The following is a 288358-nucleotide window of genomic DNA, read 5'->3' as shown; positions in this document are numbered from 1 at the left end:
TTGCTTCTATTTTTGGCTATTATATATAATGATACACTGAACATTTCTGTGCATTAATTTTTCCCTATATTTAGGATTATAGATTCTCAAAGGTTAAATTATTAGGTCAACATATTTGTCTGCTTTTAAGGCATATCCCACACATACTCTCCCATTATTTTTGGAAAGGGTTATATCTGTCTGCCCACCCACAAGTTTTCTGCAAAACTACCTACTTTGCCCCTTCTGACTAGCACTGTATTCTTTTGTTTTAAGCAATCTTTGCCAGTTTTATAAGTCAAAATTTTATCTCGAGTTAGTTTACTAGTCTACAATTGTTAGTCATTCAGTTTTCTTTTTTGCGAGGTGTCTAAATAAGATAGTTAAGTAGTTACATGTATGTGCAAGCCTATGAAAAGCATGAACTAGGAAATCAACATGAAGTTTGTTGATATTCTTCTAAAATATCTGTGACCCAATCGAGTTATCTTTCATAGATACAACTTCAATGAAGCAAATGTGAAAGAAAGCCTCACCTTTCTTCAGAGATTTTGAGGAACTTTCCGCTGGCCTGATTTCTTCTTCTTCTTCCTCTTCTTCTTCTCCTTCTCTGTGCTCTTCCTCTTCTCCTTCTCTTTCTCCTTGATTTTCTTCCTCTTCTCCTCCTTCAGTCTCCTTCTCCTTAGCCTTCATCAATGCTTCCTCCAGTTCTTTCTCCAGTTCTTTCTTTCTTATAAGGGTGTAATGAAGTTTCTCACTTACAACATCAAAATTCTCCTCTGCTCGTTTGGCTCGGTTTGCAACCTCTCTGATGTGGACAAAGTCCAGAGAAACACAACGAAATGGGAAAGTTCAAAAAAGTGTCAATCATGTAGAAAAACTTGTTGTCTAAAAAAGGCAGTGGGATTAGAGAAATGCACCTGATGATGAAGGGTGCAAATGAGGGAAGTGGCGGCATCACCGATTAGCCAGGCACTGGGGGCCGGGGAGCTACGCTGGATGGTAATGGCAGAGTGGCAGTAATGCCGTAATTTAAGAATGTGTATCATGTCTTAGTGAGACCTGACTTTTGGGTATTTGGAATTCTCTATCAATAGTTAAAGAACCCCTTTTCAGAAGTTAATTTCTGCTTCTCTTCATTGATATGATTTGACAAACTAAATCCAATAGTATCCTTTAAAAAAAAAATCCAAAGCAAAAGTACCCAGGAACACAGTGTCTTTTTTATCATTCCTTTCTTTTATAGGACCTTTAAAAACAGATTCTGCACTCAAGAAAGCCAGTCTGAGAAGTGCTTCTTAATAACCACAGCACATGTCTACAGGGCTACGCTTCCGCCTTGCCATCCCCAGCTATCTTTATTGCTTCTCCGATTTTGGGGGTTATGTAACATTCTTTCTTGCACAGGGTAGTTTCTCCCTGTTCCACCTATTTCTCTAGTTCATTTCTTAGAAACATACTGAAGTGGATCATGTCTATCATCCTATCCTCCCCGCCCCATACACACTTTGACCTCTGCCATCTCCACCATGGGTAGAGACAGATGTTGCTATGACAGCAGTGTAGTTCCCTGGGTCTGGAAGAAGATTTGGAGATACCCATCCCACTAGTGAGGATGAAGGAAGCAGGAGAACCAATGATCAGCCAAGAAGTGTGGGCTTCTCAGCCAAACCTCCTGGCCAGCATCTTCATCTTCTTACCATTGTGGTCCCTCATACTTACATTAACTTCTCCTGTGTGCGTTCAATCACTGCCAATGCTTCAAGATACTTTGGGGCCAATGTACCTTGACTAGCTGATGTTCTCTGACAAAGGAAATAGGTGCAATAAATGAACTGGGAGTCCCAATAGTTAATACCCTACTTCTTCAGGATGTTCTGGATGAAGCCTTCCAGAGTATTTTTTCCTGTTCAATACTACCCATATTTGTACAGTAGACAATTAAGCCTCCTCTTCACAACAAAAAAGAACAGGGATATCCTGTGGCCAACAGCACACCACTTCCAAATTACTCGTGCTGCAGGTGGTCATAGATTTGATTAGAGTTATAAAGAAGCATGGAAAACAGTATCAACAGAAAGAAATAGGGAAGAGGCTAAAAAAGCAAATAGAAGGGTAAATATGTTTATCTAGTAAATCAAGTTAAGTATCAAGGAAAGTATCTATATTTACCTCAATACTTTATTTCACTAAGCACATAACACTGCAAAATCCAGTATGATCTTTTAGTTCAACAGGGGACTTTACATATATTGAGGCAGTAAGAATATGGGCAAAAAACCCTCCTAACATGGTCCTAGAACTTTCTGTGGAGGAATTTTAATTCTGTTTTCCTGTTGAGTTTCCATAGCCACCGTCTAAAGGTTTCCAATTTCCCAATAATTCTATGGTTACAGGTATGTGCTTATCACAGCTGCCAATAGAATGTGGTGAATGAATATATTTAAAAGTTGGGTTTCAGTTACATACCCAGGTAGATAATATATCTGTTCCAAATAGAGGCTTGGAATGAATATTTTCATCTTCTCCAATGAATCGAATGAGTTTTTCGCTCTCTGTAGATGTTGAAGGTTTCTAGGCACAGAAATACCAAGGACCCGTCAGTGAGCTGGCGAGTGACATAGTGGTGTGACGAGTTGCTTAGCCCCGTGTCTGAAGCTTTCATTTTCTATTTGCTGTAATTATTTAACAAACATTTTTTGAAGACTCCCAGAAAACACTGTGCAATTAGTGTGGATGAGGAAGCAGGGACGAGTGGGGACACCTCTGAGAAAAGCAAGGCAGATTTCTCCAAGACCCCAGGAACTCACAGTGCAATAAGAGAGATAGGCTGTAAAATAATTGTGGTATATGTGCTTACTGTTAGCACAGAGGCATGTTTCAAGAGTTGTGTGGCCCAGAAAAGGGCCCTCCATTCTGCCTAGACACTGGGGGAAGTTTCTACAGAGAAAACGATCTTTGCAAGCTGAAAAGGAGATTGTAAATAGAGAGAAAATGGCCTGATCTAAGGCCACAGATGGAGGAAAAGAGATGATGCATTACAGACTTAAAAGGTATGACAGAATTTAGTGACCAAATAATAATGTTTTACACCTATTTTGTGCCTTCTATATGCAAGCACTGTGCCATCAATAAAATGCAAAACGCTGGTCCAAAGAGCCTTGGGTGTTGCACAACACTCTTGTCCTGTTGTCCTGTGTGGACAAGGGGTAGAGGACCTAGGTCACAATCTGGGGTCACGCCAATTGTGCCAACAGTCAAACTATTCAGAGAAGAAACATCAGGGACGTAGATTAAGACAGTAGAAAGAGCAGGAGGGGATCAGGATGAGTTCTGAAAGCCAAAGACAGTATTCACTGTGGGAATGAACAAGGACTCTTCGCCGGACTTCTCTGGGTTTGAATGTTGATTCTGCTACTTACAGTTATGTGATTTGGGGTAAGACAGACAACCATTCTGATTGTGAGTTTTCTTTTCTATAAGATGCGGGAGGTAATGAGGTCACATGTGTGAAGCATACAGCTCCTGGTAGGCACTCAGTAATTGGTCATTATCATTGTATTTTCATTATTATTACAATCGTCCCAGGAAAAGTCATTACTAATGATGCCCCAACAGGGGTGAAGACAGGGTAAGAAAAAGAGAGAGGGAGATGGGCCTGGGAGGAGGCAGGAAAGGCAGCCCAGAATGAGAGCTGAAGAGGTGGAGACACAGAATTTGCACTACTATTGAAGGAATCAGGCAGCGAAGAGACAAAACGACAACATCCAGGTGAAAGGTGGATTATGTATGCAGGTAATAGGGGCGTAGCGGTGAATGAGACTAATGGAAATGGCTGGATTGAGAAAGGAAAAAGGACACTCCTTAGAAAATTAAGAGGTAAGTGTGTCTACAGATAGGGTTAGATCTGTATGGAGTTAAAGAGTTTACTCCAGATGATCTATTTTTATTTTCATCAGGTCATATTAAGTTCTTTTAAAAGATAGTACTGTGTAATCTTACTTCTGCTTTCTCTTCTTCTGGTCCTTTCTCAAATTTCTTATCCTTCTTACTTTCTTTTTCATCCTCTTCAAAACATATGTCTGCTTCAGGCTCAGAGAGTTCTTTTATCAAGTCCTGTGAGATAAAATAGTGTTATAATTATAGCTAAGTGTATATAAATATTTTAGTGCTATATTAGCAATTATTCAAAAATACTTAAAGGGCACTAATCCTGCAACAGAGCCCCGTGCTAGTAATAAGGATACAAAGGTTAATAAGAATGGTCCCTGCTCTTAAGAAGTTTACAATTTAGTGAACCAGAAAATGCTATGAATATATACAGTTGAATAGTAGAAATGCCTAATTTTGATCTGGTAGTGGATGGGGGTAAAAGAGAGGGTTGGTCAGGCAGGTTTCCGAAAGAAGATAACGTCTGAGTTTCCCCTTGAAGGGAGAGTAAAAGGAAAACAGGAGGTACAAGGGGGAGGACACCAGAGGCACAGGACTGGCTCTGAGAAGGGAAGAACTGTGTTCAGCAGGATGGGCACTTGGGGACAGGGAGGCCAGAGCATAGTGTGTCCTGTCAGGGAGACTGGATTTTATCCTGAAGGCAACGAGGGATCAGTACATCGATTGATATGTGTTACATTTTAAACAATCACTCTAGCAACAGGAAAGTAGATTTAAAGAGGAGGAAGAAGATTGAGAGAAAGAGGGCAGGAAAGAGAAGATCAGGCAGAGAAGAGAAAGACAAGAGGAGGCGAAGAACAACACAGGGTTGTAGGAATGAAGGGGATAAGGATTCAAGAGATATTCAGGAGGCAACTCTTAGTGACCGATTGATTGAATGGATGGACATGGGATGGCTGGGAAAAGGGAGCATCTTGAATGACACCTGGTTTACGGTTGAGGTCACTACATAGATGGTAATGAGATTCACAGGGATAATAAACAAAGTTGGATAAGCAGGTTTGGGAAGATAGATGAGATCAAACTAGACTGCATGAGTCTGAGGTGCCCCTAAGACATCCAAGTGCAAATATCTGGTAAGTAGCAGAATATCTGAAGTTTAGACAGGGATCTGGGTTAAAGCCAAGAAGGTAAATTACATCACCAAAGAACTTGCGAAGTGAGTAGAAGATGAGGCCTTAGGACAGGAATCTAATCAAACCAGGGACTAGAGAAGAAAGAGGAACCTGCGAAGGAGGCCCGAGTTGGCCTGGACATAAGAGGGGACTCCAGGGACACTCACTGGGAAACGTCGCTGACCCCTCATCTGTTAAAACACAGAAAGAACCTGAGTAATGACCAGTACCAGCATATGGTGAATACCTCTTCTTCGAGTAGCTGCAACTTTTCTTCGTATGTCAATAACTGGATTTGTTTGCCTTTCATCCGACCAAGGAGGTGAGAACATGTGGTGATCCACTCATAACATTCTCTCTGATAAGAGATAAAAAGACCACTATTAAGCAGAAAGAATCAGATTATACCAGCTCGTTTACTCACTCACTCCTACCGAGAAACTGCTGAATATACAATTCCTCGAAGCATAGCTCCATTCAATTAACATCGCCTCACTTCAGCTCACAGGTACACGCAGGAGTGATTTCCTGTGAATATAGACCTAAAATCTAGCATTGCTTATGGACATTGTTAGAACAGAACAAGGTGGAGTTAAGTGTCATAAAGTCAGATGCCGAGACATAGTTGGACTTGCTGTGGGCAAATGGTCTGGCCCAACAAATATGCAGCCGACCAGGCCAACTGTGATCGCTTAACCTAACAATAAAAACAGCAACACTTAACATGGCGCTTAATTCTGTGTCAGTCTTTCCTGCGCCTTGAGCTTATATTAACTCATTTGATCCTTAATATGAAATATGTCCTATTATTTTTAAGGTATAAATGAAATAACATTACACTAGTTTCAGGTGTATGGGATAATTAATCAATATTTATATATATTACTAAATGATCACCATAATAAATCCAGTTAACATTTCTCACCATAGTTATAGAATTTATTTCCTTGTGATGAGAAGTGAGATATATACTATTATTATCCTTATTTTTTCAGATGAAGAAATTAAGGAAGAGAATAGTTGAGTATCTTGTTCAAGGTCCTATAGGTATTTAAACATGGACCTGGGATTCTAACCCAGATGGCCTGGGCTCTTAATCCCTACAAAAATATTACCCCGCCCCCAACCAAGTGAGTAAATAAAGATTGGAAGCAGTGTCTTAGAGAAGATGCTCACTCTGAATCTACTGTGGGTACAGAACAGTCTTCAGCGCCAAACAGTAGAACTAAAAGGTTTTAGAAATCAAATCCAAATCCTTATGTTGCAGACAAGAAAACTGAAATCTAAAGTGGAAATGTCAGTTTGCCACAGCTTCCTTCATGTCACTGACACGTTTAAATTCGAAAGGGTTAGGGTGATGTCTCGTCACAGAAAGGATCAACAAGGGATGTGAAAGTTTTAACGGCTTCTAGTCTTCAGTTCACTTCGCTGGCTGTGACGTCTTGAGCAAAGTCTTAATAATCTTAATCTGTTAAAACCAGATGAAGTGGTTGGTTTACTCCAGGGGACCCTATGCAGTGAGCAACTGGTAAAAACCACCTTGGGAAGGGGAGCCCTAATTTACAGCATTTGCTAATTCCCATGGTTACTCTCGCGTGGCAAGTTCAATGACACTCATCAGCTTGCACGTCATTGCTGGACTTGGAGCCCGTCAAGGGTGTGTACAGCCAGCTCTGCGGGCCACTGGGAGTCTACCACACCGCTGTCCGTCAATGAGGAGCCTTCTGGCTACAAAATTTGATGCACACAGTATTTAACTTTCAATATTGTTCCTAGAATAAAACATTAGTTAATTCTGAAAATAGTAATGATATTTTTGAAATTTTATTTCTTCACAGTTAATTCATCATTCATGAGAAACTTCTGTGGTTGTACTTGCACTCATCAAAAAAATCCTAGTCATTTTCTTATAAACTTCTAAGACATTGAAAATACTGTCATAAGACTTCTGATAGGAGAAAAAAATCAGTAGGGTGCTGTGGGTTTTTTTGGTAAAATTTCACAGTACTCTACAGAGTTAAGCAAGTTTTCTTTCGAAACCGTCAGCATTGCCTATGAACAGCTGTAGACCAAGATAGCTTGGTTGCTAATCAATGCATGTAGATATCCTTTCATCAGTGATCTTATTTAATGCTAATAAAGTCTGGTTCAGGGCTGTGTTAATGAATACTTCTGATGGGGAGTAAAAGGACTAAAATTCATGTCTGGGATGGAGGAGGATTTAAGAAGCAAAGGACAGTCCTGCACGTTAGGCCTATTGCAGCAGATCAAAAGCAGGAGGAAGAGAAGACTGTCAGAGATGTGGCGAATTATAGGGTGCCAGTGGTGAGACTAGAGTGGTAACATAGTTAAAGAGCCCCAGGTCCCCCCAAAAAGGCGGGAAAGCTGGGACTCCTCTGAGTTCATCTGCTAGAACACTGCAAGAGACAGGTCCCCGGCACTTCTCTTCAAAGTCACCTTTCCGGGGGCCAAATCCTGAAACTGGCAACAGTACTTGGGTGACATAAGAAGGTTACTGCAGCCCAAGGTGGATGGCAGGGCCTTAATGAATTACTCAGGCCAGAGATGGAAAAGAATAGCGTGGAGGGAGTCAGTGCAGCCGGAAGTCAGTGTGAAGGTCTCCAAGCAAGAAGTCCTCTCTTCTCCACCACGGTGGGTAATTCCTTGGTATCAGGAGGAGGGATTTCCTTCCCACACGTCCTCAACACTACTGGGGGTTGGTCATTGTGTGTCTTTTTACCAGTCTTGGACTGCTGAAGGTTATCTCAGAGATCTTTCAAAGTAGCTGTCATCTACTCAGATTGCGGCCAAACTCCAGATGACCAGTGACTCTAATTCTAGATGCCTGGAACCGTGTAGCTGGACCACCTAAATCACTTGAAAAAAGGCACCTATCTGTTTACTGGGGGCTAAGTTTCTAGGTTGCGAGGAGCTGGTTTGTGGGGCAGAGGTCCTAGTCTACTCTCAGTGGATGCCAGGACTCTGATGTAGTGTTTCCAAGCCTCAAATGAAGCCTTAACGACAAGCAATTCCTCTTCCCAGATGGAGCAGTTGATGTGCAGAGACCAGCTTCTTTCAGAAACAGAAACAGGAGCAAGGATCCCCAGAACTGAATCCTCTTGGAAAACGGCCTCTGGCACTGATCCGTAGCTCCAAAGTGTGAGGTCAGACTGAATCAGCAGAAGCCAGGGTCAGGTGACAGGTACATAGGGTCAGGAGTTACCGGACTACCTCAGTGGTGGTGGGGCGCTCACTACACAGACCCCAAGGCTTTCTGAAGAAGTAATTTAGGCAGTTGTGGTGGAAAATCTGGGTAAGAGCTCTTGGTAAGTGATCAAACTCCAAGATTCTTACTTAAGAATCCTCCCACTCCAGTAGAATCCTGTTCAGCACTACACAACTCTCATTTATTGCAATGGACCCCCCCCCCAATATTAGATTATGGAAAACCATCACTAGCATTATCTGAATAGCAGTCTGGTATGTTGGCGAGATGTTCTTCAAATGCTAGGATGTGACTGGGGTGGCACAAGCCACGAGCATCACGGTTTACCCACATTCAACAGGGCTCCTCTGGGGAGCTGTCTTGCATTCTTTGCTTTGTGGGGCATAAATGAAGCTACAGGAGTCCCAGAGTCTGATGTCATAAAGCTGTTGTCACCAAGAGGTTGTCCAGGAGATCAGGGGAAGATGGTAGCAGTCAAGGATAGGGATGAATGTGGAATTAAGAAAACCCTAATGAAGAGGGAACTAGCCTAAAATGCCTGCTCAAAACATAACAAAAGTGAGGGGGAGACAGAGTGATTACCTTCATCGCATTCAGATCGTGAAGTTCCTTAGTAGAATATTTTTGGAGGTTGCTGGTTATACTCAGAGCCATGGCCGTTACCATCCCTTTGCAGCAACTGGGGGAAAAAGCACACACACACAAACACACACACACACAGCATGGCCCGTCATTGCTGGCCCCTCTCCTAAGTGTTTTCAATCCAGATGCAGGGGGAGTTTCCCATAGTAATGAAGCTACTGACCCATCCAAGAGTACGAACCATCTCTCGGTTTCTCACAGTTGTCCTCCCTGCCCCTCCCCTCCTGTCACTTTTGACCATTGATAACATTGAATCAATATGAAGGGGGAAGTTGCTAAAATATAAAAGCTACTTCCCAGATTTAAAGTAATCATAGTGACAGTGTGCTTACATTTTTTTCAGACCTCATCTTTATTTGGTGAGAATCCTCTAACTTTTCAGATATAAGGGTTTTTATCTTTTTGTTTGTTTTTTTTTAGATGTTTTAGTGTTTAATGAAATAAAAGTATGCATTCCATTTTGCATGAAAGTTACAGGGGAAATAACAAGCTTCTTCACAGACGCCCCTAGCCTGTGCAAACATGCAAGATGTTTCTTACTTATTCAAGTTAAGTGGGTCTTTTTCGGTTTTTTAACTAATTCGCACTCCCACATCCGTACATACTTCCCATCCTGGCCACACTAACTTTGTTTCCAAAAGGATGCTAAAGCCATTGGGAAAACACTGAAATTTCATATTCTACTGGGCAGTGCCAATGATGGTTTTAAAACCCAACTAGTACTTCTTTCAAGGTTTTAAAACAATTCCTATTGCTGCTACTTAACTGTCCTTCTCTCCTCTGCTTTATGTCACAAATTTATCTTCCAAGAGGTGGGAATAAAAAAACGGAGAGTTTTACCTGTTCAAATAATGGGAGTATTTGGACAGCTTTTTTGCCAGGGCGATGACGTCTAGCTCCAAGGTTGCAATGTTGACGTCGTGTTTCTTAGCTCTTTTCTCCTCCAGCCCTGGGAGAGTGTCCTGGTCAGGAATGTCGGGTACCATCACTATCAGCAGACGCACCATCCACCGGATCATAGATATATGCAATTCATCCATCTGTTAAAAAGGAGCCATAACACAAATGGCCCGTTTTAAATAAATTGCACAGTAAAAAACCAGGCCAAACTTAAAACTAGAAATGATCATACCTGTGTCTAATTTTCAACATTAATATCATTCATTCTCAATGAAATTAAATCATCACTATTCGGCTGGTATAACCATATATATATTTTTTTCTTCTCACTATACTACACTAGCTCGCCTTAGCTTGGTCAAGGGTATTAAAGTCATAGTTCCCAAATTGTACACACCAAGGCACCCTAGGACTCCACAGTGAATTCTCAAGGATGACGTGAGATTTTAAATTCTTTCTTTTTTTAATCCTCACCCAGGGATATTTTTATTAATTTGAGAGAGAGAGAGATGAGAGAAAAACATTGAGTGCTGTCTCCTGGACACACCCCAACCAGGGATGGAACCTGCAACCTCCTGGTGTATGGGCCGGCGCCCCCACCCACTGACCCACCCGACCAGGATGGGGTTTTCAGTTCTCGAGGGAAATACAGCCTGTATCAGACGCGGCATGAAGCTGATATAGTTCACAGCTTCAACATTAGATGCGCTATACCACTTTTGATGACGTCATATCTGTGCAAAGCTGGTTTTATTGGTGGCTGTGTGGTAAAAACAAGTGCTGCATAAAAATGGAAGTGAAACAGGAAATGAGGACGGCAACATCCCATCCCATTTCCAGGTTAGAGAAGTTATACAGGGCCCAAGTCCATACAGCCCTTAGGGATTCTGATTGAGGGGAAAAAAGGGGTTTTCTCCCCAATGTCCATATATGTACAAAGGTTAACTGAGACATTAAATTTTTCCGAAGTTTATTTTGGCAACAATTCCAACTAAACAATGCGAAAACCTAAACACTGTTGGAGGAGCTCTGTGGACAGGGGAAGGGGCAGAGATTTTTATAGAGAAGATGCTGAAGTAAAGTGATGGTTTAATTATAATTACTTAAACATTTGCCTTATTTGGGAACATTTAGTTATTTGGCTGTTATGATCATTATTCTTTTTTTAAAAAAAGTAATTATTCTTGGGCTTCATTTTTTCATATTTGGAAAGTCCAGTCGACTGCTTACAGTCAGCACCTTCTGGAGTTTCTTTTTCATAGACACGGCGGCACCGATTCTGGCTTCAGTTTGTTCCCACGGGCAGCCAGAAGCTGTGGAGCTACCTCAGTGCAATGGCCTCCGTGTTTTAACTATTTTAACATTTCTTGCTTTTTCCAAACAGTTACTAAATCGTTGGGACATGAACACTTAGTAAGTTGTTCGAACCTGCCTGCTGGGTAGCATTTTTTTGGACTGAGGAGCTCGAAAATGCTGGGGCATAAAGGGTAGCGTGAAGAGAGAAAGTTTGGGAACCTCGGGGTTAGGGCGTCTGCTCAGGCTGGGCACCAGAAATAAAATGCAAAAACCTTTACAAACTGCAGATGGCGAACACACCATTTGCTTCGAATGCCCAGCCCCACTCTCTGTCTGGTGGGCTTCTAGAGTGTTCTTCTAGGCTCACGTGTGACCTGCTCTGAGGCCGTCTCTTTCCTATGTTTCTACGGTGCCTTGTACATTTCTCTGTTTTAACTGTTTGCACATCTGGAATGCTCATCCTTACTTCCTTCAACAAATATTTCTTGAGTCCCACTGGGACAGGCCCTCTGCTCCCCTTTTTAAATTAATGTAGGTGGTCTTTCAAATCATAGAATTGTCTCCCAATCCTTGGCCCATATTTCCAGTCTTGATATATTTGCTCCTCAACTCTTAGTGCCTTTCTATCTATTTGTAATGTGCTCACAGGCTGTGATATAAAGTAACGCTGCTGCATAAGCAGCAATCCCATATCACTGATGAACTCCGCCTTTCCACTTCCTAAGGTAAGCAATGTTAAAATGAATTACATTTATTTAATCACATTAAGTCTGCTTATAAGATGTTTTTCCTGTGCGGAGTTAGATTATAATTAAGACCAGGAGGCGAGAGCAACTGTAATAAACTAAGTCATCCTTTGCAAGTTACTTCATGTTCTGCTGGTTAAGAAGTTCACAGGCACAGCTGCTCAAAACTGCAGAACTGTTCTCTTCGTTCTAATGAGTGTAGACCAATAGTATTCTGGCATCTCGTCTTTCCCCCAGTTACATGTTTTTGTCAGCCCTTCAGCCAATCAGGGCCACCAACATAAATCCTTAAAATGGCCACATCCCTATTAAGGGGGAAAATGTCAATATACCAAGTAAAGAGCAAAGATAACAATCAGAACTCAAACATTTTGGGTCATCTCCGACACTTCATTCCACAGGCAGGAACATTTTGCATTCAAATCATTTAGTCATCATCTAAGTTTCCATTTTTGCCCTCCCAATCTCCTGCTTTAATTGCATAGGTATGACCTGATTTTTCCTTAAAGAAAACTCCCAGCTGAGACAAAATTAACCTCACAAATTCCTACTGGTACCTACGTGGCGCTGAAGTTCAATGTTACCATTGTTAATCTCGTTGCCTATTTTCAAATGCCATTGTTGAATCATGTTAAATATATGTGCTTCCAGTACCCTGAAGGAAAAAATAAGTAAAATAAAGATAAATGACTTACTTAGAATATTGAGGTAACTACAGTTAAACGACAGGCTTTTCTTTAGGAGGGCCTAGTAAACCAGGTGTTGACACCTGTTTGAGAACTCGGGGAAGGTGAGTGAAAGCCTTGGTATTTCCGACATAGCGCCTAACTCACTGACGTGGCCTTCCTAACACCAAGAGCGATTGGACATGACGTTCTTTAGACAATGGAGGTCTTGCCTTCAGTGTTAGCTCTCTACTGTGAAAACTCACACTGATGCACTTGATATTCACTTCTAGACCAGGGAGACCAGGAAGTGAGAAGAATGAATTTCTAAATTCTCTCAAGAGATCAGCTTCTACCATGACAGTGTGAGGAGCAAAGCTGACTGACCCCTTCCCCACTGGTAAGGAAGGAGGGAGGGAGGGAGGGAGGGAGGGAGGAAAGAGGGAGGGAGGAAAGAGGGAGGGAGGAAAGAGGGAGGGAGAAAGAAAGAGAGGAAAGAGGGAGGGAGAAAGAAAGAGAGGAAGAGAGAAAGAGAGAAAGAGAGAAGAGAGAGAGAAAGAGAGAAAGAGAGAAAGAGAGAAAGAAAGAAAGAAAGAAAGAAAGAAAGAAAGAAAGAAAGAAAGAAAGAAAGAAGGAAAGAAAGAAGGAAAGAAAGAAGGAAAGAAAGGGAAGAAAGGAGGGAGGAAGGAAGAAAACATTGAAAGCCTCTGGAAATGGTCCTAAGAACAAACAGCAAATGAAGAGACTTCCATTCAAGACAACCTGTGAAGATTCTGTAAGAAAGGCAAGAGTCTATAGTATCTGAACCAAGGCTATGCCCTCTCTTCCCCTTCCCAGCTCGGTGAGGCAGAAACGCCACTGTGGACTCCTGCAGTCATGGACCCAGGGCTCTGCACCCTCCAGCGCCCAGTCAGACGGCTGTCTTCCTCAGAGGAAGATGGCTTCAAGGTTTCCCATCTGACCCCAGCTGCCTGTGGCTGAGGCTAGGTACTGAGAAAATGCAGTTGAGAAGCAGGGATTCCCTTCTTCTGCCCAGCAGAGAGCTCCGGGAACTTACGAGCCAGTATCCGTGTCCAAACTCTGGGGAACAGTGCCAATGGTGTCCAGCAATGTCTCCAAATGGGTTTTCATTTCATTGATTTTTTCATCAAGTCCTTCCCATTCTCTAGGAAACATTTCAGGAACCTCCGCGAAGCTTTCCAACTTGAAACAACAGAAGTCCATAGAACTAATCACACTTGCCAAAAGTCTACAGACACCTTAAAAAGTGAGAAAAGCATTCATTGTTAGAAGTATTTGTAAGTCTACTATTTCAATAATAAGTCATAAAAACTAATGAGCAGGAACATATCTTTTTTTCAACCTTTCATTATCCTTTAGGTTGCCTAGCAGAACATCTGGGAAAGAGCAGCTCCTAAATAAATGTTTAGTGAACAAACACTGTGTAATTGGTGCTTTTCTGCCTGTTGGACTATTTCTTTGATCACGGCTTATACTCTAAGTTTCCTGTCGTCTCAGCAGAGAACCAAATGCTTTAAACCTACAAACTATGAACTACAGTTCTCTGTCAAAGATAGGAATTCATTGAATCTTTCTGTTAAGAAGACAATGATGATGAACAGGTTCTTCATGATTATAGTTTAGTTAATAAGAGAAATGACAATCTACTTCTTGAATTATTTTTAAGTCCCAGTTCAGGTTTTCATGAAGTTTACAGTTGTAATCTGAGCCAGGATCCAGTATGGAGCCCATGGGATCTCACATGATTCCCTGTGAGATCATGGCAAAATAGCCTCTCTATTCCTTTGTCTTATCTCACTTGCAAAATCAGAGATAAAAATGCTCCCATCTAAGAGATATAGAAAGAGAAAAACTTTAGGAGCAAACTTTTTCTTACATTTGATGAAGATATTTTCACTGCCTTATCAGTGAAAACTTCGATCTCTTGGGAATATTAAAAATGATTATCCTTTTGACCTGTCAGTATTTTAAGCCATTTACTAGCTCATTTTTCTCTGCCCACCGTCTGTATATTCTCATGGGTGAGTATTGCTGTTTCATCTATCCCTGTACTCCTGCTGCTACAGATCATTAGGATTGTGTTTTCCCATCCAGAGCAACTCGATGTCAAATAACAGCGGTAATGAATGCATCAGGGTTGCCGGGAACCCTTTACTGAGAAGGACTGACTCTTAGGTAACATATGGCACGGTGACAAAAGTGCTTTGAAGGATTTTTAATATCCCTCATGGGTTTTGGAGGGTGAATTTTCTATTTCTCTCATGGCAAAGTGGGATATTTGGTCACCCTGCTGGGGAAATAAAATTGAAGTTCAAAATCTGCCAAAAAGTAGAAGCCCTGGAAAATGCACCTAGCTTTCACCTGGGGCGCCTGAAGCCGAGAGGCGACACTTTAAAAATAAGGGTGGAACAGAAAAAGACCAGCCCTTGCAAAGTCTGAGGCCACACTTCTCTTCAGTTCCGACCCCGTGTGGAGTAAAATGATCCGCCCCCTACCCTCCGTAACCTTCCAGAATAAAAAGTAAAATCATTCTTTTGAAATATAGCCCCATGTGGAATCTTAAATTGTCTCTAGAATTTCTCACAATGTCCGACATTAATCAAAAACACCCAGGAATATGACAAAAATTGACTCAAAACCAAGACAAAATACAGACAATAAAAAAAACTTAGTACACCCGAAACTAAGATAATACTGTATGTCAACTATAATTGAAAAGATGGAGAAAAGACCTATCAGAGAACCAGATATCATCCAATTATCTGAACCTGACTGTAGGGATGGTTGCACACATCTATGAAAACACTGCAAACCATCAAATTGTTAACTTTAAATAGATGAATTATATTGTATGTGAATTATAGCTCAATAAGTGATGCTCAATGGCTTATTTTGCTATACTTCTAAAACTATATTCATGTGTTGTCTTGATTTTAAATGTTAACTGTATTGAAAATAATTACTATTAAAATCCTTTATGTCAAGAATCTATTATTGCTTTTTTCCTTACCATTTTCTCCATTTATCCTTACTTCAAATTCTTTGTAGAGTGTATCTATGCTTTTCACAATGTCCTCCATCTGATAATACTCTGGCGGCATCTCTCCCTCCATGCTTATGTGGCGACGGAATATCCCGAGCCCAATATCTGTCCAGTTTTCCTGCAAGTACTTAATGATCTTGAGAGAATCATATTTTGACACTAGAAAATCCCCACTATACTTGTCTCTGTTGTCACTCAGTATCTAGAGGATGAAAAGGGAGTAAAGAAATCAGCACATTATCCACTCGTGATCTCGTCAGCCTCAACCCAGATCTTTACTTTAATTGTTTTGGACTTAAATACCTTATTATTATTTGTTCATATCATTTCTTCATATAACGTACACTTTATTTTCAAAATTAAAGTGAATTTAGATTAAGTTGATACCCAATAAGATAAATCCATAGTTTACCAGGATGAAAATAATTATATGAAATATTCTACAGGCAAAAAGTTGGTGATAGTCAAGTCCCAGAGAGCTGACCATGTTTAATTGGCATATGTCTTGGTAAGGACATCTACTCTCCTGCATGGACATCTACTTACGCGATCCCCACTAGACTGGGGGAGCTCCTAGAATGTAATGGTTGTATTTTATTCATGTTTTATTTCTCTGTCGAACCCCAACATATGACATATCAATAAACATTTACTGAAGAAACACAGTACAATCTGCATATAAAGTTTGCCATTACACATGAGCCAGACAATGGAACCAAATCACCTATGTGCCAATAGGAGTGGCTGGCCCAGGGGAACACCAAGGTAGGTTCTACGGAGTTGGGGGGACAAGGACTCAAATTCTGGTCCAGCCACTTGCCATTTATAGATGACTTAGGCAGGTCCCTGAACATGGCTGAGCTTCAGTTTCCCCACCTGTGAGACAGGGACCATAACACCAGTGTCAACTGGCTGCCACCAAAGGTAAGTAACATATGGGAAGCACACTTAGCCGAACAGAGTAGGCGTTTAATGAATGAGAGTTATTATTATTCCTGCCAAGTAAAGAAGCATCACTTATTTCAATTTTATCTAAGCCATGTCAAAATGGCCAGAAAAACACTAAAAGAAGTCACAAATGAGCTATACTGTGTAGAGGACAACAAACATCAATTCTGAGAATATTCTGCTCAAGTCGTTCCAGAAGAAAAGATGGCTTCCTGGGAGCTGGGTGAGATTTCATGAGGTCCTATGCTTGACCTTCACTTTGGAGGAATTTCAGTACCTATTTTCCTTTGTCAGACCACTGTAACATCATAGTAATTTGATCCATAAAACTTATTTGCCTCGTTCAGACACTCGTCAAAGATGCTATTAATAAACAGAATACGGTATAATGCATACGATGGAATTATTCAGCCTTGAAAAGGAAGGAAATTTTGACACATGGAAGTAAGTCTCACGAATATCTGAATGATTCCACAATGCGAGGTGCCTAGAATAGTCCAGCACGGCGAGTAGAGTGGCGGTTGCCAGGGGCTGGGGAGGCGGAAGGGGTATTAGTGTTTAACAGGCAGAGTTTCAGCTCTGGGCTGAACGTGGACAGTGGACAGTGGTGATGGTTACACACCAGTTAAAGGGACTGAATGCCACTGAATGGTACACTTAAAATGATTAAAACGGGCCCTAGCTGGTGTAGCTCAGTGGATTGATCACGGGCTGATAACCAAAGGGTCACCAGTTCAGTTCCCAGTCAGGGCACACGCTTGGGTTGTTGGCCAGGTCCCCAGTGGGACCATGTGAGAGGCAACCACACATCAATGTTTCTCTCCCTCTCTTTCTCCTTCCCCTCCCCTCTCTCTAAAAATAAATAAATAAAACCTTTTAAAAATGGCTAAAATGGTAAATTTTATGTTATGTATATTTTACCACAGTTTTTCAAAAGGTGTTATTGATTTTTAAAGTCCGATTTGTCCTTAAGACAAAAGCCAGGTATAGGAGAGGCACAAATGTTACTAGGTCTGACAATCTAGGGAGAGAATTACAATGACCTTCCCTATCATCCAAGAATCTTTTCCTCTTTTTTTTTTTTTTTTTTTGTTCTGGCAGCCTATTTGACCCAAAAATCTAAATTAGAACTGAAAATAAAATATTTAAGGATATTGTAAAAACCACCATAGCCTTGCTGTTTTCCTCGTCTCTCACGAATCTTAGTATGGAATTTTCAAAGGTTGAGATGAGACCCAGCTGGAGGTGAGGAGTGGCAAGTGCTCTGATTACCATGTTGTTTATTAGAAAGTCTTACCTTTACCCACTGCTGGAAGTCTGGAATAAGTGGTTCAAATATATTTTCTTTTTTAGGGAATACAATGTATTTTTTCCTGAAAGAAGGAAAAAGACAAAGAGCAGGGTCTCAGAACAGGTATAAAGAAAGAAAATTGCAAATCCACACACTATATGACAATATTATGTTTTTCCCTAATGATTTTCAAGCCTGCCTTCCAGGTCTGGTCCCTCTTCCAACAGGCAATCATCTTAAAACTCACAAATAAAAACATACATTCAGACTCTGATCAGGTCTGAGTAACCAGGTCAGGGGGTCAGAGGCCGTAACAGAAATGAACGGGTAGATTCTGGGTCTTCAGCATCCAACATCAGATCGCCACGAGAATAATTCCTGCTGAAACAGCTGTCAAAACACTATATGAATAGAAAGGAAGCCTCGTGAATGATTAAGGTGAGGAGCCCCAACTTCTGGGAAGAGCGTTTCCTTTAATATCTCTAAAGTCTCACGAGAAGAAAGCTCTTGATAAAGAAGTTCCTAAAGAGAAAGGGAGAAGACAGCCATTGCCATCCGTGCCGAGAGTGACCAAATGGGAATGGAGCTGGCATCCAGCCTGGCTGTGTACCCGCTTCAGCTTCCGGAACTTCCACATCTGCTACCTGGGAAGCCTCTTAGAGGATGTGAAAAACTGAAACCACTGTTCTCAGTTTGAAATGGAAATGGCACCTAAATGTGTTGAGTGCAGCCTGCATTCAGAGTATACATTCCCCCAAATTTGGCTGTGGCTTGGTCCTTCAGCGTAGACTCGCCTACTTCATAGGCAGCCTCTTCCATCATCAGATTTCTCTATTACACGGTATGAGAGCTGATCAAAACCAAGTTTCTTAAAACTGCTACCCCTTGATTCCGCTTCTCTGCCCATGTGCTCGCTATACTACAGAATCTGTAGATGGATCCAGACACCCAAGTTTGCCAATAGTAAAGAGGGAAGAAAAGAAGAAGAAAAAAGAGTTGGGCTTTAAAGAGAAGTAGCAGTAGAAGGATGGAGAGATGAGGAGGGACTACCAAGATGATTGGCGCTAGAAACTTAAGACCATTCATGCTCCTACAAGGATTGTACCCTGTACGGGTTGCTGGTTACCTTGCCAAAATTAACGTTAGAGTGATCACAAGGTAAAAAAGACAAAAGGGAAGAGAAGAAGTGAACTGAGTTATCGGACATGACAAAGTATAATCAGAAAAACAAGGTTCTTCGGGGCTCACTTATTATTTTTGAAGAGGAGCTGACATTTTATAAGGCTATCCTTAATAATCCGCACTTGCTCCTTGGTAGTCTCTTCATTTTCTTCCACTTCTTGTCTAAATTTACTCACTAACATTTTCCAGTTCTCTGTCAACTTCTGCAACAACGCAAGGTCTGAAGTGTCCTAGAGAAAATGCATGGTATCAAAACACTTATTAATTGATTCATATAACAAATAGTCACCAGATATACCAGGCCATTATCAATATTGTAATACTAGAGACATCCATAGGAAATGGATTAAAAATGTAAAAAGACACTCCTCTTTCCAAATGTCATCAGTGGCACTACTACACAGTCCCACTAGATTTTCCATGGCACAAATTATTAGAGACAAGACTTTTTCTTTGCAACAGAGCTCAATTTCCACGCAAAACTTTCATGAGAGGCAGTGTAATACATTGGAAAGATCTAAAATTTCAAAGCCAAATAGAACCAAATGTGAATTCTAGACATTTAACTGGCTGTGTACCCTTGGGGAATGTTATTTAATGCATTTGAGATTAATTTTTCTTGACCATAAGATATATATATATATCTCCTAGGATTGTCATAAGAATTAAATGAGCCGTGGCTGGAGTGACTCAGTGGATTGACTGAGTGCTGGCCTGTGAACCAAAGGATCGCCAATTCGATTCTTGGTCAGGGCACATGCCTGGGTTTAGGGACAGGTCTCCAGTAGGGGGCATGCAAGAGGCAGTCACCCATTGATGTTTCTGTCCCTCTTTCTCCTTCCCATCCTCTCTCTAAAAATAAATAAATAAAATCTTTTTGAAAAATTTAAAAAGGCATTAAATGAAATGACTAGGGTAAATAGTTTGACTCCAGAAACACTAAACACCACTTTCCTCCTTTGCAACCTTTTGTGCTCACTGAATTCTCCCACTAAATTGCACAAAACACATGGACAGTATAGCTATTTCAATAAACACAGCTACTTCCAATCTTTTAGTTTAAACACTTAGAGAATAACACTATAAATAACATTGGCAGCGTTATTGACTTAGACAAGGTGCTTAAATTGCTTTAATTAGGATGTAAGACAGATATAAAAAAGAGCCTTTATTCACCTTTCCTTAGAGTTTTCATTCTGTCTGCAATAAAGCACAAGTATAAAACTATATTTAAAACTTAATCCATACATTTAGCAAAGGCTTCTTATAGTCTCCACGACTCAAGCGAGCTGGGCTTTACCTTGCTGGACAGCAGTATGATGAAATGCTTAGCATATTTGCTCCAGCCTTTTTCGTTCAGGTAAAGTTTTTTAGCCAATATGACTTTATTTCTTTCAATTACCTATTGGGAAAAAAGGGCTAAAATTAAGAACCCAAATCATCAACAAACCACTGTAATTACCTTTGGCTATAATTTACTATATACCCAAACCATTTTCACATCAATTTTTCAATGAATCATTAACTCAGTCGCAATTTCTTATCTAAATCAGGAACTAATTTGTAACACAAATTTGTGTTTTTGAAAACCACTAAACTGAAACCAAACTGAAGTATTGTATGTAACAAAGGTTCTTACACAATTTGGTCTCAAAAACCCTTAACGCTCTTAAAAATGAGAACTTCAAAAGCTCTTGTGGCCCTGGCTGGTGTAGCTCAGTAGACTGAGTGCGGGTCTGGGAACCACATGATCACGGTTCGATTCCTAGTCAGGGCACATGCCTGGGTTGCAGGCCAGTTCCCAGCAGGGGACTCACGAGAGGCAACCATACACTGACATTTCTCTCCTTCCCTTCCCCTCTGAAGATAAATAAATAAAATCTTTATAAAAAAAAGCTTTTGTGTATATGATTATATCTATCGATATTTACTGTACTGAAAGTTAAAATTGAAATTATTTAAAATCTATATTTAATCCACTTAAATATAACATTAATAGACATGTATGTTAACATAGATCCTATTTTTATGGAAAAATAACTTTATACCCTGGCTGGTGTAGCTCAGTGTATCGAGCGTGGGCTGGGGAACCAAAGGGTCGCCAGTTTGATTCCCACTCAGAGCACATTCCTGGGTTTCAGGCCAGGTGCCCAGTAGAGGCTGCATGAGAGGCAAACACATACTGATGTTTCTCTTTCTCCTTTTCCTTCCCTTACCCTCTCTCTAAAAATAAATTATTTTTTAAGAAAAAAAAAACTTTATTTTTCCAAACAAAAAAATTAGTGAAAAGAGTGTCACGAGTTTGCATTTTTACAAATCTCTTTAATGTCTGTCTGCCTTAAGAGAATAGAGTTAAGTTCTCATATTTGCGTCTGCATTCAATCTGTTACAATATCCCATATCATGTAACTGCAAAAAATACCCACTGTACACTCGTGTGAAAATGAGAGTGAAAAAGGCAATATTATCTCTGTATTATGATGAAACTAGTCTGACCTCATGAAAAGGTGTCAGAGAACCCTCGGGGGCCCTGGGACCTCCCCTGAGCACCAGTGACATACCGAATTGGTAATATGGTCATTCAGCGAATGACTGTTCTAGACACTGTGCATACAGCTGTAAACGAAAGAAATGAAGTCCTTATTTCCAGGGAGGTGGCATGCCAGCTGTCCTTTCCTGTTGAAAGGGACTTTAGGGACAATCTACCTAACACAAAGCCCCAAAGTATAAGGTATCCTTTCATAGAACCCTCCACCAGGGGTCAGTTCTCTGCTGTTTAAATCCTTCTAGAGTGAGGAAACTCACTTGTCTTCTTTAATTCTCTTAGTGAACATGCCTCGCCCTGAGACTTGTTTCTTATATTATATGTTTACTGTCCTGGTTACTTCCTCTGGATGTGTCCCTTTTAAAATTCTGGATCAGGACTGAACATCATGTTCTAGATGAGGTCTGACCATTCCAGAAGAAAATGGGACAAAAGTCTGAATCTGTGCCAGGTCTTCATTTGCTATTGATACTCTTAGGCCCAAGATGTGAGAATAGGCAACCAAACAGCAAACATTTAGAAAACAAAATATCGCAGGACTTTGCTATTTCTCTAAAGCATTACTATAATGGTCCACAGGCTGCCATATTTCATTCATTTGGCACCTTGAATACAAAAGTAATAGAACCAAAGTGAGGTATACAGTGATCCTAACATGGTTACATTATGTGAAAAACTAGGAACCACTTTTCCTACTTTATTACCAGTATAAATTAAAGCTAAAAATTTTAACATGTTCGCAAACAACAGAAAAAGTACCTTGCTTATACTTCTTAAGTTCTGTTAGGAAAAAATTGCCTTAATTTGGCAATAGCCAGGTATTCAATAATGAAGAAACAAACAAAACATAACTTCCTTTCCAAGGTCCATAATGCATACACTATTCATTAGTTAAATATGCATCTTCATCTTTTAACTGTTTGTCTAAGTGAAATTTGCAAAAGGAAACTTTATCCCAATGGAAGAGAAGTTTGAGTCCTGACCCCTGATGAACCAACCTTGAGCGCCAGTTCATATGTGGCTGAGCTCCAGACGTCCCTTTCTGCCATTAACTGTTTAATATCACTCTCCATCCTTCCTCTCTGTAATGTGTACAAGTCATGGTATTCTTCCACAATTCTACAAGAAAAAGTAAGAAAGAGCATGTAGGCATTTTTTTAAAGGGGAACTTTGTTTTTTAAAAAGGCAAGTTGTTCCTTTCAGACTGATCATAAGGTAATTATGGTAAAATTGCTGGATATATTAATAACACCAACCTATAGCAGAAATAGAAGGAAAAGATTCACATTTCACTTATAAATGTTATAAATGTCTTAAATAAAAAGTTCAGTATATTGTTCCCTGCTCTAAATACTTTTCTTCATATTCTTCTACTAGACTTTTTACAACAGGGCATTCCAGCAGTATAACAACATTATTATCTAATGAAAAATTCAGAATATGAGTAGCAATAATACAGCAGTGTTACTTTTATTTCTCATAGAATTAGGATTCTTTGCTAATCCTAATTAGTAAACCACTCTATGTGAACCACTGTATTTTTAAAGTACATATAATTAATATAAGATTTAAATAAACTTTCTACCAACAAACCAAAAGCTTAGGATAATTAAGTACCTTTTCAGTAACTATGTTTTCTTTGTTTACCAGAGCATATGTTTTCCTTTTAACTTATACTGGAGCTTCTTTTAGAATTAAAAGCCCTTCTGAGACTAAATATAAACACAGAAGCAAAATGAACAGCAGCATTCGACAAACCTTTTGAAACACATGCTCCTAAGGAATATTAACTTTGCTACAGGAATGAAAAGCCAGCAACCGCCTGCACCCCTTCCTAAAGCCTCCCTTCTCGTCGGAGGCTTCCATTTGTTCAAGTCACTGGGAAAAAAATCAGTCATTTGAGGTGTCACACAGGTGACCACAACCATTAAAATCCCACACGCTGTGCCCATTAAAATCCCCCCCAAAAAACTAGACTCACACTGCTAATGAGAAAAATGTAAATAAAAGTCAGATGCTTTTTCATACCCACCCAATTAGTAAAAGATACGGGCAAAGGGGAACTCTCATAGACCGATGACAGGTTATCTGCCGGGACAACTGCTCTGTGGAACATTTGGCAACATCTAGCAAGACAAGGCTGTGCACATCCCATAGCCCGGGACCTCCACTTCTGGGTACACACCCGTGGAAAACTCACTCAGGAAGACATTTACATGATGTGTATTACAATAGGGCCTGTAGGAGTTGATATACATAATGAATTTACACTGTTTTAATTTTTTTTAAGTTGAATGCTTCTACAAAACTTTGATTTGTAAAGTGTAAAGCAAGTATGGCATAATGGCTAAATTTGATCGCTCACTTGGCATTTTTCTCAGCATCTAAAAGAGCTTGTGTCAAATCCTTGTGGGCTTTCTCTGCTTCCTTTGTTAATTTTATATCATGTGCCCGGACCAAACACAGCTCCCTGAAATAAAGCAAAGAAATTTTTATCACCATAGTTGAAGATTTCCAAACCATCTGTACTCAGGAAATCAGACTCACACTCGGGAATCTTCTCGGTTACCATTTGTACATCTCTTCTGGTTTTCCCACCTCACAAACCACATCAGTAAGTCTAGTGTACGTGTGGGTGAAATCTTGCCAGGTTTGGCAATGGAATCAGGCTGGCTGGAGAGGGCAGAACGAAGGTGTGGGGGGTTCCTCTGGAGTGGAGTGAAGGCAGGTGCTGACTGGCAAGGCCTCCAGCTTGCTCTGTGCTACCCTCTTCATTCTTGCCAATAATTATCTTGCTACAAGTTTAGATGATCACTAACCTTGGCTGCTATATATGTGCTTATTCTCTTTCTATTTGAACCTGAACATTCAAAATCAAGGCACTGCTCTGTAAACTGAATTAAGATAGATATCTCGACCTCAGAAGGAAGCATAAGATCTTTTTTCCCTATTGAATATACACAGTGCCTTAGTTTCGTGTTCACCTGTGTAACCCACGTCTCTGGGTATGTGTCTACATCTCTATCCAGTCCTTTCTGTTCTCTTGCTGAACAAGAAAAGAGAGCGAAATAGTTCTCACCTATAGCCGTTCTCCTTTCCCTAAATATTTCTGACTTCTCTTTGGAGACGTGACTTTGACTTTGGTTTTGTGTTTAAGATAATCACAGTTTTTACCTGGTCAGTTCCTCGATAACATTCTTAAAATTGTACAATTCTTGTAAGATGCGCTGGTCCATCATTCGCTGAGTCACCAAGTCTTTGTAGAAGTCAATCATCTGCCGGGCAATTTGGTCAAGCAATTGTACGTACCGCTCCCTGCGTGAAAAAGAAGGAAAACAAGACATTGTGCAGGAGAACAGGAACAGGAGTGAAAACCTGTGTGGGAGAAAGTAACGTTAGAGGGAGAAATAGTGAACAGGCACAAAGATGGAAAGAGAAAGGGATCCGGGCCGAGTATTCCTGCCATGCTCATGCAAGCGAATGAACTGTGAAGAACTTTAACCAGAGTCATAGTTATCTGGAATATAATATCTGCGACGTAAAACAAAATAAGGACGTCTTTGCATCCTTCTTCTAGATTATAGTCTCTATAGGAATCACGTCTTAAGTACTTACATATTTATAACATCTAACAGAGCAGCTTGAAAGTAGTGGAATTCTTATAAACAGTTGAATTCATGACTAAAACCACTTTTCTCAAACTGACCAAAATGTACCTACTGTTTAAAAATAAACAAAAAGCTTAAATAAAAAAAAAGTCATTTAATAAAATCAAGCAAAATATTTGGAAATGGTCGCAGACGATAAATTACAAATACTCTAATTGAGCAGTCTTTATTTTATGTTGAAAGGGGTCAAAGTATTATATCCTAACCCTGAGACCCCAGAATTATAATATCTTTGAGTCAGAATGGTCAGTTAGTTTAATCTCTCGCCCACAGAAAGAATTACTCGGTCCTTATTTAAACACTTAAAGCAAAAGGAAGTTTATCAGCTCAACAGGCAGGTCATGTACCAGGAAACACCCATTTTAAAAACACCTTCTTTAGGACTTGCCCTCCCTAGAAACATAGGGACAAAGTGTTCTGTAGAGCCTTCTAACACATTATAGCTACATCCACGACAGAGCATACAGTTTACCCCCACGCACAAAAGACTGTGGTGTCCAACACCTCAACAGAAGTCACCTTAAGGATGTTCTCAACTACCATATTCTTATTATAGAAAATATAATAAGATTGCCGTCTGGCTCTTTATTATCAATAAGAGCAAGAAGGGTATTTTTGTGATTTCCAATACGAAACCCACAAGGAAACTGCAATGACCCGCCAACTGCGCTCACCTGATTTTAGACAGCAGCTCTCCTCTGTCTGCACAGTCTACACTGACCTGTCGAATAAGTTCGTGAAACACCGTGTTGTAAATATTCTGTTCCTGCCTCAGTATATGTAGCAGTTTGTGCATCTGGCAGAAGAGAAGGTAATCAGCATTTATTATGGTAAACAGCATTTACCATGAAAACCATTTTAGGAGTTCATCGCTCCGAATGTGAATTAAGTTTTAGAAGCACCTTGATTAACTTACTTGATGAATATTTTCTATTATAATATATATATACACACAAAATGATATCTTTTTTTTAAATTGTCTAATCATTGCACCTGTTTGTATGATGTGCTGAGGTGATGGTGTCACTTTCATGTAATTCCCGCCAAAACCCAAAACCTGAACCTAATCATGGCTGCACATCAGACAAACCAAAACTGAGGAACATTCTCCAGGATAACCAGCCTGTGCTCTCCCAAGTATCAAGGTCGAGAAAAATAAAGAACTCTTTCAGATTATAGTTGTCTAAAGAAAAGTGACAGATAGCAGCACGGTGTGATTCTGGGGTCCTCAAAGAAAGGGGAAAATAGCTATAAAAGCCATTATAGGGACAATGGCTGAATTTGAAATATGAACTTGGACTACCATAACAATGTTAAATGTCCCAGTTTTGAAAACTGCACTATGGATACCTAAGAGAATGTCTTCATCCATAGGGAATATACCCTGAAAGTTTTGGTGGTGAAGAGGCGTGATGTCTCCAGCTTATTCTAAAATGGTTCAGAAAAAGAAGCTATGCTTATAGAGATATGCAGAGAAGGAGAGAGAATGATAAAGCAATTAGGGCACCATGTAAACAATTGGTGAATCTAGGGAAAGGTTACCCACAAGTGCCTTATACTGAACTTATGTATATGCTTCAAATTCTATAAAAACAAAAATTTACAAAACAAAAAAGAAATAGCCTTCATTTTAAAAAATCTATATCTATGGAAACCTGAAAGAGCCCCCTCATTAAGCACAAAATAAAAATTACAAGTGGTAAGAAAGTACAATTTAACTGGCGGTGGTTTTTACTGGTACATAAAATATTAAGGGTCTTATAATCTGTGGCGCCTAATATTCAATGGAATACAGTAATAATAAAACAGTCAACCCTGGACAGTGCAGGGGTAGGAGTTCCAGCGCCCACCCTGTCGGAAATCCATGTATGTCTTTGACTCCCCCAAAACCTGACTCCTAATAGTCTACTCTTGACCGGAAGCCTTGCCAATCACATAAACAGTTCATTTAGACATATTGTGTATGTTCTATGTATTATATACCGTATTCTTACAATAAAGTAAGTTAGAGAAGAGAAAATGTTATTAAGTAATAAGGAAGAGAAAATACACTGACAGTATTTACTGAAAAAACCCACGTGTAATTGGACGATGTAGCTCAACCGTGTTGCTCAAGGGCCAGCGGTCCTGACAGTGAATTGCAGGCAGCTTCCCACGTGCCGAGGGCTGGCTGCTCTTAGCCCCCTACATCATTATGTCACTCAGTCCCCACAGCCGCCACAGGAGCAAAATATCACCGTCATCTCTAAGTCACAGGTGAGGAAACTGAGGCACAAACATGATAAATGACTTGCCCAGGGTCACCAGCTGATCAGTGGCAGGGCCAGGATTCCCACCCAGGCACCCCACCGACCGGAGTGCATGCTCGTGACCATGAGCTAGGTTACACTGATCTTCGCAGTTACCTTGGTTGGCCCTGTGTAGTCCCGATCTTCCACCCCGGCCCTCTCCAGCATAGTGTCCATCACGTCACTCAGCTGGATCACCTCCGCTCTTCTGTTAGGCTTCCTGAAAGATGGAGACAGCGGACGTAGTAAGTACTGCTGCAGTAGGTCATCCTCAGATCTCAAAAACAATATAACATGTAGAAAGAAAATGCATATACTACGGCATATTAATGGTATCTTAAAGTATTAGACATGTAAGTATTGACTTAGTGGGATATCAGTAATACAGTTAAAAATGCAAATAGTATGATCCTCTGTTCCATAAAAGAAAATAATGCTCCTTCCCCCCAAAATTCTATTGTGTATGATTGTAAGAGCAGAAAAATGTGGAGAGATAAACACTAAGCTATTAATATTGGTTACTTCACAATGTAAGATGGGGGGGGAAACAAAGAAGTAAAAACAAAAAGACTGTAGTAAAATGGGAAAACTACTAATGGTTAAATGTAGCATATAAAAGTATTTTTTTATAAGCATGACCAGATGACCTGTTCATACCATGTATTTTTTTAAAGATTTTATTTATTTATCTTTAGAGGGGAAGGGAAGGAGAGACGGAGAGAAACATCAATGTATGGTTGCCTTTCGTGCGTCCCCTGCTGGGAAATGGCCTGCAGGGAACTTGCCTGCAACCCTGGCATGTGCCCTGACTGGGAATCGAACCGCGATTGTCTGGTTCGCAGGCCCGCGCTCATATAAAAGTATTTTTATACATCATCTAGCAATCCCACTTCTGAGTATTCATCCAAAGGAAATGAAGGGTCTTGAGAGATCACTGCTGCCCCCTGGCCCTGCCGTATTCACTGCAGCACTAGTCACAACAGGTAGAAACAACATAGATGGTGAATGACGAATGAATGGATGGAGAAAGCGTGATGTGTACAGACACTGGAATATTATCCAGCCTTTAAAAAGAATGAAATTCTGACACACACAGCAACATGGATGACCCTGCAGGGTATCACGCTGTGAAATGAGCTGGTTACAGAGGGACAATACTGCACGATTCCACGCACACGAGGCCCCTAAAATAATTAGACTCGCAGAATTGCAGAGTGGAGTTGTGGTTTCCAGGGGCTGGTGGGGGAGGGAAATGGGGAATCGCTAGTCAGTGGGCATGAGGTTCCAGTTGCCCAAGGTAAGTCCTACAGATCTGACGTACAGCACTGTGCCCGTAGTTAACACTGCAGTGCACACTTCAAAATTTGCCGAGAGCGGATCTCATGCTGTGTTCTTACCACCACAAAATAGAATCTAAAAACAAGGAGAATTTCAAAACTGTTTCTAAAAAGCATTTTATAATACTCAAGTACTATACATATGTAAAAACTGAATACGCAATTGGACAAATGAAAATACTGATTAGATGACAGAATTGTGGGCAATTATTGTCTTGGGTTCCTGCTGTCATTTTAATATATATGTATATAGTTATTCCCTCTAAGAAACACTTTTAAAAATAAACTGTACTCACATGGAGGGGAACAGCAATAGCCTGTTTTCACTGTCTTTGAGCAGAGTAGTGTATTTGCTGCAACGAATGAGACAGGTAAGTGTTACCATAAGAAAATCATCCGGGCTGCTTACCGCAGATCACAGCATCATCAACCTAAGACCTCACAGAACGGAGATGCTTGATGGTAACCAGAAAGGGCCACCATTTTGCACACAACATCATAACTGAGTAGCCTGAGACTTGCACAGGTACAGGTGTGATGGTGTTTGTTACGTCTGGAACTTTTTAAAGGACCTTGAATTGCATTCCTTAATATGTCAGAAAATGAAGATTGCCTTGATTCACTTAAAAGCAGCCTTTGCAAAAGTGGAAGGGTTGTCTAGGGACACTGAAGTCAACAAAGTGACTAAACAGGTCACGGAATTAAGAAGAAGCAAAGATAAAATCAGAACACCGTTTTCTGCCCCACCCCCACCCCATCTGTGCTCTGGAGATGCTTGTTGACACCTGAACCAGTATCTCGATGAGAAAGACATGGCGATCCTTTAAATCCACTCTTAGTTATGCACCTTTTTTCTTCCCCTCATTCATAAGCACTTCCTTTGGTTCTTTCCCCTCCTGGAACTCAGTTGGTTAATGAGGTCCATTTGCAGAACTTAGATCAGTAAAACAATCTCCAGGGAATATAAAGAGTCAGTTTCGAAAGTGAGTGTGTACCAAGGACTAGAAGCAATGACATCCCAGGAGCAATGAGCACACCTCGCACCCAGATCTTGGTTTCTAAGTCTCATTCTCCACTGAAAGAAATCAGTATTCCTTGGAGGAGTGGCTCAGAGTTCATTCTAGATGAACCTAAAAATCTTACTGAGCCAGAAAATAAGAGAACATTCAGAGAATTATGCAGACATGCCCAAAGAACACAAGAGCTAGCTCAAAGGAGCTAGCTTTGGCAAAAATCTGAAAAATTTTGAATATCAAAATAAATAATCATAGTAAAAAATAGTAACCCATTGGACACAAAAGAAATCTGTAGGTCCATATGGCAAAGTGCTAACAAATATAGAAGAAAAGATGGAGCTAAGAAAAGACCTGTAACTATGGGTGGCTAGAAAAAAATAAACTCAAGTATTTGGTGGTGAAGGGTCATAAAGTCTCCAACTTACTCCTGAATAGTGTAAATGTGTGTGTGTGTGTGTGTGTGTGTGTGTGTGTGTGTGTGTGTGTGTGTTAAAGCAAACGAAGCATTCAGTGAGTCAGAACAGAGGGCACAGGCAGTGCCCTTGTCCTGTTTTTGTGACTTTTTGATAATTTTGAAATTACGTAAGAATTAGAAGGCACCCCCAAACCAGTTCTATTTCGTTCTTTGACAAAACACGGCTCTGAAACCCACCATTGCACAGGGAAGTGCCATGTGACATGGGCACCAGGCAAAGCAGAGTGACAGCACCCAGGTGTTTCATTACAAAATCTCAGTCCGAAGTTCTAGTTTTTTACACTGTGAAACAGTCAAGTATTGTTCCAAAAAATAAGAACAAGATCCCATTTTCAGTCCTATTAATGGGAAAATTGGAGGTGAACAGTCCGCACTGTGGAGCTACGCTCTGGAAACGTGAGACGTGAGAATCCAGCTCAGGGGGCTGCTTGCCCTCTGTCTCCACGGTCATCGTCCAAAACCATTCTTAGAGAAGCAGAGCCAAGTGTTGTGAACAAAGATCCACTTTTTTTTTTTTAAGTCAGAACTAAACAGTAGGAAAAGACAGAGAAGAATTTAATCACTAAACCCCCAAATTCTTTCAAGGCCTTTTCATTAATTTCTTTAAGTGATTTCTTTCTGAAATGGTATTAGGACGGAAGGCCGAATGCCTTCTCCTTCCAGGGTGGACACTGCCCAGGACCGTGAATGAGCTGTTTCTAGGTTCCTCTGTTTGTCAGAAACTCGGCGCAGACCATGGTACTCACTCATCATAACACTCCAAACCCGAGACTCCTGTGTTTGACACAATGTGAAATTCTTCGGGAATCAAAGTATCTGTTAGTTTCTTTGGCTTCAAAAGAATAACAAGAATGAAAACATTAGCCGAGTTAAAAAAAAATGAATTGCACAAATCCTAATTCCTGTCCCAAAGGGATGCTATTTATTATGAGATTTTGATTAGAAAAAATAATAATATTAGTAATATGGGACATGGCAAGTAGTAAAAAAAATTTTCACCAGAGCACACTTTGTACAAAACACGAACTACATAATAATCTTGGTTTTAGTATTAGTTACAGGTGTCCCTTATACCCTTCAGAAGTCCATTGACTCTTTAAAATCCAATAGGAATTTAAAATTCACCTTAGCAATATCACCAAAATAAGAATTCTATAACTTTAAACTGTGAATTTCGGGAAAAAAAAAATCTAGGCTCCTCTACTGTATTTTCTAGATTAAGCGAAGGACCGTAGTTTGGAAAATGGCTCAACATAAGATACCTTTTATCTTTTCTCACTAAATACCCTTTTCTAGAAATAATTAAAAGTGCCATGAAAACTGATGAGCAGTGCAGGCTGTTGTTACAGTACAATGTTGCTTTGTGTTTTGGGGAGAACTTTTTTTAAGAAGAGAGAGGAGGATGAACTTGTTCATCAGATGCTTTATTTACCTTGTGAGGCACAATGGCGCTGTCACGTGGCTGTAAGGAATGGCCAGAATGCGGGGGACACAGTGTGCTCTCCCTGGCCTCTCCTTTGACATATTTCATGTCATACAGAAAAGAAATATCCCTGAAAAGGAAGAAAAGTCTATTGACAAAATCAGTTTTCTGTCTGGCGACTGGGTAAGAATGGATAAGGTTTCCCCGGGTTATTTCCTCCACTTACATCCTTGATTTCATCTTCACCCACATCCTTGGGGGTCTCATTGCAACCGTTGTAATCTCTGTGTATCTCCCCCTCTGTTGGGACACTCCCCTGGGCCTGTAACGCAGGTCCTTCCCCTTCTAAAAGTCTCCCCTGACCATGCATTGTCATGTCACCATAATCGACGGGTTGATGATCTATCTTCTACCTCTGACTTTCTGTCAAATATCGAACTTCTTGAAATTTCCCCCAAATCTGATTTCCATCTTCATCTCTGCTCTGAAACTACTCTCCAGAAAGCTGGCGATGACCTTCCACTGCTAAGCTATCAGGTCTTATCTTCCACTACTTCCCTGGATTTTTTCCAGGGTCGGTCACCTTTTTTTTAAAAAACAAACAAACAAACTCCTCTGTCCACTGTGTTGCTGGACTTGCCCGGTTCTTTCATCCTCTCTTGACTACTACCCCTCGGACTTCTCCGTGACCCCCTGGCTGCTGGACGGAAGTGCTCCACAACGGTCTGTCCTCATCCCTTTCTTGTCCTCTCCCTCCGCTTTCTCCCTGGGCAGTGTCATCGAGTCCCTCCTTATTACCTTTGTCACCTCCAGACACAGCTGCTGTCGCCCTCTGTTCTAACTCTCACCCTCCCGAGTTCACTAATTCTGCCAGCAACACTGCTCCACTCATCAAAACCTCAGCCTCCATCACTGATCCCTTCCCATCCTTAGCCCTCGGGACACTCCACACGTCACGAACACATTAACTTTACAGCCATGCTCACATCATTCCAGTGGTTGGCTTTCTGTTTTTTGCCAATGCCAAAGTCACTAGTCCAAGTTGTGATCACGTTTTATGTGGATTCTCTGGTATATTCTACATATTTCTGCCAGCTTTATCTCCTATAGGGGCTATAATCCTGTCACTTACTACACATAATTTTCAGACGTCTCTGCCCCTCCCTCCAATTTGAATGGTATTGCCATTATGCAGTGCAAGTATGTTGGTTCACCAAAAGAAAAGAGAACGACCCCAGGGTCCAGCAATCCCATTTCTGGACACACCGTATATGCAAAGGGACTGAAATCAGGATCTCAGAAACATATCTGCATTCCCAGGCTCACCACAGCGTGACTCACGGAAGTGACGACAGGGCAGTAACCTAAATGTCCACCAACAAATGCATGGATAGAGAAAATGTAGACATGTTTCCAACAGAACTCGACTCAACCTTAAAAAAGAAGGAAATCCTGCCGTTTGTGACAATGTGGATGAATCTAGAGAACCACACGCCAAATGACGTAAGCCAGCTAAACACCAACACTGCGTGACCTCCCCTGTGGGAAGAGGGGGTGGGAAGCAGGGGAGAAACGAGGGTGTGGTCAAAAGGCACAAAGTCTCAGCGATGCAAGGTGCGTGAGGTGTGGAGATGGAATGCACAGCACGGCGACAGCACTTAACACAACTGTACCGTATCCTTGGAATTTGCTGAGAATCTTACACGTAATCTCACCACACACACACAGACACACAGGACAACTACACAGAGGTGATGGACAAGTGATTTAGCTTGATTGTGGTGATGTCACAATGTATATATTTTCCAGAATACCTCTGTATGCCTTAAAAATACACTTTTAATGTGTCAGACACTGCAATAAAGTTTTTGTTCTTTTTTTCATGCTGTGCTATCTATCACAAGTACCTAATTGCAGCATATTTTCATCACCCCATCATCAATGAGCGGACAGTTGAGTGGTCTCCGCTCTGTGGCTATATGAGTAATATTGCCATGAATATTCAGGTAAAGTTTTTGTGCAGATGGGTATATACATAGGAGCGGAGTCCCTGGGTCATGTGGCAACTCTGTTTAACTTTCTCAGGAACCACCAGACCTTTTTCCAAAGAGGCAGTGCGATCTGGCATTTCCACCAGCAATGTACGGTACTTCCAATTCTTCTACATCCTCACAAACACTTGTTACTGTCTGCTTCTTTATTATGGCTGTCCTCATGGGTATGACAATAGCGTCTCATTGTGGTGTGATTTCCATCCTTATGGCTAATGAAGTTGAGCATCTTTTCATGTGCTTCTTGGCCATTTTAATCTTCTTTGGACAAATGTCTATCTGAGGGGGCACACTGCGTAAGGACGCAGCCTTGGAAGCAGTGACCCCTCCACAAGGGGTCAACCCCATCCTTTTCTGGGAGACATTCCCAAGGTCATTGCCTCACACCTGCTCCTTTACCACTTCCAACAATTTTGTAAATACTTGATTTCCTGCTTAAAATACTGAGTGTTTTATTTTCTACATCGAATTCTGATTCAGAGTCGGTGGAAATATTACTCAGAGGCCATTTGCCTGGTTGTTTTGTATTTTACTGCTTTGCTCTGAATATTTAAGGTTGCTATACAAGTTATCTCTTATTATGAATAGTATGGATTGTGTACAGATGTGTTCATTTCCTACTGGTGCCAAAACAAATTACCACAAATTTAGCAGCATAAACACCACCAATTTATTATCTTATAATTCCATAGGTTAATAGTTCAACACACTGGGATAAAATCAAGGTCTTCAAAGGGCCACGCCCCTTTCTCCACGCTCTGGAGGAGTATTCCTTTCTTTGGTCATTTGGGTATTTAACAGAGTTCAGTTCCTTGTGGTTCTAGGACTGAGTCCCTGTTTCCTGGATGGTTGTCAGCTGAGGGCCACCCCCCCTCCAAGGGCTACCCCCCATTCCCCCCACCTCCATTTCCAGTGGCCGAGGGCGATTCTTAGCTTGTTCTCTGGCTTCCTCCATCTTTGGAGCCAGCAAGGAGGCTGAATGCCTCTCCCTTGCCTCTCCCTCTGAATCTGAGCTCCTTCCTCTGTCTCATGTCTCCAACCCATGCAAATGCCTTCCTTTTCTATGTTTAAAGACACAGGCATTCAGTTCGGGCCCATGCTGATAATCCAGGATAATCTCTCCATCTCTCAAGGTCCTTAAATTTAACCACATCTGCCGAGTCCCTTTTGCCAGGTAAGGTTCCAAGGATTATAGTGAGAACATGGGGAGCGGCGGGGAGGCCACAATATGATCTTCGCACTTACAAATCCCAAGTCAGAAGTCATTTGATTGACATTAAAACTTTTATATCTGTTATTAGCCACATTCCGATAGAGCTCATTATTTTTTAAAGCACTTTAAATATCTCGTAACTACTGGTCCTATTAATAATTATGGCCATGATCTGAAGGCATAAAATTTAGATACTTTATGACACGTAGGCCCCAGGACTCAAAAGTCAGTGGCCCAGTTTCCCGCCATTTTTTCTAGCACTGATATAGTTGAGTATTTAAATAGCCCTGGGTAGTTTTGCAAGTGCTCTTCCATTCATTACTTCATTTGTTTGTTCTAGATCCTGGGAGGTACGCAAAATGGAGCACATCTATTGTTCCCTTCTTATAACTGAGAAAACAGAACACAGAGGGACCACCCAACCCACCTAAGTGCTAGTAAACGCAAACATTTCTTTCAGATGAAGTGGTATTTCGGTGAGAAGCGCTCAGCTGATAAACGGACCACACTTAGAAAACGAGAAGGTCACAGTTTTCACAGGAAGGTGCTGGCATTTAGAATATTTTGGGGAATGATCTAAAGACCACAAATAGAATTTATGGATTTGATCTGAAACTGTGTAATCTCTGGTTAAGGAAAACCAGAGATTCAGCACTTGTTTTTCAAGGCTTTCTGCATCTTGAAGCTACGTCACCCAGCACCCAGCACTTCTCAGATGTACAAATAAAAGAGGCACTAGAGGCACTTTGCCTGTCCCTTTGATCTTGTCCCTTGTACTAGGGTACAAAGGAATGGGAGAGTAAGGGGACAAGAACAGAAGGCATGCAAAAAAGACAGCGAACAAACTAAAAGTAAGTACAGCTAGCACCTACTGTCATCCTACTGATAAGCTGGTCCCTCCTCAGAATGTACTGTGACTCATCAAAGATACTATGCACTTTAAAGTTTAATTCAGATTTTATCAACGGTGCCCCTCCCAAGGAAATCATACGAAAGGAGAAAGTGACTATCTGAATCCACCTCTACTATCTTCCTTCTTTACCTTCCAGCTCCTGTTAGTGAAATGGGATGGTCAATCAGATATTTGAATTTATTCCTACGAACAGGATGATGCCAGACGTGATCAACGGGGCGTGGAAGGGTGCCCTGTTGAACAGCAAACGGGAAAAAAAAAATGAATACACACAGCAGAGGGCGCACTACTCAAATAAAATCTTATTCTTAGTCATTTTGAGTATTTACTTACATCAAGAGCATTTGTTTATTCTACAGGGGAAAAAAAGAGAGAGCAACATTCTTATTCCATAACAATGAAAAAAATTGAAACTAGAACTATTCCACATGACAGGAAAATATCAAGACTAAGAGTAGTAGTAATCATTTAGGTAAATCACATAAAAACAAGTTAGTGAAAATAAGTATTTCCTTGGAAACATTCATGCAAAAGAATTTAATTTTCAATATAGGAAATTAATTTTAAAATACTTTTAAAGACAATCTGGAATATATAATGTATGCTCAGTAAATATTTACTGAACTGGATACCAAAAAGAGGAGTGTTCCTAAGTACTTTCTGTGTGTATATACACACCTTTGGGGTTTTAAGTTTCTTTGGAGGCAGTAAGTTTTCAGGACAAGGACCAGCGCTGGCTGCATAGGTCAGAGAAAGTAGAACTTCTTCCGGGATGAACTCATTCTGAAGGGAAGTAGGAAGGGGTTTTGAATGATCCACCATATTTTTTTTCTCCCTTAGTTCAGGAAGTCCTAAGAAAGTAATGGGAAAGAAAAGCTTACTGTGGTTTTTTTGGAGGTAGCTGGAGATTCTCAAGCTGCCTCATCAATCCCATTTATGTGTTTCTAACATATGTTTTAAATATTTCTAACATTTATATGCTTCTGGTTGCTAAGAATAGTAAGAATATTTAAAACACCAACCACCGTCTGGTCAAGAAAAAGTTACTCCTATTGTCTGTCCTACTTACACTTCCATCAGACACAGGTTCACACACTCATGTACAAAGATGAGCTCCCATTATTCCAAATTCAAAGTTGAAAAATAAATTCAGTTCACTTGCTCAGTTACCTGCCATAGCCTTCAGATGATGGGAATGCCCGTTTTTCCTCTGATGCGAAATGACAGAAAAAAACCTCCTGTTCTCAAAACCGTCAAATTACTTAATATTTTTTCTATAGAAGTTCAAAGGTGAGAAGAATTGCATTAAATTGGGGCACTCATAGAGAGTGAAAGGGATCTGCTTTGGGTTTAAAAGTCAAAGTCCAATTGGGATTGTTGGAAATGAAGAGTGAAATAATCCGAGCAAATCGGTCGGGTAAGACCAGTACAGTGTTGTACTCGGCTTGATCAAGGCAGAGATGTAAAGGTAGGGCAAATACAGGAAAGGGTCTCCCATGAAGTCAGAGAATCAGAGAATCGGGGCGGTGGCTCCTAAAGAACTCTCCACTAATCTCTGCCCTACTTTTCTGCCCTGAGTATGGCTTACGTTAATTTCCATAAGGAGGTATCCACTTTGATCACTATCAAAACCTCTCAAGTTCACATTACCAAAATGTCTGTCTCTAGAAAATTTGGGGTCGAATCAGAGTATTAGAGGAAGTAGAAAATGGAAAAAAAAGATTTAGGTGGGAATTTTTAGCACAATCTCCCCTAAAAACAAGATGTTGGTGAGTTGGAGGAAACTTTAATATGACGGGGGGGGGGGGGGTGGTAGAAATGAGTATAGCTGATTATTTCCTAAGTACAGATCTACATTTATCCACATATGAATTAAAATCATAAATAAGGAATTACTTTCATTTAAAATAATTATGAAAACCTGATACAAACTGATTCCTTATTCGGTACCAAAAAAAGTAGTTTCACACAACTAATGGCATGTAAGATAGGGTGCATTTAAACAATAGAACATCAGCCTTTGAAAAAAATTACACAGTAGTCCTTAGGTGGCGTCGTGAAACAGGGATCTGACTCGAAAATACTGTAAAATGAATGGCTTTGATTTCATTATGAGAGTATTAGGAAGACGAAGCTAATTAACGTATCCTGAAACCTCAGATTAAGGAAAACGGTAGACGGATCGTGGTTTCTGTCTATAGCCATTATTATTTATGTCCACGGACCCTCCAAGAACTTTACCTGTCTCTTCTTTGGATGCAGAGACTCTCAACTTTTTGCTCTCAGACGACGTCGGGGGTGTTTTCGGGTGAGCCATAATAAACAATGCCTCCAATCACTCTCTTTAATAATTTGAAATAGCCTTCTCGAAAATTAACCTAGACACAAATCAGCAACATGTTGGGCAGGGTGTAGGCAGAGTAGGGGGAGGGGGAGAGACCTATTAGGAGCTTATGTTAAATATCGGAGTTGACAATTCTAGCACGGGTTTTGCGTCTTCGAGGAGATTTCTGCGTTCCCTCGGGTCATCTGACCAGACTAAGAAGCCTGTGGGTGTGCCAGGGTCTGCACCCAGCCCACAAAAGGCACCCTGGGCCACCCACCGACCCCAGCACCCGTTGGCTGTCTCCGGCCTCCCCCACAGGCAGCGCCCTGGCACGCCGGCTGCACAGACTCGGGTTAGGCACTTGTCACACTGTTGTGCCTAAGAAGGGATGGGAAAGGGACACTTGCAACCCGTACTGTAGGTTATGTTTCCCGCCAGACTTCTTGCGCCTCTCATTTTCTTGGAACCCTCAGTGTCGTCATGGCAACCCAGGACCCTGAGCCCTCGCCGCTCTCAATGGGGACTGCCTTCGGCGGTGCCTGCGGAGAAGGGAGACGACTGAGAAAAATCCCAACAGTCTCTCGGGGTCTCGGTGCGTTTTAAAGGCTCAGTAGTAATAGAGAATAAAAGTGTTTAAACGGGCTGTCCTCATGGAGACCGAAGGTGTCTCAAGCTCAGGGCTTCTGCCCGCAGGCTGGCGACAGTGCGCACGCGCTGGCGGTGGCCGCGTCCGTTTCCCACTCCCCCGGGACTCCCGGTGGGACTCCCGAAGGAGGGCGCTGCGGACCTTGAGCGAGCGGCCCGTAAGAGTTTCTCTCACCCGTTTTTTCCTGCTTTGCATATCTTTCTAAAAGCCAAATTCTCAGGGAAATGGGGTAATTAAATACTCCAGTTGCCATCGGTTGAGGCTTTATTGTGGATGTTGCCATGTCCTTGACCTGTCTTGATCAAGTCTTCTTGGGACACTGAGCGCCGCCTTCCCGAGCACGTGGAAGTCATTACTTGGTCGGGGCTTATTTTTTTTAATGGCTGGAGACAGAGGAAGATATTGCACTTTAGGCAGAGCCACCCTAAGTAAAATCGCTGGGTGTTGCCTAAAAACTGTTCTCAAAAAGAATGTGATAACACATTTGCACTTTGGGTTTGAGACCCTGCCCCATAACGCCACCCCGAATCATTTTGTATGAGATGGGAGCCGTAATGCCGAATAATGCCGGTGGGGATCCCAGAGGCTTCTACATTGATAGACTTAAAACCTCTGGTTTCTGATTTCCAGAGTAATAGCAATGAGAACTATAAGCAAAATGCTGGAAATAGAAACAATCCAAGCCCTGGCCAGATGGCTCAGTTAGTTGGAGCCTAGTCCTGAACACCAGAAGGTTGCCGGTTCCATCCCGTGGATTGTGGGTCACTTGTAGGAGGCAACTGTTTCTCCCACACCAGGTTCGCTTTCTCTCTCCCTCCTCTTTCCTCTCTCAAGTAAAGGTATCCTCCATGAGGGTTTTTAAAGTCTCCAAAGACCCTCTTAATTCTCCAAACACCTTGGATGTCAGCATTTTAGCCTTAACCCCTATCTCCAGTCACCCTAATTTTTCTCTAGGTTTTCCAAGGATTAAAATACACATATATAGTTCACCTTTAAGGGCTGGCAACCATCAAAACCCGTGATGCAATGCACAAGCAGGTAGAAGGTAACTTTCTAAGTGTATTTGCCTTCCTTGCTCCTTACCAGCATTGTGACTCTATAGTTTGGAACCATAACCATGATAGTGAACTTCAGAGGTCCCAAAACTTCAACATCAGTTTACACATGGTTTATCAAGCATTTAGTAACTCATCTTGCATAATCTTAATCCTTTTGAAAAGAAAAATCTAAGTAGGGCATTGATAGAAGAAATGGAGATAAGTGAACAGATTCAAACGATACTCATAAAGTCAATAATAGGATTAAGTGATTGGATCTGGAAGTAAAAGACATCAAAGGTTACTTTTCATTTTCTAGCCTGTGCAATGGTGTGATTATACATTGTTTCCTAAGCAAAGGTCTGGGTTAAAGTTGCAGAAGTATATAACGCAATAAGCACAACAGATGAGACCATAAGACCACTGCTATTGAAAAATACAATTTAAACTCTTAATTTTGAATTATACTGAGAACACTAAAATAGAGGAAGAGAAAATGCAAGACAGGCAGGTAATAATTCTCCTAAATGGAAATGCCCAGATATGTAAAACAGTCTGTCATAGTTGTTGACGAGGCTAGTTTGCTTGTTGGTGTCAGCCGACTTCTCTGGCAGCTTAACACCAACTGAGCAGTAGGGTCATCCAGGGTGTGGCCATTTTCTCAGCAGAGAGCCAGTGTCACCCCCAAACATGCCCCAAACTGAAGAAAACACAAGGAACAGTGGGTGTGCTTGTATAGCAACCTCCTTCTTACCAACTCATTTTCCAAGTGTGCAGGGAGGGCTTACACATACCTCTGTGTGCACCTACACACAGCACGCAAAGCTCCCTGAAGGGGTCTGAGTGGCAGGTGGACCAGAATTTTTCAGTGTGACTGAGAAATGAAGGCATTAATGACAAATGTTTTCAAAGAGACACTGAGAAGCCGAGGCACTGCTCAGCCTAACACTTCCCAGGGCACAGCAGCTCCTACTGCTGCTTCCATACAAGAGCATCACTACACCTGAAACGATTCCACCGATCGCCTTAATCTCCAGTCAGTGTTCAACTCACGGAGCACCCTCCCAATTCCACAGGGGTATGCCTGCAAGAATATGCTCTCGTCTCGTTCACAAGTGTATCTTCAGTACCTGGCACGTGGTGTTGATACAGTCTAGAATAAATCCATCTTCCTCATTGCACAGTAGTTGGGCTTCTGCAGAGGGCACACGTGACAACCTATTATCACACCACGTGCAATTTCTCCTGGTATAGTTACAGGACGGCACTCTCCTGCTTTAATCAGATCCATCATGAATCTAATTAATTTGGGTCCAAATGCAAGCTGAGCCTAAAAAGGCATGACCCTGAACTTTAGTAAATTCATCAAGGAGGGGCATGTCCTATTTCTGAGGGGACTTCCCCTTCCCAATCTGCAGAGTACATCTAGAGAGTACTTTCTTGGCTGTTACCGCCATACAGTGGGTTCCTGGAATCCACAGACCCTGCACCTGCAGATCCAACCAACTGCAGATGGAAAATAATTTTAAAAATTAGAATTGCTGCTGACATGTACTATGTAGTTACCATAGTACTGTAGTACAATGTAGTCAGGCCTATGATGTTTACGTCTCCTAACACGCTCAGACTTTACCTGTCATTATTCCCTAAACAGTACAGTATACCATTTGTATTATATTAGGAATTATAAATAATCTAGAGACTAAACTATACAGAAGGACGTGTAGGTTATACACAAACATGCCATTTTATATAAGGTACTTGAGCATCTGTGAATTTGGTATCCACGGGGAACCCTGGAACCAATTCCCCTCTGATAGGAAGAGAGGACAGTATGTTTCTATGAATAGAATGTTATACAATGTCAAATCCTACTCATATTGTGTTCCTATTAGGAGATTTCTTTGGAGGGAAATGAAGCAATTTATCTTGCTTCAAAATCAGCTTCTCCAAGCCTTGTCTGTAAAGGCACACGGTGGACACCACAGCCGAGCAGCTCAGTTGGTTGGACCATCGTCCCGTACACCAAAATGCTGTAGGTTTAAATTCCTGGTCGGGGCACATACCTAGGTTGTGGGTTCAGTCTCCAATCAGGGCGCTTATGGGAGGCAACTGATCAATGATTCTCCCCCCACATCAATGTGTCCATCTGTCTGTCTGAATCCCTTCCTCTAGGAATCAATAAATATATCCTGAGTGAGGATTAAAAAAAAAAAAGAGGTACACTTCCTGGCCAACATATTTTCACCTTTTATTAGAAACCTAAGTCTACGGCCAGGCCATACCATCCTGAACGTGCCCGATCTCTAGTCTGATCTTGGAAGCTAAGCAGGGTTGGGCCTGGTTAGTACTTGGACGGGAGAAACCTAAGACCATTTCTACCCATCAGAAGGTGGTAGGCAGTACATTTTTAGAAATACCCATTCACGAGTTTTAAAAGGCCAGCGACGAAAGGAATCAAGCCACAAATAATGACCAATATAAAGAGAAGGCCCAAGATTCGGTGTCACTGCTTTTCTTGGCATAAGTGAAGTCACAAGAAGGTCCCGTCACTTCTTTGTATGTAATGCAGCTCTGCATTATCCTGGATAAGAAAGCTGTTTTTTGCCTTCTCTCTGGCTACTTTCAGCATAGAAAGCTGCCTGATATCAGACAAAAAGCACTTGCGAACATGCAATATACAGTTCACATAAATACAGAGTTAACACTGAATCCATTTGAAGTTACTTTGAAAACAAGTTTTTTTCCCCAAAATCTATTTACCACATTCTTCACCTATGCAGCAGTTTGCCTTCTTGTGTATGAATACCTTTTAAAGAATTTCAGGCAATGGGAATACAACACACAGTAGAGGGTCCAGCAGAAGTAACGCCTGCGTGAGTGTGGTTGGAGGGGTAACAACATGGGTGTGATAATGTACAGTTTTAATTTGAACACTTCACCTAAAACGTTGTACAGTGGGCTTGAGTGTGATAATGTTACGGAATTACGTGCTTGTGATTTTGTAACAAAAGATCTTGTGATAAAAAGGAGGGGCGTTATTTGTGCCGGACTCAGAATCTACAAAGTGACGGCACCAGTGACAAGACACTCAGGGTCTGGAGGGGAGAGGAAAAAGGAAGTCAGGCAAATGAGACAAAAAATCAGAAGACACGTCTTTAGTTACAGAAAAACCTTTAAGCCACCGTGAGATTCCGGTGACCCCTGTGCTTTCTCAGAGCACCGCAGACTGGACACACAAGCTGGAGACGGACAGACAGGGGAAGCTGCCCGGCAGGCACACAGGGCAGGGCCTTGCGGGGGCTCGACCTCTCCTCCCACCCAGGCCCTGGCCCCTCGGCACCAGGGAGTTCAAACTGCTTCCCTACACAGCTGGGTGCCCGGAACTGCCTCGTGTTGCAAGTTATTTCGGACAAAGAGAAAAGTACACCTACCACCTCATTAAAACAAACAAAAGAACACCGGGAGCACAGTGAAGTATCTGTTAGCTTAAAGGGCATGTTGATTGAAGAAATGTCAATGTAAGGATGTAGAAATAAGGAAGAAAGCATTTAGAAAAAGGGAGTAGAGAGGCAGTTGTACATTTTTTAAAGCTTTTATCGCTTCTGAAATTAACCCTTTTTCTCAAATCCAAACTAGCTATTAGAGTCTGTATTTTACAGGAAAAAAAATGAAACAGTATTAAGTATTTAGTAGATTATATAGATTGTATAGCTTCCCTACTGGCCTATCGATTTTATCATTTACTGATTTCCTGGACATTCAACTTCCAGTGGGGAAGGGGATGGATGAACAGAGGGAGAAGGGCTTCCCTCTCCCTGTTGCAACGAGAGTAGCCGTACAGACATTTCACGTCCTTTACAAACTGGGCTCCAAGCACTACAGGAACTTTAGTGATGTTAGAAGCTAACCAAATATATAAGCTTCACAAATAACTTACGTAAGCTTATGGTATTACCATTCCTCAAAGCCATGTTCCCATTCCTTCCATTTCTGAGCCATAAACATAAAGAGATAAGATTCACAAAATGATGTCCAAGACAGTTCTTCAATGGTGTGTGTGTGTGTATGTGTGTATATATATATATATATATATATATATATATATATATATATATATATATATATTATATACCATACATACATACAAACCGTATATAAACTACATAAATTACATGAAATTTTGCAGATTAGTAAGCAAATCACTTAATATGAACTATCCTCCATTAAGAAATTTCTTCTGCCTTCCAAGATTACACACATTCTTTAAACTGGCAGAAATAAGGCCTCGTTAGTTTCTTTCCTCTCCGTAAATTCTAAAACTTAAATAAAAAATATACATACTCGTTCTAAACACTTGAGTAGGTAAGAGCAGAAATGTATTTCTTTATAAAACAGGCTTGGGACCCTACCCTAATGCTGGGCAATAAACTGGGAAAGACATTTGACAGATGGAAACATCGGTGAGAGCCTTTAACAATCTCATGAAATTCTTGTCGGTTCCATTATGGAAAGCCTGTTACCTCAGTCAGGGTGCAATACCAATTCACATCATCCTGAGAGTCTGCAAAGCAAAGCACAGCACATATTTTTGGAAGTTGGCAGCATTTGAAATCCATTTTTTTTAAAAATATTTATTTTTAGAGAAAGGGGAAGAGGAGAAAGGGAACATCAATATGTGGTTGCCTCTCAAGTGCCCCCTACCAGGGACCTGACCCACAACCCAGGCATGTGCCCTGACTAGGAATTGAACCAGTAACCCTTTGATTTGCAGGCCAGCACTCAGTCCACTAAGCCACACCAACCAGGGTGAACCATTCACTTTTTAAAAAGGATTCCAATGAGATCATAAGGGTTTAGGTTTAAACTTTATGGAGGATAAGAAAATAATGAGGTCCAATTTCTGCCAGGGCTTGTGCTTGGCAACAACCCTGTGAGGCAGTTATTATCCCATTTTACAGATGAGGAAAACTGTGGCTCTGATCCATGAAGCAACTTCACTCAGGGGCACACTGCTAGGCAGTATGGGGCTGCCCTAAATGAAAGTCAGGGCGCACTCTCTTCTCCCTGCACCACTGGTTTTCCGACTGCGGGTGGGAGGGGAAAACGGGTGCACAAACACAACAGGCTCCAGCACCCCCATCTCTACCTCGACCAGAAGCAGCTGTACTTTACCTGCTTCACACATTGGGCTGAAGTGTGATAGTTTTTTTGTAATTGTTTAGGCCCCTGGGTTTCTACAGTTATATACGTTTACCTTCATTTCTGTTCACCACACAAAACAATGAACTTTATTCAAAATTACTTATGACCACACAAAACAAAGATTATCTTCCTGAATGAGACTTCGACAACAATTCATAAATGGTATCTGTTTAGGTTGTATCACCCACATGACTACCTTTTAAACACAGTGTTCTATTATGTTTTCTATAAGACTTCAGGATTCAATTTTTCAGGCAAATATGGTTTTGGTATTATGATTAAAATTGCCTATACTAAATGAGTCACTTGTAAAACATAATCTGTTTGCAAATATAGAACATTCACTCACCGCACTTTAACCTGTCACGGTTATTCACTCTTACTCTGCAACAATTAAAAAACAAATAGGACATTTCCCCACTCCTTTTGCTTTCAAATGCTGTAGGTTACCAACAGGTTAAAAATAGCCTTAGTTTTCTAGTTAAATTCTAACACAAGGCAACTGCAGTAAATGAATCCACCAAAAGCCAAAAAAAATTTCCATTTTCCTTCACTAATAATTTTATTCTCCTTTTCCTTGAGAATAAAAACATCTAACACATTTATGGCAAAATTAGAGATTTTAGTTGTTCTCTTGGATAACACTCCAAAAATAGTTTCTATCCTTAATATTTCTTACGGAAAAGAAAATTTAAACTTAACTACTTTTCAAAGAAAAAAGGTATCATCCAGTAACTGAAAATAATTTTAGCAAGAGAAACTGCTAAAGGGGGAAATTTTAGCAAGGGGGAAATCAATAAATCTTCCCCAAATACATTAGTAAGTAGTTTTAAAAATCACTAATACACAAAAGGAAAACGAGGTTGTTTTGTTTGTTTTTTTAACAGCCACAATCAGCCCAACAAATACAGTGTTCGGAGTCAGTCCGGAGTCAGTCCGGAGCGACCAGGCCCCTGCTGTGAGCTGCACGTCTGCTGTGCTTCACAGAAACACAGACCCGAGGATTCCATTCTCTCGCTTCAACGCATTGGCTCATTCACACCCAAGTCTTCCACCAACCTCATTTTCTCGGCTCCCTCATTATAGTTTAAATGCAGTTATAAATTTAAGTGGTTGACTACAATTTAAAATATAGTCATTTTAATTGTTAATAAAATCACCAGAAATTAGAAGCAATATTACAGCAGTCTTGTTTCGGGGTTATGGTTCCATAACAATCACAAGACTACTTGACAGATACTTAGTGGAACCTGATGGAAGATAACCTCCTTCGAGGTACACTTTTGTCTGTTCAAGCTGGATTTGATGTGTAAAAACTGCCTAACTTCATTTGGACCTAAAGTACGGGGAATAAAATAGGTGACTGAAGTGGGTACTTGTAGTATAAATTAAGTTGTGACTATTAAGAAACTCTTCTTAACTTCTTGTGAGGCTCCAACCACCTTTAAAATAACTCAGAAAAGACTTCCAAAAATTTCTGGACAGCAGGAGGCCTGCTAGAATACCAAGAGAGCCCATCAGATGGGCTATTCCAAGTAACAACCATCTCTTGAATAATTTACGTCTTACTTCTTTGGGTGGAGAGCTGAACCACATACAAGGTCTCTGACATTCCTTGCAATGCTCAATCTTTACGAACACGACCACCCCTCAGACATACAGACAAAATCATTCCGCTGCACCACTCACCACTAGCAATGGGCATCTCATAACACAGGAACACCACACAACAGGGTACATGTTCTTGAAAATGATCACACAGCAGTTTGTTTCATCGAAACCCTACTACCATTAAAAGTACAATAATCGAACCAATACAGAAGCCAGCTTCTGGATCTTTAATAATCAATATAACATTAATGGAGGTGATTAACACTTCTGTTACAGGCTTACTAGCCTGCAAAATAATTCAAGTCAGTATTTATTAGACAACAAAATAACTGTACCAAAGGATATTTTAAATAACTTAAAGTTCTGTGATAAAGTAATTTAAACGCTTGACTGATTCTGCAAGTCGTTTTAAAAAATTACTCTCCAAGTTATAAAAAGACATTTTTTTGTCCTGTGCCTTCTTTCTCTTTCCCTTCCTACTTCTGTTCATCTCAAGGTATAATATTATGAAATCATACTCAAGAATTTGAGGTGAAAGGTATAATTTTGCTTCACAGTAACCATGACCTACACTGTTTAGTGAAAAGAAGATAAAACTGGGATAGAGTCAAACTTCAAAAAAAAAAAAATTAGGATATACAATAAGATTATCTTTAGAAAGTAGGTATTTTCTCTCTTTCTACTAGAAATAGAAAAACATTCCAAATTTTCTCTTCTTTCCCAATTGCATGCTTAATCAACATGCATTCCAACAGTGTGCATGAAAAAATTTCTAAGCCAGAGGTATTTCAATGACTTCTTTGTAAGTGTTTTGGCTAATTCAGTGGCCAAGAAAACATGATGTTTAGTCTCTGATTAGACAGTCAAGAAACAACACAGATATCATTTCTGAGGCTTAAGCTAATATGACCCAGCAAAAATCTGTCATTATGTTAGTTATAAGGCTTCCTTCTCCCCCAACCCCCTGCCCCCCAAAAAAAGTACTGCTTAAGTGTACATAATTCCAGTAAATGTCCAACAGCTCAGCTCCAGACGACCTGGGAATGGGGTGAGTCATCATCTGTCGGGTCTGGCGTGGTCCGCGAATAACAAAGCACTTCATTGGTAACCGCTGGAAAGAGACACTGGCCCCAAATCAGGCAGAATAGCCAATCTTCAGTGTCAAGGAATAAACCAAGTCCAAGCTTCTAAAATTCGTAACGGCAAGTCCAGGAGCGTGGCCGGATGTAATCCAAAAATGTTGGCTTCGAGGAAAACAGAAACACAGTTTACTTGTGTGTACTGTGTGCATGAGATGGGGGGGAGGGGCATTACTGCTACATGCTCTACACCTCTTAAAATGCCTCCCGGAATTGCAGCAACCTTTAAGTTTCAAGCAGCCCCGTAATTCACAAGATGGGTCATTATCTTTATCTATAGCACAGACTTGATTTAGAAGCTTTACATGAAGATTTTTGAAGTCCAGCAAACCCTACACAATGGCACTTCTGACCCAGTTTCAAACAGGTATTACCTCTTTACCCGTCTTGCGTTTTATTTTTAGCACACCTACTTCTCACAGTCTAGAGCAGTTAGTTCAAATGCACAGGGGAAGTGACAGGAAATAAGGAGAGCGCATTTGGGCAGCACAACGAAAACCGTGTAGACAGGAGAAGCTTTGGCAAAGAAACAGACTAATTTGATTGCTGGCATCCTCAGTTATAGGTGCTGCCTGTGAGAAATACCCAGAGAGAGGTACAAAGAAGGCACCCATAAATACTTGGGAGTTTCCATACACAGCTAAAAGCCCAAGCTCTAAGAATGAGACTCTTACATAATCAAGACTAATGAAATGACAACTGAAGAATCGAGGGAACTGGGATCCTAGGCGTATGAGTGTAGCTGGACATTTTTACAAAGAGTTAACAGTCTGGAAAGGAAGAGATAGAAAGACATGTTTGTTTAGGAGTACGTGTGGTGGAAAACCCTGTTTTAGGACACAGGAAGAAAAACAGAAGGAGCTAAAGAAAAACTAGTAACAGAGAAAAAAAAAAAAGAAGAGAACCAAGAAATAGGAGAGCTCAAAGTGAAGAAAAGCAAAGAAAAATTCCAAGGACAATGCAGTAAGATCAGATAACAAGCTAATGTTTCTCTCCCCTTAACATTAATTCATCACTGTCTCTACTACTCTCCTTCCCCTTAAGACTGCCCTCCAACCCTAACAATCGGGTACAAACAAGTCTCTTGTCCCCTCCAGCCTGACTGATGACTCACATTTTTCAGAGGACAGTGCTGACGCGCATACCACTCTTGAGAATAAAAGCACAGGAGGACTCCTTGGCCTGCGAAAAGGGACGTCCACATCATGACGTTCCAAATTGGCCTTTTCCGACTGTCATTGGCGATGAAGTTGAAAGCCACTGAAGTTAAGAAGATAAAAAAACACATTTATCAAAACAGTCTATAAAGAGCCTCAGATATCTGCTATAATCGTCTGTTTATCACAGTGAGCATCAACTGTGTACATATGTGTTTTATTCTGGCCACCGGTCCTATAGATAAAGATGAAGCTTCAGTGTTGAAGTTTATCAATCAGTGATTCAGTGGAAATCAGACAGCACTTAGAACAGATGAAAATATATTTCAGGGGCTCACCATAGTCTAACCTGTCCCCCCACCACCCAAAGAAGGGTCAGTTTTTTTCAGCAGTGAACAATGACAAAGTTGAAGAATAGGGAAGCTAGTTTTTATAGTTTTCATGACCTACCAAATCAGTGTTACCAACAGTCCTCAAGACAATATCTAGTTCACTTCTCTGCTTCCGAGTGGAAGCATCTTGAACCACCAGAGTTGTGTGTAATTACTCAAAACCAATGTTCTTACCCTCTGCTAAGCAGGCACTGCCTTGAGATGGTAGTATTGCTGACGTTGAGTTTTCTACACTGATTTTACACTATTTGGTAAATTCCTCTCTTGGCATCACACTCAGTCCGCAAAGCGTGCCACGGTACTTACTTCCAAAGAACATGAAGAGCACGAAGAGCACTGGGTAGAAGAAGTTCAAGCAAACAGCCAAAATATATTCGTGCACGACGGCAGACACGGCAAAGACAGCTAACATGGCCGCGGTCTTGAATCTCTTACTGAATAACTGGGGCAAAAGGGAAACTTTAGACAGCAGGTTTTGTTTTTATTTCTTTGTTTTACCACGCAGACTGCACCCTCCCCCGCCCCCAAAGGAAGAGAAGAACAACCATCACTGGTCACCAGCAGTTGCAAGAGCAACACCGAAGGCTGGCTTCACACTCGGGAGAGAAGGCTACGCCTCCTCCTCGTGGTTTGGGGCACTCTGTGCACTCAGAGAGACCCCTCTAGCAGCAAACTACAGAAACGATCCCTGAAAGTATAGTCTGAAGGCAGTAGTTTTGAAAAAGTCAATAATTAAGCATGAACTACATAAGATTTATGATTACCACATGCTAAAGGCATCTATTTAACTATATTTACATGTGATTTCCAATCTATAATGCAAATGTATTATAATAATTATAGAAACATCTATGCTTGAAAATCCTGATTTTACTAAAATGAGCCATTTTCAAAACAATCAATGATGAAAAAAGATCTGGGCATATTTTAAAAAACATTAGTAACTTACAAGTCACTCTGATTGACAAAACACAGTTTCTGTATAATAACGAACACATCAAGCCTCAACCTTAGCATAACGCAGTATGGTACATAGGGCAGGCATCCTCTCCATTTTTACAGGTAACAAAACTAAGATTCAGAAAGAGACTTGCCTTGTCCATAGTGAAACTAAATATATAAGTGAAGGAACACTCAAATACACGCAATCCCTTGCCAATAATCTGGAGATACTGGTGACTGGTGTTAACCACGAGATTCAATGTTACACTGCATCACATTAAATACATTCTGCTCTGGGGAATGTCACAAAGAACCCCTCTCCCCTACAATGACCAACCGGAGAGATATAAATCCAAACATGGGTGTTTCTCCAGTTTTAACAGACCAAAAAAAAAAAGGTAGGGGGGAGAAAGAAAAGAAAAAGTTGGAGGGAGATGATACGTTAGCAGTGAGATTCGTAAGAAATGGCCCATAAGTACCGGATCATTTCAACTTCTCCAAATGCTTGCATGCATTCCTACTTTGTCTAATTCTATAAAATAAAATCCAGAGCAAAAACCTGGTATGAGACCCAGCAAGGGTCCATACTGGTCTAAGCAGTACTATTCAAAGCAGAAGGTTTCTTAGACCTACGGGGCTCACAAGGGAACCGAAGACACTAAGCACAGCATCTTAGTATTCCCTGCAACACCAACACTTCCTGGAGCCGAATCTCCGTTTCTTGAACACCACCAGCTGAACCTCACTGCTTACCCAGAGGAAGTCCTTGTAGGCATAGTAGTACAGCCAGTCATGCACCACCACGTTCCAGGTCCGGTAGTAGTTGGAGTAGGAGGTGGAGTTCCACCAATCCTGCGGGAAAGGGGAAGCGATAGAACTGTACACACACCACACGTACACTACACACACCCAGAACCACAGCAAAAAACTCTGAACCTTCCCAAAGAACATACACACGTAATCTCCAAGAGTATGTTTTGGTAAATTGTTAGTCCCTACACTGATGTCAGAAAAAACTTTCTTTAAAAAATTTGTTGATTTTCAGAGAGGAGAAGGGAAGGAGAAAAAGAGAGAAACATCGATTGGTCACCTCTCTCACGCCCCCAAATGGGGACGTGGCCCGCAACCCAGGTGTGCGCCCTGACTGGGAATCCAATGGGCGATCCTTTGGTTCGCAGGCCTGCACTCAATCCACTGAGCCACACCGGCCAGGGCTGATGTCAGAAAAATCTTAAAAGATATTTTGGTTATGAGTGTCGAATAGGATATAAATTTTAGTTCTATAGATGACTTTATTTTGTCTTACAGTGGAAGACACAGAACATATACAATGGTTAAACCCAGTATTCCTTTAAATAGCAATCCACAAATCCTCCCTCCCTCTCGAAAACACACTGAGGGAATTCTAAGGTCACACGGACTTTGGCATATGCTCACACTGGAGAGCTGTCTGCTGGTGTCCGGCAGAAAAACTTAAGCTGTATGTACAGGGAGTGAGCTAGGAGGTGGCTGCCTCCCAACCCTGGTGCTCCTTTGAGTATGTCGCTCCCTCCCTACCTTAAGATGAGACCAATGGACTCAGGCGTCTAAAACACACACCCTATGCTCACTGTCTCTTTGAGAAAGGAGTGGTGGGCTTAAAGGGCTAACAAAACCACAACAAACCAACAAAACTCTAGACCTGGGCTCTAGTCTAGAACTTAATTCCAACTTTGGAAGTACAGAATACTATCTGAAGCAGAATTAAAGCCTTGCAGATATAAAAGAGGACAAAGTTATTTTCTTTCTTCAACGACCTAAAGTGGAATAATTTGCTAAAATTACTCGTGCCACACCAGACAATCTCAAGGGAATAAACAGTTGGCAAAGTCTCTTAACCCCTCTGGACACATGCTTTCCTACTGTGATCACCAATGCAGGCTCCAGGGAAAACCACATGAAAGTGGAGGGCCTCTGAGGCAAAAGAGAAGGCTTGAATAATTGCACTGATATCAGAATTCGAACTTATCAGTACTGGTAAAACATGGGGGGGAAAGTGATTTCACAATGTTCGTGTTAAAAAGCTAGAAGCCAAGAGTGCTCAAATACCTGACAAGGACATAATAAAGGGTGAAAAGAAAAGTGAGTTTAAGTATATATTACCTTATAAAACATTCTGTCGCCAAAGCGTAACATCTCAGCAAAGGCATTGAGCCAACAGTGCAAAAAGGAAAAAAAAACAAGTAACTGTGCCAGTACACCTAAAATAAAACGAACAACACTGAGTCTTTCCACGTAGACGTTAATGATGTCACCACCTGTCTAACTCAAATAAAAATTATTATTCCAGCTTACCCATTCCAGAGATTACAGTGTTCTTCGTAAATTATTTTAGTTTTACAAAGTAACTTCCTTCCAAATGGGTTTTACAGATGACCAATGACCCAGCCTGTTTTTGACAGAAATGCCTAGATGTATGGCTTAACTTGATACCCAAGGCCCTTTCAAATGTGGCCCTCACGCATTCCTATAAACCAGTTTAAAACGGGGGGAGATTCTGTCTCCCACCTCCCAAGGGACATTTGGCAACTCTGGAGACATTTTTGGTTGTCGCAACTCAAGGCACAAAGTCCCCCGAAACAAAGAATTACCCAGGCCTACATGTCCATAGTGACAAGGGCACTTAGCTCCAACTCCACTCTCAGTGCTGCAAACACCCCCCAACTGGACTTCGGCCGTTCTAAAGTCAGTCTGTGCCTTTGCATCCATCCCACTACCCGCAAGCACCTTCCCACCACTTCTCTGGCAAGCGATTGCCTATTTATCTCCAATACCGATGTTGAATGTCATCTCCAACATGAAACAAAGTTAATCAGCACTTTGTTTATCCTCCTTATGTAGTATATACCACACTACGATGTAAAACACCCATTTACATGCCCACCCCTTTCATTCACTTATTCATTCAAACGATATTTATAAAGCATCTGCTGTGGGTTAGAGAACATGGGAGAGACTGTGACTGGCTGAGTAGCTGTAAGACACAATCCTTGATCTCAAAGAATTTGTAGCCTGGTGAGGAAGACACACAAGTATGTAACACATACACTATTAGAGGGACAGATAACAAACTTACTGGAGTAAATCTTGGTGAGCAACCAGAGAGAGAAGGAAGAGAGCAGGTGATCATGGAAAATGTTACTAACATTTCATCAGTAAAGTGAAGAGTAAAGAAAATGGTATGTATAATTAGACTGCAAGCTTCCAGAGGGTAGACAGTATGTCTTGTAATGCTGTGTCATCAGCACCGGAAATGTAGCAGGGAATGAAGCAAGTCAGAAGAAGTGGTTAAGACCGAAGCATGGATGGAGAGACAGAAAATGAAGAGTGGCAAGGGGGGATTTTAAGACACGGTCTACAACTGACGGTGTTTCGTGGAGACCAGAATCAGGGCTGTGGCACCCACTGGGTTTAGAATCAGGAAATTCCTAGTGATTTTATCAAAGGCTATTTCAGTGGCCTGGTTGGATTGGGAGCAAGACGATGGGGAATAAAGCATAAATATGCATTACCTGGTCAGAGAAAGCAGCTTGAGTGAAAGCCAGAAGACCAGTGATAAAAATGGGCCTAAGACCAAAATATGCTGCATTTATGGAAAGATCAAGATGGGTACAGATATGCAGACGAGTTTATGGTGAAAAGCAGGTAAATCAAAGGTACAACAGCTCTCTATTTTCCTTGCAATTTAACGAGTGGCCAAATTCAACAGCACCCTCATTACCTGGCAACATGGAGTTAAATATACAAAGGACCAGAACACGAGCACTGAAGGGCTCCTGCTTGATATTCCGAAACAGGGGGGCGCAGAGCCTTTCGAAGATGTAGTACATGTAAAACAAGCAGCCGAACACCTGGAACAGCAAAGGTGTGGGTGTCAGAATGAGGGCTTGACGAGGAAGGCTGGCGATTTTCCTTAAGATACACGTGACCCGGAATGTTTACATATTTTCTTTTAACAGTAGTGCAGCATGAGACTGCCGAACTGTGCCCCTCAGGTGTTACTCCACACCTGGTTTCTACCACACCTTTCCCCAAACCTTGACCAAATGGCATTTTTTAAAGATCAGACCCTTAGGAACCTGCTTTTCCTGCTACATGAATCCATAACAAAAAAATTTACCTCGTAAGTGGGTATTGATTGAGACAAGAATTTGAAATGGAATCTTCTGGGATTTGATTCCAATAAGGGGTGGAGGAGAGCTGGGGGGAGTGTCAGATCCTACCCACCCACATATATAACCAAAAATATAAAAACAGGAAGGGAGAGGGAAATTAATGAAACTGAAGTAACCAAATGGAATTACCTTCATTAAAATAAATTGTTTTAGATGTGAAGAAAATTGTTTTTGATGTTGGCAAAGCAAACACCGTTCACTATACTGGGAATCATTTAAAAACCTTGGGAAGTGCTGTACAGGTCCCCACTGACACCCCTTTACCAATACTCTAAATAGATTAAATGATCATAACGGATTCAAATCCTCATCTCCCCCCAACTGCCAAACCTTAGGAAGGAGCGGGGAGAAAAACTTACCTGGGCAAACTGCGTAACGACGTAACCCCATCTGATAGTGGGGGTCCTACAAAGGAAGCAACAAAGTAAGTTTTCTAGATAAAACACTGAACCTTAACGAAAATCCTCACAGTATTTTCCCACGTACAACACTTTTTGGCATAGGAGATGCTTGTATAATTCTGTCCCAAATAACTGTGAGCAAGTGGGGTTGCTAGAATCACCATTTGGGGCTCCCCGGGCAGCGAGGACATGAAAACGCACTCTCTAGTCCCTGGAGCCCTCCGTGAGCGGCCCCTCCCTGCCCCCCTGGCCACCCGCCCCCACAGTTAAGGTGCTCACTGCCTCTGTGCCTCTCGGTGTGAGTGCCGTTACCTGGGATAGCTGTCCCGGTAGATGAGGGTAGGCGCGAACAAGAAGTACAAGTACTGGTTGACTGTGGGCACTGGGATGGTGCCTGGGAGGGAAAACTGTGCTTAGGTCAGGAGCTCTCAGCAAAACTAAACAGGGAAAGCAAGACCAGAAGAGGGAAGCAAAAAAATGACCTCCCCAAATAGCGACTTCTTATTCTGGTAATAACACAGCAATTCCTCCACACTGAGTTATTCCTGTGACTTACAGGTTAACTCCTAGAGCTTAAAGCAGCAATTCAAAGAGTCAAAGAGTAATAAGCACACATGGGCATAGTGAGTATATTAACATTCTACAAAAATTACCCAGACTTACAAGTGACTAATGATCAGTGGTTTTTGTATTTAACTGACAAGTTGTATTGTTTATTTGGCTATTTCATTTAATTATTTTTCAATTACAGTATTCTGTCTTTTACTGCCATCCCAGCCCACCGCCCCCCGGACCCCCCTCCTCCCTCCCATTTTCACCCCCCTTAGTTGTTGTCCATGTGTCCTTTATACTAGTTCCTGTAAATCCTTCCCCTTTTCCCCCTGAAATTCCCTCCCCTCTCCCCTCCGGTCACTGTCCCCCTGTTCTTTATTTCAGTGTCGTTGTTTTTATTTTGCTTGCTTGTTTGTTTTGTTGTTTTGCTTCCTGTTAGAGGTGAGATCATATGGTACTTGTCTTTCACCGCCTGGCTTAAAAATATGGAACGCTTCATGAATTTGCATGTCATCCTTGCACAGGGGCCATGCTAATCTTCTCTGTATCGTTCCAATTTTAGTATATGTGCTGCCGAACCGAGCACATGATCAGTGTTTTTAAAAGGCAGGTACCAAGGCAAAACAGAAACAATCAGGAAATACTGACACAGTCTTCCAAATCGATGGGGATCCTGTATATTTAAAATCAAACATAATTCTGCAAAATGCAACAGGCCATCCCAGGAAACACCGAGGGCTGAAATACCCTATGAATAACCCTTTGATGTAGCAGAACCACCTACTTGATTTCTCCTTAGCTGAACTCAGCACCCGAGGCACGTTTTCTCTGAAAAATGAATGGGCCTTCATTATGAAACGGATCTAAAAAAGAAGGGGAGAGGGAGAAAATCGATTAATGTAAACAATGATCTCCTACCCTTGTCTTCTCTCATACAAGCAGCTCCAGAACACTAGATTACAGTCACGATAAGGAATATTTTAATACTGCACATGCCAACTCAAGTTCACTTTTATGGAATAAAGCAAATGAAAAACCTCTGAAGAAAGTTGTGATACTGACGTACTATTCTGCATCTAACGGTGCTACCACAGGCATATTAGAAATAGAGAAATCAGAAGCCTATTGAAGGAAAGCCTCCTGTCACGGGCCTTTCCATCAGCCGAACACAGCACATGGACAGCCGACACAGGGAATCCGAAGGGGGTGCATGAACGAAATAAATTCCTTCTTTACATGGGAACGGCTATATGACGAAACAATGACTCATGCCATTTCAAAGGTTTTTAATTACAAAAATATTTTACAGCACAGGCAACTACTACAAAAAGTATTCAAGAACAAAATTTGAACTCATCCAGGAAAGTCCAACAAGATTTCGATTATGGGAAATCAGAGAACACAGAAGCTAGAACAAGTTTATGAGATGAACTAGTTTAACATTTTAATTTCAGACAATGGCAAAAGAACCAGATACAGGAATTTATCCAACTGAAACTACTAAAAAGAATAGAACCTCAGTATTATGCTTCAAATAATGACGGAATTGGTGTTGCTATACCAATCATTTTAACTGAGCACAGCACGGCACTGGGCAGTGTGCGGGACCTCACCTGTTCAAATATAATAATGCACCGGGAGGCGGGGGGCAGCTTATACGCCAACACAACGTATGTGGGCCCGCACCCTAGAACGGCAGACTGGAAGGCGACGAACAGCAAGCCGTGGAAGAAAGTGTGCATCACCGGGTGCGCGCTCTCCCTGTAGCTTCTGGCCCAGCGCTGGAAGATGAAATAGGGCACAGCAAGCACACTCAAGAACATGGCCGACCATGTGAACATGACCACGGGGAACTGGCCGAAAGCGTAAAATATAAGACTGAACTCAAGCACCAGCCTGGGGGGGAAGCACAGAGGAAAGACACAAAAGCACATTTTTTAAAGTATGCATTGACTCACAGATTTCAAAACTTTCAGGCCCAAAACTCAACTTTGGGAAACCCAGCACATTACTGTGCTGGACGGAGAATGGCCTGTGAGACTGCTTCCCAGCGTATTCCAACCAACTCTCTAGAAGCCCCAGGCTCACAGGTCTTTGAACATCACACGCCTAAGGTAACTAAAACGTTAAGACTTCGGACTTCTCAAAGGCTGGATTCTCACATCAGTACATTTTAAACTCTAAAATATTCTATGGTGAAGTTAGTATTTAAATTTAAAGTATTCAAATAGCAATCACTGTTAGGTACAAAAGATTTTTCAGAAGAAAATAGGTATAATTAAAAAATCTATTAATGTAACATTACCTCCAAATTTAATTTTCTAATAAGCATACAGTTCAGTGTATGATTACCACAGTCATTTTTTATAGTTATAATTTGATTTTTATATTAAAAAGAATTGTTTCTTAAATGTTAAATTCTAATAAGCTACTTATTTTTAGTACCAATCTGAAATGCATACCAAAGTAGAAAAATCGGTAAGTCCTGTATATAAAATTCTCCCATTTAGGAAAATTGTCTAGAAACTAATTATAGTCTCTTCAAATAGACCATTTAAAAAGTAGAAGTAATGAAACTTCTAATTTCCTTCTTAATTATATTTTTTTAAGAGAGAGGAACCTCAACCTCAAATCAGCTGCTTTGGAATTTTCTGAAGCAAATTTAACCCAATGACCTTCTACCGAAACGTCAACACAGTGAAAACTTCCAGCACCCTGTGAGTCCAGCAGCCCTCCATCCTCGTCTTACCTCCCTTCATCGATGTAATCTACCGCAAGGGTGCTGAGGGCAAAGAGAATGAGGAGGGCAATGAACATGTGATATATTGTTCTGATGTGGTCCACCTCGAACAGCTCACTGCAAATGCAGACACACCATATATTAAAGACGTTAAAGCGGTCCAGAAGACCCTTAATACACCCTTCAAAAACCTCTCAAATAGCAACCACAGAACAGAAAATCTGATGTGGAGACAGCAAATGACACCACCAAGGTAACCACATGGAAGAGCTCAGGACAGGGCCCTTTCCGAGACAATGATAACGCTTCTTTTGTGTGTTCTTGAAAACCTACCAGAAGCCTGTTTTCTGAGGTAGGCAAAAGGCCATTCACTGAAAACAGGGAACATGGAAACCATTTATTTTAAATGCTAAAAAACTTCTTTAAAAAATCCTATTCTTACATTCCACTCCATATCCATTTCCAAGATGTTAAGATTGCATTTATATAATATAGATGATAATCAACTACCATCCTACAAGTCTATACAAATGCTTTTACAATCTTCTTTGATCTTTTCTTTAAAAAGGATTTTATTTATTTATTTATTTATTTATTTATTTATTTTTAGAAAGAGGGGAAAGGAGGGAGAAAGAGAGGGAGAGAAACATCGATGTGTGGTTGTCTCTTGCACTTCCCCAACCAAGAACCTGGCCAGCAACCCAAGCATGTGCCCTGCCTGGGATTCGAACCAGCAATTCTTTTGTTCACAGGCCGGTGGCACTCAATCCACTGAGCTACACCAGTCAGGGTTATACAATGCATTTTAAAAGAAAAGCACATTAATCACTTAAGAGTCACCAGCCAACTATTTCAGGTGACCCACACTGATGCATGTTAAATTACAGCAGTATTCCAATGGAATGAATGAATGAAGAATCTACTTATAGAACATTACAGAAGAAGTATTAATTACATACTCAAAGTGCACCCACCTTTCATTTTCAGTTCACAAATGATGTCGCCACAATTAATTTCCATTGCCTGATTTTTTAAATAAATCCCACACAATAAGGGTTTAAAATAACTACTAAGTCTGATAGAACTATCAAGTCTCTAAGCTGGCTAGCCAAAGAATAAATTAAAAAATGAATGTATCAAGCCCTGGCAGGTGTGGCTCAGTTGGTTGGAGCATCGCTCCGCTCCATCAACTGAAAGGCTACAGATTCAACTCCTGGTCAGGGCACACACCTACGTTGCGGGTTCTGTCCTGGTTGAGGCACATGCGAGAGGAAACCAGTCGATGTTTCTCACGCTGATGTTTCTCTTCCTCTTTCTCCCTCCCTTCACCCCTCCCCAAGCATATCCTCCAGTGAGAATTTTTTTTAAATTAAAATTAAAAAATCAATATACAAGAAGGCAGCAACAGCAAAACTCTCTTGATGTGGTTTACCTAAATAGAAAACTTTGTTCTAGTGCTTTGAGTAACCAGTTCTCTGCAGCACAACGTCAAGGAATTTACCAAAGGGCAGAGAATCATTCCAATTCCTAATGGCTCCTGTAAACTAGCTGCAGAGTCAGGGGATCAAAAAGAAAGAGCAAGAGACACAGTGAAGTATGGAAACCAGTGATTCCTATGAATATAGACAGAACAAAGTAATTAAATATGCACAGATTAAGCAGTGATTCCAACAGAGAATAGTGTTTTTAAATTCAAACTAATAATTAACAAAAGCACAAAAAATACTTACTCTAAGAGGGATCGCCTTGAAATAAAAATCTTTCCATGTTCTGGAGGTGCTCTCAGATCTCTGGGAAGAGCAAAAATTAAAACAAAATCTAAGTACTTTAAGTGTTGTAAGAAATTAAACCTAAGAATGAGAAAAAGAGTATCACCAACTACAGCAGGTACAATTAATTAACTGCCTGTCCCAGGAGTCAGTCACTAGGATCACCATTCTACACATTACCTCATTTGCCCCCTCTGAACCGTGCGGACGAGGGCAGAGGACCACCCGGGGAGGGGCATGAGCTGTGAGGCACAGCTAAGAGGCTTGAGTTCCTGACGTCACACAGACATGCACTCTTGCTTCTCCCCCTAAGGACACAGATGAGCCCCTGGCCATACTTATTCCAGTTAACACACACACAGTTACTGATCTGTCCTCAAAAACGCACTGATATTTATGATACCCTCTCCGATGTCAAAGGACTTCTGACAATCCCCAACAACCTCCTGACCTTAAAGGCTGCCTCCAGCTCCTGAAATCTGTTAGCATCTAGCATGGTCATGTTCTCTGGGGCCTTCTGCAGTACCACGGGCACTTCCGTTGACTGTGCCTGGTTAGAACTGTCCTCCAGGACGGGTGGGACAGAGACCACCGAAGCAGAAAGCCACGGAAAGCACAGGATGGCAAACCAGCACACACTGGCCTTCAACAGCCTTCCCTCCATGCTCTGGATGACTGACCAATTAGAAGAATACAGACTAATGCACTTTATTAACAAGGATCACAGAGAGTGCAACTGAGACGCAGTGTCACGCTGTGGTGAAGAGCAGGGACTCAGGGGCTCTGGCTTCAAATCCCCACTGTGGAACGCTGGACAAAACTGCACTGCTCTGTGCTCCAGGTTCCTCATCTGTAATAGGCAGAGTCATAGTGCCCACCTCACAGGGTCACTGTTCCGTTTAAATGAAAAGCGCCGAAGTTCCAGCAGAGTCTGAAGTATGCACATTTGTTACAATCCATATATTAAGATGAAGAAAGCCGCCCTTCCGGTGGTCAGATAATTTGCCCAAAGCCACACTCAGCTAATGACAAGGGGCGCCAGGGTGTGGGCCCAGGTCCCCCTACCGCCGTCCGCACCCTGACTGCTGCGCTGGACTACAGCAGGAGGCTCCTGCATTGAAAGAAACTTGCTCGCGCACACTTACTTAGCTCTGTAGTTGTTCTCTCCCTCCAGGACAGAAAAGGTCGTGAGAGCGCATCCACCACTGTCCAACGATGCTGATTTTTCAATGAGATTGGTCACAAAATCGTCAAAGTGAGTGCCAACTTCCTTCATAAAATATGGCTTTAACTCCTAAAGTTGTAAAACAAACATTAAAACTAACACGTGCTTACGGGTTATTAACATTTTTCTCAAGGGTTCTCTTAAAGAGAGCTGAATTAAAGAAATCCATTTGAGGTGAGTGCGCAGGAGAAGAGAAAAATGATTTCTGTCTCTTTTAAAATACCATTTTAAGCATAAATCAAGATAATAAAGTAATCTCCTACTAAAGGAACTACAAATAATAGACAAAACCAAAACGACAGAAAGGACAAAGATGACAGTCTACTTTTTTTTTCCTCTTCAAAGTTTTATCCGGAAAATAACAGAAAGTAAAAATCAGTATGAGTATTATTTTAGGTCCCCCTTCTCCTCCAGCACCCCCTTCACCCAAGTACCCACTGTTTATATTTCAGATCATGTCATTTCTGTACATTACCAACATTTACATAATGTTCCTTCCTACCTCCACAGCTGTACGTTTACCTAACTCTAAGTATATTTTCATAATATAAAATTCTTATATATTTTCATCCCAGACTATTTTTAACATACAGTTTTTGAAAATTGTATGAAGCAAAACCAACATTTCTTTGGATTATAACAGGCTACCTGCTGTAGATGCTCAGATTATAAATGTTGCTATTTTTAAACTGGCAGGACTCATCTACATAAAAGAAAACAAAGTGTTACTTACTAATTCTTCAATGAAAAAATTCCTCTTTCCTTTAAGTAAATTACTTAGGCTAAACCGAAACTATCTGAAGTAGCGTTTTCTATGTTCTATTATAAGAGTTTCACCATGACCTTTAAAAATAAAGCCAAAAAATATCAATGTGTCTAATGATCCTATATACGAGGCCTTTCAAACTGCTGTCTCTCATAGTTCCCAAATGCCTTTGGGGGCCAGGGAGAATACACTAAGGTCCCACCTGTCACCAGACAGCCGAGACGGAGATGGGAAATACAAGACGTGCACCAATAAGTAACAAACAGGAGTTTCACAGCGCAATGCAACCACCAGTGACACTTAAACAACATACAGCAGTTCGGCCAACAAAGATACAAGGATGAGATGGTTGGAAATGTCTTTCTGAGCTGGGAATGGAGCTGAAACCTTGAAGAGCAGGACTTAATTTTAAGTGAAAAGTGGCAGAAGGAGACAGTATGATAAAAAGCAGAGAGAAGCAAAGTAGAAGTCAAACCAGAAAACGTAAATGTTGTAGTCTGGTTTTAAGGACGAAATACAGGAGTATGCTCCCTGAAAGAAAAATGGTTCTTATAAAATCATTTAAAAAAATAAATAAAATTATTTTTTCAGATTAAGGTTCTCTAATAGTACTTCATTTTCATTCCTGTTTGTTCCATTTCAATTATACGCCCCTCTTCATTCCGAAATTTTCAATAGGATGTTTCCCTAACCAAAACACAACTACCCCCAACCCCTGCAAAATGACATAAGAAAAAAGGTTCTCTTCTCATTGAATCTCTAGATGTGGACTGGGTAACACACAAAGGGCTTTTCCCAGCTACAAAAATGCCCCCGTGGGGAAGTACACTAGAAGAGAAGGGAGAGAACGTGTCCGTCCCACCGAGGGCTGGACGCTGAAGACTGCTCTGGGCACAGGAGGCACCACAAGGCACAGAGTCGAGTCCCTGTGCGCCCTGGTTTACAGGACAACAAAGCAGGCCAGGTGGTGTTATGCAAAGAAATTGCGGGGGGGGGGGGGAGTATTTCTCATGGAGAGGGTAGGGCAAGCCTGAAGATGAGATGACAGTGACGATGCGAAGGGGTTAAGTGGGCCAAAGTCGGTGGATCTCTGTGGCAAAGAACGAGGAAGAGAGCGGCAAGGGTGTACAGAGCCCCGAGGCAGGAACCCCCTTGGCATGTGCCATAAATAGCCACAAGCGGGACTCCACGGCTGAAGCAAGGGGGTGATAAGAAGGGAGCTCGGGAAAGAACCGGAGGTGGCAGGAGCGTGTCTAAACCACGTAAGCTCTTAACACTTCACCCCTTACTCCTACCCATCAGCCCACTGACGCTTCTTATGAATTGTACCCATTTCTTGTCTCCTCCCTCCTGTTCCTTTCAGTTCCCCTCCCACTCTAGAATGCCTACCTTTTCTTCTCTTACAGCCCCCCACAAACGAGGGTATACCTTGTTATCCCAACTCACGGTCGGTTCTCGGGGACTGAACCGATTCGGATCCCAAGGGGCACTTCCATTCCCCAGCACCTGTGCTGGGGAACAAGCCACACGCAGCCTGCCCTCCCAGAGCTCACTGTCTACCAATGAGGAAAGACATAACTCATTGCCTGTGTGGCGAATGCCACACAGAACAGCTGACAGTGACAGGAGAACCAAATGAGAAAGCAGAAAAATAAAAACCACAGGCATCTCAACAGCACAAGGACTAGAACAAGGGGGTAACAGATGTCTCCTTGGTGAGTTTCTCTCACAACCTCCCTCCCCATTCTCTGGCTCCAACCTCTGATGCGGCAGACAGCGAGGAACACTGCTTGGGTCTGCTGAGCTCCAAGGTCCCTATCTAAGTACTAATCCCTGTCCTTTTCTCCTGCAGTGGAAGTTATAGGTGAGTAGTCCATAGATTCGTACTTGAGCTAGTACAATAATAAGGAAAAGGATGTTTTTAGTACTAATAATAAAGAAGTAAAAGAAACAACGAGTTTTCAGCCAGGCAGACCTGGGTTCAAATTCTGCCTCCACCCTTGCGTGGCCTGAGGCAAGCTATTCGCTCGTCTGAGCAGTTACATGTGCACAGAATTGAGATGAATAACATCTAACTCACTAGACTGTTGTGTGAACTTTAAAAAAAGCCCAAAACAAACAAAAAAAATGCTGCAAGACACACAGCACAGTTATCACTACAGATACTTGTGGCTCCAACTCCTCCCCGCCCAGTCGGAGCTGGCCTCTAACAAAAGAAACAAAATAATGTCCAATAAAACAGCAGTGGGAGCCAATTGTCATTCAGTGCCATTAATATTAAAAGGTAACTACTTAAACCCGCCACATTCCTGTACATAGCACAACACTAACTAGGTGCCTGACACTCCTTTTTTAACGCCTCCTTCCTTCTCTGAGGAATTTGGGTGCTGGTGGGAGACGAGGAAGGGCACTGCTGGGGCCCCTGGAAGTTTCCTTGGCCGCCTCCTCCCACGGATCCAAACACTGATGAAAACTGGGAGGGGAAATGGAAAAGGCAACACAGGAAACGCTCCCTCTGCCCCCTTCTGAGTCCTTCTACAATATCAAACTGGCCTTGATTAGAAACTCAAAATGTGATCACAGTAAATCTGAGTAATGTCTCATCTTTATCAGTAACCTGACGAGGAGGTAGAAAGTGACGGCTTTCCAATTGGCTCATCTTCCCAATCTCACCTCTGTTCATTTCACCCAGCCCAAGGCAGATGGACAGAAGGACAACAGAAGAAAGATGGCAAGCAGTTACCTAGAAACTAGAAAAACCAGTGCTTAATCTATTAAACAGAATTATTATATTTTAGAACTCAAAGAAATACCATTTTTAAAATAAGTAGCCAAAATGGATAATTTCTCAGATTCTGGGAACAGGGAACCACCACCATGAAGCGAAGACCCTCTGGCTGGGACACACAGTGAAGTCTCGCCTGGGGACCCGAGATGAAGCCAGACACAGGGTCGTGGGAGTAGATCGTGATGGACCTTTAAGTCATTTTAGTAAGTTTTCATTTTATCTTAAGGGCAACTGGGAACCTCCGTTTTAATAAACTCAAGGTTTATAAACATGTTCAGACTTTTAGAAAGATAAGTCTTCCACAAAGGGTTCCAAGCAGAGGTTATTTTGGAATGAATCTTAAAATAAGAAAAGAGCAGGGTCACTCACGGATAGATAAAAACAAGCCTTTCAAAGGCATCAAGGCGTGAAAAAGACTGGAAAGTAGGCTGACAGAAACACACGGTGAGACACAGCCCGGCTCCACACGGTCGGACTGCAGGCCGTGAATCACTTGTTTCTCTGAGTCACTGCCTGGCTCTGCACAGAGAAGCCTCTAACCTCGTAGTGGCTCGGAGCCAGAAACTTGAACTTTTGGGGCAACAAAGGCAACGGAATGGGTAACGACACAGTGTGTGAGCCTGACACTAAACTGACTCCCCCAGAGAGGCCTCTCTCTGACAAATCACCCCGCCGAAGACACTGTGCCTTACTCTTCCCCTTCAGTGCACTTAAAACGATTCCAATTTCTATGTATCTCTATTTTTTGGTGTCTTAAAGTCTGCCTCCCCCACCTGACTTCAAACACCATGTCTGTTTGCTAATCACTGTATACCCAGCTCTCTGCAAAGCACCTGGAAAGACTGTGGGTGTTAAACATATTTCCAAACAGCTTTTGAAACCAACCCCTGGCCCCTATACTCCTATCCACACCACTGAGGGGCTTATTCAGTGTCTATTATAAAGCAGAAAGGAGTCATCTTAAAAAACCACCCAGCTCTGATTTCTTTCTAGAAGCTATGAAAGGAAAGGAACTAAAATCCACTTGTTTTTATTATTGGTAATGGCTATTATTTATTGAATGGCTGCTATATGCTAGATGCTGTCTTGGGGGCTTTTATATATTAGTTTTAGTCTTCAGAGAACCTTTGAAGTAGACAATATAATTCCTCTTACCTATGGGAGATCTAGGCTTGAATAAGTCAAGTGAAGTGACCTGCCCAAGGTCACAGAACTTGTAAACTATACAACCAGGATCAGAACCCTGACCTACATTACATTCACATTTATTGTTCACATTACATTACACTGTTTTCCAGTGGAAATATTTTCTACATAATTAGCACCATAAGGAGAAGAGCAAACCCCTGCCCCCAAAGTTAATGATATACATGTAGCCTGAAAATGGCAGGTTATCCCATAAAAGGTTAAGGTGTTATTTAGCTTAGTTTTTTTCCAAACATCTCATTTGAAAGAATCGATACAGAAGAGGTTTACAGTCCTAAATAGTGCACGGTAACCAGCTCTTCCATACTGAAAAGAAAAAACTTGTTTGGCAATAAGTCTTAAGATAATTATTGTACCATCCTTAAGAGAGGAAGCCAAAGTTTCAAGATAAAGCAAAAACTAATGAGATTAGAGCTCTGAATTATATAAAAATCCCTTTTTATTTAAAATAAAATTCATACTGGCTGTCTCCCAATTCAAATTAGACTACAACAATTTTATCAGTCTAATGAGTTGAAACACATTTATCTTAATCTTCTTAGGTAGATTAACTATGCAAATAGCTTCCTATACTGCTTCCCATCATCTTTACCCACCCCCTTCACTTCTTTATGAGTCACCATTCAACACAGACACCAGAAAGTCCTTATTCCTAGCAGTTAACAAATACTAAGACTTTCTGGGCAGAAAATATTTAGACTTCTCTCTCCAGGAGTCTGCCAGTAAATCAAATAGACTGACACTGTCCAAAAACGCTTTTAGCAGAGATTACGAGAGTGAGTGACAAGCCGTGAGAGGAAGTCCTCACTTGCAGACAGGCCGTCAGCGTCTGACTCATTACGGTTTCTGCATTTATCGGTTGGGCAACAGCATACTACATCAAGGCGAGAAACAATGCTTGAAATGCTGTATGAGAAGCGAACGAAGTATGTGGCAACAAATATGTATTTTTAAGAAGTAGAAATAGGAGTGGTTCATCCTTTAGAATTTCACATTATACCTAACATTTCCTCCATAAAACTGTGCACATTCATAAAAGTTCTACAAATACTGGTAAGAAAGACTCTCCCTCTTCTCTTCCCCCCACTGCCACTTTTCTCTGGCAACGGTGTGAGCCCTGCCCTTCCCACACATGCCCAGTTCGCCTGCTCACAACCTGACACGCCGAGGAGCTTGGGCAGGGGGGCTGGAGGCCTCGTTAACCGAAGGATTCAGAACTATCTCAACTCCTGCTCCTCAAGTCCTTTCCCTTTCCAAAGTGTGAGTGCCCAGCTTCTCCCAGGATTCTGAGACACAGTAATACCAAATATGCTTCACTAAGCCAAAGTGAGTTTCTGTTATTTGCAACCAAAAGAAAAAACTGAAATAACCTAATGTTAAAACACAGCTGATTTACCTATTAACGTAAGTTGGTTGGGACTTAATCATGAGAAATGACTCCCTTGGACTGTTCCAAGGTCTTTTAAGTCTTATTACAACACAATTCTAAGGATTTCACAAGGTCATGGCGCAGGATTACACAACATCCTGTGACCCCAACTAGCACTGGGGCTTTCGCTAATTCAGTACTTGAAACACTTTCATGAAAGCATTTAGACCAGGAGTGACCTTCAGAGATTCCAGGAGTTTAACCCCCTGATCTCGGCCCACTGATGGCACAGCCTCTCTGCCTGCTCTTCCCCTGGGACTAAAGAGCCTGCCAGCTGCCTGACAACCTTCCTCACAGCTCTGCATGCGTGGAGCTCCTCTAGCTACGCACCGAAATTCTCAGTTCTCTGGAGGCTGCCAGATTTAGCACATAAAAATACGAGCATGCCCAGTTAAATTCAATAAACAACAAATAACTTTTTTAGTCTGCCTTGAACACTGACTGCAAAGACTAACAAGCTGTTGTCTGCTTATCTGAACTCACACGTAAGCTAGGCACACTGTACTTGACCTCACAACTCCTGTCCTGCGGGGCTGAAAGAGCACCCCCGGAAGACCTACAGACTGCCCATTCCCTTCCCAACGGGAAGCAGTGCGCTAGCAGCTGAAGAGTACGTCAGCTGCGCAATTACGACACAGACAGCTGGGCCAGTATCCTCACTTTAGAAATTAGGGGGAGACTGTCCAGTGAAGATGAGTGACAAGTGGGCTACCAGGAGAACCCATCACAATTAGAGCAGCGATTTTCAACCGGTGTGGGGCAGGAACTTTTAAAGCATGCAATTCCTGACTGCTTAGTTAGGGGTACCATCCCTTAGACTGTCAAATTAAAAAATGACAACAGTCAACACAACAATAGCCACCCAATATGAATGAATCAAAATTACACCTTTTTGTCAGATAGTAAGCAAAACTATGCATTTTCCGGCGTGCCACAGATTGTTAGTAATCAGTTTATGTGTGCCGTGAGATGAAAAGGTTCAAAGCCATGGATCAGGGGTTTGGAACTTCCACTCCCACCCTGCAAAACCCAGGAGGCCCCAGCTTAGTTCTGAGAGTTCCAGGAACACATGCTCCGGCCCACCAGGCCCCAGGCTGCCTGCCTGGGGAAAGATCCTCTCTTTGCTCAGGCCCTCTCCCTAAGGCTCTCTTCATCTGGCTGACTCTTATCCTTTGTAATAAATCGGTAATCTAGTGAGTAAACAGGTTTTCCTGAGTTCTGCAAGCCATTCTGGCAAATTCATCAGCTCCAAGGAGTCTGATTTAGAGCCAGTGGGTGAGATGTACAGATGACTATCTGAACCGGTAACTAGCATTGAGCTGGAGGGGGTCGTTGGAACCTCCAATCTGCAGCCAGATGTCAGAAGCACAAGTAACCTAGGCTTGCTTTGAGGTTACCTGGAAGGGGAAGGCAATCCTGTGGGACTAAGCCCCTTTTTACCTGCAGAATTGGGTTTTTATCTCCAGGTGGACAGTATCAGAATTCAGTTGAATTCTTGGGACAGCACCCTCGCTGGCATCTGAGAATCGCTTGTTGGTGTGGAGGGAACCCACATCCTCATGTTACAATTGGGTCCAAGAGCCCCATTCAAATAGGATGCTGAAAATATCTAAACCTGTTATTCCAAATAAATGCATTTGTGCGTGCATGTACATACAACTAAATTAATAGATAGAAACAGGGCTATTTCATCTACAACATTAGGTATGTAGAGATTCACGTTGGCCAATAAATTCCAGAAGTTATATTCTCAGGGCAAAACAGAGGCTGCCTCGGATGTAAAGTCAACTTACCTTCAAGCACAAAGAGTATTAGATTATATTTTTAAAAATAGCTCTGTGTCCTCCAGCATTTCCTGGGGGTGCCGCTCAACTCTGACCTGCAGAGCTGTCCGCCTGGCCCAAAACGGCCCCCGCTGTTGATTTTGAGTTGATATTTCTTCCACCTTCCTGACACATTGTTTCTAGATTCAGATTCCACTGGAAGCCTATTATTTCTATGACCCTTGCTACTTTCACAAAGCACTTAGACATTCGCACAGAAATTGAACTCTGATATGGTTCACTAAAACCAAGTTTTGCTGGTAAAAGTCAGGAAAGTGACAGTGATGGATGGGAGAGCAGAGAAAAGGGCAAGCTGGTCCTTAGGTGGAGGGACAAGGTGGCAGACCTTACGTTCCTGTTCCACAGCAGGACGACGTCAGCTCACAAGAAGGGCAATTAATTACCCGAGCAATTCAGCATTAAGGATGTACTGCACACAACTCTTCACCCTAACCCTCTATGTTTCTGTTTCTGGAAGAGGGAGGAACTTACCTCTGCCTCTGCAGTCAACTGTTTCTTCTTTGCTATCAACTGCTTGATGTCGACCCTGCCTAAAGAAGAAAAATGTAACTGTTAGGCTGATGGAGACACAGCCATCCAGCACCACTGTTTAAACCATGAAGCTGAAAGACAAACAGGCACAAATGGATGGTTGTGAAAAGTGCAGTACAACCACAAAGGCTGACAGCTCTTAAAAAATAAAGCATGGGTAAGATACATAGAAAGAAATTTATACAAAAAAATGCTAAGTGGAAAAAACAAGACTTCTTTCTATATAGGTACGCACAGTAAGTACAACTGTATTAATCATATGCTACGATAAGACACAATTCTGACAGCATGGGAAATCAGATTCTCCGAATGGATCCTGCAACGGTGACTAACAAAACTCACAAGCAATATTAAAGAAATAGACAAATTGGACTTCAAAACTTTTAGAAAGACATTTTTGGCTGCAAAGAACAGGGCATCATAAAAAAAAAAGACAAGCTACAAAATCAGGAAAAAAAACATTTGCAAATCTGATCAGGAACTCGTATCCACAATATATAAAGAATTCTTACACCTCAATATAAAAAGACAAATATGCAATGTAAATATGGGCAAAGTATCTGAACATACATTTTTCTGAAACAGATATTCAAATAGCCAATCCCACATGACAAGATGCTCAACATGACGGGTCATCAGGGAAATGCACATCAAAGCCACAGGGAGACATCGCTTCCTACTCACTAGGACAGCTAGAACCACACACACATAACAAGTGTTGGCCACTGTGCATATTCAAATCATGGAATGTTGTGTGTCACTTGTATCAATTAAGTTGGTGGGGGGGGGACTTGTACATGCGAACTGGCCAGACATGGAGAAATTAAAACACTCCTCCTACATTACTGGTGGGAATATAAAATAATGCGGTGCTTTGAAAAACAGTCTGGAAGTTCCTCGAAAGGTTAATACTGATCCACTTCCCATCTTCGCTTTGTCACTAGCAATGCGCTCCCAGCCTGTTTCTATGGCTCTTCTCTTTCCGGGCTCACTATGGAATCCGAATTTCTAAGTCCTCGTCCTCGTTAAATCTGCTACAAATTTCAATGTTTACTAACTATCATGCACCACCTCATTTATTCTTTGTAACAACCCAGCAGATAAGCAGGCGAGTTGGTTTCATTTCTATTTTAAAAATGAAGAGACTAAGTCTTGCCCACAATCACATGCCCAGTAAGCAACTGAGCACTTGAAGGAAAACTAGGCGCCTGCTGGCCCCTAGTCACCCAACATTCACCAAAAAAAAGTTAAAAATAAAAATTAAAATAATCAAGGCCACTTACAGTGGCTAAATTCCTAAAGATGACTAAGGAGTACTAAGCAGTGACTAATAACCACCTTTTCATTTCAGTTCTTTTAAGAAATGTATTCTTTGTCTCCCTGTAACAAATACAGAATTAGCTCATGTTGTCACTACCAGGCTTTAACTGCCTAGAAGTTCAAACTCATCTTAAATTCCTGACCATTTTCTTTACACTCAGTGACTGTGCCTTAGACAGCCATCCCAGCCTCGTCCAGCCCTCCACGGATACCAGTAATCTAAAAAATCATGTGGAAGTCACCACTGTTGATTAGAGGGTGATCAGATTTAGAACAGTTATCAATCTCTAAAACAAAAAGGGAGATAACATAGCATAATCCACCTATCACCTTTTACTGCTCCACGGAGGTCAGAAAACCTCCCAGAATTCCCAGCTAATCACATCTGCACAACCATAGAGAAACGGGATCTGAACCAGAAACAATGGTCAGTATACAAGTATTCATACAGAAAAGGAGATTTATTAGATAATGGTGAAACGACTGGCTAGCCATTTTGGAAAATTATAAAATTAAACCCCCAACTCACACATTATTCAAAATAAATTTTAGATGAATCAAGTATTTGAATCTAAAAAGACATAAGTAAAAAAATTAGTTTACCTTTTTCATTATCTTGGGTGATTTCTAAGCAAGACAGGATAGCTAAAAGCAGTAATACATGTGACTAGATAAAAAGTAAATGTGGCAAGTCACACCATAAGCAAAGTCAAAAGACAACCAGTTAAAAAATATTCACACTATCCATACATGACAGTCAAAGGATTAATTTCCTTAATATAGAAGAGCTCTTTAAAAAAAATTAAAGAAAAATAGCTACCAGATAGAGCACAAAAATGGGGAAAGAATATGAACTTTTAAAGGGCTTTTAAAGAAAAAACTACAAAGTCGATAAATAGATTAAAAAGTTCTCTACCTCAATTGACAAGAATAAATTCATGCTATGTGTTTCTTTACCCATCAAATTGCAAGTTTAAAAAGACTGGTAAGACATATTGGCAAGAGTATAGAGTAACAATATAGATGGGAATGTAAAGTGGTGTAACATTTTAAAACGTAAAATTAGTAATATCTAGCCCTGGCTGGCGTGGCTCAATAGATTGAGCACCGGCCTGCAAACCAAGGGGTTGTCATTTAGACTGCCAGGCAGGGCACATACCTAGGTTGCTCCCCAGGTCCCCAGTAGGGGGCACACGAGAGGCAACTACACATTGATGTTTCTCTCCCTTTCTCCCTTCCGCTCTCTAAAAATAAATAAATCTTTAAAAAAATTAGTAATGTCTAAATTTTAAGTGCAAAAACTCTTTGACCCAACAATTTCACCTTTAAAAATGGACCGTACAAGTGCACTAGCAGAGGCAAGCAATGGCACCGTTTCAGAGGTGTTCTCTGCAGCAGTGTCGGAACACTGAAACCCTGGAAAACACCTAAATGCCCACCGATGAGGGATGAGTTAAACAAACTACCAACCACCGGGCAACAAAACCACTACACAGATCCTTCTAAATGAACGACACCTACATATACACATACGGAATGAAAAAGATGTCTAAGATTTTCCAAGTTTGGAAAAGGAAATTGCAGAAAATATCCCAAACATAATCCTACATATGGGGGGGAAATAACTATGATTACTTAAAAGGAAAATTATTACTTTATGACTTTCTACAGTGTTTGCATTTTAAAATAAATATATAGTATCTTCAATTAAAAAGTGTATAAGCATATTCAGCAGTTTGTTTTAATGGAACCAAAATATCTTGTATTTCTTGAATGAGGACTAGCAGAAGAAGAAATAGCCCCATTTAGCATGAAGACAACGGATTGAGATTTTAAAGGGGTATTATGCGTAATCTACAAAAACAATAAATGGAAATACCAATCACAATTGGTCTATAACTTTAAATTCTCAATCTCCCCTTTTTAAAAATCCTTACCCAAGGATGTTTATGAATTTTAGAGAGAGAGGGATGGGGAGAGAGAAACACTGATTCGAGAGAGAAATTGTCAGTCGCCTCCGGTTCACAACCAACCAGGGATCAAAATCACAACCTTCCGAAGTAGGGGACGATGCTCCAACCGAGTCACCCAGCCAGGGCTGGTCTATAACCTTTTTAAGGCTATGAACAGATTTTAATTATATAATCTAAGTAATCCCAGGAACTGTATTACTCAAGCAGAGTTAACTTTGGTTTATTTTTCTTTTACCACTACGCCTGAATCAACTGTGTGGGCTGCCCACACTACACGCAACGAGGGAATTAGCCTTAGTGCCATTAAACTTTTACAATATCATGTGATCTTATTTTAAAATCAAGAGGTAATTTTTGGTAGAAACAGTAAAAGATTTCATGTAGATTATAACTCTTAGTTGACTTATTTTACAGCAGATGACTGTAAAGCTACCTTAGGATCTGGGATGGAAGAAGAGCTGCCGGCACCATCAATGAGAAGGTAGGATAATACCTTAATGAACCTGGTGCTACATATATTGTAAACAGTGCTTTGGCATTTGCCCTCCTTTGTTTTGCAAGAGGAAATCTAAGCACGGACAGGTGGTAAGTCACCCGCGTGGGTATGCAGTCAGTCAGTCACTACATACTCGGTGAGACTTTAGGCCCTGTTTCTGACTTCCTCCTGGCCCGTACAATTTTGTCTTCCTATCCACCAAACAAACCCAAATCCACTGTACTTTTCCCCAGCAATCCTCTCTAAAAGCAACTCAACACCATACACATACTCTACAAAGGCCAGACTCAAATTCTCCTCCTCTGTGACTCTTCCTGACATTCTGCAGCAAGGTACCCCTCACCCTGTGGGTCTCCTGTTCCATTCAGTTACTGTAATTCGCTTACCTTTAACTACGGTTTGTAACACAGAACTGTCTTCTGTGTTAGTGTCTCACTTATCTGAACTACTGGCAAAGCTGGCACACACACTGCCACAAAGGTGCTTACCAACACGGGGTTAAACTGTCCTCTGGAAGGCAGTGACCAGACTCCAACCTCGGGAATGCGTGCTGTGTAATTAAATGACAGCTAAGATCAACTCTTACTCTAAGAGCTTAGAATTCCAAGATTTAACTTTTGATAAAGTTAGTAAAACTAGACACCAGAATGCTCTTGATAAAACAAGGAAAATCAGATTAGAAAATTCAAGCTCTTCCCTCAAACATTTTACCTACACACATTTCTTGCAACTACATCTTAAAAAGCTGCCATAAAGTAGACTGCTCAGTATTTTCCCCATTAGAATATTGTTACAGTTTATGGTTATGTTCCTGCCCCAGGGCTGGGCAACAAGAAAGAATATCTCATTAGAAGCAAAACTTTAGAGACCACCTTTTCTTTCAAAATAGTCAGCTCATGCTTCATGCTCCATCATTTGAAACTGAATGTACCTTTTATGTCTGGACAAAATTATATGGGTAATTTTTAGCAATTCTCCTAAAAGGCAAATTTGCCTGAAATACATTACACCCGAGAAAAAAATAATCATTGACAATATTTTCTTGGCCCTCTTAGAATCTGAAACCTTCTTAGCATCATTCTTTTTCTTTAAAAAGTTTACGAAGCTGTCAAAGAAAGTATTAGCTAATATCTTGCATTTCTTTTAACTAATCTTCCTGTAAACACTCATATTCCATCTCATTCTTTTGACCTTAAAGCTATAAAAAGTACTAATATTCAATAACTTTATTTCTGCTGGTAATTATGTTCTCTCTCATTGTACAAAGTGAATGAGACTTTTCATCTCTCAAAATACCAGTTTACTCAAAAGGCCACATCATCCATGACTAAGAACAGTGTGACAAAACAGGGACTGCCGTATTGCCACCAGGAGTGCTGTGTTCCCGAGGACAGTCTGGGGATTTCCACCTGGACAGCCTTATGAAGGTGCTAAAAATGACATCTAGGAATGTATCCAAGGAAAAAACCACAAACACTTGAGCTCTTGCTTATCTTCATTTTCTAAAACATTCATGTTTTGCTTTTATCCTAAGGAGGAAAACAAATGGACCCTCAACCCATTCAGTTGATCGAAGCTCTCTGCAGACTGGCTGGCTTCATTATCAGAGGCACACGCTGAATCATTATCAGAGGCATACGCTGAATGCAGAGGCATGATTACAGAGTAGTAACGATGGTATCACTCTTTTCTCACATTTTGCCACAAGATCTTCAAAATCTGTTACAAAAGCCATGTTGCTCTCTATGTTCAGTTATGTTTATACACACACGCACACACACATACGAAAATTAAGAAGAACTACAGTATATTAACTGAGTTAACTCTTTGTAAAACACTTAAAACAGTGCTTGGCATATGATAAACCTGTTAGTGGTTATTATTACTACACGAATGAATCTGCTACCAAATGAACAAAGTGGCAAAATGAAAGGTAGTCAAGAATAAGCATAACCAGTAAATTAGAGAACTTCCTCGGTCTGATGAAGGGCACCTACAAAAAAGCTCACAGAAAACTACCATTTGCAGGTAGCATGATCATGTACATAGAAACTACTAGAAAACACATGCAAAAACTGTTGGAACTAAAAAACAAGTTTAACAATTTGTTTGCAGGACATAGCCTCAATACGCAAAAACCAGCAGCACGAGAAACAGTAGAGACAATGAGAAAGTGAAAGAAAACAATTCCATGTACAATAGCATCAAAAGAAACAAAATAGGAATAAATTCAACAAAAAAAAAAGGGTCAAGCTTACAGTATGAAAACTGTAAAACATTGTTGAAAAAAAATTAAGACCTGAATAAACCAAAAATCAGCCCATGTCCATGGACTGACAGATTCAGTACTGTTAGGATGGGGTATTAGTTTCTTGTGGCTGCTGTAACAAATTGCCCCAAACTTGGTAGCTTAAAACAACAGAAGTTGTTTTTCCTTACAGTTCTGGAGGCTGAGCTGATATCAAGGTATCACAGGAAGGCCACACTCCCTCCGGAGGCTCTAAGGAGAATCGGTCCTTGCTCTTCAGCTCTGAGAGCTGCCAGCATCCTCTGACCTGTGGCCACGTCACACCGGTCCTCAAGGCCAGTCTCTACAAATCTCTCTCAGCTACATCTCCGCATCACAGTCTTCTCTGTGTCTGGTCAAATTCGTCTGCCTCCTACTGATATGCGACTGCCTTCAGGGCCCACGTGAATATTGAAGATAATCTTATTTCAAGATTTCCAGCTTAATTATACCTGCAAAAACTGCCCCCACCACACACACCCCTCTCTGTCCCCTTTTCTTGCCATATAAAGAAGCATTCACAGGTTCCAAGTTTTAGGACCTTCTAGGAGAGGGGACTTCAGCCTACTACCAATGGTGGTGATCCTGACACTGATATGAGATATCCACATGCAAAAGACGTGAAGTTGAACCCTTATCTTTTACCAAATGCAAAAATTAACTCAAAATGGGTTCCTGACCCAAGTAGAAGACCCAAAACTATAAAACTCCTAGAAAAAAAGGAGAATAGGAGAAACCCTTTACGACCGTGGGCTTGGCAATGATTTCCTGGACATGACACCAAAAGTACAGGCAATAAATGCAGAAACAGACAAATGGAGTCATTTCACATTTAAAAACTTCTATGCATGAAAGGGCACAATCAACAGAGTGACAAAGCAACCTATGGAATGAGGGATAATATTGGTAAATTATCTGTTTGATAACAATTTCATTTTCAGAACATAACCCCTACAACTTAACTCAGCAACTCCTACAACAACAACAATTAACTAAAAAATGGCCAAAGGACATGCAGAGACAGTTCTCCAAAGAAGATACACAAATGGTCAAAAGGTGCATGAAAAGGTGTTCAACATCGTGAATCATTGGAGAAATGCAAATGAAGTATCACCCTGTACCAATGAGGATGGCTACTATTTAGAATAACGATCACAACCAGTGTTGGTCAGGGGCCAGGAGGTGGTATAACTGCAGCCCTTACGCACAGCTGGTGGAATTACAAAATGGTGCAGCCTCCTCAGGAACCAGCATGCCAACTCCTTAAAATATTAAAACTAGAACTACCACCCAATCCAGCAACCCCACTTCTGGGTATTTATCCAAAAGAACAGAAAGCAGTCTCAAAAAGATACCTGTATACCTATGTCCATAACAGCAGCATTTTCCACCATAGCCAAGAAGTGGAAGCAGCGCAGAAGTCCATCAGTGGATGAACGGGGTAAAGAAAATAGAGCAAAGGCACAAAAGGGAGCGTTATTCAGCCTGAAGCGAGAAGGGAAGTTGCCGCACGCTACAGCACACATAAACCTGCAAGGCACGACGCTGAGCAAACTAAGCCAGTGTGATTCCACTTCCATGAGGGATCCAAAGTAGCCAAATTCATTTCCCGGAGGCAGGGAAATGAGGAGTTCTTTAATGGAGATAGTTTCAGTTTTGCAAGATGATAAAGTTCTAGAGATCTGTTGAACAACGGTGTGAATCTACGAAACACTAACAGCCATAACTGTAAACAACCCAAACAACCAAACGATACTAACAGATAAAAAAATGTAGTCAGAATATCCACACATGCAGTATCAAGGTAAGTGATACCTGCCGAAGCATGGGAAACAGTACGCTCTGTGAAAAAGCCAGACATGAAAGAGCACATATTCAATGATTCCCATTATGTAAAATGCCCAGAACAGGCAAATCCAAAGTGACGGGAAACAGATGAGTAGTTAGTTGTGAGGGCTGGGAGAAGGTGAGCGTGGAGAGTGACTGTTAAAGGGCATGGGGTTCCTTTTGGAGATGATACAAATGTTCTGTAATTAAACAATGACGAGAACTCATTAGATCAATAGTTTCTGTTGTGTGGCGTGAACGATGCCATCTTGAAAAGCAAGCTGCTCTCAGTGACCGCCAGTTCACCCAGACAGGGGTGAGCCTCTGTCACCTGAAAGGAATGTCCTTACAAAGAAGGTCCATTAGCCAGTCATTACTGCCTTGGAATACGCAGCTCTTAACCACCTGGCCACAAGCCACCAGTGCTCCTGGAGGCTTGTGTACAGAGCTTCCAGGCCCCTTCCTGCAGCAAATGGAGATCCACCTTCTTGCTGGCGCCCCACGCCCTGCCGTGTCCTGCTTCCCTCACTTTCATTCCAGCTGTCGGCCTCTTCCTTTTGTCTCCAACACACCGCAGGGAATTTCCCCCACTCGGCTGTAAAATGCAGTGCAGGCATCGACAACCAGGGAATTATACAGCTTAAAATGGTGAACCTCATGGTTTGTAAATTATTTCAATTTAAAAAAATAAATGGGAGGAAAAAAGAAAGTCAGAGGAGAAGAGAGCAGAAAACAGAGGATCAAGGGGAGGAAAGAAAACGAGGAGGAGAAAAAGAAAAGGAACTTAGACCGACCTCTACTCAAGTCGTACTTCCACATTTAGGGGAAAGACAGAACTGGTAAATGGCAGAACACCTGGTCCAGACAAGACTCTCAATTTTAGCCTTTCCCATCAAGTTACACAGGGTCCTCGATTCCATTTACTTCTAGAACAAACAATTCCACAATGTGTAACAAGAGATGCAAATCAGAAAGAAAGAACAGAAATGACAGGTACACTGTCACGAAGAGATAGTAGGAAGAAATATGACTTTTTTTAAAGAAATATGATTTTTTAAATTTAAACAGGCAACAAAAAAAGAAAAAATACAGTAACAACAAAAACACATAAGAATAATTTTAAGGTAAATGTTGCAATCCAGTACAATGTATCAAAATAACTGTTTTAAAATAGCATCCTTTAATCCTCCAATTCCTCTGTAGGCATCTGACAAATGTGGAGAGATAGTCATTACCATTTCTTTATGGCAGAAAAAAAGAAACAACTTAAATATTCATTGGAGAAAGAAGTACATTTGGTACATGACGTGTATAAAATACTTTATAGCCACTCATCTTTTACTTGACAAAGGGATGGGCATCTACAATGTGTCGGAGACTCCAGTTACTGAACAGCATGTAAAATATTCTATTTACGTAAAATGTTACTCATCTATGGAAATTACGTATCTCTGGAAGGACATATTTCTCAATGACAGAATTTGAAGTCATTTCTGCTTTCTTTTTTTCTGTTTTGTAAATCGTGGATTAACTGAACACTTTACTGTATGTACATCATAGCACAATACAAGCTTTTTTTATTAGCCTACATTACTTTTAAAGTCAGGTAATAATGAGTTCCAATTTAGACAAAAAGTTATCTTTAGAACTGGTATTATTTCAAACAAATGCAACAAAATTTAAGAAAGCTAATTGATCATAATTTCACCTAATAGGCACTGGATAAGCTAAGCATACTTTTGTGAAAATGTGAACCACACACTGTAGTCACTATAATGGCCACTATTAATTCAATAACCCAAAGTTTGAGTAATCATACAATTTACCAAACAAACTGGGGCACTTCTGAAAAAGCAAGGAAACACTACAAAGAATTACTCTGGACATGGGTAAAAACTGCGACTAACCTAAACAAATTAGGACATATGGTCATTTTACCCATAAGTCACTAGAATTACAAACCACAGAGTAAGAATTCAAGAATTCTGTACACTGAGGTTAATGAGAAAGTCCTCGGGGTCATACCAAAGCAGTACATCACAAGGCAGTCCTAGTTGAGTCCGAGTCTTGACACCAGGGGTTCTCAACCAGCAATGCCTGCGGGCACGTCCAGCAGGCTTTTCCACCCTTATCGTTCCTGGACCCTCCCATGAGATTCTAATGTAGTAGATGTATAATGGGGTCCAGGAGCTGTTTTTGTTTGCTGGTTACTTTTCATTTTTGAGGTAATTCTCAGGCACACCCTCTGATGGTTAACTTTGAGTGTGACCTCCCTAAGGGAAGCCCCAGGTGGCCGGCTGGGTGTGTCTGAAAGGGGAGCTCAGAAGAGATAAGCAGTTGAATCAGCAGACTTAGGTGAAAAGCACCCTTTCCAAGGCCACAGGGCCTGAAGACAATGAAAGACAAAGGAAAATAGATTCTCTAGCTAGAACGGCCCTCGGGCAATGGCAGTTTCTTAGGCTTTGGGACTGAGACTTAGACCCTCAGCTCTGATTCTGGGGACTCCGGACACAGACGGCTAAGGTTAGGCTCCCCTGAGACTCCTGTTTGCAGAGCGACTATGGGACTTCCCAGCCCCCATCTGAGCCAATCCCTCATAATATGTCGTTCTCTGCATCTCCGTATGTCTTGCTGGTTCTATTTCTCTGAAAGACCCTGACGAATACAAACCCCAAATGAAAACTGCCACTGGGATGCGTGTCTCAAACTCTAACCTGCATATAAATCACCTGGAATGTTACTAAAATGAAATTTTAGTCAATACATGTGAGGTGAGACATTTCTGATAAGCTACTGGGTGGTGCAGATGTCCCCGGTCCTGGGTGGGAGGCCACACTAACTGACTCGGCTTGGTGACCTTTGAGCCCTTAAAACTAAGAGGCCACATTTCACTCATCTGCTAATTCCCCTAACTGAACAAATACCTAAGTAAGCAGAGAAACACATCCTATTTTCAGACCAGCATTATTTAACATTAAACTGAGGAGGAGGCCATACTTGATTTAAGCTAAAAATTAAATCTTTTAACATCTGCACTAAAATCTGGAACAATTAAAATTTAATGAACTAAAACAACAGAGTACTAAAAATACATAAATTACAGTAACTTAAACTTATTTTTTAAAACTGGGACACGAAGAGAAAATTGTATCTGGCAACAGAAAGTTTCAGTGAAAAGTAATTTTCCCATCTCTAAGACCAACAAAATGCATTATTACCACCCAGTCCCTCAATCATGAAAATTTTTCCATCCAGTGCTGGCTGCAAGTTCTCCAGTGCTGGCTGCAAGTTCACACTTCGTACCACACTAAAACTGGCCCACACGCAACACAAACATTTCATAAATTGCTAATTAAAAGTACTCAACAAACTTCATTATGCAAATTTAGGCAAAAACATTTCTTTTCTGGGGATCCAGCTGCTGATATTTATAATGAAATTTAAGTAGAAAAAGCAAAAGGTTGTTTTTTGAAGAAGTCCAGGATGTCAGACAACTTGTCTCAAACTTCCACACCCACTTGTTAACCAAACAAGCCTCAGGCTTTCAAATCCTTGTTGAAATGAAACCTTTACAAATGTCACTGCAAAAATAAATAGCCTGATGCAATAGATGGCACCGGTTGGAGCTGTGTTTCTAGGTCTATGAATCTTATGCACAAACCTTGACCTTCAGAACAAGCACTATGTCACACTCATTTTTGTATTCATGTGTTCGACAGACTTGGACATAAGAATAAAACTTCCGAATCTCTCTATCCTTCCCAAGATTTATAGCCTTGTACTGCGCTAGGCTGGTTATCCTGATTATTATTCTTGTTATGCTCATTACATCTATTAAAAGAGTAATTAGTAGCACTTATTCATAATAATCCAATTATGTTCATCACAGAGGGAGTGTTTCTTGTCCACTTAACTCAGAGCTCCCTGCGGACAAACACATTTGCACTGATCTTCGGTGTACGCCCCAGCACCTAGGGGGCACCAATAATGACTGGTAGTTTAGGTGGTTGAAGGAATGAACAAACGGATGAACTGTGTCCAAAACGCAGCAGATAATCCCAAATAAATTCACTGAATTTATTAGAAAGAAAGCTTATTTCCTAATTTGTTCACTGCACGAAATTCTATGTAATATAAATCCTACGTTAAAGTGTGCGTTGCAAACCCCACTTACATCCATAAAGCTCACCTCTGCGAGACGTGCTGAGTCACCAGTAGTATCTGAGGTGGCTGTGACTGATGATTCAATCAGCATTCCTTTATATTCTCTTTATCAGTATATTTTTCTCTTGTGCATCGTTAGAGCACCTGCCAGCGTATCCATGTAGGACAGAGCTACAGATGACAACCCCTGTTCTAGGACCGTGAATTTGTTCTGTTTCACTAATTCACCTCAACAAGATAAAAAATAAAAGCCTCACCATTTGTGGGTGTCTCTAGGGACTGCTGCGTAGGGTTTCCCTGGTCTTCCTTTTCTTCCGGATTTTCACTGGACTTTGACAGCCGTTTTCTTAGAGACATGTCTTCGCCCACCATTGTGCTATCTAGGAAAGAAGATGCGAAAAGGCTTGAACTGGGCATCTGGTTTGGGCAGACTACACGACTTCACCATATTAGAGGAGGTAAAAAATGATGGTACCTTCTCTTCCTTCTGTTTTACTCTGATCACGTTTAAGAATCTTCCAAGTACAAGATACTACAATGTGAAGAAATTAGTCCCCTTAAAGTAGCTGACTGGTTTCAAAGGCTCTTAGATAAACATAGGCTTCATTCTTAAAGAACAATTTAATTGAACCAACAAGGCATAATTACATGAAAAAGTAAGACTTCAATAACAAAAGGAGTACGAAGATGCCACAAGGTAGAATCCAATTAGTCAGGTTAATGGCCAAGACGATGTATCTGGACCCAGTCTTGAAGGATGAGAACAGGGCACCCATGAGTAAGAAGGGGTTAAAACGAGATCCTCAGAAGCCCTGTTCAAGGGACCACAGCGGATGGGGACTCCCTTTCCAGAGGGCAAGGAACGAGCTTTTGTTGAGGATCTGCTAAGTACTCTGCTGGGTGCTTTCTGCTTCCCCATCTAATCTTCATAGCAACTCTGCAAAAAAGATGTTACTACTCCCCGATCACAGGAGAAAAAACAAGGCTCAAAGCACTTACTATGGGTGCCCCCCACCCCCAGCCCAGGAGTGTGCAACCTGCAGTTGCACAAGCTGGGTTTGTCAGGAACACACAGCATGGGAAACTGCGGGGCGACTCAGTAAGAGAGCATTAGAAACGACTTAGCTAGGATCTGGGGCTTGGCTAGGTGATTTTGGGGGAGAGTCCAAAGAGGCAGAGGTTCACTGTGGTTTGGTGCTGTCAGAAAGCCAAGGCAAGTCCACGGCTGAGTTTCCCAACCAATCTCTACAGGAGAGCCCCCTAGAGGGAGGCCGCCACCCAACTGGCAAAGCAGAAACCATCGCTGACATAGTCTGGGGAGGAGGATGCTGGAAATCTTGTGACTTGGACAATGTTCAGGTTTTGTCTGAGTTCAGACGCAACGATAGCACGGACTTGTTTTTGTCTTGATCCACTGTGGTCACAGAATGGCCTTTTCTGATATGGTCAGTGAAATCGTTTGTGTTCAATAAAACACCAAGAATGAGCTTTAAGTGCCAGGCTGTCTGGCAGCAATGTCACGGCCTCCTGACGGCCCCGGTGCCGCTCCCGGGAGCCCAAGGCCACCTTCCCCCTACCACTGCAGTAACCGGCAGAGACCACGCCGCTAACAACATGGATGGGTTTGAGCCCGGGGCCCATCAGAACTACAAACACCATTACTTCCACTTTTTAAAAATTGGTAACACAGAAATATGATGGGGGGAAGACTAGAAAAGAGAGCTGGAATCAAACTGTAAAGACCTAAGAAATTAGGACTTTTCTCCAGTTAGGCGGTGGTGAGCCATTTTAAGCACCAAAAACTATGATTCAAGTCAAATTCTGGACAGTTCAATGTCAAGACAGAACAAGGCTGACTCCAAAGCCGTGTTTTACATTGTATGAAGTTTCCATTAGTGTGAAGCAAAAAGAAAAATAGTAAGATACTCACTGTGTTATGTCTGAAGCTACGTCTTTTTAAATTCTATTGTACTCTTTTTAAGCTTTTTGGTTAAAATGTCCTGTTCTGTATGAAGTGTAGTCCATGGTGAGTTTGAGTGTTTCCTTAAATATCAATGCTTGGCAACGTAAAAATCTAACACGGATCAGTCTCCTCCTAATGTTTTCTTCTGAAACTGAACACATGAAATCATTATGGAAGTGTGGGTGTGTATGTCCAGTAGAAATTGTAGGAAGCCAGTAAGATCCAATTAAGAGGAACCCAGGAAAGAGGTCAGGGCAACCAACAAATTTGTGAGCCATTTGTGTGACAGTGACAGAGGAAGCCAGAAGATCTAATTCTTCATCAGAAAAGATCAGAAAAAAGAGAACAGACAACTGACCTCTGAGGGGTGCCCTCAAAGTAAGACATCGAGAAGTAGAAATCAGGGAAGAAAATAATAGAGATAGAAAGGTGCAGAAAGAACCAAGATGTTTCAAAAAGGAAGAAATTATATAGGGGATAAAGTGGATTAAAAACAGAGACTCTACTTTTGGGTGCTCATGTGCTTTATACAGTATGATATAGGTTCATCTCAATACGATCTTTAAGGTAGGTCCTCTCATTTTATTCCTTCAATAATGTCTTTGGTCACCCTGTCTTCTATGACACTCTTTCCTGTCTCCAGAAAGCCCATTTTCTTCTGCCCGCTCTTTATCTGGCTGACCCACTCACCTTCCAAGCAGGAGCACAGCCACAGCCGCAGGATCCGCAGCAGTAGCAATGGCAGCTTTGACTGAGCGAGCATCTACTGTGTGCTGCTAAGTCCTCTACCTGTTGTTCTTAAACCTTTACAAACTTAGAATGGAGAGGTATGATCCTCATTTTACGGATGAGGAAAATACAGGTTGGAGAAGTGACTTCACTGGCCCCAAGTCATTCGGTTCTCCAACAGCAGAACTGGGACTCAAAACCAGAACTGTCGGATTCCACAGCCTCTCCTGTAACCATCTGAGTGCCGGACTCGCGTCCGCTGCTAAGGCTTCTTCGACCCACCACCTGTCGTCTCATGTTCCTCGCACTTCCCCTGACGCTGTGAATCCTATCACACTTACTCCCATACTCAGAGAGCCACACTGCTCCCTCTGCACTAGCACGAGCTTTTCAAAGACAAGGACTACATGGTGTCCACTCCTTGAATGAGTCTCAGGGGCAGGAAAGCCATGCATTAGTACAGAAAGTGGACGTATCAGTAGTACCACAATCAGTTATTCTAAGTAAAAGGATACAGAGCTCTAAACTTAGAGAATCAAGAGGAAACTCTATGTTGGGAGGCAACCAATGAGCATCATCTTTACTGTTAACAGCTTTGCATGTCCTACTCAGCAGTAAGATCTCCAACAACTGATCTTCACTGGGGGTGGATGGTCCCCAAGACTCCTAAAGGTTTGCAAAAACTACTCCAAATATTTCGGCAGCTGAAAGAAACAATTATACATGTATCACATAAAATGAATAACACAGGCAAATGAAAACAATCACTTTGTTTTTGGCTGAGACTATCAACTCAGCCAAATCAGCATGAGAAATCAGTAATCTCATGCTGATTAAAAGCACCAATTAAGAGGTGAAAAATACTTAATAAACGAAGTTTGATAAATGAATGATGTTTAGCAGGGAAAAAATTAAGCCTGGGTATTCTGTAGAAGAATTAAGCCCTTAGTCGTGAAACTAGGAAACATCAGCCTGATCGAGAGAATGAAGCCTATGTCAGAAGCTAAAACACAGGTACTGAGTTTGCAGTCACACTGCCATAATTTAATCTACTGGAGCGGGGAGCCAAAGAAGTAAACACTAACATAACGACTCCGTTTTATCACAGTCTAACTAATGTCGTTGACCTCAAACTCCTCTATTAGCAGCAACAAGTGAGAAATGGAACAGTGGAAAAGCACAGGCTTTGGTCTCAGAACACAGCAGTTTACAACTTTGCTCCGTCGTATCAGTAAACCCTCCAACCTTTCTGAATCTGTTCATCTAGAAAATGAAGATAGGTAGATACTACTGCAGTTTATCATCACAGAAAAGTAAGACAGTACACACTACAGTACCAACATTTTATTAACAACAAAGTGTAAAGAATAAAGTGATCTGCCCTGCCTGGTGTGGCTCAGAGGATCTGAGTGCTGGCCTGTGAACCAAAGGGTCACTGGTTTGATTCCCAGTCAGGGCACATGCCTGGGTTGCGGGCCAGGTTCCCCAGTGGGGGGCGCGCAACAGGCAACTACACATTGATGTTTCTCTCCTTCTTTTTCTCCCTCCCTTCCCCTCTGTCTAAAAATCAATAAATAAAATCTCTTTAGAAATGAAGATCACATGGAGGGTTAGCAACAGGGGAGTGGGCGAAGAAGAAGGGGGGAGAAGGTACAGAAAATAAGTAGCATAGACGGTAGGTAGAAAATAGATAGGAGGGAGGGCAAGAATAGTAGGGGAAATATAGAATCTAAAGAACTTGAGACACATTGTCATAAACTAAAGGGGGGAATGGTAGGGTTGGGGGTGTGCAGGGTGGAGGGGAATGAAGGGGGGAATAGAACAACTGTAATGGCATAATCAATAAAATATATTTTTAAAAATGTTAAAGAAAGAATCAAGTGATCTGGCACCTACACACGCGCTTCCTGTATGCTAAGTGACACAGCCAAACACCAAGCCGTGTCACCCACCCCTCAATGTTTCTCGTTTGCTCTATGATGTACTAGAGGAGGGTAAATGAAGTGCTGTAATTACACACTTCCTCCAGGGTGGCTCAAACACCACCTGGCTTCCAAGATAATATTAACATTTTATTATTGTCAGATGTTAGGAGGGACAACTATTACTTAAAGTGGCTCACCTCAATGCCGACCAGAGGCTCCAGCCATGTAGGTGGTAAAATCACGAGATGATTGCACTGAGCTCCTCCCGCCTGCACCTGAGCTAATGGTGTGGAGCTGTTATGCCAAATACGGAGGCAAATTAAAGCAATGCTCAGCTCGACTGTTCCCTCTCTAGACAGACGGACCATTCTGGCCTCTGTGTGGAGAGCAGACCATGAGGTCAAGAGCGCAAGCCAGACACCAGTGAGCAGACCACGGCACTCACTCAGGTGAGGGATCGAGGAGAGCTGACCCTTTTGATCACTCATCTAAAATAGGACTGAGTCCACCTGCTTAGCAGTCTAGACACTCGCTAGGCAAACTACCTGTGCTGTTGCTAAGTCAGAGATTCAAACTGTACTTAGTGCTCAACGGTGTCTCTGTGCTAACGTTGATCACTGCCCTTATGTGAGGTGTACCACAATTAACACAGGACCTGGGGGTGGGGTATCCTCCCTGTTTCCTATCACCTCCAGGTCCCGTTCCTCCTCCCGGCCAGATTATCACATCGCATACCCCTGGCAAGTATGTGCAGTCTTCCTGGTCAGTCCCCTCATTCACTGAGGGGGTGAATACCTCACTCACTCACTCTCGCCTCTCACTGATGCTTCCACACTTCTTTTACATCAGTCCGTGTACACACCCGTCCCACACCCTGGCCTCCAATCTCCTCGACCTCCTCCGGTTTCAAACAAGCTGTTCCTATGTCCCAGTCACGCCTTCCGCTAGGATGCACTGTACCAATAACTGTGCCATGCCCATAATTCCGACTTCCGGCACCGAATCCTCGGAACACCACCAGTTCACTCACTCTGGTACCTCCACGCCAATTCTTCACTACCCTTCTCCCCACACCAGCCCGCGCTTCCCTGTGCTCTAGGCTCATATCCACGTGTCTACTTAACGCCCTCGTGTAGATGTCTCACAAGCATCTCAAACTCAACATGACCAGAAGTGAACTACTGACGTCCCCTCCAATTCCATTCTTCCCAGTGCCTTCCCCACATCAGTTAATGGGACCAACAGTCAATCTGTGCAGATTTAAAAACAAAAGAACTTGGAAGCGACCCTTGGTTCTTTACTCTCCCTTATCCAATGCAACAGCAGGTTCATTAGACTCTGCTTTCAAAATACACACCCAATTCTAACCTTTTCTCAGCACATCCACCACCTTTGCCACAGTCTAAACCACCGTCACCTCACTACACTAGCCTCCGACCCACCTGGCTTCCTTCTCTCCTCTGCTCTGTCTTAACATGGCTCCCAGAGTAATCCTTTTGAAAGATAAGTCAGAATAAGTCACCTCCCTGCTCCAAGCCCTTCCTCACCACCATCTAGTAACTCCTCCGTGAACCCACACTCACCTCCCGGCCCCTCCCCCTGAACCCTCAACCTCCTGCTGCAACTCTCTCACTGGCTCTATGGTTACTCTGGCCTTTCGCTATTTCTCAAGCAGGCCAAGCTCCTTCCCGTGGACACCCTCAAAGCTTTCTCCTGCATTTCATTCACGTTCTCTGCTCAAATGCCCCCTCTTCAGGGACTCCCCCACCCCTCCTTACTAAGAATACTCTCGTACCCTGTCACCCTGCTTCATTGTCCTTACCCTGCTTCATTTTCTTTCAAAGCACATATTGCCCAGTACGTTACAGCACTTACCATCCATCTGCCCCACAAGACTGTAACTAGCCCCCAAGAAAAGTAGAATTTTGTCTAGTTCACCATTTTACCCAAGTATCCAGAACCATGCCTGGAATACAGTCTGCACTGAATATCCATTAGTTGAATGAATTAATAAACAGGTACCAAGTATTTTCACAGACATTACGGAAATAACGCAACTGCCCTTCACATGTCTGTGAATCCATCATTAATAGGCTATTGTAAGAGCTGGAACGGATGTCCACTTTTCCTTCTGACTTTACCCATTAACATTAAAAGATAAACTTAGAACAGTTAATGAAGACCTTTCCCTAGTTTGGGACTTCAGTTGTAGCTATACACGTGCAAATGATCTGCTCTAGAGCTTATGGCTTTCCATTGACAGCTGCCACTCCGGACCCAACTCCACCTGTAACTAGGAAACTCTGGAAAGCAATTTGCTGACTACGCCACGCCCTGGATCCATGGAAACCTTGCACACTGGACAGGCTGCCCTCCCGGAAACAGTTCAAGTGACCAGAATACATGTTATTAGAATGGTCAGTCCCCTTAGCGGGTGCCACTATTGGCTTCACTCTAGACCTCTGTGTACGCTGCTGCCTTTAAATGCTAACAATCACCTTAAACTGGGGTGATCTCGTCCCCGTTTTCGAACAGAAAAAAGTAGTGACTGCCAGAGGCATAATTATAAATGACAACAAAGAAAGAAAACTTAAAAAAAGTGGCAATCAACTTTAAAAAAAGAGAGAACACACATAGGGGTTTTGTTACTGTTGCTGTTGTTGGTTTTGTGTGGTCCTGGGAGCTGTGTTCCTTATGTGTCCCCCAACACATCACTGCATCAAAGCAGACCTTGGCTGAAGTTCATGCTCTGGTGACCTTGGCACATCTTGAAAAGGCTGTGGAAGTTTAAACATAAAAGGCAAAGCCCCGGCTGGGTGGTTCAAAATTGTCCCCCACACAAAAGGTTTGTGGGTTCGGCTCAGTGGGGGTGCATGAGGGAGGCTGTGCAAGAGGCTGGCGATCCACGTTTCTCTCCCCCCGCCCCCTGCTCTAAAATCAGTGAATGTATCTCGGGTGAGGATTTAAAAACAAACAAACAAACAAACAAACGTAAAGGCAAGGCAATTTGCAGCAATTCTTTTAACTTTCTAACACTTAAAAGCTATGTGCCAATCAATTATCTGAAAATAAAACTCCTGTATGTTGAGCACTTCTTTCTACGTCAGGAGAATGTGTTGTAATAATGGAGGTCTACCCCAGTAAACTGTACACACACACACACCACACATACACACAGAGAATGTGTCAAGAGAAGGGATAACCAACGATCTACGGAAGTCAAACAAGTCCTCATGGAGAAGGTGACATTGGAGCCAGAGTTGAAAGAAGAAACAGAAGTTTGCTAGGCACAAAAGCAGGATGGGGAGAGAGCATGCTATACGGAAAACCATGAACGAGTGCAGACCTTGCTCATGTTTCCATGACCTTGGCACATCTTTAAAAGGCTGTGGCATTTTAAACACAGAAGGCAAAGCCATTTGCCTCAAATTTTTCTCCAAGCATTATTTCAAGGATTTCACTGAAGTCAATGTGTGCCAGGCCCTGGGATACACAGATTCTGTGCCCTCCGGAAGCGAAATCTAGTGGGCAAAAGACATAAAAACATGATTATAACACCCAGTGGTATTATAGAACAGTAGCTGAGATATCAGAGTAGGAAGGGAATTCAGCCTACTTGCCACACGAGCTCAGGGACAATTAGAAAAGGTTTCCTGAAGAAGGGAGAATTTACTTCAAAGGAAAAGAAGGAATAAAGCTGAGCACGGGGTATACGGAAGGGCAAGGACAAAAGGTCAAGGGCCCACAGGAGCCACACCAGGCAGTCTGGAACTTAACACACAAACGAGGAGTTGGGAGAGTTTTTTAGACAACAGGTGACTTGATATTTGCTGTTGAGTAAGATGACTCAGGTGGCAGCATGGCAGATGTGCTCGAGAAAGGAGATATTGGCAGGGAGAACACAGGGCACTCTGAAGTATGATATAGGCCTAAAGCAAGGCTCAAATGACAGGAGTTCACTAATGAACAAAGGATTTCATGGAGAAAGGCAAGATAAGGGAGATAAATTTACCAACATTAAGCTGAGGCATCTATGAGCTACTCGGGTGGCTACATCCAGAAGGCAGCTGGAAATACAGATCCCAAGTGAGTTTTCGAACTCAGCTAAGGCCACGGGCACGCCATGAAGCTGAGCAACTATAGAAGACAAAGGAGCGGGTAAGTTTACTATCACATGTGTGTGGATCAGCCAAGTGACCATCACCAACAGGCAGATGAATATACAAGTCTGGACTGAAGATGGAAATCTGGAATTGGCCCGTGTACAGGGCAGCAGCTGAGGCCAGCGATGCACAGGAAGGAGATCTCCCAGGGAGACTGTAAATCAAGAGATGACCTAGTAAATAACAAAGCTAACATTAACCTTACACTTACTAAGGCTCATTTAATCCTCACAACCATATATGCAGTGCACAGGTACTATTATCTCATTCTATAGGTGGTTAAGCAATTTTCCCAATATTATAAGACAGTTAAGGAACAATAAAAAAGCCAGGCTAGGAAAGATTAGCAGAGAACCAGGAGCGAGCAATGTTCAAAATCAAGTTAAACGATTCAAGAGGTAACCCATGACTGATACCATGGAAAATGTAAGTAGGACCGAAAAATGGAGAAAATAAAAACGACGGAAGCACAGGGGATATTTCACAATTTGGGGACATTAATACACAATTTGGGGACATTAATAGCTACAACTTACTTTACTTCTACAGCTAGTTTCAGGAAGGGCAAAGAAATATATTGGACTGGGTTGCAAAATGAGTTGAGGAAGTGAAAACACTAATCATGAGACTAGTCTTGCAAGAGGTCTAGCCATCAACACGTGGGCATTAATGTTTACTAAGTCAGTAACACTGTGCTGGATACCAGGGCAAGCACATCACACTTAACATTTCCTTTTTAAAAGATGTAAAAGACTCAGAAATGCTGCAAAACTTGTTCAAAGTCACACGGCCAGTGAGTGGCAGAGGAAGATTTATACCTAAGATGACATAAAGTTAGCTAGATAACCACTTTAAAATATAACACACTGATTAATCAACTATTTCTTAAGAATCTAATCTGTGTATTGACTTTGTAATGTTCCGTGTAATGATGGCATGTGTCATGTTAGTGTTTTGTAATGACAGCATCAAATTTGGCTTATGGAAGTGTTAATAATCTATTAGATGGTTGATTCCATCTAATGCATTCTTTACTTCTGTTATCGTATTCTTCATTCCTGACTGGTTCATTTACAAAAAAATTTGTTTAATTAAAAAAGAAAGTTAAACAAAATTCAACTGAAAAATCTAAAGATGTAACTGTCTTTATCAGGCAACTCAAGAATCAGGCAGCATCCCGTTTGGCAAACAAAAAGTTTTTATAGGCTGACAGAGGGTGGGACTAAGAAGTTAAAAGTAGATTATTTCAGGCAAGGACACCTTCCCATAGGGGAAGGTGGGGGTCTTATCAGTTAGGCTGATTAAGATTCTTTTTCTGGGAGAGACTCAAATTGCAATTAGATCAGGTATTAAATCTAGGGTTGGGATCCTGGGCCTGTGATTTTGTGTTTAACAAAAGCAAAACAAAGAGAACTGATCTGAGAAACACTTTGGCCTGCCTACAGAGTTCCTATTAATAAAGCTTCCAAAGGAACCTATAAATCTGTAAAATAAATATTGAGTGCTTACTCTCAGTGAAAAACTTTGCTGTATCACTCCCGGGTTCAGTGGAGAGAAGAGAGAAATGCAGACAGATTTACAATCCAAAACTAAATTTCTTCCTGTTCCTTCTAAACATAGGTGTGCCCTAATACAATCCCACAATATTTACACATCAGAGAATGAGGTCATTAAGTCAATTAGCACAACTAGAGCACAAAGACTGCTTCTCTTACATCATTTACCCTAGGTGATAAATTCCAAAAATAAATGTATTAAAACCTTTTCCCATTTCCTTCCCAAAGGAAACAGGCGCTCTTCCCTGGTCAGTATTTCTCATTTGAAAGTTCCTTCCTCTGTCGTCCAACTCATTCATTCTTTCATTGTGCCAGGTGCTGGGTAAGACTAGAAAACAGACAGAAATAAGATGGCCTAGCCCAGCTTTCCTGAAATTTACATACCAGTACAGGAAACAAAGCCTCTAAGTAACTAATGCAGCTTGTTACAATGGATGGTTAACTGCTGCTAAGGACAAGAAGAGTGCTGGGATATTTCTGTGGATAAATTGAGGAACACATAGGAATTGAAAAAAGGGAGAGAATAGGGCCTAAGAGGTGGAGGAAACCCTTAAAGACCAGGAAATAGGGAAAAGAAAAATGTTTTTTTTGGAACAAAAATAAAACCAGTGTAGCTTGAGCCCAGAGAGCCAGGAGGAAAGTGGCCCAAAGTCAACTGGAGTTAGGAAGAGTGGCAGCAGTGATTTGGTCTTCACCCTATGAGAAACAGGAGACCTTTCAGAGCTCTACGTGTGCGATGCATCAAGACACGTATGTTTTTAAATGACTATTTATTAAGTTAAGTGAATAGTCTTGAATGCCTCAGAGGTCCTTCCAAAATCCATTCTCACGCCTAGACAACACGCAAGCTTCTTGAACGAATCATTCATCCATACCGTCCAACTTAAAGCAAGGGGGGGAAATGCTTCAAGTTGAATTCTATGTCAAGGGAAAGGCAAGTACTCAAAAAAAAAAAAAAAGCAGTTTAAATAGATGGCAGCCTCTTAAATATTAACTGACCAATGAACTTAATCTAATCTACGTAGAGAGACTATAGAGTTTATAGTTGTTTCGCCCTTACAGATAACTTCTAAATAGATATATCACTTAAACTGCCTGGCTATTAACATTTAAGAACGACAGAAACTTAGTTACATCCTAATATTTAAGACTAAATTATGAGCTTGATTAAAGGCTTTGGTGACCAGGCGAGAAGACTTTGATGTCTTCAAGTGCCATTTATCTCTTCGCACTTTTTTTCCATAAATCAATTAGAAGCTGACTTTCTGAGTGCATTTCTTTGTTTCACTTTTTAAGGAATGAAACGTCTTCTAATTCACAACTTTCTTTACTACCGGCCTGAGAGACGCCACAGCACGTGTGACACACCAAACCAACCTCCAACCAAGGGTTAAAAGGCTGCCAGTCACCCGGGGCCCCGATGGCAACTTTCCCGCCTTCTCCATCCCCCAAACTCCCCAGGACTCAAGGATGCTCCCCTCCCCGGACGCCGGGACGCCTCCTCGGCCCCTGGCCCAGGACGACGCCAAGGCCGCCGGGTCGGAGTTGCAGCCGCTACCTGTATCCCCTTCTTCTCCGGCCGGGGTGCACGGACCCAGACGGGAAGTGAGGTGGGCGTCGGGAGAATGGGCATTACCTGGAGCCGGAGCCCAGCAGCCGGGACGCCCGCGAGGCCGGCAGAACCGCGAAGCTGTAGCAGCGCTGGGGGCAGAGAGGTCAGCTGCTGGCGACACTCCAGGTGTGCAAGCCGGCACTGCGGCCAGCCCAGCCGCAGACGCAGATAAAGCGCCGGAGTCTCTACCCCCTCCGCCCCCAGCCTCGCGGCCCGTTACGCAGCGTCACGCGCACAGTCCCCGCCCCCTCAGGATTTCATTGGTGGGCCACGCAGCGACCAGGCTCCGCCCACGGCATCCCCGCCCCTTCCCAGGCGCGAGGGTACTGCGTGCGAGAACTCACGCCGGCCCTCGTCGCGGTGCGGGGGAAGTTTGCTGGGCCCGAGCAGGTCGTGACACCGGCGACAGCAGCTTGCTTTCCGTTTGTGCCCCAGCGATCCGAAGTGCGGCAAATACAAGACGGAGACAACTTCTTGCAAGTCCGAAACGGCACCCCGCGTAGTAGCACGAGGCTGGAGAGACTGGTGCCTCTTCCAAAGATCAGCGGAAGCTGCTTCTGAAACAGGATCGTTACAATTCCGAAGGACCCTCTAGGGACAAAATAGAAGCGCTAGTCAGAAGCGTTTGTCTTGAGATGCTTCTTTGTGAGCTGTACTCGATCGCGTGACCTTCAGCACGTGCACACTAGATTGAGACAGTAAGATCCTTGAAATAATGGGGCAATTAAGTAATTGAAGAGAGGACTTAATCAAAGAAAAACTGATGCAGGGAGATGTAGGTCATAGATTAGCTAGAACAGTTAATCGCTTAGAATTTACGAAGGCAGAGGTGTAGGTGAATTTAGAAGAATCGAAGGTCCGAAGGGACAGAGGGCAGCAGGCACTGAAGGGTGAAGCGTGCCAGCCAGTGCAAGGTAGCCTAGCCTCCAGATTGAGATGGCCGCCCAAGACCGGGTCAGGTTGCTCTTTTACAATGAAGAGGATGGACGAGTACCTGGCCACCCAGAGTGGGCAGCACTGTTCACTCCAGGGCAGAAACCTGTGTCAGCCTGTGGTTGAATTCAGTACCAGCAGTCATTGGCAACTCACTCAATTTGCCTCTTGTACAACTGTGGTTGCTGCTTCTGCCAACTGGAGGACAGTAGGGTCTGGTAGATCCCAATGGCTTTTGTGCTTTACCTCTCCCCTCCAAATTAGCTTAGGAGCGGTCGAAACACAGGGACTGTTTCCCTTAAGACTATGCCGGCCACCTGACATATACACTAAGGAGACTTGTTTTTTCCTATGTCTCATTTATCCATTCAAAAAATATTGATTGTGTTTTGGTGATGGTGCTAGGGGCACAGCAGTGAATAAAACAGAAGAAGCCCCTGTACTTAGAAGTTTATGTTTCTAGTGGAAAGAATAAATAATGAAACAAGTAAATGAACCCTGGCTGGTGTGGCTCAGTGGATTGATTGCCAGCCTGTGGTCACCAAGAGGTCATCAGTTCAGTTCCCAGTCAGGGCACATGCCTGGGTTGCAGCAGGGTCCTGGACTAGAAGCATGTGAGAGGCAACCAGTCAATGTATCAATCACACATCAACTGTTTCTCTCCCTTCCTGTCTAAAAGAAATAAAATCCTTTTAGAAATAGTAAAGTCAAAAAGAAACAAGTAAATGAGATGCTTGCAGATGGTAACAAATGATGAGAAGAAACCAAAACTGTACCGGGGAAGGGCTTTTTGAGAAAGCGATCTGAGCCAAAATTTAAATGAGATGGAGCCAACTCTGCCAACTGTGCCAACTACGGAAAGAACATTCAAGACCAGTGATTTTTAACCTTTTTCATCTCATGGCAGACACAAATTAATTACTAAAATTCTGCAGCACACCAGAAGTACATATGTATTTTCTGATCTGACAAAAAAATAGGTATAATTTTGATTCATTCACACCAGACAGCTATTGTTGTGTTGGCTGTTGTCATTTTTTTTTCTTTGACAATCTGAAGGAAAAAAGGTCAGTGCCCCTCACTAAGTGGTTAAGTATTGCATGTTTTAAAAATTCTTGTGGCACACAGTTTGAAAATTGCTACTCTAGACAGAGGAGAATGAAGGAGAAGGTACCAATGCTGAACAAGCCTGGCTCATTTGTAAAGGGTAGAAGAGTGAGGTTGCAGTTAGGCGAGAGCTTAATCATGTTATTTTTTTTTTTCGTTAAGTTTTCTCTTGTCTTTTTTTTTTTTTTTTAATTAACCTGTTTTGGAGAAAATGACTTGGAGGAGAACAGAAATGGAACAGGGAGAAGCCAGGGAGCAATAGGGAGCTACTGGACAAGTTCACGGGGTAGATGATGGTAAACTGGACTAACGTGGTTGCTATGGAAATTGAAGTTGAAAAACTTAAGAATATTTCCTGAGGTGAAGAGAAGTAGTGAACGAGGTGGCACCCAGGGTATTTTCTCTTAAGAGAAAGGGAGGATGGCAATGCCATTTATTTCAAGGGGAAAGACCATTCAATATGACTGGAGGGACCATGAGATCCTCTGCCTTTACTAAGCCTCTCCTGCCACTGTCCTAAAGATCCTTGGGATCAAGGCTTGGTTGAATTTGAATGTTGGCTTCATCATATCCCCCAAAACACATGTACGAACTTGTACTAGTTGCTAGGGATATAAACATGAATAAGAACAACTGTTTATTGGAGAGTTAGATAATTAAGCCTTTTAAAGATAGTAAGTGTTATAATAAAAAAAGGTAATAATATACTCTGGTTTCTCAGCAGATCGTATAAATCTTTTGAAGAAGAAAAAAGGGAGTAAAATTGCCTACCTAACAATCATTGTAAGGATTAAATGAGTTAATGCCTGCAAATCTCCAAGCACAGATACGAGCATATAGAAGTGCTCAATAAAGATTCATTTATTTTACACTTTTCTACATGAAGTTCATCATTCTTATTGATGATATTATCCTCTGGATACAGTGGGAGCAGAAGGAATGATTGTCACAGCCTGCATTCTAGGGGAGGAAATGTTGAAATGGAGGAAGGCTAACTCTAGCTTTCTGAGCCAGGCGGAGGAGGCCTCCGGTTGGCAAGGCAAGGGAGGAAGGACATTCCAAGCAAAGGAAAAACAAGGTCAAAAGCCAACAAGACCAGAGAGGGCCAGTGCATGTAGGAGACGGGAAGATAGTTGAGTGTTGTTAAAGTGTAGCGTGCTTGCTGAGAAGTGAAAAGACATAGAGTCAGTGTCAGAACTTAAGCAGTTTGTGGGCTGTGCTAACATACCCTGACCCAGACTTCTATAGACAGTGGGGAGCCAGTGATGGCTGGCAAGCAGGAAAGATATCTAGGCGACTGACTGTACTGGAGGAAATGCAACTGGAGGTGGAGGGATCAGTTGGAAGGACATTACAGTAATACGGGTGACAAAGGGTAAAGGCCTAAAGTAGGTTACTAGCAAGTGGGATGGAAAGAAGGGGGCACATTTGGGAGAAATTTGAAGAGACAATTGATAGAATTAGACGGGTTTTGGATGTGGCATTTAAGGACATATCCAGGATTTCTGACTTAGCAGGCTACATGTATGGAGTTAACGCCAACTGAGGTCAGAAAATGCACTGAGTTAAGAAGTAGGAATAAGCTTTACCTGGGTTAATTTAAGCTAAACTGGTTCACTTCCTACTGAGACCTAAAGGAACTGAACAAGGAACAATCAAGGATTCTTTTTGTGGTACAATAAAATAGCTTTCACATTTTTTCTGATGATGAAAATAGTGCATACTTATCGCAGAAAATAGAATCAAATATGGAAAAGCACAAAGATAAAAGCCATCTGATGTCCCACCATGTGGAGATGCAACCAGATGTTGATGAGGAGAGAGAACAATGGCCTGAGCCTAGGGACTGAGCCCTTTTGCAAGAAGGCACTGGGTTCTGCAGGGAGCCAGGAAGGGCAACTGAACAGGAACCAAAGCAAGTTGTTTCTCTTTAAATCCTCACCAGCAGGTATGCTTGATCATTTTATGGAGAGAGAGAGAGAGAGAGAAACATCGATCTGCCACTTGCGTCATGCACCCAGATTGGGGACCAAACCTGGCCCCCTTTAGGTGTATGGGAAAACATTCCAACCAACAGAGCCACCTGGCCAGGGCCCAAACCAGGTTTTAAAACACAAACATCTCACTTCTTCAAAGATTTTCATCTGTGTTAACGATACCAAAAAGCAATAAGTCTTTATTGTGTCCTCAGTATGGGTAATTTCTCCATTGACTCTAAGGCCATGAGTCTATGAAAACATAGACTCATTTAGAGTTAAGGTTTGGAGACTAAGATAAGGACAATGAAGCAAGAGTGTGAACCAGGACAACCTTGTTAGGTAAGTCCCTGAAAACTCGTGGAGAGGTGAAATCCTGTCTTGTTTAAGTATTCTAGAAGCACCCAGCACAACATGTACAAGCCACCTGGATAGATGTACTGGATGAATTTAATGAAGCCAATTCAGGGTGTAAGTCCCTAGATCGTGGGCGGATCCCAAACAAAATGGAAGTCAGACATCATTCTTTCTCTTGTTGATCCTGTTACCTCACGTGCTATGTCATCACTTGTTTTTCTAGAAACAGAATTCTCTTTTTAAAAGAAGGTTTTATTTATTTACTTTTAGAGAAAGGGGAAGGGAGGGAGAAAGAGAGGGAGAGAAACATCAGTCGGTTGCCTCTCACACCCATCCCTCTCTGGGGACCTGGCTTGTAACCCAGGCAGGTGCCCCAACTGGAAATCAAACCCATGACCCTTGGGTCTGTAGGCTGGCATTCAGTCCACTGAGCCACACCAGCCAGGGCCTGAATTCTTTACATACAAGGCAGAGAGCCATTCATCCCAGTTAAGAAGGATGCCCATTTGACTCCATAGATTCTCTCTAGCTCTACGTAGCAAAGTGCACTTTAAGCACTGCAGTAGATATAATAATAGTTCAAGGGCTATGCATGCATGAGGAAACACCCACGAGAGTTCCTGAATCACCACTGATTTTTTTTATCTCACTGGAATTCTGTTGTTATTAATCCAAAGAAGATTCTGATTCGTTAAGATGATAAAAGTCCTAGAGAAACCGCCAAGAAAGTAACTAAAAATATAGTGAAAAAATCAGGAAAGGAATTTAAATGTTACACTAGAAAATATTCATATAATGCAAAAATAAGCAGTAAAGGAGAAAGAGGAGAACAAAAGGATGTGAGGTACAGGAAAAAAATTTAAATGGCAGACATAAATCTAACTATATCGATAATAACATCAATCATGAAAGAATCGAACAGCCCAATCAAAAGGTGGAGATCATCAGACTACATTAATAAATAACATCCAGCAATGGGATGTCTACAGGAGACACTGTTTAGATTCAAAGATACACATAGGTTGAATTAAAAGAATGGAAAAAGATATATTATGCTAGAAACAACCATAAGTAAGTTGGAGTGGCTATATTAATATCCAACAAACTAGACTTTAAGGCAAAATGTTTAAATGGTACAGCCACTTTTCAAAAACAGTTTGTCAGTTAAGCATAGTTACCAAATGACCTAACAATTCTACTTCTGTGTATAGACCCAAGAGAAATGAGAAACCATGTGTCTACACAAAAATTTGTACAAGAATATTCACAGCGGCAGTAAATAGCCAAGAAGTGGAAATAACCTAAATGTCAATCAACTAATAAATGGATGAATAAAGGGCATACTCAGATAATGGGATGTTATTCAGCCATAAAAAGAAATGAAGTTCTTCCCTGGCTGGGTGGCTCAGTTGGTTGGAACATCATCTCGTGCACCAGATGTGTGTGGGCTGGATTCTCGATCGGGTCACATACCTAGGTTGAAGGTTCAATCCCCAGCTGGGGCATATAGGAGAGGCAACTAATTGATGTTTCTCTGTCACATTTGTGTCTCTGTCTCTTTCTCTGTCTCTCACCCCCACAGTGGAAATATCCTTGAGTAAGGATTTTTTAAAAATGAAGTACTGCCCTGGCTGGCGTAGCTCAGTGGATTGAGCATAGGCCTGCGAACCAGAGTATCACGGTTCAATTCCCAGTGAGGGCACATGCCTGGGTTGCAGGTTAGTTCCCAGTGGGGGATGCATGAGAGGCAACCATATGCATGAAATATCAACCACATTGATATTTCTCTCCCACTCTTTCTCCTTCCCTTCCCCTCTCTCGAAAAATAAATAAATTTTAAAAATTTGGAAAAAAAATGAAGTACTGATATGCTACAACATCGATGAAAGTTGAAAACATTTTGCTAAGGTGCAAAAACATTGTCACAAAAGACCACATGTTATGTGGTTCCATTCACACGAAGTGTTCAGAACAGGTAACCCACAGAGGCCAAACGTGGGGGGGATGGGAGATTGCTCAGAACTGGGAGCGTTGAGGGGACTTGGGAGTGACTGCTAATAGAGTTTCTTCCTGGCATAGTGACAGTGTGAAGGTCACACAGTTACTGAATATGCTGGAAACCATTGACCTGTGCACTTAAATGGGTGGACTGTATGGTGTGTCAACTGCGTCCCAATAAAATTATTTACATAGGCCAAACTGACATAGAGGCATGAAGGATGGTTATGTTTTGCCAAGTTATCAGTTTAAAGAAGGCGTGAGGGTCCCTGCTGGTGTGTTAGAAGTGTCCCAGGTCTTGATCTGGGTGGTGATTACACAGATATACACAAATGCAAAGTGCTTCAGACAACATATTTAAGATTTATGTGCTATTACCATGTGCAGTATCTCAGACAAAAAATGTTTTGAAGTGTCAGCTCTGCTGAAATAATTTTGACTTAAAATATTGATGTTCATTAACTATATATTATTTTATATAGTTTAATATATAAGGATATTGTAGAAATAAAATAACTTGAAACATTTTGAAGTAATTTTTATTTTAAAATTTTTTATATTTAATTTCTCAATGTAATACATTCACTATAACAAGTATCTTCAACACACTCAATTTTCATAAACTTTCAATTCTACTACATTTTACATAAAGATACCCTGGATCATTACTACAAACAGAATGCAAATAAATTAAAATATTAATAATAATAATTAATATTTTGTTGAAATGTTGGTAAGATCAAAGTTATGGCATAAATATAGATTGATATACAAATTACACATTTTCATTTTATTCCTCATCCAAAAGGCCATCAACCAAAAGTCTAGACACAATGCATTAATATTTAAATTGTCATTTTTGACATTTTACTTTTCTTTAAGTCATAGAAAAACTATAGCTTTCCATATGTTTTCCCATTTGGTTGTTACAAGTGTTTATTCGTTAAGGTAGGGGAAGGTACTTTATTTGCTAGCCTGGTAACTTGATTTATAACTTCCAGAGACTGAACAATAAGGCATGTGAACCTCCATTTGTTTTTTATCCCCAATCACATACATGTTCATGGTGGGCCCATGTACAGCATGCATGTGCTGCCTCGTTTCCAGTTCTCTGTATACTTTCTAACCACCTACTGCACACACACACGAAGCACACACACACCCACACACAAGCACACGAAGACATACACATGCACTGTTCTGTGTCATTGTAGGAGAAAGGAGACAGTCTTCCACGTTCTTGATTCCCCTGTGTCATGTCTATCGCAGTGCGTGTGGTCACCTATCCGTTCTGACTGTAACTGAATTACATGTATGGGAAGTTGGAAGTGCACCTGAAGAGATTTCTCTAAATTAAAGACATCCCCAAGCAGGCAGGAATGATAGGTCTGAAGAGTCAAGTCTTAAGCCCTCAGGACATATAAAGCATAAACAATGGGGAACAAGCTTACCCAACCTGCTTTGCTAATGCACCTCCTTTGGCACAATCAATAATTCATACAGGTGAGAGGCTCCCTGACTCAGAGTTGGGCTGGCCGGTGCATGGTGATGAGACATCTCTTCTTGGTATGCTATTTCAGGAGCGGTAGGAAGACATTAAATAGACTTTATACGCGGGGGGTAAAAAGCCACCCTCTAGAAATATATAAGATCCTCTATGCAATATTCTAACAGTCTACCTTGTATTTCAACTGGACTCTAACGCTCTAGAAATTACCAGTAAAAATTCAAGTAATAATTGTGGTGGTTTTAGCAATATAATGAATAGCCACCCAAGGATTTGACCAAGATTCCCTAATAGGTTGTTGGGGTTCACTAAATTTTAAATAACAAAAATAATGTCAAGAAACAATTCACTTGCCCTGGCTGGTGAACCAAAGGGTCACTGGTTCGATTCCCAGTCAGGAAACACGCCTGGGTTCCCCAGGCAGGCCAGATCCCCAGTAGAGGGCTCATGAGAGGCAATCACACATCGAGTTTCTTTCCTTCTCTTTCGCCCTCCTTTCCCCTCTCTCTCAAAGTAAATAAATAAAATCTTAAAAAAGAAAAGAATTGATTTCACCCAACAGCCATCCACTAGAAACAACACCTTCAACTGGATGAGTTCCTGCTGGGATAATGTGAAACCGCAGCCCCAAGACTTCAGATTTCGGGTCAGAAGGCAGACTCGCACAAGCGTTAACGAATTGTCCCTAGTCTGTGGAAGCACAGAACATAGGTCAAAATGTGCCGGTCGTGGGCGAGAGCAAGCCGGCTGGTCACCGCCTCCATCCTACAGAGTAAATTTTGTGACTCAAAAGGTTTGTATTGGAAAAGATGGCAGGAGCAAAACCATGGAAGTTAGAGGACCCAGGCTGGGTTCAGGAACTAATGAGTAATCAAGTTGGTCGGGAGACCCAGCGCTTCTCAAACTTTCCTGCCAAAATATCTCGTTGCAGAGAAAGAATAAACTCGAATGCCTCACTCGCCAAGGTAGAAACAGTTACAAAAAGCCCCTTGCTAACCAAGGAAGGGCACATAGACCCTACCTCTTGATGGGAGGTGTGTCAAAGTCATATTACTTTAAAAAAGGCATGTGGATGAAATGTAGGCCTTTTCAAGAAATGTAGGCCTTTGTCCCATGTCCACACTCAATGTCTTCGAAGCCTCATGGTTCATCTTCAAAATCAGTGCAAATTCTGCACACCAGTCTATCACATCAAGGGGATCACATAAAAATAATGTTTTGAAGAGCTATTGACAAAGGAGAGAAGCAGTTTCCTGTTTCCGCCCTTGGCTAATACTTCTTTAGAAGCATAGTTTCCTACTGGCTTTGCTTTCTATACATATGATGAAAACTTTCAGACAAATGTACATTTTCCAAATTTTGTGAGCATTATCCTAAATAGGAGGGTTTGCAATAGATGTGTATGTTTTAAAGGTTAACAATAAACTGAACGACAGATAACTACCACTGAATTTCAGAAACAGAACATCCCAGAAACTTAAAGCCCCCAGTGGGACCCTCCCTGATTGTCTCTGCTGCTGTTCGTCCCTCCTGAAACCCCTGTTACTTTGGGTTGGTCATTCCTTTGTTTTTCTCTATTATTCACTACTTGACCACAAATGTAGACATTCCAAAACAATAAAGCATAAAATAGCATCATTTGCTGGTTGGTAACCTTGATGTAAACAATGTATGTGTTCTACCCTTTGCCTTTCTGGTTCTATGTAGTTTTGGGTATTCCTCTGTGTCCATGCTTGTGACTAAAGTTCATTTTTGTCTACAAAGCATGTCTTTTTATATTCATTCTCGGGTTGATGGACATGGGAGTTGCTTTCAGTTTTTTGGGGTTTTTTTTTGTCATTACAAAGCCCTGTGTCTCCAGATGTACATGGGAAAGAATTTCCCCAGGGTGACTAGCCAGGAGTAAAATTGTGAGTCATGAGGTCTGTGTTATCTCCAATTTTAGTAATGGTGCCTGTGGCAGACAGTATTTCCTAAGGATGGCCACAAAAATATCTTGCATCCACATGCTTTTTAAAAATAATATGACTTTGACATACCTCCCATCAAGAGGTAAGGTCTATGTCCTCTTCCTTGGCTAGCAAGGGGGCTTTTTGTAACTTTCTACCAATAAAGAAGTTACTCTAAGTGACTTTAAAGGCTATTTTGTAAAGATCCATGCATTGGCCTTGATTAGGTTAGCTGGTTAGAGCAGATGTCTTACTAATTGCTCTTATTAACTACTTTATAGATACTTTTCTAGATTCAAATTATTATGTACTTTATTTTTTGCTTTGCTTTATTACACTGGCTGAAGCCCATAACACAGTAGTAAGTAAGACTGGGGAGAGTGGGCATTTCTGTCTTGTATTGAGTTTTAAAAGAAATACTTTAAACGTTTCACTATTAAACATGATGTTTAGAGTATTTTGAATCTAGTCATTATCAGATTTAGAAGTCCTTTAGCATTCTTAAATTACTAAGAGCATAATTTTTTCTATATATCCAGATAATTCTATGGTAATTGTGACCCCCGGCCTCCTGGATGGCCCCAAATGACTTCCCCTCCTGGTATTATACCCTTATATTGTTCCTCCCACATTATCCCAGAGATAATCTGTGTAATCCACAGGCCATGGCAGAATTGATGATATGCCATTTAGACACAGAGATCAATGGAATGTAATTGAAAGTCCAGAAATAAACTGTACATTTATGGTCAGTTGGTTTCAAGAAGGGTGCAAGTCGCTTAAATGGGGACAAAACAGCCCCTTGTGACAAATGATAAAGAGACAACTGTGCATCCACATGCAAAAAGAATGAAATCGAACATCTACTTCAAACTGTGTACAAAAAAACAACTTGAAATGAATCAAAACCAAAATGTAGAGTTGAAACTACATAAAACTCAGGGAAAAAATAGGCCTAAATCTCTATCACCTTATATTAGGCAGTGATTTCTCAGCTATGACACCAAAAGCATAAACAACAATAGAAAAAAATAGATAAATTGTCCTCTATCAGATGGTAATAATATCCAGAATATATAAAGAACTCTTAATTCAATACTAAAAAGGCAAATAACCCAATTTAAAAATGGGCTAAGGATTTGACATTGAATGGACATTTCTCCAGAGACCAAATAGCCAAAAGCACAGGAAAAGATGCTCAGCATCATTAGTCATTATGGAAATGCAAATCAAAACTATAGTGAGAGCCCTGGCCAGGTAGCAGAGTATGTTAGGGCGTTGTTTTTCTACATCAAGCTTGCAGACTTGATCCCTGGTCAGGGCACATACAAAAATCAACCAATGAATGCATACATAAGTGAAACAACAAACCAATGTTTCTCTGTCTCTCTCTTTCTCTCTCGGTCTCTCTCTTATTCTCTCCCTCCCTCTGTCCCTTCCCCTTCCTCTCTCTAAAATCATTAAAGTAAAAAAATTTCAAAAACACCGTGAGATGCTATTTCACGCCCTCTGTGATGTCTGTAACATCAAAGACAATATCAAGAGTTGGCGAGGATGTGGAGAAATGGGATCCCTCCCAACCTCTTGGTAGGAATGTAAAATGCTCACATTTCTCCTAAGTCTCCGAGGCCCAGAGGCAGTGTCTTTTGTCCAGAGAGTATTTGTTCTGTCAGGTGGGAAATTTCAAAAGAGTCATATTTTTCCTCCAATAAAGTTTAGATGGAGATAGACAAGAGTCACTGGCTTCTGTGAGGTCAATTTTCTTTTCCTAGTTTATCTGCTGAAGTCACGTATCTTTGACGGGGTAGTTCCCAGATCCAGGTAGTAGTTTCTGTTCAATCTTCTGAAACAAATCTCAGTTTTCTTCCTTGCTTACTGAGCCCTTTAAAGTTCAAGTTCAGTTCACCCATCTGTACAGGCACCCCCAGAGCAAATGCCAACATCAGACTGCACTGCAGATTCCAAGTTTTCCTACCAATTCAGCCATACATTTTAAAGATATACATACACATACATACACACATGTGTGTATGTATGTGTGTGTACTTCAGCATTTTTAGGTGTTCTGTACCAGGAGGATTTCTCTGGACATCTAACCCACCATAATGCCTGAAGTGAAAAATTGGACAAAGCATATTTGTGCACAAGTTCACACTCCCAATCCTACCCACACTTAAAAAAAATAAATCTTGAAACACTGGTCTCTTGGAAAACATACCATGCTCATCTGGTGACTTCTGTACCCCTCTAGACATTTTTGCGTGAATCATGGCTTAAGGAACACAGTGGAAGAATAAAGTTTAGATTGAAAGGTTGAGGTCACATTTAAACAGTCTTAAATGAAAGAAATAGGAATATTTGGATTTCCAAATTGTAACTTTTGTGATTCAACAGACTGAAATTCCATGGCAGACATACTTCCCATTGGCAATCTTTTTTTTTTAAACAGGGTTCTTTCATTCAAACTATTAAGTGCTTCATATACGCCTGACACTGGTTTCATGCTGTGTGGAGTAGAAGAAATGATGAAAGACAAGTAAATTAAGTAATGCATAAGCAAATCTTGGAAACATTTCTTGGACACAAATAATTACCCTGTAAAGCAAAAACATGGCAAGTTCCAAGTAAATGGTGAGCGTTCAGAGAGCTATAGAAGTTCAAAGTCGGGAGGAGTATTTTCAGCTTGGAATTGGGGGCAGGGTGACCAACTGTCCTGGTTTGACAGGGACTAAGAAGCTTCTTGGGATGCACACCTTTCAGTGAGAAAACCAGGATAGCCCTGGGTGAACAAGACAGTCAATCTTTTTTAAAATTTACTCACCTGAGGACATTTTAAAAATTGTTTTTAGAGAGAGAGAGAGGAAGGGAGAGAGAAACATTGATTGGCTGCCTTCTCATATGTGCCCCAACCAGGAATTGAACCCACAAGCTGAGTATGTGTCCTGAACAGAAATTGAACTCACAACCTTTCAGTCCAGGGGCAATGTGCCAACCAACTGAGCTCCACTTGCCAGGGCAGGGTCAATCTTAATGAAAACAAAGATGTAGGAAGAATCAGAAAGTCTTCATAAAGGACAAGATGAAAGTTGTAAAGAACCTTGTAGAGTTAGTCAGATTAGATAAGCTACCTTCATTAATTCATATCTATAACACAGATACAACTTAATCCCCCTTCCTCGCTCTTTCCAATACTAGTCCTAACAATTGTGCAGTGATTCTGCTCTTGTGAGTACTTTCTTTGGGTGATCATATGGCTTAAATATATTTTTTTCCCAACCATTGGCTTCTGCTTTCACTACTGTACCTGCATACCTTACATAGTTTTCTAAAGTCCAGCCGCTGTACTTCCCTTCGGTGTTGTGCTAAATGAAAGTCTTTTTATGCCTTCTCCTGTCTAAACATCTAAAATGATGGAGTCTTCATTTGTGGCCATAACATTTTTGGGTCAACAGTTAGAAGGAAGTCTCCTTAGAAAAATGAAATGGGTCTTCATTTGAATTCAGAGTCTCCTAAGGTGACCAACTTTGGAGAGAAAAGTGTACACCTGTGAGGAATACTGAAAACCAGTGCTTCTCAAACTCCAATGTGCCTACAAACTACCATCACCTTCCCCTGTGATGTTGAAAATTCAGATTCTGGCTAGTAGGGCTGGGAGGACCTGAGATTCTGCATTTCTCACAAGCTCCCAGCTGATTCTATTGCTACTGGTCTGAGGACCACACTTTGGGCAGAAGGCTATAGAACAGAAAGGCTTTTTCTGCCACTGGCACTGTCCCAAATTTCTATCTTTTCCCTGAAATTCTTTGACCTTGCTGCTGAGTCTAAAAATTCCACAAATTCTACTTTTCTGGAAGAAGTTGCAGATTGAGTCACACCTCAGTATAAAATTTCAGTCAGATGGTTAACCTCATTGTCCCTGCTGAATTAGAAGCTTTCAGAAAGGACACTGATTTTTGTGGGTAAGGGCATTTCAGAGAGGCACTGTACTAAAGGGTAAACAGGAAGGTAAAGCATGAGTGGGTTAGGAGAAGAGGTGGGTGTGGCGCAGCTGCAGAGGGTTAAGAAAGCAGGGACACCTGGGCAACGGCCAAATGCAATATTAGGAAGTAGGAGGAGATGAAGAAAGATGGGTCAGAGGCCACCTATAACACACCCCATCATTTTAAAAGCCTTGCCCAGGGCCAGTCTGAGGAAACCTGTTTCTCCTAAAAACAACAAGTCTATGCCTTGTTTCTGATAGAAAGGTAATGTGATATCTGGACCCGTCAGTAGAGAGTCACTAGTTTTTCTTACTTGGCTTCTGCCGTTGTGAAATACAAGAAGTCCGTTTGCTAAAGGCACATGCTAGTGGAGGCTGTAGGAAAAGTCTTTTAATAAATACTGAAGGTTCCGAGATAGGATTCAGAGCTAAAGGCATGACCGGTGACTGACAGTGTGGAATGATAGCACCTAAGTGAGGCAGAGATCACGCAACCTTTTTATTCTATAGGTGAGAGAACTGGAAACAAGCAGGTTCCATTGGATTGCTCCACTGCATCCGGGTACTTAATGAAATAGCCTGGACTTGCATACCAAGACTCTCTTGACCCTGAATCAAGCGCTTTCCACAGGTGTCCAACTCATTTTCACTGGGGGCCACATCAGCTTGGTGGTTGCCTTCAAGGGTCACCTTTGCAGTTGCTGAAGTAATTTTAGGACTGTACAAATGTAAGTACTCCTTCACTGTTAAGGAGTTGAAATTACACCCGGACCTTTGAAGGCAACCACGAGGCTGATGTGGCCCCTGGTGAACATGAGTTTGACACCCCCGCTATAGTAGTATGTGCTAGTTTGAAAACCCAGGTTAAAATGTCCTGAAAGCCTTCACGTTTTAATTCTAATAAGTTCTCTTTTAAGGTTTTTATGCTTAATGATCTTGTACTTAATCGGTCAACTAATTTTGCCTAATTTACATTTTTTAAACTTTTTATTTGTCCTTTATTTTCTTCTTCCTTTCCTCCCTCCCCATCTCCTTCCTTCCTTTCTTCCTTCCTTCCTTCCTTCCTTCCTTCCTTCCTTCCTTCCTTCCTTCCTTCCTTCCTTCCTTCCTTCCTCCTTGTTTACAAATCCTTGCGTCAAGGGCTCCATCTTTTTTAATGGGGTCCATTTTCATTTCAAGGAGATCTGTACAATTTATTATCTATAAGGCCCAAACCAAGATAAATCCATTTATTTTCTGAATGTATTCTAGGTGTCACCAAGACCCCTCCTTTGATAAAACAATAAAACCTACTCTCCTAGCCTGAAAGTAAGCCTCATTTTCTTCTGAAACTCCCCCACTGCCTGTACACATGTTTTGTGTCTGGATTCAGAGAGCCAAAGGCAGATGTGACAAAGAGCTGGAGCCAAATGAGATAAACCTGACCATGGACTTGACCCCACCTGCCAGACTAGCCTACTTGGCACAGCACACCTTAAAGTATCTGGAAGGTCACTGTTGAACAAATGAAAGGTAATAGCTACTTTACCACACGGGCTGTAAGGCAGTGAAATGTATCACCAAAAGTGGCCCTGACTACTTGTCACCTTCCCAGGCTCCATCTTTCCACTGATTAAAAAAGCGTTATGACACCAGACTCAAGGCAAATTTGAACTCAGCTTATTGCACTTTCTAAAACAACTTGGATCTCAAGTAGGAGTGCTAAAAAAGTCGACGTCTTTAGTCTTCCCAATTTCTGGCGATGGTAGAGGGCAAGAGACCTCCGTTTTAGAAGACAAGCTTTTTAGCCCTGGCTAGTGTGGCTCAGTGGATTCAATGCCAGCCTGCGAACCAAGAGGTCATTAATTCGATTCCCAGTCAGGGCACATGCCTGGGTTATAGGCCAGGTCCTCAGTGTGGGGCGCATGAGAAGCCACCACACATTGATGTTTCTCTCCCTCTCTTTCTCCCATCCTTTTCCTCTAAAAATAAATAAATAAATCAAGGTTTCCAGAACCTCCGAGGTTAAACTGGGTAGAGAACAGACTGTTCTGGCATTACAATTTTAGTGTTATAGAAGTCTTAGAAAGACTTGTCACCTCATGGGAGACCTGTCACTTCATGTCACTTACAAAGATCTGTCACTTCATTTCTTTCATGGATTTGCCTTTCCCCTTTAATTAGCTTTTGAATAGTGCTTCTAGTTCTCAGAATGCAATCCCCAGGAATCTTGCACTTCAGACATAGAATTCAAATGAAAAAGAAAAATGCAGTGTTCTTGCCAATTTCTAAGTAGACTTTCGGTTTGGTTTTCCAGGTACAACAAAATGGCTCAGGTTGGCTTAGGGATAGAGTTTATGCTGATTAAAGAAGTTAGATTTATTATACATCTTTTCTGGGATAATTTATAAGAAAAAAAGAGATGCTAATCTCTGGAGATTATTTTCTCTTTGCTTGATCAAATCGCTATGTAGCAAAATAATTTGCCCTCTCCAGCTGTGGTAGATTGTTATAACAATGGCTTCCAGCATATCATGAGTCCCTGATTTCATGGTTCTTTGCAAGGTGTTGTAGCCTCTCCTTAAAAGGTGGAGTCTATTATTCTACTTCCTAGAATCTTGATGGGACTTATGACTTGCTTTGACTGACGGATGATGGAAGAGACATAATGTGAGTTCGAGAGCCTATTCCTTAAGATGCTTGAAGCTTCTACCTTCACACTTTTGGAACAAAGCTGCCCTCTATAGAAGCTTAAGCTGGTTACTGACTGGTGAGCCAGGACTGGAAGAGAAGGGTCCTGTCCTTCTGGCTATCCCTGCCAAGGTCAATAAAAACGTATCCTCAGGTAACAATTAAACCAGAAAAAAAGACATGCAAACTATATTGTCTTTTTTCCTGATATTCTGCCAACCACTCTGTATCTGCCTGGTTTTAAGGCATTGTGCAGCATCCTTTTAAGCTCAGACTCAACACAGACAGCAAGTTTCTACCCCATATTAGCAAAGACTTTTAAGTATCTACACCCACCCATGTCAACAGCATCATAGCCATTGTATGAAAAATATTGACTGCTTCCCAGTTCAGGAGCTTCAATGAGTCCATAACATAAGTATGTGCTAGATGGGAATTCATACATGAATTCCCATGTAATGAACTTATTGCCTCCATGAACACATGATACAAATATTATCTCATCTCTTTATTTTCCAGATAGATTGCATTAGTCTCAATCTCACTTATCAGGAAGTCTAGAATCTCCCTCTTCAAGTTCCCTTCTCCCTTAAATTTTCCATTAAAATTTAACTCAAGCCCTTAAGCACTTCAAAAGGGTCAGTCTGACATTTTTTCTGTGTCAGAGACAGTCTGCTGATCACCAAACTAATTTATGTAGGATTGTCAGATTTAGCATATAAAGATACAGGATACCCAAATATTACATGAGATATACTTATACTTAACAAATACTGATTTGTTGTTTATCTGAAATTTCCATTTATTTGGATGTCATATATTTTATCTGGCAACCGTACATCAAACCCATTTCTTCTCTCTGGGCATAAAGCTAACTACTATATTTGCTAGCTTCTCTTGCAGCTAGGTGAGGGTCATATGACTGAGTTCCAGCCATAAAAACCTCTCCAGCTCAATCCTCCTTGCTTTTTTTTCTCTCTAGCTGGCTAAGGACAAGATGGGAGGAACTGGGTACCTAGGTCACCTCTTGAATGGGAACTGCCCAGGAGAATCACACAGGAGAGACATCGAACACTGCATGAACTGCTTGCTACCTGAATAAGAAATAAAAGTTTATTGTTAACCCACCAAGATTAGAAGTTTATTTATTATGCAGATACATTTATCTTAACCAATATAGAACATTAATATCTTGAAGTCCAGTGCTGCTGTCTTAGTCTGTTCAGCTGCTGTAAGAGAATCCCATAGACCCGGTGGTATATAAACAATAGAATTTGTTCATTTCTCACAGCTCTGGAGGCTGGGGAGTCCAAGATCAAGGAGCTGGCAGATTCTGTGTCTGGGAAGGACCTGCCTCCTGGTCCATAGAAGGCCATCTTTTTGCCATGTCCTCACATAGTGGAAGGAACAAGGGATCTCTTTGGGGTCCCTTTTATAAGGGCACTAATTCCATTCATTGGGGTTCCATTTTCATGACATAATCACTCCTCACAGCCCCCACCTCCAAATACCGTCACGCTGGAGATTAGGTTTCAGCATGTGAATTTGGGGAACACAAACATTCAGTCTGTAGCAGCTGTCATAACAAATAGCTAAAGTTTGTGACATCAGCTTAGTGGGTCAGCTATGGGAGGTGAGGAAGCAGATCTCCAAACCTTGGAATATGAAGATGCATATTGTATACTGACAAATCTTTGATGAACTGTCACTTAAAGTAACTTAGAAGGACAATGGTGTGCCTAAGTGAATTTACAGTTCCAGTGCAAAGAGATGTAACCATTTCCCTCCTTCCCTTCCTTTCTTCCTTCCTTCTTTCCTTCCTTCCTTCCTTCCTCTCACCCTCCCTTCCTTCCTTCCTTTTTTCTTTTTGGTGCCATGTACCCCTTCAGCAGTTTGCTGAATCTTATGGACTCCATTTCAGAATAATGTTCTTAAATGTTTACAACAAAATTCATATGACTATAAGGAAACCAATTGTATTGACGAATACTTAGCAAAATACTTTTAAAAAGCAACTATTTTTAAAAAAGTAACATATTTGCCTCTTATTAATACATGAAATAACAAAACCTAGGAGCATGGGACAACTGATTATATGTGTTAATTTGACGGGGCAACTGAGTGCTCAGATATGTGGTTAAACATGACTCTAGAGGCTCAGTAAACTGAGCAAAGCAGATTGGCCTCCCCAATATGAGGGGGTCACTGCTGATCCTGGGACTACCATAGTCACAGTATAGTTGGTATATGAGGGTAAACAATACCTTGAGATAGGTTGCAACTGTGTGCCATAACTGTAATATGATAAGAAAATACCTGTGACTTATAATTCACAGGTACTGATACCACTACGGTTTGTTGCCTCCATTCATATCTGAATAGCAGAAATGCTAAATTGCAGTTGGGGGTTAGTGAAAATAAAAATGCAATTTGTTTCCCATGTTGGTGAATACTGTTGGTGCTCTGCCTGGCCCCAATAGACCTTTGTTGGGGTTCCCTGTGTTAATCCTACAGCCTCTATTACCTTTGCTTTACCAGCTCTTATCTGAGCTTCCTTTCAGAGGATTATCCTTGGGCTACTGCAGCTCCATGTCTACAGGTGCAGAAGATTGAAAATGCATGGGTGGCCCTGGCCAGGTAGCTCAATTGGTTAGAGCATTGTCCTGGTATGCCAAAACTATGACTTCGATCCCTGGTTGGGACACATACAAGAATCAACCAATGAATGCATAAATAAGTGGGACAACAAATTGACGTTTCTCTCTCTCTCAAATCAATAAGTAAAAACTTCTTTTCACTTTTGCCAGTTCTTTTTTAAAAATATATTTTATTAATTATGCCATTACAGTTGTTCTATTTCCCCCCTTCATTCCCCTCCACCCTGCACACCCCCTCCCTCATCATTCCCCCCTTTAGTTTATGACCATGTGTCTCAAGTTCTTTAGATTCTATATTTCCCCTACTATTCTTGCCCTCCCCCTATCTATTTTCTACCTACCATCTATGCTACTTATTTTCTGTACCTTCTCCCTTCTTCTCCTCCTCCCACTCCCCTGTTGCTAACCCTCCATGTGATCTGCATTTCTATAGTTCTTCTCCTGATCTAGCTGTCCTCTTGGTTTGCTTTTGTTTTAGGTGTGGTTCTTAATAACTGTGAGTTTGCTGTCCTTTCATTGTTCATCTTTTTTATCTTCTTTTTCTTAGGTAAGTCCCTTTAACATTTCATATACTAAGGGCTTGGTGATGATGAACTTCTTGAATTTGATCTTATCTGAGAAGCACTTTATCTGCCCTTCCATTCTAAATGAAAGCTTTGCTGGATAGATCAATCTTGGATGTAGGTCTTTGGATTTCATGAGTTGGAATACTTCTTTCCAGCCCCTTCTTGCCTGTAAGGTCTCTTTTGAGAAATCCGCTGACAGTCTGATGGGAACTCCTTTGTAGGTGACTGTCCCCTTATCTCTTGCTGCTTCTAGGATTCTCTCCTTCATTTTAATATTGGCCAATGTAATTAGATGTGCCTTGGTGAGTTCCTTCTTGGGTCCAACTTCTTTGGGACTCTCTGAGCTTCCTGGATTTCCTGGAAGTCTATTTCCTTTGCCAGATTGGGGAAGTTCTTCTTTATTATTTGTTCAAATAAGTTTTCCACTGGTGGCTGTTCCTCTTCCCCTTCTGGTATTCCTATAATTCTGATGTTGGAATGTTTAAAGATGTCCTGGAGGTTCCTAAGCCTCTCCTCATTTTTTTGAATTCTTGTTTCTACATTCTTTTCTGTTTGGTCATTTTTTTTCCCTCCTTCTGGTCCACTCCTTTGATTTGAGTCCCAGTTTCCTTTCCATTACTATTGGTTTCCTATGCATTTCTATTCACTTCAATTAGTTTAGCCTTCATATGTGCCTCTAATTTGTGACTAAAATCAACCAGTTCTGTGAGCATCCTGATCACCAGTGTTTTGAACTGTGCATCTGAAAGTTTGGCTATTTCTTCATCGCTTAGATTTGTTGGCTCTGGGGCTCTGAGTTGTTCTTGAGCCATGTTTTGATCTGTTCTTGCCTGTTAGGTATGAGGAGTGGAGCCTTAGTTGTTCACCAGGGCGGGGCCACCCAGGTCGCTGGTTTGTGATGCTGTATGTGGGGGTGTGGTCAGAGAGGGGCCACCCAAGTCGCTGGTTTGTGAGGCTGTATGTGGGGGCAGGGTCAGAGAGGGACAATGGTGGTTCCCTCTGCCGCTTCCTGCCACTGGGACCTGCACGGTCCGTCTCACCACTGCTAGCTCCTTCACCGGTTTATCTGTGCGCGAATGTTTGACCATGATCAGCCCTCAGTGGGTCTACCGCCTTGCGCCCTCAGTGGGTCTGCCCGCTTCTCCACACCTGGGATCCGTCCATGGATGCTGGCGCACCTGGGGGGCGCACCCCAGTTGGTCCAGTGGATCTTTCCTGCCTGACCCTGCTCTGCTGCTGGCTCTGCCCCTCTTACTGGTTTGGCTGAAGGGTTCGTTGTTGTCAGACTTCCGTGTAGTTCAATTTTCTGTGGTCTGGCTGTGTTTTTGTTGCTAAAATTTTGTTGTTTTTAAACTTGGTTGTGGGAGGAAGCACAGTGCTTTACCTACGCCTCCATCTTGGCAGAAGTTCAATAAATAAAAACTTTAAAAAAAAGAAAATGCATGGGTGTTCAAGTCCCTCAAAGGCACCCCATTGCCAATGACTGACTGATGAGAATGTATGAGAAATCAGCTTTTTTGCTTTGAGATGGCACAAAACTGAAATCTAATCGATGCTCCAGAAGTCCCCTGGGGATTGAGTTGAGGTTGGGCCTTTGCCTAAAATTTCACCATATCATTATTCTGCTTTTCCCTCATTCCCAGTGACTCCTTAATGAGTCACTTGCACATGTGTCCTCATTTCAGGGTCTGCTTCCAGAGAATGTGACTTAATACACCATCCAAGTTACAGAACCCTGGGTCACAGACCCCCCTACGCTAGGGGAAGCGGTGGAACAAGTTTGAGTGCCTGTGTTTCAGTCTGAACTTTCTGCTCTTAGCAATTTATCATTATTAAGAAAGAGGTGAACCCAGGCCAGAACAGAGATGGACTCGATTCAAGCAGAGATCAAACAGGTAAAGAAAACCCAGTTATCGTCAACTTTGTAATCTAGAAAATCCTACCACTTCTGGACTCCAAATATGAAAAGATAAGATAGCAAAACCCTTGCATAACAGAGGCTTAGTAAGATTTCTAAGTAAACAAAATGACAGCTGTGTGTCAATTGGGTCAGCATATTCCGTGCTCTGCCCAACGCGAAGATAACCAGCTCGTAGGTGAAGGGGCAAATCATGGAGGGAAGGAGCAGAGAAGTCAGACAGCCTTGAGCACTGGCTCTAGACACCACTGACAATTTTAGCAAATAAAAATACAGGACATGGAGTGTTTTATCTAGCTCTCACCTACCCAGAAAACTTAAAATCAACCCTCACTCACGTCTTCAAATTTGCACCAGCAGGACGCGCACAATGAAAGCCCCAAGGATGTCCCGCTCTCCAGCGCCCCCCTTCAGATGTGGCCAGGAAGGGTAACGGACAAGGGAGAGGCTCTCAGAAGATGAGCCAGCAGCAGAACTACAGAGAAAATTGCTGACAGAAAACCTTCCCAAACGTGGGACTGTCGTCTCAACAGAGAATTTCCTGCCCCAAGACAGAGGTCTTCACAGTGCCTGCCCCGCTGGTTTTCACAACTGCCGAGGACTGGAAACTGTGTTTATCCCCTGAATTGGGAGCGTCTGTTTGTTGGTTTTATTGTGGACAGTCCGCCTGTCCCAGCTCCGCCACTGTATGTAGGGGAGGGGAAAGGGAAGTTTCCAGAAAACGTGTTTTCCTAATGCAAAGGTTATTAGACCAGGAGGAGCCACATCTAGACCTAATGGTGGAGACTGTGTCACCCAGAGATCCTGGGTTTGGAGCTTGGGGCAAAGACTGGAAGAAACTTTGGGTTGTTTCCTTTGGTGGAGAAAGGCTTGTGACTTATGATAGTGACAAATGCATACGGCAGTGACAAAGGATGACTACTACAGCAGAACACCGAAGAACACAGGCTCTGGAGTGGGACAGGACCAGAATCCTGGCTCTGCCGGCTCTGCCCTTCACTACCTACGTGACCTTGGACAACTTGCTCAACTTCTCTAAGCACAAGTTCTCTTTTCTGTAAAACAGGGAGCATAAGAGTTGACAGGCTTGTAATTGGGGTTATGTGAGAAATGTTTGCAAAGTACTTAGCACGTGACTGATGCACAGTAATTAGTATTCAGTAAATAACATTATTCGAACAGGAATGAATAGGAGCAAAGATGTTATTGTAGAATCACACCACCCAACACGCAGTAGAATACACCTGACAGTCCCCTACAGATCTCTCTCCATAGTCGTAACTGGTTATAGCAGCTACTCCCCACTCCAAATAACTCTTGTCTCTTTCTTTGGGAAATCCCTTCCTTCCCAGGTCCCTTCTCTCTACCTCCTGACTCACTCCTGTCAGGCATTTCTCACTTGGCCTCTTTTTTAGGCTCATTCCATTCCGTTTCTCCACCTGTTTAACTGAGGAGTATAACAAAGGTACAGATTACTGCGCAATAAAGATATTTTTTTAAAAGGGAACCGAAGTGTGGAAACAAGCCTGGAGACTTACACGGGTCTATTCTGGCCCTGACACTTCATTGTCTTCACACTCTCCAGCTCACAACCCTGTTCACACACGCTGAGTGTTCGCAGAACCCTGGAAACACAATTTAGACACAAGCACCATCTAAATCAAGGTGCTTGTGTTCTGTTTAGGATTCTGAGACATTGATTAGATTCTTTGATCTATGTTGACTGGAGAAAAAAGATTCTCTTCCAATAGTGACTGCTCTGGAAGAGTCTTCGGAAGCAACAGGTTTCCTCTGTGCAAGGGGGACACCTAGAGGCTACTTGCAATGTGGTAGCTGATCCACAAATGCCTTCTAAATTCTTTCCTTTACCGACCCAATCATAAGTCATACATCACAGATCCAAGAAGTCCAAGTAGAATAAGTAGCAATGTATAGGTAATATTTAAGCAGGGGGAAACAAACCTAAAGAGGTCGCACTTATTTTCTAGGCACAGTGGAAGTACAGTGGACGGTGGAGGAGAACTTTGTGAATGTCATAGGCAAGCAGTTGGGGAAATCTGATTGCGGACTGAATGTTGGTTGATGTAATTGAGTTAATGTCGATTTTCTTAAGTCTAGTTGGGGCATAATGATTGTGCAGGAAAATGTTTCTGTCTTTTGTAGATGCAGGCTGACGTTTATGGGTGATGGAGGAAGATGTCCGAAACCTACTTTCAGATATTTTGGCAAAAGGGAAGAGAGTGTGTGTACTCATATGCAGAAGAGTGTACACATATGAAGAAAAGTATATACACATATGGAGAAGAGTATGTAAACATATGGAGAAGAGTGTACATATATGGAGAAGAGTGTGTACTCATATGGATATGAAGCAAGATGATCACATGTCCCCAATCTAGGTGGGGAAGAATATACTCATTACCCTGTTCTTTCACCTTTTCTGTGCAATTTCTTTTCAAAATAAACAAATTAGAATGGAAAAACATTGAGCTGTCACTTAAAATGTTAACTGAATTTATATCTCAACAGTTGTGACATCTCTTGTAATCACATAATTATCTGCTGCTTTTTGTGTCTGTCACAGGGCACAGAGCAAACACTCACAGATATTGGCCGATGCTAACAAAAAGTGATAGAAAACATCCTCCCTCCCCTCCTGGGCCAGGCTGCCACTGGCCCTCCTTCTGGCCTGGAGGACACTTCCTCCCGCCCCCAGCCCTCCATCAGCCTCCCCAGGCCCACTCGCTTACCCTCCGGAGTCCGGTCCTCCGTGCTGTGAGGCCGTTTCCCTGCCTTGACGTTCACACGGTGTATTCTCACGTCTGTTATCTTGACTGAATGCCTCATTGCACTACAACTTCTTTGAGAAGGGGATTTTGTTTCCTTTTTCGCAGCTGTAACCTTAGTCCCTGATACAGTATCTGGCACATGTAAGAACTTAATAAATATTTAGTGAATGAGTGGCCAATGGTAGAGTGACCAGCTTCTTCAAAGGCCAGACAGGAGTTACGGCCATGTCAGGCTCCCCCAAATGTGTGCACATGTGTGTCTACATCTGTATTCCGAGACTATGAAACCTATAAATATGTATGTGTATACTGTATATTTGTATACACTGTGAATATGAATATAACTATGCATATAATTGATATAAAATATGAAAAATAGGTGTTCGTTTTATGTCAAATGGGCTTTTTTTTCAGATTTTATTTATTTATCTTTAGAGGGGAAAGGAAGGAAATAGGGAGAGAAATATCAATGTATGGTTGCCTCTCATGTGTCCCCTGCTGGGAACTGGCCTGTAACCCAGGAATGTGCCCTGACTGGTAATTGAACCACAATCCTCTGGTTCTCAGGCCTGTGCTCAATCCACTGAGCTACACCAGCCAGGGCTCAAACAGGCTTTAATTAGAATTGTGATAAAACAATTTTTTAGAAAAAACTTAAAATTTCGTAATACTAAGTCTTCCTTCCCAGGAAAAACTCTCTACTTACTGAGTTCATCTTTACATCCTTTATTATAGCTGTATACTTATTTTCCATTTAACACATCAACTTATCTCATGTATTTATTTACCATTCTATTTTTCACTTGTTATTACTCCCATAAGGAAAATCTATGTTTGTGTACCTTACTTACATTTAGCCTTTTTTAGCTTGTTGCATCAGTTCTAAAACTCTTTAACTGAGCACCCTAGATTTGCAAAATAGACAATCATAGCTACAAACAATCACTTCTCCAATATTTACATCACTTTATTTCCCACTTTATTACATCACGTAGAATAATGGTGTTCAAACTGACAGAGACGGACCTCGGGACATGCCAAGACTTTGCATGGGCAGGAGCGCTTCCTCGTCATCCAGATCCTCGACTTACGTGTATTCTTTTTCCCAAAGCTGTTTATCATGTATTCCCTCTCCTTCTACTTAAAAAGGCCCTTTTTGATCATGCTACTGAGGATTGCATTTAAACTTTCTGATGATACATGTCTTTTGGGTTATCTAACATATTCCTCATTTTATAGTTGAGACACTGAATTCCAGTGAGATGGTCTGACACCCAAAGGATCACATAGTTCTACATCACCTTCCTTTTATTTAGCAGAAGAATTAATGCCAATTATGGCATAAAATTCTTATCGCTTTATTGAGATATAATGGACAAATAAAAATTGTATATATCTAAGATGTACAGCATTATGTTTTGGTAGATATATATGCTGTGAAATGATGACCACAATGAAGCTAATTAACATCAGAAACAATTGAAGTAATTCTAATTTTTAAATATATAATTGTATCAAGAATATAAAAGTAATTATTAGTATCCAGTAGTAATCCTTTTTTTCTTGCCAACTTGCCTAATTTTGGATTACTTATTTCCTCATCAATTTCTTTGTTTTGAAGATTTTATTTAACTTTAGAGGGGAAGGGAAGGAGAGAGGGAGAGAAATATCAATGTATGGTTGCCTCTCGTGGGTCCCTTGCTGGGAACTGGCCTGCAACCCAGGCATGTGTCCCGACTGGAAATCGAACCATGATCCTCTGGTTCGCAGGCCCGCGCTCAATCCAGTGAGCTACACAGCCAGGGCCAATTTCTTTATTACATTTTGGTATGAGATTACATATTAATTTAGATCACTATGCTAGTTGTATTTAATTGCTTAAGGAAATAATTACAAAACTGGTGGTCCATTTTTTCATCCTGAGTTTTACAGTTGACTTTTCTTGGTTTTAACATCTTTCAGCTTCATTTCAAGAGGAATCATTCCAGGTGCTGAGGGTAGATGATGCAAGACGTGTAGTGACCTCGTCTCAGAAGTCAGAGTCAACTCTTCTGCTCTCTCATTGGTCAAAGCGAACTGCAGGACCAGGCAGGCTTCAAGGAAGAGGGAAATGTACTGCCCCCTCTGATGCACGTTGGATGTCATCGTAAATTAAACCTCTCCTTAGGCAAGATGGTTTTAAAATATAAAAGAAAATTTGAGTTTGTGAAGTTAGATTCCAAGTAAGTTACAGTTCTACTAGCAAAAATGAGGAAGTTTTGTTTAACTTGGTCATCCAAGTCTGGTGACTTGTTGTTGTGGTGGTTCTGAAGAGTCTCATTTGCAAAATACGTTTTTCATTGTGTGTTTGTTTGTTTGTTGTTGCAACCTACACTTAACATTGAAAAACTCAGGGGTAGTCACTTAGTACTTTTTCTGAAGGCCTCTGTAAAGATCATCAAACAGTTTTGGAGGAATAGCATGTAAATTTCTGTTTTACTATAATCCTTCCCTCCGTTCTCATCCTTAATGGACTTGCAAACTAGAACAGGACACTCACCTTGTCCCACACTCAGAAGATAGACTACGGCAGGCCAGCATCCTCTCCATGGCAGGCGACGATGACAGCCACCCTGAAGGCGTGAGTACGTGACGGACACCACCTCTTTCCATTTCTGTGAACTGAGATATCTCATCATGTGCTTCTGCATGTTTGAGGAAAACAGAAAAATCACCACTTTTATTATAGAAGCCTCACAGGTAAACACCACAGGTAATATAAATATCACAAGTAAACCGTTTGTTTTTGAAAGCAGTGTTTTGTATAATTGCACAATTGCAGGATATTTAGCAGGTAAGATTTTTTTTTCATTTTCTTTGGTAAGAAGATTGTAGACTGAATGGGATGTACCACATTTATGTGTACACTGCCTGCCCAGTACACAGCTGGACACCCGAAGTGCGGTTTGTATTTGGGCAACATAGTAACATCTTTTATGTATTCACTGCTTCTTTAAAATCCTCAAATCAGGAAGACAATTCGAAACTCCTTTTCTAAAGATCAAAACCCCTAAGAGCCAGGGAGAACGTTTTGCTGTTGTTTGGTGATTTGAAGCCTCCCCCAGGGTACTACAGAGGGCGCCATTGTTGGTGGAGTCTGTCAGAATCAGCTCTGCATGGTGAGGGGCCAACACATCCGTTACCAAAATTTTCCCTTTCGTTTGTCAACAAGACATTTGAGTTGCAACAACCTCTGAATGAAGAAATGGAACTTTATTCAGTTTCATAGAAAATAAAGCAAAAGGTAAAATAATGCATGTTAATCCACATTAGCTGGTTGGGTATGCCCAAGCTAACTGAGCAGTATCTGTTTTAGACTGAGTATTGATGTCTTTTGGAGGAGATAAAAAACAAAACAAAACAAAAAAACAAACAAAAAAACCCCCTTTTGATTGATTTAGAAGTACTGGCTTTTTCTCATCCTGGATTTGTGAGATTCTCCATTATCAATGTTTTCCCTCCCCCTTTGCCAGGTTCAACCACACACTGATATTTCTCTCCCTCCCTCCCCACTGCCTAAAAATAAATAAAATCTTTTAAAAATTAATAAAGTTGCTCTTTCCTTAAAAAAAGGTAACAGTTGTTTAGCTCTCTTTTTCAGTGATGTGTAGGTCATGCTGTTGTAGGTATGATCATTTTTCTTTTTATTATCTACATGCTTAGAAAATATGGTCATAATAGTCACAATGTTAAAAACTAAACTAGCACTATCTCCATACATAGCACAATAGTTAATCCACAGGCAAGACCAAAAAACAGTTTGTTACAAGGCACTTACACGGCCCACTCCAGCTGTGTCTCTCCCAGGAAGGTAGCAAAGAATGATCCTTTACTGTGAAAGGATAATCTAGGTTGTCAACATCAGCCTGAGGGCAAAAAAACAGTAACCAAAGGGCGGATAGTTTGTCTTGGAGCCATTTAACAATAAAAAAAAGTGCTAAAAAATAGAAGCATTCAGTTTCTTTTTTTGTGGGCTGCCACGTGGCTTTTGCACCTCTCCAGGAACCTATGGCACCAGGGCAGAAACTGAGACTTTCCCCATCCTGGTGAGGGGTTTCCCAGAGCCAAACAGAAATAGTCCCTGGCAAACTGGAAAGTTGGTCATGGCAGCACTGGTGGCAATCTCTAAAGTAACAGAGATACACGGGCCTTCGCTGTGTGTCTGGCAATGATCCTTTTTAAAAAATATGGCCCTTTGAGACTGTAATATCCATCTCTAACCAAAAGCTAATTAGTAGATAATTTATCAGCATGGATCCTGAAAAAGCAGTAACCACTGCAGGCAAACAGTGTTCATTTTAAAATGAGTCATTCTAAAGTAACATTGTTTTATGTCTTTTTTAAAGTGGGGAGGGTTTTTTTTTTAGATTTTATTTATTTATTTGTGGAGGGGGGGAAGGCAGGGAGAAAGAGAAGGAGAGAAACATCGATGTGCAAGAAATACACAAATTGGTTGCCTCTCACACACGGCCCCCTCAACTGGGGACCTGGCCAGGCATGTACCCTGACCAGGAATGAAACCAGTGACCTTTCGGTTTGCAGGATGGTGCCCAACCCACCGAGCCACACCAGTCAGGGCTGTACGAGTCATCTCAAGTAGCTTAAGAAAAAAAATGGATTATGAATATAAAGGCCCGTTTTTTCTCCCTGCGTGCCAGTTCCCTCTTCCTCTCTGTTCCAAATGAGGGGAAGCATGGCTGCCAGAACAGGTACCGCTGTACAGTCCAGGCTCTCAAAGAGCAACTGGTCTCTCTCAGTTCCAATCCCCAAATTTCCAGGCAATAAAGAAACCACCTGAGTAAATTTCTGTTGGGTTAAGTTGCCCTAATATACTAATAAACCAATATACCTGTTCATTCTCCAGTAGGTTAGATTGTATTAAGCTGCTGGGACTGTAAGTGGCCAAGCTTGAGTCATCTGACCATCCCATGGCCAATCACTCGTGGTTGGGGGCGGGGGTGAGGCAATTCTGAGCTGTTCTAAGGGCTTCCCAGCTATTAGCTCCTCATACAATCTTTGAAGGTAGATGTTATTGTTAACTTCATACCATAGGAAGGAAATAGAGAGAGGAGTTTTCAGAAGGAAAACATAAACCTAGTAGCAAATGCTGAAGTTCACCCTAATAAGATGGTAATAAGCCTCCTCCCCCACCCCCTTCTTCTGGGAACTATTTCCTATGATCTCATCCACAGAAGCTTTCATGTTGTTCTGTGACTTTTTTAAATTATAAGTTGGGGATAGTCCTAAACCCTTGCATACATGTATACGTATTTCTTTTTTTTTTTTTAACCAGTGCTTAGTGTTACATGAACTATTCCTATATTGGTGGGCAGTCTGTTTGCTCTCAGTTTTTTACTGTTAAAAACAATGCCATGACCATAGTCAAACATATGTCTTTGTATACATGCAGAAGTGATTCGTAGGACTTGCCAGGTAAAAGAACGTGTGAACTGATATTCTGTGTATACATAGTGAGCACACGTATTGATAGATATGGCTAAACTCCCCACCCAAGATGTGTCCTGGTTTTCACGTGGGCTGGTTTGTCCTTCTTCACAGCCTCTTCAACGGCCTTACACAGGTAACTTCTAAAGACTGGGGTAGAGACCAGGGTTAATGTGGACCCAGAAGAGGGACACCTAATCTAACCTGTCAGTTAAGACTTCTTGGAGGGGACTTCTAAGCTGGGGCTGAAAAAGGCAAATGGGAGTTTGTCAGTAAAATAAGTGTGAAATGGGTTAAAATTTTAAAGGATGGAATATATTTCACGTTAGGATTTGGAACAACCAAATGTCACCTTATATTCTTGGTAAGTACCTAACAAAATGCTTCTCTATGTTGACCAGAAGACACGTACTAGGGTATCCGTGATAGCACTGTTTGTAACAACCCCAAATGCATTTCATCCTAGCATTCATCCGCAGTAGAATGGATAATTCCAGTAAAATATATCCTGATGCAATGCAATACTATACAGCAATGAAAAGTAGGTGGTCCACAACTATAAAGGATAGGATGAGTTTCACGCAGATAAGATTGGGTGAAGGAAGTCAGACCCAGAAGATTTCCATGCTGTATGGGTCCATCACATAAAGTGCAAGAGATGCAAAAATTAGCACGTGCTGTTGAAGTCAGGAGAGTTGTTACCTTTGTGGAAAGAGGAGGAAATGGGCAGACAGTAGAAGGAGGCGTGGAGAGGGCTTCTGAGAGGCGCTGGTAATATTCTGCTTTTTGGACCTAGACGCTGACGACGCGGCTGTGTTTCGTCTGTGAAACTCATCGGCGTGCGCACATGCTCATGCTTGCTTTCCTAAATGAACATTATGCTTCGATAAAAAGATGAAAATAAAAGAAGGGGGTATTGGCTCTCAAGGCAGAAGGAACAGCATGAGCATAAAGAGTCTTGGTGTGTTTACCTAGGAACAGCCCATGGACTGGAAAGGGAAGGGGACCTGGGAGTGGGGAGGGAGCAGGAGAAATGTGTTAAGTAGTAGGAATCAGATTATCCTGGGTCCCTTCTGGTTCCAGGAATCTATGCTTTTGTGATTAGTCCAAGGCCATATACCTAGTTAATTATTATTATTATTATTATTATTATTATTTTAAATCCTCACCTGAGGACAGTTTTTCATTACTTTTAAAGACAGAGGAAGGGAGAGAGAGAAACATTGTTGAGAGAGAAGCGTCTATTGGTTGCCTCCCATACTGCGCCCAGACCGGTACCAGGACCAGGGATCAAACCTACAACATAGGTACATGCCCTGACCAGGAATCAAACCTGCAACCCTCGGTTATGGGATGATGCTTCAAACAATTGAGCCACACTGGTCAGAGCTACCTAGTTCATTCTTACAATAAAAGATAAGACTGTGGGGAAGATCGAAAACATGGTCCTGATATTTTGCTTGTCCTCCTATTAAGAGGTGAAGTCTATTTCCCCACCCTTTACATCTGGCTGGCCTTGGGACTTGCTTTGATGAATAACATATGGTAGAAATGATGCTGTGAGAGTCTTGGACCGCAGGCCTCAGTAGGTCTTATAGCTTCTGCTCTTGCTTTCTTAGAATTCTGAGACCACCGTGCCATAAGAAATCTCAGTGTATGGGCTGAATTTATTCCCCCAAATTTGTCTGTTTAAGTCTTAACTCCCAGTACTTCATGATATGACCTTGTCTGGTTTTACAGAGGTAATCAGGTTACAGTCAGGTCATCAGGCAGGCCCTAATCCAATATGACTGATGTCCTCATAAAAAGGGGAAACTTAGGTGCAGTCACACACGTACACACTGGGAACACACCATGTGGAGATGAAGTCAGAGATGGGAGTGATGCATCTATGCACCAAGGAGCACCAAACATCATCAGCAAACACCAGAAGCTAGGGGAGAGGTAAAGGTCAGATTCTCCCTCGTAGCCCTCAGACAAAAAGCAGCCCTGCCGACACCATGACCTTGGAGTTCTAGTATCTAGAACTGTGAGTAAATAAATTTCTATTGGTTTAAGTTGCCCTAACATACTAATATACTAATATACCTGTTCATTCTCCAATAAGCTAGATTGTTTTTACTAATCTGCCAGGGCTGCCATAACAAAGTACCGCAGACTGGGAAAGTTAGACAACGGAAATTTATTGTCTTGATGTTCTTGAGGCCGAAGTCTGAGATCCAGGTGCGGGCAGGTTGGTTTCTTTTGAGACCTCTCCCGGGTTTGTGGGTGGCTTTCTTCTGCCTCTCCATGCGGTCTTCCTTCTGCGCATGTCTGTGTCCAAACTTCCTTTTCTTATAGGCCAGCAGGCACATTGGATTAGGACTCACCCGAACGACCTCATTTTAACTTCATCACTTCTTTAAACATCCTGTCTTCAGATACAGTCCCATTGTGAGTGAGGTGCCAGGGGTTAGAGCTGTGACATGTGAATTGGCAGAGGGAGCTGGGGGGTCGGGGAGATGCAACTGAGCCCACACTAAGAGGCCTTATGGAGGAGAAGCAACACACTGGCAGGAGCGCCCACTGCCAGAAGTGAGGCCTTTGCGAACCTTCCATCCAGCCCAGCGGACCCTCCAGCTGCGGGCTGTAACATGAGTCAGCGTAGGGGAGAACAGCAGAATTGTCGAGCCAATTCACAGAACTGCACGAAGGAAGACAATAATAAATCACTGCTGGTTTAAGCCACTACGTTTTGAGATAGTTTGTCATGCAGCAATGGATCAAACAAACAACCCCATTTCACATAAATTATAAACCAGGCCCATTTCCATTACACTATAGTTAGTGATAGGCTACATGTTAATAATAGATTGTTTAGTTGGCTATTTCATTATTACCATAGAAAAAGAGTACTAATTTATTCATTTAAAATGAATAGATGTTATTATCGATACTAGTAACGTTTATAGAGTACTTTGCCAATTTGAAATAGTCTCTTAATAATTTATCAAGTTTCTTAATAGAAGAAATATTGAATCATAGACCTATGGGAGTTAAGAGGAGCAAGAAGAGGTCACTGAATCCATCTCCTTATCTACAAACAGAATGACTTATTCTATTCCAGCCAGATAAGAGTCATCTTCCCCCTCCTGACTGTCATCCAAAAAAACTTTTAAAGTGTGGATCTGTAAATGGAACTGTATTTGGCACTCCATAGGCCTTTAAAGACTTAATGCAATGACAATGCAGAGAGAAACCACACACAAGAAAAATTCAAAGTACTGCATGCCCAGCTTAAAAAGAATGGACAAGATGATGTGGTATGTACATGCAATGGAATATTACTCAGCCATGAGAAAGAAGGTAATTCTGCCATTTGTGACAAGATGATGGTTAGCAGGGGCAGGGCGGGGGTGAGGGAAAAGGGAGATATTTTTCAAAGGGACAAACTTTCAGTGATACAATGAGTAAGTTCTAGGGATCTATTGTACCATGTGATGATTATAGCTAATAATATTGTATTATAACCTTGAGATTTGCTAAGAGAGTAGATCTTAAATGTTCTCACCACAAAACAGACATGGTAATTATGTGAGGTGATGTAGATATTAGCTAAGGATTTGGTGATAATTATTTTGCAAGGTATACATGCATCCGATCAATATTTTGTACACCTTAAGCTTAAACAATATTATATGCCAATTATATCTCAATAAAGCTGGAAAAAGAGAAAGGAAGATACATATAAAATGTCATTTTTTTGTTCCAAATTATCTACATAAACATTTTAGCGCATGTAGGTAACACAGAGATAAACATAATCATACAAAGACTATGCATGTATTTAAGTAAAAGAAAAAAGCTCAGGGAATTTGAAAGGCTGCCATGGAGAACAAAGGTGAGATTTGCCCTGTGTAGCTACCAGATGCAACTGGGACCAGGAGAGAAACAGGTGGACGTTTCAGGGAGGCGACTGTCAGTTTATCTTTAGGGAGAATTTTTTAACCATCGGAACGTTTCAGAATAAATGGGCTCCCTCGCTGGAGTTTTACTATAGACGGAATTCCAGGAGATTAGCTTAGATGACCTCTGAAATTCTTTCCAACCCTGTGACACCAAACGACATGCGACACTCGTCTGCATTTGCAGGAAGTTGAGCGAGGTAACTGAATTTTATAGGCAAAGGACTGTTACCAGCTGCACTTGTTTTAGGTGTGGACTGAATAGAGTCCAGGAAAACTGCTGTATCTTTATGCATAAGACTGAGGTTTTCTTATGAGGAGGAAGCAGGGTTTGAATAGAATCCTAAGTACCATAAGGGGAGTCACTCAGGAGTCATACTGGGGAGAATATGATCATTATAAAAGTCAGAACTGAAAAAGAAGACATCCCCAAAATAGACTAATTGAAGATTATCCACCCATCTATCCGTATCTGTCATTGAAGGCGTGGGAGTTTGAGGAACAGGAGATGTTGAACACTAAGCAATTACAAGCCAGGCTATCCGGGAAACTAACTTTGAAACATTAGATGAGAAACCTAGACATTGTACATAATGGAGGGGAGGAGAGCATGGTCACAGAAACGAGAGAAAGAAATATTTTTGTAAATTGCTCAAGGTCTGGAACCTGGGAGGAAAAGACCAGTAGTAGTAGAATCCAGCTGAGAGATGACGCGAGTCCCAGTGAACACTGTGTCCGTCCAGATGTAGAGGAAAAAGTAGATATACTAGATATTGTAAGAATGTAGCAATCACTTGGAAATGCAGGCTGGAAAAGACAGGGATCAGTGAGGCACGACTCACATGCCGCTTGCTTCTGGAAATAGTGGTATTGCTTCTGGGGAAGATAAAGATGATGAGCATCTATGTCTTTAATGTTCTTGTTGGCTTCAGTGCTATATTTAATCTTTCAGGCCAGTCCCTGGCCATCACTCCTGTGTATTAATCCCTGCTACTTTTTTTTTTCCCCCACCCGGTCCCTGCCCTTGCCAGGAACTCACAACTACCCTCCATTCATTCAGTCTGAGATGTCTGGGGATTGTTTTAAATGTTCAAATGAATCCCCAGGTAAGTCATTTTGGCTTGGTTATTTTGGGATGAAATATCTTCCCACGCCTTGTTTCTCCCAAGTCTGTCACAGCCCCCACTCCCTTCCTGAAAGTTCCCATCTCACCATGAAGCTGAAAGAATGGAACACATTTACAAGACACTGCATGTATCCTAAGTCTCCACTTACAAGATATTTGCTCTAGCCTGGACAAGATCTTAAGAACCAACGGTAGAGGAATTTTCATAGGCAAAACAAAGGTCTTATGTAATCATTCACACGTGTAGATAGCTGCTGATAACCAAGTAAGAATGACTAATAAAGTGACGATTCTACATGGTTTTATTGGTCTGTTGGTGTTTTTGTTTTTAGTTAGTTGCAAGGTGGCAGGTGGTGGTGATGGCGGGGGGACTCACCTGAATAAATACTGTAGAATTTGTTCCATAATCTAAGTTTATACCACTTGAAGAAATTAGGCTTGGGAAAGCTGGTGGAGATCTGAAAACATTACATTTTTTTTAAATTGTAAATGATTGTATGACACCTATATGCCTGATACTGCTTTCAGCACTTTATTTAATTCTCACAGAAGCCCTATAAGCACTATTGTTATTATCATTACTTCATAAACGAGGAACTGATGCACGAAAAGGTTATTTGCTCAAGAACAAATAGCTAAAAAGTAGAAGAGCCCACTCTTGAACTCAAGCAGTCTGGCTTCAGAATTCCTGCTATACTGTACTCATCTCTTATATAACATGTATCTATTACATAACATTTTATCATTATACAACGTTAACAGAGAAGCCAGAAAGTTATCCCCAAATTGAAATTCTCTCAGATAATAAAAACCAAACAACAAACCCAATTCTTGCTCTATGGCCACCTTTTCCCCTTGTAAATGATTATTTTTCAGTAGTTGCAAACACTTTGGGAATTAAAATGGGGAAAAAAGCATTTTACACACAGGAAAACTTCAGTCCAAATGGAAAATTCATATTCTATTCAGTGTGAAAGCATAGTGGTTTGGTTCCCATTTGGGGGGCAATTTCAGTTATTTCTGGTCAAAGCCTGGATGGCAGTGGAATAATTTCAGAGTGCTCTTGTAATAGTGAATATCAATGTCAGTGAGTGGTTCCTCTACGGTCGGGATGATTCTATGAAAGACACGTGAAGAAGGCCTGCACTTCCCTCTTCTCTTTAACTTATCTCCCCAGTGGCGGTTTAGTTGTTTCTTTGCCGTGGCACCCACCCTCTCTGCTTTGATTTTAAGCCAATTTTCAATGTGGTACCTTCAATAACGGATACTCCTTATAAAGGAAATAGAAAAGCCAAAGGAAAAGCAGGAGGATAATTATCCAATTCTTTGAGAATTTAAAAAACTGGATCAGCTCTGGCTGGTGTGGTTTAGTGGATTGAGTGATGGCCTGCAAACCAAAAGTTCACCGGTTGGATTCCCAGTAAGAGCACCTGCCTGGGTTGTGGACCAGGTTCCCAGTAGGGGGCGCGGGAGAGGCAACCACACACTGATGTTTCCCTCCCTCTCTTCCTCCCTCCCTTCCCCTCTCTCTAAAAATAAATAAATAAAAATCTTGAAAATTAAAAAAACGCTGGCTCAATAATAAGATGCAAGAATATGTAGTGGGGGATAGTGAATATTTACACATATAGATGTATATGTATATGCGTGCGTGTGTGAGTGTATAAACACTTTTCTGCTTGAGTCCCTCTTTAGATAAGTTAAAGGTAAGTTCTGGCTCAGAAAGAGCGTTAAAGATAGATTTTCCCCCTCCTTTGTAATCAAAAGAAGACCTGCTCGCGTGCACGGTATGCAAAACACGTCAGTGAGATTAGCTTTACTGTCAAGCATTGTTAGGGTAACAGAAACACACGTGTGATTCAAGAGGAACTCGTGGTAATATAATACGAGAAATGGGGCCACAACTGCTTCTCCGCTGAGTCTGTAGAGTGCAGGCTACTGATCCTAGTGGAATTTAACATCATGACATAATTTTTAAAACCACAGTGAAGCAATAATGTACCTCTTTACCATCTTCATGTACATTTTAGATAATTTTGGTTCTAGGCCCACTGCCGACGACGGTGTTTAAAGGAATTCTCCTGAGCACTTTAGGGATCCTCACCTGACACCACGTGCCCTGTGCTTCCCTGTACAGCTGCGCCTGCTAATGAGCGGTGCACCTGGGGCGCTTAGCTGGACTGATTGATTTGACAGGTGGAGGTGGGACAGGAAGGTCTTTACACCCACCGACCCCCGAAGGCCTTAGGGCGCTGAGCGGAACGTGGGAAATCGAGGTGCGGGAAGGGACGGAGGGGCCGAAAGACCTCACGATGCAGCCAACGTGCCCACGAGGTGGGCGCTTGAGGACCCAGCCCGCGAGGAGGCGGGGCCGCGTGGGCGGGGCGGGGCCGGGCGGGGCGGGGCCGCGGGGAAGCCCTCCCCCGGAGTAGCGGAGGTGACTGGTTGGGTCGGGGGCGGGGGACGCTCTGCCCCACGCCCTCCCAGTGCTCGGTGGTTTAAAGATGGCGGCGGCGGCGGCGTTGGGGGCGCGGAACCGCGGGAGGAGGAGGGAAGAGGAGGATCTGTGAGTCGCCGAGAGGCAGCGCGGCGGCTGCTGTGTGGAGTGCGGGCGCGGAGCCGCCGGCGGCCCGGCTTCTCAGGGCCGGGGCCTGGACTGGCAAGGAGGCCGGAGCGGCCCCAGGAGCCCGAGGCCGGAGCCGAGGAGGAATGTGACCAGGGGTCGGCGGGGGCGCGGGCGTACGCGAGCGCAGGGATGGGGCAGCAGGTGGGCCGCGTCGGGGAGGCTCCGGGGCTTCAGCAGCCGCAGCCCCGAGGGATCCGGGGCAGCAGTGCAGCCAGGCCCTCCGGCCGCAGGCGGGACCTGGCGGGGCGCACCACAGAGGCCGGCTTCAATATCTTCACCCAGCATGGTGAGTGTGTCCCGGAGCCGGCGTGCGGGCGTCGGGAGGCCGGGGGTAGGGCTGGGGCGGGGTGGGCGGCAGACAGGCAGCCCTTGGGGGTCGAGCGGTGGAAGGGTGCCCGGGAGTGGGGGCGGAATCCGCTGCCATCTGGGCCAGTCACGGGAGGCGAGTCACACCCCTCCCCCTCCGTCTCCAGCCTGGCTGGCAGCTCCCGGGGGCGGAGAAGGAAGGAAAAGTGGTCTAAGGGACCGTGGATGGACTCTCCTCTCCCCTGGGACCCGGGGCTTGGTGGATGAGGTGGGGTGTGAGCTCAGCCCTGGAGGTGTTAGTGTAAATCGGTCGTTAGCGAAGGGAACGTGAGGTGTGCCTTAAAGGGATTGGGAAATAGCGACTGAATCTCAGGAGACAGTGTCGTATAAAGTATATTCGTAAGTCAGGCGATGAGCAGTATCAGGAGAGTGAACAGTGCCTGCCCGAAATACCCTTCTGTGGGAAAGATAAGGGTGGTATCTCAGCACTCTTTTGATTCCCGACCCCCCCCCCCCGCCCAACTGAAAATGAAGGGCTTTGCCAAATCATCCCCCAGGTCTGCTCTTTAGAGTAGGACGGAATTCCGAGATAGCTAGTAGGGCTTAGAGGTTGGTGGAATCGGTTAGGACTTCGGGTATGAACACGTTTTTCTTCCTGCTCCGTGTGCCATGTACCCATACTTACGCCCTTCCCGTAGTCCTGAACCTATTACTTTGGTTATCAAGGTATTTTTAGAATTGTCTCTTTTGATAAAACACTTCTATCAGCAGAAGAGCATACACCTCTGAAATTAATGTACCTTTATTAATTTCATACTTGTACTACTGTGCTAATACGTTATATAACTTACAGTGTACACAGAAATAGAATTTAAGAAAGCATGAGATGCAAAATAAGTGTACTAGAGTTCTAGTAGATATCTTTGCCTACAGCCCAATGGATTCCTTTGCACTTCCTCTGAGGCGCACCCACCCACGCCACTTTTGAGACCGCTTTTCTAGAGGAAGGAAGAGTGGAGAAGGGGGAAAAAACAAAACTGACCTTCGTGAGATGTAGATAGCCTAAGCCCTAAGAGAAGCTGAAGAGAGATATGACTTCTGTATGAAGGACTGGATAGTTGAGGTCGGAGGAGAGGTAGCGGTGAAGCTGGAATTGCACTGAAGAGGCCTAGAGAACATTATAAAGGAGAAACAAGATTGGGTATTCTGTACCGCACAATGTAGGAGGAAAAGGAACTGAACTAGTTGTTAGAAATGGAGTTTTGGAGGAACTAACGCAAAGAAAAAGATGTACCCAGGGAGCTCTGGCTGTCAGGGGAGTATATCAGAGTTATATGGGCTTGGACTTTGTGAGTAAGCCTAGCTGTTTCTTATCGGAGATGTAACTGGTTTGGGGCTATTCGAGAAGTACATGTCTGCCGTTGATTGGCCTGGCTGGTGTGGCTCAGTGGGTTGAGTGCTGGCCTGCAGGACCAAAGGCTCCGCGGTTCAATTCCCAGTCAGGTCCAGGTCCCCAGTGGGGGGCGCTCAAGAGACAACCACGCATTGGTATTTCCCTCTCTTCCTCCCTCCCTTCCCCTCTCTACAGAAATAAATAAAATCTTAAAAAAAAAAAAAGAACTACATGTCTGCTATTAAAGATGTGAGCGAGCTTTTCTTCCAGGTATATGAATAAGCATGTTATGAGGGTGCTATTTAACTTTTTGTTGAAATCACTTTCTAAAACACAGGAGGCAAGAGTGGGCGAATAGTGTTCAGGGAAGAAATCCAAGTAGGTTTGCTTTGGGGAGTAGTGTTAGTTTGCATGAAACTTGGCCCAGTAGGCCTCAGTGATCCTCTTCCTCTAGCGTCTTATTCAGGACTTAAGATTGTCAGGGAAGGAGGTAGTCATGAAGAATGGAATAGGAGATTTTGAAGGATGGGTAGGAGTTGGATCTGTGGAGCAAGAAAACCAGGGCAGTGGTCAGGAGAAACATCTTGAGCGTGAACAGTGGAAATGAACATGATTTGCTGATGGGAGGAGACTTCTGTTGGGAGTGAAGCTAATCCGCCAGGAGTGAATTGCAGAGCAGAAGTCGCAAGAATGAAGTCCTGGTTTTCACTTCACCTGGCTGGGTGATTCGGTCACTTACCATCTTTGTTTTTTTTAATCTGTAACATGTTGGACTGGACGATTGTTAAGGTACCTTCTGACTGTTAAGATTTTATGATATTAAGTGAGAAGCAGTGGAAAATGTGGCAGAGAAGTTTATATCAGTTTACCTGATTGGCTGGTTTATAGGATACATCAAATCCAAGTATGAAATACTGAAAGACTGCCTTTGAATGGAGACAGTAGAAATGGGAGGGGTAAGTTTGAGGGTTACTTCATTCATTTAACAAACGAAAGCTTTTCAAGCACCTGTTATGTGCTGGGGATGTTGCTGTGACTATAACAGAATCTCTGTCTTTGTGGAGCTTAAAGGACTTCACGATTTAATGTAGAGGGTGAAAGAGGAGAGATCACTTTGGAATATTTATTAAGGGCATGAACTCTGGAGACATTCTGCCTGGATTTGAAACCTGGCTCAGCTGCTTATTTGTTTATCTATTTATTTATAGAGAGAAGGGAAGGGAGGGAGAAACATCCATATGAAAGAGAAAGATCAATTGATTGCCTCTTCTATGTGCCCCTACCAGGGACCGAACTGGCAGTCTGGGCCTGTGCCCTGGCTGGGAATCGACCAGCAACCTTTTGCCTGTGGAAGGTTGCTCAGCCAACTAAGCCACACCAGTCAGGACCAGCTGCTTCTTATCTGTGTGACCTTGGGCAAGTTACTTAACTTTTTTGTGCCTTGGATTCCCCATTTGTAAAATGGGCTTCATAAGAGTATATAGTAATTAAGCCTAGATTTAATGAGTTAATATATGTGAGGCACTTAGAATAGTGCCTGGCACATAGTTAAGAGCTAAGTATGTGTTAGCTGCTACCATTACTACTACTATTATTAAAAGTAGGGATGAGTCAAAGACCATAAGGTTTGACATTGGCTGAGATGATAATTATTCTGTTGACAAGTTTGGAAGTTTGAAGATGACTGAAAGGATGGGAATAGGGTAAGTTTGTTGTCAAAGACCAGTATGAAAACAATGGAGTTAGTAATTAGCAAGTAATATAGAAAACAAAGGTGAAGTGAGTATTGTCCTTAGACAGATGGGTATTTGTGGACTTGGTTAGATCAATTTCTCAACCTTGGCTGTATTGACATTTTGGGGTGGACAGTTCTTTATTAATGTGTGTGTTTGTGGGGATGGGGGGTGAGGCTGTCCTTTGCTTTGTAAGATGTTGAGCAGCATCCACGGCTTCTACGCAGTAGATGCCAGTAGTATACCTTTCTGGCAAAACCCCCCCCCCACCACCACATTGTGACACACAAACATTTCCAAGCATTGCTAGATGTCTCCTGGACAGGAGGCACAATTGCCCCTGGTTGAGAACCACTGCTTAGAAACGTGGTAGGTTTTGAATTGAATGAATCAGATTCCAGAGCCCAATAGTGGATCTGTCATTCGACATTTACACAAAAGAATCTGGATTCTAGAACTGATGGACACATCTCTGTCTTGAATTTCAATATTGAGATATTTGCACAGCATTTTATGTATGAAAGTTAGGTCTGACAAGCTGCTGAGTTTACATGTAGGTTTAAAGAAGATCCAATATGGTACATAGTTAATCAGTAAAAATGCACCTATGTTATAGAGATAGTTTATCTGAGTCCATGTTTTTCTTCTGGAGAAAAAAATGATATTTTCTTATTGAATATAAGAATGGTATTTTTATTGTTAATATATGGTGAGTTGTTAAAAGAATTTGCCTTGCTAAAAGTGATTTTTGAGAATGTAATTTTAAAAGAATAAAAATAATAAGGCTTTTGGTGTGAAAGAGGTGAGTACTGTGAGCCTTTTCTGAGCTCTGCTGTTGAACCTTTTTGGTGAGCTGGTGTTTTGTGACTAGTAAGTAAGCTGGTGTTAAATGCCTTTCTTTATAATATCTGACATACCTTACAACAGTTGAGTGATTGCACTTCAACTTCACTTCTCTCACTCATTTGCTGAAAATACTATCGTAGGTTAACCTTAACTCGTGAAGTTCTGAATACTAGAAATTTTTCTTTAACTCAAACTCATTGTTTTTGTGTGGCCTGCTTTATTTATTCTGAACCTGTAGTTAACGTTCTGATCTCTGGAGCAGGAAAGAGGTGGCACCCCAGTTGGACTGATGCTGTAGAAGAGACCAGGAAGGCTGTTGTGGAGAGTTTTAATTGTGGGGACCTGGCACAGTGGTCACTGGTTCTTTTTTTTTTTTTTTAAAGATTTTATTTATTTATCTTTAGAAGGGAAGGAGAGAGGGAGAGAAACATCAATGTATGGTTGCCTCTAGTGCATCCCCTGCATGGAACTAGCCTGCAGGGAACCTGCCTGCAACCCATGGTCACTGATTCTTGTGAGAACTAAACGTTGGAAAAGGAATCAGCTGTTGGGTTTTTATTAATCTCCAAATCTGTACAAGATACAGCTGTATAGCTGAGTCTGTATTTTTAGCCACGTGGCTGCTGAGATGTGATACAGATGTTGTTGTCACAACCCAGTTGCCAGTAAGGTCCCAGGTAAATTGTGAAGTCCTTAGGGGTCTTCAGCTTTAAAGAGAAAACACAAGACAAAGGAAGAGCGAGCATCTTTTCCCTTCCAGCCCCCATTCTAAGTTTTTTTTCTGTTCTCTTGAACAAAATTTGTGTGGTTCTTTTTTTAGAGTTAGTAAAGATCTTTTATGGCCTTCACCTCATTGGATCTTTACTGCTACTCTGAAATAGGTGGGAGCAGGCGTTAATTCTCTCATTTAAAGATGGAGAGGAGTTAAGAGAATTGCGTGACTTTTCAGGATCTCCTTGCTCTCAAGCCATGGGACTGAAACACAAGCCCTTTTCCCTGCATCTTGCTATAGCACAGAGATTTGGGGAGCTCAGATGTTCACATCAGACAGAATTGTATCACCTTCTGCCTTGTATCTGATATTAGTGAATGGTTTGCAGCTCCAACCTCAGCAGATTGTTGGATTAAGTAACAAAGTTATGCAAGGCTCTTAATGAAAGTGCCAGGCACCAAGTGCTCAATAAACAGCAGTTTTGTTGTCATTGCTGTTTACCTCAAGACTGTCGTGGAGATCATGAGTCACATGTGAAAACGTTTTGTGAATTATCTAAGACACTGCTGTTGTCAACGGTGGTGAAGATTATGAGTCATATGTGAAAATGTTTTGTAAACTAAGACACTGCTATTGTCAACATGAGGGCATGCTAAAGTGTAGAATTCTCAGTATTTACACTTTAAGTCTCTATTTTCTCTAAATCTGTTTCTCTCAAGTGACTCTTGGTTACTAAAGGACTTCCAGAAAGCAACAAAATGGTAGGGACATTTAGCCATCTGAAATCGGAGAAGAATCGAAATCACAGTAGGCCCACATGCCTACATTCCTCTGAAGGCCAATGTCGGCTTCTTATGATTTGTCTTATGATTTGTCTTAGGGGCTCGGGGTTCTTTTTCACTCACTCTTTTCATAGGATGTTTTTTCCTTCCATCAGAGAAGTTGAGCCAGAAACACAGGCCAGTGCAGATGTAAAGTTTAGGTACAGATTTCATTCTAATCTGGCACATTTGTTTGCTAGGTAGGATTTAATAACTTAATATTGTAACTTCCTTCATCTGACATCCTAGATGTTTTTATGCCTCCTTGTATTTTTACCTTTGGTTATAAAGTTTCTTGTTAAATGTTTTATTTATTTATTTAAGATTTATTTTTAGAGAGGGGAAGGGAGGGAGAAAGAGGGAAAGAGACATCAGTGTTTAGTTGCCTGTCATGTGCCCCCTACTGGGGAACCTGGCCTGCAACCCAGGCATATGCCCTGCTGGGAATCAAACCAGCAACCCTTTGGTTCGAAGGCCAGTGCTCAATCCACTGAGCCACACCAACTAGGGCTAATACAAATTTTACCATTTGTATATGAGATTTCAAAATACTTATAAATGTTAATTTCACTCAACAGATTTCTTCTGGAATAGGTAAATTTGAAGTTTTACCAAATCATGTAGACAGCTGCTCTCAAACTTAAGCGTGGAGAGCTTGTTAAAATAGAATGCTGGGCCTCACTCCCAGAATTTCTGATTCAGGTTTCAGGTGAGAGTTAAACATTTGCATTTCTGACAAGCTTCCAGGTGTTGCTGATGCAGCTGGTTGGGCTCACACTCTGAGAACCACTGGTAATGTGAAATTAGGAAGAGGAATAGATCAACAGTGATTCAAAGACCGTCAGCTGTGTCAGAAAAACGTGTTAATTCTCCTGCCTAAAACTGGTTCAGGCACATGTGTTTGTTCCGAGTCTAGTGTACACGTAAGTGTCACCGTTTTGTCTCATCTTTTGGTGGCAGGAAGAGATGATATGTTTTTGCTCTGGCTTCAACTTAAAGGTTCATATATTGAAGGTCTGTTGAGAGACGCACTTCTAAGAGAATCTTGAGTATCAGGGAGAAAGGGAGGGAGGGCACATCCGCTTCTCCCGACAGAGTGGACCTCAGTTCTTGGGAGAAGTGGTGAAGAAAAAGTTGGCACTTACTGGGTGCTGTGTCAGACATGTTGATACCTGTTTTTTTAAAAAAATCCCATCAGACCCTACTTGCCCAAATTGAAAAAGATTAGAGACAAAAGAATTTGGGATACCTATTCGTGATTCTATAGTTTTGGTATATAATGGTGCCTAGTTACCTTATGGGGTATATGTATATGTATAAAAGTGTGTGTGTATTCAAAGATATTTAGGCTTTTTTTTTTTAAGATTTTATTTTTAGAGAGGGGTAGGGAGGGAGAAAGAGAGGGAGAGAAACATCAATGTGTGGTTGTCCCTGACGCACCCTGTAACTGGGGACCTAGCCCGCAACCCAAGCATTTGCCCTGACTGGGAATTGAACTGTTAACCCTTTGGTTTGCAGGCCATCCTTCAGTCCACTCACTGAGCCACACCAACCAGGGCAATATTTAGGATTTCCCCCCTACCTGTCTTGAGACGAGTATTGGCGTTTTCAAAATGGTAAGACAGGTTGGACCAGTGTGCTCTGAGGCTGTAGATTGAGACTTCGATACAGCGCTCTTACAAAGGGTCAGTAGGCACTAACACTGCTCTTTGGAATCTCATGGTGACATTGAACTGCTGTCTCAGTCTCTTGGCTTACTGTTGCTATTATTTCTTATCGAAGGCTTTTATTATATTTCCTCCCCCTTTGTTGTAAATTACAGTTCTTTAACTCCCTTTGCTTTTTGGAAATTGCTAAGATTTACCAGATATCAGTGATGGTATATTGGGCTACTCTAAGAAGATGAATGTACTAAGCCATGTTTCTCTATGAATGTAGAAGAAAGTATAAAATATTAGCTATACATACCCTCTAATATTTGTTGTTGATTTATTACATTGTATTGGTAGAGGATCATTAGAAAGCTACTGATGATACTGTGTACTGATTGCGTAAGTATTTGTGTAAACGACTCTTGGATTCAGAGATACTAGGTTGTAAGAATTGATTTCTTTACCTTGCATCCTTCACACACAGTACAGGCCACACAGTAGGTGTGATTATGGAGCAATTGTGAGTAGTTACAGAACAACTTTTTTCTTATTTTTATATCCTTTTGTACAGTGTATTTCTGAAATAGTCATCAGTTAAACCCATTTTAAATGGCAGTATGTCTGGTTATTAATAGTTTTACCTGATAAAACTGCGTAGGTGACTATTTTTCCTTTGTATCTAGATGTACATCCAGATGTGTAGAATATCCAGATACAGAGTGTCCCTGCTCGAGTGTTTGTTTTGAGACTAAACATAATTACTTTATGTTTCTTTATTTTTCAAGGGTGTTAGGTTTGAGACTAAACCATTATTTTAGGGGGAACACTATTTTATAGAATGTTAATGTTAAAAATAAAGTACTCTGGTGATCTTGGGTTTATCTCTGGAGACACTTAATGTGGTATACGTAGTTTATTATTGCAGTATGCACTTTACAAGGACTTTTTCTTTCCTTTTTAGGTAATATGGCAGAATTTAAGAAATTTTTAACTGAACTCTCTAGAGTATTTTCTATGTTCTTTATTCAGTTATTTCATAGAAATTAATGATGTTAATGTTTCTGAGAGAATTTTAAGGCATAATTTAGATAGAACTGCTATCCAGCCCTCGCTGGTGTGGCTCAGTGGGTTCAGCACTGGCCTGCCATCAACCCAAGGGTCACCAGTTGGATTCCTAGTCAGGGCACATGCCTGGTCCCCAGTAGGGGGCACGTGGGAGGCAACCACACATAGAAGTTTCTCTCTTTCTTTCTCCTTTCCCTTCCCTAAAAAGTACATAAAATCTTTAAAATAATACAACTGCTATCCAAAAGAATGATGTTGCTTAAATAGATTTTGATGAACATGAGTCTTGTTTTGTGGGTGTGGAAGTGTGATATTTTATATAGTAACTCTTGGTTACCCATCTCTGCCTTTTTGGTTTGAGTGCATAATTTTAGTTTGTAAATTGTGGTCATTTTACTAATTATAATTAGGAAAATGTCTCAGTACTGTTTTCAACTAAACTTCAATTCAAATATTGCATAGATTTAAATATAATATTATGCTAAATTTGATTTTGGTTGCTTAAAGTAAGAAGTAGCTTGAGCGTTTCTTCCCCCTCTTTGCTCAGTGAGGTAAATGTGCTGAGTCTGTAGTGGTGGTACTGCCGGTTCCTCCTCCACGCTGAACTCTGCCAGGCCTGGCGTTTGATCCAGCAGAACACAAAGCTCAGCAGGCCCAGGCAGTTTACAGTCCCTGGTTTGCTCTCCAAGGAGAGGGAGGGTTGAGAAACTTTTCACTTGATGTGGTCAAGGTCAAGGAAAATGTTCTGTGGCTTAACATGATACACAGTGTGAACACATACCATTTTGTTAACATGTTCCTCTCTCTCTGTGCTAATTCCAGCAAATTAAAATAACAATACTGAATTAGGACTAAAGATTGTCACTTAGCATTTTGTGGTTCCAGATAATTACTAAGAGAACATTTTCCTAAAAGTAGCAGTCCCAACAGGCACAGTTTGTGTCACCATCTGTTTCCTATAGGAAAGAAAGATTGATTTTTGTTACAGTAGCTTTTGTTGTTTTTGAGACTTGCATTTCTTACTGTAGAAGAATATATAAAGTATCTCAATGTAAAAGAAAAATCACTACAGAAGCACATAGACTAGACATGCTCCCTTTAGAAAGTCGCCTTTGGTATTCCTGCCCTAGATCCATTCTCTCTTATCAGAGGAAACTGTTCATGGCTTGTGTATTTTCCCAGAACTTTCCATGTATGTACACATAGAGGAGCATGTACATATTAATACTTCTCTTGTCATTTTGTAAAAGTCATTGTACTGTATGGGTTTTTTCCTCCCAAATTTGCTTTTTGTACTTAAATGTCTGGAAGGCCTTTCTGTGGCAGTATGTGTAGGTTTCTTGTTCTTTCAACAGCTTTATAGTATTTCATGCCCTAGGTGTGTATTGTAATCATTTTGTTTAGATAGTAATCATTGTCTTATTGATGAATATGTGCTTACAAGATTATTTTTAAATCTCATTTTTAAATTTTTATATTACCAACTTCATCGTATCTGAAATTATTTTATATGTATACATACATAATTTATTTGATGTTGGAAGCAACTTCATGCTTTTTCATTGCACGAATTAATAGTTCATCAATTCTCACAGCTTTGAAGAGCTGCATTTCTCATATATTAAATTCTCAAAGGTTTACAGATCTTTTAAAAACTCTCTGCCTGGTTCATTTATCTTTATTTCTTCCTGTACTTTAATAACATAATGTTCTAATTATAATAATTGTCAACTTAAAATGCATATGCTTATCTGGGTAGTTCCCCATTATTGTGTTCTTTATCAAAGTTTGTTTGGATGTTATGTCTTTTAAAGATCCTTAGGATCAGATTTTTAAGATTTGGAAATCTTGATGGGATTTTAGTAGTTTTTTTTGGTAGTTATTTTACTTAATTATAGGTTAATTTGGGGATGAATTGACATTGTTGCATTATTGTGTCCTTATATCCAAGAACATGATGTCCCTTTGCCAGTCTCAGTAATCTTTTATGTCCTTAAAGATTTCTCATTTTCTTCATATTGTTTTTGGACATTTCCTTCCTTCCTTCCTTCCTTCCTTCCTTCCTTCCTTCCTTCCTTCCTTCCTTCCTTCCTTCTTTCCTTCCTTCCTTCCAAAAAAATTTGTCGATATTTCTTTCTTTTTTAAATATTTTTTATTGATTATGCCATTACAGTTCTATTCCCCCCTTCATTCCCCTCCACCCTGCACACCCCCTCCCCCACCGTTTCCCCCCTTTAGTTTATGACCATGTGGCTCAAGTTCTTTAGATTCTATATTTCCCATACTATTCTTGCCCTTCCCCCTATTTATTTTCTACCTGCTGTCTATGCTACTTATTTTCTGTACCTTCTCCCTTCTTCTCCTCCTCCCACTCCCCTGTTGCTAACCCTCCATGTGATCTTCATTTCTGTGGTTCTGCTCCTGATCTAACTATCCTCTTAGTTTGCTTTTGTTTTAGGTGTGGTTGTTAATAACTGAGTTTGCTGTCCTTTCAGTGTTCATCTTTTTCATCTTCTTTTTCTTAGGTAAGTCCCTTTAACATTTCATGTAATAAGGGCTTGGTGATGATGAACTCCTTGAATTTGAATTTGATCTTATCTGAGAAGCACTTTATCTGTCCTTCCATTCTAAATGAAAGCTTTGCTGGATAGATCAATCTTGTTTGTAGGTCTTTGGATTTCATGAGTTGGAATACTTCTTTCCAGCCCCTTCTTGCCTGTAAGGTCTCTTTTGAGAAATCTGTTGACAGTCTGATGGGAACTCCTTTGTAGGTGACTGTCCCCTTATCTCTTGCTGCTTCCAGAATTCTCTCCTTCATTTTAATCTTGGCTAATGTAATTATGATGTGCCTTGGTGTGTTCCTTCTTGGGTCCAACTTCTTTGGGACTCTCTGAGCTTCCTGGATTTCCTGGAAATCTATTGCCTTTTCCAGATTGGAGAAGTTCTCTTTTATTATTTGTTCAAATAAGTTTTCCACTGGTGGCTGTTCCTCTTCCCCTTCTGGTATTCCTATAATTCTGATGTTGGAATGTTTAAAGATGTCCTGGAGGTTCCTAAGCCTCTCCTCATTTTTTTGAATTCTTGTTTCTACATTCTTTTCTGTTTGGTCATTTTTTTTCCTCTTTCTGGTCCACTCCTTTGATTTGAGTCCCAGTTTCCTTTCCATTACTATTGGTTTCCTATGCATTTCCATTCATTTCAATTAGTTTAGCCTTCATATGTTCCTCTAATTTGTGACTAAAATCAACCAGTTCTTTGAGCATCCTGATCACCAGTGTTTTGAACTGTGCATCTGAAAGTTTGGCTATTTCTTCATCGCTTAGATTTGTTGGCTCTGGGGCTCTGAGTTGTTCTTGAGCCATGTTTTGATCTGTTCTTGCCTGTTAGGTATGAGGAGTGGAGCCCTAGTTATTCACCAGGGCGGGGCCACCCAGGTCACTGGTTTGTGATGCTGTATGTGGGGGCGGGGTCAGAGAGGGACAATGGCAGTTCCCTCTGCTGCTTCCTGCCGCTGGGGCCTGCACGGTCTGTCTCACTGCTCCCTCAGTGGGTCTGCCCACTTCTCCACACCTGGGATCCGCCTACGGCTGCCAGCATGCCTGGGTCATGCGCCCGGGTAGGTCCGGTGGATCTTTCCTGCCTGATCCCGCTCCGCTGCTGGCTCTGCCCCTCTTACCGGTTTGGCTGAAGGGTTCGTTGTTTTCAGACTTCCATGAAGTTCAGTTTTCTGTGGTTTTGGCTGCGTTTTTGTTGCTGAAACTTTGTTGTTTTTAAACTTGGTTGTGGGAGGAGGCACAGTGCTTCCACCTACGCCTGCATCTTGGCAGAAGTTCCTTGTTGATGTTTCTTGTAGGCTTATTTGTGGGCACTTGATAATTTTTGTCGTAAGTGTAATTTTTCTGTATTACGTTTCTCAATTGTTTATTGCTAGGAAGAATAGTGATTCTTTTTCTTTGTCAGCCTTGGGTCTTGTTGCCTTAGTTTACTCGGATTGCATCCAATTCTTCCTTTAATTATCTTTCTAGGTAGGCAGTCATATTTTCTGAAGTAGTAACTTTCTACCAACATTCTTTTCTTAAAACTTCACATTTCTATGGACTTTTTTAAAAAAGTATTATTTTGAAAAAGTGTTTATTATTACTATCCATCCTGATCACATTTCTATGACAGGTATAAGGCATTTGGTTGGAGGAGGCATGGTGGAGATACAGGTGCATCACAGGGCAAGAGATCATCTGTGCTTATTTCTCAATGAATTCTGGCTGTTGTTATTAGCAGTAACAACACGTTTTGTCCACTTAATTTCTAAAAAAACATCTAAAGTATATATGGTACATAAAACTAAAGTATGTGTAGCAGAAATGTATATATATATATATATACACACACACATACACACGCATACATATATTATAAATACACACATACATACATATATATTATAAATGTATTTTCAGAAATTTGGGCCCTGACTGGTGTAGCTCAGTGGATTGAGCACGGGCCTGTAAAGCAAAGGGTTGCTGGTTTGATTCCCAGTCAGGGCACATGCCTGGGTTGTGGGCCAGGTCCCCTTGGGGGGGCGTGAGAGACGCAACCACACATCAATGTTTTTCTCCCTCTTTTTCTTCTCCCTTCCTCTCTCTAAAAATAAATAAATTAAAAAGAAATTAATTTTTAATTTGCTGGTATAGTTTAGTAGGGCACTAGAGAAATTGTTTTTCCACACTCCACATAAAGAAATGTCATTGGTTATTATCTAGATAAAAATGTCACCATCTTTATCTAGATGGTGGTCAGCATCTAGATAAAGCATACAGTTGTTAATTTGTCTTTGCACTGAAAGGAATGTTAAGTTTGGTACATGCATTCCTCATGTGGACAGTTCACAGTCACAGTGCTACACGAGTACTTGGTGCAGCTAGGCTGGCCCAGAAACAGGAAGTGGATGGCTTCTAGAAAATCAAGCGTTATTTATTTTCGTCTCTTGTTTTAGCTTCTCTTTGCTCACTTTATTCTTTTCTAGGACATTCAATTCACATCACACTTCCCAATTTTTTAAATCTCATTTTTATTGGTTCTACATACATTTAACAAACAACTATGATAATGGTAAGGCTGAGATAATTTTGAGACCATAATACAACGTGTAGCCAGTATATTGTTTTTAGGCTTGTTCTGTGTTTGGGTTTAATTACCAGATTTCAGTATGTCTGGATGTATAGATAATTATAATGTATAGGTTTTTGTTTTATTTTTAGTATAGTTATTAGCATTCTGATTGGATATTTCTAGCACTTAGGTATAATTATAAATCTTTCTTTCCTCTTTTACAAAGGGCCCTTTGGCATCACCCTAAAGTAAGCTAGTTGTAGGGGCCTTAAGAAAAAATATGTATGATGTATGTATGTATGTATGTGTATATGTGTATATACACATACAGGGTCCAGCACAAGTAATGCCCCTTTTTTATTACAAAATATTTTATTGCAGAATCATAAGCATGTAATTCTGTAACATAATATACTCAAGCACACCATATGACATTTTAGGTGAAATGTTGAAATTAAAATTATAAATGATTACACCCGTATTATTACTCGACCAACCACACTCAAGCAGGCGTTACTTCTGCCGAACCCTGTGTATAGTGAAATGGCCAGCTCCAGAAAGTGGTGGAAGGGAGTGTTGTATGCGGGTGCACAGGGGATCATGCACGCTGTGGGTAGGAGTCACTCTGCAGCTGGGCCTCGTGGAAACTGAACTAATGTCATTAGAAATTAAGCCATTAGAAATTAAGACCGCGTACTCCGTCTTTCTCATTCAGGGGCTGCGAGGTTTTGGCATCTTCTTTTGCTCTGTACATCTGTTCAGTTTTCCTGTCCTCCAGCAGGCTTTCTTGGTTTCAGTTTGTATATGGAGTGTGATGGCTGCTCAGCTTCTCTTAGGACAGCCCCCAGTATATTCTTTTGGCATTTATTCGTGCTGCTAAATGATTCAAAACTTCAATCATTTGTCTACTCAATGACCAGTGTCTTTACATGGTTCAAAATTCAAATGGCACAGAAGCGTTTCTGCCACCCTCTTTCCCTGGCCACTCCATTTTGGCAGTCTGGTTCTAGTTTCTTGTGTGTACCTTCAGACATATATTATGCATGTGTACATATGCACGTGTATGTATGCATGTGTATCCCCCAGTTCTTCTTTTTAGAGACCAATGGACACATATTACAGGGTGAGCAAAAGTACGTGAAACAGAGTTTATCCTTGTATTATTTATTATTTGTATTAAACTGTAAACCTACTTTTGCCCATCCCTGTATTTACAGTTTTGTACCTTGCTTTTTTCCCCCACTTAATTTGCCCTGGATATTCTTTTATGTTAATGTATGAAGATCTTGCCTTTTTAAAAAAGAATGTATGCATAGCATTTCATTGTACAGATGACTTACATAATTAGGTTGTTTTCAGACAGTGTGACAGTGAAAAACCTTGTATGTGTCATTTGAAACATGAGCTAGTATAACTACAGAATAAATGCCTTGAATTGGAATTGCTGGTGGGATATAGGGACTTCAGAATAACCATTTATTGAATATCTTTTATCCACCTTTTTACATACTAAAATCCCGTGTGTATTTGATTCTATTTCCAGATTTCCGGTTCTTTTGATTTGCTTAATTATATGCCAATATCATACAGCCTTAATTATTCTACTTTTATAATGTACAGTATAGCGTGACGATTAAGAGTCATAGACTTTGCCCTGGCTGGTGTGGCTCAGTGGATTGAGCATTGGTGTCTAGACCAAAAGGTCACCAGTTCAATTCCTGGTGGGGGCACATGTCTGAGTTGGGGGCCAGGTCCCTAGTTGGGGGCACGTGAGAGGCAACCAGTCGATATTTCTCCTGCACATTGGTGTTTCCTTCTTTCTCCCTTCTCTAAAAATAAATAAAATATTTTTAAAAATCGTAAGCTTTTGTGCTAAACTAGGCACTTTGATTCTGGTTTTCACTTCCTTAGTTATGTGACCTTGGGCAAGTTACTTAACATTCCTGTAATTCGGTGTCCTTATTAGTAGCACGGAGATGATAATAACCTGTCTAATAGGGTTGTTATGATTAGTTTATAGAAAGTCCTTAGAACTGTGTTTGGCATGTAGTAAGTGCAGTAGAAGTGTTAGTTTTTATTAGTGCTGCTAGTTCTTCAGTTGCTCTTCATTTTCAGAATATTCCTGGCTATTCTTGCTTGCTCGTTTTTTATATTAACTTTAGAATCAGTTGGTCTGTCTAGGTAGGATGGACTAGGTTTTAGGTTGATAATAGCCCCCTCCTCATCCTAGTGGATTGTCACTCACACCACTTGTTCAGGGTGGATCTGTGTGTGTGAGAGTGTGCACGCACGCGCTCACACATGCTGGAGACCAGGGCTTGGCGGGAGGTGGGAGAGGGGCTACGCTCATCTTTTGTTACCAGTAGACCCAGGCTGATGGTCTTCCACCATCATTCTAGAATGCTGGCAGTTGCCCATGGCTGAGGGAAAGAGAGTGGTACTAGTGGATACGTTAAAAGCAAGAAGAACCCTGGCTGGCATGGCTCAGTGGATTGAGTGTTGCTGGCCTGCGAACCACCAAAGGGTTGCTGGTTCAATTCCCAGTCAGGGCACATGCCAGGTCCCAGTGGGGGGGTATGTGAGAGGCAACCACACATTGATGTTTCTTTTTTTTTTAAAGATTTTGTTTGTTTATCTTTAGAGGGGAAGGGAAGGAGAGAGGGAGAGAAACATCAATGTATGGTTGTCTTTCGTGCATCCCCTGCTGGGAACTGGCCTGCAGGGAACCGGCCTGCAACCCAGGCGTGTGCCCTGACTGGGAATCAAACCGCGATTGTCTGGTTTGCAGGCCCGAGCTCAATCCACTGAGCTACACCAGCCAGGGCTGATGTTTCTCTCCACCTCTTTCTCCCTCCCTTCTCCTTGAAGAATAAATAAATAAAACCTTAAAAAAAACAAACAAACCACTAATGCCCTTAAAAAAACAAGCCAGAAGAGATGTACATCACTTTCTTTTACATTTTATAGCCAAAGAAATATACGGCCTCACATCACATCAGGGGGACAAGGAAGGTGCAGTTCGGCTCCATGCGTGGGGGGGCAGCTAGAAATATCTGCTGGAGAGCGGCACTAACTACCGTAGTTCGCATGGCTGGTTGCTGAATGTCGGGTCACTTTGTGTTGTGTGCAGCACACTAACCCTCCCCCTTAGAGAGAAAACCCAGATTTCCATCTCATGACCACACTGAGCTCGAACTCTAGAATCTCTGAGTAATGTTCGGAGTCTTTTAGATCCAGAGAAGGTTTCTCTTGGTCCAGACAGCTGTGAATCGAGATTCAAAGAACTTTCTCCATCTTAAAGTGGAAAAAGTGGGGGAAAGCCATTCATGTACTGTTTTCCTTCATCTCTTCAAAGGGAAAGGAAAAAATTAATTTTCCCTTATTATAAAAACAGTAGCTTTTATTACAGCTTTTATTACAGAGAAAAAGAACATAACAAATAAAATACAACAAATCCAAAAACCTACCTTCCTCTTTGGAGACAACTGTCATTAATGATCTGGTATGCACCCTTTTCAACCCTCTTTCATGTGTGTGCTTTGTGTTCTTAACTAGATTGTACACACAGCACTCGATTGTACATGCAGTTTTTTGTTAATTATCTTTTTTTACTTTATATATTTTGAGCCTGGTAAATCTTAAAGGAGAAAGTTTTGTTGTTGTTGTTTTTCCCTTCTCAAAATTTCTTTTGCATTTACTCCTCCTCACCCTATTTAACATCTATATTTTTTTCTTACAATTTTTGTCATTCCTGTTTCCTTAGTTAGATTTAAGTTCTTGAAGGCTTCTGTATTTGTTATTTTGCTGAGCTCATACTAAATCAGTTTAAGGACAGGGCATATACCAATGCAGGTAATTATAGGGGAAAAGGCAGACGGCATTTCAGAAATTATTCCAGGGTACAGATCAATCACTAATTCATTTACAGTCCAGCATTGCTTAATTTGCTGATATAACCCAAACTAAGAAAGTACATATTTGTATACATCATTAAAGTTACTTTTTTTTTTTAAGATTTTATTTATTTATCTTTAGAGGGGAAGGGAAGGAGAGAGGGAGAGAAACATCAATGTATGGTTGCCTTCTTGCATCCCCTGCTGGGAACTGGCCTGCAACCCAGGCATGTGCCCTGACTGGGAATCAAACCACGATCGTGTGGTTCGCAGGCCCGCACTCAATCCACTGAGCTACACCAGCCAGGGCGAAAGTTACTTTTTTTTTTTTAAAGCCGAACTAGAAAACTCCTAGGATGTTACTTTTTTATATGACCTTTTGCATAGACCATACTTAGTCTGAGGCATTAACTCTTGAAAATAAAATGTGGAGGAGGACAGCAAGGTGATACTCTGTTCCTTTTAAAATGTCATGAGTTGTTTAATTTCTTCCAAGAAGAAGGAAGCGTGGGTTTACTCCCTAGTTTTTAGGTGGTGATTTACAAAAGAAGGGCATCCCACGGTGTGAACAGCCCATTTCTAAAAGTACATTCTAACTGGTCACATGTAGAGATCTAATGGGACTGAGGCCCATTTTTGTTCTTTTTCTTCTTATAGAATGTTACTCTATAACGTTACAGTGTAGAGGATCCATAGTATCTATTAAGTTGCATCAAATGATGTTTACCCCAGTGTGCTAAGATTAGAGATTTACTGCCATTAAACTTATAGGACTTTTTCTTATGGGTATTCTACTTAAGGAAAGATACAGAACTTCATCATTGCAGGGGTGTCCAACCTATGGGCGGCATGCGGCCCTGGATGGCTATGTATGCAGCCCAACACGAAATTGTAAATTTGCTTAAAATCTTTTATTTGCTCATCAGTTTTTGTTAGTGTTTATGTATAAACTGTGTGGCCCAAGTCAACTCTTTTTCTTCCAGTGTGTCCCAGAGACACCAAAAGGTTGGACACCCCTTTTATGTGTCTTGCACATAACGACTCACAAATTGTTAGTGTGCTCTTTCTGCTCTTGAAGATGTAGAGAGGTTGGAGAAGCTTAAAGGGGAAGAAGAGAAGGTGAGGCTTGTGTTTCTCTCTTGCTTGTTGGTCTGATGTGAGGTTGCATAGGAAGGGTAGTGAGGAGACAAGAAACACTAAGTTTAAATTAAACTTAGTGGAATTTTAAACTAATCTTCATAATCGTGCAGTGGATCTTTTCATAGTTTATTTTAATAACTAAGAATATAATTAGTACAGCCCTGGCTGGTGTAGCTCAGTGGATTGAGTGCGGGCCTGCGAACCAGACAATTGCAGTTTGATTCCCAGTCAGGGCACATACCGGCGTTGCAGGCCAGTTCCCTGCAGGCCAGTTCCCAGCAGGGGACGCACGAAAGGCAACCATACATTGATGTTTCTCTCCCTCTCTCCTTCCCTTCCCCTCTAAAGATAAATAAATAAAATCTTTAAAAAAAAGAAAAGAAAAGAATATAATTAGTACAACGTCAGGAGGTGGATAGGGAGGCATAGAAACTTTGATTGTTTTCTACACCTTTATGGTGAGGTTGTCATGAACTAGTTTACACTTGTGTGTTAGTAAGTTGCAGTAATTGATTAAATACCTCCAGCCTCTATTGTCTCATCATGAATACTTCAGGTAACAGTGTCATGATTTGGACTAATTTATAGACATGACGTTCTATTAGAAATTTTATAATTAATGTTTAGAGAGATAGTAGCATCTTAAAACAGACTTGCACAGTTCTAGTGTTAGCATGTTTTTGGTTTTTTATAACTTTATGTTGAAAGTTTCAAGATTAGTGAAGAGTTGTAAGAAAAGCATAATGAACTCTCATTTGCCCTGCCTAGATTCATTCCACAATATTTAATATTTTGGCAACATATGCCGTTCCTCCCTTTTCACCTTCTCTTCCTCTCCTTAACCAACAGTGTGTATCAAAATCACCTTTAGAGCATTTTATTTATTTATTTATTTATTTATTTATTTATTTATTTATTTATTCTTGGTGGCTATGTGATTTATTTTTTATCTTTCAATTAGAACATTTTTTTTAAAACGTGCATTTCTACTGAACCAAGCAGGTATATTCTGGAGAAAATAACAAACACCCTCCCTGTGATTTGGGTATGTACATCAAATTAAGAACTAGTTTATGATAATAAGGTGATAGTTTACTTTCATTTGGTGGGGCAAAGGGGACTCTGAAAATCATAATAGGCTGAAGTGCATGGCCTTAAAGTGTGTCTGGTTTAGTGTTGAACCTTTTCAGTATATTATTATTATCCTCTGGGTTCTATTATTGCTGTCGAGAAGTTAGTTCCTAGTATAATTATTTTCCTAGAGACAATATGTCATTCTGTCTAGTGGCTTTATAAATCTTTGTGTCTTTAGTATTTTGCATTTTCACTGCAAAGTAAGTAGGTATGGATTTCTTATTTATCTGCTCGTGATTCTTTGTGCTTCTTGCAACCTCAGCAGTTCTATAAAAGTCTCAGTAATTATACCTTCAAATACTGCCTCTTGTCCATTTTCTCTGTTCTTTTCTCTTTAAGATTTTTAAAATACATTTTGACCTTTTTGTTTTGTTCTCACATTGTGTAACCTCCGTTCCAAATTTTCAGTTGTCTGACTGTGCCACATTTCATATGTTTCATCAGAGTGTTTTTTTAAATTTGTATTTTATTGATTACTCTATTACAGTTCCAGTGTTTCCCCCTTTGCCACCTTTCACCCAGCACCTCCCACTCCCTCAGGCAGTCTCCACACCATTGTTCATGTCTGTGGGTCAAGTAAGTTCTTTGGCCACTCCATTTCCTGTACTGTACTTTACAACCCAAGGCTATTCTGTAACTACTTCTTAAGCTCCTCACCTCTTCACCCATTCCCCCACACTCCCTTCCTCCTGGCAACCATCAAAACACTCTCCATATCCATGATTCTGTTGCTGTTGTTTGTTTAGTTTGTTTTTTTGATTCCATTGTTCATAGATATGTATTTATTGCCATTTTATTGTTCATAGTTTTGATGATCATCTTAAATAGGTCCCTTTAATATTTCACATAATAATGGTTTGGTGATTATTAACCCTTTTAGTTTTTTCTTGTCTGGGAAGCTCTTTATCTTCCCTTCGATTCTAAATGATAGCTTTGCTGGGTAGAGCAATCTTGGCTGTAGGTCCCTGCTTTTCGTGACTTTCAATATTTCTTGCCTATCCCTTCTAGCCTGAAAAGTTACTTTTGACAAATTGGCTGACATTCTTATGGGAACTCCCATGTAGGTAACTGCTTTTTTCGTGCTGCTTTTAGGATTCTCTTTATTCTTAACCTTTGGCATTTTAATTAGGATGTGTCTTGGAGTGGGCCTCTTTGCATCCATCTTGTTTGGGACTCTGTGCTTCCAGTTTCTTCCTCTTTCTGGTACCCCTATGATGTGAATGTTGGAGTGCTTGAAGTTGTCCCACAGGCTGCTTACACTATCCTCATTTTTTTGGATTCTTTTTTCTTGTTATTCTGATTGGTTGTTTTTGGTTCCTTATGGTCCAAATCGTTGATTTGATGCTTGGCTTCCTCCACTCAACTGTAAATTGTTTCCCTGTAAATTATTCTTTATTTCAATCAGTATATCCTTTGTTTCTCTCTAAATCTTCTTCATGCTGTTGAGGTCCTCACTAGGCACCCCCAGCCCAGGATTCCAGTGCCAGATAGATAAGTCCCCATAACTTAAGGCTGCAAAAATCATCAGGGTTGAGTCGGTGGAAGAAACTTCTGGAGTCCCATGCAGTTTCCCTTAACTCACATGTAGACTTACAAAGATACACTCCCTCTGAGCTCCAGTTACCACCAGGGTAGCAGCTCGAAAGGTACCAATGGCATACAGGGAGGAACAGAAGTATCTGGCATCAAATTGGGAGCTGGGGCACAGATTTCTCGTAGACAGAAAGGCAGGCAGGGGCCATTGTGCCTTTTCTGGACCCTCCCCCACAGAGCCATAGAGCTGTGGGTGCCATATCTGAGACTCCATCACACTGGCTTGTAGTTTGCCCTGCCCTGGAGATCCCCTGAGACTCTGTCCCACACAATTTATGAGCCCACCCAAACTGTTAACCATGACTTTACCCTATGAATGGCTGATCTTGGCTCATGCTTCACAACTTCCTAAATCCTCTCAAACTAGCAACAGCCAGACTCAGTGAGCCCCAGTCCCTGTACCTCTTGCTAAGTGGCCCTAAGCCCTGTACCAGCCAGCCTAGATTCACAGCTTGGCTTCAGCTGAGAATCACCAAGCCCAGCACAGGTAGCGGCTATGTGAGACTACTTTATAGCTTGTTCAGGGTAGCCTCAGGCAGAACACAGGTAGGGGCTGCTGACCTTGGCCTGTACCACTTGAGGAACCCCAGAGCCTGCACACTCAGTGCCAGAGCACCATCACCCTGCCCCTGCCCAGCTGATCCTCCACGGAGGCTGGAGGCTGGAGGCTGGAGTTTGGAGGTTGGTGGTCAGTGGACACAACCAGTCCTTGCAGCTGACTGCTCTGGGTAAGCAATCAAGATTCAAGTACAAGAGGAGGGTGTACTCAGCCCTCATGAAGGGTGCACCTTGAGTACCCAGCTTGAGGGATAGGGGACGCTGTACAACTGAACCCTATAGGGCACTTAACTACATTAGGCCATACTACCAGTACAGGGAGTCATAGCAGCTCTACCTAATACATAGAAACAAACACAGGGAGGCTGCCAAAATGAGGAGACAAAGAATCATGGCCCAAGTGAAAGAGCAGATGAAAACTCCAGAAAAAGAACTAAACAAAACGGAGATAAGCAATCAGATACAAAGGTCAAAACTCTGGTTATCAGGATGCTCAAAGAACTTAGTTCTGAGTGCTCTTTTGTCTAATCTACTATTTAATCCATCTATTGAACTTCTAATGTCAGTTATATTTTTCATTTTTCATGTTCTGTTTGATTCTCTTTAAAAATGTCTGATCTTTTTAGAAACCAGCGGTAAAATACACATTATATAAAATGTACCATTTTAACCAGTTTGAAGCATGCAGTTCAGTGACATTAAGTATATTCACTTTGTATAATCATTACCTCCATCCATCTCCAGAAATCTTTTCATCGTCCTGAACTGAACTCTGTACCTGTCAAACTATAGTTCCCTGTTCCCCTTCCCCAGCCCCTGAAACTGTGAATGTGACTATTCAAGGTACTTCATGTAGGTGGGATCATGCAGTATTTGTATTTTTGTGGTTGACTTACTTCATTTAACCTCAAGTTCATCCGAGTTGTACCATGTGTCAGAATTCCCTACCTTGGGCTGAATAATAATCCACTGTATGCATGCGCCACATTTTGTTTCTTTATCTATTGACGAAGCTGTTGGGCTGCTTCTACCTTTTAACTATGGTAACTGATGCTGCTGTGAACATAGTTGTAAAAATATCTCTTTGAGAACCAGCTTTGATTCTGTGGGTTCCGCATACAGAAGTGGAGTTGTTGGGTCATGTAGCAATTCTGTTTTTAATTGAGGAGCTGCCATCCTGTTTTCCATAGTGGCTGTACCATTTTACACTCCCACCAGTGGAGCACTGGGTTGCAGTTTCACCGCATCCTCATTAACACTTACTTTCTGTTTTTTTGATAGCAGCCATCCTAATGGGTGTGAGGTGGTTATCTCATTGTGGTTTCAATATGTATTGCCCTAATGAATAAAGATGTTGAGCATCTTTGTGTGTGTTTGTTGGTCATTTGTACATCTTTGGAGAAATGTCTATTCAAGTCCTTTTCCCATGTTTGAATTAGGTTGATTGTTTTGTTGTTGAGTTGTTGGTCTTTTTAAAGAAAATTTTATACTCACCTGAAGACTTTTTTTTTTTCATTGCTTTTAGAGGAGTGGGGAAGACGGAAAGAAAAACATCTATGTGAGAGAGAAACATTGATTGGTTGCTTTCGTGCACACGCATTGACTGGGGATCGAACTTGCAACCTGAGTATGTGCCCTGACTGGGAATTGAATCTGTGACTTTTAGGTCTATGGATGGATGATGCTCTAACCAACTCAGCCACACTGGCTAGGGCGAGTTGTTGGCCTTTTCTGATAGTGTCTTTTTTTTTCTTCATTTACTATCATTATCCTCTTTTAAAAATATCATATTAAACACAATATATTAGTTGTGTCTGTTACTGAGTAACCCAATGCCCCAAAGTGTAGCAGTTTAAAACAACCAGTATGTATTTGTGATCTTACATGGTTTCTCCACGTCAGAAATCTGTAAGCTTCTTAGCTTGGTGTTTCTGGCTCAGGGTGTCTCATGAGGTTCTAGTCTGGCTGCCCACCGGAGCGGCAGTCATCGGAGGCTCGTCTGGGAGTGGAGGATCTGCTTCCAAGGTAGCTCGCTCACACGGCTGCCTGAGTTTCTGCCCACAGGGGCTCCTCTGTGGGGCTGGCCGAGTGCCCTCACTATATAGCCGTTGGCTTCCCAGAGCAGCTAATCCGAGAGAGTGAGCAGAAGGCCACAGCATTTTTTATGACCTAGCCTTTGACTTACGCAAGTTTGCTTCCACTTTAGAAGTAAGTCCCTAACTTTACTCAACAGATAGGGAATTAAGCTTTACTGATTGAAGGAAGGGGTATTAAAGACTTTGGTGAGGAATAGATTAGAACAACTCTGTTACTGTGTTAATGTTGATAATAAAGTGGTTTTTAACAGCAAAATAAAACTCTAAGGCAGGAATTTTCAACTGCTGTGTCACAGCACACTGGTGTGTAGCAAGAATTTTTAAAACATGCGAAACCTGACTCTAGTCAGGGGCACTGACTCCTTTCCCCTTAGACTGTCCAAAAAAAACACCCCCCAAAAACCAAATACCCCACAACAGCTAACAGCAATAGCTGTACGGTGTGAATGAATCAAAGTTACACCTATTTCTTGTCAGATTAGCAAAAATGTATTTTTTGGTGTGCCACAGAATGTTAGTAATTAGTTTCTGTGTGCCATGAGATGAAAAAGGTTGAAAATTGCTGCTCTAAGAAATCATCTTAGATGACAGAAGCGCATTTTATCTCTGACACACATAATGGGGTCAATAGTAATAGTATTTACGTGGCGGCTGTCACTGTTCTAGGTGGTTTACACATGTTCACATAACCTTCACAACAAGCCTGTAAGAGAATAGAATGCTGCACGATAATAATGGAATTGTACCTGGTCAGGGATGTTAGTGTTGAATTAGTCGAGAATTGAAGGGTAGTTAAGAATTAAGTAGGTCAGTGGCTAGGAGTGGGGAAAAGTGTTTCAGAAAGAGGGATTGGGAAATGTCAAGGTTGCGGGTGGAGGAAGATTGGTAGTGTTATTTTCAGTGTTTTCAAGTAAGATTGTAAAGGCTTTGCACACTTTATTTTCTTTAGTAGATTTTTGCCTGATGAATTGAAAACTATGAAATAGTCATTGTTTAGTTTTTATTTTGTATAGGGTATTGATGCCTTAAAAATTGTTCTTAGTGATTGTAATTTCACGTATTACCAGAAATTATATGGTGCATAAACAAATAATTTGTAAGTGCCTTTCAGTTTCTCACATTCTTTTTTGGTAACCACTGGCTCTTTAGAAAGTACTCTGCTTAGCATTCATAATGTGAGTATTGACATTTATCAGTGAGGTAGTTTGAGTGAAGATCGATTTTAAATTCCTAAATTCACGATCATTTTATATAACAAAATTCTTAAGAGATTTTAAAAAGTCAATATTTTATCGAGAAACAGATTTCTTTCTGTCTTGCAGGGCCCCCATTTGATTCAAATTTATGAAATTTACAAAAGTGTTACTTTTGCTTTGACCATGGGGAAAAAAGATACTCTTTGGGTAGGATTGTTAGTGAATTTGTTATGATCAAAGACTTAAAAGTTTCCATTTAATAAGCAAAAAACAAACCTGTTCCTTACCAGTCCACTAGGGGATACTCCAGTGCTTAGGAAGAAAATCCAGTTGCCACTGTAGTTTAAAAATAATCTCCCATTCAATAAAGTTAATACTTTCTGTTTGCTTACATGAAAAGAAGGTCAACTTTTGGAACTAGTTTAGGCTGTAAATTTGACAGTATTTGCTTGTGGAAGAATTTGCAGCATTTTTCAGCTTTATTAAGCTACAAATGACAAGTGGGAATTGAATATATTAAAACATCAAGTTAAATGTTTGATACGTTTTGATGTACCCTGATGATACAATATTACATGATGTTTTTATATATATATATACATTGTGGAATGCACACCCCAATCAAGCTAATTAACATATCCCATCATCTTACCTAGTTACCATTTCCTTTTTCTCCTTTCTTTTCTCCTTCCTTTTTCCCTCCCTCCCTTTTTGTGGTAAGAGCACTGAAGATCTGCACTCGGAGCAGATTTCAGGTCTACAATCCACTATTACTAATGATAATCACCAGGCTGTACATTCGAGCTCTCAGATTTATTCACCTCACAATGAACTTGGTACCCTCTGAGCGACATATCCTCTGTTCCACTGTCTCCCTGGCACAGCCGCTGTTTGACTCTGCTCCTGGGTTGGACTGTTTTTGACTCCACATATAAGTGAGGTCATGGAATTTGCTGCATTTTTCAAGTGTGGAAATTCGTATTGTGATTCCTCGGTCACTTTTTCTGGTGGTTATTGCCTCACGCTTTTTTGAGTTTAGAAAAAGTGGGTGTTTTTTTCTCTACCTTAAGTACAAGAAAGTAATGGTTCTCACTTATTTTATAAGTTTTGCTTTGTTGGGAGGTCAGAAGAGTTATATTTGGTTTGAGTTATAATTTTTTCTATTATATTGTGAACATTCTAACTATTTACCTTACAAAGTATGAAAGCTTACCTTAGGTACACATAACAGAGGATAGTACATTCTGATATTAAAGGTATTCAACAGAGTTTAATAGTACCGTGATTTTTTCTGGTGATTTAAGTAGACACAGTACAGTTGCTTAGTGCTCTAAAGAAAAAGATATAAAAAGTTGAATTCCATTTCTAAAATAGCAAAGTTTCAAGCAAAGCATTTAGGTTCTCGTATATATTAGGAAAAGATCAGACTTATTAATATTTTAGAAAATACTTTAACAAAAAATTATTCTCTGCTTTTTCTATCCCATTTAAAAAATTTTGTCTATGATATGATTGTAGTTTGGTGTGATAATGAGTTTTCTGTGTAGTGTGTATATCATTCCTCCTTGCCTGGCACATAGGTACTTAAATATTAAGTGACTTGTCATATTTAACTCAACAATTCATCTGATTTGTTATTTGTAAGTGCAACGAATGGGTGGTATCACATGCTTCTCACAACAGCATGGTTTTGAAATGGAAAATCAGGCGGCCTTGGATAAGAGTGAGTATATTTGTTTGTCCATTGAGAATTAAGATGGCGTAAGAATTACTGAGAGTTTGTTTTAGGTAGAATTTGGGTGATCATTTTGTAGGATATTGTAGAGATGACACCTCTGTCTTGTTGTATAGAAGGATTGCATTTGGTATCCTTATATTGTATTTTTTGTTTCATCTCTGTCTCCCTAAGGAAAGCAGGGAAGAGCTAGAGAGTGTTGAGGTAATCAGGCCTTTGAGTTGCGCATCTGGATAGGTTGACCAGCGTGCCCAAGACCGGCAATCTGTATCTGCGGTAGAGAGAGAGCCAGAGTTTTCCTGTGGACCACTTTTCATAACTCGGTCTCTAACCATTGAGTATGGTTGAATTCCCTGCTGTATGCAATGACTAGTCAATAATCGAAATATGACTGGTTCGAGGTTTGTTATGTTGTGCCGGTAGAGGAAAGGTAAAATGTCTGTGTCACAAATTACTCTTTTGTTTTTATACTTTTTTGTTTGTATTTTTTTAAAGGAGAGGAAACAAAAAGAATAGATTATAGAGTTCTTTTGCGTAAGTCCAAGTTAATTTTTATATGACAGGTTCCAATTCATTATCAAATTTTTTCTGTAATTTCAGTAGAGGGAGTAATTAATTATACCACCTTTCATATAACACTACACAGACTGCTTCTTAGTACTTTTAGGGGATAACTCTTGTGACTTTTTTATCTTAAGAGTAGAGATTATTTAACAGCCCTGGCTAGTGTAGCTCAGTGGATTGAGCACGGACCTGTGAAGCAAAGGGTTGCCAGTTTGATCCCCAGTCAGGGCACATGCCTGGGTTGTAGGCCGGGTCCCCAGTTGGGGGCACATGAGAGGCAACCACACATTGATGTTCCTCTCCCACTCTTTCTCCTTCCCTTCCCCTCTCTCTAAAAATAAATAAATATTTAAAAAAAGAGTGGATATTATTTGAATGATGTGGGAGTATGTATATATAGTTAAAGTGATTTCATACAGAAAGATTAAGGATGCACACTATCTCATATAATACCTTAATACTTTAACATGCAAGAGTTGGGAAAGTGCAGCATTATCTGAATTTGAAAATTAAGAAGACCATTAGTCCATGGCCTTATAGCTGGCAGAAATCACTGCTTATTCTTTCAAGTTGTGGTTTTGTAATTTCCATCCTATGTGATACAGTACGTGTATAAGGCCCTTGGGACTAGCGTGGGTCCTTCAAGGATGTCATTACTCTCACCGTTCTGGGTTTCCTGTTCTGACATCGGCCCTCTTCATGTGGCTTCATGTGACTTCATGTCCGTCGAGAGGAGCACTGTTTTCAATAAAACTGGGAATAACTTCAGGCTAAATAGGGGGACGAATAGCTTTGATTAGAAGGGATAAAGGGAAGTGACTAAATAATTGCTTCCACTTTTCCATTCCCATCCTTCTTCCCACCCAATGCCATTACCAGGGCGAGGGCCCAAGGTCTGGATGTATTGGAGAGCATATCCTGGGTATTCTTTGTTACTGCTGTCTTTGGTGACAGTGTGAGAACAGTGTCCTTCACACACGATCCCATCATTAGTTAAAAAGGACATTATTATACCTGCTCTTTGATGGCTTTTACCCTAAAAGAATGACCTCCTAAATGTACTTTCCAACTTCCTAGTGGCAAGGTGATTGCTAGTTAATATGAGAGTAAGGGAATGTTTAAGGCATCGTTTAACTTCTTGTGCTGAGAAATTCCTGAGGAATCTTTTTTATTTTTATTATTTTTTTTAAGATTTTATTTATTTTAAGAGGGAGGGGAAAGGAGAGAGAGAAACATCGATGTGCAAGAGAAACATTAATCAGTTGCCTCTCACTTGCTGCTAACTGGGGACCCGGCATGCAACTCAGGCATGTGCCGTGACTGGGAATTGAACTGGCGACCTTTTGGTTTTAGGGCAACACTCAACCCACTGAGCAACACTGCCCATGGCAGGAATCTTTTTAAGAAAAAAATTTTAATTGATTTTAGAGAGAGTTGAATGGTGAGAAGAGAAAAGAGAAACATCAAGGTGTCCTTCCCCTTTCTTGGTTGATTCTCATCTGTGCCCTGACCAGGGATTGAATTTGCAGTCGTGGTGTTTCGGGATGATGCTCTAACCAACTGAGCAACCCGGCCGGGGCCCTTATTAAAGGATCTTATTAAAACACCCCGAACCAACATCAAGGTTGTTACCAGTGTTTTTGCCAGTAGTGTTTCACTTCTTGAAAATGCAGAATTGAAGTGGGAAGTTTATGTAATTTCAAACATCAATATTAAATGGAATTTTAAAATTTTATTAGAATTAATAAGTTAACACATTAATGTAGTGTTAACATGCTAATATAGTTCAATATTTAAGAAGTATACCTTTAATTGCATTATATCCCTCTCCCTTCAGCCACCCAGTTCTCTTCCCTAGAGGCAGTCATTAGTCCCAGTTCAAATACTCTTCCAACATTTATTATTTAAAGGACTTCTTTGGTATTGTGTATAATTAAAGTTAGCAGCATGGACTCTAGAATCAGACACTTAAAATTTTCATTTACTTAACAGTTGTGCGCATACCAGGTACTCGTTGACCCTGGGAGTGTGCGGTGAACAAGTGAAGCGCCATGGCTTCGCAGAGATTACATCGCCGTGGGTAGAGATGGGCACTGAATGTTTATTTACTGTATCACGTGGTGGTCAGTTCTAGGAGAAAAAATAAGTTGGGTGAAAGGACAGGGGTAGGGGAGGTGCTATGTGGGATAGGACAGTCAGAGAAAGCCTCTGGGAGGGTGAGATCTTGTCAGAATTGAATGATCTGGAGGAGTGAGACTGGAGTGGCTTTCAGGAGAAAAGCGTTCCAGGGAGAGGATCTTCACAGGCAGAATTCTGAGGCACATTTTCACAGGAGAGGCAGTTACTCTCCCAGGATGGTGGAGAGGGCTGGAGGAGACTGACTCCGGGGAGAATGCTAGGAGATGGTAGTACAGAAGGAAGAAGCTGAAAGTTGTGTGTGGGATGGAGGGGGTTGCTGAGGGCCAGGTCACGGCGGCTTGTAGAGCATCGTAAAGAACCGGGGTTTTACTCTGAGTAGATGGGAGGGAGTCTGTTGCATTGAGGGGAAGCGGCATAGATTTAAAGGGTTCAGTCTGACTGCTTTGTGGAGAATAAACTCTCGGGGGCAAGGGTGAAAACAGATGTGTTACGAGTCTCAAACAGCCATAGAATATGCAGCGTGGTACTAGATACAGTGAGCTTTTTCAGCTTTATTTGGGTGTCATTTTTTGACTTGTGTTGAAGAATGGGGTGAGAGAGAAAATTGAACTCATAGTGAATATTTATATTTTTGAATGGTAATTTTAGGAATTATAGTTCAGCTGTAATGGTTTAAGTTTGTTTTTGTAGACCCTGCAGGTATCCTTGCATCTTGAAAAAATGTGTGTATTCCCAGAAGAAACTCCAAGTCTTTTATAGTTATATTACAGCATGCAATAAATTTTCTCCTTAGTCCTTCCCCAAAAAGTTGTGCTGTAAAGTTTTGACAAATTAAATATTGGGTGCTATTTTTTCCTCTCCAATTTGACTAGGTGACATTTTGAATTTGAAACTGTTTTGGTTTCTGCAGCATGTATCAGTATGCTAAAAAGTGTTTAAAAGTCAAAATCCCTAGGGACACTTCAAATAAGCAGGTCACTAGTAATGAAAATAAATGGAATATAAAAATGTCAGAATGTGAAGATCAGCCTTTCAAGTGACTGAACAGTATGTCTGAACTTAAACTAAAAAAACTTTGTATGTCTGATACTGTAGAAAGGAGTTGCATAATAGGAAATAAATGTGAAATTTGAGGATCTCAGAACTCAAAGTACTTCTAAATGAGTAGAAGTACTTTGAGTAAAAAATGAAAATGTGGATAAGGGAAATAGAAGAGCAAAATGGACACTGAACATTCAGAAACATAGTGTTGGAAGAAGAGGAATAGAAAATGAAAGTTAAAGGGAAAGCCTGGCAAATTGAGCATTTAAGAAAACTTTTAAATAAGGAATTGCTGGATCCAGTCATGTTTAGGGAGTGCGTTGAAATGACTAACATAGTTATACACACATGCACACACCCCCTCTCAAAAAGAACTCTGAAAACGAAATCCCAAACTCTTATCTGCTACTTAGTTCTAGCGTAGAGGATCATTGAGACTTTTCTCTTAACTTCTGTTAATTTGATCTGCTTGCCTGGGGTTCCTAAAATATGACTTACAAAGTGGTTATTAAGTGGTGGAGAAAGTAATTTTTCAAAAAAAGTTTGAAGTGTTTCCAGAAGGAACTTTTTACAGGGACGGTAGTATGTGTTTTTATTCCTACAGTCTCGTGCCTTTTCATGGGTTTGTGTTCTGCCAGTCTTTCTCCCACAGCTGCTGTCTTTTAGTCAAGGATGGGAAAGCCGCCTTTAACTCCAATTTGTGTAATAATTATTTTTATTTCTGTTTGAGATAAGAAAATGAAATATGACACACCTCAGTTTGGTTCATGGAATCCTAAGAGTTTTCGGCTGAAAATAACCTTAGAGGGACCTCTTCCTCTGCTGCTCGTCTTACAGATAGGGAACTGGAAACGGTGGTAAGCTCTCCTGTCCAGTGACAATGGAGAGGAGGGCAGGGCTTCGGTTTCCTGACTTCTGGTTGTGATCTTTTACGTTGTCTTATGTTTTGTATGATAATTTTTGGACTATATCAGGGGTGCATTATCCAAGACAGGAGTTATCTTTTTTGTTGTTAACTTGCTGCTTTGTGATTCATCAACTTGACTGCTTTCCTTATACATACAAAGATGTTCTCTTTATAAGAATTAAGTGTGCAAAATGTAAAGAGAATATTTTAAAAGCTTATAGGGGCTTATTAATTAAAAAATTTTGTTGTTTTTTCATTGCTATTTAACCCTCTTATACTCCCCTCCCTCTCACAATCAGCATACTATTCTCCGCGTCGGTGAGTTACTTTTAATTTTTGCTGTATCCCTCCACCCGCTACCTGCCCTGCCCCCAAGCTGTCAGCCTGCTGTCTGTCTGTGAGTCTGTCTCTATTTTGCTTGTTAGTTCAGATCGTTTATTTGATTCCATATATGAGAGAAGTCATGTGATACTTGTTTTCTCTGACTGGCTTATTTCAGTGAACATAATGTTCTCTAGGTCCATTGTCACAAAGGGTAAACTTCGCTTCCTTTTTATGGCTGAGTAGTATTCCACTGTGTAGATGTCCCATAGCTGTTTTATCCTCTCGTCTACTGATGGACAACTTAGGCGGCTTCCATATCTTGGTGATTGTAAATAATGCTGTAGTGAATACAGGGTACATATATTCTTTCAAATTAGGGTTTCATTTTCTTCAGATAAATTTCCAGAAGTGTAATCCCTGGGTCACAGGGCAGTTTCATTTTTAATTTTTCGAGGTAATTCCATACTGCTTTCCACAGTGGCTGCACTAGTCTGCATTCTTTCCAGCAGTGCACAAAGGGTTCCTCTTTCCCCACATGCAGGCCAGCACTTGTTGATTTATTGATGATAGGCATTCTGACCCGTGTGAGGTGGTATCTCATTGTGATTTTAATTTGCATTACTCTGATGATTAGTGATATTGAGCATCGTTTCATCTGTTTATGGAGTATCTGTATGTCCTCTTTGGAGAAGTGTCTATTCGGGTCTTTTGCCCATTGTTAAATTGGATTATTTGGTTTTTTTGGTGTTGAGTTTTGTAAGTTCTTTATGTATTTTGGATATTAACCCCATATCGTATATATTGGTGAATGTGTTCTCCCATTCTGTGCATTGTCTTTTTGTTGATGGTTTCCTTTGCTGTGCAGAAACTAGTTTGAAGTAGTCCCAGTTCTTTATTTTTTTCTTTCATCTCCCTTGCCTGAGGAGATGCAGTATATCAGAAAAAAATACTGCTACGATCAATATTTGAGATTTTACAACCTGCGTTTTCTGAGCCTCCTTAATTTTAATAAGAAGGACCAGTTTGGCTTTGCAGAATATCTCATTCATGGGGTATTTTAAGACATTGGTTTTTTTGAGGTACAAATAACTGGAAGTATGGTATATTGTCATGGTTTTGCTAGAGAGAATTGTTGGGACATCTGATCTATTTAACTAGTAGCTAAGGATGCTCTTTGTAGCATTTTAATTTGCTTAGTAGTTCAATTAAATGGAGAAAGTATCTTTACAACTAATTTTTAAATTAAAAAATTTAACTTTAAAATCTTGTTGACATTATTATTTAGCAAACCAAATTTTACAGATTTATAGAAGTGAACTTTATTAATTCCTAACAAAATATTTACAGTTTCAAATTTTTGAGGTAATAAGGCCGTTAAAATATCAGTGAGTCGTTGAACCGTAAAGCCAGAAGTGGAAGAACAGTGAAAGTGCTCGTGACCTGACTGCGCGGATTGTGGAAGAGCTGTGCAAGAAATCGCTTTCCTGAGCAGCGTTTGACACTGTTCACAGGCAAATATAGCCAGCTATAGTGACAGCCGGTTATAAAGTAAAAAATTGGGGGCCCTGGCCATGTAGCTCAGTTGGTTAGTGTCCTCCTGATGCACCAAGGATGTGGGTTTGATCCCTGGTCAGGACACATACAAGAATCAACCAAATGATATATAAATAAGTGGAACAACAAATTGATGTCTCTCTCCCCCCCCCAAATCAATAAATTAAAATAAATAATTGGTAGGAAAGCCACAACTATCAATGGCAAAGGAAAAAACACCTCACTCCTTAAGCAACCAGCATCTGTGTCTTTAATGTGATGTACACACAGTGTGCATCATGGATTTTTTAAAAACATTTTATTTATTTATTTTTAGAGAGAGGGGGAGGGAAGGAGAAAGAGTGGGAGAGAAACATCAATGTGTGGTTGACTCTCATGTGTCCCCTACTGGGGACCTGGCCTGCAACCCAGGCATGTGCTCTGACTGGGAATCGAACCACTGACCCTTTGCTTCACAGGCCCGTGCTCAATCCACTGAGCTACACCAGCCAGGGCTGCATCATGAATTTTAACCAATAGCATTTTATGTAACAAATTGTGTTCTTCGATTAGTCATATCCAATTTGAGTTTTGAGAACTTCCTGTAGGAGAAACAGCTGTATTTCCTTCAGTTGGGAGATTTTAACTGGAAAGCAGTTTCTAGTAAAATTGGGTAGCTTCCAATAAAAATAACAAATAACAAGTAAGCAATCAAAAATAAAATTCCCAGAACCAAAAAAGAATCATTAGTCATATAGTAAATTAATTTAATGTAAGAGTGATTATTTTTAGCATCAGTACATAATATTAGACTCAAGTCAGTAATTTTAATGGTTTCAGAATTTAGACTTTTGCCTTGGCTGGTTTGGCTCAGTGGATGGAGCTCTGGCTGTGAACCAAAGGGTCACTGGTTCGATTCCCAGTCAGGACAGATACCTGGGTTGCAGGCCAGGTCCCCAGTAGGGGGGCTGTTTGAGAGGCAATCACACATTGATGTTTCTCTCCTCTCGCTCTCCCTTCCTTTCTCCTCTAAAAATAAAACCTTTAAAAGTAAAACCAATAAAAATACTTTTTAAAAAATTTAGACACTGCTATAATATTTTTTTATTTTTGAAACATCTTTCCTGTTTCTTAAAAATTTTTAAGGCAGTAATTTTCTTCTAATAGCACACTTAAGGAAATGATTGTTAAATGTAATACCTATCCTGATTATCTTTTTGGTTTGTTAATTTTATCTTTTCAATTCTGAATATAGTGTAGATGTTTTAAAAAGTCAATTTTTTGTAGATATGTTTTTAAGTCACTGAATCTAGTTAAGCCTCAGTTTCATTACATACATTTTATAGATAAAAAACTGAAGCTCGGAGAGGTTGGAGAGTTTCCCCACGATCACAAAGCTAGCAAGTGGGTTACCTAGGACTCAGATTCTATTGCTCTAACTCTCAGGACTCACTCCTCTACCATACTTCGTTAATTTTCTAAAAGTTAGTGGCTTGTTGTCCTCTCTTTGAACCTAAAATGGCCCAGGTCAGGACTTTTGAGAAATATCTGTATTTTTCAAGTAAAATTATGTTCCTCTTCAGCAACCCTTAGAGACTGTCTTTGGGGGAAGGGGGCAAGGTTGATGTTAGAGAGCTTCATTGCTACTATTATTATCTAACTGTTCATATTGAAAACACACATACACACACTAGAGGCTTAAATATGACCGTTTTGTTTAAACTCCCGTTTGTAAGGAAGCTTGAGGTGGCTGGGGGACAGAACAAGTAGGAATGTGCTATTCTTTCAGCAGCGTGCCTGGGCAGACAGCTGTGCTGTTAGAATGTGTCCTCCCAAGTCCATGCGCATTCTTTACGGTGGCTGTTTGCACCATCGGGAGTCTCCAGGAAAGGATAGTTGGGTCACTGGGTGATGTCCATTTGGAATAGGATTCTGTTCTATCCCCCAGTACGATAGTAATTATCTTGCTTTGTGTTTGTGTGTTCTCACACATTTAGTTCGTGGTGGGGGGTAGACTTTGAAGAATTCTTTAAATGTGAAGGAAGAATTAGGGAATTATAATTACATATAATATGAATTAATATTTACCATTTTTAATGTTTGCTGGATTGGGAAAATAGTATGCTTAGATTTTAGATTTATTTTTTTGGTAAAACACACGCAACATAAAGTTTAACACTCTAACAGATGTTTCAATATACTCTAGCTTTATTTAGTTCATATAAAAGTCTGTTTAAAATGTGAGTGGTTCCTATGGATGACCCGTAGACACTTTGGCCAGAGAAACTCTTCTGTCTCTTACTACACTTCCATCTCCTGGTGGAACTGAATCTTTTTACCCCATTGGAGTGCAGCCTGATGACTGAACAGGAGGGTAGAGATGTAGGGTAGACCTCAGCAGCTGATGTTTCTTCACCCCTCGTACGATATCTGTGAAACCTGGGTCATAGAGGCTCTTTCCCTCTGGAGCCTCCATGCCAGCTCCTCAGAGAGAATGTGCAGGAAAGCCGGAGTCGGAGTGTATGCGGCCCTGAGCTTATTCCTTAACAGCTTTCACTGATTTCCTAATTATCCCCAGGGTGAGGTCCGAACTGCTTCACAGCACATCCCACCAAGGCTTGCAGAATCTGGTGCCTGCTAGTCTCATACGTGCGCTCTCGGCCCCAGCCAGACAAATACCTGTACATGTGGTTCTCTAGACATGGTCTGTGCCTGGCACATAGGTGGTAATCCAGAAATACTTTTGAAAGAATGAATATATATATATTGCATGTATATATATTGCACATATATGTGTGTGTGCAGCAGTTTTACTTATTTACTAACATGCTAACTCTTATTCCATGGCCAACTTGTGACTTTTAAGACCCAGGTCAAGAATCCTCTTTCTACAGGCCCTGTCTGCTTTTGTTTTTACTACAGTGTTTTGTTCTGTAGTTACTCTTGCTCTGTGGTACCAAACATTCAGGCCACATTTCTGTATATAATAGCTGATTTGCTTTTTGTGTTTTTCATCAGTACATGAGGTTCTTGAGGGGGCAGGGACCATGTCTTATTTACCTTAGTAACCCCTAGTCCCTGGACTGTTCTTCACTGGCACTTTCTATTGCAATAAGCCTTGAAGGTAGCTGTTTCTCTTGTTTCCGAATGTTTACATTGTGTAATAGTATATATTGAGTATTCTTGGCCTTTAAAACTTTCAATCGTTTCATTCCCAAGGTGAAAATTGCTCAAGTACTTGATTTGTGAAATAATTGGTATTGCAATGAGTGTATGTGATAAGTTGTGATTAGTATCATGTGATTGCTTATTACGTGATGGGGGCATTGGACAGGAAAATTTGGGTTAGAGACTGCATGTGGGAGAAAGCACTGAGCACTCGAAGTAGTTGGACAAGATTTGTGAGCCTTATCCTCCCAGATCAGAGCATCTGAGTTTGTGCATTTTAAATTGTGACTCATTAAACTGTTTCTGCTTAAGACATATTACTAATGTATTTGTGTTTCCTCACTTGAATTCCTTCTCGCTTTTCTTTTATATCCTTGACGTCAAAAGTTGTTTCATTTTGGTATTCCTTAGAATTAATGACTTAGTCAGTGGGTGATAACATTATTTGTTCCTATGAGAAGACTTTATTTTAGATGTTCTTCCGTTTTGGACTACAGCTTCTCAATCATTTTACCATAACTTTTGACTCTGTTCCTAATTTTAGTTGTGAAATCATGTAGGTGAAACAACAGTCAAAGAAACCGTTAGCATACTAAAAATGTCTCCCTTCTTGCCATGAATCTAAGTACCATAAAGATGTACTATATAAACAGCAATTCTGTGGGGAAAAAAAATTTAGATTTATTTAAATAATTTTTAAATTAAAATTAGGGTGAGCACTTTTTTCTAAGTGTAGTTCAGCTCTTCCACATCAGAGCTCCCTGCCTACAGCAGTCAGCTTTTATGGGTCTTATTCTTAAATGTTTTTGTATTGTTATAAAATATACACAACAGTTTTAACTATTTTTCGGTGTATGATTCAGGGGCGTTAATTACAATGACGGGGCACTGTCATCAGTAAGCAACAACTGACTCCCCTGCCCCTCTGCTTACAGTCTTTGCTAACCTCAACCCTGCCTCTGTCTCTGAATTTGCCTCTGCTACATAGTTCATGTCAGTGGGACCATACGACATATGTCTTCTTATATCTGTTTTATTCCACTTAACATAATGTTTATATTCTTTATTTTAGATTTTATTTATATATTTTTATAGAGAAGGGAAGGGAGAGAAACATCGATGAGAGAGAAGTATCCATTGGTTGCCTCTTGCACGCCCCCAGCTGGGGACCTGGCCTGCAACCCAAGCATGTGCCCTGACTGAGAATTAAACCAGTGACCTTTCAGTTTGCAGGTTGGCACTCAATCTGCTGAGCCACACCTTTTAGGGCAACATAATGTTTTCAAGTTTCACATGTCGTAGCATTTATCAGAACTTCATTCCTTTTTATGGCTGCATACTATTTCTATTCTCTATATACACAGACACATACATGTATGTGTGTACTGTATACACATATATGTGTATTATGTGATATACATTTTATATACATATATACACACACCCCATATTTTATTTATCTGTTCATTACTTGATGGACACTTGGGTTGTTTCCACCTCTTGGCTGCTGGGAATAGTGCCGCAGTGAACAATGCATATAAGTATCTGTTTGAATCCCTGTTTTCATTCTTTTTTTTTTAAAGATTTTATTTATTTATCTTTAGAGGGGAAGGGAAGGAGAGAGGGAGAGAAACATCAATGTATGGTTGTCTTTCATGCGTCCCCTGCTGGGAATTGGCCTGCAGGGAACTGGTCTGCAACCCAGGCATGTGCCCTGACTGGGAATTGAACCGCGATTGTCTGGTTTGCAGGCCCGTGCTCAATCCACTGAGCTACACCAGCCAGGGCTGTTTTCGTTCTTTTGAGTATATACTTGGGAGTGGAATTGCTGAGCCATATATTCTATATTTAGCTTTTTGAGGGCCCACCAAACTGTTTTCTGCAGGTCTGTACCATTTTACATCCCCACCTGCAATGTACTGGGATTCATTCTTAGGAGACAGTGCTATCCATGAGGTGTTTAGTGACACATAAACCACCCTAGATGAGTCCCTTAACCTCTCTTTGTAACTAATCTTAAAAATGGGTCTTGAATTAGATAATCTAAAGTTTCTCCTGTCTCTAAAATTCCATGACTTACAGTGAATTCCCATATGTTTGCATTTGCAGTTCTTTTGTCTTCCCCTTTTTATTTTTTAAAGAGCAGTTGACTCTACAGTGGAGGGGGTCAGAACCCTATATGCCTGGTGATACGAGTGTATTCGAGTCTCCAAGTACTTTCTAATTCATGTGTGTTAGATATGAACCACTTTAAAAAGTTAGTTTATTGTATACATGTTAAGGTACATCTACATTGAAATACCATAAACTTTTATTAATTTGTACTCTGTGGCTGTAAAAATCATAACTGGGGAAGAAATTTATTTTTTGCACAATTTATGTCAGAAAGGGTTTTGCTATACACTGTTTTACATTGGTGATATATAAAGATAATGTATTTATTATAATTATATATTATGTTCATTATATATGTTATATATCACATATAGAATAGCATGATGAATACACTGATAAGAATGCAGGTGTTTCTGAGAGTGGAGCACCACTTGTGTAAAGACAGTGAAAGCTTGGAAAAAAGGTCAGGAATCAAGGATAACTGCAAATTTAAGAAGAAGAAAGAAGAGTATTTTTGAAATATGACATGAGTAAGAACTTAAGTCAATACAAGCTTTAATACAGTTGTTACTTTCATTAAAATTTTGGCTGTTGGAACTCGAACCTCTTATTGCCCCAATTTGTTTATTCCGTCCTATGTAATTATATCCCTGATAATGCGTACTTGTGTGTGCATACACAAGTATAATTGCATAGAACCTAATTACATACCAGAATGTGCTGGCACACGCACTGAGTGCGAAGGCCAGAGGCCTTGGGTCTTGTAGTTGGACGTTCTGTTAGAAGGTTGTGATACCCCACTAGGCCATAATGGATTAAGGACAAGAAGTTTTAGTAGGAATTCTTCCCTTGGCTACTGGTGACTGAACAGGGAGAGCTCAGAGGAGTCCTTATTCCTTGACCAAAAAACTGTGTTTAAACTGGTTGTATGACTAATGTACCCCAACTTTGCAAGAAAAGGGTCGGCTTATATGCTTAAGTATTTTAAAAGTTGACTTTAGCGCCTACTATTTTCCAGATAGCCCCTGATTATAAGATTTGGAAAAGAGGTGGCAGTTTTAGCCTATTCTCACTTGCCATAATGAAAAAAACTACATGAAGTAATTGGCATTAAATTCAGTGAATGAACTGCTGTTAAATTCAGGGTTCCTTATTCTTCTGTGTATTTGGGTTGCAATGGATAAAAAAGGAAATAGTGGTAACAACCGATTGCCCTTTTTGATGTGTGTCTTTTGTCCCAGGACAAGAAACTCCCAGGACCGACAGTCTCCTTGAGGGTGACTGTAGTTGGAAGGGGTGGTATGTCATGACTATTCTTGGAACTTGACTTGGCTCTTTCTGTGCTGCTTTGGCAGAAGCCAGAAGGGTTGGGTTGGATCTCAGAGCATCTTTGGAATAATCAAGATGCTTAGTATAGCAGCCCAGCTTGCAACCGGTGCTCAGTGCTCTTATAAATTTTGTTTGTTTGTTTTTTACTCTTGTACAGAGTTTTTAAATCCTGTTATTTAATCCTGTCAGTAACAGAAACCTACCCTTCACTAGTCTGTCTCTTTCTCTAGCTTGGGTGTGAAAGCTTTTTCTTTTTTTCTTCTATTGCTATACGTACTAGTAAGTTTGCTCATCAAAATCAGAGCTTTACTTCTAAAAAATTGCTCAATTGCTTATATTTTTCTTAGGATAGAAATTGTAGCAACACTAAAAAACTAAACTGGCTGCTATTAATAACAACCTTATTACTTTTGCTTTTTTAATAGCACTTGCCTATCCCAAGTATTTGCCTGTATCTCCCAAAGTTGCTCTTAGATCTTTAACATTTCTTTATGCCTGTAGTTAAAAAGGAGTGATAATTTACTTTAATCAGTTTCTTACAGCCTCTTCTTATTGTAGAGACCGGTAAGAATTTGTCTAGCTTATGATCTTTATTAATTTGCTTCATCATTCCCTTTCATCAGCCTTTCTGTCTTACTGCCTAGGGCATGAGCTCACATTCCCATTTATTAGATGGTGGCATGCCAGACAGTAGTAAAACTTCCTAGGATATCTGTCTGCTGGGAGACTAAAATTAAGAGCTCGATGTTTATTGCTTAAGTACTTCCTTTTAAGGAGAATAGTTGCCCTCTCCCATCCCACTCCTCAAATAGCTAATTTATCTCCTTTAGGTAGCTTCAAACTTGTCTGTTCTAATATTCTAAAAAAACCTCCAGATACGTACTAAGCTTTTACTACTGTTGGCAGTGGAGATCTGGTCTCTACCAGCTCCAAGGGACTGGTGGTGGCTTTTCTTTTTTGAGACCGGAGAAGGACAGAAGACCAATTCAAAAGGTGCGGGGAATATGGGGCGGAGGGGCTTGTCAAACACCTGTCTGTCAGCCTGCTCTAACGTCCCGTTCATTTTTTCTGTGACGAACAAAATGACCCCCCTCAACTACAAAACAAAACAGAAAACACCGTTGCATGTCTTTTCTCCTGTTTTTGAAATAAAAGGTGCTCTAAAAAAGTTTGCAGGGAGGAACAAAAGGTAAAGGCACTAAGAAGTGGTCAGGGAATAGTCTGCCTTTTATATTTACCCACCTTCTCCTTTTTGCTTATAACCCATAGAAAAAATGAGAGGTATAAAAAAATTAGGTGGTGCCCTGGCTGGTGTAGCTCAGTGGATTGAGTGCGGGCCTGCGAACCAGACAGTCGTGGTTCGATTCCCAGTCAGGGCACATGCCTAGGTTGCAGACCAGTTCCCTGCAGGCCAGTTCCCAGCAGGGGACGCATGAAAGGCAACCACACATTGATGTTTCTCTCCCTCTCTCCTTCCCTTCCCCTCTAAAGATAAATAAATAAAATATTTTTTAAAATCTTTAAAAAAATTTTTTAAAAAAAGGTGGTTTTAAGAAAACACTGTGGACCGAATGAAGTAATGTTCGTGTATAATGTATATATTTCAAACTAACTCCAGGTGTACATACAGGTGCGGGGGATTTCAGCAGGGGGTATCGGGGGGAGACCACAGGACTGGAAACACTTCGGGTTCATCATGCATGCGAACGTGCAGGGGGCAGTCAGCTTGTCCCCTCCCCCAGGGCAAGGAGGTAGGGGTAAGGGGATACTGTGTTCCCTGGGTGTGCAGGGGAGGAAAGTCAAGGGAGGTAAAGGATGAGAGCCTGTTAGGAGTGAAGGGAGGTTCTGCGTAGGGGCATCGTATTAACAAATGGGGATTTTATTCTTCTTTACATAAAATTTCGACATGAAAATATACACAGTAAGGGGAAGCTGTAATGAAAATGCTGCTTTACCAATACATGTTAAACTTTTTCTCCCTTTTAGTATTTTTTTTTAAAAAGTGGTTTAAGTATCATTGTAATTTTTAAAAATTCACTTTCACATAGTCACATATTCAATTAGTGTTCAGATGCTATTCTTTTTCAGTTTGTTTGAATTAGTATCTAGATAAGACCTATTTCTCACAAGGGCATTTTAATAATTGATACATTGAATAATTTGGTATCTAATAATAAATAATATACCTAATGATACATATCTTAAATCTCTGTTGTGTGTAGGCTCACTGCCTTCACATGTTATTTTGTGCAAAGTAAAGTATTATTTCAGAAGCCTCTGTAGCTTTAAAGTGTATTGCTTTGTTAGTCTAATTATACCAGCCATTTCCTAGAACATGCTTTCAAAATATTTGTTGACAATTTTGGAAGAATGCGTAGAGCAGCTTTTTAAAATTAAATTTTCTTAAGATTTTTAATAGTTTTGTAATGCCCAGATGGGGCTTGTTATATCCATATTTTACAATGCAAAGTTCCCCATATGTTCTGGGTGGACGTTTTTCCGGCCCTGTTGATTCAGGATCTTCAGAAGAGATACACTTGGCCTGGCCAGAGTTGACACAGAGCCGTCCCGTGTGCAAACCTAATGGGTGGAGCGCGGGATGGTTCGAGGGGCCCAGCGGTGTCTCTGTGCCCACTAGTCAGTGCCTGAAATTCTTCGGGGGAACTTTTTAAACTATAACCTATTAAGATATAAACAGTATTATAATGTTGGGGGTTGGGGTTTTTGTACATTAATCTCTTCATGGAAGTTACCAGATTATTTTTTAATTTCATAGACTGTCTTTAAATTTTAAGATTCTAGATCACAATTGTTCTAGAGACAATTGTGCTAGAGACCTTGCCTGCAAGAGTAAATACCCCTAGCTCCTGTGTAGTTAAAATAAATGAAAGTCATTCTCTTCCCCCTATTACCACTCTCCAATCAAAGATAAAGTCACTTCAGCCCTTCAGATAGAAAAAGCCTTACTTGGGACCGTCTCTATGTACATGTATGTGTGCAAGAAAGTTGTAGGGTATCATTAGGGGTCAGAGTCCTTGGGAAAGATGAGGACGGATTCCCGAGAGAGCAGAGAAGCAGGGTGCCTGTCCACCGAGGCCTGCTTCCTTCCCTGGGACCACACCTGACGAAGAGGCTGCCGTCTCTTGAGGGGTAGCGTGTCCCAACTTTTAATTATTGTCTCTGTTCTTTGAAAGCACTGATAACCTATTATTTATGATTTCTAAGGTGAATTAACTCGCTTTTTACTATGTTACAATTATTTTGAGCTCTAGCTCTGTGGTCTCTATTGGGGTTTTTTTCTTTTTCTTGGGGAAATACACATATAATAATTATAACAATCAGTAAGGAACCAAAGCTAGTTAGGTTTGATGGTTTTATTCTCCTTCATAGGTAAGAAAATAAATTATGCAAACTTCTGAAACATGAACATGAAGATTCATTCTTTGAAGTTGCAGAGTTCCTTGCCAGATTTTATTTCTCTCTGCTTAGGTGTGGCGTGATTAAGTGTGCCGTGCACTTTATGGCAGTGCACGATGAACTTACTGTAACCGGATGTGTAATTCAGACATTAAGCTCCTTGAAAGCCGTCTCTGGATCTTTTATCTCCCCTCCCCCTGTGGTGTCTAGCCAACAGTAAAGCCCTTCTGTAACTGCAGTCCCAAATGGGGTGTGTTATTAAGAGGTTGGTAAAATTATCTGTGTTCTTCACAGATGGCCAGTAGTTACAGAACCAATCACCAGTCGTATCAGAACTAAACTGATCAGAACTTAAACTGATAGATACAGAAAACAGACTCATAGCTGTCAGAGGAGAGGGGGCTTGGGGGGCTGGGTGAAAAAGGCAGGTGCCCTGACTGGAATCAGACCAGTGACCTTTCACTCTTCGGGAGGACACCCAACCAGCAGAGCATCACCATTCCTGGCTGTTAAAAGAAGTTCTAAAAGATCTAGGTGAGAAGAGGGTGTGACTATAAGGGGAATAGCATGAGGGAGACGCATCATTTCTGTATCTTTTACAGACGTGGTTATTGTACGCATCTATCTATATATGTATTAAAATTCATAGAACAGTAGAAGAAAATGGCTGTCTACTTTCTTCCATATGTTCTAGGTGACATCTGAAAACTCATCAAAGTTTAAATCATTGCAAATTATGTAATTATATGTATTTCAGTGACATATTAAAATAAAACTGTTACATCATTTAAAAATGTATTCAGAAATGTAAATACCACAGTGATTTATCATTTACCATTACCCATTTTTAAAAATTGCATGAACAGGCTCTTTGTTTTTTAAGTATATTTTATCGACTATGCTGTTACAGTTGTCCCATTTTTTTCTTCCTTTTATTCCCCGCTGCCCTGCACCCTCCCTTCCACCAGCTCCGCCCCCCCCCGCCCTTAGTTCATGTCCATGGGTCATACATATAAATTCTTTGGCTTCTCCATTTCCCATGCTGTTCTTAACTTCCTCCTATTTTGTACCTACCATTTATACTTCTTATTTCCTATACATTTTCCTCCATTCTCCCCCTCTCTGCTAATAACCCTCCATGTGATCTCCATTTCTGTGATTCTGTTCCTGTTCTAGTTCTTTGCTTAGTTTGTTTTTGGTTTATTTTTTAGGTTCAGTTGTTGATAGATGTGAATTTGTTGTCATTTTACAGTTCATAGTTTTGATCTTTTCTTTCACAAATTCCTTTAACATTTCATATAATAAGGGCTTGGTGAAGATGAACTCCTTTAACTTGACCTTATCTGGGAAGCATTTATCTGGTCTTCCATTCTAAATGAAAGCTTTGCTGGATAGAGCAATCTTGGATGTAGGTCCTTGCCTTTCATGACTCTGAATACTTCTTTCCATCTCCTTCTTGCCTGTAAGATCTCTTTTGAGAAATCAGCTGACAGTCTGATGGGAACTCCTTTGTAGGTGACTGTCCCCTTTTCTCTTGCTGCTTCTAGGATTCTCTCCATTTTAATTTTGGCTAATGTAATTATGATGTGCCTTGGTGTGTTCCTTCTTGGGTCCAACTTCTTTGGTACTCTCTGAGCTTCCTGGATTTCCTGGAAGTCTATTTCCTTTGCCGGATGGGGAAGTTCTCCTTTATTATTTGTTCAGATATCTTTTCCACTCATTGCTCTTCTTCTTCCCCTTCTGGTACTCCTATAATTTGGATGTTGGAACATTTAAAGATGTCCTGGAGGTTCCTAAGCCTCTCCTCATTTTTTTGAATTCTTGTTTCTTCATTCTTTTCTGTTTGGTCATTTTTTTCTTCCTTCTGGTCCACTCCATTGATTTGAGTCCCAGTTTCCTTTCCATTACTATTGGTTTCCTGTACATTTCCCTACATTTCAATTAGTTTAACCTTCATATGTTCCTCTAATTTGTGACTAAAATCAACCAGTTCTGTGAGCATCCTGATCACCAGTGTTTTGAACTGTGCATCTGAACGGTTGACTATCTCTTTGGTCGCTTAGAATTATTGGCTCTAGGGCTTTGAGCTGTTCTTGAGCCATAATGTTTTGGTCTGTTCGCACCTGTTATGTATGAGGGGTGGAGCCTTAGATGTTCACGAGGGTGGGGCGACCCAGATGCTGGTTTGTGATGCTGTATGTGGGGGTGGGTCAGAGAGGGGCAGTGGCGTTTGTTCCATGCTCTCTCTCTCGGATTTTGGTCCCCTCTGCTGCTTCCTGAAAGCAAACCCCCCTGGTGCCGTCTCCTGGGTGTGTGGGCCTGTGTACCCTCCAGGACCCTGTGGGTCTCTCCAACAAACTCTCTGTGAGCCTGGGAGCCTCTCCCAGCACCTCGACCCCGAAAGTCTTTTCAATTGGTGCTTTTAGGCTCTAATTCCCGTCGCTGGGGCCCTAGCCTGTGTGGTCTGTCTCACTGCTCACTCCTTCTCTTGGTTTATCTGTGCGTGAATGTGTGACCGCAGTCAGCCAGCCACCTTGCGCCCTCACTGGGTCTACCCATTGCCACCCCACACCTGGGATCCGCCAACCTCTGCCTGTGCTCCTGGGTTGGTCCACCAATCTTTCCTGCCTAACTTTGCCCCACTACTGACCCCGGCCCTCTTACTGGTCTGGCTGAATGGTTCATTGTTGTCGGACTTCCGTACAGTTCAATTTTCTGTGTTTTGGCTGCGTTTTTGTTACTAAAACTTTGTGGCCTTTAAACTTGGTTGTCCGAGAAGGCAGTGTTTCCACCTACGCCTCCATCTTGGTGGAAGTCCTCCTCTAATTTTCTTCGTGCTTCATTTTATGCACACGCCCTCTCCACACAAAAAACAGAAACGCTGGTGTTGTACTAATTTTTTCCAGGCATTTACTTGGAATGCCTTCCTCCTCATTCACTTTCAGATGGTTGTTATAATAAAAATGACTTGCGTGTCTTTAAACTGGAGATGATACATGAGAGCCAGATTTCGCCTTTCCAGCTTACCAATGTACCCCTGGTGCTTGTAGTGCTTGGCAGAATTATCATCATGGAGATCACCTCAATGATGAATTATCATCGAGAGTTGAGCGTCTTAGAATTTCCTGTAGGTTGAGTTATTTTGTGTATGTGTGCAGACACACTTGTACACATTCCATGCACAGGACCGTGTGCACGTGTGCAGTTGTTGCATGCTTCCGCAGCACCCGCGAAACAGCTGACTGCTCGAATTACAGAGGATTGTATCGTAGATCTTTAGGAATGATCGAGGTTTACTTGTGCGCCCCTCCGCAGGAATGTCGGTTCTGAGCTTGCGTTGAAGTCATTGTACCAGGTGCTGGCCTCCTTGACCTTGGGAATTCCGTGCGGGAAAGAGGACTGGCGCATTCCTTTCATCCTTCAGATGTTTCATTTTTTGCCTGAACAGCATAGGCAATGATGTGTTTCTGCTAAAAAGCAAAGATCTTGGAATGCTGAATTTCGCATATTTTATGTATTTAGGAAAGATGTTAGTTCCTCTAAACTCGTCACAATTCTCAACAGAAGAGTATTTATATCAATAAAATAAATGTGGAGATTTTAGCTTCTGAAGTTAAGCTGCAAATTCTCATCTGTAGGTATTACTAAAATTTAGTGTTCTGATATACTTATGGCATGACTTTTTAAAAATTAAATTTATTGCAGTGACATTGGTTAATAAGATCAGAGGTTTCAAATGTACTTTTCTATGACACACGATCTGCGTGTTGTATTGTGTGCCCACCACCCAAAGGTCAGGTCATCTTCTGTCATCACAGATTTGGCCCCCTTGACCCTCTACTGCCCCCCTACCTCTCTTCCCTCTGGTGACCACCACACTGTTGTCCGTGTCTCTGAGTCTCATACTAGCAAATTAAGTATAACCATACGTTAAAAAAATAATACGTCAGGATTAGGTGGGGTCCATTCCAGGGGCATCCCTTGGGACACTAGTCTTTTGAGTTGCTCAGTGGAAAGAGACTCTGGGAAAAGGAATGTGAGACACACTACGTGCTGTAGTGCCTTTCGGGGGGCCACTCTGAACATGAGTATATTAATAATGGCTTTAATAAATTAGGCATTCTTTGGTGTAGGGTTTTTTTTTAGTTCAGCATTTCCCCATCCTATTTAACTGTGGAATAGTTGGACTGTGACATCTACTGTACTTACCCACTTTATGGAACACACTTGGGGAACTACTGGCTTAGCATGTGACCCCTAAAACTCACAAAATCTCACCAGTTTTGATAAGCTATTGTTTTTAATTCACAGTGACAGCTGTCACTATACAATTTAACAAAATTGTTTCAAATGAAGTTAAAGGCAAGTAAGTAGTACTAGAACCATCTTATGGAAAAAAACTAAAAGCTTTTTGACCAACTCAATATATTCTTATCTTGATTGGGTTATATAGCTTATTATAGCTTTTTCTTTTTACAAAATATTCTCTTTTTATGACTCCTTATTCCCATTTCTAAGGAGGTTCTAGGCAGGAGTTTGAAAGTTTGATCACTAGACCAGTAGCATCAGTATCACCTTGGGGTGGTAGGAGAAATGTAAATTCTTAGGTCCCTCCCTAGGCCATCCAAATCAGAAGCCCGGAGTGAGGCCCTAGGATGTGGTTTGCAGCAGGTGCTTCAGGACACTGGCGAGGATGCTACCGTCGGAGAAGACGCTGTAGTGTCATTCAGTCTGGGGTTTAGTCAGCAGAGCACTGAAGTCTCGGAAGGTTGGGGTCAGCTGGGTCTGACTAGGATTAATCAGAATACCTTTCCGTACTACCTGCTGAACTTGGAAAACCGTGTCAGACACATGAGAACACTGATACAACCCATTGATGTATTTTAGTACCTTTTTCAGTTGCAGGTTGTGAAACCAATTAATTGGGAAGCCAACAGGAGTTGGGATGGTAGAGAGGGAAAGGAATGGAACAGAAGAATTTATCACGTGTAGTAAAACTATGTTTTACAACTCTATTTCCTTTGAACATGTTTACATGCAAGGTCACACTGATACACATTTTTCTTAACGGTGGATAATGGGTTGGAGGTATATAAGAGGAAGCAGGTCTGACATAGAAAAATACACCCTGGATTCAAAGTCTGAAACACATTTGCATACCAGTTAGTTACAACTTCTGTCATAGCTCTGTGTATCACAGGATTGTCATAAAGATCAGATTGGTGGTTTTCAGCTGGGAGGATTTGCTCTCCAGAGGACGTTTGACAGCCTTTGCAACATTTTTGGTTGTCACTATTGGCAACAGGGTGCTGCTGGCATTTAGTGGTAGAGGCCAGGGACATTGCTAAACACCCCACAGTTCACAGAGCAGCCCCCAGAACAAAGAAGGATCTGATCCAAAGTATCACAGTGGAGACACCCTGGACTTCAGCGATTGCATTTGAGAAATTGTCATCTAAGGTATATAATATTTGTCTTATTATGAAGAATATAATTTATAATTAAAATTTATAATTCAATTTTATTAAGAATATAATATATAATTATATTAAATTATAATCATAACTACAATTTAATAATTATATTTTAAAAAGACATCTCAGTATTACCTTTCAAAGATGAATTTTTATAAAAAATATAGCATATAGGGCAGATGAAGGAAATTGGAGCAAATCTCTATGATCTTGGATAAGTTATTTATCTGACAATTTTATTATGAGAATAAGATAATTAGATATATACTAATTAGATATGTGTTAATATGATAATTAGGTATGTACTGGTATATGTTCCAAAAGCCTGGTCTTGGATGTAAGTAGTGTTTTGAGATCAGGAATGGTATAGAAGATAGAGTATTTGCATAAGAGATGATTTGGTATCAGTAGACAGCTTCAGAGAAGCCTGTATTTAAACACATTACAGTAATTCAGTCCAGATTATTTGAGAGATTAATTTAATTCTGTTAGTCTGTTATCCCAGTATTAAAAAGATGTAGCTACCCAGGACTTTTAATCAGAATTCAAATTTATGAGACAATCCATCAGTACATTTGAGCTGATATCTTGTCTAGGACTACTCACCACTCCTTCACCAGAATGCATGGTGATAGTCATAGAGTACACGAAGGTTATTTAACATGCATTATTACCTTACTGTGGAGAAGGAAGGGCTTCGCATAGACCTCCTCTGTGAATTAGAAAATTAAGTGGTCTTGGTATCAGGTTCTAGTTTCCATATTAAAGAGATTATCTCTAGATTATCTTATTTTACCCACATTAAATGAAAACCAGCTTTCAACCAGTGCAGTCTGTTGGAAAAGGTGGAAACTTCCTTGTTAAAGTCTGAAGATAGGGCCTGGTGTACATCCTTCTATTCACCCTTTTTTATCTCCATCAACCAAATAATCACCCTTCATACAGCCCTTATTTTGTATCAGACACTGCTTTAAGGTCTCCAAATACAGTAACATTTCATTCTTACACCACTTCTGTGAGAGTAGGTACTGTTTCACTGTATGTTTTTAGGTGAGGAAGCTGAGGCACAGAAATGTTACTTTGAAGAAGGTCACGCAGTAAATGGTGGAATGACGATTCAAACCCAGGGAATCCGGCTTCAGTATCTATGTTCTTAACTGCTGTGCTCTACAGCCTGTTTAACAGCTGCCTCCCACAGCGGTTACAGTTGAGCCAAATTTCATGGGGCTAACACCTCACATGTCAGGTACTCAGTGAGAGATATTGGGTTGGTCAAAAAGTTCATTTGAAACACTTTTGTTAGATTGTATTGTCACAGCTGTCATATCAATGTGCATTTAAAAAACATAGAAATTGGTGACTTTGTATAGCCATTTCAACAATGAAGATGGAAGAAAATATGCAACATTTTTTGACATTATGCTTTCTTATTTGAAGAAGGGTATAAAAATACAACTGAAATGCAAAAAAAAAAAAAAAAGATTTGTGTAGTGTATGGAGAAGGTGCTGAGACTGATTGAACGTATCTAAAGTGGTTTGTGAAGTTTTGTGCTGGAGATGTCTCGTTGGACGGTGCTCCGCCATCAGGTAGACCAGTTGAAGCTGATAGTGATCAAATTGAGATATTGAACAATCAGCGTCATACCATGTGGGAGACAGCTGACATACTCATAGTATCCAACTCAATAAAGTCAATGGTGAAAGTGAAAGAAAGTCTGTTATTTTACAGAAACACTAAATGGACTTTTTGGCCAACCCAATAGTATCATATATTCTTGTTAAACATAACTTAAAAGAGTTCTGCAAAGCCTTTTAAACATCTCTTCTAAAAACTAGAAATTACATATCTAAATCAGGAATGCATACTTTAAAACTAGTTTTCACATGATAATTAGAATAGGAATTGTTAGGCTGGCCATTAATGTGGGCTGTGAAAGAATTCACAAAAAGGGGAACGTGCTGACAGCAAAGTTTTATTCACTTTCCGTGAGCAGAAAGGGCCAGGTGTGGAGAATTAAGCTGGCCCCGAGGGTTTTGAGTCTTTGTTGGATTATAAAGGGCGAAGGGGTCACTGTTGTGTGGCCCCAGGCTGTTAGGGGTGTTGCAACCCAGGAGGTCTCGGTTGGTTTGGGGGAAGCTGCAGTTTGCTCCAGTGTTATCTTTCGCCCATGGCTGTGAGGAGCAGTTAGTCACAGTTCAGTTTTTGCTTTTCCAGTAATTTTCCAGTCCTGGGGACACAAGCTCAGGAGAGTGAAATGGCAGTCGTGTTTAACGAGGGCACAGGTCTACTCAGAAAATGGTGCTGGCTTTGTTCTTTCGGGGATCATACTGAGATGATCATGTATTTTTACTGTATTCTATTAACTTAGTGCATTTCACAGATTGCTTTTTGTATGTTGAACCAGCCTTTCATTCTTGGGATAAATCCCACTTGGTAAGGTGTCTACTAGTTCTTTTGGTATGCTTCTGGATTTGGTTTCTAGTAAATTATTGAGGATTTTTGTATCTATATTCATAAGGGATATTGGTATGTCATTTTTTTTTCTGTCATATCTTGGTCTGGCTTTATCTTTTGCTTAACTCATTCTCTGTCCTCTGTGCCTTCTTCATGGGAAGAGGCCTTAGTTTACTTTTACTTCCCATTTCTAGCCTTTGGTTAGCTGTCAGTTTCACTTCATAAGTGCAGAAGGCCCATCTGGTAATTGGGGGTGGGTGTAAAACAATCTAGTTTGGAAGCTGAGGGCAAGTAGTCCCTGGATTAGGAGGCTATTCAAGAGGGCACACATACTTTTGCAATACTATTATGCTGCTTTTATGCCCTGCTGTTGTTAGGGTGACTTTAGTTGTTTTCAGAGTTCTTTTTTTTTAAATATATATTTTATTGATTATGCCATTACAGTTGTTCTATTTCCCCCTTCATTCCCCTCCACCCTGCACACCCCCTCTCCCACCATTCCCCCCATTTAGTTTATGACCAAGTGTCTCAAGTTCTTTAGATTCTATATTTCCCCTACTAATCTTGCCCTCCCCCTATCTATTTTCTACCTATTGTCTATGCTACTTATTTTCTGTACCTTCTCCCACTCCCCTGTTGCTAACCCTCCATGTGATCTTCATTTCTGTGGTTCTGCTCCTGATCTAGCTGTCCTCTCAGTTTGCTTTTGTTTTAGGTGTGGTTCTTAATAACTGTGAGTTTGCTGTCCTTTCACTGTTTATCTTTTTTATCTTCTTTTTCTTAGTTTAGAATGGAAGGGCAGATAGTTTTTTCTTATTTGAATTTTTAAATTTTATTTATTTTTTAAAAATTATTTTTCAACTACAGTATTCTGTCTTTTACTCCCATCCCAGCCCCCCCCCGTGCCTCCCACTTCCCTCCCCTTTCCACCCCCCCTTAGTTGTTGTCCATGCGTCCTTTACACTAGTTCCTGTAAATCCTTCCCCCTTTTCCCCTGAAATTCCCTCCCCTCTCCCCTCTGGTCACTATCCCCCTGTTCTTGATTTCAGTGTCCTTGTTTTTATTTTGCTTGCTTGTTTGTTTTGTTGTTTAGTTTCCTGTTAAAGGTGAGATCATGTGGTATTTGTCTTTCACCGCCTGGCTTATTTCACTCAGCATAATGCTTTCCAGTTCCATTCAAGCTGTTGCAAAGGGTAGGAGCTCCTTCTTTCTTTCTGCTGCATAGAATTCCATTGTGTATATGTACCACAATTTTTTGATCCATTCATTTACTGATGGGCACCTACGTTGCTTCCAGCTCTTGGCTATTGTAAATTGTGCTGCTATGAACATTGGGGTGCATAGGTTCTTTTGGATTGGTATTTTAGGGTTCTTAGGATATAGTCCCAGCAATGGAAGTGCTGGATCATAAGACAGGTGCATTTTTAGTTTTCTTAGAAAATTCTATACTGTTTTCCATAATGGTTGTACCAGTCTGCATTCCCACCAACAGTGAACTAGGGACCCCTTTTCCACACATTCAGAGAAACTTCTCTAGTAACAAACTATAGAAATGATCCCTGAAAGTATAGTCTTTGTTTTCAGAGTTCTTAATTGCCTACAATTTCAAGGCTCATAGGTGCCAGAAGCAGAATTTCAAATCTTACTCCAAAAGGATTCTGTATCTTTATCTTTCGGATACCTCTAAAGAATTCCTCTCTTCCCCTTTCCCATAGCGCTCATCTGATATTTGGAGTAGTGGCCTGAAAAGACATTATCGGTGGTGGTGGTGGTGTTAAAACAGGTTTTTTGTTTGTTTCTTTGGTTTTTGCTGCCCTATGATTTCTATCCCACATCATAAATTAGACCAGTGCTAACGGTGAACTTCACTGTGAGTCATAGTACAGAGTGATGTGAATACGTAGTGTTCACGTAGTAGGTACAGTGCTCTGTGTTTGCACCTTGATACTGACAGTTCTAGTGAAAATAACTTTAATACAGAATTTTATTAACTAAGACTTAATTTTAAAATTTCAGTAATTTTGTAATTTCAGCAATAGTTTTGTTTTAACCTGGAGAGAAATACAGAATTCAGCAATGAAATCACAGGGATTGAATGCTGAGTGTTTTTAATAGATTATTTGAACAGAACAATGTGTATTAATATGAACCCTACACCAAAAGAATTTTGTAATTTGGATTATGTGTTTTCTTATTACCTCTAACACTCATGCTGTAGGGAGAGTTCTGCTGCTCTGGATAAGCCAGCAGTGGCTGAAATAAGGGTAATGAATAAGGTCTTTGTTTCTCTTAAAGTCCATTGGAAATATGTGAGTTCAGCCAGCAGGAAATAGCTTGCAGCCAGGACCCAGGTATAGGGAGTGTAGTATATACACAGAGACCTGCCTCTTCACAGGTATTATAAAACTAGCTCCACGCGTCTGAAACAGGAAAAACTAACTTTTTTGATTTTTAGCATCACATGAAAGGATCATTATGTTACTAAGTTATTTGCAGGGCAGCGGCAGGTGTCCTACAGGGTAAGGTTAGAGAACTTCTAGAACTGTAAGAAATATCTCATAATGAACACCCACATGTAATACTTCTTTTTTGTGTGAAATGATTCTGAGGTGAGCCATACATTAGAGAAGATTTTTGTTTTTTTGTTTTTAATTTTTTTAGGGTAAATCGAAAGTAAAGACAGAGCCTATTTTGTTTTTCTCTAAATAAAATTATTCAAGGTAAAGATGAAAGCTGTACAGTTAGGTAGAAAAAAGGCTGTATGTTTGGATGCATTCTAAGTTCTGACATGACCTATACAAATTCTTAAAACTCTTCTCTGAGTCATTGTGCGTTAGCTCTGGAAACATTTGTGATCACTCACTCTGCTATTGGGAGTAATGTTGAAATTTCCTGTTTCCTGAGATGGGATGGACTGGTCGGTAAGCACGTGTTAGCATTCTGATTAATCTCTTAGGTTTGACTCTTAAATGTCACTCTATGTACGGACACATGAATCAAGGCCATTCTGTTGGGGGAGTCTGGCTCTCTTTAGCGTCTTCTCCAGAAGGTGAAAAGCCAGACTTCACCAGTGTTTTTATACCACTCTCTGCTGAATGGGGCAGGCGGCCTGGCAGTGAAGGGATCACGTGCTTCCGAGTGAGACAAGGCCTAGGGTTCGGATCCTGCTGAGCCAGCCCAGCAAGTTACTTAGTGTTTCTGAGGGTCTGTATGTTAGTGTGATAATGCCCGTCCTTCAGGGCTGTGGACGTTATAAGTGATAATACAGCAATAGAAGATTTTGGGGTCCAGAATGTATTGATATCTATGGTTCCGTTATTAGGGAAAGCTCCTGCTCTGACAGGAGCAGACCATTCCCTTATGTGTTTGGAGGCTTCAGGTAGGTATGAAGCACATGTTCTCGACTGGAGTGATGACTTAGGTGTCACAGTGGCTTGTGACCCTCCAGGGCTCAGTGCTGCCTTACAAAGTCTCATCCTTTTAGGGTTAATTTCTCTTGTCAGGGAAAAAATTGAATTAAATTACAACCAAATAATTGAGTTTCTTTAGTTCATTTAAGTCACATTTAATTTTATTCCTAAGGGATATTTATAAACTTATAAATCATTAAAATTATTCCTTAGATTTTGGGGATGATCCCTAAGTTAAAGAGGGTTTTTTGTTGTTGTTGTTGTTGTTTTTACTTTTTCTTCCTAAGAATTCTTCATTAAACAGCTCTGGACCCTGCCATTCAAAAAGTGAGGTGTCCTTGGATACGTTATTTAAATATCTAAATGGACAGTTTTCATTTGTAAAACAGGGGAAAATGGTAAGCACATTATGGAGTCCTTAAATGAAGCTATATGCATCCAAAGTGCTTAGTGGAAAATCTGACACCATAACTGCAGACTTTAGTTCTTTCTGTATAATCTAAAGGGGTGCCTTTCCACCTTGAAAATAAAGTCATTAAAAGGTAAGGAGAAATTTATTGAACTCAAGTTGAAGATTTGTATGGCTAAAAAATCAAATGTATAGAAATAAAAATAAGCAACTGAAGAGCCTCTAAACTTTTGGGAGATGAAATCTTCTTTAGATCAGTTAGTAATAGTAGTTATGGCCTTATTCCTTAGCTTTTCTGCACTGTCAATTTGAGTGTATCACAAAAAAATCTAAGTGGCGTTTTAATCACGACTGTGCTTTCTCCTTTTGTCTATTTAAATCCTGTTATCTTTCAAATAGTAGTTCAAGTTCCTATATTCTTGAATCTGACCTCTGATCATTTCTGATTAAGTAGTCTCTTCCTCTGCCTAAATAGTATATCTACTTTAATTTATTACTTCCCTTTTTATGTCTTTTTTTTTCCTCCAGTAAGATGAAGTCTATATAAGTACAGAACCTTTATGCATCTCTCTGTCCGATGAAACCCAAAAAGTGCTTTGCTAATAAAATGATTGATAGGATTGCTGATTTTAAAAGTTCAATAACTCGGTGACTTCTTGTCACAAAATATAAAAGCTATAACAGCATCTTTTCCCTTTCCCCACACCACTGTGTCTCTTGGATTTAAGAAAGAGCTTATTAACTTCAGGAACCTTTTTGGGATGAGAGGCCAGTATTTGTTCCTAAAACTTCAGGTTCACAAAAAAAAGGTGAAGGGGTGAATGCTGGGAGTGAAGTAGCGCAGTGCGGACTTGGTTCTCTCCCTTCTTAGAACTGTAGCCAGCTGCTGCCTGGGAGGGAGAGGGGTGAGGGTTAGGAACAGGCAGGGCTGTGGCAGCTGCCACCTTGCAGATCTCCTGGTTCCGACGCCAGCTTTGTTTCCTCCTCTCTGTAATGATGGAGTGGAGCATATTTCAGGGTCTCCCATTAGATCCTGAAGTACTTTCTGGTCTAGGTCTCTGCGACCCTGTTTCATGCTGATGTGAAAAGGGGAGATGGCCTGCTGTGGGCCAGCTCACCTGGGGTGGCTGTCCACTCCAAGAGTCAAACTCGGCTCCAAAAACAACAGCTCCACTACAGCCAAGATGGAGGCATAGGTAGACACACTGCACCTCCTCGCACAACCAAAAGAAGGATGACAACAACTTAAAAACAAAATAACAACCAGAACTGACAGAAAATCGAACTGTATGGAAGTTGGACAACCAGGGAGTTAAAGGAGACATTCATCCAGACCTGTAGGAGGGGCAGTGTCTTGCGGCTGGGCAGAGAAGACTCAGGCAGGACAGCAGTGGGTAGACCCAGGAGACGGCGGATCTTGGAGGGGCACAGAGCACAAAGCAGCTGGCGGACCAGGTGGTCCCATTGGCTCACAGAGAAACCAGGCAAAACTGGGGAGTGGAACAGACTGTGTAACCCAGGGTCCAGTGCAGGAAAATAAAGCCTCAGTCCTCTGATTGAAAACACCTGTGGGGGTTGAGGTTCCGGGAGAGACTCCCAGCCTCACAGGAGAGTTCATTGGAGAGACCCACAGGGTCCTAGAATGTGCACAAGCCCGCTCATGCACCCGGGAATCAGAACCAGAAGGGTGAAGTTTGCTTGGGGGAAGCGGGGAAAGGGACTGAAATCCCACAGAGTGGAGCAAGTGCCATTGTTCTCTCTCAGACCCGTCCCCCACATACAGCGTCACAACCCAGCCACATGGGTTGCCCTGCCCTGCCCTGGTGAACACCTAAGGCTCCGCCCCTCACTGTATAACAGGTGCGTTGAGACCCCCCCCCCCCGAAAAAAAAGGCCCAAATGAAAGAACAGAATAAAGCTCCAGAAAAAAATACCACTAAGCGACCAAGAGGTAGCCAACTTATCAGATGCACAGTTCAAAACACTGCTGATCAGGATGCTCACAGAACTGATTGAATCTGATTGCAAATTAGATGAAAAAATGAAGGCTACACTAAAGGAAAATGTACAGGGAACCAATAGTGATGGGAAGGAAACTGGGACTCAAATCAATCGAGTGGACCAGAAGGAAGAAAGAAACAGAAAAGAATGAAGAAACAGAATTCAAAAAAAAATGAGGAGAGGTTTAGGAACCTCCAGGACATCCTTAAGTGTTCCATCATCTGAATTATAGTGGTGCCAGAAGGGGAAGAGGAAGAGCAACAAGTGGAAAAGATATTTGAACCAATAATAAAGAAGAACATCCCCATTCTGTTAAAGGAAATAGACTTACAGGAAGTCCAGGAAGCTCAGAGAGTCCCAAAGAAGTTGGACCCAAGGAGGAGCACACCAAGCATAGCATAATTACATTAACCAAGATTAAAATGGAGAGAATTCTAGAAGCAGCAAGAGAAAAGGAGGCAGTTATACCTACAAAGGAGTTCCCATCAGACTGTCAGCTGATTTCTCAAAAGAAACCTTGCAGGCAAGAAGGGGCTGGAAAGAATAATTCCAAGTCATGAAAGGGAAGGACCTACATCCAATATTGCTCTATCCAGCAAAGCTTCATTTAGAATGGAAGGGCAGATAAAGTCAAGTTAAGAGTTGATCAACTTCATCATTACCAAGCCCTCATTATATGAAATGTTAAAGGGACTTATCTGAGAAAAAGAAGATGAAAACATGTACAGTAAAATGACAGCAAACTCACAATTATTAACAACCATACCTAAAACAAAAACAAACTAAGCAAACAGCTAGAACAGGAACAGAATCACAGAAATAGAGATCACATGGAGAGTTAGCAACAGGGGAGTGGGAGGGGGCGGGAGGGGAGAAAAGGTACAGAGAATAAGTAGCATAGACGGGGAGGGTACGATTAGTATGGGAAATGTGGAAGCTAAAGGACTTATGACACATGGACATGAACTAAAGGGGGGATATGGATGGGAGGGGAGTGAAGAGGGGAAATGGGGCAACTGTGATAGCATAATCAATAAAATATATTAATAAAAGCGACAGCTCCATTTGTGAACTGTTTGAAATTTGGGGTCTCTATAAGGGAAGAATTGAGCTCTTTTCTTTGTCATGTCTAGTAATAGGAGTAACACCAGGAGTTGTATTTTTGTAATTTCCCACTTGTTGATTTTTATTTACCACCAGTATCTCTAAACAGCTTGCAAAATAGGAAACAGAAATAACAAAAGAAATGGGAAAGCATTTTACCTCATTAGAAGTAAATTGAAATATAGTTACCAAAAGAAATGGGAAGTGTCCTACCTTATTAGCAGTGAACTGTGAATTTAAACAAGTTACTGCTGTTTGCCTTCGGAATTAAAAAGTAATGTAAGCACCTTTGTGAGGTGAGTGTGCCTGCAGAGTTGATGAGTATGAAGAGGTAAGAATTTTTGGAAAGTGGTTTAGAAATATGCATCATGAGTCTTAAAAATGTCCTTTGACTTGAAAATTTGTTCTAAGAGGTAAAGTTAAATAGAGAAAAATAGCAGGGTACAACGTGATGTGTTACTTGGTTGTAGGCGCAAACTGGAAATGATAATGCCCCTGAAAGAGGGAATATATATATAACCATTAGCAAGAAAGCTTTAGAAGGTTTCTAAGAACATGGAAAATTTTTTAGCATATAGCTTATAAAAGGAACGGATACTTTTTTGTACTTATTTATTCTTATCTCAACAGTAGGTGACTCTAGTGACCATTCCCTCCTTCAGTCACCTTTCTGAAACTTAGGGAGTTTTCCTACTTTGCTGGCTCTCCTTTGCTGCCTTCTTTTCTTTCTGTTTGGTCTCTAAGTGTAGTTCTTCAAGGCTTTTTCTGGATCCTGGACTTTAAATTTTTTTTTTTAAATTAACATACAGTAAAACTGACCTTCGGGGAGTGTACAGTTCTGTGAATTTTAACCAATGTATGGATTTGTGTAACTACCATTACATTTAGGGCACAGAATAGTTACATCATCACCCCTGTCAAAAAAGAAATCCTTATTGGAGAATTGTAACCTTTCTTTTTTTTTTTTTTAATTTTTTTTATTGATTATGCTGTTACAGTTGTTCTATTCCCCCTTTATTCCCCTCCACCCTACCCCTCATCCCCACCATTACCCCCCTTTACTTTATGACCATTTGTCTCAAGTCCTTTAGATTCTATATTTCCCATGCTATTCTTGCCCCCCCATCTATTTTCTATCTACTGTCTATGTTACTTATTTTCTGTACCTTCTCCCCCCTTCTCCTCTTCCCACTCCCCTGTTGCTAACCCTCCTTGATATCTTCATTTCTATGTTTCCACTCCTGATCTAGCTGTCCTTTTAGTTTGCTTTTGTTTTAGGTGTGGTTGTTAATAACTGTGAGTTTGTTGTCCTTTCACTGTTCATGTTTCTTTAACTTCTTTTTCTTAGATAAGTCCCTTTAACATTTCATATAATAAGGGCTTGGTGATGATGAACTCCTTGAATTTGGTCTTATCTGAGAAGCACTTTATCTGTCCTTCCATTCTAAATGAAAGCTTTGCTGGATAGAGCAATCTTGGATGTAGGTCTTTAGATTTCATGAGTTGGAATACCTCTTTCCAGCCCCTTCTTGCCTGTAAGGTCTCTTGAGAAATCAGCTGACAGTCTGATGGGGACTCCTTTATAGGTGATTGTCCCCTTAGCTCTTGCTGCTTCTAGGATTCTCTCCTTCATTTTAATTTTGGCTAATGTAATTATGATGTGCCTTGGTGTGTTCCTTCTTGGGTCCAACTTCTTTGTTACTCTCTGAGCTTCCTGGATTTCCTAGAAGTCTATTTCCTTTGCCAGATTGGGGAAGTTCTCCTTTATTATTTGTTCAAATAAGTTTTCCACTGGTGGCTGTGCCTTTCCCCCTTCTGGTACCCCTATAATTCGGATGTTGGAGCGTTTCAAGATGTCCTGGAGGTTCCTAAGACTCTCCTCATTTCTTTGAATTCTTGCTTCTTGACTCTTTTCTGTTTGGCCATTATTTGCTTTCTTCTGGTCCACTCCATTGATTTGAGTCCCAGTTTCCTTTTCATTGCTATTGGTGTCCTGTGCAATTCCATTCATTTCAATTAGTTTCGCCTTCATGTATTTGTCTAATTTGTCGGTATAATCAACCAGTTCTGTGAGGATCCTGATCACCAATGTTTTAAACGTGCGTCTGTGAGTTTTGCTATTTCTTCATCGCTTAGATCTATTGGCTCTGGGGCTCTGAGATCCTCCTGCGCCATTCTTGGTCTGTTCGGGCCCTTTAAGTGTGAGAAGCGGCGCCTTGGATTCCCAGGTCGCTGGGTTGTGACGCTGTATGTGGGGGCGTGGTCAGAGCGGGAAATGGCGGCCCCCTCTGCTGTTTCTCACAGCTGGGTGCGGAGTAGCAGCGCCTTAGGTGGCTCACCTGGGCCGGGCCACTCAGAGTCGCTGAGTTATGACGCTGTATGTGGAGGTGGGGTCAGAGCAGGGAAATGGCGGCGCCCTCCACTGCCGCTTGCCGTGGGGACCTGCCGGCTCGGTCCAACCGCCCACTCCCTCGCCTGTCCACCCGCGCACAAATGCGCGACCTCAGTCAACACGCAGCCCCGCTGCCCCGCTGTCTCCCCGCGGTCGCTCGCCTGGTCGCTCGCCTGGTCGCTGGGTCGCTCACTAGGTCCGACCCTGCGCCTGGATTCCGCAGGCCTGAGTCCGTCTGACCGAGACCTCCTGTGCAACCCTGCTCTGCCAGCCGCTGGTTTCGCCCCTTACCGGTCAGGCTGAAGAATTTGTTGTTAACGGACTTCCGAAAAGTTCAATTTTCCGTGTTCTGGCTGTGTTTTCTGTTGCTAATATTTAGTTTTCTCTAACCTTGGTTGTGGGAGAAGGCACGGCACATCCACCTATGCCTCCATCTTGGTGGAAGTCTGTAACCTTTCGATACTGGCTTCTTTGAGAGACTCAGCGTAGTGCCTTTGAGATCTAGCCAAGTTGTGTGTGTTGGGAGTTCATTCCTTTTTTATTGCTGAGTAGTATGCCATTGTACAAATGTGCTACAGTTGGTTTATCCATTCACCTGTGAAGGGCATTTATTTTGTTTCCAGTTTGGAGCAGAAATGTTCATGTCATAAACATTTGGTTTTTGTGAATGTAAGTTTTTGTTTCTCTGGGGTAAGTACTTAGGAGTGGAATTGCTGGGTCATATGGTAGGTGTATGTTTTACTTTACAAGAAATTGCCAAATTGCTTTCTAAAGTGCTGTACCGTTTTGCATGCCACTCAGCGATGCATGTGAGTTCCAGTTGGTTTGCATCCTGCCTAGTTATTAGCACTTGGTGTATTGCTAGTATTTTCTATGTTAGCCACTCTACCAGGCAGTGTAGTGGTATCTCATTGTGGTATGAATGTGTATTTCTTTAAAATGGCTGCTGATGTTGGATATCTTATTTGTCATTCCTGTATCCTCTTCGGTGAAGAGGATTTTTATTAATTTTTTAATTGAGTTGTTGGTTTTTGTATTGTGAAGTTTGGGAGCTCTTTATGTCTTCTGGATGCATGTCCTTTGTCGGATATATAATTAGCAAATATTTCCTCCCATTTATAGATTATCATTCATTCTCAGAACAAGAGTCCAGTGTTGTATTTTGTTTTCTATATTTTATGCTTTATTTAAAAACAACGCTATTGAGTTGTGACTTATATTTCATAAAACTTGTTTTAAAAAGGTGCAATTCTGTGATTTTTTAAAGTACATAGTTGTGCAGCCCTCACCACAGTCCAGTTTTAGAACGTGTCCATCACCCCAAAAGCAGTCCTATAGCTGTTAGCAGTCATTCCATAGTGCTTCCCACACCCCAGTCCCTAGACCCACTGACCTCCCGTCTGTCTCTGGATTTACCAATTCCAGACAGTTCAGCTATGTGGATTCACCAATATATGTTCATTCTGACTGGCTTCTTTCACTTGGCATAATTTTTTCAAGGTTTGTCTGTTATAGCATGTATTAGTACTCCATTCCTTTTTATTGCTGAATAATTTTATTTATCCATTTTTAAGTTGATGGACATTTCGGTTGTTTTCACTTTTGGCTATTATGAATAGTGCTATGAATATTCAAGTTCAAGTTTTTATGTGAACACGTGTTTTCATCCTTTTATTTTTAACCTGCTTATATGATTACATTTGAAGTGAGTTTCTTTTAGATAGCGTGTAGTTGAATCATATTATATATATGTTCTGACAGTCTGCCTTATGCTTTTGTACTATCGTTTTAGTTTTCTGTTTGTGCCTATCTCCCTTTTCTGCCTTTTCTTGGATTATTAACATGTTTTTTTAGCATTACATTTTAATTTAGGTTTTTTCTTCTTTTTTTTGCTGTATCTCTTTATAGAGATTTTTTTACTGGTTGCTGTAGGGATTTCACTGTACATATGGAACTTTCCACAACTTATGTAGATTCAACATTTAACCACCTCAAGTGAAATATGAAAAAGAAAAAAAGAAAACCTTCCATCTTAGAGTTTTCATTTTCCTTCGCCTTTATGTTAAGTTGTTACACATTGAACAGTCTCTACAGAGGGTGTCGCCCCTTTTGCTTCAAACCGCCAAACATATTTTAAAGGACTCAAGAAGAGAATAATGTATTTTGTTTATCATTTTTGTTTCTCTTTATTCCTGATGTTTCAGAGCTTCCCTCCGATATCATTTGCATTTGTCTGAAGAATTTCCCTTTTAGAATTGAAAAGAATTGAGTTCTTCTCTTCAGCTGAAATTGTCTTTATTCACCTTCATTTCCGAAGGGTTTTTTTTTTTTTGTGGATATAGAATTTTGGGCAGACAAATTTTGGTGTGACAAAACTGTTGAAGTTCAGAAAGGATATTTTCTCTCAGCACTTAACATAGTGTGTTTCCACTTCTAGCCTCCATGGTTTCCGACTAACGCCTGCAGTGTTGAGAGCATTGTTCCCCGTAGGCGCTGTCCTGCACTTTTGTCCCACTCTGTCCCTCAAGTGATACCGTTCAGATCCATGGTTCCGAATACCCTTGATGTGCTGATGTCTGCAGCCTGCCGTCGTCTCTGAGCTCCAGATGTACGTGACAAGGTGTTTAATTCTGTTCTTCAAATTTACTACTACTGCTTTTCCGTGAGTTCCACGGCTGCTGCCCATTTACTCTGCCCACAAGCTGGCAGCCATTCATTTTCTCCCTCTCTCTTCTCTACGTCCAGGTAATCTGCAGTCTCTGTCAGTCCAGCTCTAAACTGCATTTTTAAGTTCTTCCCCTTTTGTCTTCACTGACATCATTCTGTTCCAAGCCAACATGATCCTGTTCCTGAATTGCTGCATATTTTTTGTTTCTAATTTTGTTCCCCATCTAATCCATTTTTTTCACCCAGTAGCCAGAGTGACCTTTTACAAAATGGAAGTCAGACCATGTGACCTCCTGCTCAAAACCATTGAGTGGATTTCTCTTGTACTTGGAATAGAATCCTAAATCCTTAAGGGCTTGGTCTGGCCGGCTCCTGTCTGTTTTACTAACTTATTTTCGTGTTCCTCTTCTCACTTTCTCAATTATAGCCACACTTTTCATCTCCTCTGCATACCAGTTTCTTTCCTACCTCAGGGCTTTTACACTTGTTACATTCTTTCAGTTTTAGATCCTCCCCCCCCCCCCCCCCCCCCCGCCTTAGCTTAAGTGTCACTTTCTTTAAAGTAGAGAAATTCCCCATCCTAGCCCATCCATAAGAGTTATCTTTACTCTTTGGACTTTATTTATTTTTTTGTCTAGCACCTAATGCTTCCTGGCTGGCAAAGTGCTTTGTACATAGTGGCCACTCAGTAAATACTGGGCAAAACAGTGAGTCACTATACAGATTAAAAGTGTGTATTATTATTATAATTTTGTAAATGGGGCTAACAATATAAGTTGTATAAATACTGGGTTCTTGTCTTTCTATTTATATATAGTTCCCAAATTTCTATAATGAGCATATGTTGCTTTTATAAACTTGAAAACAAACCATTTTAAAAATGAAAAGCTGCCTTACTCTACTAATAATTTTGTTGAGTTCAATCCTCTTAGGCTCTCATTTATCATTTTCTATTAATTAATTTTTTCATGTATACTTTTTCATTTCATTTTCAAAAATGTTTATAAGATATTAGATGGTTTAAATAGTCAAGCAGCATGGAATCAGAAAAGAATCTTCATATTTTCTTTATATTTTTATATCTTAATTTTTTAGTTTTCTAACTTAAGATACTATAGTCTTCTTAAAACTTTATTTTTTAAATAATTTTTAATTTCTTAATTACAGTTGACATACAATATTATATTAGTTTCAGGTATACTACAATATTTATATAACTTACGAAGTAATCACCCCAATAAATCTTGTACCCATCTGGCACCATACATAGTTATTATAATATTATTGATTATATTCCCTGTGCTTTACTTTACATCCCTGTGACTATTTTATAACTACCAATTTGTGCTCCTTTAATTCCATCACCTTTTCTACCAGTTCCCCAACTCCCCTCTTCTGTCTGAGGGTCTATTTTGTGTGTGTGTTTCTTTTGTTCTTTAGATTCCACATATAAGTGAAATCATACAGAGTCAGACAGAATCATATTGTGTGTGACTTACTTTACTCAGAACAGTACCCTCTTGGTCTATCCATGTTATCACAAATGGCAAGATTCTGTTCTTTTTTATGGCTGAGTAGTATTCCATCGTGTATATCTAACACAACATCTTTATCCATTTGTCTCTTGATGGGCGCTTAGGTCGCTCCCATATCTCCGCTGTTGTAAATAATGCTCCAATGAACAAAGGTATGGATGCACGCGTCTTTCCAAGTTAGTGCTTTGGGTTTCTTTGGGTAAATACCCAGAAGTGGGATTGCTGGATCCTCCTTTGTCTCTCGTTAAGCCCTTGTTTTAAAGTCTGTTTTGTTGGGTATAAGTATTGCTCCTCCAGCTTTTTTTTTTTTTAATTTCCATTTTCATGAAATACTTTTTTTCAGCCCTTTTCTTTGTTGGTGTGCCCTTTGTTCCGAAGTGAGTCTCCAGCCCGTGCGTGGGGTTGTGTTTCAGGCCATTCAGCCACCCTCTGCCTTTTGAGTGGCGCCTATAATCCATTTACATTTAAAGTAATTGTTGATAGATATGTGTTGCCATTTTATTATTCATATTTTTTCTTTTCTTCTTCTTAAGGAAGACCCTTTAACATTTCCTGTAGTACTGGTTTGGTGGCGATGAACTCCTTTAGCATTTTCTTGACTGGGAAACCCCTTCATCTGTGGTATCAAAGAAGAATATCTATAATAATCCGAAAGACTATCAAAATTAAACTCTTTTGGCACCTGCTTACCCATGTGCATTAAGATTTTAACATATTTCAACAAAAATAACAATACAACAGATTAAATGCGAAACTAGGATTCAGTTGTCTTAAGTCAGATAGTAAAGAGATTTGCGTAATATTGCTCTTACCTCTAAATTCTCTTTTGAAGACTAGTTATTTTTTAAAAACATTAACGAAATGGGTGTATTATTTTAAAATTTATAAATATTGTTAAAACCTCAGTTTTAATTTTAAATATATATAATGATAGATATGACCCACATAATAGAGGTATTTGGAGGCCTCAGTGCTTTTTATTCTGAAATGTTTTATTGTTATACAATATAGATAATGTAAAATTTACATTTAAACTATTTTTAAATAGCTTTGTGTGTAATTTAGTAGCTTTAAGTGCATTCATAATGTTGGTAACCACCCATTTACACAACCAGAACAGACTCTAGATATATATCAACTGGAATCATACAATATTTGTCTGTGTCTCTGGCTTATTTCACTTAGTGTAAGGCGTTTAAAGCCCATTTATGTTTGAGCATATATCAAAATTTTATTTCTTTTTATGGTTGAATAGTATTCCATTGTATTTACATACTAAATTTTGTTTATCTGTTCATCCTCTCTTTACTCCTGGTTATGAGATAAGAGCATTTGAAAATGTAACTATTAATTATTGATCATTTAAATAGATTTATGATTAAATAGTAAACCATATGATATAGAATAGAAATATGTATAGAGCGTGCATTATCAAGATCCTTTTTCTTATATTTTTTATAATCTAGGGAAGGAAAAATTCAACCTAGTATTTGAAATTCTGAGTCATTAAACTGAGGTAATGATTAGTCATTTAACTGCTGCTTTCCTTGTAATGTTAACAGGGCTGGCTGTACTATAAAGGTTAGTTTTATCGAAAGTGTAAGCTTTGTTTTTTAAACTATTAATAATTACCTCCAGCAAGGGCATTCTTTCTCTAAGGTTACATTATAATTTTGTTTCAGCTTTATGGAAGGCTATTTCATTCTGCCATCCCATAGTTTTACTGTTACCTTTATTGACCTGGGACCTGGTACATAGTAGGTACTTAATAAATACCGAATCAATAAGTAGTTTTAGCTATATAGTTACAGACATTCTTGTATTATTTTTGTAGATTATACCACTAAATTCACTAGTTATTTGTAGAAGTTACTAGTTTAATTCTCATAAGGTAGTCTCATTTGCAGGCTCTTAAATTTTATTTAACTTTAATAAAATATTTATAAAAAGATTAGACTTTGACTTTTAAAAGTTCTAGCGCTGAAAAGTTTTCAACACTATCATGTCATGTTTTTAACTTTTATTAAACTGTAGAGTTAAATATTAGTGAAAGCATTCATTTTTGGGCTTCTGTGCCTATGAATTAGATTGTAACTATTTCTTTGACTTTGGACTTGTGGTTTCTGGAACCACTTTAAGTGATGCAAAAAATGAGTCTCATTAGGTGGCTCCTCTTTTTTTTTAAAGTGTATTTGGTGTTTTACTGTAAACAGATTTTTCCAAGGAATATTTTCTACAGTCTCACTAAATCATTTATTTAGGAATGAAATCCCATCTATATATATACAGGTCCCTACATATTTTATTATCTGTTACCCGTGTGTGTGTTGGTTGTTACTTATTTGTTTGTTCAAAAATAATCCCTGAGGTGTTTTGAAGTAACTCCATTCTGACTCAGTCTTTTCCTAGTTACTAGACGTTTGCCTTTCGGTCACCCTCCTCCCACTTGGCACTTACAACTTCTTACGCCTCTGTTGGTTCCCCGGCCACTCCGCACATGAGTCAGGGCCCCGTGCACGTGGTGTTGCCCGTCAGAGTGGAATGCTGAGGCTTCCTCGTCACAGAACAGTGTGAGTTTGTGCTTCTGGGCAGAGGAATGGTCCTGGGGACAGTTCTGCTCCCAGCTAATAGTTATGGCAGAGATCAGGACACTTCACTTCGCTGCCTGCGCACTGAGGCCCCAGAAACTGCTCTGCCCAACTTAGCAGGTACGATTTGGAGGTGGCAGTTCTGGGGAGGGTGGATAATCACAGAAATCAAGCACGAATGGAGAATTCAAGAAAGTAATCTCCTGTGTTACCATCCTTGTCTTCGTTCATGGCCAGTGACACTGCGTGTGCCGTGTTTCCCGGTATGTGACAGCAGGACCTCAGTCCAAGCCTACCAAGAAAGAATGAATGGATAACACGTGGGATTTTGTGGTGTTAAGTTAGACATGGCTTGATACAAAGACTTTGAACTGTATTTTGAGAACTATTGAATGACTTATCCAACTACCTTAAATAGTGTTTTAAAAGAGGTATTAAAAAGTATTAGCTTTTTAGAGAGCGTTCAGTCAGGTAAAGCAGAATTCTGGCAAGATAAGTGTTTGTACTTGGAAGTGCCAAGCTGAAATTTTGAACATTAATTTTTCCAGTTCCTACCTGATAGATTTTTAAGTAAACCGATCAAAGTTATTGAATGACTAATTGGTGAAAAGTGTTTTTAATACAGTTAAACATTACATTTAGGAATTATCTCTAAACTTGAGTTTGAATTTTTCTGGATTTCAACTTGTTTAATACTGATAATTTACTTTGTACAAGTTTCTAATTCTGTGTTTAGCCTTATTTTTATTGTTTCCTGCAACTATATCAGTAGAAAAAAGTAATAAAACTACCTTTTCTTAGTAGTCATCATGTATTTCTGCTGCCTGGGTCCTGTTTTCTCTGAATGCAAATCAGAATCTTCTGTTGGCTCAAGTCTGTGATCTCCGTCTGTAACAGTGATTAATAAAAGACTGACTTGCTATCCAGTTTACCTAACGTGTAGTAGCCACTTCACATTGTTGCTCAAAAACAACATTCCAAGCCTGCTTACTAGCTCTTGGGTGGGTGCAGTGCGTCCGAGTCACCCAGACGTGTCTGTTCTACACCACCGAGGAGAGGGGTGCAGATTAGACCCACTGGGCAACACTGTGGCATTTACTTTTCTTGTGGGATTTTTTTGGTCTTTCTTGCCTTTATTTCTTAGCTTGTTCTCTTCATTAGTTGTTTAGCTCTTTATGATTTAATATGTGTTCATTCTTCACCTGAGGAAAATATTAGGATGTTTTTTGTCTTTGAAAAGTTCTCCCTTTGTTTTGCACTAGTGGTGGGAAGCGTTCCGGTGGGTATCCGGTGCAGACGGGTTGTCCGGGAAGCTGGCCCGTGGCTCTCTGAGCACAAAGGCCTGGGCGGGGAGAGAGAGGAAAGGAAGGAAAGAAATGAGGTCTTCTGACCTGACCAAAAAAATCATAAAGCCAGTGATGGGGCAAGGAGTGGAAAATAAAAAAGATTGTTTTTCTCAAGTTGTGATTTTTTAGTCCTTTGGCTTCAAAAATTGCTTTTATCCTATCCTGTATTTATTGTGTATGTGAGAAATGTACAATATTGTTTGGTCTGAATATAGGGTGGGCAAAAGTAGGTTTACAGTTTATATGGAAAATAATTCAATGATTAATAAATAATACAAGAATAAATTCTGTGTTTCATGTACTCATGACTCTAAACCTACTTTTGCCCACCCCGAATATTTTTTTAAGTTTACTAAAATTATGCCACAGGTCTGGTTCTTTTTTGACACGTGTCATAGACGTGTCTTGCATGTTGACAACCTGCCGCTCTCCTGTCATCAGGGCAGGATCCTGCTCATCTGGTTTAAATGCTTTCTCTCTCCTGACTCCCGAGTTCTGTTTTCCGGTCTGTCCCGTCAGAACGTTCTCTAAGCACACGATTCATTTGCTCAGCAGGTCTTCCCTGAGAGCCTCTTATACACATGCACTACTCTTGGTGCTTGGAATTTATCAGTGAACAAAGCAGGCAGAGATCCCTGTTCTCATAAAACTTATGTTCCGATTGGGGGAGTTAGATTAATACATACAAATATAATAATAAGTAAATTACATCTCTGTGGTAATAAGAGCTGTGGGGGGGAATAAATTGGGAAAGGAGACATGGAGCACATGGGAGCATTGTCAGGAATAGATGTGTTTTAAAATAGGACAGTCAGAGAATGCTGTGCCGAGAGGGTGGCGGTTACGTGAAGTGTCATGTGAATGTCTTGGGGAAGAATGGTGTAGGCAGCAGGCAAAGCCAGTACAAAGGTCCTGCGGCAGAGGGGTGTCTGCCCGTTCAAGGAAGGCCAGTGGCCAGAATGAGGTGAACTAGGGGAGGGCTACTACCTTGCAGCTCTTGTGAGGACTTTAGTCTGGACTCTTAAGATACAGGGAGCCACCTGAGAGTTGGGTTTGTACGTAGGAGTAACACACTCTGACTTAGGCTCTTAAAAACTGGCTGCTGTCTTGAGACCAGACAGCAGGGAACATGTCCGGACAGAAGCACGGAGATGAGTAAGGAGTGTGGTGAATAACCTAGGGGAGACGTGACCGTGTGACAGGGTGGCAATAATGGAGGGGTGAGAAATGAACACATTCCGAACATTAATTTCGAAGATAGTGCCAGTGGAATTTCCTGATGGATTGGATGTGATATGTGAGAGCAAAAAAGGAGTCATGAGTGATTCCAAGCTGTTTTTCTCCCCAGCTTTATTGATACACTCGACATATAAGATTATGGAAGTTTAATGTTTATGATGTGTTGATTTAATACTCATATATTGCAAATGGTAAGATCTACTCTCTTACTACCTTTCAAGTATATAGTACAGTATTATTAAGTATAATCACTGTGCTATACATTAGACCCCTAAAACTGCTTCTTATAGCTAGAAGTATGTACTCAAACTTTCAAGGTTTTTTTTGGCTTGAGCAGCTAAAAAGATGAAATTGCCATTAACTGAGATGAAGAATTCTGTGGGAGAAACATATTTGGGAGAAAGAAGGAGAATAGGTTTTTTTTTTAAATTGAAAATCCAAATAGTGCTTTATAATGTTTATATTTTGAAGCTCAGCATAAGGCTGGTGTATAGTAGATGTTCAGTAATAAGTAGATGCTCACTAAAATTATAGTTTTGTGAACTTTAAATTTTAATACACTGGGTTTCACAAAGTAAGATACAAATGCATGGCATTTGCTGTTTTGGGCCTTGTAGGGCTTAAGAGTTGGTTTTAGTGTCTGCTTGAGTACTGTTTCTAACTTGGTCATTGACGGTACAAAAGTTAAATTAACCTTGGTTTTTGTTCCCTTTATAATTTCAGACAAGGGGACTCCTACTTAAGGAAATGTATTTTAATTGTTTGATAATCATTAAACAGAGAAATGATCACAAAACATTGTGATATGTTACCACCATCACTGGCAAGAAACATGAGTGTGGATATATTGTATTTAGTATAGAACCTAATATTATGAATATTCTTTGCATTTCTTTTCACAGTTCTTTTCATGTTAATAAAGGGCTGGCATTTTGTAGCCCTGTAAAAATTCTGCTAGAGTAGATAATTTTTATTAGAATAAAGAGAAACGTGGTACATGTGGCCAGGATGTTTCATATACTGTGGTGTCTGTTTTATAATCATAATTGCTTATTTTAGTATGTAATACGGCTGTTCCCATTCACCGTAACTCTGCCTTTGGAAAGGGAACGATACATCTGTTTCAAATTAGCTTGTCAAGACATATCTTTAGGTTTGTCGCAATATTCTTAATGTAAAACAATGTAATTAGCTGTGGAATTTTAAAGCTGTGTTCCTTTGTTACAGAGAAGGAATGTGATGATGTGAAATAAACTCTAAAACTGTTAGAATTATGGATTCAACCCACAGCAGGAATTCCTGTACATTTCATGTATACAGTTATAAAACCATTTTTAAACATTGGTTAATGCTATTTTAGGATTAAAACACATGTCATTGTTTCCTGCCACTTACATTTTTGTGTAATTTGGTCATTCAGTCAACAGTTATTGAACACATAGAACTCCTTGGTAGAAAAAAAGATGCCATTCTTTCTTAAGATTTTATTTATTTTTAGACAGAGGGGAAGGAAGGGAGAAAGAGAGGGAGAGAAACATCAGTGTGTGGTTACCTCTCACTTGCTCCCTACTGAGGACCTGGCCTAAAACCCAGGCGTGTGCCCTGACTGGGAATCAAACCAGCAACCCTTTGGTTCGCAGGCCGGTGGTCAGTCCACTGAGCCACACTAGCGAAGGCAAAAAGATACCATTCTTATGCCCAAGTGCACATTGTGAAGTTTGGGAAACAGGCACGCATTGATGATGTTACAAAGATAAAGACTGAGGGTGTGAATTCGGCAAATGTAATGCTTTTAGGAGGCAGCGGGAGGAGGGACCTGTGAGGCTTCTTAGGGGAGGTTGTACTGGAGCTGAGTGCTACACAATCGGAAGTCAACCAGTCAAAAAAAACGAAAGGGGGTGGAATGAGACCACATTCCAGGTAGACAGGACAGTGTGAATAAGGCAAAGATGTAGGAAGCCTCATGGGGCGTGTTAACATTTAACATTTAGAGTGTGGGGTGGGGAGAGGTGAAGCTGGAGAAGTAGGTGGCGACCTGATCTTAAAGCCCTTGAAGGCATGTTAAAGAGATTTCAGCTTGATGGTGAACGATTGAAGAGTCCTAAGAAGAGTGACATGGTCAAATTTTTGTTTTGAATAGATCACTTTGCCAGCTGTGTGGAGGATGGATTTGAGGGAGACAAGACTGGAGGCAGTAGTCCAGGTGAGAGATGACGGGGGTCTGATCTAAGGCATTGGCTGCAGAGATGGAGAGGAGGGAATGGATTTGAAAAGAAAGGCTTTTTCTTTCTTGTTCAAATGTGGTGAAAATCTATTTTAAATTAAAAATGACTGGGAGAAAGAGACATAATTAGAAAAGCATTGTTGTATCACATAGGCGGTTAGTGGCCTGTAGCTGCTGGAACAATTTCAGTGGTTAAGGAAATTGCTGCTGGAAGAACAGTGTCATTTTCTGTAATGGACCTGGGCTGTAAGAAGGTGGTGCAGGAATCACCTGTTTGTGTGGTGCGACCGAGCTTCACAACCATGAATCCTGGAGGAAGGGACCAGGTCTTACAAGGCTTCCACCATTACCTGTGATACAGAAACTAAATCAGTGTCCATCATTAGTGATATTTACTAGAGCTTTCAATTAAACTTCTGATGTTTTATAAAAATGTGCCACCTAGGAAAATAAAACAGGGTCGATTTTTTTTTTTTTTTCATTAGAACAACAATTGCAGGCTCCTACAGACAGTGTGGTAACCAAAGGTATTTTGGAGGGGCAAGAACATTTTGTATTAAACCAAAACATTGTTATTTAACAGGTAATTTTAGGGTTTTTTTTTTCCTGGAAGCACTATTTTTACATGTAAATGGAGGGTCTAGATTTATACAATATGTGTATATTTCTTAAAATCTGTTTTCTTTTCCACAAGGTTTTTATATAAAGAAAGTAAGAGAAGGAGGGTAGTTAGGGAAGACTTATAAAACATAACTGTTCCCTCTTAAAACCACCACCACAACATAATATCTTGTATTTTTATAAGACAAATTGCCAATTCTTTTTGAGATTTTTTTTTCATTTTAAGAAAACTGTGTTTTCCCTATTAATTTCTGGATTTGGTCAGTGGCTATAAATCACAACTAAATGTGCCCTTTTTATGTGATCTCTATCTTGGTATATTTTCAACAAGTAGTCTTCTCTTATGTTTAGGAGATGGTGCCCTTTGCTCACTCTTCGTGACTCCACAGCTCTGTGGTTTTGTCCCTCCCAGGAGCCGTCCGTCCATGCCAGCAGCTGAAATACTGTGTGTGTACTGAATTCGAATGAATTCCCGACTGTCGAACTTACCGTGAATTCCTTTCTCTCCTCCCGCCTTTCAGAAGCCCTGCACCGCCCCCATGGCTGTGATGTTGAACCCCAGGCACTGAACGAGGCCATCAGGTGGAGCTCCAAGGAGAACTTGCTGGGAGCCACCGAGACTGACCCTAATCTCTTTGTTGCACTTTATGATTTTGTGGCAAGTGGTGATAACACACTTAGCATCACTAAAGGTGAGCTTCTAAGATCCTTTCACTTTTCATTTTTATTCGTGGTTAGGAAATAAAGGCTCAGGATGAGGTTTTAAATGGGAGTGGCATACCAAATTAAGAAGACAGGCCTCCATTTAAGGACTGTTACTCTTAATAAAACTTTTATGTGTATCAGTTTTTTAAATCCAGCCAGATTCATCAAAAGCAGAAACGCTTAAACCCGAGTTTCTCAAACCGGGTGGAAGCATGTCCCAGAGAGGGTGTGATGGTGTGTGTGCCCATGTCAGGAGGCAGGGGGTCCCAGGGGAAAGGAGGGTGCATTGTCTCCTGGTGTCATTCCTTAAAGGTCCTGGATAGTTTGGGGTTGGGTGGTGAGGGGATGTGTGTGTTTATGCATGGGGAGGAGATTTTTACCCACAACTTCAGGATAAAACAAAGAAAATTGTTGTATAGAAATTTTATACTTTGCAGTAGTTTCTTTGGGCTCCAGCAGGCCCTTGTACCTTGAGTGATACTTCAGTGGAGAATTTTGTGGACCTCTGACTCAGAACATTCTTTCCTAGGTAAACTTGCATGTCAGTGTTTTCCAAGATAGCTCAGTCACCGAGGAAACATCGATAGAGAAAGTTTGTTGAGTCCTCCGTCACCAGTGACGGCAGCCACTAGTGTGCCTCTCAAGGAGTGGGATCTCCTTTACCTGTGGCCAGCAGGGGGTCTCATAAAACCCATGAAGTGCCAGGTGTTTGTACCAGGTTCTTCTGTACGATGATGTCATGCTAAAGCTATTTTATTATTCCAAAGACAAGAAAATACATTTTAAAAATACAGTACTTTTTTTACTTCCTTTTTCTTTGAAGGTGGCATTTTGTCTGAATTTTAAAAAAAGTCCTCCCAAGGTTCCTCTGTCAATAGGGCCAATATTTTCTATTTCCAGCAGTCCATACCCCTGTCAGTTTCCTTCCAGAGTAGAAGACTCTTCTCCTGACTTTGAGAAGAGAGGGAGACAGACAAAAACCTGGGGTGTTTCACTGTATTATCCTAATTGTGATGACCTGTCACTGCCAGTTCTTGATAAGGAAGCAACGGTAATACAGTGAGTAAACTACTTCACATTTACTTTTTCCAGCTTTTGTGGAGTAAAATACAAAAGCTACAGAGCAAATTTTATTTCTTCTTTCTAGCAATATGAGGTTTTTTTCCCCCGTGCATTTCCACCACCATACAATTCACACTCCTACCTATCTGTACATATATGTATGTTTTATACATGTAGTTAAAATGTATGTGGGTCCATACTCTTGTGTTTTTTTCTCATTGAATGTCACACATCTAGGTGTCTTGGGCGAGACAGTAGGGGCTCACAGGAAGTTATCCCCAATAGACATTTTTGTAGGCTGCTGAAAAAAGTTAGATGGCTGCCAGAGTAATAATTTTGAGTTTTTCCTCAATAGTTTTTGCCTGATAACTACTGGACATGTGCTTTTGGTTGACTTGGTTTTTCCCTGCTGCCCTGTGCTAAGAAGTGGGTGTGAACTCTCAGAGTTAGAGGCCTGTGGCCTTAGAATAATTGTTTCAAGTATCAGGTATTGCTAGTGACAGCTCTTTCGTCTTCCCTGTTCCGTCTGGGCCACAAGTGCAGGGGCAAGGTGCCTGCTGGTGGAGCCTGAAGTTGTCCTTCCGGCTCTGATGGAGCAGTCAAGGATGTTGAAGTCAGTGGCAAAGACACTCTGAGTAACTCGAATCTTTTGTTCCAGCATCAGACTCAGGTTCCTTTCCCACACACTAATTTTAGAGGACTGGGTAGGAGTGACTCATTCTTGTGGGGGGAGTGGGAGGGAAACTGGGGAACTAGAACTATTTAAAGCTTGAGTCCTGGAAACGACTGTGCTTTGGGAGTCCTCACTGCTCATCTCCCATCCTCCAGACAGTTTTCTTTACGAAAACATTGCTGAAAGGTCTGTGGTCTGTGCTCTTGTGTTTTACATTGATGGTTCTGTTGCCTTGGTGTCAAGTGAAATTTAGGAATAGTGTTGTTTCGTTTAGAAATAACATTCGGTTGCCATGGCTTATCCCTAATTAATCCTCAATTGCCTGTTAATATTGAACCATATGTAAGAGACATTCCTTCACAAACTGTTTTGGGGGGGGAATGGGTTTTATTTATTTTTTTGAAGGGTGAGACTATGTCATTTTCCAGCCATATGAGTAACCCTATATCTTTGTATTCCACCTTCCTACCATACACGGAGTTTTTTTAAAGACATTTTTTTAGTTGGTGTAAAAATCTCTTAAAACCTGTGTGTAGTAGATGCCAGAATGCCGCTTTTAGCTGTGCTGCTTTGGTTTAAGGTACAAGCTAAGATCAGTGAGGATGTGATGAAAAGTCAGGTTTGTTTTCACTATTTAGAAAAATTTGTTGGTATGAAAGTTTCCTGATTCACTTTTCAGTGACTGTGAAGTTTGACAGTAGACTGCCTTCATTTGAGATAAAGTCTTAGCATCTTCTCTTTCACTCTGATGACCTTCACGGCTAGGTGAAAAGCTGCGCGTCCTTGGTTACAACCAGAATGGTGAGTGGAGTGAAGTTCGCTCTAAGAATGGCCAAGGTTGGGTGCCGAGCAACTACATCACCCCCGTGAACAGTCTGGAGAAGCATTCCTGGTACCACGGACCTGTGTCACGCAGTGCCGCCGAGTATCTGCTCAGCAGTTTAATCAATGGCAGCTTCCTGGTGCGAGAGAGTGAGAGCAGCCCTGGGCAGCTGTCCATCTCGCTCAGGTATGAGGGGCGCGTGTACCACTACAGGATCAACACCACCACCGACGGCAAGGTAAGGCTGGCGGCCAGCTGCAGGCGTGGGCTGGTGCTCTGTAGAAAGTACACTCGGAGCGAGGGAAGAACGCAGTTTTTATGCCTTACAGGAAAGAAAATAATCACTGATGTGAGTCGGAGCTGTTTGTCATGTTACAGGGAACTTACTCTTTGCAGAAGAATATGGTAATGGGAATCTGAAACAGCCCTGTATTATAGCCCTGACTGGTGTGGCTCAGTTGGGTAGGCGTTGTCTCACAGAATGAAAGGTTGCTGGTTCAAGTCCCAGTCAGGGCACATTTCTGGGTTGTGAAATCAGTTCCTGGGGGACGCATATACAAGAGACAGCTATTTTCGATGTGTCTCTCCCTCTCTTTTAAAAAAAATGAATGAAATCTTTTTAAAAACAAAAATAAAACAAAATTATATTAATGGTTTAATGATGAGCTACATGTAAAGAAGAACAATGAAGGAAATTGCTGCGTAAGTTAGCTGTTCTAATCGTTAACATATAAATAGGCAAATATACATCTAGTACATTGTAAAGAATTTATAAATTAAACCTTATATCTGAAAATTATAATAATCTCTACTAGAAAGTTCACAGAGTAAGAATTTAGGCTATAAGACCAGTATTGGTTATTAATATTTGTTAGTGTAAATAGATGAGTCATTTAGCAGTTCACCTGTTGGAAAGACCAGCTGGTTTCGAATGGTTGTGTTCGATGGAGCTGTTTCACGTTATAAACTATAAAGCATGGGCTTACGTCGTACTTCCGCTGAACAGTAAAAGGACGAATCGTTCCTTCCATCCCGTTCCTCGCCGTGACATGCTCAGTAGAGGGCAGGCATGGGCTTTGGAGCAGGCAGGCCTGGTTTGCTGGGTAACTCCACCATTTTTATGGCTCTGGGGCCGTGCACAAGCCTCAGTGTACCGTCCTACTTTACTGGATCCTTGTGAGGTTTAAATGAAATAACTCCCGTAAAACGGAATGGCTGGTGCAAAATAGGAAATAAGAAAATGATGAATTGTTTTTCACTCCACCTTTAGACATATTGTCTCTTAAGTTATATTTGATTGTTTACGCTAATAGTTGTTCCAGTTTACCCCCCTTTGTCCCTTCCCCCTGCTCCCTCAGTCCCCACACTGTTGCCCATGTCCGTGGGTCCTGCACACATATTCTTTGGCTCCTCTGTTCCCTCTGCTGGACCTTATGTCCCCATGAGTATTCTGTCACTTCCAGTTTGTGCTTCTTAATCCCTTCACCTTTTTCACCCATGGCCCCATCTCCCGTCCCATCTGGCAACTATCGAAACATTCTTTGTATCTGTGATTCTGTTTCTTTTCTACTTGTTTATTTTTTAGACTCAATTGTTGATAGATATGTATTTATTGCCATTTTATTGTTCATATTTTTTATTTTCTTAAAGAAGACCCTTTAACATTTCATATAATACTGGTTGGTGTTGGTGAACTCCTTTAGTCTTTTTCCTATCAAGGAAGCTTTTTACTTGTTCTTCAATTCTAAATGATGCTTTTGCCTGGTAGAGTCATCTTGGTTGGTCCTTGCTTTTCATCACTTTGAATATTTCTTGCTGATCCTTTCTAGCCTGCGAAGTTTCTTTTGAGAAATCAGCAGTCTTATGGGGTCTTCCCTGTAAGTAACTAATTGCTTTACTCTTGCTGCTTTTAAGATTCTCTCTTGTTCTTTAACCTGTGGCATTTTAATTATGAGTGTCTGTGTGAGCTTCTTTGGGTCCTTCTTGTTTGGGACTCTGTGTGCTTCCTGTACTTGTATGTCTTATTTCCTTCACCAAGTTAGGGGATTTTTCTTTCATTATTTTTTTTAAAGGTAGAGAACACTTTTTTTTTTTTAAAGATTTTATTTATTTATTTAGAGGGAGGGGAAGGGAGGGATAAAGAGAGGGAGAAACATCAATGTGTGGTTGCCTCTCACTTGGCCCCCACTGGGGACCTGGCCCACAACCCAGGCATGTGCCCTGGCTGGGAATCAAACTGGTGACCCTTTGGTTTGCAGCCTGTTCTCAGTCTACTGAGCTACACCCTTTCATTATTTTTTCAAATAAGTTTCCAACGTCTTGTTCTTTTTCCTTCCAGCACCCCAATAATATGAGTATTGGAGTGCTTGAAGTTGTCCTAGAGGCTCCTTTGACTATCCTCATTTTTTGGATTCCTTTTTCTTCTTGTTCTTATTGGTTGTGTTTTGGCTTCCTTACGTTCCAAATTGCTGATTCGATTCTCAGCCTCATTCACTCTATTGTTGATTCCCCTGTAGATTTTTCTTTTTCAATTAGCGTATCCTTCATTTCTAACTGGATTTTTCTTAATGCTTTTAGGTCTTCACTTAAATTCCTTGAGCATCCTTATAACCAGTGTTTCGAACTTTGTATCTGATAGATTGCTTTTCTCTATTTTGTTTAGCTGCTTTTGTGGAGTTTTGTTCTGTTTTTACATTTGGGCCATGTTTCTGTCTCCTCATTTTGGCAGCCTCCCTGTGCTTGTTTCTATGTATTAGGTAGAGCTACTGCGTCTCCCAGGCTTGATAGAGTGGTGAATGTAGTAGGTGTCCTATGGGGTCCAGTGCTACCCTATCACTCAAGCTGGGTACTCAAGGGACATAAACTGTGTGGGCTGTGTACATCCTCTTGTAGTTGAGCCTTGATTGCTGTTGGCACATGCAAGGTCAGCCACCCCCTATGTTCTGTCCAGGGTCGCACACCACTAGTTACAGAGTGATCTGCAGACACCTGCTACTTGTACTGGGTTTGGAGTTAGGTGCCCAGGAGAGGCCAAGCTTTGAACCAAGGCCAGCTGCTGCTAGTGCCAAGCCTGGGGCATCCTAGAGTTATGGGGCTCACTGAAGCCATATGCTTCTTGTTTGAGAGTATTTAGGAAAATCTGAAGCATAGGCCAAGATAAGCTATTCATAGGGAAAAGCCACTAGAAACAGCTTGGGTGGGTCTGAAAGTTGGGTGGGGCAGGGCCTAAGGGAGTCACCAGGGTGGGGCAAACAGTGTGAGCCAGGTTGATGGAATTGCAGATATGGCTTTGTGGCTCTGCCAGGGGAGGGCTCAGAAAAGACTGAATGGGTCTCTACCAGCAATTCTGTCTGGGAGAAAGCTGCCTCCAGCTCTCATCCTGATGCCAGAGACTTCATCTCCTCTCCATATGTCTATAATGCCTTTCTGTTTGCTGCCCAGGCTCTGGAGTGCAGAGGGAGGGAGTGTGGGTGAGTCCATGTGCAGGCCCTTTAAGAGGAACTGCCTGGGATTCCAGCAGTTTCTGTCTTCCACAGTCTCAGTCCCCACTGGTTATTACAGCCAGAAGTTATAGAGACTTACTTCCTAGCACTGGGACCCTGGGCTGGGGGGACTGGTGTGGGGCTGGGACCCCTCGCTCCTGAGATATCTCCCAATTTTTATCTGTTACACATGGGTGTGGGACCAACCCATTCTGTGTCTCCACCCCGCCTACCAGTCTTGATGTGGTTTCTTCTGTAATTGTGTGACGTCCATTCAACTCATTTTCTGATGGTTCTGAATGCTACTTGTTCTATAGTTTAATTGTACTTTTGATATGGTTGTATGAGGTGGTGGCCTTTGTTTACCTACACTGCCATCTTGACTGGAAGTGTCCCATATTGTCTCTTGACAAAACCAAATAGAATGAGATAAGGAATAATGTGGGAGAGACCCACCAGCTCCACTTAATGGCTACATACCCAACAGAAATGACTACACATGTGTTCAGAAGGCATGTACAAGAATGTTCACAGCAGCTTTAGTTGTAATAGCCCCAAACTAGAAACTCTCAACCATCTAGCACTAGTAGACTGAATTAATAAATTGTAGTATATTTATAAAATGCAATCTCATCCAACAAAGATGAACATAGCACTGATATATACACATCAGGAAAACTATGGCCCCACAGCTGCCTGCTTTTGTAAATAAAAAATTATGAAATGCACCCTCTCTGGTGTAGCTCAGTGGATTGAGTGCGGGCCTGCAAACCACATGATTTCGGTTTGATTCCCAGTCAGGGCACGTGCCTGGGTTGCAGGCCAGTTCCCGGCGGGGGACTCACGAGAGGCAACCATGCATTGATGTTTCTCTCCTTCTCTCCTTCCCTTCCCCTCTGAGGATAAATAAATAAAATCTTTTTTAAAAATAATGAAATGTATCCACACCCAGTTGTGTATTGTCTGTGGCTGCTTTCTCATTCTTATAGCAAATTTGAGTAGTAGCAACAGATACGCAGTGGCCACAAGCCTAAAGTATTTACTCTCTGGCCGTTTATAGAGAAGTGTGCTGATTTCACACACGTAATCTCACACACGTAAAGATGAGTGAGAGGGATTTAAGTTTGCGAGGGTGGGGGCATGGGAATGACCGCCGGGGGGATGGGGTTTCTTTGTGGGGTAACGAAAAGGTTCTAGAGTTAGATAAGGCTAATGGTTGAACGACCCAGTGAATGTACCGAAACTACTGAGTTACACAGTTGAAAATGGTGAGTTTTATGGTATCTGAATGGTATCACAATAAAAAAAAGTTGAGCAGTCCAGTTTATAAACAGAAGTCCTGGACAAGTAGAGACTTTGACTGTATGAACAGTTTAATGCTATAAAATACTATGTGAATCTCTTAAAATTCTGACATTCCACAGCCTGTACAAGACATGCTGGGTTTTTTATGTTTTACTTCTGCCTTAAGATTTAAGTTTTTTAAATGTATTTTTGCCCTTAAATAAGTGTTAATTTGATGAAAACTCTGCTTTTAAAATCCTCACTTAGTGGGTTCTAATAAATTAAACTTGGGGGAAAAAAGTGGAGTGAAAGAAAGCAGACACAACACATGTACTGGATGCCCCCATTTGCATGGAGTTCAGAAGCAGGCAAAGCCCATCTAAGGTGTTCGCAGTCAGCAGCGCGGCCCCTTTGCAGGGCGAGTAGCTGGGAGGGCAGGAGGGGAGCTGCTGGGTGCTGGCGAGGTTACAGTTCTGGGGGTGGGAGATATTAGCAGGGGTGAGTCCATTTTATAAAAATCAACAATTCCCCACTTAATAATCATATACTTTGCTGTACACAATAAAAGTTTCTTCTGTGAAAAAATAGTCCCCTTGGGAGATAAGACCCAAAGACTGCTATCTTACTTTACACTTACTGCCTATTGCAAATTAACTACTGTTTTGTTAACAGAATCTCTGAAAAGCACATCCTAATTAAGTAAAAATTATAAGATATTTAAATACCCTCGCTCTACCCCCAAAATCTAAATCAGTGGTTTTCAAGTTATGTTCTGTGCAAAATTCTGCAGGGGTATTTGATAAACTCACAGGCGGCCAAGTTCCCTCTTGCCTGCTTTAATCAGAGAATCTCTTCCTTTATTTGTCTAATGTATTTGGGTTCCACAGTCTTCATGCTTAAAAAGTATTTGAAGTGCAGTGATCTTGATGATCCAAAGAGGTATCTTGGAAGTTTTTTCCCCAGGACTAGAGCAAACTTAGGAAGTACGGGAAAAGTGGCTGAAGTCAGATTAAACTGAATGGAGTTCTGTGTGTTCCCTGGCCACCACCATCTCATTCTTTCATTGGCGTCCTAGCTTTGTATCTTCAGACCAGTGGAGTAATGGGCTTTTACAAAAAAAAAAACAAAAAACCTTCTGATCTCTTTTCAAGTTGGTTTAGCTTTTCTCCTGCCTTTCTCACCAGGTGTATGTGACCACTGAGAGCCGCTTCAGCACCTTGGCAGAGCTGGTCCACCATCACTCCACAGTGGCTGATGGGCTGGTGACAACATTGCACTACCCCGCACCCAAGTGTAACAAGCCAACGGTTTATGGCGTGTCCCCCATCCACGACAAGTGGGAGATGGAACGAACAGATATTACCATGAAGCACAAACTTGGGGGTGGTCAGTACGGAGAGGTTTACGTTGGCGTCTGGAAGAAATATAGCTTGACAGTTGCTGTGAAAACATTGAAGGTGGGTTGCTGAAAATTACAGTTTTCAGGCATCTTTTTCTTTTGCGCTGAATCATCTGAAAGTACCAGTGTGCCCTTTTTTGACTTTGGAACACTTGCCACCCACTGGTGCCAAGCACATCAGCAAATTGTGACGATCAGCCCTCACGCCATTGCTGACAGTTCAGGGGCGTGTTAGTCACTGCAGTGCAGCAGAACCCACGTGCAGGGAAGGTCTGTGTGTCTGTCTCTCCTCCCTTCTCCCTCCGCTGTCCTCCCTCCCCTTCTCTGTCTCTCCTTTTTTCCTCCCCTTCTCCCCCTTTCTCTCCCCTTCGCCTCCTGCTCCTCTATCTTCATGACAATAGATCACTTCTTGTTCCTAAAATTCACAGAAGTCTTTTTCCTGATGCTGTGCTCTCTTTAAGCATCCTGGTATCAAAATACAGGCTTGTCACCCATCCCATTCTCTGCAGGTTCCCCTGCGTGCCTCTGGCTCGGCCCTGTCACTTGTAAAGGCTGCCCTTCAGCTGCGAGTCATGGTCGGTTCTCTTTAGCAAGCATTTATTAAGCGTATTCTGAGTGCGAAACAATATTTAAGGCCTTGCAAACATGCAGTGCTCCCTAGGGAATTTGCCAGGAAGACAAACATGTAAACAGCTAATTGTTCTGTCTTCTCTTTCAAAGCTAAGATATTTTAGGAAGTAAAATAACAGAACTGAGTTATTCAAGTCTCAATATGTGTTTCAGTTATGATAAGATGTGATGACTGAATTTTGCTCACCCTGCTAAGTTTTACTTGTTTCAAACATTGGATAAATTTAAGGACATTTTTCCTTTTTTAAGATTTTATTTCTTTTAGAAAGAAGGGAAGGGAGGGAGAAAGAGAGGGAAACTCGATCAGTTGCCTCTCACACACCCCCAAATGGGGACCTGGTCCACAACCCAGGCCTGAGCCCTGACCGTGAATCAAACCAGTGACCTTCCAGTTTACAGGCTGGCGCTCAATCCACTAAGCCACATCAGCCAGATGACATTTATCTTTCCTAATTGGACTTCTGTAGAGCATATTAGGTTATGATCAAATTTCTTAACATATGTGTTAAAGTATTCAAAAGATGTGCCCCCCTCTTTTTAAATTGGGAGTTAGTGATGGGGCTTGTTTATTGCAGTCATGGCAGGGGCTCAGATGGGACGTGAAAGCTCATTGAACTGATGGCTAGTGAGACTGTTTTAAATATTGTCGATCTCACTTTCGATCTCTTTTTCTCTCCCTTGTCCCTCCCCACACCACTTTTCTCCTTTGTCCTGAATTTATTGGGCTGACACCGGGTAACACAATTCTGCAGGTGACAGGTGACCAGTTCTCCAGCACATCATCTGTACCCTGTACGGTGTGTACTGCCCCTGTCAGGCCTCTGTCCGTCACCAGCTAGCCCCCAGCCCCTCCCCCCCTCGCTGCAGTCACTATACTGTTGTCCATGTCTTTGAGTTTTGTTTCTCTCTGTTGCTCAATCCCTAACCTCCAGCCTCCCCGCCACACAGCTGTCAGCCTGCTCTCTGTGAGTCTGTCTCTGTTTTGCTTGTTAGTTCATTGGATTCCACATATGAGTGACAAAGATGCCCCCATTTAAAGCTTTATGATTGTGAGTTGACTCAAATGCTGAAGATGGGGGTTTGTCCCTCTTTTTTCCCTTTTTATCATCCCCCCCTTTCCAGGAAGACACCATGGAGGTGGAAGAGTTCCTGAAGGAAGCTGCAGTGATGAAGGAGATCAAGCATCCTAACCTGGTGCAACTGTTAGGTGAGGAGTCTTAACCTGAACTGCAGGGTCCTCACAGACACTTGTCCCCAACCCCCTTATCTCCGAGTCCTCCTCTGAATCACCATGGGAAAAGCTCCAAGTGTGAATTGATTTCAATAAGTGGCTGTTACTTTAATTAGCAATCTCTGTGTTTAAAAGTTGCCCGAGAAATGTTTAAAAGTTGCCCAAGAAACAGTGGCCTGGATTGATTGTATAAAATGGCCCAGTTTGTGCTAATTGCCCCAGATTCAAAGTTCAGAATTATTCAGAGGAATTACAAATCAACAACTTTCACAAAATAAAGAGACATGAGATGAAGAGCTGTTGACAGGAAGCCTAGTACACATTGTGAGCAAAACCATCGGTTTACCTAACAGGAAACGCCCTGGTCTGGTGGGTCGGCTTCTCAGCTGTTCAGGTCACAAAGAAGCCAGTGTCTGCACCCTTTGCCCTTTTCAAAAATAGGGTCACTTTCTTTGGGTGTTCAAATTGAGCCAGACTGTCCCAAGGAAATAATTTCTTGTTGGTTCTTTACAGGGACTTTGTCAAGTATTTGGCTGTGGAAACAATTACAATCTTTTTACAAAGCCCGGTTACAGGCTGATCTCACATAGTCAACATACGCACAGTTGCAGTTCCTTTCAGATAAGCATCGTTAGCATGCAGTTGGGAATGAGAATCATAGGCATACAATAGAGAACTCTTCAAATTTTGGTCTTCCTGACTGACCCTTTATGGAACTAATTTAATTGACTCCGCCTTTGCCCAAACAGGAAATACTCAAGTGCATATGAATTTCCAGAAACATCTAATGGAGGTAGAGACTCCTTATTAACCATCTTCTTAACTTGGCTATATCATTTTCAGAGAATGTGATGGCAGGAAGGGAAAAGATTACTGCCCATGAGATTTTGAAAGGTGTCGATCATTTTCGCCGGCGTGGTCTGGAATGTCTGGCTATACGGTGATAAAACAAGCTGTATTCTTGAACCGCCAGGCGTGTGCACTTTGGAGCCTCCGTTTTACATCGTCACCGAGTACATGCCGTACGGGAACTTGCTGGATTACCTCCGCGAGTGCAGCCGCGAGGAGGTGACGGCGGTCGTGCTGCTCTACATGGCCACGCAGATCTCTTCCGCGATGGAGTATTTGGAGAAGAAGAATTTCATCCACAGGTGGGTACAACCTGGCGATGGCTGACAGTTAACCATGAGGCCACCTTGCTTGTCGTGCAAATAAAGTGAAGGATGTGAGAACTTCCCAGAAATCTTCAGCTGATTCAGGAAGTCATTTTCCCTTTCACAGGGTCTATTATGTCATTTCCAACTTACAAACCTATGTACTCTGATTAAAATATTGAGGAGCCTGTCCTCTTCTCAAAACAAAAAGCTCTTTATTTTGCTCAAGACTGTATTCAGTAGCCTTTTGCTTCATTCAGTGGTTAATTTGAAGAACAGCTTTCTGTCTTAGTAAAGAACCGATACCTTGGAGGAAGCCTTGGTGTCTGTCACTCCCTCTGCAACCTGTCCCCATGGGCAGGTGACCCGTGGATAGCACAGGTTTGAACTCGAGGATCTGCTTGTGCACAGATTTTTTTCATAAATACAGCACTGTAAATGTATTTTTTCTTCCTTATGATTTTCTTAATATTGTTTTCTCTAGCTTACTCTTTTGTAAGAATACAATACATAATACATATAACATACAAGATGTGTGATAATTGATTGTTAAGGGTAAGGCTTCCTCTGGTCAGCAGTAGGCTATTACTAGTTGAGTTTCGGGAAAGTCAAAAGTTACACATGTATTTCTGGCTGCACGGGCCTGGGCTGGGTGTGGGGTTGGTACCCATAAGCCCTGCATTGTTCAAGGGTCAACTGTGCTCATGAATAGGAGCCCGTTTTCTGAAGCCTGCTTTATTCAGGCATCATATCATTGCCTCTTGATGCACACAAGTGGTACATAATTAGTGGCTTTCTACCATGTTAGCGATTGTCATAAAACAGTACGGTATCTGTCAGCACTTAACCTATGAACTCTGCGTGGAGCACAGAGAATTAAGATGAGAGCGTGCACGGTCACTGTCCTCACTGTCCAGGTGGAGTCACACCAGGGTTCTCTTCCCCACAGAGATCTTGCCGCTCGGAACTGCCTCGTGGGGGAAAACCATGTGGTCAAAGTGGCTGACTTCGGCCTAAGTCGACTGATGACTGGAGACACCTACACTGCTCACGCTGGAGCCAAGTTCCCTATTAAATGGACTGCCCCGGAGAGCCTTGCCTACAATACCTTCTCCATTAAATCTGATGTCTGGGGTGAGGTTGGGAGGGGCTTCTTCCTGCATGCGTTGCTTCATTTTCTTTATGAATGCTCTGAACTCTCTAGAGCTTCTCTTTTACATGACCAGTGTCCTCTGTCTGCACCCCACCTTCCTCAGTCACTTATTAAATACCTACTGTCTACCTGGCGTTGAAGCTGGGTGCATAGCATAGGAAGAAGTATAAAGAAGAAAGTAACAAATGAATAAAAGCCCCGGCTCGAAGAGCTCACAGACTAGGCCTTGTACTGCAGGCCTTCTAACACCCTCTCTCCGTGAAGTGCCCCATTTCCCCCTCGAGGCGTCTGTGCTCGTTTCCAGAGCACTGGGGACACCGAGCAACCTCCTCTTCTCAAGGCTGGCGTCTCACCTAGAGTGGGATTCACCTAGAGTGAATCCCAGCAGCTGACCTCGTTTTTGCCGCCACGAGAGCTGGGTGATTTAGTGGGGGCTCATGGACTGAACCAATCCGAAAAGTTGGGTAGTGGGCCAACAGAAATGGCTGGTAGGAGTCCAAGTCACTCTTTACCAAAAATCTCAAACTCAGAAATAACCTCTGACAAAATGGAGCAAATTTTTTTTCTAGGGTGAGTTTTTAATGAGTTCATTTTTTGTATTTACTCCTCAACTGTTAGCTGACATTAAAAAACTGTGAAACTCATGAAATAGATTATAGATTGTTCTCAGAATAGTTTGATTATGCCCCAGACTTCGTGTATGGTCATACTTTATTCTCCTTCATTGTAATAAAGGACATCTAAATAAAAGATGGGCAGTATAAAGAAAACCATCTTGGCGTTGTGTCTGAAGTGTTCCTGTAACAGATATCTTAGAAGGACAAGGCAGACTGTAAGACTTAGAAGGTATAATGCGGGTAACTGTTACCCAGTATTTGAAAGATAATTACCTAGTGGTATCAAATAAGTAACGATTCAGAGACAAAACATTAAGCTCCTTTTTGTCATCCTTCTCACAGCTTTTGGGGTGCTGCTGTGGGAAATCGCTACGTATGGAATGTCACCGTACCCAGGCATCGACCTGTCTCAGGTCTACGACCTACTGGAAAAGGGGTATCGAATGGAGCAGCCTGAAGGATGCCCCCCCAAGGTTTATGAACTTATGAGAGCATGTGAGTATTTTTGCATATTTTAATTTCGAAGGTCTGAGTCAGCAATTCAGGGTGACTAGCCAAGTTGGAAGCATCCCTCCTGCACTCCCCACCCTCGTTGTGGTTGGATTGGCTCTAACCTCATGGCACACGAAGAGCTGGCTGCTGCCCAGCCAGTCGGCGTCCCATGCGCTGTGCCAGGGAGTCTCACTGAGATCCCGAGAGTCGCTGTCTAGGGCTGAACAGTGGGTCAGTCTCCCAGAATCATGTGCACATTTAACAGGATGATATGGAATTGGGTGTGGAGCATAGTGGGGAGGACTGCCTTCAGTGAGATAAAAAATGATGGCTGAAGAGTTGGGGAGCATTCGGAAGTTACCTCTGTGATGAGTAAACAAGGCCTCTGACTTCTCGAAGATGGGAAGAGTAGGAAGGTGGCAGTGAATTGAGTTGCAGTTGAGTATAAATCTTATTTTCTTATTGAGCATGGGCATTGCCTACTACCCTGTCTTTGTCAAAAATGAACTCCTAGTTCCTCCTCTCTGATAGCCTGTTTTATTTCTGAATATGTGCAGCTCATGGTTTCCAAGGTTAGAGTAAGTTTCCAGAGGAAGAGAACTTGCCATTTTCTAAACTACCTCCTCACCCCTCCTCATCCTTGTGGTAGAGGGAGCAGGAGCTGAGGCTGCACGGGAGAGCCTGACCTAGGAAGTGGGTTCACGACCCTCCGAGTTGAACTGCGAGGCCGCCGCCCCACTGTCCTTGTGAACGCGCTGTAACTCGGCCTGCATGAGCACGTTACAGTGTGGGGACTCACTGTCAGGTGGGCCCCTGCATATTTGATTTCTGCGGGAGCTCTCTGTATTTCCTCCTTTTGTTACCTAGGCTGGAAATGGAGCCCCGCTGACAGGCCCTCTTTTGCTGAAACACATCAAGCTTTTGAAACGATGTTCCATGACTCCAGCATTTCTGAAGGTGAGAACCTGGTGGTTCGCTGTCAGTGGCTTCTTCTGGGTGTTGGTGGTAATACCATTTCAAAAATGATGGCCTCTTGTGGCTTGGGGCTCCGTTTCAGGATATGGAACTAAGTTGGGGCCATCATCATTCTTATGTTGCTTCTTTTTTTCCTATTTTTTATTTCTTTATGTTTCTATCATAGTGTTCATTTTTAATGTTGAAATTATATTTTAATTACAAATTCAGTCTCTTCATGAAGAGAACAAGTTCAGTAGTTCTTTAAGCATTAACGTGTGGGGAAGAGAAGAGGGAGAGAAAGAAATGTGAAAAAATGTTCCAGCTCTTTGAACTGTACCTACAACGGCAGAAGCAAGTCATAAAAGCAATATCCAGAAATAAATTTAGATTTTAAGGAAATAATTAAGGGTATAAACAAAGATTTAGCTACAAGGTTGTTACATTACAATACAGTTTATAATATTGAAAAATTAAGAACAATTTAAGTATCTAGTGGGCTGCTAATTATATCCATATAATTAAATACCTAAATTATATTCTTGAATATATCAACATAGGAGTTTAGGGTGAGCATGTGAAGTTATGCTGTGAGCAGTGAGAACCCTTTTTTTATCTGAAAAACAAGGATATGAACATGTACAGGCAGTTTCCTACTTTTGTGTATAATGCCTCTAAAATTATCACAAAACTGCCTGCAAAAGGCAAGCAATAAACTTGTGAAGACTCTTTCTAGAGAGCTAAAATCACAACATCTTGGTTATATATACTTCTCTACTAGACACTTTGATATAGTTCCAGAATTTTATAAATTTTTGGAATTTATAAAATTTTACAAAAAATTTTTTTAATTATTTAAAAATTTTTTTTCTTTCCTAATTGAACGCAGAACTCACTGCTTAAGTTCAAGTTTAAAAATAGTGGAAGAAGAAGTGAGGCAAGTTGATTTTTATAGCTTGCCTTGGTGCATTGTCACGTCTCAGGGAGAAGAAAGGGGCCAGAACAACGGCCGTCTGTCACAGCCCTTCTGTCCTCAGCGTGCCTTCCTCCTGTGGTGTCGGAGCGGCAGAAGTCACGATTGTCGGGCCAGAGAGCAGGCTCCCTTTCTCTGATACTTTTGTGCCAACTTTTAGCTTCTGTTGAATCTTTAGTTAAATACTTCCCCATCCCTTGAAAATGCTATAGTCTCTTGGAAAGTTAGCCCTTACCAATTTTCAAATGTAATTTCAATTCACAGTTGCCAGATAAGAAATTTAACATTATTCAACCTATGTTTTACTGACATTTAACCTGTGGCAAGGACTGTACTAGGTGTGAGGACACAGAGATAAGACAGTTCCTACCTTAAAAGGATGCACTTACCTCTTGTAAATGAGGGAAACTGAACTCAAACTTTCTTAAGGATTAAGGGAAGGATTTACTGGCTTATAACCAAACTGTGGGGAAGCAGAAAGGTGCTAACCTCAGGTCAGTTGGAGCCATGGACTCAAGTCCCTTCGGGTTTCCCTCCTTCCTAAATGCACCCCCCACCCAGTATCTCTTCACCTTTGCCTCTTTGTTGGTTTCATTCCCAGAATCCTCCAGGTGGCCTTGGACATGGTTGTCAGCATCACTGAAGTCACGTCAGTCTCCCAGCTGTCGTGTACAGTGGCAGATGAAAGCCCATTGCGTAGGCCTGGGTTAGGTGCCATGTACCCACTCTTGGGGCATATTAACTTTTAAAAACAATTACTCAAAAAGTAGTCCAATCATGGAATTTCACAGTTTTATTAATCCTACTGGCTTCATTTCTGTTTAGGAATGAATAGCAAATTATGTCTTTGCTAAAGTGAAAGCCACAGAACCCATGGCCAGCTATAGTCAGCAAGGTTTACTGATGGGCGAACCCTTTTTCAGGAGCCTCATTTACTTCAATTGCATTGGATGTATCTGTCCTCCCTTTTAGTACACAATGCAACCGAAAGTAAAAGTATCCACAGACATTTGTGTGCTCTGTTCAGCCCCTGAACAGGGACTCCGTGAGTGAGGACAGTGCAGTGACAAGCAGGCAGGCGAGGCCATGCTCGGTGTCGCTCTCAACAGAGAAGAACAGAGTGGAACAGTGACACCCTCTGTGTGCCTGCCCCAGAGTGGCTACAGTTAAGGCATACAGAAAACCCCGGTAGCATGGAACTGGCAAGCATACAGAGGAACCGGAACTCGTGCACAGTAATGGTGGGAGAGTAGAGTGGTACAGCCATTTGGGGAGACAGTTCGGCAGGAAAAAGCTGAATTTGTACGTGCCCCGTGCCCGCCAGGCCTGCTTCTGCGTGTGTGCCCCATAGCTGTGCAGGCAGTTGTAAAGCAGAAGACACAGCAGGATGTCCCTAGTGACATACTCGTAATAGCCGGAAACGACACATTTAGAGGAGGACGGGTGAGCTGTGGCGTGTTCTCACAGTCACACAGTGCACAGGAGCGAGAAAACCCTGCCACCTGCAACAGCATGATGGGTCCATAAATATAACGTCTAGCAAAGAAACCAGGCAAAAAGAGTGTGTGCTCCGTGACTCCACTTACACATTTTAGGACCCCGTTCTCCGGTTCTCTCGCAGTTGTGTGTCTTTTCTGAAAAGAACTTTGTCCTGCCAGGATGCCATTTTTATCAGCCTCCTTGTCTTCCTCACAGAGGTGGCCGAGGAGCTGGGGAGGGCCGCCGCCGCCTCATCTGTCGTCCCCTACCTGCCCCGGTTACCTGTGCTTCCTTCCAAGACCCGGACGCTGAAGAAGCAGGCGGAGAACAAGGAGAATATCGAAGGGGCCCAAGATGCCACGGACAACTCTGCTTCCAGTTCAGCACCAGGTATGAGTCCTGGGCAGGCAGAGTCAGGCTGCCTTGTCCGAGGAGCCCTGCGCTGCTTCCGGGCCCACTTCCCCGCCCGTCCTCCCCGAGGTGGGTGCCGCCGGCATCTGCTTCACCGACCACGCTTGTCCTCAAGGTCGGGAGTCCGGGTCCGCCCGCCCCAAGCAGTCTGCCTCCCCACTCCATTTCCTTAGCTCTCGCTTCCCAAGTGCTTTTACCACCTGGGCACTTCTGGCAGACACTTCTTCAGTGAACCTGATAGTGAGGCCAGGTGGTTTGTAGAGAAGAGGTGAAGGCCCAGGTAACGATCAGCAGGGCATTTCTTCCCGTCTCTGTCCCACGTCACATTTGGAGCACTGATCAGTGTGAAATGGTAACATATCGGTCAGTTTCCTGTGAGCCCTGCTGCCACCTGACGTTTGATAGATGCTGGAAAAACCTCTCATAATGCAGCCTTAATAACTCGATGTCACGGAGTGCCTTCTTGCGTTTCACATTACTGATTGGCCATTTCTCATCAGGGTTCATTAGAAGTGCGCAGGCCCCCAGTGGTTCCCCAGCACTGCCTCGAAAACAAAGAGACAAGTCACCCAGCAGCCTCTTGGAAGATGCCAAAGAGACATGCTTCACCAGGGATAGGAAGGGGGGCTTCTTCAGCTCCTTCATGAAAAAGAAAAATGCTCCCACACCCCCCAAACGCAGCAGCTCCTTCCGAGAAATGGAGAATCAGCCCCACAAGAAATATGAACTCACGGGTAACTTCTCATCCGTTGCTTCTCTACAGCATGCTGATGGGTTCTCTTTCACTGCGGCCCAGCAAGAGGCAAATCTGGTGCCCCCCAAGTGCTATGGGGGGAGCTTTGCACAGAGGAACCTCTGTAATGACGACGGTGGCGGGGGTGGGGGCAGCGGCACCGCAGGGGGCGGGTGGTCTGGCATCACAGGCTTCTTTACACCGCGCTTAATCAAAAAGACACTGGGCTTACGAGCAGGTAAACCCACAGCCAGTGATGACGCTTCCAAGCCTTTTCCAAGGTCAAACTCTACATCTTCCGTGTCCTCAGGGCTTCCAGAGCAGGATAGGATGGCAATGACCCTTCCCAGGAACTGCCAGAGGTCCAAACTCCAGCTGGAAAGGACAGTGTCCGCCTCTTCTCAGCCAGAAGAGAATGTGGACAGGGCCAGTGACACGCTTCCCAAAAACTCAGAGGAAGGTGTTGCTCCAGCCAGGGGGAGACCAAAAGCCAAACTTCTGCCCAGAGGAGCCACAGCTCTTCCTCTCAGAACCCCCTCTGGGGATTCAGCCATTGCAGAGAAGGACTCCCCAGGGGCGGGGGTGGCTGGAGTGGCAGCCGCCCCCAAAAGCAAGGAGAGGAATGGTGGGGCACGACTCGGCACAGCTGGGGTCCCAGAGGACGGCGAGCAGACAGGCTGGTCCCCAGCTAAGGCTGCGGCCGTCCTCCCAACCACTCACAACCACAAAGTGCCCGTCCTTATCTCCCCCACTCTGAAGCACACCCCAGCCGACGTGCAGCTCATTGGCACAGACTCTCAGGGGAATAAATTCAAGCTCTTGTCTGAGCATCAGGTCACATCCTCTGGAGACAAAGACCGACCCCGACGGGTCAAACCAAAGTGCGCCCCTCCCCCGCCACCCGTGATGAGACTACTGCCGCATCCGTCCACGTGCTCAGACCCCACAGAGGAGCCCACCTCGGAAACGCAGGAGGGAGGGAAGAGGGCAGCCCCGGGGGCGGTGCCCGTCGGCGGGAAAGCCGGGAGGCCTGCGGCGCCTCCCCCTCAAGTGCCTCTGCCCACGTCTTCCATCTCGCCCGCCAAAATGGCCAATGGCACAGCAGGTACTAAGGTGGCCCTGAGGAAAACCAGACAGGCAGCCGAGAAGGTCTCGGCAGACAAGATCAGCAAGGAGGCCCTGCTGGAGTGTGCGGACCTGCTGTCCAGTGCGATCTCGGAGCCGGTGCCCAACAGCCAGCTGGTGGACACCGGCCACCAGCTGCTCGACTACTGCTCAGGCTACGTGGACTGCATCCCACAGACTCGCAACAAGTTCGCCTTCCGCGAGGCCGTGAGCAAACTGGAGCTCAGCCTGCAGGAGCTGCAGGTGTCCTCGGCCGCCGCTGCCGGGCCCGGGGCCAACCCCGTCCTCAATAACTTACTGTCGTGTGTGCAGGAAATCAGTGATGTGGTGCAGAGGTAGCCACTGTCGGCCTCGTGGGGAGACGCACACGGTTCCCAGGGGAGGGGAGAGGGACTTGTTTTCCTGTGTTCTCGTTTTTGAAAAATGAAAGACTGATACTTGAGTGTGTCCATGTGAAGTACCTCAGCTCTCTGAGATCTCACGTTTACAGGTTCATCTCACAAAGAACAGAAAGCAGAACTCCTAGGAGAGGGAAAGCGGACTGTCCGGGCGGCCGTGGACGGGGCCGGAGGCTGCACTGGGGCATCGGGGAGCGGGTACGTGTGGTGCCAGGAAGCACCGGGTGCAGGCGTCCTCACCGGGACTGGTGCGAGGTGGTCAGGCAGGGCTGCCCCCGGCAGTGCCGCGGGTCTGTGCACAGGACAGGGCTGACTGCGGTGGCTGCCAGTGGTGGTGACGCTCTGCCTCACCCAGCATGTTTAGGGGTCCAGACAAAGGGAAGCTGGGAAGGTACTGAGTGACGTTTCTTTTGTTCAAGGCTCTTGGAAGCATCCGTCAGCCTTGCTTCCACAAGGTCACCGTGCAGTAGGAGCTGCAGTTTGGAGTGCTGGAACTATAAAGCCGGCCCTGTCTGCACGCTGCCGACCTGTGGTTTTCATTGGTGTGTTAACTGGTGCAGGAGGGAAAGAATGCTAGGACTTAGAAACCCCCTCCTGAAGTCTCACATTCATCAATAAGCCATTTCTCCCAGCCTAGTCCGTTAGTCCCTAATGGACCTGGACGGGCTTCCTGCTGGCTGATGCCCCGCCATGCGCTGTGGCGCTGTGGGGCAGGGGTCTCTGTAGTGGTCCTTCCCTGCCCCCTGCTGGGCAGGCCATCTTCCTTAAGTCCTGGCATCAAGCAGGCACTGACCTGCCTTGACTTTGAAGTTCGTGGTCATGGGCAGGTCCTCACAGGGGAGTCCTTTTCTAATGTAGAGCCCTGTCCGCTGGCGTACCAGTCAGGGCCTTGGGCAGCTGTGTATTCCAAAAATACCCAACAAAGGGGCCCCCTCAAAAACCCACAGCCAGGCCCGGGGGTCTGCGACTGAGGGGAAGCTGGTTTGGTCCTAATGGCCGTTTCGCAGTCCCTTCCCTTCCCTCCTCACCTTAGACCCAAACCAGTTGGGAAGTACAGAAGCACACTCACTGTCTCTGGATTTTTGACGGGTCACCCCAAGTGACTCTCACGTGCTTTTCTCCTTGCACATGCCCCCCCCATCTTCGTGCTTGTTTGTAAAGGTCACATTGGGAACAGTCTTGGTGTTTATTCTAATACCATTGTAAGAATGTTTGATTGAAGGAGCACATCGTTTCCAGGGAACACCAGTTAGATCCTGGAAACCTAATGACTTAACCCTCAAATACGTTTTGCCTCTGAAGGAGTCCATTTTCTTTCCTGCTCGTTTAGAATGGGAGTTAATTAGGATCCCAGGGAGCTGAATCTAATTGGTTAGATATTATTAATATTCTCAGTATCAGGTCTAATCCCAGTTACCACTTCATTCTATTTTTAAAGCTTTATGATCCCTCCCCCAAGGAGAACCCAACACAAGAAAGTAAACACACACATTGTTTTTCCTTCCAAAGGAAAATTAACTTTAGGCAGATTGGGATTCAGCACTGATGGGCAGTGAACTGTCTTCTTGCCTGAGTCTTCGGCCCACCGTCGAGCCACCGCCCCGTCTGTAAATCCAGTAAGTGACAGCAGTGACACCGGTCCTCCCCGGGCCCTCAGCACACACAGGCAGGTGCGTCCTCCGAGCGCCTCTCTGGAAAGCTCTGGGGTGCGGGGTGGTTACAGTGAATGGCTTTTCATTCTCTTCTTTGCTCAGCAGCAAATCACGAAATTTTGAACTGTTAAGATTATATTAATTGGGCTAGAATACTAAGAGGGAAAAACTATGTTTTGGCATCTTAGAGCAAGGAGGAAATTTAGTTTTCATCAGAAAGAAAGGAAACCTTGATTCTTACCATGGCAGCTCGAGAGGGGCCCGCCCCGGCCAGGAGGAGGCCGTGCGGGCATCCCTTGCTGGGGTTGCGGTCATTTCCTGTGACACAGCCCAGGCAGCTGGTGGTGTGGCTGGTCTCCGTGTCTCGGCCGGAAGAGGAGCTCGGTTCCCATCAGCGCGGCCGTGAAGGCCAGCCGTCCCACTCCCATCTTAGCCACCCCCCTTCATCATGTACTTCCATAAACTTGAAAGCGTTTTAGCAGTTAGCCTTTTGAGGGTGGGGCAGGGAAAGCTAAAACTTTAGAATATTTTATGCTGCTTTTTAAGTTTATCCCTGACATTGTGGGATGCAAGTTGAGGGGTTATAATTGTTTTTCAGGGGATTTTTTTTTTCCCCCTAAGCAAGGGATCTTTCCTTGAGAGCTCTGAAAATAAGCCTTGGAGGATCACTACTGAGTGTACTTACACTCCCCGGTTTCTTCATGCTGAAGAAGAGTCTGGAGGGTGGGGGCTGTGTTTTACTCAGGGGCAGCACCAGGTTCTGTATTGCCTATAGTAGGTGCTCAATAAGTTAACGAATTGAGTTTTCGCAACACTGTCAATAGTAGCATTGATTTTTGCAGCATCCCCCACGCCTGTCCACGTGATGCTTGAACTGTGGGACTTCAGGACTGGAGGGCTCAGGGTGAAGGTTAAGAGGCACTGTCAACTTAGGAAAGTACAGTTTGTTGGGAGGTTCTTCCCTTTTCTACTCGAAAAGGTCCAGATTTTAAAAAAGAACAAAACACCTTATATAAGTTTAAAAGTTTGAATTCAAAGCAAAAACTGCTTCTAGAAACTAAAAATGTAGTTTAATTCCATCTGGCTTAAAAGCGAAGCAGAGAGCAGGAGCCAGAGCACTTCTGTGACGAGCTAACTGTCAGGTTTCACACACACACAGCCTCTGGCTACCACAGCTTGAACCCTTCCGTGTACAGATAATACCGTCTCCGTTTAGATCTCTTACCTTAAAATGCAGTGTTTGTGTGGCATAATAAATCTTCATTATGCTTTGCATGAAGTATTTTCTGAAAGGGCTTTGTGTAAAATTAAAACGTGTATATTTTCCTACACACTTCCATCCTGATTTTCAGAGATACAGCCTTAAAAAAGAATTGGCCCTAAGGAAAGCCTGTCACTGTTTTCCCAGGTGACTTCTGTACATCGAGGTCTTTATTGGGGCCTCTCACCCAGCTGCATTTTGGGGTTTAAATTAGAATTTTCTTATCATTCAGTTGGAAGTTGGCTAATAAAATAGCGCCCAGTTAATGAAAGATGACGACGGCTGAAGCACAGCCCACATTTACTTCACTAGGGCCATGGAGCTTTTGAGTTGAGAGACAGTGCCGGTCGCGACCTGGAGCCCAGCCTCTGCGGCCAGTCTGGGAGTCAGGTCACTCCCCTTCCTGGGCCTTAGTTTCCTCGTTGCAGAGCAGGGATGACAATAGTAACTACCTCGGAGTTGTAAGGATTTAGTGATAATGTATATAAGATGCTTAGCTTGAGTGCCTGACACATGATGAACGCTCCGTTAAGTGTTAACTGCTACTAGAGTTGTTACTAGTAACCTCAGTCCAGGGAGGCTTAGCCAGGAATGTGCAACAGAACCCCCCCCCTTCCGTGGGTAAAAAGACAGACAAAAGAAATAACCTGATGCATCGATGAGAATTCCCAGTGGGGTGAGGCCTCGGCCACTGTTTTCCCAGAATCCTTCCTGGTTCCCAGCACCCAGCACTGTCTGAACACTGTTAATACCCCACCCTTTACAACTTCAGAAATTGGAAGAGAGGACGGTTAAGTCACCGGCCCATGATCTCAGCAGTTCCTTCGTGGCAGAGCCCCGGCTAGAGTTGGGGCGTCTCCCTTGTTCCCACTGCCTTGAGAGACCCTGCTGAAAACGTGGCTCCGGTCGACAGTCAGTCTGCACGGTGCCATGCACTTTCCGGGGCACACGCTCAGGGCTGGAGTGCCCTGCAGGGGCAGCGCCAGCAGAGTGGGCACCCACTGGGGCTCTGATGAGAACGTCATCTGGGTCGTCCTTCGGGACGTGCCCAGCCACCCAGCAGTCGCACTTTGTGACAGAAACGCCAGCTTCAGTTTTAACAAACCTAGTGCTACATTCCTTTTTCTTAAAAACAAAAAACAAAACAACAAAAAACCCACTTTCTTCTGTGCCATTTGAATGACTGAAATTGTGTATATGAAAGCACTTTGAGGAAAAGTATCAAATGTACTATAACTGTGAGGTTGAGTTAGTAATGTCGATTGGCAGTGAAACCAGTTGGCTACATGCTGACGGACACACAGACTCTACCTGTGGGGGCCCTGAGATTGCAGGCCCCCCTGCAGTGTGTCCCCGTGTGACAGCAATCCCTCTGTGCTGTGGTGTTCATGACCATGAAACCGCTCACTGACTACCTGCAGGTACAGTACGTATTTCACTAAAATTGTAGCTCAGCACTAATAACTCCAGAAAACTAGGGACCAATGTTCTGGTTTAATCATAAGCATCAAAAATAGCAATGGGTCCTTGCTCCAGAACAGGGGAGATTTGCAGGGACCTCCACTCCAGGAGGAGGCCCTCCTGGTCCACTGCGTGTCAGTCGGAGCCCCGGCCGTGGGGGGAGCAGACGCGTACCTGTCGATGTGGACGGTGTCCTTTTTCACCTGTGTCCTGCGTGGGGTTCTTTGTTTCTGTTGTTTTTGAGGGGCAGGGGTGAGGAGGAGCTCAGTCGGCTGCAGACCCAGTGCGTGTTGGAAGTTAACCTGTGGGATTTCCTGCTAGCTGTAGATGAGCTTGACATTCATCAACTGCGCTTACCTTTTTTCTAAGAAGAGTAGCTGAGCGGAGCTCCCTGCGAGACTAAAACACCCGGGAGTGAACTGCGTTGGCGTCACCACCGCTGGGCTCTGCCCCCGCCCTGCAGGAGCTCACACTGGGCGGCCAGGGTTGTCTGCAGCTTCTTTCCCGACGGCTTTTGGGTTCACCGTCACGCTTGCATTAGTTTGGGGCCCGCCTCGGCCCTCAGCACGCACAAGTAGTCCTCCTCATGTAGCCGGGCCCCCAGACACGCGTTCCTTACGTGTTTTTGAAAGCTCTCCAGCTGTCCATGTGTCTGTCTCAACATCTGTCGAGGCGGGGGCTCCATTTTTTTGTAAATGCCTGATTCGGTTTGAGATATGTGGGCGCAGGAGGGACGGTGGAAAGGTAGCCCCAAGGGCCCCTGACGACCCAGAGAAGTTGCTGCTAGGAAGGCCTCGGCTGGTTCTAAACCTGGTCCCACTGGTGACAGTCTGGGTGTGTGTGTGGGGGAGAGTCAGTTGTGAAACTCCCAGACTTAAAAAAAAACCCAAAAACTAATGTAAGGCTTGCTTTTTTTTAAGCAGGCCAGTGGTGCCTGGAGTAACAATTCCAGGTACCTGCCCTGGTACCGCCCGCCCCGCCTGTCCAGCTGCATCCCTGGGGCATGGGGGTGGGTCTCGGGGCTGCACCCTGCTCCAGAGCAGCCCCCAAGGGACTAGCTTAGCACCAGCCTGTCTTGCGTGGAGTTTAGTGCACTGTCCAGAAAGACGAGTCCCTGCTCTGGTTCTTCTGCTTTTCATGCCACCAGCCGAGGTGCATGATCTGTCTTGAGATGCTGTGTGCAGAGTGACATGACTCAGTGTCCTAGATCCAAGGGACAGGATGGTGGGAAAGGCCTCACGCTGTGATGATCGGGGTGAGGAGATCCCGTGCTTCTCCCCTGGGGAGGAGGTCTGGGCTGGTCATCTGGCGTCCAGGCTGGCTTGCGAGGGGCGATCACTCCAGAGCATGTGCCTTCGGAGATGGGTCTGTGTGTGTGTGTTGCAGAGGAGAAGACTGGTCAGCTGGGTTGTGGGGCATGTTGTTGACCCGGAACTGGTGAAACGAGCACGTGGGAGGCCGAGGCTCAGAGCCCGTCCGTGAGGACGGGGCAGCTCTCGCCCGGGGGGTGAGGACCTGGCCGACCACAGCACTGCCCTCCTCCCTCCCTGCCTGGTGAGTGGGGGCAGGGCGCATAACCGGACCCTTCCCTTCCTCCTCGTGCACTCACTGGCTCCGGTGTCAATTGTAATCTGAAATTGTTTACATCTCTGAGCGAATGTACCCTTTGAACTCCTCGTTGCTGAGGGACCCGTACACAGGAGAGGCCCTGTTAACCCGAGGTCACAGACGGTGGGGGAGCGGTCGCCACACCTGCAGACCCTCTGAGCGAAAGGCCAGGCGCAGCCCCATCCTCAGACACACCCTGCACACACCCTTGTGTGTCCTTGTTCGTCGCTGCTCTGGAAGCAGCACATTTCTGGGTCCTACATGTCACTCCTAACTCCAGAGCTGCACACACAGGGCTGCATGTGGTGAACACGAGCCGTCAAATGCCAGCAGGTTCTAAGGAAGGAGGTTGGTGGCTTTGGAGCCTTAACGTAGATTTAAGTTGTGGATTTAAGCCCCATAAGCTTTAGTTGGAAAATGGGACTTCTGGTTAACAAAGTTTTCATATATAAGGATAATTTTCAGCAAGTACAACAGCAGCACGGGCCTGCCAAGTGTTTTCTTGATGAGGAAGGCAGTGTGGAAGGCAGCGCCGCCTCCAGGTCACCAGAGCGGAATCCCAGACCCTGTGTGTGTGGTTGGCGGCACCTCCACGTGGGCTGGGAGTGGCAGGGACGCCAAGGGGTGTTTCTGGTAGGCGAGGGCCAGATACGCTGCCTTTGGAACTCCATCAGGAGAGAGATTGCCCCGAGATCATGAGAAAGCTCCCCGATGAGCCTGTTGGTCCCCCAGAGACACAAGTGCTCAGAAGCCAGCATGGACAGCACAGTCCTCGCCTTGTCGTGACGTAGGTGCCTGTGTGAAAACCCTCCCCTCGGTCTGCAGAGAGGGGACACGTTCCACAGGTACCTGTCGTCCTGCCCACAGAGACAGGAGGGGGTGGGTGAGAGGAGTCGGCAGGGGGTCGTCCTCCGTGGTTGGTGACACGAGCTGTGTCCTGGGTGGAGCCCCCTCTCCTCCTCTGACGTCAGGTTCTCCAATGCCTGTCGTGGAGGGGCCCTGGTGGGTGACGTTCGCTTGGCAAGAATGAGTTTGACGGGGTGGTGGTGGTGGTGGGCAGTCTTGTCTGGGGCACGGGCTTCAGTCTTCAGGCTCACCCCACGCTCTGCCAGAGGCCGCGCTCTGCCAAAGGCCGCGCTCTGCCGGTGTGCGCGGTGGCGCCCAGAGGGCGAGGTCCGGGGGCCTGGTCCGGGTGCGTGGTGGAGGGACCCAGTGAGACAGCACGGGGCTGCACTGAAAACGGGTCCGTCGTGGGTCACGCTGCCGGGGGTGTCAGGTGTTTGTTCTCAATCGTTATTGTAATCTATTTTCAGGTGTTCTGTTTCCTAATTTAATTCTCTCACCCTGTTGTCTGACTGTGAACTGCTAACAGTGTTAAACTTGATGTAAATAAATGAGGCCCTCGAAAGGGGAATGCTGTCCGCCTGTTGTCTCACAAGGCTTGCCAACTCGTTTTATTTTAAATAAAGGTTGCAATATTTTATTGGCAAAGTAGGCTTTTTGATTGGAGCGTTCCGCCATCATTCTGACAGGGGCTCAAAGCAGATTCGTCTCTATGTGAAATAGACGTCTGTAAGGTCCAGCAGCTGATTGTAGCCGCCACCCCGGTGCGTTCTTTAGAATGTCCTCTGGGGGGCGAGCACTCACCCTCTGATGGATTCCACTTTTGGAAATGGCCAAAGGCATCATCTGGAGCCCAGCTGGTACCTAAGGTGGGTAACTCTGTGTGTGCGTATGTCTGTCCGTCAGTCCGTCCAGTGGGAGGTGACTGTAAAATGAGACTTAATTCTCTTAAAGCGCATTCTGAGGACAACTGCAAATAAGTTCTAAAAATGGTTTGAGCCAAAGTAGCATTAAGAGTAAGCTTAGAACCTCACAGGGAACATTCTACTCTTGTTTGACTTGGTCTTCAAATTTCTTTTTGAAATGAGGCATTGCTTTTCAAAGCCGAGTTTTCAGCCAGTCCTGGTGGGCTACATGCGTCTTCAGGGAAGACCCCCCCCCCACTGCGTTCTTCTCCCTGCTGTGCCTGGCGCCTGCGGAGGAAACGTGTGGTTCTTGCGGAGGAAATCCGGATTGTTTGGGAGCAAGGCGCTAAAGCACAGGAGCTGGAGTCGGACCGTCCGGCTGCTGCCCCCACTCCTGCCCGCAGCTTTGGGGCTCTGCCCGAGCCACTTCCCCCTCCGCGCCCCAGCTCTCGTCTTCACCTGGTGATGAAGTCGGCGCCCAGGTGGGAGCGGTCAAGATCACATGCAGTCAAGGCCACCCAGTGCTGGCTCAGCACGGGGCCTGGCACACGGTGAGTTCTCCAGCGTCGGCGGCCTCGCTGGGGTTCCCAGAAGGAAAACGAAGGGGAAGGCGCAGTCCTGGCTTGGAGAAGGGTGTCCAGACTGACAGCTTTGGCAGGTTTTTGTTGTTACCTGAGCACTGGAATAGCTCATTCAGCCCTCACAGCAACCCCAGCAGGTAAGTACAGTCGTGCTGTCTCAGAAGCGGAAACCGAGGTTAAGCCGGCCTCGCTGGCTCTCCTGGCGTCACGCAGTGGTGCCTGGCGGGGCCACACTCCAGACAGGCGTTCGGAGCCACTGTGTCCCAATGACCACTCGGTCCCAGGTGTGGGAGGGAGGGCTAGGCCTGTGCTCACGACATTGGACACGGCTGGCCACTGCTGAGAGGATGGCAGCCGAGACCTGAAGCTGTAGAAGACACCTCTTACCATGTGTGAGTTTAGGGCTGGGTATGTGATAGGTCCTGGTGGCCTATCACAGCTCCTGGTGGCCTGAACGCTCCTCCAGAGATGCCCCCTGGGGTGTCCATCTGGCTGCCCACAGATGGCTATGAATGCAGCCAACACAAAACTAAATTTATGTAAAACGTTGAGATTTGTTTTCCTGTTTGTGTGTTCAGTGCGTGGCCCAGAGGCGGCCCAAGGCTGGGTGCCCGCTGCGGCAGTGACACACCTGGGCAAAGCCGACTCATCTCGTGTGAGTGGTGTGAGACTGGCCTCCTTTAATTCACTTATCTGAGCATTTATTGGGGATCTGCTGTGGCTCCGGCCAGGTGCTTCTGAACTGTGAGGACGTGTCACATGGGGGAGACAGAAGTGTCACTTCCCCAGGGCCAACAGTGAGGGCTTTGTCAGAGGGGACCCTTGAGGCGACCACAGATATAATGACCTGGAATTCAGAAGTGTGGGGGCGGTAAGGAACTGCATAGAGCACAGTGTGGGTGCAGCCACAGAGTCCTCAAAACCGACTCTCTTTCTCTCCAAAGCTGGGGGCACGGGAGCGCCCTTTTCCTGCGGGAGAGTGCTGTGCTGTGGCAAGGAGCCTTTTCCGGACGAGGTGGGAGTCGCCGGGCTCAGCCACGCGGACTGAAGTGAGCACAGTCCCCCCGGCAGCGCGGTGAGTGCCCACACTCGCCGTGTTCCCCCCACATCCGCCAGAGCCACCCCGTCCCCCCATCAGTATTACCTGGCATTTAGAATGTTGCTGAGTGAACAGGATCACTGAGTCTACTAGGTCTTGTTAAGAAAAGAGGCTGAAGGTTTTCGAAAAATACAGAATTTAATATTTACATATGGCACAGTGATGTCCAGGCTCCTAGCTGAAGAATTTTTTTTAGCTGCAGAGAACAAACCCTGGCCTGCACTGACATGACCCGAAGAAAATCACCCTGAGCTGGCTCTTCCCTGGCCTGCTCACGACACAGGCTGCGCAGCTCCCTCTGCGAACCCCCGCCCCGCAAACCCGAGCTGTTCCCCCACCTGCCCCCCGTCAGCAGAACGTTCTTCCCCTTTACTGTCCCCGAGTCCTGCCACAGCGGGACCCTCACCCAAGTCCAAGCGTCCGCGGGTGACAGCTGAGAGGCTGACCAGCCCGCGGGATGCATTCCTCCCCCACGTGGCTGTTGAAGGCACCAGGTGGTTTTAGGAGCAGCTCTGGCCGCTGGTTTAAGGCCTCCTGGTTACTCACTCCTCAGGTGTGACTGCGCCGGGCCCAGGGTCCTGGTGCGGGGGGGAGGCGGCTTGAGGCAGTTCCCGCCTCGCCCTCAAGGCAGGAAATAGCTAATGCGCTGGGCGATGGACTTGCACCCCTGCGAGGAAAAGCGCTGCTCCTCCTTGGGGACGTAGACCACCATCCCGGCGAGCTCATCCAGCATCTCCTCCGTGTGCGGGAGCCCCCGGCTCAGGAACGCGTCTCGAGCACACAGCCTCACGTGGCGGTACTCCAGCGGCAGGAAGGGGACAAAGAGGTCGATCAGGTTTTCCGTCACAAGGCGGCTGTGGCCAAAGCCACTGTCTGAAATGGAGACCAGAGTCATGCGGCTGCACCCCATGGCCTGGGCAAGGCTGTCTGGGGCGTTGGGACCTCTCTGCCGTTCTGGACTGCTCTTGGGGACAGCACGCCGAGGCCGAGGAGGGGGACGTGGTGCCAGGTCGAGGGTTTGGTTTGATGGCAGAAGGGGCAACGACACTACCTCCGACTGGAGGCCGAGCCCCGGGGTCCACAGGCCTCCCAGCCCCCACCTGCACCTGCAGGGCCGGGGCACACTCCTCTCTCTCAAAGCATTTTCAGAAAAGGAGTCCAGCTTTCTGGGTGTGTCCTGTGGTCCCGAGTCCCCTGTCCGCCTCCGAGGCTTCAGTGGGTTACCTGTGGACGCCGCCAGCTCGGCCTGGAGGCGGGACTCCAGGTGTGCCATGGTGATCTCCTCCCGGGGCTGTCCAGCCCGGAGCAGCTCCAGGACCACCTCGTTGACGGCGTCACCTCCGAGGTTGCTGAAAGAGACAGAGCTCGCTGACAGGTCACATTCTCATGTTCAGGTTTCAAACGGGTGAGCTGACGACCACGGAAGCCACCGCACTGCTGCCTGCAAGAACGGCCGTGAGGGCCTGAGCCTCGCCTCCCCCAGATCTTGTCACAACTCCAAGGTCTGTACGAAGAAGACACTGTCCTGCTGCGTCCCCCGTCCTCCCTGCTGCCTTGCTCCCTTTTGACAGGCACTTACTGAGACTCTGCTGGGTGCAGGGAACCCAGGGACGGGACTGTGAGCTGTGGTTCCCTCTGTTGACTTCCTGTGGAAGGAGGGTGTGTGTGTGTGTGTGTGTGTTTAGGATATCACAGCAAGTGCTTGTGTGGGACCAGCTAAGGCCCAGGGAGGAGGCTCCTGAGCAAATACGGAGTAGTGAACACAGACGTGCGGCAGGCACTCAGAGCTTGTGGGTTCAGAGGCTGGAGTGTGGACACGAAGGGTGGGTGGACTCGGGTTCACGGGCCCCAGAGAGCAGGTGTGAGACTCGGAAGGGTAGGGGTGGGGTGGTGACCTAGCTGGTTTTGCCCCCTGAGAACATCAGTCTGGGGCCCCAGAAGCGGGACTGAAGAGGCACAGGTGGTCACAGAGAGCTGGTTAGGGAGTGGTCCCTGCTGGAAGAGGACGCAGGCACAGGAGGTGATGGGGAAGGTTTTGGAAGCACGGTGGGCAGACTGACAGTCGTGGGAGTGGCAGGAGCGAGGCCCAGGAGCTGCCTACTGCCCCACCCCCAACAGCAGCCTCCGCAGAAGGTGGGAGCAGAGCTTGGATCTGCATGTGCCTAATGTTTCTTCAGGGGTTGTGACATCATTGGGCAACTGGAATTTTGGGTCTGCAGCACAGGAAAGAGGACCGGGTTGGAGAGATGAGGGAGAAAAGGGGTGAGAAGAAACCTTAGTGTGACCGAACAGCAGCTGGGAAGGAGGCACCGAGAGCCGGCAGAGCTGCTTCCTGGGCCGACCTCCCTCAGGCCCAGCAGAGGGAGGTGTGGGGACACAGGGTCTTCCGTCTCTCACCAAGCCCCGACTGGCTCTCGGGCCCATTAACTCAAGTGTTTGTCCACTTAGCAAGTGTGTGTGTCCTGGGGGCTGGGCACAGAGGGGAAGCTCAGTGGCTGTCTCCCTGCCTGGCAGGTAAGCGGGGATGGCCGAGTATGGAGCCAACTGATCCAGCACCCCCTTCCCCAGCTGGAGAGCCTGGCAGCAACAAGGGGCGTCCCTACCCCGTCTGTCGCTCGAGTTCAACCGCCCAGCTCAGCCAGACTTTCCCCAACACCTGCCCGCAGGGAAGCTGCTGCCTCCCCACCCCCAGGCCTGCCCGGGAGGTCATCTCTGCACGCAGCACCGGCCGCACTGCGCTTGCGTCAGCTGAGGTAAGACTTGCCCACAGATTGCTTCATCCTATTGCCCCCAGGGGCAAAGGCAGTTCCCACAGGCTGGAGGGTGGGCAGGCAAGCAGGGACAGCTCTGTACCTTTGTCCCCACTCGCCTCCTGAATTTCTCCTCATTTAGTCCCGCAGCCAACAGCTCTCTCCTCCTCCATGTCAGGGGCTGCAGCTCAGCCACCAAGACAGAAGCTGGGCCGCTTCTCTGCTCGCCCCCCACCCTCAGGGGCTGCCAGCCAGCACCGACCTTTAGACAGAGGTTGCCTTCCTGGAACACCTCAATCCCCTCCTCATCCTCCAGGGGCACCTGCTGACCATGGGGCCAGAAGTCGCCTCCAGAGACTAGGCCTCTCTCCTGGCTTTGGGATAAGACAACATGTCACCTCACCAGCCTGAAGGGACAGGGACGCAAATTAGTCTGGGAGTCTGTTTCCTCGCCTGTGAAACGAGAGCTGCACCAGACACTGTGAGACGCCCTGGGCGGTGACCGCACCTGCATTTCCAGGTGCGCTCTCTGGCTGGGCCCTGGGGGACCATCCTTTCCGCCTCCTCTCTTCCTGACAGCAGCCCAGGCGGACAGCCCTTCGTGTCCCCTCTCCACGCCACGGCCCAGGGGAAGAGAGGCCGTGCTGTGCTGTCCAGAGTGCCCCGCTCCTGCCCTGCAGCTTCCTGGCGCTTCCCCCACTCGGTGGGGGTCCGAGAAGTGGTCAGCGTTCGTTTTCTGGCCTAGAGGGAGGCCTGGGGCCTTCCAGCCCCACCTCACCAGCCAGCAGCAGGGGCAGCTCTTCAGGGTGAAACTGCTGTGACTTGCTCACACCTCAGTGGTCTGAGTCAGCTGTACTTTTCTCCCAAACATGCTCTCCACCCCACATTCTGGAAAGTGAGGCCAGAAACTTGCTGAAAAGGAAAAAAAACACAGGCCAAAAATGGGGCCATGGTGCCGCCACCCATGGCACTGAGCCTGGATGGTTCTGGCAGGTGCCAAGGAGGTCATCTGTCACGCAGGCCTTCTGTCCCCAGAGGAGCTGAGGGAAGGCCCCATTTTCCCAGAAACGATCCTTTTCCATGAACCTCCAAGCCCTTCCCGGTTTCTGCCCATAACAGTAGCCTTCCACCCTACACACAGCTGCTCACAGCTTGCTTCTTCACTAGACTAGGTGCTGCGTGACTCCTCAGTCACTCAATAAAGACCACTAGCTCTTCAAATGCATGTGACTGGATTTTTGTTCTCTAACAGATTCAGCACACTGTCTTCCCCAGCCACGGCCAAGTAACAACCTCCGCGGATTGGAGGCTGGGGTGGCTCTGGTGCCCCCCGGAGCCCCATCCTTGCATCCCTGTCCCAGGAGTGGTGCCCTCAGTGCGCAGAGTCTGGGTCACTGGGGGAAAGGGCAGTGCTGGAGGGAATGAGGGCACTGCTGGCAGTGTGGGTCGAGGCCAAAGCACCACAAAGGCAAACATTTGTCCAGAGAGAGCAGGGACACTGGGTCCCAGGACATCCTGGCAGCGGTGCTGAGAACTGGGCCCAGCCCAGGCGCAGGGAGGCTCAGCCTCAGCCAAGAGACATGGCCAGCTGAGGCGCACTCGGAGGGGAGAACTAGCCCCCAGCCAAGTCACTGCAGCAGGGGGAGCGCTCTGCCTCCAGGCTGCCCCAGAAGGGGGCCAGTCATCGCGGAAGATCCGGGCTGTTCTCTGAGAGCCACCCAGGGAGGGCCTCCCTGGCCTCTGCACGCCCCACAGTCAGCGACCCAGAGCTGCCCTTACAGACCAGGGAGTCCCTGCCACCAACGCACCGAAACCTCAACTGGCCACCACTTAAAACCGGCCCCACCTTGTCTTGTGGCTACAGAAGGAAACGGGCTCCTGCCCTTAACACTCGCCAGCCCTGGATGCAAAGCCAGACCCACCTGCACAGAGTGCGCCCTAAGCTGGGGAAAACCCCCAGCTTGCAGGTTCTGACCTGCAGAGGGGCAGGGGAGGGAGGGGCTGGTTTGCCTTCTGCTCTGAGTGCAAGAAACTGCTTGTGAAGCAGGGACTCGAGCTGACTGTAACAGACGGGGTGGGGGGGTGGTGGGAGCCAGGGTGCGCGGTTTGCTCAGTGCATTGTGCCCTGGGTGCCCAGTGTGGGGGCTCCTCACGATCAGAGACCCAGACCCTCCGGGGCTGGGGAGAGCGCACACCAGGCTGGCCGTGATGGGAGACAACCCGCCCACTGACTGGGCCCACGTTCAGGATTTTCGAGGGCAGTCTGTACTCGATTTTCAGCTCATTTGCTCACTTGAAAACTTAAAGCCCTTCTAAGAGGGGACTCCACGTGTGTGAGCTGCATTTCGGACAGTGCCACCGAGCTGGAGAAATCAGGACAGCCTGACACTGGCATGAAAACAGACGGAGATCAATGGAACAGAACAGGGGACCCAGAAATGGACCCATGCATATGTGGTCAATTCATATGTGACAAAGGAACCCAGAATGCACAGGCACAATCTCATCAATAAATAGCACTGGGGACCCTGATGGTCCCAGGCAGAGACATAGAACTAGAGCCCCGTCTTGCACCACACACGCGCACACGCACACACACACGGCTCAGACCGGACACGTGAATGGGAGACCTGCAGCCCGCAGCACTCCCAGCAGCAAACACGGGCAGTGAGCACCTCAATACCGATCTTGGCGACTGATTTCTTTAGAATCTGACACCAAAGACTAATACAACGAGCAAAAATAAACAAATGGGACCTCAACCTCAAAAAGCTTCTGTACAAAAGGAACCTTCAACAAAAGGAAAGGCAGCCTGCTGGATGGTAGAAAATACCTGCATAAGGGTTAATATCCTGACTAGAGAGGATTAGTAACCCGGTAACAAAGCAAAGAGAAAACCCCCTCAAACAACCCGGTTAAAACGTTTAAAACGCAGGTGGAGGATCTGTATAGATACTTTTCCAGAGAGGACACACCAGTGATCAACAGGTACGTGAAAAGACGCCCAACATCGCTCATCAGGGAAAAATGCAAATCGAAACTACGATGAGATTCCACCGCACCCCTGCTAGAACGGATGTCATTGAAAAGATCAATGCTGATGAGGATGTGGGCGGGGCGGGGGGGGCGCAAACTGCTGCTGCAGCCCCCACGGGAAATAGTGTGGAGGCTCCTCAAAAGATTAAAAACAGAACCATCACCCAATCCAGCAAGTCCACTTCTGCGTATCTATCCCGAGAAAATGAAAATGCCAACGTGAAAGAACACCTGCACCCCAGGCTCACGGCAGCGTTACGTATAACCGCCAAGACACCGAAACATCCCGTGTCCATCGACCGATGAGTGAATGAAGAAAACGTGTATAACAGTGAGATACTGTTCAGCCATAAGAAAACAATAAAATTCTGCCATTTGCAACAACATGGATTTCACACTAAGTGAAATAAGGCAGAAAAAGACAGACAATATATCGTTTCATAGGCTGAATCTAAAAAATCAAAATCCAAGTTCACAGATACAGAGACCAGCCTGGGGGTGGCCAGAGGTGACAGGTGGAGTCTAGGGGAGAAATAGTGAAGGGGGTCAAAGGGCTCAGATTTCCAGCCATAAAAAAGCAGCCCTGGGGGTGAACCCTTCAGCACGGTGACTAAATACTGAATCGCAGATCTGAACATTGCTGAGAGATCTGAAAAGTTCTCATCACAAGAAAAGTTCTGTAACTGTGTACGGCACCAAGTGCTAATAACTAGGCTTAGTACACATTCCGAGATTCAGACAGACCTCGGAGACGTCAGCCCTCGTCTCAGACCGGCGTGACAGTGGGCCACGTCCACAGTTGGATCCCTTCCTTGACAAAGTCAGGAGGGGAGGCCCAAGACTTCAAAGAAGCATTTTCCAACCTGGTGGACGTGGCATGGAGGGCCCTGCTATACCCATTGTGATTGTTCTTGCTTTGGGGATTTTGACCTCTTCCGCCCTGATTATTTTGAATACCACTGCTGTGATCCAAATAGCACAAGCAGATCTTTCCCTGTTCACTGAACAAAGTAATAATATTTCAGAAAGTACATCTACCCTGTTCACTAAACAAAGTAATAATAGTTTAGAAAGTACATTGAGTGATGTGACTCCAGATGACTTAGAGAGTTCTTGGAACAAAGAAAGTAACCACAGTAACACACCAGAAGAAATCAGGAAACAAAATATGAGTATTGGAGAATTAATAGAAAAGTTAGAAAAGATCACCCTTGAAAGCCCCCTACTATGACAGGATAGCCCCATGAGACAAAGGATTCTCCCGAAACCTACAAAAACACCGAGAAAAATCCCACCTACTATTAAAACTCCATGGGGACCTGCTTATTTTATTAAGGCCAGACCTTGGTATCCCCCTAAGGGACAGCGAAGTCTCCAGCCTGTCCCAACGCCACCTAATCCTACACTTCCTTATTATAGAGTCTGGGATGAGGACGGAGTTAAATGGGTTTCTAAAAACAATAAAAATATAACGGCAACCTGACTTCCGCCAAGATGGAGGCATAGGTGGATATCCGTGCCTTCTCACACAACCAAGTTTAGAGAAAACTAAATATTAGCAACAGAAAACACAGCCAGAACACAGAAAATTGAACTTTTCGGAAGTCTGTTAACAACAAATTCTTCAGCCTGACCGGTAAGGGGCAAAACCAGCAGCTGGTGGAGCAGGGTTGCACAGGAAAACTCGGCCAGACGGACTCAAGCGCGCAGAATCCAGGCCCAGGGTTGGACCTAGTGAGCCACCGAGCGAGCGACCAAGCCAGCAACGGCGGGGGAAACAGAAAGAGCGAGGGAGCAGGGCTGCGGGTTGACTGTGGTCTCGCATTGGTGCGCAGATAGAAAAGCGAGGGAGTGGGCGATTGGACTGGAACCCAGCAGGTCCCCAAGGCAAGCTGCAGGGAGGGCGCCGCCATTTCCCCGCTCTGACCCCACCTCCACCTACGGCGTCATAACCCGGCGACTCTGAGTGGCCTGGCCCAGGTGAACCACCTAAGACGCTAATCCTCACCCAGCTGTGAGAAACAGCAGAGGGGGCCCCATTTACCCGCTCTGACCACGCCCCCACATACAGTGTCACAACCCAGCGACCTGGGAGTCCAAGGCTCGCTCCTCAGACTTAAAGGGCGTGAACAGACCAAAAATGGCTCAAGAAGATCTCAAAGCCCCAGAGCCTATAAATCTAAGCGATGAAGAAATAGCAAAACTCTCAGATGCACAGTTTAAAACACTGGTGATCAGGATCCTCATAGAACTGGTTGATTATAGCCACAAATTAGACAAATATATGAAGGCGAAACTAATTGAAATGAATGGAATTGCACAGGAAACCAATAGCAATGAAAAGGAAACTGGGACTCAAATCAATGGAGTGGACCAGAAGAAAGCAAATAATGGCCAAACAGAAAAGAGTCAAGAAGCAAGAATTCAAAGAAATGAGGAGAGGCTTAAGAACCTCCAGGACATCTTGAAACGCTCCAACATCCGAATTATAGGGGGAAAGGCACAGCCACCAGTGGAAACCTTATTTGAACAAATAATAAAGGAGAATTTCCCCAATCTGGCAAAGGAAATAGACTTCCAAGAAATCCAGGAAGTTCAGAGAGTACCAAAGAAGTTGGACCCAAGAAGGAACACACCAAGGCACATCGTAATTACATTAGCCAAGATTAAAATGAAGGAGAGAATCCTAGAAGCAGCAAGAGCTAAGGGGACAATCACCTACAAAGGAGTCCCCATCAGACTGTCAGCTGATTTCTCAAAAGAGACCTTCCAGGCAAGAAGGGGCTGGAAAGAGGTATTCCAAGTCATGAAATCCAAAGACCTACAACCAAGATTGCTCTATCCAGCAAAACTTTCATTTAGAATGGAAGGGCAGATAAAGTGCTTCTCAGATAAGACCAAATTCAAGGAGTTCATCATCACCAAGCCCTTATTATATGAAATGTTAAAGGGACTTATCTAAGAAAAAGAAGATAAAGAAACATGAACAGTGAAAGGACAACAAACTCAAGTTATTAACAACCACACCTAAAACGAAAGCAAACTAAAAGGACAGCTAGATCAGGAGTGGAAACATAGAAATGAAGATCTCAAGGAGGGTTAGCAACAGGGGAGTGGGAGGAGGAGAAGGGGGGAGAAGGTACAGAAAATAAGTAGCATAGACAGTAGATAGAAAATAGATGGGGGGGGCAAGAATAGTAGGGGAAATACAGAATCTAAAGAACTTGAGACACATGGACATAAACTAAAGGGGGGGTAATGGTGGGGACGGGGGGTAGGGTAGAGGGGAATGAAGGGGGGGAATAGAACAACTGTAACAGCATAATCATTAAAAATATATATATATAACGGCAAGAAGCCTACCCTTCTTAGAGAGACTTGCAAGTGATAGCACACCACAAAAATGCATGACAGCACAAAGAAAACTAGAAGTTAGAAAAAGCCTCAGAAGATATTTTTCCGGGCCATGTTACCTTACATACTGGCCCGAGAAGAGAGAACAAATAGTAAAAGAAATAAAAGAATTAGAACCCCTAGCAAAAGAGGAAATAAGGAAGGGCATAGACAAGTACACAGGTCAACCAGGAGGGCATGTTTACCCCCCGAGTCAATTTTAGACATACCTAATACGCAGGATAAGAATAGGCCCCCTGCGACAGCCTAACCGAGGCAGACAGCCAAGTTCCTGTTCAGACCAAGAAGCATGGCAACAGTAACTGCAAAAGCCAACGAACCCGAAATCGCTTGCCAACTAGAATAGTACAAAAGCTTCAGCCTTACTTTCAATAAAGGTCTTCAGAGCATCACCTGCCTTGAGCTGCTTGGTTGCCTGATTTCCGCGCCAACTCCTACCTTCACCTCGAGGGGACCCTTAGACCTGCTGCGGCCGGACCGCGGCAACAGTGGGCCATAACCTCTTCGCTAGTGGGGAGTCTTGCCTTCAATCTGTAGAACACCCAACACCTGTGGTGCAGCACAAGGCAGCAGAGGCGGTGAACGAGGCACGCCTGTGCACACAAACAACCAACCGTGCTGTGCACCTGAAGTTATTAACGTGTTACTGCAAGTCCATTGTACCTCGATTTGAGGAACAACAACAAAAGCCACAACCCCACTGCCCTTCTAAGGGGAGTTCCTGGGGGAGCAGCCCTGGCTAAGAGGCTGCACGTGGACTGGGGCTCTGAGGGGAGGGCCCCAGCCACGCGCCTCAGCCACGGGGAGGCTAGATGAGGGGCAGCTGTTCTTCCCCTGGCTGGGCCTCGGAGGTAGTTAGCAGGCTGTGCCACAGGTGTGGGGGGTGATCACAGTCCTTCACGAGTGCCCTGGGGGGAGAATCAAGCCCCCCCTACCCCTGCTCCACCCAAAGCAGCACAGTTTGCGTGTTCCCTGCAGAAGCTGCTGTTGGTTTCCCTTGTGGCAAAGGGCCCCCCCCAGGAGGCCGTGGAAGCTGTATCCCGCCTGCGGCGACAGCCCCCCCCCTCGCCCAGCCCTCCCGTTTTTTCCTCAGACCTCACCAGAGAAAAAGGAAGATGGTTCTCGAGGACTCGGCCCCGCGGTTCTCAGGGGCCCCGTGGTTCTCAGGGGTCCAGCGTTCCAGGTGCGACCCGAGGGCCTCCAGCAGTGCTGGGTGCAGCTTCTCGGCCTCGTCAAACACGAACAGGGTCTGGCGGCAGCGCTCCTGCGTCTCCCTCACTTGCTGCAGCAGCTGCTCCTGCTCGGGACACAGGGAGCTGCTGGGGAGCCCTGGGAGGCACAGGGCCCGCGCCCCCAGCCAGCAGGGCCCTGGTGAGGCGCCCGGGTGCCTTGCCTGGGGGTGGGGCCTGGGGTGGGGCCTGGGGGCGGGGCCAGGGCAGCTGCCCCTAGCTCGCTCCCCATGTGATTCTCCTGCAGCCAGAGGTTTGAAAGCCAATGAGGTGGAGCCAGCCCGGGAGCAGGAGAGGGCCTGTTCTGGCCCCTCCAGGATGAGGTCCCAGAACTGGTGGCTAGTGCCCCCTCCCCCGGGGGAAGGGGCCAGGCTCTAATAAGAGGGAATAGGTAGAGTCGGGCTCACGTTCCCAGAGGTGCCCACAGTTCCTTCTTGAACTTCTAGGAGCGGAGCACCCACTGGGCCAAGAACTTGGGGAGAAGCTGTCTGGGACCAGCCACCTTGGGACTGGGGTTCCCCATGCAGGCAAGAGAGCCCTCAGCTGAAGAGATGCTGCCCTTCAGGGTTCAGCAGCACAGGGCCGGCCCCGCCCCAGGGTGGGGTGGTCTCCACAGAGCCACGCTCCCTGTCCAGCTGCAGCCCTGTCGCCTGGCGCGTGGGTGAGAGGATGCGCAGGGTGAGCATGTGCCTGGCGTCTTCCACGGTGGGGATGTGGAGGCCCAGTTTTGCCGCAGTCAAAGCCAGCTGGGTCTTGCTGGGAAGGCCCGGCTGACCAGCTGCCTGCCCTTAGGGCAGTTCACCCGACCACTGCTGGCCAGGGCCACCCGGAAACCGCCAGGTGACTCAGGCAGTCTGTCGCAGATGCTTACTAATCACCCTCGGCTGTCCCTCTCTGAATGCTGGGACTGAAAGCCAGACAGGACACAGTCACCTCTGTCAGGCTGCAGGGGGATGGTCATTGTCCAGCTTCCTTTAAGTACCACATCTCAATGGGAAAGACCCCAACTAGCAGAGCCTCAAAGCCGGTTGTGACTGTCCAATCGTTGGCCTATAATGAGCACCACTTACGGCAGGCCTTTTTCAAAGAAATGGGACACGCAACTTCTGTCCCATATAATTACACACAACAGCTCGGGGAGAGGTCTGCAGGAAGAACGCAGGAATGCCACCGGCTTCTCCCCATGTGGGGACATTATGATGGGGTCTTGGCTTCCTTCTGCCCCACACTCCCTGTGACCCTCCCACCACTGCTGTCACAGGAAACGACACACGGCCTCTCTGTGCAAGCTCAGCGTCCGGCCTGCCGTGCTCGGGTGGCCAAAGGCCGGTGCGTGGGGACAAGTGGTGTTCAGAACACGCCTTTCCCCCATGTGATCCCGGCCGCCTCTGTGTGGGGTGGACGTCCCTGTGGGCTCCAGGTCCTGCTGGAGGGCCCCGCGCCCAGCCCTCCACCCGGCACGGAGGTGCGCCCTGGCCTGGCCTGGCACTGTGCGCCTCACCTTGTACAGACCCGCCAGACGTGGGTGAGGGAAGTGGAGCATGGTGGTGAGCACCTGCACACAGTCGCTCCTCAGCCCGTCCCGGTACAGGTTCTCCGCCAGCATCTGGGCCACGAAGTTCTTGCCCGTGCCAGACCAGCCGTGGAACGACAGAGCCAGGGCCTTGTCTGGCTGGGGCAGCGCCAAGTACTCCCTCACCGCGGCCAGGACCAGCTCCCGGGCCAGATGCTGGCCGTGCAGCCGCACGCTCAGGTCCGACTGCAGGCCTGTGGGTGGGGGAGAGGCGGCCACAGTGAGAGCGGAGCACGGCCCAGGGAGGAACGGCGGGGAGGGGAGCCCCTGAACGTCACTGAAGTGAGTGGCCTGTGGGCAGACCTGTCAGCAGGAGGGCCGTTTTCTGCAGAGCTTGAGAAATCCCTGATTCCTCAGGGAGAATGAGTCGCCCGCTCTGAAGGTCCGGAACCTTGCAGAGCAGCTGGCAGAGTCCGGATTGGAGGAGGGAGTCTGCCCCCCATGCCCACGAGGCTGCTCCCACCTGGAAGTTTCAGGACTCCCACAAATACTTCATGGATGTGCCCTCACTTTTTTCATTTTAATTTAATTCAGCGAACACCTGCTGAGGACAGCTAGCATGGGCCCTAACTCCCGCACAGCCACGGAGCTGCGGGGTTTGTGGGGCGTGTGCTGCCCCCTGCAGGCAGGACGATGGAAGGTCCTGCACCCCAGCCATTCCCCGCCCCCCCCAGTCCCCCTCCCCCACGGGTCTCTGGCCCCTGAGGGCGTGCAAGTCCCAACCTGTGAGGTTGTTGGAGATCCTGCAGTCCCCGCCGGCGCAGCAATCCTGGAAGCTGCAGTACCACGTGGTCAGGATGTCCAGGTACTGCTGGCCCAGAAGAGGAAGGCTCCAGGCTGGAGAGGGAGACGCGGTGAGGCAGGGACAGAGCCTGGGGCCGAGAGGAAGCCCGGCCCCCGGCCCCCAGCGGTTCTTCCGGTTCTTGCAGGCCTCTGGCCTCCTCCCTGCAGGGTCACTCCTCTCTGTTCCTCCCGGTGCCTCCCTTGAGTCAGGGAATGGGCACGAGTGGACGCCACTGGCTTCACGGAAGCAGATGGCTTTGCTACTGGTGCAGCTGCAGCAAAGGCTCGGTTTACTGGACAAACGTATCTCGGGCGCCGTGTAGCAGGGCCAGCAGCCCACCCCTGCCTGCGAGCAGTTTGCAGTCTAGTCCGGTGACCGCGGGTAGCCGCTCGTCCTGCACCTCTGGATTCCAAAACCAGCTCATCACAGCTGGGCCCAAAGGCCTCTCAATTCTTTTGTCAAATGCCAGTTTGAATATACCGAGTTCTTTGAATATGCCGAAAACAAGACGACACACAAACCAATGGCTGGAAGTTGGAAATCTTTCGGTGTAAACGAGACCCCGTTACAGAATCGCCATCGCATGCTATTCCTGGGTCTCGAATCGTGGGCACAGACCACAAACCCGAGATCATCTGGTCCACGACAGCGACGGGGCTGCCCTGCCGCGCAATTTGTCAGTGACGAGCGGGAACCAGAACTCAGGTCTGCGACTCCCGGCCCGGGCTCTGGCTCCTTCAGCAACAGAGGAGACAAAGGGACTCGGGGCGGGGGGTGTCCAATGGGGACCTAAGCCCTCGAGCTGTGAGCTGTGTGGAGGGGTCGGGATCGGGCCGCGAAGGGGGCCGCCAGGCCGGTCCTCCGAAGGAGCCGCCAAGGCGCTGGCTTCGGGGAGGGGCGTCCGGGGCGACAGCCCGGGGCAGGAGAGGGCCTCGCGGCTGCGTTTACGGGGAGGGGGTCTTACCCAGGGGGGGCTTCCCGTCCTGCCCGCAGGTCTCGGGCCACATGCGGCAGCTGAAGAGCGCCCAGTACCGCCTGGAGAGGGCCACGGCCGCCCTCAGCTGCTCCTGCAAGTCCTGGAAGGCGGGCCAGGCCCTCCCGGAGCCCGGCTCCTCGGCCGCCTCCCCGGGCCCGGCGGGGCTGCGGGGCCCCCGCGTCCCCGCGAGCGGCGGCGGCAGCAGCAGCAGCAGCAGCAGGACCCAGGGCCAGAGGGGGCGCCGCGGGTCAGGAGGCATAGCCGGCCAGCTGCCGCTTCTGGGGCCGCGACCGGCCTCCCCGGGGCTTAAATACCCGGGATTGGCGTTGCCACGGGAACACCAGCCTCACGTGACCCAGGGCGAGGCGACCGAAACCGGGCTGGGCCGGGCCCCGGAGGCCGTGCCTATTCTGGGCGGACGGCGGGTGCGAAGGTGAAGCCCTGAGGTCGGGCCGTGAAGGCCGCTGGCATCGCCCTGCTGTTAGTTCGGGCGGCCCCGTCTGAGGCACCGCTGTGGGCGGGCCGCGGGCAGCTGCCGGAGGCGGGCAGGAGGGGCACGGGCCGGAGTCCCACCCGGGGAACTGGAACCCGGCTGCTGCGCCGGCAGGTGCCCAGGCTGGGAGTCGGGACGAAGGCAACAGGAAGCTGTGGGCCCCGCCGGCTGGGGCCACGTGGGCTTTGGAAACTCTCAGTCACGGGAGAATCACACGGTCTGGAGTCGGTGTAACCCTGTCTCGTTAAAAAGAAGTGCCATGTCACTTCCGTGGCTGTGTTTGCGATGTGTAGGTGCTGGTGAGCACGAGTGCGAAGTGGGGAGAACCTCCAGCCAGCGGGCTGGGGAAGCCGAGACAAGAAACTGAACTGAACGAGACCAGACACTTGGAACAACCGACAACCAACCGGCGAATCGCAAGACCGATCTTCCCCACCGAGGACACTCGAGAGCAAACGGTTCACACTTCTCCTCCCTGACCAGAGAATACACGGCTTAACTCTCCCCGGTCTGGGACACAGAGGACAGAGACCCAGCGAATGTCATTTGTGCCAGCTAAACCCAAGGACAGATGAAGCCAGGAACAAGTAACAAAATCCCATTAGAGCTAGACAGACCCGAGGTAATAAAAGTAACAACACAGCAGGCTGAAGAATAACACCCCCCCTCCCCCAACGCACTGGTTCTGGCACATCGGCGTACTCCAGATGCCCCGGAAAACATGAATATTCTGCTGAAACCCTCCCCCGACATTCCCGCCTGCCGGGGAGACACAAAAACATCAGGACAAAGGACCCAGAGGGCGAGTGCTGTCCTGCTGGGGAGCAGCCTGAGCCGTTTCCTTTTCTGACTTCTACCCCTACTCCTTTCTTCACAAAGCATGTGTCTCCTAAACTCCAAGGCAGCTGGAGGCTGGTCCCGTGCTGACCCCGAACCGGTCCCCAGGCTCCCTTTTCTCTGACCTCCCAGTGAGTGAAGGCAGCCCACCCGGGCTCTCCTGTTACTGCTTCCATGCCAAGCCCCCCCCCCCGCCTTGTTCCGCTGTCGCTGCTTTAATACACACATGGAGTCATGTTGTGAGATCTTTCCCACTCAAAGCGGAGAACACCCACGCTGCAGTGGGCCCTGGGCAGCCCCTCTCTGAGCCAGGCGCCCCCACCCAGTGACAGCGCCACTGGCGGAGGACCGAGGGCCTCTCCTCCGGCTCCCTCCCGCTCAACTGGCACCCGCGGCCAGGTTTCAGCAGAGCTTAGTGCAGCCGCTGGCCAAAGAGCCACCTTGTCCTGGCAAGAGGCTGCTGTCCCTATACAGTGCATGGGACTCAGCTGTTGCCACAGGCTCTGTGGCTGAGGGTGGGCTCTCTGGACAGTACAGGGCACCCTAGCGCACGGCCACGGAGCGAACCGACTCGCCGCTCATGCCAGTCTCTGCTCTGCCCTCAGCAGCTCCCCAGACCTGCTGCTTTCCCAGCCTTGGAACCAGAGAAGCACCTTGGCTGAAGTACTGCTACCTCAGGGCAGTGTATGGCTCAGCCCCGCAGGGCAGGTCACACTCGAACCCAAACCTTCCAGAGAGCAGCGGTGGGCCCTGTGGACCGTGTTAAGTGAGGTCAAGCTCAGGAAACCGTCAGGGCACAGTTACCAAGGAAACCGAAACCTTTAACCCACACTGTGACTCAGCGACTCAGCACTGTTCTAGCAGGAAGCGCCATCTACCACGGGGCTAACTGAGCAGCCCGACCATTTTCTCTGTGGCCGTGGGGGTTAGTTACCTGCCCTGTGCCTCAGTTTCCCCACTTGTAAAATGGGGGTAATGTCAAAGTGTCACTTTGCGGGGATGGTGTAAGGGCTGGCGGCTACTTCAGTTACATGGAAACATTTTTTTACTGTGTGTGCCTTGCCCTGGGGGAGGCTCCAGATGGTGCACACAGGAAGCCTGAAGGGTTTTATTTACACGAGTGAGGCTTGGAGGTAAATTTGTGGCGAGAAAATTACTAGAATTAACACTAGCTTCTTTTAAAAATTCAAAATTTAAAACGGTGGAAATAACTCTCTCTTTCCTGTTGTAGAGCTCACTGCTAATTTCTGAGCTGTTCTGGATTAGTTCAGCATTTCATGGTGGACAGAGTAGGTCGCTGGAAAATTCTTGGACAAGCAACTTGATTTCAAGAAGACATTCCCGTTTCTGAAAACGGCAGAATTGACCATTCGTCTCAGCAGCGAGCCCCACACAGAAACAATGACTCCAGACATGAGCTGTAGACCGGCCTCTGGCCTCAGAAAACGGCCAACACTTCCTGGCCAGGGCTCCGGGGCTGCCGGCCAGCTCTCGGAGCCCATCGCTGGGATGCTGGGGACACCTGGAGGCGCTGGCGGGAACTACAGGCAGCTGACTCCTCAGCGAGCAGCACACCCAGAGCCTCAGCCTCAAAATCGGCTCGACTTGAACAGTCAGCTTTCTAAGAGAAAATGGGCACCCGACACCTCCACTGTCATCCGAGGGGGACTTACCTTTGCAGTAGACATTCTCCCCGCCCTGTGGAGGCACTCGGCAAATGCCGCCGGCCTCCAAATCAACCTCTGAGTAAAAGTCAAGTCTGTCTGTCTCCTAACAGACTTTGACATGCAAAAAGCAAACTCTGCAAACACAAAATGAGAGCTTCACAGCTTGTCCGCACGCCAGTGGTCCCTGTTTAGCATCTGTGCTGCAGGCCACCGAGGCATCACAGTGGCCTGAGACTGTCCTCTTAAAAGACAGGGCACACACCAACCAAAACCACAGTGAACCCCTGAAGGGACATCTCTGGTGACCTAGGAACTGACAACAGCGCACAGGCTGGGAGGCTCCGCGTCTCTGGAGCCCAGGCTTCTGCACACACCACACGTCAAACCTGGATGGAGCTCTTCCGCACTGTGGGCCCTCCTGCCTCTCCCCCGCACCCGCCTTCTCCCCTGCTCTTTCCTCCCTTGTAACCCCCACCTACGTACTTGCTGAGGCACTTGGGACTTCACACGCAGCTTTCTTCTGCTGGGACTAGAGGCTCTTTGAGGAAAGGGACAGTCATTGCCATCGCAGTGGCATCCATAGCTCACAGCACGATGCCCCGATGTCTACCGAAGAAAGATCAAATCTTTTACAAACCTTCACTGACTCCGGCCACTCCCTGGGGTTTATACTGTGACCCACCCACTGCACAAAGCCCGGCCCTGCTGAGCAGGGGGCTGAGACCATTCTGGTCTCTTACAAAATGAGCACTGCCAGAAAGGGTCTTCACAGGCAAATACACCGGGGAAAAGTAGCCCGTAGTGGAGTTACACCCTCCCTCCTCCCGGCTGCCTTTTGCAGCTGTCCTACGAGGCCCAAAATGTCTCCTGGAAAAGGGCCAGAGGAGACTCGTCTGAGGCTCTGCACCCCCCCACCCCTCCACCCCCTGTGTTCAAGTACAAAACTGGGTGCCAATGAAAACGCTGGGAATCCAGTAAAAAGTCTTTGTTCGGGACTCTGCTCCGTTGTCTTGTTGAGATCGACGAGGCTGGATTTCAACTTCGGAAGTTGACAATCTCACCGCCCTGAGAATTACACCCGGGACGCCTGGTCTCTCCTGTGCCTGCGCGGCGCTGCCCTGGCCAGCTCCCCAGGCTGCCTCGTTCTTTACCTCTACAGAAGCTGCGAGGACTGAGCGCACTAGTAAATATCTGGAAGGCACCCGAGTCACCCCGTGGGATGTTCTGACTGAGCTGCAACCTGCTGCGGGCCTTCGGAAGCCTGCTGTGGGGGCCAAAGGTCTGACCCACCAGCTCCTGTGAAAGTACAAGATGTGACCTTCTGTCCCCTAATAAAACAGAAAATCAGAGTAGATGACACAAACTGTCCCGAAAGGGAGGGTGGCGGTGGTGGGAGGACACGAGGAAAACACGATACCTCAATACTTAAAATCTTTATTCGTTTTTTCCCCAGAATTGGAACCCAGAGCACGTTGGAGACTTGGGTGCACGCCCATCTCCCTGGGTGACGTACAAGCATAATCTCTGTGCAACGGCTCGGAGAGGAGATCCCGGCAGACTGGAACAGACGGGGCAGGTCTGACGCTTCCCATTTCAGCAAATAAACTAGCTCCCCACTCTACTATTCCCAGTTCCCAACACCCGGTACCTGCAACCCCTTAGTTCCCTACAACCTGTGGCAGTAGTCCCCAGCCCGCAGCACTTCGACCCAGACTTGAGGAATCAGGGTGAGAACTGGCCTTCCCTGCATCAGACGGTGCGTGAAGTTGGGCCTCTCGGCTCGTCCGAGGGCAAGTGCCTGGCGGGGCAAGCTCCCCGGGGCTGCTCGGGGCTGCGGGCTTTGCTGACCAGATGGGCTCTGGGCCCTCGGGGTTGGGGTCCGGCTCAGAACCTGAGAGGAGGGCCTTTCACTGGCTTCGAGTTCTTCGGCAACGTAAATCAGTGTTTCCTGTGTCAAAATAAATACGTTTCTTCTTGCTAGAATACATCTATGACTATATACACACATACACCTTTACTCGCGTTTCCTGAAGCTCAGGCTCACAGGACGGCCTGCAGGAGAGAGCTCACCATCACTGAGGTTTGGTTTTCTCGTCAGACGTGAACATACCGAGACCACGGCGAGCGGGGCTGGAGGAGTGTGGCGGATGGGAAGGGGGGGCTGAAAGCCTTTTTTCTCTTCTCTTAAAGAGATAAGATGGATTTCTTTGGAGGAACGTGTTGCCATCAGGTAACAATGAAAAGCTGCCACGTATAGGATTCATCTTTCCCAAAATAATATGCAGTAGATGCACCCCAATTCTCTCACCTCCTCCTCCGTCCTCACTCGGCACGCTGACCCCGGTGCCGACGGGGGACTTGCCTTGTGACACATCACTGAACGACAGGGTCCCGTCTACTAGTTTGTTTTGCACAGATTGTTACTTATGTCCAAACCCACCATATAGACTCCTGTTAAAGAGCAGTTTTGGAATGAAACCTCTCCCCTCGCAGTTTCCCCTCTCAAACTCAGGCATAAACATATTTGAAAAGCAGGAAGACAAAAGGACTCTGACCCTCCTGGCTCCGTAACATTAAAATGTATCTGCGCCCACCTGCAGAGGCTGCTAAGCGCACCCTGCTTCGGGCCCAAAACCCTTCCACTGACCTGACTGTAATGGTGCGAGACTCTAATAAATCAACCGGAAGAAGAAGAGTTAGAGAACTTTTGGAAAGATATCTACCTGTTTTTTCCATCAAAACATAGTGTTTGTAAATTTCATGGCTTGATGTTTATGGCTGGTTTTCTTCCAGATTCACCGAAACATACTTTTCTTGCTTAATCTGATCCTGACTTTGAATATAAACTCATATTCTCAATGTCATTTGGAAAACCCTAACTTTAACCACTACAGATCGGAACTCCTTTGAAGAGCAAGAATTTTTAAACAGCAGGGAAAGAGAATGAAGTTACTCATTTTCGGCAATGTTTTGAAGGAGGAGGCCTCTTCAGACCAGCTCTCCCTCCTGCTCTTTCCCTCTGCGGACGTCCTGCCTTGGACATCAGCAACGAGGCGCCCAGGCTGAGACCGGCTCTGACCCCCTCCAGCGCGGCAAACTGAAACAGGCCCCGTGCCGGGAGAACGCTGACCGGTACCTGGTTCAGCCAACATCACCACGGGGAGAGCGAGCCGGCGGCACCCTCTCCAGGGAGCCCCGCCCCTGCTCTGCGGGGGATTCTGGGCACAGGCCTTACAGCGGGAACCGAGGCCTCCTTTTGCTGACCCTAGTTCAGTGCTTTGTGCTGATTTGTCTTCATAAATTCAAAACCTTTCCCGATGACTCAGCCCACACTCGTGTACATCTCAAAATGTACATACAAAGTACAAAAGTGTCCTAATCTCACGTTTTTTTTTGAAGTAGTCACAGGACGTGCAGTTACCACTCAATGCCAAACGGCCTTTCAAAGGGTGGCTGACCAGGCCTGGCCTGCCTCCGGGGCTGGCACCGCGTATTCAACCACGACACCCAACACGGGTCCCTGCCCGGCAGATGCACAGAACCGGAGCAGCGCCCGACACCACGAGGGACGAGGACACGTGCGGGGGGCCACGCCAGGCCTGCCGTCCCCGTGTCTGACTGCTTATGACCGCTTACTCGTCACAGCCTCTTTGCCGGAACCCAGAACTAAGCCTGAGTTTTTGCAACCTGAAATTTGAGAGCGCTAACAACAGACGAAAGAACATGGGTTCAAAACTCCAAACAAGCCGAGATGATGAACTAGGGTTTGACATAAATCAAAATCTTAAGGCTCTTCCTGGCACAACCCCCTCGTTTTAAGGCTCGGAAGGCTTCACTCCCTATTTCCAGCTGCCCACATGGCTCGAGCCCTAAGACAGGCCCGGACGCAGGGGGACACACACCACCGTCGGTCAGAGGGAGCCGGCTCTCTCCCCAGAAGGCACGGTCCGGACGGCCGCTCTCTGGGGAAGAGCAGCTTCGCAGGCCTTAGCAGCAGAGGTGGAAACCATCTCGGACGAGAAACCAGGACGGCCAAGATCACGGGCACGCTAACCCCCACTCAAGACATTGTCTGCTTCGTTAACTCGGAAGGGGTCTCTCTCCTCTAGGCAAAAGGGAAAAACTAAGTCTCCATAAGAGAATAATAGTGCTTGGGTTGTAACAATAAGTTCTCTGGAGACAACTTTTTGGTTAATTTAAACACAACTGTGAAAATGCAGACCTTGCTTAGGTAGGAGTCGCGTTAGCTTTTACACACCTTAAGGACCGGAACACAGGGGAACCTGCTGTCACTAACTCGGCCACCCCCTGGTGCCAGTCTGCCTTCTCTCGCCCCTCTCCCTGCCTCTATGCACCCTCAGAAGCACGACCACCTAATCGCTGAACAGCCCAAACAGGTTCTGCTCTCCCCGCTCCCTCTGTCCCAGATGCCACCCCCCCAGCCTGCTCCTCCGGCTCCACGCAGTGCCAGGCTCATTTGCTGCCGCTCCTGTGGACGCAGTGAAATTCCCAGTGTCACTAGTCCTGGTAAAAAAGGACTTGAGAGTCTGCAAAGTATTCTCGGGAAATCCACAGGTGCGGCGAAAGGACTCTAAGGATAACTCAAAATACACCCTCCAGAACCGATCCGGCATCGACCTGTGCCGACGTCACTCCTGCCTGTCCTCCGGCAGGAGAAGGTAAGCCTGACCAGCCGCGACCCGCTGCCAGAGTGGGCGAGTGCGGGGAGGTCCGGTGATTCCGCAGGGACGTTTCCGTGGCCTGAAGCTTACGGTCCTTCTTTAGCTTCTGTGACGGAAAACACCAAAGAAATGCAAGGCCACCCTGTTCCCTATCTCCAGGACCTGCTGCCGGCCACCTCCAATGCACCTTTGGAATTGATTGTGCTGTTTCTCTATCTTCGTGAAAAGAAGTGTCAGTTACTCTGCGTGGTGAGTTACAAGTGGGAGAGAGGCATCCTGTCCTCCACCAGCACGGTGTCCGTCCCAAACTGGTCAGTGCACTGCTTCACGGTGGCCAGGACGCTCAGGAGCCGCTGCTCCACGGCGTCCAGGTGAGGCTCGGAGAGCACGGGGGAGATGGGGTCGTGGGCCATGGCGGATTTTAAGGCAGACTTCAGTACGCCGTTCTTCAGGTAGTTCAGTCTGTTCCAGGTGGACACTCGAATGCTGGAAGAGAAAGTTTTGGGGCGCGTTACATAAAGCCTCTCACTATCGAATGGGTTTACAGCCCACTTGGCACATAGAAGAGAGACAGTTACATAGCCCTGGCTGGCACGGCTCAGTTGGTTGGGTGTCTTCCCTAAAAGCAAAAGGCTGCTGGTTCGATTCCCAGGCAGGGCACATGCCAGGGCTGTGGCCCTGGTCGCTGGTCGGGGCACATACGAGAGGAAGCTGATCCACGTCTCTCTCTCTCTCTCTCTCTCAGATCAGTGTTTCTCTCCCTCTCTTCTTCCCTACCGTCCCCTTCTCTCTAAATAAATAAAACCTTAAAAAGAAAGAATTATATAAAATACCTCAACTGAAAAACCATTATGAGTAAGTCACACGATCACTTTCTGGTACTTTTTCTAGGTAATCGATGAGAAGTAATACAAAGATTTACACCTGTTCATTCATAACAGGAAAAACGTGAACTGATCTGACTGGCCAACCACTGGGAGTTCACGGCTCATCCAGTCGCGGGAACACGGCGCAGACAGTAAAAGCAGCACGGACAGTGCAGTGGCGGCATGGGGACACGCCCAGGACAGGTACTGGGCGTGGGTGGACACCCGTGAGTGAAAACTGTCTCGCTCGAACTCTGTGGGGAAAGACGTGTGTACACACAAGTACGCGCGCGCACACACACACGCACACGCACACTCCGTCAGAAGTCACTACACTCCTGACAGAAACTGTCCTCACGTCTCAGTGGGGAACTTCCATTTCCTTCTGTTCGTGTTTCTGAATTTTAGAAAGGTTCTGCCCTTCACATTATGAGTGCTAGGTTTACTGTGGAGGACGCCTATTTTCCGTAATTATTTCGCCCACTGAACAGGCCCTTCTGTTCATCTCAGAAGAAAGCGCCCCCCTCCCTGGGGTGCTTCGGGAATTACGGGGTGAGCAGAAAAGCTGGGCTCTGCGAGCGGCAGCCTCTTCTGCAGCTGTGTAACGAGCGCAGATCGGTCTCTGGCTGAACTGGAGTGGGGGGTGGGGGCCAGCAAGCACACAGGCAGCGTGCTTCTGCTATTTTAACACATGCTTACAAAGGCCCCGAGCATCGGAGCCCCCCAGGTGCGGCGGCGGCATGGCTTGCTGTGACCTGCTTGCTCGGATTTCCTTTAAGCATCTCTCCAGCTATTTCTGGATGTTGCGCAGGGGCCGGCAATGCAAGGGTGAGGGCGTCAGGTGCTGTTGTGCCCCGGCCTCGGTCCCAGAATGGGCAGGCCCCTGGGGATCTCGGAGCCTTGGCCTGGCCTGGTGAAGACCGTCCCGAGGCCCCCCTGACGTGGAAACTGGAGCCCCAAAGGCCACCGGCCTATTCTGGAGCCCCCTCCCCTCTGCAGGCCCAGACACGGACTGCCTGCAGCCCAGGGGGTTTCCGCAGAGTCCCTGCTCTGTGTGCCCTGCCCGTCCCCCTCGGGCCGCGCCCTGCCTTCCAGGGGGCTGACCTACACCGTCTCCACTGAGGCCCCAACCCCAGCCTCAGGAAGGGGGTGCCCTTCCCAGTTCATCCCCAGCCCTAGTGTTCTGTGACGTCACCCCTGCATGACAGTTATGCTACTCTTTTCACTCAGACTGGTAACACCAAGTGTTAATCTAAAACATCTCCCTTCGAAGGCACGGTTTCTGACCGGATGTATCACTGCTTCCCAACATCCTTGAAGATAATTAAGGGCTGCCTGGGCAGACTTTCTGAAGAATATCTTTGTGATTGAAAGAGAAGAACAGGGAGAAGCAGACCGGTTGCCCGGACGGGCACCCCTGCACGGCCCCAGGGGCCGGAAGCCGACCGGGAGGAAGAGGCGCTCTGGACACCCGTCTGTGTGGACCCCGGCTGGTTCTCAGTGCCCATCTCAGTCTTACCAGCAATCACGACCAGAAGAGGAGCTCCTTAGGGCCCAATCTTTATCTTGTTTTCCTGATTTACCTTTTAATTTCTTTGTTCTCTAACACAGACTTAAAAAATTCAGTTACTAAATACCTGCGGGAAACATTACTTTTGGTTTACACAATTTCAAATTAAGATACGAAAACCACAGGACGTCTGGGGTGGCGAGCGAGAGGATGTGCAACCGAAAGGACTGTAAACACAGCACAGTGACCACAGATGCATCTGCGTTGCCAGGGGCATCCAACCCGCAGCTGCAGGTCGAAGGTGGCCCAACACAAAATCAGAAATTTACTGAAAACATGATGAGATTTTTTGTGGTCATGTGTCGTAATGTACTCAGCGTGTGGCCAAAAGGTTGGACACCCTGCTGACTAGGCTTTTGCCAGGCGGGGGTGGGAGTATTCTCTGCTACTAAACAGACACGGACATACATAAATGAACAGACTGAAAACTCCTATTCACACGAACTGGAGATGAGTGCTGAGCACTGGGTCGGGGCCTCTGCCCGAGAGGACCCGGGGAGGTTCTGGGTCCAAGAGCGTGAGAAGCGCTGCTTGGTGTCGGGGAGCTGTACGGCTGAGAGCCGACAGGTGAGCCCCGGGCCTGGTGCCCAGCACACGGACTTACATGCAGCATTGATAGAGCGGGGCCAGGATGCTCCTCTCGTCCAGGGCAGGGTTCCCAAAGCTGGAAACGAAACGAGACCTGAGTGGGTTAGGGGGAGGCACCAGTTCCCTTCTTAGAACCAAAGCAGAAGCAGACTCTGTAAGAAACCCAACTGGACCCCGAGTGACGTCCTGCCCCCGCGGCTCGATCACCTGAACTGAGCAGGCATGGTCGACTACACACCGGATTCCGAATGTCAGCACGGAACCACAAACACGCCCCTTTACAAGGACCCCCTTCTCCTGAAGACACAGCACAGTGCCGAAACAGGACCATGACAACACAGACCAGCGGGGCAACCTGAGGGCCTTGAAACCCGAGAAAACTTCAAGGGTGGGTGGAGAAACATGGGCTCTTCATATGAGGTTCCTGCCAATAAGCAGGTGGTCGTTACTTGTAAAAAGAAGTTACAGCCTTGGCCAGTGTGGCTCAGTGGGTTGAGTGTCGCTGCCCTGCAAACCGAAAGGTTGCAGGTTCGATTCCCAGGCAGGGCACGTGCCTGGGACTGTGTACAACAGTGGCTCCCACCTGCTTTGCTGGGAGAGGCGGACAGAGAGAGGCATCGTTTGCTGGCCTGTCACTTTCTGTGGCTGTCATCTCTGTCCGAGCACCAGGTACCTGGTGCTCAGTGTCGGTGGTGGCATCATTAGCAAATGCTGCCCGAGCATCCTTTGCCGAGGACCCACGTCCTGACTTCCTCTCAGGAACCAGTGTTCACCGTAGTGACCCGGACAATTCTGGTCTCCAAAGAAGCACCCAGCTCTGGGTGACTGAAAGCGTGGCGCTGAGGGGCACCATCAAGGACGCAGAGCGCAGACCCAAAGTGCAACGGGCTCTTCAAAGAGCTTGGACTTAAAAAATAAAGACGGTCTGCCTTGGTAGGTGTAGCTCAGTGGATTGAGCGCAGGCTGGGAACCAAAGGGCCCCCAGTTTGATTCCCGGTCAGGGCACATGCCTGGGTTGCAGGCCAGGTCCTCAGTAAGAGACACATGAAAGGCAACCACACATTGATGTTTCTCTCCCTCTCTTTCTCCTTCCCTTCCCCTCTCTAAAAGTAAATAAGTAAAACAAAAAAAGACATTCCACTTATTCAAAATTAATAAAATCATGTTTTTCAGGATGAAAGTAACTTGTCTTTATATACAATCACTAAGCAACCTCTCTTCCTCTTACAACAGCGAAGGGCTGGGCCCAGACTGCTGCTGAAAATCGCTAATCCGCCCTGGCTGGGTGGTCAGGTGGTTGGAGCACCGTCCTGGGCGCCAAAATGGCGCAGGTTCGATCCCTGATCAGGGTGCAGGCAGGAGGCAACTGTCCATGTTTCTCTCCCTGCCTCCCCTCTCTCTAAAATCAGTAAACATATCCTTGGGTGAGAATTGAAAAAAAAAACAGCCCATCAAAATATTAACCTTTTAAAATTGCATGAACCTTTGGATGAAATAAGTTTAACAGCAATCAGATCTCATGTTCTATTAAAAATGTATTTCTCAAGATTCTGAACATCACAGTTTTAAGAAAGAATGATGTGAGTAGCGGTAAACCAAAGGCCTTGTTTCTAGCCGTTGATGAACGGAATCACAGTCTTTAACTCCTGGGGAAAAAAACACGTCTCCATGTTTTCAAGTCCCCAGATCCCCAAGGGTGGATGGAGGAAGGGAGGCCTGAACAAGCTGGAAGATGGGGTGGCCACCCGCGAAGACCCCGAGCGGAGATGGGAAATGTGCCTTCTGCCCAGCGCATCCCGGCTCTTCCGGGACGGCCGAGAGAACGGCCTTGTTGTCCGCACAGACCCCCCCCCCCAGGGCCAGGGCGGTCCCGAGGGCCTACCTTTTGGCGTTGTCCAGGAGGATGAGCATACTGGCGCCTTCGTCGTCCTGGAAGCTCTCGTAGTGATGGCGGTCGGCGTTGCCGATCAGGTAATCGAAGACGGCGGTGTCCACGATGTCCAGGAGACGGGGGCCAGAGTCGTAGGGGGACGTCTTCTTCACAGCATCGCAGTAGCTCTCGTCGTACTCCCACCTGGAGGCAAGCGCATCCCTCACCGAGAGCCAACGCCGCCCGGCGCCGTCTACACGCAAGGAGGCCAGGCTCCCACCTGGCAGGCCTACCCGACCCTCCGCATCCTCTGTGGTCCTGGCCAGAACCCGGCCTGCATCCAGGGCCGGCGCCGGGCCAGGCGCAGGGGAGAACGACGCAGCAGCCCCCAGGAGCGGTTACCTGGCCAGCTTGCCCTCTCGGTACGTCCTGCCCCAAGGGTGTCGGTGCTTCTGCAGCGGCCACACGTCTGGAAGCCACAGCGTGACAGACCCCTCCATGGTGTCTCCGTCGGCACAAGCCGGCTCCGTTTCTCGGCAGTAGTAACACTTCCCGTAGAAGCAAGTATTGTTTCCTAACGGAGAGGAAGGGGCCAAATACACTTCAGAACAAAAGAGGAGGATTCCAAACTCTCCCCAATGAAGTAAGCGGATACGGTGAAAGCCAAGATCCTGAACTTACGTTTAAAACTGCACAGGAAATAAAAGCACACGGTGTAAGACAAATTCAAAAAGCAGAAAAGGACACATAGGAAAAAGTCCGTCTCCCTTTCTCTGTGCCCTTTCCACCTGCTCTCTCTCCAGGAGCCCACTGCTGCCCAAGCGTCTATCGAACCCACTTTGAGCACAAGTTCTTTGGAAAAGCACTGGCCCCTTGGGTTTTGTCAGAGCCCCGGGAGGAAGGAGATACGGCACGCCCAGGGTGGCAGGGGCGCAGACCCAGCGGGACACCCCAGACAAGGGGCAGATTCATGTCCCAGAGCGGACGGTGTGAGACTTCATCACACTACTCTGAATGGTGCACAATTGAAAACTGATGAACCATTTATTTCTGGAATGTTCCATTTAATATGTTTACCAAATTCCTTCCACTCTAGACTAGCTCTCAAATCTCCCCCCATCCCTGTTTCCCTCTGACTCCTCCCGCACATGAGTTCCCTCCAAGAGCCCCAGGCGCCCCCCTTCCCAGCTCATCCCTGACAAGCTGCCCCAGGTGGCTTTCTGAACTTTGAGCCTGACTTTTCCACGCCCAGACCCCTTCAGTTCCCCCCACCCCGCCCCAGTGCCCCAGGAGAAAGCCTCTACTGTGGGCCGGGGCACAAGCCCCCTCTGTGACGCTGCCCTGACCACCTGCCCCACTCAGCCCCACACTTGGCCCCACGCAGACCCTCACCTCACAGCAGGGGACTTCCAGTTTCCTGCCATCTGCCCTTACAAGGCCCACTGCCCCCAAGAACCTGAGAGCAAGCTGCCTATACTGCCTTCAGTTCTTCAGTTCCTGGAAGCCAGAGGTGGCTGCTCAATGACACCCCATTCAACTTCCTAACCACGCCCCCCTCCCAGCATCCTCTCCGGTCTTCTCACCTACGGTGAGGAAGGTGCTCAGGAGCTGCTCCGTGGCGACTGGCTTGACCTCTGTCCGCAGATTGACGAATCTGCCGACCACCAAGGGGGCTCGGCGGAAACCCAGAATCCTGGTTTGGGAGGTTGAAGAGGAGAAAGACAAATCTCTGGGGATATATTTTAAATAGCAGTCTCAAAAATCATGGTTAATGATGTTAACTGCGTAAAGGAATTGTTGACGGGTGGGTATTTTTTAGAGGTGCAGATATTCATAAGTTTAACATCCAGATGGATGTAGAATATACGTCAGCAAAAAGGATAAGGTGAACCTGGCAAGAGCTGAGTAACTACTTATTCCAAGGAGTGGGCACATGGGTTCATTTTATTCTATTCTCTACACTTTTGGTTGTTAGAAAGTCTTCATAACAAAATTTTAAATAAATTTCAACAAGGCATTAAGAAAACTGGGTCTGAATCCACCCACACTTGGGTTCGAAGCTTTGGGTAACACAGCAAGCACACTGGCAGAGGATGACACAGGTTAACGTCGAAGGACAGACCTGCAGGACAAATCAAATGCAGGTACATCTGAAGACACTTCTCTCTAATGCTCTAAAGGTATGACCTTATGGATGAGCACAATAATTTTTTAGAAATGGTATTTCCTGTCTAAAAAATACACATTCACCGAAGAAAAGGTGAAGGAGCAGGATTTGGAACACACAGAGAATTTATAATGAAGAAAATAAAGACCCCCCCATAACGTACCCTATCTTTCACTGGTCTTTATTATACCACGGTCTGGGTCTGACAAAACCTTTAAAAGTGGCTGTGTGGCGCAGTGGTTACCCAAGAGGAAGGGGTCGGGGGAGGAAGAAGAGGGTGGGGGGGTCAAGGGCATGGTGACGAAGGGGACCTGAGTCTGGGTGGTGAGCACACAGTGTAATACACAGAGTGTGAGGATGTGTTACAGAACTATACACTTGACGCGTATAGTCAGTCTTATCAACTAATGTCACCCCAACAAATTTAAACAAAAATTTTTTAAGGCTGTGCAATAAAAACCCACTGTTCAGGGCTGCTGACTGACTTTGTCCTAAACTCAATCTTGGAAAAGCCACAAAACAAGGAGATGGACGGTTCTGGCAAAATAACATAAAAACAGAGAGAAGCTCCTGAGGCCAGAGAAGGCAGTCACACCCTCATGAAATGGAGACATAACAACCCAGAGCGGAAGACTGTGAGGAAGGAGCCTTGGATGAGAAAAAAGTGGGGAAGAGTCTTTCCTCCCCGACGCCCCCTGCCAGGCCAAAGCCCAGCAGCCGGCTGGGCTGCACGGAGCCTTGTCCCGGCGGTGGCAGCGGATAAAGGGGCGGGGGCTCCGGCAAAAGAAGAGCTTCCACATTCTGAGGTAGAGAAGGACTTTTGAACACAAAACCTCCCAAAGCACAAGTGATACAGTGAAACATTATTATATTTAATCGGCTTCAAAATGGATGATTTCTGTACAAAGACAACTTCACTCCAAGTTAGGGAACAGGAGTTGTGCTGCGAAAAGATTAAGGAGAGACTAGTTTGGCCAGTAATTGGGGAAATGCAATAAAGTATCGAGACAGCACATCACGTGTTAGGGCAACAAAACCTGGCGTGAGACATGAAATATGGGACGCACGCAGGAAAGTGACCTGCACGCACTGCTGGTGTCTGTCGACAGGGGAAGAGGAAGGAAGGGGCAATGAAGAAAACCGGAAGGAAGTGAGGCCCTGGAAAGACTGATGCTCGTGTGCCAGCAAGTGGGGAGCAGGATTTATCACCGAACTCCTTCCCACGAGGTCTTACAGAGGCGTGAAAATTCACGGAATTATGAACAGACATTTGTTTCACCTTTCCCACAGCACTGGAGGGTTTTAAATTGCCACCAGTTTTTCCACTTCGGAAAATGCTATAGCTAAGACTGTGGTATATGTATCTTTGAATTTTTAATTATTTCTCTAGGGTCCTTCCTAGAAATATCATAAATGTTTGCATAACAAGGTATCACTCATTCAAAGGGTACGAATGTTAAGCTTTTTGACACATAAGGCCAGAGCTCTGATCGGAAAGACGGAACCAATTAACAGTGCCAGACGCAGCCTAGGAATCTCAATGGATTCCTGCCCGTGAGGTTTTATTTAAAAAAAAAGAAAAGTCTTTGCCCTTTTCGGCAGGAGGAAATAGTACCCCGGCGTTTCAACAGGACTTTATGTATTACTGGTGGGGACAAGCTCCCTCTCCACATTCACCAGCAATCGACAACTTCTGTTCCACCCACAGTGTCCTCAGACCACTTTCCACTCGAGTCTCAGCCCATGTAGAGATCTGAGTGAATATTTCTATATTACTGCCATGTGCTCGCATTACATTAGAGTCAAGTATTTTCTCCTGGCTCGTTTGAGTTTACGTTTTGTTTAATGTTTCTTGATGTGCGAGTGAATTTTTCTTATCTAGTTGAGTCTACTGAGCTTTTCCTTTGTGATTTTTTTTAGATTATTGCTTTTATGCTTAGAAAATCCTTCCCAATACAGAAAAAGACAAAATTCACCTTAGTTTTTTTCTAATTTCCTTACAGATTCATTTAAAAAATACTGTGAGCATTTCTTTAAAACTCTGTCCGTGTGCCCTCACGAAATAGCAGGTCAGAAACACAACTGGGGTGCCGGACAGTTCACGTGCAAGGTTCCTGACGAAAAACACGTACTTTCCTAGTTAACTTACATATACAGAATTCGCATGCATTTTTCTTTTGGCATTATTCTAGTTACCGAAGCTGTGCCTCTCTTATATGAAGGACAATAAAATTCATGAAAATGTCATGCTGTTTCTAGCGCATGGGGATAAGCCGGTATCACGTCCCTGAAACAATAACAGGACAGTGTCACCTGGCTCAGTTAACACCCAGTGCAACCAGGACTCCAGTCCAGACTTTGGTTTTCACCCTGCCCTTGTACTTACTAATGACACTGTAGTTCATGAAGCTGACAGAGGGCGGACCAGTAGGACATGACCTAAAAAAGCCTGGAGGTAAGAAACTTTGGTATTACTTCCAGTACCACCCAAACTATGAGGCCCTCGTGCAAATTCAATGGGATCAGCCAATTAGCTATGCCAAGCAGGCAACAGCGAGCCAAAGCTTAGTGCTGCAGCCCCTGACGGAGTCCACACGCTCTCTCTTCCAGGACGTCTTCAAAGGGAAACAAAACACAGGAAGCCCGCCGCGACCAGACCCACCTGTCCAAGTGAAAGGCTGCCACCTCTGCGTTGTGTCTGTCATAACCAGCGTAGGGCTCCCCTTCCACCACGTAGTCTCGGCTGTACCTGCGGAGCGAAGGAGGGGACATGAGCCACGTCAGTCAGCACCACGGGCAACGGCCCGACCGAGTGCCAGCAGGCCTGGATCCACCCGAGTCACTGGGGGACAGGGTGCAATGGAGGAGGAACCAGGGCCCTGCGCCGGCGATCACAGGGGCGCTCAGACACGGGGGAGGTCACCTTTACCCCGTCTAAAAGGCTTCCCGTGTAGTTTGAGCAAGACCCCGAGACAACTTTCTGGGAGGCAAGGACCACCTTCCTATCTCCGAGACAGTGGAAGAGTGGTGCTTAAGAAGTGTTTACTAAAATGTTTATTAGACGAGCCTAAGAAACGAAGGAAAAATGTAATTAAAGTGCTTGTTTACCAGAATGGCTACGGAGAAAGGCTTATGAGAGAAGTTTAAATTTCCTAAGAACAAGCAGTCCTGATACACCCCAGTCTTCATTATCATGTAGGCGGAGGTGCATTTGAAAAAAGCTGAATCCCCACCCTCTGCTTCGCTTTCGGTTTACGAAGACATTAGTAATGGAAGAGACGCTGGCCGCGAGGGGCAGCTGGTATGCGGCTACCTCACCTACCTGGGTCGCCCTGAGCAAAACCCTTCTGTCTGGGACTTGCAGTCCTTACCTACAGTAGGAGGGGCTTGACTGGGAGGTAATTTCTGAGATCTGTTTCACCTCACACTCCACTCTGATGATTTTGCATCATATGCATGACATAAAGGATAATAAAATCTGGCATACTTCTTTCTGCTAATCACAGAAAGAGATACGTGTAAACCTATTAATTAGGAAAAATGAGACACTTAATTCACCTGTGACTTCCACTGTTCACCTGCATTTCCTGGTCCGAAAGGACACCCAGGGGGCTGCCCTGGGCACTGCCAAATGGAAGCGCGCTGAGCATGAAGCCCAGTGCAGAGTTGCTCTGCTAAGGGCACTCGGCCCTCTGGTGCAGCGACCTCCAGCATAAGGGACTTGGAACATGAAGTGAAGGTCGCCCACCAAACGCACTTACCGAGGCAAAGTGGGGAGCGCTAGAAGGCAGCCACGCACCAGCGCCTGGCTGGACCAATTTCTTCCTGGCGTTGCCGACAGGCTCGAAGGCTGGTTTTCGTTCTAAGGTCAGAGCACTCACTATCCAGGTGATCAGGGATCCCACCGGCTCCCTCCAAATTGAAAGCCTCAGTTTTTAAACAGGACAGCAGGCAAAGCTGCCACTTCAAGCGCCTCTCTCTCGTGACAGCAGCTGTTGGCCGGCGTCAGCTGGGGGGCAGGCCTTGGACACTTTGTTTGTCAGGCTCCAGGGGAGCCACAGGGACAGAAGTGGAGACACGCAGTCCGCTCCTCTCTGAGAAAGAGAGCTTTCCAATGTATCGAAAGGCCGCTTGGCAGGGAGTGGAAGACCCCAGAGGGATCCGGGAACTCTGGGGGTGGGCTGGAGAGGGAGGGAGCGGAGGAAGAGGAAGGGCTCAGAGTCAGAAGGAAAGAGCGGCCCTGGAGTTGGACGGTCCGAACCCTCTGCTCCCACTCGGCTGCGTGAACTAGGCCGGTCGGAGCTCTGGGCCTCGTTTTTGCCGTCCGTGAAGGAAGCAGCTGGACTAGCTGAGCTGCGGGGTCCCTCTCAGCACTTCCTAAGACCACCCCTCACTCTGCCCACTCCCAGGCCCCTGCCGTCATGTGCCTTCTGTCACTGCGGCGTGTGCTGTGACAATTCACTTCCAGAATGGGTACGGCTACCCAGAAAAAAAATCACGTCTCTCCTGTCCTCCGCCTCTGGGAGCAGGACAGGGACCAGCGGGCTCCAGTGACACGGGAGCCACGGTGGCTGCTACAGGAAGGGGCAGGTGTCACTTAGCAGTGAGGACCCGGCTCCCCCTCTCAGCTCAGTGATCCATCTCAAGTCCCCAACGTGGCAGCCAAATTCATACAGTAACGGCTAATAAACCACTCCTGCCGCCCCAGTGAGGGCTGTCAGAGTGTGACCAAGGGCAGTACCCGGCACCCACACCAGCACCGAGGGGCCGCTGAGGCCCCGGAACAGAGCAGCGATGCCCTGGGGACTTCCGGACTGGCATCGACGTCCATGAGCACTTAAACGGACACCCCCCCCCCACCCAGCCCACGACAGCGCCAGGCCAATGAGCATGGGTCAGGGTGGTCAGTGACTCAGAGCACTGCCTGCCTTGCAGGGGCCCGTGCAGCTCGCAGGGTCTGGGAGGACACAGGCAGGACAGGAGGTGGGGAGGGAGGAGGGCCAGTCTGACAGAAATCCGGAGCTGGGTCCAGAGGGGAAGACTGGGTGGGGGAGGGCCTGGCCACCAGGCTGTGGGCGCTGGGTTTTGTCTGGTGGGCAGCGAGAAGCCGCTGGATGTCTAAGGCTGGGTAGCAAGGGGATAACACGGGTGTCCATGGGGAAAGAGTAAGAGTGGTGTTCAGCATGGTCTGGAAGAGGAGGCAATGGGCAGGCTGCAGTGCTAGTGAGAGACACGAGAGGAAGCAGCAGCGACTGAGCTTAGGTTACGCTTTTACCTGCGCCCCTGCCCCAGGCACTGTCGGACCTCTGCTCCCGCCACTCGTGCCCCGAGTGAACGCCGTGCAGAACTGCTGGACCGACGCGAACACCACACACCATCAGCACTCGCTGGCTTCTCACCCTTCCTGCTGTCCCGTCTCACCCTCAGCTCTGCGATGTACCAACAGCGGGTATGGAGAGGCTGTCCTCTCATTTAAACACAAAATGCCTGCAATGCCTCTCTCAGCTGATCTCTCAGGCTGTAAAACCACGAGGCCAAGGACCACATTTCAGAACTAAACTGGCGATTTCTGATGGGCCGGCTCCAGGCCATGACGCTGCCAGGAAGGCAGACGCACTGAGAGATCACGCCCCGCAGATGCAAAGCCGGCTCCACTCACTGCTGCGGGGCGACCTTGCCAAGTCGGTTCCTCGCTCCGAGCCTCAGGTGCTCACTCCGGGAAGAGGCACTGCGCCTGCCCACAGTGTGCTGCGGGTTAAAGGCATTAGCAGACAGATTGGTGCAATGCCTGGCCGGTGGTGCCCGTGCGGTGGAAATCACACCCCGAAGCCCACACAACCACACTTTTTCCACAACACCCGCCAACCAGACTTTTCTAGTCTCCAAAACTCTGCTGCGTCTTTCAACTCTCCTAATTCCCACAACTTCCGCACCTCACGCTTCCCGGTGCCAGGTAAACCCAGATCCTGCCGATTTCTGGGACCCCACACAGGAGGTCTCTGGCTGCCTATTATCGCTGAGAGGTGGGCAATGAAGGGCGCGGACCCCACTACCTGGGTCACAGCTGAATTCTGTACATTTTACCCCGTATTCTCCTCCCACTTCATCTAGCAAGACACCCAAAGGTACGTGTTTTAAGTCTTTCAAAAGCTCCACTGAGGAATAAAAAACTTTTAGTACACAGAAAATTTTAGACATTATAAATTTTGAGAATTTTTAGTAACTAATTCCTGGCCAAGAAATATGAGTTGCCATGTTAGCCTATTTCAAATTCATATACTCACAGAAAACTTTAAAAAAATGTTTTTATTCCTCACTGGAGGATACGTTTATTTATTTTAGAGAGAGAGAAGGGGGAGGGGGATGGAGAGGGAGGGAGAGAGAGAAAGAGAAACACCGATCAGTTGCCTGCCATATGTGCCCTGACCGGGAATCGAACCCACAACCTTTTGGTGCACAGGACGACACTCCAACCAACTGTGCCACCCAGCCAGGGTTCACAGAAAACTTTAAAAAAGTTAATTACACTATAGAATTGAAATATAAATGATCTCTGTAGATCCTTAGAGAAGTCCACAGGGGCCACTGTTTAACACATAGTCCACTCTCTGGCTTGAGTTTTGGACTCAGGTAACTAAAATGGCCCAGTTCTCTGCCGATAGCAGGTGAAAGGAACAATGAGATTCCACTGCACACCTACGAGAACGGCCAAAATCCAAAACACAGACACCGCCAAACACCGGTGGGGATGACATAGGGCAACCGAAACTCATTCACTGCTGGTGGGAATGCAGAACGGTGCAGCCTCTGTGGCAGGTCCTGCAAATTAAACATATCCTCACCGGAGGACCCAGCAACTGTGCTCCTTGGTATTTAACCAAATGAGCTAAACACTAGCATCTACACAAAAGCCTGCACATAAATGTTTACAGAAACTTTATTCATAATTGCCGAAACTTGGAAGCAACCGAGATGCCCTTAAGTGGGTGAGTGGATAAGCAAACTGTGGTAATGCAGACTTTAATGGGACAGTATCCAGCAACAGAGATGAGCTGTGAAGCCACAGGAAGACCAGCAGAAACCTCAAATGCATGTCGCTGAGCGAAAGGCGCCGACCTGAAAAGGTGGGATTCCGACCACATGTGCTCTCGGAAAGGCAAACCTATGGAGACAGTACACAGATCTGGGGTTGCTGGGGGCTGCTGGGGGCAGTCGGGAGGGAGGGAGGGAGGGAGGAACAGGTAGAACACAGGGGGTGTCTGGGGCAGGGAGGCCATTCTGCATGAAACTGTAATGGTAGGTACTTGTCATTAGATGTTCACCAAAACACACAGAGTAGACAACACAAAGTGAATCTTAATGTAAACTATGGGTGTCAGTCAATAAAATAATAATGGCTTATCATTTATAACAAATGTACAACACAGTGGAAGATGTTAATAATAGGAGAAAGTGCAGAGGGGGGGAGGGAACACATAGGAGCTCTCTCTACGCGTCCTCCTTGATTTTCCTGTAAACCTAAAAGTGCTTAAAAAAATAAATCTATCAGCCCTGGCTGGTCTAGCTCAGCGGACTGAGTGCAGGCCTGCAAGCCAAAGGGTCGCCAGTTCAACCCCCAGTCAGGGCACACGCCTCGGTTGCAGGCCAGGTCCCCACAGCGGGTCCACAAGAGGCAACCACACACTGATGCTTCCCTTTCTCCTTCCCTTCCCCTCTCTCTAAAAAAATAAAGAAATAAAAAATTTAAAATAAATCTACTAATTAAAATAAAAACAAAAACACCTACATTGGGGGGGAAAATCCTGGGTGAAAGCATCACAGCTTCCCGGACAAAAGGGATTTCGGCCCCTGATCCTGAACCCGCACCCACTCCGGGCCACCCCTCCTCCAAAGCACCGGGTGATCTCGTCTTTCACTGCACACTGTTGGTGACAGTTCCTTCCTGACTCATTTTGTGTCTCCAATATCTGGCACACAGTAGGCTTTTGATAAAGTTAGAAGGACAGCTCTAACTGTAAAGAGTTCAGCCTCATATGAAATCAAATCACGTTCCTATAACCTCCCCCACTCAAAGGCTCAGGGAACATCACGAGCCAGAACAGACTGCGGAGACCTCGGGGCCTACCCTCCCAGTACTGAGGAGAGAACCGAGAGAAGCAACGAAGCCCTTCTATAAACCCTGTCACCAACCCTCCAGCACCATGACCTTCCGGGACGAAGACTTACCGCTTAGGTTTGAAGACCACTTTCTGTCCTCCTTCAAGTATCAGTAAGGCTTTCAACTGTGTCCCTTTATAACCCACATCAGCTTTTACGACTTTCTTGGTGGCCATGGCATGCATGATCGCCCCCAGCTCTGGTGTCTCTTCGGGGTACACTTCCCGGGGAACCACCCACTGGGCCGCGATCTCCCAGGGAGACTGCAAGGTGTGCTCCAGCTTGGGCGCCAGCTCCACCCGCAGGCCAGCCATCATCCGGTGGAAAGCCTTCTGGTCCTCCCGGTTGGCAGCTGACGAGTCCAAGTTGTCAATCAGGAAAACTTTGGTGAAGATAAAGATGACGAGGAGGATTGCTAACAGCACAACCCGCTGCTTCAGCTTCATGTTGGCCTCTTGTCCTCCGCCCGCCCCACTCTCTCTCGCGTGTCGGAGAGCAGGTGGTGGTGGTGGTCAGCAAGGAGATCCCATGACTAGACACACTGGTGCATTTCTTCACTCACGTGACTCCCACAATTCCTGCAAGCCCAAGTGCAAAGAAAAATTCAATCGGAGATTCTGTTCTTCCCTGCTGAAGCTTTTGCAAGCCTGAAATACACTGTTCACCCTTTTAGCCTTGCTGGTCCTATGCTCGAGAAGCCCTAATAATCTAAAATGAACTAGTCCTGGGAAGGACTTCATGGGTAGAACCAGGTACAATGAAAACTTAAAAGCAAGGGCTCCTGTTTTAATGGGACGCAGAGTCACCTAGGAGCCACGTGGACGGCTACAAATTTCTAAGGACCAAAACAAGGAGGAAAAAGCACAACGAAAGTGAAACCTTCAGATATACACAACTTCCTAACTTTCCTTTTTATCTTTCAAAATCCATAAAGGACTTTAGAACATCCAACACCACCAGTATTTGGTAACTTTACAGCTCTTATCTTCTCCCAAGATAAGTTTTACGACACTCTGTAGACAGAAACTCCTACAACAGCCAAGAGGAGTACAGAGGAGACCAGTGACTCCTCCTCTGATCCCAGGTTTCCCACAATCATACCTGCCACATGACACGTGTCGTATCCGCTGATCACGTATTCACATACAACACCCAGACATGTATCTCCACTTAATCAGCTGTCCGCTAACTAAATTTTAAATTAAAATCCCTGCAAAACATGGATAATCAAATCTGGGTGAACTGACTAAAGGAAAAACACATCCCTGCACTATCTGGCTGTTGGCAGAACGTGACTGGAGAGCTGGTGAGACCCGGCACCACGGCAACACGAGTGAGTCTGGACCGCTCGCTCAGGCAGACAGGATGCTGGAGACAGCAGGAAGCGCTGCTCGGAGCGTGGGGCCAACCCCGCTCTGTCAACTCTCAAGCTAAAACAGTCCCAACTCAAGATTCGTGTATGGATGTCCAGGACGTACAATTCGGTGTCACCTGCCTGCTGACAGGCCGCTTCCCACTCACACGCAGGGCCATTTAAAACCAGCACGAGCTTGCCCAGCCACGGGCTTACACAGCGCTGGGCTAAGACAGCGAAGGCAAGAAGGCACCAGGGTGCTGCCCCACTCTCCTCCAACTCATTTAGTGGCTCACACCACACACTGAACAAATAAAGGCCATACAAGAGAGAGGGCAACTGAGTCCACCTGAGACCTCCCCCCGGACTGGAGACCGCCCCCCTAATGAGAGCCGAGACACAGCCAGAAACAGTGCTAGAGCCAGCGGTGGGTTCGGGGGGCCGCCCGGAGGTGAGCCTGCTGACACGCAGTATGCACTCAGTGCCTACCCAACCACGCTTTTCACTTCAGTTTTCAGGAAGTGGAGAGTCAGAGTCAAATTCAAGTTCTAATTACCTCCAGCCACCTGTTCTGTTTCAGCAGCATCATTTCCCAGTGACTACATAACCCTATTAGCTGAAACAAAGGCAATTCAAGTGCATCCAAAATGTAATTGTGATGGTATCGAGACTGGTGTGAAATGCAGTAAAACAGCTCCCTGTGATTACTGATGACAGCAACGCTGGGAGAGCAGATTGCAGAGACGTGTGTTAGTTCCATCGCAACCTAAACCACACCCACACACACACACACAGCTCAGGCTGCAGCGACAAGGCACCTCGTGGTGCCAGCAGTTGCTGCCTCCGCACCTCCAGCCGCAACGACAGCTCTGGCCCGCAGGGGGCAGCCCAACAGCCTTGTACTTCCTCTGAAACACCCCTCAGGACTGAAGAGCGGTTAACCCACAGACTTCTAGGAATGCTGCTCGTTTGACGTAAATAAGAGAAATTCCCTCATGCTCCATAAACCTATCATATGTAAACTTTTAGAATAAAGGTTGGAAATACAGAGGCTTGTTAAAAATCACCACTACAGGAAGTTCTAGCAGCTCCGAAATTCAGACAAAACAAAGTCTCCAACTCTGCAATCTGAGTGTGTGATTTTAGGTTTGAAATCTCATTAACCTTTGGAACAGGCTTCAGAACCCATTCATCACTTCAGGGCTCCAAACAGTTCATCTGCTCAACTGAGAGAGAACTTTTTACCAAGTGAACTGTGAGGACTTCAACTGTTGGAACTGTTTACCTCTGTGGATTAGCAGTGAGGGCAGGTTTAAAGAGGAGGCTAAACAAGTTTCAGTGCCGTGATTAGTCACCACATCCGGGGAGAACAAAGGCACCATTGGCACTGTTCTCTCCAACTGCCCTTCACCGCCACCCCCGTCCGCCAACTCCACTCAGCACCTGCCCCTCCACCTGGGCCACTGAAAGAACCGCCTTCTGGGCCACCAGGTTCTCCCATCCCGGCTGACAGTGCGGCAAAAGAAGCTTCCTAATCAATCATGCACCACGTCTGACTGCTGACCATTATACATTCCTTAGCAAAGAATCAAAGCCCCACCCGACACGGCCCCGGCCACCCACTTGGCTGGGCACCACTGTCTTCTCAGCTTCGACCTAAATGGACCACGAACATGCTCTGGTCACCAGTTCCCCACATGGTTGGCCCTTGCCCTTGTCAATCCTCACACAGGAACTCCCTCAAAATTCCTCTTGCTCCTACTCTTTCTTCCCACCTTGCTTGGTTTAAAAGCCTGGTCTGTCTCTCAAGGGCCATCTCCAAAGCCGTTTTTGGTTCCCCCTCACACTATGACCTCTCCCTCCTTTAGACCACTGCTGAACTACATTCTGCCTCGTCCAGTGTCTCCTTGTGCATAGCTCCAACTTTCCCTCTCAGAACCGTGGCTTCTCGGCAATCCTGGCCATCTTGACATTCCCTCCAGCACCCGACATAGTAAGGAGCCAACCAAACTGCTACAATGAGGCTCTGCAAACACCTTAAGACTTACACTAATCTCCCTCGCTATTTCGTATGGATGAGTGCTGGCTCTCCTTAATCAGCTACCCTCCCTTCTCTGGCAACCTGCTTCTCCACCCGCATTACTGACACTGACGGTTCAGAAGACACAAAGGTATTTAAGAAATCAACAACATGGAGATTACAGTGGGATTTCTACAGAGGTGTATGAGTTTGCAAGACTCCTCCTACTCCAGAAAAAGTGTACGATGTGGATTCGTTCCACCCGCTAATGACGGCACGCTGTACTTCTGCATCCTGGGGAGGGGAGGGCCCCCAAGACAGTCTCTCCAAGGAGTATTATCTCCCTTTCTTGTTTGAGACAGCAGCAGGCCACATGCTCTGCAAACTGGGTTTCTAAGATCCGCACATCAGGCACTAAGGAACTTAAAGCAGCACCACTGGGTGTATTCCAAATCATTTGTGCCAACTTCACCTGCATTCCCGGGAGCCTCTGCCTGCCTTCGCCTCCTCTTATAAATGCCTCCAAGGGTGCAGCACTGTCCAGTTGAATTATGGTCACTCACTTTAATGCTTCTGTTATGTGGAACAGAGCTTACCTCAAAATACAAACAGACTCAAGGTAACAACATAACTCAAAAAATGTTAAGTGTAAAAGAGGCGGCGAAGCCCGTGCCAGTGTGGCTCAGCTGGTCCCGTGCACCAGACAGCTGGGGGTTCTACTCCCTGTTAGGACACATGCCTGGGTTGCGGGTTCAATCCCCAGTCATGGTGGGTATAGGAGGCAGCCGGTCAGTATTCCCCTCTCACATGCAGGGATGTTTGTCTCTCGCAAACCAATAAACACATTAAAAAGATTAAAAGATTTTTAAAAAGAGGCAATTGAAATGGCAGTCTTCACACTAAAAGTTGGCATAGACTCCCAGACTCGCTTTCTGGAAGGTAGACCTCTAGGAAAATTCCTCTAGTAGGAATTTTTCTACTGACCCTGGTTTCGCTCCCAGCTCCACCAGCTAAATGAGGCTTGTTGTGGGGACTGTTTACCTTCATCACACACACACACACACACACACACACACACCCCATCCTACACATGACAAGTTTGGGACTATCAAGGTGTCTGGGAGAAGAGCAACAGATACACAGAAAAGAGTGAGGTTCTAGTGTGAAGTCCTCTGTTCAAGGACCTGGCTGATGTCCGGAGAAACGTGTACAGAAACACGCATCTGTGCAGAGGTCTGTAAGGCACCGTGGGATAAATCTGATGCGTGCGGCTGCTGAGGAACACGAGGACAATGGGCCAGCACTCACCGCCCACCTGCAGGTCCCACGAGCTGCCACAGAGGTTCCCAGCAGTGCCGCTTGAACCTCCCTCTGGTCAGGTGACCACCTCACACGGCTTCCCTAAGGTCAGAGAGAGGAAATCCTAACCTTTGCTCAGAGCAACTACAAGTGAAAGCTTGTAATAAACCTTTTCTGTTTTTAACTCAGTGGCTCAATCAAGCCCTCACCATACTCGGAACATCGCATGCCTGTGAGTGTCAAGTACCACAAGGAAAAAGTTAAGCATGAACATTTCACCGAGGGTGTGACTAACAAAAGCAATTTGTGGCAAAGGGGGTGCAATTTATTATAAAACTAGTATACGATCATCTTTACTCACATAAGCTCCCTGCCCTGGATGCTGAGAAGAAATTACCAGGCCCGTTTTACAAACCTCTTCAGTAATTACTGGTTCCAGCAAACTTCTGAAGGCTTGGTGAGCATTACGAGGTAAGACCTGAATTTAATGAAAAGATTTTGGGTGTCTACAATGACAGACACCAACAAACAACTCCTCCTCTCAGATGGGGGAACCTCTCTTCCTTCCCTCTGAATCTGAGCTGGCTTTGTAATGTGCAGAAGCCAACTTCTATTGGCTTCTGTAACCAACAGAAGTAACCGTGTCAGTTCTGGGCTTCGGCCTTGAGGGACCTGGCAGCTTCCACTTGGGACCTAACGGCTAAACAGAGCAGCTTGCTAAACCGCGGAAGGATGAGGGGCCTATCTGGGCAGAGACGCCTGGCCAGCCCCCAGCTCCTCTGGCCACCCCCGCTGAGACGCCAGACACGGAAGTAGAGCCATCAAGGGCACGGCGGTTCCAGTTAGGGTGCGAACTGAATTCAGCCACACACGTGACCCCAGCCTATACCGTGCGGGCAGAAAATCCAAGCCACTGAGCTCAGCTGACCTACATCATTATGGGAAATAACAAATCATTGCTTTAAGCCACTAAATTTTAAAGTAGTTTGTAAATTCCAACATTCTCACATCTATTCTGTCCATATCAATTGTTTTGGGGACCTTAACAATTTTGGGGGAGAAGACATGGGAAACGGGTTATGTGACAAAAAACAATTCTCTCACGGAGAGGGGAAACATTAAGTTCCCTGTTAAATATAAATAAAGATTGAATTAATACAGTGTCAGGTCATATTTGCACATGATTATTAATGACTTACAGAGTAACAAACTCATTATGAAGGTCATATGCCACTTCTATTTCTTTTGTCTCCATTGACGATGTTTGGGAAAATACATAATTAAGGACTCTTGGAGGTAACAAGAAAAAAATAGAGTCTCTGCTGGATCACTGAGTCCATTTACATGCTCAGAGCAGTTCAGGCCAGCCCCATGCGCAAACTCACACAGCGACACAAGCCCGGCTTGTCCAGCCTGACCTCTATACTTCGACCAACACATAAATAAAAGCAAAAGGCACAACCCTTTAATAACAGAAAACGAGAAGCACACTCACGTTCACCCTGGTCTAACAGGTCCCGTATTCTGACCTTTTGTTTTTGATTGGCAGTGACATGAGAGCATCATGCCGTTATATCGCTAACAGTCCCCCAGGAATAAAGCGGCCTCTCCTGATCATTAGTAGCAATTATTAGCAAAATCAAAAGCACTCAGAAACCCTCCCACCTAGCAACGGGTGCTCCTGTGCACATCCGAGCCTCCTCTACCCAATGGCACCGAGCGTCTGCTTCCCAGCAGCTCCGGGAGACCAGCCCGCCTGCACTGCCACCAGCTGCCCGCCACAGCCGCACGCTACGTGCCTTTTCACCTTCGGGTGGGGGCCCTTCACAGAAACAGCTTAAACCAAATGCCAACGTTAATCAGTATCTGCACAGAGGTTTCCTATCCCTGCTAATTTTCCACTTAAGAAACAGCTTCTTAATTCACCTTCTTGCTCTGAACACAAGCCGGCCTGCGCAGAGGGTGAGGGCACGTGCGTGGGCTCTGGGCACCTGCTGCACCGCGCCCCGCCCCGGGGACTTGTGCACGTGATTTCACTGCTAACCATGCTGCCCCCCACTTTCCTCGTGTAAGAAACAAAGTCAGAACACTATTCGCTAACTCACAGAGTTGTTACAAATGAACGGCGTTACCACATGCACCGTGCCAAAATCGGTGGCACCTGGACAATGAGGAGTGATTGCCCGCTACTCGTTCTCACATCAAAAACCCAGCAATGAAAACTTCCTGAGCGGAAAAGAAAGACAAATTCTTGTCATTCTTTCCCTGGTTCCATGGTCGTCCAGGTTCCAGAGTCCGGGGCTGCCCACACTTGTGGCAGCACTGGGAACTGAACCCTTCCCCGCACTGAGCAGCAGCGAAGCCTGCACTCGGGGAGGCCTTCAGAGCGAGCACCACTGGAGGCGCAGGCTGGGGGGCGCCTCACTCCTCTGACCCACCATTGTCCGTCCGTCCTCTGCAAAGTTCCATTCTACTACATTCGATCTACGTGAAACAGACGGAGAGCAGGAACTTAACGCTATTTCACAAAAAATGTTGCAAGAATGCCTTTCACAACGTTTTTCAGTTTGGAAATTTAGCTGTGTGTTTTAAAGATGAGAACTTGCCATATCCTCAAGCTCTTAAGCCTTAACACAAGGGTGTCAAACTCATTTTCGCCAGGGGTCACATCAGCTTTGCAGGTTGCCTTCAAAGGGCCGAATGTAATTTCAGGACTGTATAAATGTAACTACTTCTTAACGGGGGGCAAGGAGCTCGTGCCAGTGGGTAGAAACAGGTGCAGGGCCGCATAAAATAAGGTGGAGGCCGATTCGGCCCCCACCTGTGCCTTAATGGTCACTTCAAGTTACAGGTGTAGAACATCTAATTCTCGTATCGTCCAAATTGGGCTGAATATTAGAATCTCCTCCATTTCCATTTGCACATACACATTTATTTGTATCTGTAAACTCAGAATCCCTTTCGTGAAATCCCCCAAAAGTCCCTTGTGAGGGAAACCAACGTAAAATGATCACCAGGCACCGATGAAGAATTAAGGTAGCCTTTCTTCCTGAGTGTGAGAATTAAAGTGAAATAAGCAAGTGTTTGTTCCCTCTGAAAAAATTTCATTTCCTGCAACCTGTCCCGTTTAAAGGTGCCCTTGATTTAGAACATCCTCTAACCCTCTTGCCTGAAAAGTGGAAAGAAAATGAAAGTCTTTAGCTCATACTGCTAGTAAGCTGTTCTCCAAAAGTAACACAGGCAGGCTCCCAGATCTAGAAGCGCTGGCAGCGCCTGGGCACGTGCATTCCGTTTTGGACGGGCCAGGAATGATGACCCTTCGCAGGTTCCAAGCATGTCACTGTTCTGCTGTCCGTGTACAGCCATCCAAGGCCATGCTGAAGACTGCACTCCCTACAAATGCAAAATATCGAATTTCAAGTAACATAACCTCTTCCCTCAGATTTTCCTGTTTTCCATCGTTACTGTTCAGTTCACTGTAGTTCTTGCAAAGGTATATACACTGCATGCGATAATCACATCTCCTGTGGTTCAACCTCGTGTTCCGGGGGATTAAGCTGATGGGCCACCAGTCAGCGGAGAAAAAGCCTCCAGCCTGTGCTGTCGGCTGAGTGGCTCCCGCACGATCCCGTGTACACACACACACACATAAACACACTCACACACACCCTTTTGGGGTATGGCTGTCTCCTCCACTATCGTGAGTTCCTTCAGGACAGGGGACATTTGCTCCCTTTGTACTTCCAGGTAAGCTAGCACAGTGCAGGGGGACACGAGAGGTTCCCAAAAAATGCTTGCGGAATAACAGGAGTGAAGATCAAGGGGGGAGACCTTCGGGGTTACAAGAATTTCTTCAGCTCTCTGGTGCCCACATGGCTACTTTTTACAGAGGTAGGGAAACTAAGCCCTGAAATGAATCTAGACATATCGTCTAGTAAAAAAATGCAGAAATAGCAGTTATGTATACAAACGTTATACATTTGACTTTAAATTGCTGCCTCCTGTATACCCTGCTTCCAGCTCTCAAGACAATGCCGTTATCAGCCTGGCCCCTGGCACCGGCTGGGACTGGCAGTCACGATGACCCGGAAGTGCTCACAGAAGACTGGGGACGGCCCAAGTCACTGCCCGGGAGTGGCACAGACAAGGCTGGACCCAGAGTTTCAAGCAGTACCGGCAATGCTTTCTGAAGCAAGAACCAACACCCATTCTTCACATCCTTTTCTTTTTTCCTACAGAGAGGACTACAGGAACATAGATGCACCAGCACAAAGAGCAAGTTCACTATCTAAGCCACAGAGAAGAAACAAGAAACAAGCAAAAGGTCTTTGGGCAGCCAAGACAGTGGTTACAAAGTTCACCCATGAACAGAGAGGAGGCTGCAGACCTCACTAAGCCTGCTTAGCTGTTTTACGTTCAATTCCAGGAAGCAGGGTTCTCTGCCTTGCCACTCCGCAGAGGATCAGAAGCTGCAAGTTAGAAAGAAGGCAGCAGGGACGCTAACGACAGCAAAAGCACAGCTGTCCCACCTCGGAAAGAAGAGGCAGATGGACTATAAAGAGCAGACTCCAGATCTCAATAAGCAGATGGGGCAAACAACTTACATATTTCAATTGCCTCAAAGCCCCACTCCATTACTGTTGGTAACGGATGCTGGTAATGACCTTGAGTCAACAGAACAAAGGTTAAACCACACTGTCTAAAAAGCAAACAAAGCATATCATACACTGTAAAATGTTTTCCACAAAAAGCATTGTTAAAATAAGAATTTCTGCACATAATACCTTATTCCCTAACAATTGTAGACAACATGAAACACTCCCCTATACATACATGACGCAGAAAGCCAGCATTTGAGAGCATGGAATGACAGACTTCGCTGCCTCGCCTGTACTTACTTCTGTCACACATTCATCATGTCACAGTCCTTGACCCCGTTATATAACACACCCAACTGAACAGGCTGTTTACCTCACCAGAAAGTACAGACCCCAAACACACACGAAAGCTTAGTAACCCTTTTTGACGTCAGCTTCCGCTTCTTATACTGGGATGACAGCTGCACCCCTGCCGAGGCTCATCGTGCCCAGAGACAGGCCCTTCCTCTCTTGCTTTTGGGTAAGAAAGATGAAATTACGTTAGAGCTTTGCACCAGTCTCTCCTAGATATGGCCCCACCAGTCACGCTGACATTGTGTTGCTCAGAGGCTAGTTTCAGTTGCAAAGTAAGGTCTTCTGTTCCATACCCCAGGTCCGTGCTAACGAATTCCTTAGTCCTTGGGGGTTACAGAGGCAGTTCAAGGAAGGCAAAGAGAGAGATCATGTGGAATGAGGAGCTGCTGGAGAAGCACGTCAGGGAGAAATAACTCTCCACTCCCACCCCTAATATTAGGGACAAGAAGATGGACAGTCAAGGTCAATGTTACTTGTGTGGCCATTACCAAGAGCTATAGTTCTTCTATTAATGCAAGAAGACTGCCCATCCAACTGCTAAGTTAGCCTAGGCAGAGAAGGCTGCGGTCAAGTCCCTGAAGCCGCACCTGACCAGAGCAGCCACACCTGACCAGAGCACCCCAGGCCACGCCCCTGCTGCAGGTGGCTAGATCGGCAGGCACCCCTGCAATCTAACTCAAGGCAGCTCCAGCAAGTAACACCCTTTACAGGTGCCCACCTTGGCAGCATATTTTCAACGGGAATCTGAAACACATTTTCTTGGCATCTTTTCTTACACAAAAGAGGAATAAGGCAATTCAGTATATGCAGTAGAGTACTTCCCCTTCCTTCATATGTTTTCCATTCATGCCTTCAACTGTCAGATACCGCCTGCACATCTCCTTCGGGCTGTGTGCTGGCAGGTACAGAGAGAAGGGTACCCCCATTATCAACACCATTACAACAAACGGTACCGTCTCCCTGCAACTGTGCTTCTCGTCCCCTCTACAAAACCACAGGGCACTTGGTCCCAGCGTGACCCACACCAGCTGCACAAGACTGTCTCCTTTGTATTATCTGCCACTGTGGCCACAGAAAACAAAGTAGCCTCCTGATTCTCTGTGTGATTGCAGCAATGACCAAGAGACAACCGCTGTGGTCACTACTTTGAAGAGTTACCAATTCAAGGCCCTGGCCAGGTGGCTCAGTTGGTTAGAGCGTGGTCCCCATGGTCAAGGTTGTGGGTTTGATTCCCCGTCAGGGCACATGTAAGAACCAATGATTGCATAAATAAGTGGAACAACAAATCCACATTTCCCTCACACTCTAAAAGGTTTATCTGTTCAAGAGCTGAAGCCTCTGGGTTCAGGGTTTACCACTGAAATGAGGGTCACGCAAAGTGTGGGAACCTGAAGGCAGCCCTGCGAGTTAAAGAAAATTTAACTTAGAAATTCAAAGTTCAGAAAAGATAAAAAGCAGATGCTTTAAGGCTGTGTGAAAGGGCTGGAGTCTACAAATGGAAATCAAGAGAACAGACGAAAAGTTAAGGAGTTATCAACTCCTCATAAAATAATTCTATGACATTAAGGATTAGACGACAGACACAGGAAACGCTGAACTTGCGTGCGGGCGCCTTACTTCCCCCAGCCGCACTGGAGGAAGGCTCCGAGTTCCCAGATCTCTCCCTGTCTTTCACCTCCATCTATTCCTGTCGCTGCACTGCACTGCAAGGCTGAGAGTCTGAATTACTTCTTGGGCGTTTTGATTTTCTGATAAGCACTCTCAAACGTGGAACGGCCGCCTGTGGACTGAGTCCACTGTATGGCTCTGGGGCCAAAGCCCAACACCTTGACAAACTTTAGAAAACGTATTAATTTAAAACAAAACATTCCTTTAATTTTAAATCTACTTTAGACTGGCTCTGAGTCTGGGCAAGCAATCTGGCATCTTTACACCTGTACCTCGGTTTCTGAAAGACACGTCTTGAAGATAAATAACAAGATACAGGGTGGGGCAAAAGTAGATCTACAGTTGGGAGTATGGAAAACAGTCTTCTCGTCTTACTTATTAATTACCATAAACCTGCTTTGGCCCCACCCTGCATGAGAAGTGCTCTAAGGCTTAGCTCAAAGGTCCTGCATAAACTCAAGGGCTCTTTGTACTACACAAGCACACTGAGTTCTTGAGCCCAATTAAAATGTATCAACTCCAATGAAATGCATGAATTTACAACACAAGGGTAGGAATAATTAGTAAACAGCGACCTTAACGACCAGATTACACATTTATAAAGTCCTACAAGTTAAAAGCTAAAAGATCCCACAATTCCTACTTTCTTTTCAAGGTGAGAAATCAAACCGCGGGAGAGAAACTGGCTGGGTGGAGATGATACTGATACCCGGCCCTACACTCAAGTCAGAGTATCAATCAGCTCTCAGTTTCCCAAATTATAAACTCAGCCATCCCAATGATAACGTGGTCAACTGAAGGACTCAGAATTCCGAAACGACCAATCATGCCCTGTCCCCTCTGCTTTCCCTCCAACTTCCTTCTACCCTTCTCTTCCTCCCAAGAGACTCGCAGGTACCAGAAGCCCGATTAGAATGAAACTCATCAGCTCCAAGTCAAGGACGCAGCTGGACAACTGCTTGCATTCATCATTAATGGCAACGTTTAGCTTCTTTCTTAATCGCTGGGCCAGCACACCCGGAAATGAACTCTCAAGCGCAACCCACTCTGGACTACAGTATCATTTCCTCAAGTCGCGCCCCGATGGCGAGCACGGGGTGCAGACCCCGAGGAGACCACCGATCCCTGCACACAGGGGTCACGGTTACCCTGCCCCTCGCTAGGGGCCTGCAGGTCACGCGTGCTTCCGGGCCACCAGATGGGCCCGCGGGGCACGCTATCCTTCCCGGCCGCCGCAACCGGCACCGGCAAGACACAAGGGCGGCAGCAGTGCCAGCTGCCTCACGGGACCCCGTCCAGGCGCCAGGTCTGGTCACTAAGGCGGCCCTGAGCAGCCGAGGTGTCCCCAGGTAAGGCCCGTGCCTCAGGGGAGCCAAGGACACGCCACATCCCTTCAGCCGCGACCACCCGCAGGAGCCCGCCTCCGAGCCGCTGGGGCGCGCGGCCCGAACAGCTCTCCCTCGGGGACCTGCCCGCGGACAGCTCAGGGCACCAGTGCCCGGCCCCTCGGGGAGGCATCTCGTCCCCAGGCGGCCCCGACCCTCCGCACACACTGAGAGGCGCCCGCACTTTCCCGCCCGCTGCGGTGGAGGCGGGGGTCGCGCAACCTCCGCCGCCCCCACGCCGCTCACGCTCACCTGCGGGGCCCTAGGCTCGCTCCATAGCCGCCGGGCCGTGCGGTGCGGCCCGGCCACCCCCACCGCCTCCGCGGAGGGGCCGCCCCACGCCGCGCTCAGCGCCCCCAGCCGTCGCAGCCACCGCCACGGCGGCTCCCGCCTACCCCCGGCCCGGCCATTCCCTGGCCACCTCTCCCCGCGCCTCAGCCGGCAGGCCCACACCCACCCCCGCCTCCGCGGCTCCGGACTGTTGGTACCGTCCTAGCGTAACGCCTGCCCCGCGGCCAATCCGAGGGCTCACTCTCTGAGGCCACACCTCATCCCTCCGGTGGGCGGGCCTATCAGCTGCACTGCGGCCCGCCCCCGATTAACCCTTTCGGTCCCGGGACGGTGCCACTTAACTCCCTCCGCACCAGCTGTAGTCTCTCCTCCTCCCTACCGCCCGCCCTGCCCGCAGAAACTGACCTCTCCCTTCTCTAGCTTTCTCTTTCCTGGATTCCCTAAGCAGCAGTGGTACTGGGGAGTTCGGGGCCCTCTGGTCGAGTTCTATTTGTGAAAAGCAATTCCCTCCTCCTTTTGCATTTTTAATTTGCCTCGACTTCTGCTTCTGCCTATCTCAATGTATCCCCTTGCCCAAAAAAAAGCTGACCTTCCCCCAGTGAGCCCTAGTCGCTCTTCCCTCCTACCAGAGCATAGCTCTCTGCTACATTTAGTTGCATGTAACGAAATTGTGATTACTTTACTGTAATATTAGTTGTTTAACGCGTCTCTTGCAATAGACAGTAAGCCCCATGAGGGCAAGGCTGTCTCGGGTCTCCAATGCCAGACACACTGAGTAGACTCCCGGTGAGTGGTCTGAAAGATTGATTGCCCTTAAGTTGTTTCCTTTCCAATGACTCCATACAGAGCATCCACTGTACAATGCATCCGCGCATTTGTTCACTCTATGCGAAGCTTGGACTTCATGTACCTGCCCCTGAAATTTCATAATGCACGTTGCTCCGTGGGATCAGATAGATGAGTGACAGGACAGACCAAGTTGATGCCTTATTCAGCCTACATAGTTCATTTAGGCAGCAGAGTGTCAAGAAAAAATACTCTTCCTTACAGGATGCATGATTTTGGGGGTGCCACTTACCCTCTCAGAGAATCAGTTCCTCATCTGGAGAATGGGAGTTAATCATGGAGCCTCCTTCACAGGGTTGGTGGAAGGACTAGATTAGGGAATGTGAGCACTCACTCTCCGGAGATCCTGCAGAAGTGACTGGGCTTGACACCAGCCCCGAACAATCTGGTGGGCAGGCAGCCCCTCTGCAGAAAACAATTACCGTGAGAAGAGTACTCAGTCAAGTGCAGGAGAAGTTAGATCAGGCTTGTCTTGAAAGGAGCAGGTCTGAGAGGCATTTTCTGACCACAGAATACATAATCCCTTGGGAAAATGAGCTTGATGGTGACGAGAGTCTTCCTTCCTTCTCTACACAGGAACATCGGTCTGCCTGCGGTCAGCTAATGTTCCTGAACCTCAGTTGCTCGACGTTCAGATCATAAAGCAAAAGGGCAAAGCAACAGTTCCTCCAAGACACTTTATCCCAAAGACCGCTCCTTGCTTGCTGTCACTCAAACTGAGACAGCGAGGCTGGGGAGAAGTCAGTGTGTCCTGGACCCTGAGCTCGCTAATGATCCCCTCTAAGGACATTCAGAGAGGAGGGTCCGTGGCTCCTCTAGGCAGTCCCCTCCAAAATTTCCCATCAGTCAAATCCTTCCAGCCACCCCGCACGCTGCAGACAGACACACTCCCCCCTCTTCTGTCCTCAGCAGTGAGTTTAGGGCCTGCTCTGCCGCCCAGTGAGTTTTCCCCTCACTAGGCCATAGTGTCCATCTCTGTGTGAGTGTATGCACAGCACAGCCCAACGCCTGGCACTCCAGGATGTCAGCTTCTGCCCCCTCCTCCTGACAGGCCCTATTTCCCAGTCAATCAGCAGTCTCTGTAGTCTAGAGGATGCAATCATTTAAGAAGGGGACTCAGCCTTCAAAGAGTTTACACGATAGCACGCAGGAAACAGCTGCAAGGAATACAGGGGCTTAAATTGTGCAGCACAGACTCTGCGATCAATGAAAGAATCGGGTCTGGGAAGACGGTGTGGGTGGGCGCCACCAGGGAGGGAGGACGGAGGTGAGCAAAACAGGGGTGAGAGGAGAAAGGGCCAGTATGGACCAAAGGTAGGCCATGCTAGGTGGACTTAAAGACAGACACCCTTGGCAGATGACAGATGACAGGAGAGGACTTGTCTCTCCCTTCCTGCCTTCCTTCCTTCAATGACTGTCTGCCACGTGCCAGACACTGAGCTAGTCCAGGCCATGCCAAGACAAGCAAGGCCTGGCCAAAAAAGCTTACAGTCTAGTCTAGACAAGGAGACTGGAAGGTCAGGGGGAGCCCCCATTAGGAAGACCCGAGCACTTTGCCAAGACTCCCATGATGCTTCTTTCACAACTCATGTGATGACTTGTGGTTCTAGGTATCCTTGTCTAACCTGCCCTCCACCCCCCACCCCTGCTTGGCTTCTCTTTCCTTGTCCCCAAACTGCAGGGCTCTTAAAGACGCAGTCTGAGTTTGCTGTTACTTCCACCTGTAGAGAGCCTCATGCAGGGTACCTTTTCCATATCTGATGTGTTGAAGTGCATTGAGGTGGGATCCCAGAAGGAACTGGCTGCCCCCTGCAACCAAGGGCGGTGCTTACACACGTCCCCAGCAGGGGATCCAGTGCAGACCCCTCCAGTGGCTTGTCCACAGCCCGCCAAATTCAATGGTATCCTCTGCTTGGCATTGCCGGTGCCCGTCCACCCTTCCAGGCCCCCTTTCTGCTAATTCTTCACCCTCCCCACTCTAAAGGGCTCACTCACTCTCAGGAGCCAATGCCTTTCCCTGCACTCATGGTTGCGATAGGGTCTTCCTCTGGAAATCCCACCCTACCCAGGCCCAGCTCCACCTGGGAAAAACATTACTCATCTCTCCAAAGCCATTTGCTCACGAAACCTTTCCTGACCTTTCTGACTGTGGGTGTCTTCCTGGGCTTCTGAGACTCAGTCCTTGGTTTGTGTGGGCGTCTTTGGGGATGTACCTGACGCCTTCCCCGGGCTGTAAGCACTTGAAGCTGAGGCCAGTGTTTTACTCATGTCTGTATCTCCGGAGCACTAACACTGTACATGGTCCATGGGAGACACTCGGCCCTCGAAAGAGAAGTTTTAGGAGAACAGGTTCTGGAGCAGACACGGGAAATCAAGGGCACTAGAGGTTTTCTCGGCCCCTTCATCGGCAAGGTCTGTGGGGAATATTGTCTCAAGCTGCCTACATGCACATACACAAACACACACACACCCTCCTTTTAAGAAAATGCACTCACATTGAGGGAGCACACCTGTTCGTTACCTGCTGGGAGCACTGAGTAAGGATGCTTGGGTGGTGAAACTAACATCCCAGCATCACCCATTGTGATGCCTGTTATTTAGTGAAGTCAGTTAGTAATAGGTCAGTTCTTCGCAGGCAACTCATGTTTTGACCAGTTTGAGGGAAGAGTTGGTTATATGGAAAACATTTGATTCGTGTGGCCCTTCCTAGCACCTACTTGGTACTCATGTGGCGTGTTTCAGGGAATGGAGAGTTGCTATGAGAACATTGCTTATTAAAAATACTCACAGAAGGAAACAAGCCGACCTCAAAAACACCACCGGCGGCAGCTCAAGGCCCTCGTATCTCGGACTTCAAAGTAATGAAGTCTCATGCAAGGATGAGCTGACCTTGGATTGGGTCCAGCCTCCACCTGTTGCTGACAGAAAAACAGGTCGGGAGGTAAAGTAACCTGCCGGGAGAAACACAACTGGTCAGAGCAGAACCAGAGCTAGAGACCGGCTCAGCTTCACAGCCACCAGGGTGGGAGACCCAAAACAAGACCCACCCCCGTGAAGAAGGGAGAAAGGAAAGACAGGCGGTACCAGACACTTTTCCTTTATTTTTAAACTTCTGGAGTCTCTCGTCTGTCGAGAATGATGAGCATACAGCTCCATGAAGTTGCACACACTGAACACACCTGCGTAACTAGAAGCTTCCAAGCACTACCTGCCGCCAAGTGTAAGCAGAACCCCGACCTCTAACACAGACGTTTCTC

General features: G+C 44.0%; 5 protein-coding genes, 1 long non-coding RNA gene, 2 other non-coding genes and 1 pseudogene across 18 annotated transcripts in view; 2 read left to right on the top strand and 7 right to left on the bottom strand.

The window, feature by feature from the left end:
- AXDND1 (axonemal dynein light chain domain containing 1) overlaps window positions 1–38727 on the bottom strand; it is a 41675-nt gene extending 2948 nt beyond the window's left edge. The window contains exons 1-27 of the mRNA XM_053663728.1: window positions 38677–38727; window positions 38176–38312; window positions 36613–36785; window positions 36064–36167; window positions 31767–31887; window positions 31081–31166; window positions 29140–29196; window positions 27624–27726; window positions 25893–26014; window positions 24725–24865; window positions 23916–24020; window positions 22549–22669; window positions 20306–20407; window positions 19097–19235; window positions 18706–18707; window positions 18191–18204; window positions 17830–17905; window positions 15552–15786; window positions 13578–13779; window positions 12417–12510; window positions 9754–9953; window positions 8854–8950; window positions 5293–5403; window positions 3982–4095; window positions 2449–2553; window positions 1702–1784; window positions 516–787 (exon numbers count right to left, since the gene is read on the bottom strand). Of these exons, the coding sequence (XP_053519703.1) occupies window positions 516–787; window positions 1702–1784; window positions 2449–2553; window positions 3982–4095; window positions 5293–5403; window positions 8854–8950; window positions 9754–9953; window positions 12417–12510; window positions 13578–13779; window positions 15552–15786; window positions 17830–17905; window positions 18191–18204; window positions 18706–18707; window positions 19097–19235; window positions 20306–20407; window positions 22549–22669; window positions 23916–24020; window positions 24725–24865; window positions 25893–26014; window positions 27624–27726; window positions 29140–29196; window positions 31081–31166; window positions 31767–31887; window positions 36064–36167; window positions 36613–36785; window positions 38176–38251 (3055 nt within the window). The 5' untranslated portion in view covers window positions 38252–38312; window positions 38677–38727. The remainder of the gene's footprint in view (window positions 1–515; window positions 788–1701; window positions 1785–2448; window positions 2554–3981; window positions 4096–5292; window positions 5404–8853; window positions 8951–9753; window positions 9954–12416; window positions 12511–13577; window positions 13780–15551; window positions 15787–17829; window positions 17906–18190; window positions 18205–18705; window positions 18708–19096; window positions 19236–20305; window positions 20408–22548; window positions 22670–23915; window positions 24021–24724; window positions 24866–25892; window positions 26015–27623; window positions 27727–29139; window positions 29197–31080; window positions 31167–31766; window positions 31888–36063; window positions 36168–36612; window positions 36786–38175; window positions 38313–38676) is intronic.
- Window positions 38728–45265: 6538 nt separating this feature from the next.
- On the bottom strand, window positions 45266–94079 carry SOAT1 (sterol O-acyltransferase 1). Of its 3 annotated transcripts, none has more exons than XM_037145616.2 (16): window positions 83852–84419; window positions 82179–82301; window positions 69795–69853; window positions 61211–61359; window positions 60027–60086; window positions 58306–58413; window positions 57170–57452; window positions 56341–56419; window positions 55317–55398; window positions 54963–55008; window positions 54150–54279; window positions 52532–52629; window positions 51143–51241; window positions 49754–49889; window positions 49013–49158; window positions 45266–48003 (listed from the first exon to the last, which is right to left on the bottom strand). In XM_037145616.2, exons 2-16 carry the CDS (start codon window positions 82291–82293, stop codon window positions 47947–47949), a joined length of 1647 nt encoding a protein of 548 aa, XP_037001511.2. In that variant the 5' UTR covers window positions 82294–82301; window positions 83852–84419; the 3' UTR covers window positions 45266–47946. The 3 variants fall into 3 exon arrangements, with proteins under 3 accessions (XP_037001511.2, XP_037001510.2, XP_037001509.2); XM_037145615.2 differs by lacking the exon at window positions 83852–84419 and adding an exon at window positions 82397–82453; XM_037145614.2 differs by lacking the exon at window positions 83852–84419 and adding an exon at window positions 93894–94079 and having other exon boundaries at window positions 45267–48003.
- Window positions 49944–50151, bottom strand: LOC119049709 (small nucleolar RNA U3). Its single transcript, XR_005082581.1, has one exon. It is a non-coding gene; the product is annotated as a small nucleolar RNA U3 (small nucleolar RNA).
- On the bottom strand, window positions 56036–56142 carry LOC119049711 (U6 spliceosomal RNA). The gene has a single exon (XR_005082582.2). It is a non-coding gene; the product is annotated as a U6 spliceosomal RNA (small nuclear RNA).
- Window positions 94080–131322: 37243 nt separating the features above from the next.
- ABL2 (ABL proto-oncogene 2, non-receptor tyrosine kinase) lies at window positions 131323–225256 on the top strand. 8 transcript variants are annotated; one of them, XM_037145606.2, is made up of 13 exons: window positions 131323–131741; window positions 203735–203797; window positions 204961–205131; window positions 207645–207940; window positions 213653–213925; window positions 215620–215704; window positions 216702–216879; window positions 217832–218016; window positions 218995–219147; window positions 220012–220101; window positions 222767–222940; window positions 223462–223695; window positions 224005–225256. In XM_037145606.2, the coding sequence occupies exons 1-13, from the start codon at window positions 131585–131587 to the stop codon at window positions 225156–225158; spliced, it is 3213 nt and encodes a 1070-aa protein (XP_037001501.2). In that variant the 5' UTR covers window positions 131323–131584; the 3' UTR covers window positions 225159–225256. The 8 variants fall into 8 exon arrangements, with proteins under 8 accessions (XP_037001501.2, XP_037001503.2, XP_037001498.2 ...); XM_037145607.2 differs by lacking the exon at window positions 131323–131741 and adding an exon at window positions 198917–199129; XM_037145608.2 differs by lacking the exon at window positions 203735–203797.
- On the bottom strand, window positions 184385–184478 carry LOC119049710 (uncharacterized; annotated as a pseudogene).
- Window positions 225257–234746: 9490 nt separating the features above from the next.
- Window positions 234747–248702, bottom strand: TOR3A (torsin family 3 member A). The gene is made up of 6 exons (XM_037145612.2): window positions 248378–248702; window positions 247353–247466; window positions 246558–246823; window positions 244928–245124; window positions 235852–235976; window positions 234747–235500 (listed from the first exon to the last, which is right to left on the bottom strand). Exons 1-6 carry the CDS (start codon window positions 248646–248648, stop codon window positions 235250–235252), a joined length of 1224 nt encoding a protein of 407 aa, XP_037001507.2. The 5' UTR covers window positions 248649–248702; the 3' UTR covers window positions 234747–235249.
- LOC119049582 (uncharacterized) lies at window positions 235974–238683 on the top strand. Its single transcript, XR_008391316.1, has 3 exons — window positions 235974–236129; window positions 237142–237380; window positions 237528–238683. It is a non-coding gene; the product is annotated as an uncharacterized LOC119049582 (long non-coding RNA).
- A 4102-nt stretch (window positions 248703–252804) lies between the features above and the next one.
- FAM20B (FAM20B glycosaminoglycan xylosylkinase) lies at window positions 252805–284462 on the bottom strand. Of its 2 annotated transcripts, none has more exons than XM_037145596.2 (8): window positions 284422–284462; window positions 271356–271864; window positions 265792–265878; window positions 262546–262655; window positions 261365–261536; window positions 260975–261166; window positions 259109–259168; window positions 252805–256554 (listed from the first exon to the last, which is right to left on the bottom strand). In XM_037145596.2, the coding sequence occupies exons 2-8, from the start codon at window positions 271730–271732 to the stop codon at window positions 256323–256325; spliced, it is 1230 nt and encodes a 409-aa protein (XP_037001491.2). In that variant the 5' UTR covers window positions 271733–271864; window positions 284422–284462; the 3' UTR covers window positions 252805–256322. The 2 variants fall into 2 exon arrangements, with proteins under 2 accessions (XP_037001491.2, XP_037001490.2); XM_037145595.2 differs by lacking the exon at window positions 284422–284462 and adding an exon at window positions 284217–284395.
- Between the last annotated feature and the right edge of the window lie 3896 nt (window positions 284463–288358).

Source organism: Artibeus jamaicensis, unplaced genomic scaffold (assembly GCF_021234435.1).
Source record: "Artibeus jamaicensis isolate MK-2021 breed Jamaican fruit bat unplaced genomic scaffold, CSHL_Jam_final contig_327, whole genome shotgun sequence".
NCBI classification, from domain to species: domain Eukaryota; kingdom Metazoa; phylum Chordata; class Mammalia; order Chiroptera; family Phyllostomidae; genus Artibeus; species Artibeus jamaicensis.
The sequence above is the reverse complement of the archived record's forward strand: the minus strand, read 5'-3'. Positions and strand labels throughout refer to the sequence as shown.

Bases quoted from the DNA above. Each gene is read 5' to 3' on its own strand.
- SOAT1 (XM_037145614.2), bottom strand. From the start codon at position 82,293: ATGGTGGGCGAAGACATGTCTCTAAGAAAACGGCTGTCAAAGTCCAGT. The intron at 52,630-54,149 runs GTAATGAGGGTG...GTTTTATTTTAG, and splicing joins ATTTAACTCCATGTTGCCAG to GTGTACTGGCACAGTTACTT. The intron at 48,004-49,012 runs GTGAGTCATCAG...TTTTCCTCGAAG, and splicing joins AGCACTGTCCTCTGAAAAAT to CCAACATTTTTGGATTACAT.
- ABL2 (XM_037145603.2), top strand. From the start codon at position 131,585: ATGGGGCAGCAGGTGGGCCGCGTCGGGGAGGCTCCGGGGCTTCAGCAG. The intron at 213,926-215,619 runs GTGGGTTGCTGA...CCCCCTTTCCAG, and splicing joins TTGCTGTGAAAACATTGAAG to GAAGACACCATGGAGGTGGA. The intron at 218,017-218,994 runs GTGAGGTTGGGA...TCCTTCTCACAG, and splicing joins CATTAAATCTGATGTCTGGG to CTTTTGGGGTGCTGCTGTGG.
- TOR3A (XM_037145612.2), bottom strand. From the start codon at position 248,648: ATGCCTCCTGACCCGCGGCGCCCCCTCTGGCCCTGGGTCCTGCTGCTG. The intron at 245,125-246,557 runs GTGAGGCGCACA...TGTCCCGAGCAG, and splicing joins GTCTGGCGGGTCTGTACAAG to GAGCAGCTGCTGCAGCAAGT. The intron at 235,977-244,927 runs GTGAGGTCTGAG...TGTCTCTTTCAG, and splicing joins ACCATCTTCCTTTTTCTCTG to CAACCTCGGAGGTGACGCCG.
- FAM20B (XM_037145596.2), bottom strand. From the start codon at position 271,732: ATGAAGCTGAAGCAGCGGGTTGTGCTGTTAGCAATCCTCCTCGTCATC. The intron at 261,537-262,545 runs GTGAGAAGACCG...CCTCTCCGTTAG, and splicing joins GAGCACCTTCCTCACCGTAG to GAAACAATACTTGCTTCTAC. The intron at 261,167-261,364 runs GTAACCGCTCCT...GCTTGCCTCCAG, and splicing joins CGAGAGGGCAAGCTGGCCAG to GTGGGAGTACGACGAGAGCT.